At 41.0% G+C, this 288358-nt stretch overlaps 3 protein-coding genes and 2 long non-coding RNA genes across 27 annotated transcripts in view; 2 read left to right on the plus strand and 3 right to left on the minus strand.

Annotated features, from left to right (window-relative positions):
* Positions 1-2854: 2854 nt before the first annotated feature.
* LOC310674718 lies at positions 2855-33227 on the minus strand. Its single transcript, XR_014509733.1, has 3 exons — positions 33021-33227; positions 8811-8904; positions 2855-2873 (listed from the first exon to the last, which is right to left on the minus strand). It is a non-coding gene; the product is annotated as an uncharacterized lncRNA (long non-coding RNA).
* Positions 33228-73076: 39849 nt separating this feature from the next.
* QKI (QKI, KH domain containing RNA binding) lies at positions 73077-177978 on the minus strand. Of its 22 annotated transcripts, XM_083434254.1 has the most exons (10): positions 176801-177861; positions 145022-145164; positions 131208-131324; positions 119474-119617; positions 95985-96072; positions 88229-88252; positions 87644-87916; positions 84314-84388; positions 82880-82922; positions 73077-79754 (listed from the first exon to the last, which is right to left on the minus strand). In XM_083434254.1, exons 1-9 carry the CDS (start codon positions 176940-176942, stop codon positions 82891-82893), a joined length of 1038 nt encoding a protein of 345 aa, XP_083290380.1. In that variant the 5' UTR covers positions 176943-177861; the 3' UTR covers positions 73077-79754; positions 82880-82890. The 22 variants fall into 22 exon arrangements, 17 of the variants coding, with proteins under 17 accessions (XP_083290380.1, XP_083290375.1, XP_083290384.1 ...); XR_014509688.1 differs by lacking the exon at positions 88229-88252 and having other exon boundaries at positions 84314-85146; positions 87644-87940; positions 176801-177978; XM_083434249.1 differs by lacking the exon at positions 88229-88252 and having other exon boundaries at positions 87644-87940; positions 176801-177978.
* LOC310674720 lies at positions 130166-136804 on the plus strand. The gene is made up of 2 exons (XR_014509735.1): positions 130166-135882; positions 136154-136804. It is a non-coding gene; the product is annotated as an uncharacterized lncRNA (long non-coding RNA).
* Positions 177044-189206, plus strand: LOC310673719 (uncharacterized protein; the record flags this gene model as incomplete). Its single annotated transcript, XM_083432310.1, has 3 exons — positions 177044-177049; positions 177109-183507; positions 188218-189206. The coding sequence occupies 2 exons, from the start codon at positions 177044-177046 to the stop codon at positions 178156-178158; spliced, it is 1056 nt and encodes a 351-aa protein (XP_083288436.1). The 3' UTR covers positions 178159-183507; positions 188218-189206.
* Positions 189207-233916: 44710 nt separating this feature from the next.
* Positions 233917-288358, minus strand: part of PACRG (parkin coregulated) — a 213907-nt gene continuing 159465 nt past the window's right edge. For both annotated transcript variants that reach the window (XM_083434294.1, XM_083434295.1), the window contains one exon: positions 233917-234246. In XM_083434294.1, coding sequence (XP_083290420.1) covers positions 234086-234246 — 161 coding nt within the window. In that variant the 3' untranslated portion in view covers positions 233917-234085. The remainder of the gene's footprint in view (positions 234247-288358) is intronic.

The following is a 288358-nucleotide window of genomic DNA, read 5'->3' on the forward strand; positions in this document are numbered from 1 at the left end:
GCTATGTTTCTAGTAATTATTCTCTCTTCTGTTCAAACAAATAATCCATTTTGGAATCAGAATAGCTGCACAAATTTATTACTAATGTGGCTTGGTTCAATTTGGTTTTAAATCCTATCCCCACCCCCATGTTAAATAAGAGGGTCAAAGGATAGATATCTAGTAGTACAAGCTGCATTATTGTAGTATTCCCACTGACTACCCTCCCTGCTACACTCAGAGGCACAGTTTATTAGCTGAACTGACAACAGCTAGGCACAAGCAGGAAGGAATAAGAGAAACATCTGTCTTTCCAATCCAGTGGTTGCAAATATACTTCCTGTATTTTTCAGAGTCCGTCAAGCAGCTCAGAGCCAGAGTTTTGATTTGCTGAGAACTCCTGCTTGAAGTTACATTTTGTCGTGGTCTTATTTTTCACACTGGACCTGGTTCCTAGAATTATTTTTGCCTCATATAGCAAACCACCCTCTGTTCTCTAAGTTACCAAAAGTGTATTTTCCCATGTATCTTAAACCTGATTTCTGCAAAACTAAAAAAAAAAACTGGCTAATGCTTTTTTTTAAAAAAAGGTAATTGCACCTAATCAAGGCATCATATTACTGAGGGCCTTCAACCAAAAAGCAACATATAAACAAACAGGAACATAAACTGTTCCTGTTCAAACTGTATCTTAACTGAGAAAAAGTAACAAGACATGGTGAGTTCCTTTTTATTAAATACTGTGTATGTCTTGATAACTGGAGAGAGATGAGAAGAAAGGATGGGAGAAGCTGCTACATTTCCTCCATGTGTTTTTGCCACATAAATGCCAGACCAGAATGCAAAAGTAGGAGATAGTGAGCTGAAAAGTTCCAACTATGTGGAAGGTAGGAGGATAAACCAGGCTGTCTGCCAGGCCATTTTGTAGATGGTGGTGTCATTTAGGCATGAAAAAGACCACCGGAAAACAGGCTTGGCTGAAGGATGAACCCACAAGCATAAAATGAGGAGGAAGCAGAATTTTGTTGGAGAAAGATGAAGCAAGGCCATGGTCTAAAGAAAGCAAGGCCATATTTAAAGGAAAACAATGTAGCTACATAGGCTTCCACTCTACTGTGAGAATAATGAGGATATCTAGTAGGGATGGGGGCAAAAAATCCACATCATTTGCTGTTGGTCTAGAACTGCCTCTCCTCTCTTTCCTGAACACAAAACAATGAAATAGTTGTCTATTGGATGGGCTTGAGGTGCCACATACTAGTGTTGTCATTGGGTAAAGGTAAAGGGACCCCTGACCATTAGGTCCAGTCATGACCGACTCTGGAGTTGCAGCACTCATCTTGCTTTATTGGCTGAGGGAGCCAGCGTACAGCTTCTGGGTCATGTGGACAGCATGACTAAGCCGCTTCTGGCGAACCAGAGCAGTGCACGGAAACGCCGTTTACCTTCCTGCTGGAGCGGTACCTATTTATCTACTTGCACTTTGACGTGCTTTCAAACTGCTAGGTTGGCAGGAGCAGGGACCGAGCAACAGGAGCTCACCCCGTCACAGGGATTCGAACCGCCAACCTTCTGATCGGCAAGTCCTAGGCTCTGTGGTTTAACCCACAGCACCACCCACGTCCCTTTGTCATTGGGTAGCTTCAACTAATTAGTCCTGTCAGCAGAAGCACTACACAATGGAGCTTGTGCAATGGAGCTTTCTCCCAACACACACCCCAAAATTGGCTACGGGAGAAACCCCGGGATAGTGGGGAGGAGGAGAGGGGGGTTGTTCTAAATGGCTGGGCAAAATGCTTGCACTGAATCAGAAGATCAAAGCACTGAAGTCCTCCCATTATGTTTGTGGCCGTGCTTTGCGAAACGCCCTTGCCATTCATGCACATCCACATTCAAAGTAGCTACATTAATGGAATATGTGAGTTCAGCTACCTTGAAACTGGCTACACTATGTACATACTGTATTTTTCACTCTATAAGATGCACCAGACCACAAGACGCACCTAGTTTTTGGAGGAGGAAAACAAGGAAAAAAATATTCTGAATCTCAGAAGCCAGAACAACAAGAGGGATCACTGCGCAGTGAAAGCAGCAATCCCTCTTGCTATTCTGGCTTCTGGGATAGCTGTGCAGCCTGCATTCACTCCATAAGATGCACACACTTTTCCCCTTACTTTTTAGGAGGGGAAAAGTGAGTCTTATAGAGCAAAAAATACGGTAATATGACGATCCAACATATGCATGATCATAGCAGAGGTGGATTTAGAGGGGCACAACCAATTTGCCCGCACTGGGCACTAAACTGCAACTGCACTGCCCCAATGACAAACAATGGAAGGTGAGGGGCAGGGGGGTTGCTGGTTTTGGCCTTGCCCAGGGTGCCACTGAAATTTCAAAGCCCAAAGTCTGCCACTGATAATGGACAGCTTGCATTTGGGGGTAGTGAACCTTGCCTTCGGACCCTGGTGGGATCGTTAAAGCTACTGTTACTGACTGCTCCAGTTAGTTGAAGGAGAAAACTGGAGACCTCACCTTTCTTCTTCTTATAATCAAGTTCATGTTGTGGAAGCGCATGTTTTGTGACAGGCTAGAACTCAGCACGAGGTCAAGCGCTCTCGATTGCACACAGACCTGCCAAAAGAGATCAGAAGGAGATGTAGAAAAACCTGCCTGACAGCAACATTCCTCTCTGATTGTGATAAGACACTCTTCCCCACGGGGCAAGCGAGAGGCTCGGCTAGCTCCCTGTGAGCACTTACCTGCAGCCCTGGAGGAAGCAGGCCTGTAAACACAGAACAGATGCCCATCACCAGAGACCTAAAGGATTTGCTGTCCCTCCCTGACTCCATGCCTTTTCCTCCTGGGAGTCCAATTCCTCCGCAACTGGCAGCAGGCTGTTGGAAAGGCCCACCTGTCAGAACTAATTGTGCAGCAGACACTGCTGTTATTTGAGGCTGCCGTGGCTTCGGGGATCTGCACGGAACTAAAGGGCATTCAGCAGTGTTTGAAGAAGGAGATAGTGGATCTTTTTTCATTTCTATGATAATGTACAATTGTGGCAAGTTTTCTATCGCGCTGCATAATCTCTATAACCAGTTTTCATTATTAGGCTATACAGCATCCCAGGCCTGTCCTCCTCTATTCACCTAGACTCTCAGGAAATGTTAAAGCTGTTCACAGCAGCATCTCTTACTTCGTTCATGCTTAGCCAGCCTTTGACACATTTGTTTGCTTGGCTCTCTGTCATTTCCCAGCGCTCACCTCAGGCTACAGATTGCCACTGTGTGATTTTGCAAGGGATATGCAATGCAGATTGCCACGACCTATGTGAATCGGACCTACTCGCTGATGGCACCTATATACTGGGAGCAAGGGGGCCATGCTACTTCTTCATAGGGACATAAGAGCCTGCCTAATACTTAGATCATTGGTCTGTCTAGCTCAATGTGGTCTACATTGACTAGCAATGGCTCCTCTGAGTTTCAGGTGGTGAACTTTCTCAGCCATACCTGGAGAAGTCAGAGATTGAACCTGGGATTTTCTGCATGCAAAACCAATGCTCTAATTCTCTCATTTCCCTATTTACCTTTCCTGCCCAACCAGATTGATAGGGATGCCTGTTTATTTCAGTACTCCAGATAGGATCTGTCCACCCATAAGTAACAACATTTTGTATGGTTTTTTTCAAAAAAAAATTAAAGATGCACCGTATTTTTTGCTCTATAGGGCGCACCTGACCATAGGGCGCACCTAGTTTTCAGAGGGGGAAATCAAGGAAAAAAATATGATCCCCCCCCCCAGCTCTGGGAGCAGCAGACAGGCTGCACGCAGCCTGTGCACTTCTCCCAGACCTCCCTGCTATTGCGGGAGGTGGGGGAATTCCCCCATCTCCCACAAAAGCCCACAGGAGGGAGAAGCCCCCAAGAGCGGCGCGCTCTTTAAAGGCTGCGCAGCTCCTGCGGGCTTTTCTACGAGGTATTTAATTAATTTTATAATGAATGATTTTAGAGTGTTGTTTGTACTGTTTTATTGTTGTTAGCCGCCCTGAGCCCGGCTTCGGCTGGGGAGGGCGGGATATAAATAAATTTTATTATTATTATTATTATTATTATTAAAGAGCGTGCGGCTTTCGCATGCTTTTGCAGGAGGTGGGGGAATTCCCCCATCTCCTGCAAAAGCCCACAGGAGCTGCGCACCCTTTAAAGAGCGCACGGCTCCTGCAGGCTTTTCGACCGAGCTTGTGGGGCTGGCGGTGGGGGGAAGCGCCAGCCTCCAAACCAGGTCCGGGAGCAGCGCAAAGGCGTCGCGCGCCTTCCTGCTGCCCCCCAAGCCTATGGGGCCTGCCCTTCATTGACTTGTAGGTCAGGGTACGGTACAGTATCAAATAACGTATCAAAGAAAAAGAGTAAAACCAAAGCAACTGGCATTCATTGGAGAAATATATGAAATAAAGCTGAAGTCTGAGCCAGTTATATGCACTTAAACTATATTGCAGCCATATTCGACTGGGGGGGGGGGGCGGGAATTACCAGTTCTGTATGCTCCCACTTTTACAAGGATTATATTTGGAAAATGTGGGAAGGTAATCACAAGTCCATCTAAGGAACAACTATTGAAAAAATTCTGGAAGCAGAGCAAAATTATTAAATTGTGTTCAAAGAACAATACAAATTACAAGATGAATGTGCAGAAATGGTGGAGTTCAGTGGGTCTGCTGAGTGTGACTAAAGTGGGGTCTCACTCTCTGTGTGAAGCTATATAATAATTTATTTTTTAAAAAAAATTGAACACACTAGCAAAGGTAACAAAAACAGTCACAGAGAATCTAAAACAGTCATTAAATACCTTAAAAGTCTGATTAGGGAGGTATGTCTTCATAATAATGTTGGCACCCAACATACCTGTAAGGAGAGGCCATTCCGCAAATGGGAGGCCACTACAGAAAAGGTTATGTCTCACGTCCCCAGCAAATGTGCCTTCTCTAAATTTTAATTACTTTTCTTTACACCTGCTTATGCTGTGACTGTTATCCTCATGTTGGTTTAAGTACATATGTGTATTTTTAAAAAAATCACTGGGGTTTTTAAAATTGGAAAATCAAGTAATAAGTCATAGCAACATACAATAAATGAATATATTTATATGCTACTTCATAAACGAAATCCCTAAAACACAAGAGGAACCTATTCTTTAGAAAGTTAAAAATAGAGATGCTATTTTTTTTCTCTGTCATCTGTTACCTAGATGTAACACAATTCTTTAATAGACTAAAACCAAGAGACTAAGGGAATAGGTAGTCCACAGGGATATTGAGCAGAGTTTGTTTTGTTTTGCTTTTTACATTTAACATCATGAGAGAGAGAAAATATCAGTGTAAAAGGAAAGAGCCCCACACTCCTCAGAGAAAGAACAGAATAGATGGATCCAATCTAGCACTAAGCCAGGGCACTGTTGGTGAAAGGATTACTGCAAGCACAATGGGAGTGAGACACATTCTACCACCCAGAATATCAGTTTTGACATGAATGCTGGATATTACAATATTAATGCGGTGGCAGTGGTGTCACAATGGGGGGCAGGGGGCAGCGTGCCCTGGGTGCCATGTCGGGGGGGTGACAAGGCACCCTGCGGGGGCTCGCAGCGGCGCAAGCAGCCATCGCACAGCCGCATGTGGAGGATCCTCCGTTCGCGGCTGCAACGGCAAGCGGAGGATACCGGAGCCGGCGGCAAACCGCTATGTATAGCGCATGTGCAGCATCACTACATACGGCGCATGTGTCATACGTAGCGACACCACACATGCACCCAACATAGCAACGCCCGCCCCGGGTGTCATGACGCCTTCATCCGCCCCTGTGTGGTGGTAGGGGTTAAATAGATTTTTAACTAGGATTGTGTGTACATTTGCAAACTGGCATTTTTACGGAGAAGATTTCTTCCAGAATTGGTAGTGGCCATTTCTGAATTTTGGGGAATCCTTCCCCAAGAGAAGACAGTCCTGTTCAAGATCTGCCCATACCTATTAAACCTCTCCTCAAAATTATCCAGGAATCTTTCCCCCTCTTTCTCCAGCAGCGTAATACAGACAGTTGGCAAAAATATTTAACTAAGAACACTTTCAGAGACTTTAAATAGTTGTAGAGCTACATGAGTAATTTAGATGGAGCAAAAAAAGAAGAGGAAGTGCTTTATAGGTTAATTAAACACCAAGCATTAAGACATATCCCACCCATGATTAGCCGTATTATAGATATGGACTTATTACATGACTGTTAAACTTGGTGTTTAGCAGATAACTTTCTTATTAGAAAGAGATTAAAAGCCTATTTGAGAGCCTTCATTTTTAAATGTCACCATTCCAATTTTACTAGAGTTCTTGCTGTGCTTAATGCCAACAGAGTGTATTTAAAGTAATAACAAATAAGCCATCAGATGGAGCAACCATTGTAATGCTTGTTTCACGTAACACAACCCACACAGATCATTCCAGTGCTTTGCTGCTACAACAGCGATGGGGAACCTCAGGCCCAGAGCACATGCAGCCCTCCCTCCAAACCTCTATCTGGAGAAGAAACGCACCCACAACTTTACCTCATCAATATTCCAGCTCATCTGGATCTCCCCCCTCAGCTATAAACACCCAGCTACTCAGACCAACTACTACACCCACCATTGCTTCAAAAACATAAAGGCAGCAAACAGAACTGAGCGCCAGAACCTCACAAATCATACAACTAAGAGGATTGATTCAGCAGCAGCAGCAGCATCCTTTTAAATCAGTCTGCCCAGGTGTTTCAACTTGGCCGCAGCTGGCTTCAGTTCTTCCCCTGCGAGGTCAGCCATGACAAGGTAAGTGCCCAGGCCGGCAGGGCTCTTGGTGGGCAGATGGATTAGCTGCACACCAATTTTCACACATATGTTTCTCTTCCTACTTAATGAAAGGCTGTGTGCCATTTACAATCATTCCACTTCTCTGAGCACGGAGAGATTCCAGGGGTGCTGTGCTTTCCGAGGTGTGGTTTCCTTTGCAAGGAGGCCACAGGGAGCTTATTGTGTTTAGTAATGTTTGAGTTGATATGATTGTGCAGGCTGATTGTAAGTGGAGAAGCAGCCTAGGGGTGGCTAATCTCCTTTGGTCAGAGGACTGCATTCACCATTGGCATCCAGGGGTCCAATGCCACCCCACACCCCTTCTCCAGTCCAACCTCCTCCCCATGGCTACTAGCCACAATGACTATCTGAATATTGGTATCTTGGAATCACAGGTGTGGAGAGTGCTGTTGGACTCATGTCCATCTTGCAGGCTTCACCACAGACTTCTGGGCAGCCACTGGCCAGAATGCTGAACCAAATGGGCCATTGGCCTAATCCAACAGGATGATGATGATGATGATGATGATGATGAATATATTTATATACCACCCTATACTCAGGGGGTCTCAGGGCGGTTCACAGTATAAAATCAAGATATAAAAACACAAAATACATAATAATAAAAAACAACAACCCAATAGCCCCCCCCCCCCAAAGCACATTTTAAAATTGCAAAGGATGTCAATAAGATCAAGCAAAGGCCTGGTTAAAAAGGAATGTTTTTGCCTGGCTCCTAAAGGTGTATAATGAAGGCGCCAAGCAAACTTCCCTGCGGAGAGCATTCCATAGACGGGGAGCCACTGCAGTAAAGGCCCGTTCTCGTGTTGCCACCCTCCAGACCTCTCGAGGAGGAGGTCCATGAAGAAGGGCCTCAGAAGATGATCTCAAGGTCCAGGTAGGTTCATATGTAGAGAGGCAGTCCTTGAGATACCACAGTCCTGATCTGTTTAAGGCTTTATAAGTCAAAACCAGCACTCATCTTATGTTCTGAGAATTTGTAAGGAAAGTAAAGGGAGGCGCCTCACTTGGTGATATTTTGTTCATCCTTGGGCTCAGACAATGAGACATGAAAAGAATTTCATACCTAAAACAGGTTGGCTAGCAGGGGCTACCTTCCACATGTAGTAACTCTTTCTTGATTCATTTGGACTTTGCAGGCAATTTTGCATGTTTGCCCCTGTTCCCTACCTGTGACAAACTGAAGTCTGGACTGTGTTGTTTGATGGGGTGAGGGGCTAGCAGATGAATAGTTCTGCCTTGCATAAGCACCTCGGAGTATCTAGCCTCATGTCCCTCTGTGCTTCTGAACTCTGTTATTTTAACACAGCAATAAGCAGTGGAAAAATGTGACTTTCAAATGTGCCAAACTTCACCTCTGCCTGCCGGAAAAGCTGAACCTTGTGGCTAAATTTAGGCTGGGCCAGTTCATTCAAAGGCAGTGCCCATGAGGGGTTAAAACACTTGCTGTAAGCAAAGGAGGATTTTTCTGGGGGGTGGGGGATGCAATTGGAGGCCCTGGAATAAGGAAGCAATGGGAACAACAGTTCCTGAAGAGGAAATGGGACTTGCTCATTTGTTTGTTTATTGTTTCAGCAGTTTGTCTGATGTGTCTCATGTACTATCTCCATTCCCCAGCCTCCCACCCAGTTAATTATACAAGGGAAGTTCTGCTTCCTGCAGGGACCTCCTGGGTACTCTCCCATTGTTCACAGAGTTGACGCAGAATACTGTGACCGTAAAAAGGGCTGTTCGTTCATGAGGCTGTGAGAAACACTCCAGAGATTTCAAGCTCCGTGAATAGAACAGATGGTCTTATTGGCAAAGGCAAATTTCTAGACTAGTGATGCATCTAATAGGGTTCACCCCAAGAAAATCCCAATAAAAACATAAGGAGTTCAGATATATATCAGGTTGTGTTTTGTGTCTGCTCTCCCCCCTCTTCCTTCTCGAAAACAAACCTTGTACTGTGTTTACTTCTGGGCACCATATTTGAAACAGAATGTTGACAAACTGGAACGGATTCAGGAGTGAGCAAGGGTCTCCAAGATAAATCTGGAGAGAAAATGGAAATACTGACTTAACGAACAGCAATTGTTCATCCTTTCTGCAGAAGATGTTTCATTCTATTCCCAGAGAACCATCCACAGGGTAAGGCAGGCCAGTTGTCGAAGTGTCAGGGAAGCCTCCTAGTGAACAGCTTGTTCTGACAAGGGATGGAAGTGCACTGAGGCCTTTTAAGTTTCTACTTAATCCATCTATTCTAGACTCCCCCCGCCCTCACCTTTTGGAGCACTAGAGTATCTTAAAGGGCCCACTTTCTGGCCTGAAGGTGGGGACTTCTCACAAGTTTCAGTGAAATAATAGACCAAGGCATATAAATGAAAATAGAATAAATAATAATTCATGCAATTCACTTTTGAACATGAGATAGGAACACATAATAGATCCCCCCTCTCTCTCTCTATATATATGAGTGTGTATAGACATACTTAGTGCAGATATTTTTTCCTGCTTCTCCCTCCATCTAATGACACAAATGCATGCTAGTTCATGCTGCTGATTTCCACTCTCTCTTAGCTTCCTCTCACCCTGCTTCAGAAAGGCTTTCTGCTTTAAAGACAACAACAGTCAGTTGCTTGACATATTCATCCAGTTTAATATTCATTTGGCACTTTAAAAAGGAGGAGAAGCCAATCTGCATGAGGTTGTTTTGTTTTTTGTAACTTGGAACGCAGCCTTAGATGGGCAAGTGAGTGACATCATGATTGTCACATGGGACAACAATTAGCAGAGTCATCTTCTGCTGGAAACAGGAAGAAGTGGTTGCTTCTAAGTTCAATTGTCTGGGTAAGGACATGTGTCTGGCCCAAAAAGGATGAATATAGCTCTACAGCAGGCTCACCATTTCAATCATCCTTGGCTAAATACACACTGTATTTTTCCTGTTCTTTTAAGGTAAGGAGGAAAGTGAAAAGTTATTAAAAGAGAACACTTTTCAAGAGTCTGAACATGCATGTAGATCATTGTGTGAAGATTCTCATTTGGAATAATATATACCCTCGTGCTGTCCATGGCACTCTGTTAGATTAGAGTGGATTAATACTAACCACCTTTGTACGTCATCCCCATAATCTTGCCAGGAAACAGGTAGCGATGGCCACTGGCATGGCTGGCTTTAAAAGAGGACTATGCAAACTATGCATTTTGGGGGAATTGCAGAGAACCACCACCTGAGAAAACCACCATCATGAGCATGGTATCTCCCCTGCTAGGATTAGACAGATTCATGGAAAATAAGGCTATGGTGTACCCATGCTGATGGAGGCAATATACCGCTGAATACCAGCAGCTGGGGAGAGTGATGATGACACAGGTCATGTTTGTGGGCTTCACATTGTCATTGGGTTGACCACTGAGAACAGCATGTTGGATTAGATGAGCCTCTGGAGGGTGGTTCTTGTGGTTGTTAACTGAGCAGCCCCTTCCTAAATAGGGTCTGCAGGGGTGGGGGAAAGTTTCATGATCTTCATCCCACCTTCAGCTCCTGCTTATATTTCCTTCTTAGAATCTGGTGCTCATGATCTCCCTACAAGAGCCTTGTGACCAGTAGTTTAGGAATCTGACACTTTAATAGGAACATATCTGAAGATTTCAGGGTCTGAGCCGGGTTGAGAATTTGCTTGTTTACTTTGTATAGAGGTGGGATCTTGAGTTTACACAGCTGCATCCTTCTTCCTCACTCCATAGGCTCCAAATATTTCTCAGGAATCTGATTCCTGGGCCACATTTGGGGCACACACAGCCCCCCAACACAGAACAGACGAGCAGTTCAAACACAGCATGCTGTTGCATCTCAGTTCTCATGCAAAATCAACATCTACGACTGCTTTAGATTCCATTCAGGCCCTGTAGCAAATGACAATTAGGGGGTCTTGGAACTACCACTATTTCCTCCTATCCCAATTCCAAAACCGATCTCTCCTTCTGAATGTATTTCTGCATTTCTGTAATATCAGTGTTCTGTCAGTATCCCTTTCAGTAGCAAACGTCGGTAATTTGTTACTTTTAATCAGTCCCTTTTGCTATTTCCTAGCAAACACATTCAGCAGATGAGCATCTGTCAAGGCTCACCGTGACGCAGGAGCCAAAATAAATGAAAGAGATGCAGTGTCTGTGTGGGGAAACAGCTCCCCTGCCCCTGGCCTCAAAGAAAGGGAAAGAAAGCAGGAAAAATCTGCAAAGGAAGGAAATCCAAAGAGCACTCCCAGCTGGACTGTGAAAAGTGTGCAGGAAAGCACACAGCCCACTTTGCCTACCAGCTTCAGACTTGAAATAGCAACTTTGTAAAGGGTGGGACTAACTGAAAGAAAAGCGAATGGAGAGTTTGTCCCACAAAAAGGCTGTTGCATTTATTCAAGTGAGGATGATGGGGATTTTTGACAGGGGATTTGATTCTGCATTTGGACAGATGAACTTTGGTCCTTCCTAAATTTCTTCATGTTGTGTTGACAGACTTGCCCATCCCTTCTCGCCCCCTTCACACATGTTTCAATGCCGAAACCAGCTATTGTTAATTTCCTGTCACAAAGTATAACCTATTCATAAATCCCTTTGATATTACCAATGTCATAATCATAATTGATTGCATGCAATGTTAGGGGAGGGGTAGTACCTCTGGTGGGGGGCATGCTGTACTCCTTCTGGGGTAGTTTGCCCACCTTTGGTCCCCACCCTGCACTACTGAGCTCTCACCTGTGACTCCTTGAAGTTGTAAGCATGGGACAGCGGCCAGACCCCGGGAAATGGCCTTGACTGGCTAACTAAACCAGGTGAAGGGTACCCAATGGGTCTCAAACCTTCAGTGAGTTAGGGACTTGTCCTACATGTGAAGATTCTATGCTTAGAAAGGAGCTCCCCACATTGTACAGTACAGTCAATACACTCCTGTGTATCTTCCATGAAGAGAGACTTTTTAATAAAAAAAAAATCATTCTTTTCTATCAGTAGCCTTTTAAAATGAAAAATCAGATTAAAAAGTCATAAATTATCAAAATCAGAAGAAGAAAATAAGAAAAACCTTCTGAATCGAGAAAAGGCTCATCTAGTCTAGCATCCTGTTCTCACAGTGACCGACTATGGGAAGCCTATGGGAAGCCTGCAAGATAGACATGAGTGTATCAGCATTTCCCCCTCCTGCAGTTCCCAGGAATATTCAGAGGTATACTGCCTCCAACATGGTGAGTAGAGCATAGCTATTTGCCATTGTTAGGGACGAGGGTGGCACTGTGGTCTAAACCACTGAGCCTCTTGGGCTTGCTGATCGGAAGGTCGGCAGTTTGAATCCCCATGACAGGGTGAGCTCCCATTGCTCTGTCCCAGCTCCTGCCAACCTAGCAGTTCGAAAGCACACCACTGCAAGTAGATAAATAGGTATCGCTGTGGCAGGAAGGTAAACAGCATTTTCATGTGCTCTGGCTTCTGTCAAGGTGTTCTGTTGTGGCAGAAGTGGTTTAGTCATACTGGCCACATGACCTGAAAAGCTGTCTGTGGACAAACGCCAGCTCCTTCACCCTGAAAGCAAGATGAGTGCTGCAACCCCATCGTCGCCTTTGAGTGGACTTAATTGTCCAGGGGTCCTTTACCTTATTTTCCGTTGTTAGCCACATCCTCCATGAATCTGTCTAATCCTCTTTTTAAAGTATTACAAGCTGGTGGCCATCACTGCTTCTTGTATGAGCAAATTTCATTATTCAACTATGCACTGTGCGAAGAAGCCCTAGGGCAGTTTTATTTTCAATCCCTTTCCTAATGACCCTGAGCGTGGGACTCACCTTGTGCTGCATTGCACAAGCTTTCAAGTCCTAACAACTTTGTTTTCCCTTTTCCCCACCCAGCATTTTTGTCAACACAAATCCTCAGAAAGGAATTTAACAACGCCAAGAATCGTTGCTTTGGGAAACAGAACGTGTACTCTTAACCTGGCCCAACCCAACATGTGTGTGTTCAAATGGGTAGACCAGTCCTGATTTTTTACAGATGTTTTCATCCAAACCGTACATAGAAGGATAATGAAAGGAAACAGGGAGTAAACAGAGTCGTGATAAATGATAGAACCACAATTAAGTCAGTCCTGTATGCAAATGCTTAACCATGGAAACAACATAGAATATCTAGTTGTCACGGCATGTCAGGAGCTCAGGTCCAAAGACTCACATGTACTAAAGAAGGCAAACAGGTAGCAGGCAGGTGGTACTCCAGCAGGAAAGAAGGCTGGAGACAGATGGACCAGAGAGGGAAGCAGTCGAGTCATCTGAAGGGTAACTTGCTGAGAGAGGGTGTGGAGTAGCTCTTCGAGCAGGTGTAGGAAACCTTCTAGGGCTCTCTATCTGGTCCATGTGATTTTCCTCAAGCCACTCCCCTCTCCCCTGGCCACACACCTCACTGGCCCTGCATCCCACCCTCCTCAAGCCATTTGGCCTGGCTAGAACTCTGATAGTACTTTTAGCTTACCTAGGTGGGGGACAAATTAAAACATTTTTTCTCCTTTGAGTTCCCTTCAAGGTCGAAATCCAAGATACTACAGTGTTCCAGAATCAATCTATTTGAGCCAAAATTAGCAGTGCCTTTTAATCTCAAAAATGACTTTAAAAGTGAATATAGTCACATTAATTCATTCAGATTATTAAAGCCAAATGTAAAGGTTAAATTGGCTCCCCTCCACTTCATTAAGATGATTTGTGTTGGAGTGCTCTGTACTAAACTTTGTATTTTAACAAATTCTAGCAAATCACAAAAAATTGCAGTGTTTGTGTGGGCAGAGACGATTGGAGAGTAAAGGGGCTTGCGACATCTATCAAGGCAAAGAATATCACACAGCTTCTTAAATCCCCCTTTGTACTTTTCTGCACCAGATTCTTTGAACCCACCTAATGATTCTCAAGGCCAATCCCCTTTTAAAGTGCTGGAGTCTCCCCATCCCCTCTTCAAGAAGTTGTGCTTCCCATCCCCATCAGCTGCTTCCAGTCCTAGTTCCTCCTTATGCCTGAAATCCTTCTCTCTGCTCCTTTCAGTCATCTCTATAACATGTAGATCTGCCATATTATGTGGACTGGATTATGTTGGCACTTTTCTCATGCAAGTGGTCCCAATGGAAGACCATTTCTCTCATTCTTCAAAGCTTTAATGACATTGAAGGGCTCAGTGGCTGAAGATGGCACGTCCCTTACGCTCTGTCCTCCATGATCTGGCATCCCCAAGGACAGGCATCCCCAAACTCCACCCTCCAGATGTTTTGGGACTACAATTCCCATCATCCCTGACCACTGGTCCTGTTAGCTAGGCATGATGGGAGTTGTAGTCCCAAAACATCTGGAGGGGTGAGTTTGGGGATGCCTGCCCTAGGTGGACACAGTTACTATGACCTGAACAGGTGTCCTATCTAATAGCACTGGTGTTAAGAACACTGCATTACCCCCCTAACCTAGGAGGTATGGAGTGCTGGAAGTGCAGCAGCAGGAATCATTCAGTGTGCAACTTAAAGGCTAATTCCATTAGTGTTGAAGTCATCTAAAGAGGAGGATGGGTGGAGTTGTTGCTTAGCAACCAGGAAGTGTGGCATGACCTTCACTGAGGTAGCATGTCTTCTGAATGGCTGTGTAGTTCTGAGGGAATATACTTTTGTATGGTTGGTCAAATGTCCTCGTGCTATGTACAAGGCCTGATCTATGATCTATGAAAGAGAAAGCCTCTCAGTTCTTCTAAAATTATCCACTGTTTTCATTCAGTTTGCCTGTTAAGTGTTATCAAGACCTCTTTGGGCTCCATTTGTGTTATTTAAGTGACCTTGCTAACACTGAGTAGTTCCTCCTTGCCTTGATGAGAATAGTCACTCTTAAGGATAGGCACGGTCTATCAGTTTCTCCCTATCGTTCTCTATAGAGCACTCTCACCCTATTAGGACACACAGAAACTGGTGCAGCAGCTGGATCAAAACACTAGATATCTTTGTGCAACCACCCATGGCTGACTCCTGCCCTTTTCCTGTGCCTCAATCACCTTCTAGTCCATCTATCCCAAGGTGCTTCCACCACAACCAAGAAAACAGCAAAAGTGTGCAAAAGTATTTCAGAGACCAGCGCAAAGAAGCTGGGCAGTGAGATGTGCCGCTTGGGTTTCAGCCAAAGGTTGAGTTGAATGGAGAAAACTAATCCCTGCCACTGTGTTTGGCGGTATTTATAGAAGAGGTTCCTTTGTGTATTATTATCCATAGGGTGGAACAACAATATATACACAGATTAGAACTGCTCCAGCACATGCTCACAAGCTTGACAAATCCCAAGCCGTGTTCTCACATGGCCAAAAATGTCTGCATTGGATTACGATCAAAGGAGTTCCAAACCAACTGAGAAGGTCAAAAGGAGGGGGGGAATAGTTTCCACTTTCCAGCGTGGTTTGTATTCAGGTTTCATTCATGAATGTCCCAAATATGCTTGGCCTCTCTGTACCCGCCGGAGCATTTTGTTTGGGAGAACAGAGTGGCCCTCTCAGCTTCACGCTAACTCGGTTTGAATTGTGTTTTTCATCCTAGCCATTGAAAATGAAATTCAGTTTTCGGAGTGCGAAAACAAGACAGAGAGAGAACACAGGGGAGGGATCAGGAATTAAGAAAAACCCTTGGAGTTATTTCAATTAATCTGGGTACTGAAGACCCCTAGGGAACTGCTCCTCTTAGAACTACTGAACTAGAACAGAGCATCTCAGGGGCTCAATTGCACATTAAAATAGCAGCCACACAGCAAAAGCCTTTTTCCTTCCCGGCTCATTCATCCTCACAAATGCACTGCAGCTGCGGGTGCCTTTTAGCTGCGAACAGGAGTTTAACCTGACAAATTTGATAAAAATGTGCGTTTGTGCCTTGGCAGAGGGAACACACACATAGGCCATTCCAGCCTCAAACACGCAATAATTCATGGAGCAGAAACACATCTCCAGGCCTGGCAGTGGTATTCCAAACTGGAGGGATGTCAAAGTTATGTATTCTTTATGCACGGAGGGGGTTGTATTATTATTATTATTCTTTTACATCTGGGCCAAATGTTTAAAAAGTAAATTCTTTAAAAAGAAAAGAAGGAAGGAAGGAAGGAAGGAAGGAAGGAAGGAAGGAAGGAAGGAAGGAAGGAAAGAAAGAAATATACTCAGCACTACAATAAAACCCAAGAGGGTGGATTTGACTTGGATATTTTAACCCATCTTTTCCTCAACGGCTCAGGGCAGATAATCAAAATTAGGAACATGTTAAAGAGAGCAAAAGCAGCATGTTCAACAGATTCCTAATGTATTGCTTTTTTATTTGCAATGTTTATATGCTGCCATTTTGTCTGACCATGGGTCTCCAAGGCAATGGACAATCAGAGAAAATTAAAATACAATAAATAGAAGACCTGGTTCTTTTTCTGTGATTCCTCCCCTGCAGGGGGTTTGACTCGATGACCCTTTGGGTCCCTTCCAGCTCTACAACTATATGATCCTGCACATGCACACATACATGGCAGAGGTGACTGACAGGGTGTCTCTGGTGTGATTTGCTTTATTTCAGGCTTCTTCAGGGGTTGCTGAATGAGATCATGGTGAGCCCCACAGCTCAGGAAGGGGAGAAGAGCCAATATCAGGAAGAAGCTTTGCTTCAACTTGCAAAAAGGTGGCTAGGCCTCACCAGCTCCAACCCCTTACCTGGGCATACTTACTCAGACATGAGTCTGGTTGGCTTCAGTGGGCCTTATCCTCAGCTAAATGTGAATAGTGCCATTGTGCCATGCAATCCTACCCAGAATGAGCTGAACTGAGTTCAAGGGACCTTCCTCCTGGATGAATGTATTTAGGACTGCAGCCTTAAACTGTGCTTTACAAAGGAGAAGGCTGACTGAGATCAGAATGAGGTTGGTGGGGCAATGCCCCATTTGCCCTAAAAGACGAGCCTCTACTGACTGTGAGCAACACACATGGAGCTTTTGAAGAGAGCGCTTGACAATTTTGAAGGAAGGACAACACAGGGGGATGGCATTAAAAGAAAAGCAAATGCTGTTTTTAATGGAAATCCACTGGCCAAAACAAGGAACTGACAATGCAAACAGAATCCATCCTGTGGGTATAGCGCTTGCCTCATCTTTCGGCCCACTATCTTAACTCCTCATCATTGCCTGGAGCAAGAGCGCTGGGCTGTTTCGCTGACATCAAGGCCTCCCCTTGCAGACTTGGCTTCCAACCTCCAGAGCATTGAGAAAGAGCCTAGAAGGCAACTTGCCAAGCTCAAGAGATCAGAGAAGCTAATCTATTGGTTTGCTTCGGCGGCAGGACTGTTAATTTCGGTGAGCGATATAGTAACTGATGCTTTACAATTAATTTTTGTTTCACCTGCCAAGCTTTGCTGGGGGATTTTATTTTACAAAATCTATAAGCAGGGAACATTGGCATTTCCTTTTGTACTACAGACATGAAAGAATTAAAGGATTCAAGATTGCAAAGCTTTTCATGAATAATTTAAGCAGCCCTTGCCACATATATTCACTTTGCTAGAGGTGGAAACAGACAACCACGAACCGTGCAATAACCGCTTAAAAACACACACCAAACCAGCCCTTTGCGCATGGCTCTGTCGCTGCATTGAGAGATAATCCTCTGTAGCCTTTAGCACCATCGTGGCCACATTTATTCCCAGAGCCCACTTCTCCATTCCAGCCAAGGAAAACAGCCAAGAAGGATACACAGTAGTGCCAAACACATTACAGTGGTACCTCGGGTTAAGAACTTAATTCATTCTGGAGGTCCGTTCTTAACCTGAAACTGTTCTTAACTTGAGGTACCACTTTAGCTAATGGGGCCTCCCACTGCTGCCGCTGCGCCACCACCATACAATTTCTGTTCTCATCCTGAAGCAAAGTTCTTAACCTAAGGTACTATTTTTGGGTTAGCGGAGTCTGTAACCTGAGGTACCACTATATAGCACAGTAACTGTAGCTAGGCTGTATCTGTACTGCTGCAGATCCACGGAAAGAGTGTCAGCAACAGGCATTCTGCTACCCAGGGCCATCTTTACCCAGGGGTGCAAGGGGTGCGGGGCACCCGGGCACCGAATTCTGGGGGGCACCAGGCGCCTGCCGCTGAAGCCACCTAAGCTCTTAACTATCTACCTGTTATGATATAATAAATAATTTTGATCAAGCTAAAAAAACAAAATACATATATACCTAGGTACTGTATTACCAAAACATATACCTACTGTTTCACTAAAGGACTTTTGACTTTGTGCACTCATTTATGAAAGAAACGCCGCACCAGCAGCAGTGCTTGTTATTCACAACAGCGGCGCTTGATAGACTCAACAGCAGCACTCGTCATTAACTCTTGAAATTAACTTTTACATCAAAATATTATGTTACTTATTGTATTGAGCTGGTATGCGGCAGTGGGGTCTGTGGCACCTTTGACACGACGGGTGTTTCTCCTAAGTAGGTGCCTAAACAATACTTATAAGTTGAAGTGTGGTGGTGTTGTACACTTAAGTGTAAGTGTATTGTAAATAAATGAGCAAATTAAAAAGTTTGTTTCTTTTTCCTCCCTTCTTTCATAAACAAGAGATAAAGTGTAGTGTCTGACATAAGCATAAAAAAGTTAATTTGGGGGCACTGGGCGGATTTTTGCACCCCGGCGGCACATATGCTAAAGACAGAGCTGCTGCTATCTGCAATGGAGCCCAAATTGTGAGCCCCTTCCCCTGGGCCAAAACTTTGCAACACCATTCAGACACCAGTTTGTGCTTTCACCTACTTCCCTCTCCATGGTGGTGCCTGAAGCAGGTTGCTTCATTCTGCTGCTCAGCATGGCCAGAGAAAAATGTACCCCTTTTCTACATATGGTAACAATGCAGCCTGAAATATATGAACAAGGTGGATATATCCTATAGATATGATTGCTGAAGAAACTACTTTAATGATATCCATGCGGCAAGATGTCAGCTTCAGACCACACCCTGCCGCATTGTCCCTCCTTCAGCAGATTCAATATTCACCCTGATCCTTCCCAGATCCATTAGATCTGCAGTGCCTGGGCATGGAGACAAGTCCTGGAATCAGAAATGCATTGTTGTTGTTGTTCCCTTCATCTGAGGATCTCAGGGTGCTTCACAAGGTCTTCTAGTGCTACAAGGCTAGGGAGGGAGTTGCTGGTCAGCACAGAGTAGCAACAAAATCTGCCAAATAAGACGACTGAATTTTTCAAAACTTAGGAATGTGTTGACATCAGCCTTTTGACTCAAACCAGTATTTATGCCAAGCTAGACATGTAAGAATGAAAATGTTTCAGAATTTTCACATTTTTTGATATACAAATTACAGGATTAGCTCAAACTGTTGCATAAAATCAATGGGCACAAGCCAGCGAAAGTGAATAGCTTTCAACTATTGATTTCAACAGAGACAATTTAAGCACTTGCTTAACGCTCCTGTTAAAAACAATGGGGTGCAATTGGCTGGATTGTGCCCTTTAAAAAAAGGAACATTTCAAACAGAACTTACTATTTTTCTGCAAAATTATTCTCAATTAAAATTTGAACTGATCCTGTAATTAAAGCATTACTTAAACTGAAATTCCAGCCTAACCTCCAGCCATGTTCAGGGGTGGCTGTAAGATACAGAGAAGTGGGTGGATCCAAAGAAAACTGAACACTGCATTGCCATAAAAGGGATGAAAGAGAAAGATGCAGTGCATGCAACCTAAAGAATTTATCGTGTAGTTGTTAAGTAAGATTCTTGTGGGTATTCACTTCGGACTATCCATCTGCAAAGGAAACTGGAGGAGAGAGCAGGTTTGGACAAAATGCTTCGCGTCGCATAAAGGCTCTCAGGAACCAAGCCCATCCGTACACGACGTCTGAAGAGAGTGCAAGCACAGTAGATCAGCACAATGTAGACATAACAAATCCAGTAAAACGATATTGCTTTCTTTTGTTACTGTTCTTTCTCACTGCCAGCTTAATATGATAGGTTATGGCACTTGTCTGTGTGGGAGCTGGAGAGAAAATCTGTCACTTGGGCTTAAATGTCAGCTCCGATTTTATTTATTTTTATGACTACAGGGATATCTTTTTAACTCTTTCTGTGACAAAGTGAGATAGTGTTGCATTCTGCACCTCAGGCAAGTTCTCACTGTTTGGAGGCCCATGCATGTGTTATAATCCAACCCATTTTTGCTTAGCTACTTCATTCATTCCAGTAATCTCAGGAAGACAAAGAGGGTTTGCTGACCCTTGAGACATTCTATAGACCTGGTAGCAATGCGCCTCCATAGGGCATGGCAGTCCAGAGTGGTGTAAGAGCACTTCATCAATCCCAAAGGCAGCCAAGAGGCTGAGTTTGCTTCCCACTTGAGTAAAATCTGGACTTCAAAGAAAAGCAAGTGGCTGCACTGCGTATATACCATGTTGTTTTGCATCAACTGCTTCTTTCTGTCTCTCTCGGAAAGAGCTGTGGATGTTTAGCTCAAAGGGGAGAAGACCACCGAGATGCAGAACAATAGCCATCTGAAGGGATGCCGCATAAATGGAGTAAATTTGTTTTCTGTGGTTCCAGAAGGTAGCACCTGAAATAACACATTTAAATTGCAAGATGGGGAATTTGGAGTGTGTTTTTCATAGGTACTATGAACATCACACCCTCTGGTCATTTATATTCCCCTTCCCCCAGATCCGCCCACTCAGAGAGAGGGGTCAGAAAGAGAGAAAGACTCCTCCAACTTCCACTCTAGGAATGTTTTAAGTAACCACCCTCACTACCTCATGACCAAGGGGGCAGTGAGGTAGGGGCTCAGAGGCTTCATGGGTGTCAGGGAAAGACCTCAAGAATGCCATAGCATCCACAAGTACCACATTGCCACCAGGTCTATAGAATGCCTCAAGGGCCATGAAACCCTCTTTGTCTTCACATTGCATCCATTAGCACTTAAGAATCTAACTCAAATTGAAAAATGAAGGATTCTGAAGCAGGTTGGGTTCTGCAGCTATACACTGCTCTTCTCTGTTCACAGTTTAAGGAATCAAATCCTCTCTCCTTTATATTACAGACCAACAGGACTTGGGTGGTTACATGAGGAATCAGTGTACCATCTGGCCTTCTCTCATGCTATGTGTGCCATGTATGTGTATTCATCATGAGGGGTAGAAATTTCCATGTCCATTGAGGCCTTCACATTACAAATTTCAGTCAAAGCCAATTTCAGTTTCACTTGTGAAGTCTAACTAATCCCACTATCCCACAAGGGCAGTGTTTTTCTTTAGGGGGGTACTCAAGAGTATGAAGTACCGGCACCTCTTTTTTGTTGTTGTTAAAAAAGTGTGGCACTTACTGTAACATCTTCATGGTGAGTACCTGCACCTATTTTTCCAGGGGGAAAGCACTGCACAAGGGTATATGTCTGAGTACACAACTGGCTGCAATTGCAGAAGTGGCTCATATTGTTTCACTGCTTCCCATGCCATATCCAGCAAGGAGAGCCCCAGTCACAGAAGGATTTGGATCACAGTGCTGTGTCTGGTCTATTTTGTCTCATCCGCTGGAACCTTTGAGAATCTGAGTGAAGGGCTGTATGGAGAAACTGACGAAACGCATCTCTGTATGTAGCATTACTGGAAGAGCCAGGTAAAGGAAGAAGAAAATAGAGACAATTTTTCTCTCTAATCTCTTTCACTTACAGTAGTCTTAAGTGTCACTTGCAACAATAGAAAGTAAACAGTTTTCTCACAGTAATGTGATTTTTCAAGTGAAGAGAGTTCTTTTAAAGCTTAACCCATAGATCACAAATCCAGACTAACAATGGTGCTTTGCAACATTTCCCCATTTAGCAAAGACAGGGCCACAGAGGTTAACACACTGCTGCAGTTTTTAAAAAGGAAAAGAAAGAAATGGGGACTGTTCTAAGAATAGAAAGAACAAGTATTGGCTTGGAGAACAGCCATGGGTTTGGGGGGCCTAAACAAAGTCCAAGTCCAAATCTTACCCCAACCTTAGCACTTGTGGCTTCCTTAACAGAGCTACAATCCCCAGGGTTCCCTGAAAGGGGGAATTGATTTTAAAATCACTCTGAGCTCTGTAGCTCTGAGGGGAATAGGAGCCTTGTAACCACTCTTACTTGGGGGAAGCCATGACTCTTTAAAGTAGTGTCATAGCGCTATAAATGTATGGTGTGAACATGTCCATGGTGTGTATACGACTTACCAATATAGTGGTGGGAGCACACTGAAAGCAGAGTAAACATGAGTGTGTACATAACCTAACTAAATGTAATGCAGGACACATGACCCTCTCCATTACAAATCACACTAGACTCCAATGCATGGCTGGGGTACTGCATATTTGTAGTATTGTTATTATTTCATCTATGGATCACTTCCTCTGAAGCATCTCAACGCGACTTCACAATACAGAAAAAACATATATAAAACAATTGCCTATATAAAAACAGTTAAAACAACTGCATGTATAAATTCAATTAAAGCAATTACATATATAAAAACAGTTATTTTATTATTTTTACAATATTGAAAGTATCTGTTGTGGAAGGTTCTAGTGTAACTATTTTGTTGTTCTGCAAGTTTGTTTGTTTGTTTTTAACTTTTAGGAAGTTTGCTTTTACATGGTACCATCCATTCTATGACCTCAGCCTTCTGCCACCTCATTTCCATCTCATTAGCCTTTGCTTGTCCTCAATGAAGTAATCACGTCACCAATTCCAGTTATATAATGACATCAGTTTCTTTCCTAGGCAGAAGAAGAGCTTTTTTGGAAAACAGTAAAGGACACCTGGCAGCAGCCAATCAGGGCCACAAAGGTGTTCCGTTCTAGAATTCCACCAGTACCAGAATGTGCAGAAGGACCACACTTGCTCTCCAGCAACAGTTTTGCACACACAAATAAAAAACCACTGGGGATATTTTTCACAGGGGGAGCCAATGTTCATGAAAAGCACCCTTACCCGTTTCAGCCCAGCCTTAAAGAAGAAGAATCCTCGAATAATATCCTTCCTTAAAGCATCATATTCTCAGTTTGTCATCATATCTTAGCTTGTGTGGTAACCCCTCCAGGTGTATTTCTGAATAAAAGACAGCATTATACAATCCATAGCTCCCAGAGGAAGGGAGAGAATCGTTTCCTTCCATTCTTTCTTGGATGCCCTAGTTTGCCATATAATAGCAATAATCAGTATCGCTTTGTGATATATTCAGAGCAGCTTTAGAGATTGATTAAGAGCTTCAGCTTCACTTCAGCTTTAATCAAAGCTAGCAGATGTTTATTGCTTTTGTGTACTACAAATCAATAGAGCTTATGCCTTACATATACCTTTAAAATAGTTTTCTATACACCACAAGCCCCGCAAAGCTGCAAGGAGCAATTACAGTGTGCAATTATGTCGTATAGAACCAGTGGAGAGTAGTTATTACCCACCTGCTAAAAATAATGGCACTTGCTCACATTACTTTTCAGATGTAACTAGTTTCTAGTTGCTTATTTGTCACAGGTTCCAGGCATAAAAATAAATGCAGTTCTTTGCAGTTTTGTACCTACAGATACACAGGATGCCTTGGCCAATATGCCACTTCCCACCATGTAGAAGCTAAGTATTAATGCAGAAAATTTGCTAGGCAGGATCTTATCAAGAATTGTCTCCAAAGGGATCGCAGTGCCAGAAAGAAAATGACAATTATCTTGCCCCCAAAAAAGAGAGAGGCAGTTTGGGGATTCTTTGCTTGCACTGGAAGCACCTGCAAATGCAGTATTAGGCAGCTAAAGATTGACTTATTCCCTGAAACACAAGTGCTTGTATCCATTACACACTTGTTAACTTACAGAATAGGGGTATTGACCAGAAGACTGCCAAGGGCCAATTTAGACATTGCAAGTGTTCAATAGGGCTGCAAGTAGGGTCACCATGTTTCTGTTTGCAAACCTCTTGCACTTCTAAACTGCTGCATGCCAGGCAGAAATTAAGTGTTTACTATTCCTTCCATGGAGATGCAACAATGGGTATAGCATCACCTATTTAATTTCTACCTGAAGTGCAGCCATTGCTGCAAATTAGATGTCACAAGCTGGAAGAGGCTTCCTCTCTGTTCATATGGCCATCTCCTTGGCTTTCATCTTTGAAATCTTTTTGGGGGGGGGGTTTCACTGCCTTGGCAATCCCTAAGCTAAGAACCCATAGATCTACCAATCAGAGTAGGGTGCAAAAGGCCGACAAAATTAAAGGACAGGATTCCTCTGCAAACTTTCAGTACTGAACAGAGCTCTCAGCATTTACTCCCAGTTTGCTTCCTTCATCTCAGCAGTATAGGTGGGGGAAAGTCATTTTCTTATTGCGTTTATTAAACAGTTGGGAGTTAGGAACCCTCACTGATCTACTACAAGAGGAATACCAATTGATCTCAATTGACCTTCTGCCCACCCTTGCCCCAAGCTTGCCACAGAAGATGCTAGGCTGCCACTTTCAGATTGCATTGCGTATACAGATTGCATATCACTGCAAAGCATTCTAGGAAGCAGTTCTTCAATCACACAATGTTTCACTGATGCCACCATCGCAATGAGCACTTGAGTAGTTTGTATTGTTGGGCTGGGCTAGCCTTGATGTGATCTCTAAGTATGCTAGAATCCTGTCCCCCCTCTTTGTAAAAATTACCTACTATTCCCAGCTGTCTATGCCAACCTGGAGGAAAATCATATGTAATAGGGATGGAGGTCTATATATTTATTCTTGGTTTAGGGGAAAGAAAGAGAAAACTCGCATACATAGAAGGGAAGGAACAATTTCAGGGGTAGTTATTTCTAGGAGATGGTTAGGATATCAGCAATGAGAGGAAAGCAGAAGGAGCATTTAGGAGAGGAAAATGAAAATAGAATTGAATAAATATTGACTGTATGGCTAGGTATGGCCACAGATTTATTTTCTGAATTAGGCTGAACATATAATATATAAATGGTTACAGAAGCATTTGCTGAAATTTCTGGTGACAGCCATCTTGAAATGTACCAAATAGTAGGCTGCACCATCTAAAAATGAGAAGTGGAAATTACTATATCAGTGAAGATGACAGCATAGTGAAATGCAGCTATGAACTTCCAGTCTATTTGTACAGTCTAGGTTCCTGTACATACCATTCAAAAATAAAAACTGGTATATTTAATGTTTGTAAGGGGTTATTTCAGGGTGGGAGAGAGAAAATGTTGGAATATTGCATTGGTTTGTGTGTGTGTGTGTGTGTGTGTGTGAGAGAGAGAGAGAGAGAGAGAGAGAGAGAGAGAGAGAGAGATTCAACAATTTATATCTTTATATTTATGTTTATACCTTCAGAAAGAAATGGAGGCAGAGAGAGAGGGACTGGGGTTGTATGTAGCTAAAATCAGAATAGGCCTACTGAAATTCATAGGCATGCCAAACTTTAATTACAAATCAGTCGACTCTTGAGTAGAAGTTAGGTAGGCACACCTATGTGTGTTGCAGGCTATTTCATTTAAAAATTGGAAAATTCAATTTTCCTTTCCTGTTCCTGTTCCTGTGCAGTTTCTTTTTCATGTCGCTGACCACTGGAAGCATTTTTAGGAAGTCTAAAAGCAGAAACAGTCTTTGATGCTCCTTGCTTACAATATGCAGATAAGGCATTCTTATTAACTCAGTTTCAGGGTTGTTGCTGGGGTTTTTCCTTCATAGGTATAAGTGCTGGGATGTTATTTGCAAACAGGCAAGGTAATTACCATCCAGCAGGGTCCAATTGTTTTCAATTAAAAGCCTAAATGAAGTCTTTAGGTTTTAATACCATTGTGGCCATCTGCTTTCACTGAAGTTCATCACTCAACCTGTGAGCAAAAGCGAAGGCCATATCTGAATGCTGCTTAATTAGAAAGGCAACTCTTTGCTTTAACTTTGGCCCAGGGTTTGTTTTTAAGTGATGGCAAAACTAACAGGGAGTGGTGTTTTGTCCAACACTCGGAAGGAAGAAGGTTCAATTCCTGATTCAGTTCAGTTTTATTCTTACTTTGCAAGAGAAATCCAGCCCAACAATAAGAAAGTGATTTCCACTTTCCCTGCTTCCAATTTGCACCTTTCCGCATTCTGGGAAAGATTAATAATAATAATAATAATAATAATACAGTGTAATAGTGTAAAAGTCCAGCACTATCAACCACAAGCCTGCCCAACCATTGCTATTTCAGGGCATGCTGGGAAATTAAAATGGCAGAAGGCTTCCCAGACACCATCCATTAAAGCCACTACTAGGTAAACAGGCAGGCTGAAGAGCCAAAGCAGACATCAGTGCTGGTGAGGCCACGGCAGACATCAACATCAGTGGGCCCTGCCAGAGTGCTGAGGGCCCAGCAATTACCCCTGGGTGCTGGGTGCTGGGTGCCAGAGTTGGACCTATAAGAAGCTCAGAATCAGAAGCTTTGGATTTTTTCAGACAGTGAATCAGTTATTTCATACAGAGGAATGAACTTTCATTTACTGGGAGGGAACCAGGCAAAAGAAATCTAATAAGTAAGGATGGCTAATATTATCTAGAGTCTATCTCATGTAATGAAATTACACTGAACTCTTCAGTAGTGCCACATGATCCTAAAGTTTGCCCGGCAGCTACTTGGAAGACAGCATTTAGCCTGATGGCATTTTGTGGAATATACTCCATATGGATGCATTGCATTGTGCATCGACAATCTGTGGTTTTGGACAAGTACTAAAAACTGTTATTTTTAGGCAAGCCCTCGGGGAATAGCAATGCAGTACACTTCTGAAAACCTATTGTTGTGTATCACAAACGGAGAGAAGTCTGTTACGCTCAGGTCCTGCTTCTCAGCTTCCCACAGGCATCTGGTTGGTCCCTGTGAGAACAGGATGCTGGACTAGATGGGCCACTGGCTTCATTCAGCAGGACCCTCCCTATGTTATTAAATATACCACTTTGCAACTTTGATGTTACCCATTTATGCCTTTCTGTAAAGAAAAGAAATATCCCAATAAAGTTTAAGCGAATTCAATTGTTACATATATATAAATGTTTATTTTCTGAGCTATATCTATTAAAAAAATGTCTTTCTTTATATTTCTATGACAATGTGACAGTCTGCATATTTTTTCTAAGCCTGCATAATGAAACTTTCCTTTTGGTGGTTTTCATTTTGAACTCCCCCCCCCCAACTGATGAAGATTAAGATACAGTGGTACCTCGAGTTAAGTACTTAATTCGTTCCGGAGGTCCGTTCTTAACCTGAAACTGTTCTTAACCTGAAGCACCACTTTAGCTAATGGGGCCTCCTGCTGCTGCCGCGCTGCCGGAGCACGATTTCTGTTCTCATCCTGAAGCAAAGTTCTTAACCTGAAGCACTATTTCTGGGTTAGCGGAGTCTGTAACCTGAAGCGTATGTAACCTGAAGCGTATGTAACCCGAGGTACCACTGTATACTTGGGGACCTTACGGTGCAACAGCTTGCAACTCCGTATCTAAGACTGTGGATAGTTTTTAACTATTGTTTTAGTGGAACTGTGAGCCACTGTCGGGATGCAGTGAATTGTCACCTGTCTTTCCTGAGGCAGTGATCCAGCGTGGCAACTGTCTCTGGCACCCATTACTGACATCTTGCAAGACCACGAGAAATCTGGAAGCATCAAGAGCCACCAGGACGGTCCATGACAGTGGGGTCAGCTACTGTCCTGGGAGCTTGGCCAGGAAGCCAGGAGGGACACGGAGAAAGGAGAGGCGAGGAGGATAATAGAGAGGAGAGGAGTGTGTAAATGGGTAGCAAGTAGAGAAAGGTAGAAGAAGAAGAGTTTGGATTTGAGATCCCGCCTTTCACTCCCTTTAAGGAGTCTCAAAGCGGCTAACATTCTCCTTTCCCTTCCTCCTCCACAACAAACACTCTGTGAGGTGAGTGGGGCTGAGAGACTTCAAAGAAGTGTGACTGGCCCAAGGTCACCCAGCAGCTGCATGTGGAGGAGCGGAGACGCGAACCCGGTTCCCCAGATTACGATACTACCGCTGTTAACCACTACACCACACTGGCTCTCAGTTTCGCTTTCTCATTTTTCCATTCTTAAGTTCATCTTGCTCAGTATTGCATTTAGCCTATTCTGGACCAATGGGTTGGCTCAAGCCCCATCTGCAGCATAACAAGTCTCAGCACCCTTAACAGACTACAGTTCCCAGGGTTCTTTGGTATGGTACTGCTTTCAGACTGTAGTCTGTTAAGGGTGCTGAGAGTTGTTAGAAGACACCTATTCCCCTCACAGAGCTGCAATTTTGAGAGTTACCTGGGAAGAGTGGTTGAACGTTAAACCACGCTGAGAATTGTAGCTCTGTGAGGGGAGAAAGGAGAGAAGGCTTTGCATAGATAGTGTAGATGGGGCCTCAGTAGAAGGCAGCTTCCATGTCCCTGTGCCACAAATTTGCATAAGATTTGGCAGAGCTGATTTATATGTACAGATGTGAATTTAGAAGTAATCACTAGAGTCTAAAACAAAACAAAAAAGCAGTGCATTTCTCCACAGTGAAGAAGACTAATTTACTCTGCTACCTGTTGGGGGCAACTTCAAGCCCCCCCCCCATTCTCTTTTTTTATGATTCTTGATCTTTAAATCAGGCTTGGCTGGGACAGCCCTTCAAATCAAAGGCTCCTTCTAATCATAGAACTGGAGAGCTGGAAGGGATCCAGAGGTCATCTTGTCCAGTGGAAGCCCTTCCAAAAGTAATTTCGGATATGTGGCATCCTACATATGGAGAAGTTTGAAGGGAATTGCTTTGCAATATTGTGACTTCATAGCAGGCGTGTGCACAGAACACTCCAGCAGCTGCAATTCCACTAGGCAAATTTGCTTTGTGCAAAATCTTGTCACTGAGATAATATCATTATAAAAAGAGACAAGGTCAAACGTTTTGTTTTCATTGGCTTGGGTTTAAGGTACAAATCCTGCATAACCTGTTTTCATTTTCTTCAAATTATTACTACACACTGACCTGACCATAGAATGCAAAAGCTAAGAAATGATTACTACAGAGAGAGAGAGAGAGAGAGAGAGAGAGAGAAATTGAGCTAAATCATGGGTAGGCAAACTAAGGCCAGGGGGCCGGATCCAGCCCAATCACCTTCTAAATCCAGCCCACAGATGGTCCGGGAATCAGTGTGTTTTTACATGAGTAGAATGTGCCCTTTTATTTAAAATGCATCTCTGGGTTATTTGTGGGGCATAGGAATTCATTCATTTTCCCCCAAAATATAGTCCGGGCCCCCCACAAGGTCTGAGGGACAGTGGACTGGCCCCCCGCTGAAAAAGTTTGCTTGACCCCTGAGCTAAATGCATTGAGAGTACTTTGAATAGTGAAAACATCCCCTAACCATTGCAAATACAGCCCAATTTATTTCCATATCAGTTGCTTCTAAAAGGAAAGATAACCTATGTCCTAAATACATAATTACACACCAGACTCCAGCAGTCACCCTGGGAGAAGCATTCAAGTCTAACCAATATGCATTTTGAAAAACAAGTCCAAACAAGTGTTGAGCAAATATTCCTTGCATGATGCAAGCTTTGGAAGAGTGCCTTCATACTGTTTCACATTTATTTATTTAAGAACAGCATTTCAAAAAAATCTTTGCCCAGTTCTTTTTCTTTTTTAAAAAGATATCATAGAGAAAACTTGCAGACCAGTCCCTTGGACATAAACCCCGTTAAGCTAAATGAAGCAAACTCTCAGAACTGCGTATAGGATTGCAACCCAAGTTAAGTACTACAGTCCCCATTCATTTTAATGGATGAGCTTTGTATTTGCACAACTCTCTCCTATCAATATTAGTGAGGACTTAAAAGTGCTGGTGTTTGGCTGGATCATGCCCTTTTTGTGGTTAATAATGCAGTAGATAAACAGGAACAGTTCTAGGCATAAGCTTCAATAAGAGTGTTAAACAAATGATCGCTCAGGTGTAGATTATCTGGGGTGGGGTTTTGAGGTTGCCTTCCTTGGACTGAGCAAGGCCAGCATTCACAAGAAGCAGGAGACTTTTAGTGGTGGAATGCCTACCACATTAGCCCCCTTCACACCTTACTTGTGTGAGAAGGGCACCATGCAACTACAGAGGACCAGGACTGCATCCCTGACCTACCCCTTGGTATAAGGCAATTTCCTATGTTTCAGGGTTTTTTTAAAAAAAAAACTCCTGACTTAAACCACAAACCTCCACATTTTTAGTCTGAATTGCATTCAATAGAATTTACTCAGTAAGTCTATTTAGGATTGCAACCCTAATTATGGGCTCTACCTAATTATGCACCAGCATGGTTCACCAGTGCAACAGGACTTCAGTTTCCTTTCCTCCCCCCACAAAACTGCTTTGGAGGGGCCCCTAATCCCCCCCATAGCTGATTTTTTGAGGGTGCACAGGGATGGGGAGCTGGAAGGAAGATGAAGCTCTATCACATGCATGGAAATCCACTCTGCTAGTGGAGCTGTAGCAATGGATACAATCCTACCAGGGTATATATAGAATAATAGATACTTAGAATTCTGTATTGTAAATACCAAGTCGCTTCCCTATTTTAAAGGTGTACAAAATTTTGTTTCATTCCTAGCTCGCATGGCTGGCTCTTGGGGTGAGCCTCGACCAGCTGTAAGGTTTAGCCTAGTGGCACCTCTGGCACCCAGCACACCTCCCGTTTGCTTACGGCATAATTTAATCTGGATTATGTGAGCTAATCGGATGATACGGACTAATTGGATTAGTGGAGTACCTAGCAAATCACATTAGAAATTGTTAACATTCTTCCATTTCTCAGCAGGAGGAACAGCTACTAACTGGGCTTCCTGGAAATATCTGCAGTCTGATTATTTTTGGGAAATGATACCATTTAAATCATGCGTTGCCACCAACACCACGAGGACTCTGAACCAAGCAAGGCTTGCCTATTGCTGGGCATGAAACGGGACTCATGGAGCTGAGGAGCTGACTGGGCCAGAGCCTACCCATTTAATAGTCGCACGCAATGTGTTCCACAAATGGAAAGATACCCCAGAAATGGAAGAGTCTAAACAAGTTTTCCAATATCAGATTGGGAGTTTCAAAATTGGACTTTGAGGAGAGAATATTCAAAAGTGCATTTAAAACGTTTTGCTTTGTATTTAACATTATTGGATATTTCATGTTTAAATCTTCCAGTTACAGTGCAAATCTATACATGCCTACTCAGAAGCAATTTCCATCATAAGGAACATTGGAAGTGACCTTGTATTGAGTCAGTGCCTTGGTCCATCTAACTCTGCATGGCCAACATTGACTGGCAGCAGGTTTTTGACAGGGGGTCTCTCCTAGCCCTTTCTGGAGATGCCAGGGATTGAACCTGGAACCTTCCACATGCAAAGGAAGTGCTCTACCCCTGACCCTTACCTGAATGGGACATTCAAATGGGATTACTCTCAGTTAAGCGGGTTTAGAAGATGTCCAGGATTGTACTGAAGAAGAGGAGGAATGATGGAGCTCTCCCACTCCCCTTCTCCTGTAGCTTCCAGAGAGGATGAAGGCAGTCTTGAGTTACAGTAGAGCTTTGAGGATGATAGCAGCTCAGAGACAGGCAAACAGCAGAGTGTTAGGAGGAGGAGGCAGAGCAGCCAGCTGACACGTCACTGGAGAGCATAACTGATCCTCCTTCTCCCAAAACGTGGGGTTTGTTAAGGGTGCTAGAACAAAGAAGACAGAGAGATTGTCCACGGACAGATGCCGTAGAAGCAGGTGTTGTTGCTAGAGAGGGAAGGGGGAGGAGCTCAGTGCGAGCAACTCCATTATGGAGGAATGACAGGAATTCTTTGTCTTTTACTGTGATGACTGAATAAATCATACGTAAGAACTTTCTTCTTTCCTCCCTGCCTTTTGGTGCCATTGGGGGAAAGGAGAGGATTCCTCAAGCCTGACAGAATAGTATAATCTAAACCACACATTGAAAGGTGACCGAGGGTCAATAGGAAGCAACGTAAGTGCTGCTCCAGAGCAGTGTCAGATGTTTGACGGCAGAATGGCACACACACCATCAGAAGTCCTCTGCTCCACAAGCTGGTGGAAAGTTCCACCAGTGTAGATGTTCTGCCAATGGAGCGGAGGGGAAAGGAGTGCAACAGCAGAGGCAGGCATGGATTCACCGCATCCAATAGCCCTTCATGGTTTATATTGTTACAAGCCCCGCATTCCAGTGCCTGCTCTGGAACTGGTTTCCTTGAATTGAAAGTCACTGGGACTTATGGCCTTAAGGTTTTCATTACACATTTGCCTACCCCAGGCATAGGCAACCTCGGCCGTCCAGACGTTTTGGGACTACATTTCCCATCATCCTTGACCACTGGTCCTGTTAGCTAGGGATCATGGGAGTTGTAGTCCCAAAACATCTGGAGGGCCAAGGTTGCCTGTGCCTGGTCTACACTGAGCATAAAATGGAAAGTTCACAGCTTTAGCACATCCTACTCTCCCATTAAGTTTCTAAGGGTTGCCAATGCCACAGGAGTCTATTGTTCTCTTTCACACAACAGATACCTTGATGGCATCATCTACTGCCAAGAGAGGGGGGAGGACAAAGACATGACCCTTTCCAGAAGTGTCTACAGTCATTTAGTTTCTATATACAGGTAGGTAGCCATGTTGGTCTGCCGTAGTCAAAACAAAACAAAATAAAAATAAAATAAAATAAAATAAAAAATTCCTTCCAGTAGCACCTTAGAGACCAACTAAGTTAGTTATTGGTATGAGCTTTCGTGTGCATGCACACTTCTTCAGATACCAAGTTTCTATAGCAACTCATCACCCGCACCTGACCCTCTCTTTAGTTTTACAAAGGCCTAGTCTCCCAACAAAATGGAATCTGCCAAGCTTCTCCATCCCATTTGACCTATTGGGCAGTCTCTTTTCATGGCCAGGGCTATAGGGTTGGCAGGGGGGGACCCCAGAAACTGATTTAGTCCAACCTTGGTCTCATTACAATATTTTAGAATGTAGGTGAGTGTCAAAGCTCATCTTTGCAGCAAGTTGTCTAAGCCAGGACTTGTTTTCATTTTGCATTCCAAACTCCACACAAATGTGATTGGCAATGTTTTATATAATCACCTGTCTTTGAAGCAATGCTGCTGTACTGCAGCAAATCTTTTCTTCTTCTTTGCTGAAACATGCAGATAATAAGCAAGTGAAAAAGAAGATACTCCCCCAAACTAGTTGTGATTCTTCCTTGTCTCTTTTTGGTAAATAGCCTGCAATTTACAAAAGAAAAAGAAAAAGTAAGCAGGTAACAAAGAAATACAGCAGTACAATAGAAATTCCCTGATGCCTATGCTGGATCACAGATGGTTACCTGCTTTTCTTTGAAATGTGTGCATTTTTTTCCTTGTGAAACTCTTAGGTTCCATTATTATTAGGCTTTGCCATTTTATATAGAATCCAACATAACAGGGTTGACAATACTAGCAAAGCCCAGACCTTGGAATATACAAAATGAATAATGGGGGAGAAATGATATTGGTTTATCAGTTTATATTTGTCTACAGTAGTAGTAATAAAATATCTATCTTATTGCTACCTGCAACAGTAGAATGGTGTTCTTTTGTGCTCTTGGTTATAGACTATTTCAGTGAATAGCGATAAAGCCAAAATAGACATCAGAATGCTTAAGCCCCATTTTTCTTCTCTCTCTCTCTTTTTAAAAAGTATGTTTACAGCTTTTCTCTCTTTATTCTTGTACACATTGCAGCATTTCCTTTCATAATAAGGCCATTGCGAAGGAGGGGGAAAAACCTGGTTAGCTCTGGTTAATAGATGATTATTGAAATTAGATGGCTCTGATGGGCACATCTCAAAATAGACATTCTAGAGCTGGCAACTCTAGAAAAAGGGCACCAAAGTGATCAAAGGGCTCGGACCACTCCCCTTTGAGGAAAGTTTCAATGTCTGAGGCCTTTTGGTTTAGAAAAAATGTAAGTAAGTGGGTGCATAATGGAGGTAAGATTATTCACAGAGCAGTTAAAGTAGCTAGAGATATTCCCCCCCACCCCCCTCATAATACTAGAACCTGGAGTCGTCCAATGAAACAAAAGTGAGTTCTCAGAAGGTATGCATTGTTAATATACTGTGCCTAAAATTATACCTAAAGAACAGAAAGCTTTGCCTACCAGAGTCCAAGGTAATATTCCTGCTCCTCATAAACAGCCTTCATATTGGGGTTTATTAGAATGGATTCATTGGTTCCTAAGTGGGCAGGTATCACAGGTGTATCATAGAGGAGGCACCAAGCCTGCAGCTTGTGAGTATTAGGTGCCAAGGAACCCAGTTTAAAAAATACAAAAGTTTATGCAGCACCAATAAGGACAAAAGAAGTGAATGGGGGAAATTATTGGGTGGTGGGACAATTTAGTTTTGAAAACTAGAAAATGATCCTTGGTCACTGATTGTGAATATGTGTTTGTTGATGCCCATGGAGTGACTGAGTTGCATCGAAGAAGACTTAGAATATGGAAATGTCACTGGATTACTATAACGCATGGTGCCCAGGGCTGCCTTGAAAACAGTTTGGAAACATAATTCGGTCTACAATAGAGCAGCGAGATTGCTAGCAGGACATGAGCATATAATGCCACTGCTTTATCATCTGCATTGGCTTCTAGTCATGTAATATGTTGGTTTAAAATCCTAAATAATTTGGGGCCTGGTTACCCAAAGAATCACTTCTATTGCAGTACAGCTTGAGTTCAAGTAATGCTGCAAAGAATAAACGTGTCACCTGACGTCGTGGTGACATCATGTGACTGGCAAGTTTGGGGCCCCACCAACTTTTCAAAATGCCAACTGATGGGGGTGCTACGGATCCATCTACACTACAGGCTGAAAAGTTTCAGCACCCCTTCTGTAAGCATTTCTGGATACATGGACCCAGTGCTTTTTTTCTAAAAAAAATATTTAGCGGTGCTCTCATTTTCCTACTCATTGAAAAACTGCCCCTCAATGAGGCCAAACTTAGAATCACAAAATGTTTAGGGGTATGCGGACCCAGGGGCGTAGCAAGGGGGTGCAGTCTGCCCCAGGTGTCATCCTTGAAGGGGGTGACAAAATGGCACACCGCGGGGGTTGGCACTTACTGCGGGGCCTGGCCTGCAGTGTACCTGAGCCACATATCTCTCCTGGGCATCCACCAGGCAGGCTCCGTAGGCAGCTCACCGCGCTGTCCCCTGCCCCTGCCCCTCTGGGTGTCGGAGCAGCTATCTATGCCCCTGTGCATACCCCTGCATACCCCCATAAAAAAGCACTGTATGGGCCACAGCCACAAATTACATTAAAAGCATTCATATGTAGTCTTGGCTTTGTCCAAATATCCTGGGACCTATAGTTTCTAAAGATGCTGAGCATTGTTAGGAAACCCCTGTTCCCCTCACAGAGCTACAATTTAGAGTAGTTTATCAATCAATCCTTCTTCCCAAGAAACTCTGGGAATTGTAGCTCTGTGAGGGGAATAGGAATTTGTAACAATGTTCAGCATCCTTAGCAAACTACAGTTCCCAGGATGCTTTGGGGGAAAACTATGACTGTTAAAAAGGTATCAGAATGCTTTAAGCATAAGGGGTGGGTGTAACCAGAGTTCACTCAATTAAAAAATACTTTCGTAGGAATGTACCTTAGAAATAAAGACATTGTGGTTGTTTTGCTCCCATGAAAGCAGTTTAGTACATCTTTGCAAATAACAGCATATACTATATCAAAAATGCTAAAACTCTGATTCCAGCAAATTACACAGCTAGTTAAATCTTAATTTCAATAATGTTCTAAAACACCACTAATAAATCTTTGAGCTATTGCCTTCATTTCGTACACAGACCACCAAATAAGATGCAGTGTAATGTGGAATTTATAAGTCTATTATTTTTCTGTTTGAGCTTAACCATGGCACCCAACAAATGCGACTGCCCCCGTCATTTCCAGTCCCTTCCTTGGTGGCACAGAACTATCAAGCAAGCTCCACGTGATCTGAAAGTCAAGCTCTGCTCTCATTTCCATGCATGTAGAAGCTTGGTGCACCTGGAGTCTGCTTTCAGAAGAGTTACACAACTTCATAATCGTATAAACAAGCACGGAATATAGCCCCACAGGTTGTAAATCTGAACTTCAGCATACATCCATGAAAGGAAAAAGCCATGAAATTGTTTTCACAATCAGCCTGGTTCTTGGGAAAGCATCTAGTATAAATATTTTAGTGCAATAATAAATGGAGGAGCATTTGTAGAAGAAACCTTGCAGAATGCATATTACCTTCCTCCTTAAAAAAACAACAACACACTGGTGGCTTTTAGCAACATTCTCCTATTTCACAGCAAGGCGTTTGGGAATCACATAGGTCCCTTGTGATATTTGACCTAACCGGCAACAGGCACTCGCCATCTTTGGGAATGTGCCACCAGAGCTCCATTCCATTCTTTCATTTGGTGCTTTGTGTGGCAAATATACCACATTCAAAGGCCAAGCGATTTGGAAGCAGATGCCATAAATAATTTAGGTTGCAATCCTATACTGACCCAGGCATAAATCCCATCAAACTCAATGGGGCTATCTTCCTGACAGACATATCTACCCTTGTGCTGTGCCAGGTGTGCTCTTCATGGCCTGTTTCCTCCTCCTAATTTCCAGGCAGGTTCTCTGGATGTCCGAACATCAGAACAAAATGAGATATTTGATCCTGGGAGATGTTCAGGAAACTGAACTGGCAGGATCCATTAGAGGGAAGATGGGGAACTTCAGGCCTGGACATCTCTGTCTGGCACTTGCAACTCTCCTCATACTGTGCTGCCTCCTCAAGCCACACCAGCTCTGCCCCAACCATGCCATTCATCAGCCTTGCTGCATGCCCCTCCATGAGGGCTTTTGCATGCAGCAAGGCTGATGAATGGCATGGTTGGGGCAGAGTTGGTGTGGCTTGAGGAGGCAGCCCCTTTGCTAAAGGCACAGGCTGGCAGCCCCTTTGGACTTGTGTTGTCCCTTCATTAGAGGAACAGTTTTAATTCTCCTTATCATTTTAAGCTTGTCCTAGAGCTGAACTCTGTCTAAGCAGAAAGGCGAGGTGAAGAAGAGAGAAGAAAGCAGAAAATGGAGGGTGGTGTTTTCTGAGCTGCTTTGTAATATCCAAAACGGCACTTGTGTGTCTCCCCCTGAAGTGGAATGTGCAAAGTATCTCTACATTTGGAGCTTGTGTTTCTCATGGCAGGGTTTCCACTTCATTACAAAGAAGAGAACAAGAAGCACAAGTCACTTAGTCATCATGTTCCCTTACAATTGGTGTGGAGATGCAGAAGGATTATGTTCCTTCCTGTTCTTAACAAACCAACTCCCCTTCTATTCTTTTCTATAACAATAGCTTGCCATTGCAGTCAAACTGGGGATGGCTATGGTTAGCGCTGACCATGACAGCACTAAAACCATGGATTGGAACCATGACTTGTAATTTGGTTCTCATCAATCCTGGCCATAGCCAAGCAAAGTTAGCCCTGCTGTGGATACAAAAGCATCTATAGCTGCAGCCAATCAGAGAAGGGAATGTGGAATGCGCATTCCTAATCTCCGAACCATGGCTTGAGGTGACATTTGATCTAGACCACAGTCTTCTCACATTAGAAATGCCAGGTCAGGCGCATCACAGACCCTGAAATTTCAAGGCCCAAACTTGAGGCCTATGGGCGATCCATGGTGATGTCACAGGGAACAGGCCCTAGTGATGTCATGCAGCCTGGTGTTTGTTTCTCTGCACTCCCTCTCACCACTGAGCTCTGGAAATTGATATCAATTGGTAAAGGGGAGGAGGCAGGACACACACACCCCGAGTCAATGAAATAATAATAATAGTAAGCCACTCTTGTCCACCTGGGGATTCACGTTTTCCCACCTACTACCTGGAGAGAGCCAGGTAAACCCGAAGACTTTCGGTTGGCCCTGGAGCATTTGAATGACTACTTCACCCATTCTTCAGCTCCCTTTTTTCAGAGCACTGTTTGAAAACAGCCACAAAGCCAAGCAAGGAAGAAAAATGTTACAAGCCACACTGGCATTTAAACAACGTAACAACTGTAATGACAAGAAGCAAATCCTCATTTGAGTTTCTTCCCCTTGTAGGAAAATGAGTTTCAATAATTAATGACCCTTCCAGACAACTGTTATTGGAGCAAACATCATTTGTCAAGAATGAGGTACATCTTAGAGTCAGTCATACTCAGTAGTATGGGCAGCAGAGCTGTGGCCAATTATTTATTTACCAACTTGGTATGTTAACGGGAGGCTAGATTTAGCATGGGGAGGAAACAAAACAGAGAGTTCACTGAACCACTGAACCTCTCTCTCTCTCTCTCTCTCTCTCTCTCTCACACACACACACACACACATCTATTCTAACTTGATTCATCAAGACTGCAAATTCCTTGTTCTTGGTGTAATAAATTCACCAAAGCAGTGAAATGGGTAGTGGCTCCATGTAAAGTTATCACTAGGGTTCTTTATTCTGAATACTGGAGACAAATGAAAGTCCTGAATCCGAATGAATGCTTTGGAAAAGTATGAGACATGGCCGCTATGACAAAGTTGATTCATAGACCCATGGTGCTGGGAGGCATCTTGGAGGCCATCTGGTCCATCTCTTGCTCAGTGTAGGATAAGTAATTCAGGATGCAGATACAGCATCCCTAGCAGAAGGTCGTGACTGTCCACCTCTGCTTAAGAACATCCTACAGTTGGCAACCATTTGTGCTCATCCTGCCCTCTGGAAACAAGAGAGAGCAGGTCTACTCCATCTTCTGCATGACAGTCCTTCTGATATTTGAAGACAGCTATCATATCCAGCACCACCCCGTAATCTTTTCTTCTCCAGGCTAAACATACTCATATCTTTCAACCATTATTTACGGGACTTGTTTAAATACTCTGTGCCATCAGCATCACCCTCTTGTGGACATGCTCCAGTTGGCCAATGTCCTTCCGAAAATGTGGCATCCAGGGGCAGAGCCTGACTCAGTGCAGAACAGAATGGAAGGATTCCTTCTTATGCTCCTGTTAATGCAGCCTAAGATTGCATTAGAACAGGCATCCCCAACCTGCGACCCTCCAGATGTTTTGGTCTACAACTCCCATGATCCCTAGCTAACAGGACCAGTAGTCAGGGATGATGGGAACTGTAGACCAAAACATCTGGAGGGCCAAAGGTTGGGGATGCCTGCATGAGAGTGTTGTTCTTTTTAGCAGCTAGCTCATGTTCAGGGTGACACCTAGATCCTTTCCTCATGCAGTGCTCTGAAGCCAGATCTCTCCCACAAGATACGTTGTTTATATGTTATTATATTTCAGGCTATATAGTCTTAAGCAAAACAGAAATGGCCTTACTGGGTACAGAAAAGTCCCTAAATAAAATAACTAGGCCAGCCACAATAAATGGGATCGTATTGAAAATGTCTTCACAATTTGGATTCAGTTGTGAGTTGCAAACCTGAAATGGTAATAGAAATCCATCCTTCAATTCAAGTGGCATGCTTCACCACCTCCAAAATTCCTTATTATACAAATTAGACACACCAATATATGAATTGCATAGAATTTGCCTGTTACATTTTGATACCTGTAAAAATAATTTTTTTAGAAAACAACCTCTCACACAGTCCCAGATATGTGAGATGCATGCTTACTCACCTGTGGTGACTAACTCGATGATTTGCATACCTGGAGAAGTTAAGCATCTCTGTCTAGAAAGAGCCTTCAAGGATAAAGCCGTCCTTCGGGAAAAATCTTAGGAACAGTTAAGCCTAAGAAGGAGGTGTGGGATGATATGTGTCACATTTTTAATTAGGAGTTCAGTCCCAATCTTAATTTGCATTTGTAGAGATGATATTCTCCAGAGGGATGGGGAAATAAATGTTTGGGGAAAGGTGGTATAAAATGCTATGTGTGCTTCATATGGGGGGGGGGGGAGTTTTCAGTATTTGTCCCAATTTGAAAGAAGAATGTCTTTGTCCTCAAGACCTTTGATTGAGGATGCATTTTATAGCATTTGAGTGGGAATGGAGAGATTGATATGGTGTTTCTCATCCACACTTTGTCTGCTGCCATGCTGTCCTTCCACCAGTAATCTTTACCATTTCTATGGGATTTGTCTTCAAATATAATGTTTTACCATTCGTATCCTGTTTTATCTGCCCAACAGTTGGGCATACCAGAATGAACAATAACCTGCTATCAGGAGCCACTAGTTGGCAGCACAAGTGACCAGCAGCTATTGCTGTGCATCCACAGTTCAACTCACAGCTGCCCTTGTGTAGTGAGCCTTCAAGGTATGTTCCTTGACACTGACTTCTAGCTGGCCATTGGTGTGATGCCTTGCTCAGCTTTAACAGCTGCCAATGACGTAGCTCTGACACTTGCCCACAGTCACTTGCTCAGCTGAGCAGGAATGTGAATCTGAGTCTCAAGCCAGGAAGCTTCCTCCTTGACCCAACAGGAGTGATCCATAGACAACTCACTGCGTCAGGGCCCGCTGATGTGGTGTTGTCGGGCCCTTGACCTTCAGTTTGCTGGATAATGTATGGATGTAATCTTCCATGGTTTGTGTCCAGGGTTATGATACTCATTGGGTGACCTTGGGCTTGTCACAGTCTTTCAGGCTAGCCTACCTTACAAGATTATTGTGAGTATAAAATGAGAAGGAAGAGAGCCACCTTGATCTCCTTGGAGAAAAGATGGGATATAATAAAAGCAATAAATGCAATAAAATAAAACCTGCTACTGGAGGCGGTGCAAAATCTGATCCCCACTTCCCACTTTTGCCTACACAAGTGAGAGAAAACCAAGCCTGAAAATGAAGACAGGACATGGGACAAAGGTATAGAGGGACGAAGAAAGAGTGATGGTTGCTCTGAGCCAAGGCTCCTCTGCCCAGTGACACTTGCATAACTCAAAACTCTGATGAATGGAGCCATGAAAGTGCACAGGGACATAGAGAGCTTTCTCACTCTCTTTCTGCTTTGAACATGATGATGAGCCTTCCTGAGAATCTGTGACAAGCATGTCCTGGGCAAGGTGGTAAAAAATAAATAATTGTTCTCCTACAAGGTAATAACTTGGCAACTAAGCGATAATGAGAAGCCCTGGCTGTAATTGAGCCTAAGCAGCTATTGCAATGAAATGACTAGGAACCGAGTCTCATTACAAGTGGCTGCATGTTCGGTGCTCCTGAAGCCTCGCTGAGAACACGCACTAACAATGATGTATTTACACTGTTTCATATTCCTGCTGAAGCCATTTAATTCATATAGATGGAAGAGGCCCAAGGGAGGACTTGACCTTGAAGCTTGGCCTGGTAAGTACTCTCCGTCTGAATGAATAAAATGACACCTTTTTCTTCCTGTAAGACTGAGATCCTTTCTGCAGAGAAAAGACAGCAAGATCCAGGTTTGTCAGTGACCTAATTTTATGACAAGTGCTAGGGCAGGGAATGAGCTCTCAAGGATGGCAGGCATGCCTTTGGGGCTGTCCAGTCTTACCCTTCCCCAAGTTTGGAGTCAAATGTGACCTTCAGCATCAACAGCGAAAGACTTGCATTTAGCTCTGCCATGCTTATGGGGCACCTGCAAACAAAATTGGAAGACATGGAGCCCTGTCTAGTCACTCCATTCTTGTGTTCATGATCCCATGAGGTCGTTCATTGAGACCACCTCTGCCTCTGACCAACCTACTGATTCTACATAGCAAGTGACTACTATTATACAAAACAATGTCCTAACAACCGTTCCACTTTGCTGCAACTAAAGCTGAGATGAGAGAGCAGGGCCCACTCCACTGGTGTCACCGGGACCACCAGTCATTTGGCTCCTCCTCTCCCAGAACTTTATTTCCTTCTTATGCATTCTCCAACTGAGAGGTTTTGCTGCGTGGACTTGGTTGTTTTTATTTCTTTAGTTTCTTTTTGTACCAGTTAAGAGTCTAACTGCAGCATTTTCCACCAGTCTTCAATGGCGGTTCCATACAGACACTTGGCAGAAATCTAACCTAGATGTTATCAGGGCATATATGACTGTGGCCAGGTCTCATTTCTTTAGTCAAAGCTGATAAAAGGTGTTACTGGGTGTGGACTGTTCCATTTTGAATAGTTCATACCATTAGGAAGTTTAGCCAATATCTGTTACTGGGCAGTTTCTACCCCTTGGTTCTAGTCCTGCGTTCTTGAGCAATAGAGGACATTTTGCTTTGTCTTCAGCATTACAGCCTTTCAGATATTTAATAATTCTATCATGGCTCCCCCAAATCTCTTTTCCATAATAAACATACCCAGCTCTTTTGATTGTTCTGCATAGGACTTGGTTTCCAGGTCTTTCCCAACAGCAACAGCAACAACAACAACAAAAACAACAAAAACAACAACAACAAAACAAGAACAACTCCTCATCTGGTTATCCTCCTCCAAGTTCACTCCAGAGAAGCTGCTCTAATTTAACCATGTCTCCCTTTACTGTTCTTCCAGGCTTATGTTCTGAAGCATTAAAAAATACTCTAGACGCACATCAGTAAAGAAAGAGAGGCTGTGTGCATACTCACATTCACTGCATCCAGTGCACCCCAACCACTGGTTTGGGAAGTAGTGTACACATATTAGCCACAATCCTTATCTAGCCTGTATCTAGCTTGTAATTCCTTATGAAATAATGGGGTGTGATGTGTTTCTCCCTAAAGCAGCTTTGATCTGGAAAAGAGTGACCTTGCTGAGTTTTAAGCCGGTAATGTGTACACAGCCAAAGACCACTAATTTGCTTGCACCATTCCTATTTCACTTGTGTCTTCCATTAACATTTAGCACATGCTGTTACAATGGCAATATAATTGATGACTGAATAGGCTGCCTTTTAATTCACAGAATATTTCAATTCATCTCAACCTGATCTCTTTTTAAACTCTGTAAAATTTATTTATTGGGCAAATTCCAGCATAAATCATCTTCACAAGTCTCTTTTGAATGATAACATGACTGCCCTTTAAAGTGCCCTGCTGGTGGGACCTGTCTTTCTTTGTTTTTATTTTTAATGGTGCAAATATAATAATTCATTTCTGACATTGTGAGTTAAATTACTTATATGACCGCTTGGTTGTAAGCAACATGCATGTGTCAAATTCATGACTTTAAGTTCTATGAAACTGGGGTTGTGTGAAATCAAGGCTATTTGTTATGGAACCATAAAGTTAGACCATTGTGGTAAAGCTTGTTAGAATAGAATAGAATAGAATAGAATAGAATAGATTCTTTATTGTCATTACACAAGTGCAACATTGCACAAGTGCAACGAAATTGGATGCCATCCCTTAAAAACAACAAAAGCAAAACAACAACAACAACCAAACAAACCACATTCCAGCCACACCCACACCAACACCCATCAAACTCCCAGGTCACACTATCGAGTTACAGCATTCAAAAAGGCCACAGCTCTTGGATAGAAACTGTTTTTCAGTCTATTTGTCCTTGACTTGATGTTTCTATATCTCCTGCCAGAAGGCAGTAGTGCAAACAGACTGTGTCCCGGGTGAGATGAATCCTGCAGGATGTTGTTTGCTTTCCTAAGACAACGGGAACCGTACAGTTCTTCCAAAGATGGGAGAGGATGACCAATAATCCTTTGGGCTGTGGTTATGACCTTCTGGAGCACCTTCCTCTCCCTAGCTGTACAACTGGAGAACCAAGCACAAATACAGTATGTAAGGATGCTCTCTATGGAGCCTCGGTAGAAGGACACCAGCAGTCTCTCACTCAGATTGTTAGATGAATTCACTGACCGCTGCACCAGTACAACATCACACAACCATGATGAGTGAACTGGCATTACATCAACATCACATCAGCATCATTAGATGGGTGCTTTGGATCTGGGTGGTAGATTTTTTAAAGAAGTTCCACCTTTCATTTTCTAAAATTTGCCTTTATTATCTTTTCTCCTTTTTTTCTATTAAACATCTCCACACCTCAGATTTTCTCTGCAGATTCTAAATCAGATGCAAAACAGCTAAGAATAGCTGCAGAGAACAATTATGAGAAGAAATGTGAAGGGATGCTGCTCCCAGTTCAAGAATGTGTTTTGGGGCTCGGTTAAGATGCAGCAGCCAGAAGCAGCTGTGCGAGAGGATGTCAACCAACATTCCTGTCCTAAGAAACACAGACATGCCCCTTTCAATAAAAATTTGCTGTTCAAACAAAATAAAAGCAGAGACCTGTGCTGATCCTCAACCCCTACTCATCCACCCTCATGTTAGCGTTCAGAAACCTGTCAGTATAAATTTTCTTTTGTGGAAGAATATCTCATGAGCCTGTGATACAAATGCCTGCATGACCTGGAAAACCCAGAAATAAAAAGCAGAAGATAGCAGAGGACAGCAGCTGTAAGTAGTACACAACTGTAAGAAGGCGGTCTAAGAGGATGTGTAACATGGTTGTCCTTTTATCTTAGCAAACATTTGACGGTGTTGGTGAAGAGAGAAGGATGTGCATCCAGTGAAAATGCAACCTGGACATTTCACGGACTCCCACGAAACCTATGCTGGTCCCCTACCTGTATTCCCTAGACCAGTGTCTTCCAACATTGGTTCCCAAAGGTTGTTGGACTACAACTCCCATAATGCCCATCAAGGATGATGGGAGTTGTAGTCCAACAACATCTGGGGACCCAAGGTTGGAGAACACTGTCTAGACCAAGTCATTGACAGCTGTGTCTGCTGAAGTACCACTTGCTATTCATTAAATGCAGCAGGTTAGCTATCTCTTTGAAAGGGAGATACTTTGTTAATTTCCCTCACTTTGTCTAGAACATGCTCTGGGCAATAATCAGAAGTCAGAAAAAGCCACAACCTTCTCCAGTGAAATTCTCCATATATTAGAACAATGGCCTGCTGAAACAGCAAGTAAATCTAAAATATTTAGAGTTCTTTCATTTGATCGTTCCCCTAGCATTCCATCACTTTGGCATCAGACTTTGCTGCCTGTTTACATGTTCCCTCTCCAAGAAACATTCAGCAAGCATCCATAAGGGTGCGGCTATGTCACAGCTCTTCACTACCATCATACAATGTTTCCTGGCCAGCTTTTGACAACCACTCCTCTGTTTTCTGATGACACTCATTGCTTACTATCAAAAGGCTAAGTAGGTCATTTCTGCCAAATCCACCCAACTCCCATTTAACATACACTCATCCCAAAATTGTTCCCAAGGGACAGATGAGGTAAAAAGCTAGTGAAGAGTGTATTGTATGAAAGCCTTCTAATTAAAAGTCATTATGTGAGGTCATAAAGTTCCTGGGGTTATGCACAGGTCTCGCTCAGAAATGAATTCATGCTACCAAAGATCTGATTAACATCTTTGCTGCTTTGGTCTGGTTATAAGACTGACTATGTCATTCCAATATTAAAGGCTTGTTACAACACGAAAGACAGGTACCTCAGAGACTGAACACATGCTAATGCTCCATTTAGTTGGGATCATTGCCTCTTGATTATAGGGTGGGGGACAGATTGCAGCTTCAAAAATGTGTAAATAAATGTGGGGGAAATTGTCAGTATATAAATAATAGAGGTGATTTGGTAGCAGCAAAGTAGACATTTTCTCAGGGTAAGGCACAGGAAATCACCACGATGTCAAAGCTAAGTAGGCCTGGATCTAGTCAGCGGCTGGATGGGTGACCACCTAGAAAACTTGTGATCATGGATTCGATGACAGAAGAAAGGTGGGATAGAATGGAAGAAAAATAAATAAAATAATAGTGTTGTGAGTGAGTTACTGCATGGAAGAGATGACTGACTAATTTTGTTCCTGGTAGTGAGATATTGTGAGGTTTTGGGTCTGGCAGTCAAGAGGCGCTCTAACTGGAGTGGGTGGGCCTTTAATGCTTCATCAGCTTCTCATTGGACCACATACTCTATACGTATTGCTGCTGTCGTCTGCATCTGTCTCCAGATGTGATTATGTGGTAGATTCCCTATATCCCATCCTCAGGACTCTAATAAGTTCTAGTACAGTTTTTTGATGTTCCAGACTCGGTGTGTGTTCCTTTACAACTATGTTACTCTAACAGCCATTGCCTTTTGGAAAATAAAACCGGTCATGACAGGATCAATAAAATTATGCAGCTTCATATCTTTCTAAAGAAGTGCCTCCATCACCCCTGTCATCTATTGCCTTGCTTCCATACTGCCTTGTACTGCTTGACTGGGTTGTTTTCAACAAAGGCAAAGCCACAAAACTAAAAGGTTATTTTAGAGTATTTCATTTCCTCTGAGCAAAGAGAAGACGACAATGCGACAGCAGATGCACAGCTCAAAAATGAATATTTCATGATAAACAAGGAACCTTTGTAAACACCAAGTACAGATTTATAATTGATGAAGAATGCACCAGGGACTTTAACATGTTCTGAAATTCTTGACTTCAGAAAAAGCATCCAAAAGTGGCCAGTCCCATTAAGCAGGTGGTCTCCGGTTGGTCTCTAGAGAACGCATCTTCCAACCATACATTGAGCTGCACCAGGCAGCGAGAACCACATGGTCTGATGAGAAAAACAAAAATGGAAAACAGACTAATGTTTTGGGTGGGAAACCAATCTTCTCTTGAAATATTCCTTGTACTTTTCAGAATTGTCCTGAATTCCAAATACTGCCATTGGTAAGAAAAGAGCTCTGACCTCTTAACTGGTAATATATTCCATGGCCAACTTCTTCCAGTGGAGTGTTATAGTTATGTGTAAGGTTGCATAATGAGGACGAGATGGTTGGACAGTGTTCTCGAAGCTACCAGCATGAGTTTGACCAAACTGCGGGAGGCAGTGAAAGACAGAAGTGCCTGGTGTGCTCTGGTCCATGAGGTCACGAAGAGTCGGACACAACTAAACAACAACAACAAAGGTTACATAATATTTGGTTTTGTGCACATCATGCCATCCCCTTACCACTTACAGGTACTATAGCAGATACACCCCTACCCCCCTGAGAGAGGAAAGCTATACGCCCATCACATGCATTAACAACGCCAGGGTCACAATATGAGCATTAGAACTACAATAAAGATGATTGTATATTTGAAGCCATGTTAAGAACATAAAAAGAGCCCTGACGGGTAAGACCAAAAGGTCCATATATTACAGCACCTTGTCCTCACAGTGGCCAAACAGAGGGTCATGGGAAGCTCACAAGCCGAACCTGAGCACCACAGCGCTCCCCACAATTGCAATTCCCAGCAACTGGTATTCACATTGGAACTGGTATTCCACAGTTGAGGTGGAACATAGGCATCATGGCTAGTAGACATTGGTAGGCCTCTCCTCCATGAATTAGTCTAATCCTCTTTGGAAGCCATTCAAGTTGGTGGCCATCACTGCCTCCTGTAGGAGTGAGTTCCATCATTTAACTATGTGCTGTATTTACTTTTGTCTGTCCTAAACCTTCCAACAATCAGCTTCGTTGGATGCCCACAACTCCTATGATTATGAGACAGGGATTAAAGTGTCTCCATGTCTACTTTCTCTACACCATCTGGTTTCTCACACCTGTTGCTGCTCTCCTTCTTCTGCCTTGATTACAAAAGAGGAAAAGAAGAACAAAAATGCTTGGTTTGTTTCCTTCTTTCAGGAAAAAAAGGGCACTTCCTGCGCTCTTCTCATTACAAAATAAGAGCAATGCTCCACGTTCAGACCATTTACGTGAGGAATCTGTTGTTTATTATTGGAACACCAAGTACTACAGCAAGCCCACTATTATTTCTCGCTCCCTGTGCACAAACAGCATGAACAAGTGAAAGAGATTAAGGAGAAGCGCAAAGGTATTCCCAAAGTTATTGACAAATATTCAAGACAGAAAGCCTTAAGAACAGAGGAGGAACCCTGCTAGATCAAGTCAAATGGGTCATTTAGTCCAGCTCCCTTTTTCTCAGTGGCCAGACAGATGCCCACAAGCAGGACCTGAGCACAACAGCACTCTCCCCACTTGTGAGTCTCATCAACTGGCATACAGAGGTGTAAAAGTGATGCAAGTTTGCAATGTAGACGTGTCACTGTCTATGAATATAGTTTGCCCCTACACCCAGATTTATGCCACCCGTGATAAATCAGTGCTCCAAAAGAGACAGTGTACTACATCCTATGTGCTGATTGTCAGTCCTGGGGTCAAGAGAAAGGTGAGAGGGTGTGTTGTTTTTGGAGCTGTAAATTATCATTTGGCATTGCTTGCAATAATTTACTTGGAAAACATCAGGCAGGTGACAACATGAAGTTGCATTCTGATATGATTAAGGGCTGGAAGGGTGAAGGTTGCCAACCATGTATTTTCTTCCTCAATTCTCAGAAGTAAACAGCTCCTTAAGTTGATGTGAAATTTGACATCCAGTCAGTAAAGTCAGTATGACACAATAGAAGAGGCAGAGAACAACAGAATTATCTGCTGGGTATTAAGAAGATATGGCTCCTTTAATGTGGAAGTATAAGGACCGTTGGTACATCTATCACAACATTGTCAGTGCTGACTTGTAGCAGTCCATCATGGCTTCAGACTGTGGCACCTCCTATCTCTACCCAGAGATGCTGGGGATCAAACCTGGGACTTTTTGTATGCAAAACAGGTACTCTTCCATTGAGCCATGAGTCCTAGCTTGACACTCCAGGAAGCAAAAGCAAGAAAGAATAACATTGCATGCCCTTTTGATACCAATATGTGCACAGAAATAACCAGTCACAGCAGAAACACAACTTTAACTGGCATGGTTTCCCACCTCTGAAGACGTCTAGGTGCCAAATTACATTCAAAATCCCCTCCTCTCCCCCCCCCCATATTCAAAGATCCTTTCAGAAAAGAAATGAACATTAAATGAAGAAATAAATGAACATTAAGCCATTTGTCATCAACAATGTAGATGTGCCTTCTTTATTTACTTTGAAGAATGACACCCTGACATGCCTGCCATCCATACCACAGACCTTCAAAAGTGGTGGAATTTATGGCAGGGCTTTTGATTCAATAGGCACCTACAAATGATACAGCTTTCAAGCAGTGCTTAAATCACAGAGGGCAGAGATCGGGCCCCTAATGAAATCCATGTACTTCAACTCGCTTCAATTTGAGTCAAATCAAGACTTCCCTATGTTTTACTTTTTTAAAAAGTAGATAAGGGAACTGTTGCAAAAAAATTAAGGGGGCTGGGGGCTGCCTGCATTTTGAGCACTGCTTTCAAGGAAACATTTTTCTCTATTGAGCATAGGGGTGGGCAAATCTATCATTTTTGGTTTCCCACAGTTACTAACTTTTCTAGTCTTTAGTGCTGTTCTCCACATTTCCATATCAATTTGCGTCCTCTTTTTTAAAGTCCTTGTGAAAATTCATCAGCATTTTAAGGGCAAATTTATCCCAATATACAAGATTGTATGCAGTTTCTCTTCATGTTTACATTTTTAAGAAGCAATTCCACCTCATATTTGTGCACTATTTTCACTAATATATGTCTTTTTTTTTATGTACACTCTATTCCAGTAGATGTTTTTGCACTCATTTCTTGGCTGGAGAACTGCACCGCAAAATTCAGAGACATGAAAATTTCAGTAGATGCAGGCATTGTGGTCCACATATGGTTTTAGAATGTATGAATTGGGTAGGTTTCCTTTAAATGTGAATTTAAAGGCAAGGAATTTCTCCCCCATATCTGGCTGAGAGGAACATTAGCTGCTTGGCTGAAAAGTGAACAGCTGCTGGATCACTTCCTACAATGGTGCTTTTAGATAATTCTAGACTTTGTGAGAGGGGGGTCTCTTTAAATGATAAAGTTTATTCAAAATGTGGCAAGCCAGCTTTGCTCCTTCTGGAGCCCCTCCTGTTAATTCTGCTGAGTGGGACCCTAGACCTCTGCCCCAAAATCCTCCCCTGACAGCACCACTAGCTTCCTGCTCTGATCTGTAAGACAGACAGGAGACTGGTCAAATACAACCCATCACCTTTGAAACCTGAGGAAAGAGATTCTAGCAAGCTTCCTCCTCGATGGCCATCTGTTCAATGAGTTAAAGACTCACAGAGAGATACAAAACATGATCCACAGCTCTGCCTTTTCAATAACAGGAAAGCATGTTGCATGCACACAGCATCCGCCCTCTATGCTGTTCCCCTTGACCTTTTCTCTTGCATAAGAAGGATACATACACAGATTGTGCAGGTTGTCATTGCTGTCTACAGCCTAAATGGAGACGCTCAAGGGAGTTGCCTACCTAAAGGTCTTTTAGGCCAGTTCTCATGCCTGCTTTACTGTGGAAAGCGACTGGGAGAACAGGCCCCCAAGAAAGGCATTTGACGGGGTTGTATTTGGAGGCTGGGGTTGCAAGAGTCAAGCTGGCCGGTTTGTTCAGTAAACAGAAGATAAATGTGGGTGGAACGTCACGTGGTCCCACAAAAAATGTGGAAAAGATTTGGGATTTTTGAAATGGGTGCCGCAAGTCTCTGTTACTGTAGGAAATTGTCCAGTAGCACAATTCCTGTGATAAGCAAGGCCCTGTGCAGTACAGCTGAGTTGGAAAACTTTGTTTCACTTGAAAATAAGCAAACTCTGGTGTTAAACAGTGATATCCGCACCCATGTTTTAGTCTCCATATCAACATCCTACCATTGAATGGCCAGCCTCCTTGACGAGGTGTCACCAGAAAAGAGCAGTCCTCTTTCCACAAAGCTGCTCTAATTCCCTCAGTGGAATCCAAATGCACACAGCAAGACTGGGATTACATTGGTGTATTAGCCGATGGGAACAAAATCTCCTGACAAGCCGTTTGCTCGACCCTGATTGGAAACTATCTTTAATTAAAACACCACATCAAAATCCTAAACCAATTTCATCCCAGCTCAGCTAAGTGCTTTGTACAAAACATTAACTCTAAAATCTCATTACACATTAGCAACCCCTCTGACAAACATAAATGATAATTTAGCTCTAATGCAGTCTAGAGCAAGCCATTTCTTTTATTAAAAAAAGAAAGAAAAGCACCACATGGTCAACAACAGTGAGCACTGGCTGGAGCAGAAGAGAAAAGCTTTGTTTCTTTATTTGGTTTCTGCAAGCAATTGGTCAGCTGTTGGTTTGTTGTTGGTTTGTAATGTGTTGTTCAAATTGTGGCGGGTTTCAAACAAAATGCTAGGGCTTTTTTGTTTCTAGATTAGTGTTTGAAATCCCACCAGAAGGTTAAGGCCTTAGGATATTTCAAGCACTAACTTGGGAGAACGGAGCAGGCCAAGGAAAGGCAAAGCTTTGAAGCTTGTTGTCATGCAGAGCTATGGCTAGAAAGAAGAAAACAGATCCTCCAAGGGTCCCTATTTTCCAGGGACGTCCTTGATTTAGAGAAGCCATCCTGGTTTCTGATTTGATTCTGGATTGTCCCACTTTTCCCAAGGATGTCCCTATTTTCATCGGAGAATGTTAGAGTGTATGGGAAAACATATTCAAGATTTGACCATGTGTGTGTGCTGGTGTCTGTGTTATTTCATCTGATGCAAAATGTGAGGTTAAAAAATACCAACAAAAAAACTTCATTGACAACAAAAGGGCAAGGGAAGTGAGGAATCAGGGCTGGCTGGGGAATATATTTTCCACCCAATGGCAGCCTCCACTCTAGCCAGCTTTCTGAATGCCACATCTCAGTGATGGATGAGGTCAGGGGCAAAAGCAAAGGCAGGTTTAGGGGAGCACAACCTGTTTGTCCACACTGGGTGCTGAGTTGAGAGGATGTCACAGGAGGCACCACAACAATGACTTAGAACAGAAGAGAAGAGGAAGGGGCACCAAATTTTGGTGTCGCACAGGGCACCCCCCGAAATTTGAAAGACCAAAGTCTGCCACTGGCAAAAGCAAGTGGAGCAATGAATCTATTTTTGCCTTTGTTTAGTAGTCTAGTTTCTATACACACTCACACGTCTCGCTCTGTCCTCTGTGAACACTGGGACAATGACAGTGTCTTGGCCTCTACTTTCTACAGGCTAAAGAACATGCAGCACAGACTTCTGTGCGACTTCCCCACTACTTTTTAAAACCAAAACATAGCTGGCAGAGGCTGTACAATCAGGAGTGGATAGAAAGAAAAATTAACATAATAAGAGAAAGGAATTTTGAATTTGCAAATAAACCAGGGAAGTTGCTGGCTTGGCAACTTAAAAAGAGAGGGGATAGAGTACACATAGATAACCCAAAAGAAATAAGACAGGAGTTTCTGAGGTTTTACACAGCTTTGTATAAAAAAGAGAAAGAAGATCTCAAACTAATAGAGAAGTATATAGAGGAAAGTAAATTGAGTAGTATCCCGAGAGAAAGTTCAGAACTAAATATGCCGATGTCAATGATGGAAATATACCAGGCAGTAAGTAAGGGAAAATCTGGGGAATGTCCAGATGGGCTCTTGGTGGGATACTACAAAAAAAATTCAGGATGTGTTAGGCCCCCACCTAACAGACATTATGAATAAAGTGTTAGAAATAGGACAAGTACCAGAAACTTGGAAAGAGGCCTATATCACCTTGATACCTAAACAGCATAAGGACATGACAAACCCTAACTTCCACCCGATTTCACTACTAAACTGCGATTATAAATTATTTGCAGCAATATTAGCAAACAGACTCAAAAAAATTATGAGTGATTTAATACATAAGGACCAAGCAGGCTTTCTTCCGGCAGACAGTTAAAAATACAATGTCAGAAATATAATCAACATAATAGAATACTTAGAAGTACATAACAAAAACCAGGCAGCATTGATGTTTCTAGACATGGAGGAAGCATTTGACAACATGTCTTGGCTATTTATGAAAAGAGTTTTGAGGAAAATGGACCTGGGGAAAACCTTTTTAAAGGCCAGAGAAGCAATGTACACCACACAATGAGCAAATATTATTGTAAACCATACTATGTGGGCTTTGATGGGTGTAGGGTTATAAAAGGAACCAGACAAGGATGTCCATTGTCTCCGTTATTGTTTATTTTTATTTTGAAGGTATAGGCGCAAAGAATAAGGAATAATGACAAAATAAGGGGCATAAGAGTGGGTCAACAAAATTACAAGTTAGAAGCAAATGCCAATGATGTTGTCTTGATCCTGGAAAACCCACTAGAAAAATGTGGTTGTCACCAATGGAAGCTCTGACAAGGAAAAAAATTAACACAGAGACAAATCAGAGTACATATAAAGACCTGCTAACTGTCACCAGAGAGGACTATAAATTGAAAGAGTATGGAGAGGTAAAAGATCACGTGACAGATTGGTTAAGTTACTATAAACTGCATGCAACTTTCAAGTTAGACAAAAAATATGGATTTGCATAACAGAGTTCGCAGTTTGAAAAAAGTGGTATCAGGATCCAGGTCAAAATATTATTAAAAAATGTAAAACTTATTACTTGAGTGGGACACAATGGAGGAAATGGTTGAATCTTAAATGATAAATTGGGCTAGGGACATGGGGCACAATACTGATTTCGCACTATGGGAACAACTATAGAAAGTAAACATATAGTTTACAGCATGCTACACACTAAAAGAAAACTTTATGAAGTTGCTGTATAGGTGGTATTTGACACCAAATACACTAGCAAAAATGTCAAAATCAATAAAGGGCTATTGCTGGAAATGTAAGACAGCAGAGGGATCCTTTTACCACATGTGGTGATTGTGTATCATAATTAAAAACTACTGGGAAATTATCAATAATGAACAAAAAATTTTTAAAAAAAATCCTTCTCTAAAAACCTAGAAGCATTGTTGCTGGGGTTAATAACAACAGAAGTGACAAAAAAGGAGAAATTTGTTCCTATTTGCTGCACATATATTACTAGCCCCAAAATGGAAAACAGATAAGGTACCAACAAAAGAAGAATGGCATATTAAATGGTTAGAATATGCAGAGTTAGCAGGGATGACCACTAGAATAAGAAATCAAAATGCTGAAAAATATAAGGAGGACAATATATATTTTTTAATTGAATATGTGAAAAAGTATTATAAACAAACAATTAACCTAGCAAGATGGTAAGATTTTGAGCAGTGTAAGAAAAAACTAAAGTGTATATAAGAAGTTGTGACAGACTGGGTGAACCAAGAAAACGCGAGAAAAAGAGACAAAAGGAACCATGGAAAGAGTGGATGGGAAGACGGTGGAGGAATGATTTCTGGTTTTCTGTTTATTTTTCAATATCCTAAAATTGTTATTTAATTTCTATTTCAGAGGGGAGTTTTGTGTGTCGTTTGCATTGTTTCTGTTCATTTCTTTGATATGGAATTGTATCAGAAACACAAATAAATAAATAAAAAGGAGTGGAGGAAAGCCGATTGTTGGCAAAAAGTTGCGCCTTTCCTCCATTTGCAAACATACAGCCCCGTTAGCTGCTCTTTGTTTTAAAGAGTGTTGTTGAAATGACACAGATCTCTGTGTTGTGTGCGGTTTGGCCCTCAGGCTTGTACCTACTTTCCAGTGATCAAAGGTCTAAGTGTGTTATCAGTCATAAACCAGACCAGTTGAAAAGAATAACGTTGTTTTCTCAGTCTTCAAAGCATGAACATTACAAAATCACATGGGATGGCTTGCTTGCAAGAACAATGGTTACAAATTGAAAGGGATGGATTAATATGCTAAATAAACCTCTTATAAATGAAAGTTAATCTTAAACGCATCAAGCAAGTGAAAGGTATAATAAGATTACAATAGGAAAATAAACTTAACGTGAAGAGATGATTCCTAGCTTTTCTTTTTAAAAAAACAACACCAACCTCAATTAATTGTTCTTAAAATGTTTCGAAGATTACGTTAGCAGTTAAGAAATAGGAAGCTGAGTTTAAAACAGAAAAGATTTATAATTTAAAATAAGAGATCAAGACTAGTTTTAGCTTGGTCAAGGCTATTCATACGTCACCAAAGAACAGCTATGTTCTTGCTTCCATTGAAGTTTCCTCTCAGAAGTCCCAGAGCAACTAATAGAAGTCAGTCGCTGCTTTTTCCTTCTATTGAATAAGCCCAGCTTCTCCTCCCTCCATCTCATTTCTCTTGTCTTTCCCCATGCCTACCTTTTAACATTAAAAAAAAATATATGCATGTTTGATCAATCACCAGCCAGATATTGATCTTGATCCCAGAGAGGATTCGGTATATGTGACAAGAACATGATGCATATGCTTCTATAGTGAAACAGCTCCTATTACATATATTTGAATGCACCCTAATTGAATATAGTCCCAACCACACTTCTCAGATGGCAAAACCATACAAACTAAGGATAGCAATTGAGTAGCTAGTTATATCTCACCAAAAAAGAGAGATGAAATATACCACCAAAATCAGGGGGGAGGGTGGGACTTGCATAAAATTGGTATGTGCTAGTTTATACCTATATAAACTATATAGGTATCTCAGCGGAATGGGGAAGAATAATATCCGATGACCAGCATGACTGTAGATTGCCTTGCAAGATTGTTTTCTTAAAGAGGCAAGGAATATAAACCATGAATGCATGAATAAAATGTGGGGAGGCAAGGGAAATTGGTTTATGGTGAACATTAGCAAAGGAAGTTGATATGTCTTTAAGGCTACAATCCTGGGATTAAGTGGCATTGAAATCAGTGGGACTCAGTGAGCATATATAGGAAAGATTGTACTTTTAGTAGTTTATGTGCAGTGTTGTGGTACAGTAGTTGCAGGAGAAGAAAAGAGAAGAGTATTATAAAGACAGTCTTGTGCCACTGAATAAGAGAAGTGCATGGAGCTTAGGAACTTGGGTTAAGCACTTTATTTGCTGATATTTGATCTTATTGTCTACTATAATATTCTAATGAATTATTGAATATTGTTGTTATCTGAAAGTTATGTTTTTATCACAAACTTTTTGTACTGAATCAGTTATATAGAAAGGGGGCATACAAATTAAAAGTAAAATGAAATCAAACCAGATATTTGGAGCTGAAGTTCCATGGCTATCAACTGCAGTGCATTTATATGGAACAGATACACTCAGGTTTGTATTGTAACACTGCTTCCTATTACACAGATCAAGTAACGCTGGAGAGGGCAATCTGCTCCACTGAAGTCATATTAAACAAAGTAAGGGTAGTTTTTAAGGCACATCTGAGTGGCTGCAGTGATAGCGGGCTTAATGTTGTTTGCTCTCTCCATTTATTGTAAAAGAGACTGACTAAATATCCACTGTTCGATTAACAACAACACTCTCAATCTCACTCCAGTCTAAAATGACCTTTGTAAAACTATACCAGTGGTCTGAATTCTAATTACACCAGAATTGATTTCCCTCCCTCCCCTGGGTACAAATGGGAGAACATACACTTAACTTTATAGACCAAAATAACAACTACATATACATAGATTATGTAGTCAATGTGTTTATGGAACCAAAAAAGGATTATTATTATTATTTTTAGAGGGGTGAATTATCAAATTCAATCATCACTAGATTTTCACGCCTAGATTTGGTTTTGATTTGTCAGCCAATGTTTGGAAGCTTTAATATTCCAAGAATATTATGTGAGCTCTGCCTTTCCAATAGAGCTTTGTTACCTAAACAGGGTTGCCATCTTTTTAAAAGCCAAAAAAGAGAGGTCACACATTCCATTCAATGGGTGTTGAGTCTGAATACACAAATAGTTTAGCTCGTACGGTTACTGACATGTACCGTTCAACAAGTGTACAGCATATGTACCTCTGTACACAATAGTTGAGCAGTATAAACCAACAAGTGTACGCTCTTTCACACGAACACATATGTGTAGAGGTTCGTTTGTACCTGCGTTCAGTGTAACATGTGAACAAACTTAGAAATTATGGTCCCTGGGTAGGGCCTTGGAAGTAGGCCCTCTGAATCCAGAGGCAGAGCTCAGAGCATGTCTAGAAGTGGAAATATTAGGACTGGCTCTGCCCTCAGGCAAAGCGAGGGAGCTGCCTCAGATAGCTGATTTTGTGGATCTTATTTATTTGCAGAATGTGCATCTTACTTTTCGGGGGGGGGGGGGCAAATCTCCCAACTTGGTTTACTACAACCAAGAGAGTCCCTGCCCTCAGGCTTACATCTTAAAAAGGCACAACACAAAAGGGCAATGGATTGGGGAGGAAGGAGGAAACACATAATTCAGAGCAAGCACCGTCCTCTCCCCCTTCAGGCAAGGATCATGGCCCACAAAGAGTATTCTCATTCGAAAAAATTAGACAGAGAATCTAGGCTCTTTCCAGTGATCAAATATTAAATTTAGTAGATTGGAGCCTGAGTGGGAAATAGTGGTGAAATATAAGTCTAGGGATACAATTTAAGCAACAGTAATTTGCAAGGATTAATAGTGCAGATTCAGACACATGTACTCAGAAATAAGTCCCACTGAGCTCAGTTGGTCTTACTCTCTAATAAGTGTGATTAGGCTTGTATTTTCAGTGTGCTAAAGTAGTTTAGGTTAGAAGTTAGTGCAAAACAACAGACTAGCAGGGTTTGCTATCTCACCTTACAGCTCAGTAACTCATCTGCGTTCGTTCTGTTTATTCAAACATACCAGCTGCCTGAGGAGCCCTTTGAATTTAAATCATAGGCATGCAGGGCTAAAAGGAATTTGGAAATAATACAGGCAAGAGTTGCCCGACACAAAATGACAATGCACTGGCAGAGTCATTGTGACAAAGTATAACATTTCTCTCATTAGACAGCAGGGGGGTCCCAGATAAAGAAGGCGACAGTTAACACACTGAACCATACTAGCTACTAAGTCCCCAAATGCTATGCAGGTGCTATTGGTTTTTTAAAAAAACGTACCCTGCTTTCCTCTCCATAAAGAAGTTTTCTGAAGCAACTTACAAATATAAAAGCAAAGATCAGAAATTCCTCTGGGGAATGTGAGACAGCAATACAGGAGCAGATGCTTGGGAAGTAGGATGGTGCTTAGAAGCCTTGCTTCAGAGCTCCCTGGGAAAGAACAGACGGCCCATGTTCAGCTGCTGAAATATCAAGGCAAAGCTGGGAAAGATTCATGCTGGAAACCCAGAGGGGCTTCTGCCAGTCAGTGCAGGTATTGAGCTAGATGGAGCAAAGTTCTAAGGCAGCTTCCTATGTGGTGGTGAGATGGAAGAAAAGGGCAGCTAAATCAAAAGAGTTTCAGATGATTTATTGGCAAAATATATCCCTTCTCCAGAATTCCATCTGCAGGTCAGATTATGGAAACCCTATGCTTGAATACAGAAGAACCAATAGCACATGAGTGTCATGGCAATCCTGGTGTGTGGCAGTCTGAACACTTCAGATAATGGAGGACTTTCAGTGAATTCACTCCTTTCTTTCAAAATAACCAGTTCCCACAATCATTTGAAGCAGCCATGTCCAAAGTCCGTCTTGGGGGTCCAATCCGGCCTGCCAGGCGGCTAAATCCGGCCCCTGTGGCAGTTTATTTCCTGGGGTAAAATCCTCAACAACTTCAATCCTAAGAAAAGGTTGGCCCTTTGGCTGGCCCTCACAGCCCTTCACTTCACTAAATCTGGCCCTCTTTGAAAAAAGTTTGGACACCACTATGAAGCAGCGAAGCTAAGCAGCTCTGGTCCTGTATGTTGCTTGGATTACAGCTCTCCTAAAAACCAAACGTAGGCCAATCTGAGCCCCACAGGATGTGAAATACATCAAAGAAGAATGATTCTTTTGCACAGACACCAAATTTGGGTTGGTGTTGGGAAGCAGCCTTGACAAATAAAATTTAGGGAACAGATGGATCTGAACTGGCACAATATCTAAATCAAATCTAAATTTTGAATTCGGAACTTCAAAATTTGCTGCACCCCAAAATGTCAAATTATAAAGCAGAATTATTTCCACCCTCCAATTTTTTTTTCAGTCCTAGCAACCGCTTTCCTCTTGCGCTGGAGCCCTGCAGGACTTCATCTCATTACTAGACATACATGGATGCTAGTGGAGATAGGAAGGCAACAGGAAATGAAGTGTGAATGGACAGCAGATACACAAGACTAAATCACACCTGGACTTAGCAGCCTCTTTGATTTCCCATGGACTCAGAGACGTAAATGGGAATGAACTGGCTGAAATTCAACCATCACAAAATAATAGATGTTGACAGGTAGGGGAATTGCTTGAAAGAATGAGCAATGGGCATACATAAGATTATGCCTAAATCTTGCCAGCATTTTGTTTAAGTAGTCAAGAGGTCCAGTGTCTATCAGTGAAGGTGCTCCATATAATACATAATGCAATACATGTCTAACTATGCCATCCAATAATCTTTGTCAGAGTAATTTGCTGTCTGAAAGCAGTTAATTCATATAGCAATGGTTACAGGTGATGAATATTTGGACATGGCCACATATTGACTCCCTGCCCTGCTAATTCAGTCTGAAGATGATACCTAGGAAGCAAAATCTAACTGGAGCTTGGCGAGGGTCTCTTCAGATGTACCAAACATCACCATAGTTGACAAATGTGATTTTTTGATGAAATTTCCCACTTAGAATCATAGAATTGTAGAGTTGGAAGGGACCCTGAGGATCATCTAGTCCAATCCGCTGCAATGCAGGAAGATGCCATTGTCTCATACGGGGATCAATCCTGCAACCTTAGCATTATCAGCACCATGCTCTAACCAACAGGCAATTGCTTGCTTTTTTGCCAGAACAACAGACAAACCACAGGATTCAATCTGGGAGAGCATTTCTTGTGAAGCATCCTAATTCTACACTGACGTCATTTTAATATAGTCCAGCCTAGACCAACCTGGTGCTCTCCAAATGTTTCAGATTACAACTTACATCAGCCCCAGCCAAGTGAACTAGAAAGCTGAACTAGAACACTCCCAGGGTCCATGCCTGGATCGTTTAAATCCCATGGCAGAAATATGACGAAAGATAGAATTTCCCAGACTCTTCACAGGCTTTTCATTTGGTGTGGTGGCCCAGAGTGGAATTGTACCATTTAGATCTCTCAGAATGTCTGAGTTTTGTGAAAGAGCCTAATTATCTTCCCCAAACAAACAAAAAGCTATTGCACCCTAGGAGCATCATCATTTTATTTTATGCCGCCTTTCCTCAGTTAAAAACAATGCTCAAGGCGGCTTACAACATGACAAGATTTACATAATTACAAAAGTCATAAACAATAAATAAACCACATCAAAAAAATACACAACCAAATGGAAAACAATTTCCACATAAATCAAAATCTAAAACGAAGGATAAAGCATTAACATCAGAGTTTAAAATGACATAGGTAAAAAATAACAGCATTTTTAAAAAACATCAACAAAAACAAAAAAAACGAGCCCTCTCTGCCCAGCAGCAGCAGCAGCGGCAGCAGTCCTTTATGGAGCCTGTCAGGCCCCGCCCAAGGCCAGGTGGTGAGTGGCAGGACTGGGGCCCTCAGGATGCTATAGTAACTCCTAAATATAGATTCAGGTAAGTAGCCGTGTCGGTCTGACACAGTCGAAATAAATTTTTAAAAATTGCATCTGAATAAGTATGCATGCACATGAAAGCTTATACCCAGAACAAACTAGTTGGTCTCTAAGGTGCTACTGGACAATTTTTTTATTTATTCCTAAATATAGATTTACATTCCCATCCACATCTAAAGAGGCATCCAGCCAATTCAATGGACTCCAGATGATGAGCATCTCCAATTACACATCTGTACGAGCATCTGCATCAGCTACACACACAAAACCCAGCTTCTACATGATCTACCTTGTGGTTTTGGGTGCCGTTCTTCCTCTTTTCAATCATAAAAGTAAATTTTCTATTATTATTTCTACTAGTACCTAAAAATACTTTTAGATTTACAACTGTGCAGACAATGTATCTTAATGTTCAGGAGGATATCAAGGTCTAAAAAAAATAATAGTATATAGATTGGACACAATAATCAATTGCTCACCAGACACCAGAAAGAAAATAATACCATACATTTATTATTCAAATAAATCATTCTTCTAGAATTACTTCAGGAAAAACATGTATCCCACTTTTTTATTAGTACATTCCAGTCAGAAGCCATCTAAGGAGGAGAAAATAATTCATTAAACAATCAAGGAGACATTTGTAAGTCAAGGACTTATTATTATCCAGACTCGAGGAAACATACAAGTCTTCAAAAATATATTACGTTTTTATCTATTCCAGTTAAGTTGTTTTACATAAGAGAGAGGAATTTAATCCGACTGATCTATCTCTGTAGCAGCTCAAGGGGAAAGCAATTCAGATTCACTATAATCTGAGTAATAGGTTCAATGCTAGCTTCCTCTTATCATAGGGAAAGGAGCCGTTTTCATTTCACAGTTTATGGTGCCTTCCCTATAGTTAGCTTCTCCCTGATGGCCAGACATAACTGAAGTTCTATTAGTGAAGTCTTTTGCACTTGTGGCTTACGCTAGAGTGGAGCCACCACCCGTGCTTAGCTGAAGTGTGAACACAGCCTCTTAGGGAATAATAGACACTAAATCCTTCATAATTAGATCTCATTGAGGAGGTGAAAATGAAACACTTGCTAGTTGGCTCACTGAATTCTCCCCCAAATCTGGCACATTTGACTCTCCCAAACTATAGAGATGGACAAAAGGGTCTTCTTCTTGGTCCTTCGTTCAATACACACATTTATTTATATCCCAGCTTTCCTCTGTGGTGCTTAAGGTGGAATACTTGGTTCCCTTCCTCCACATGGTGTCCTCGCAACCATGGTAGGTTAGGTTGAAGAGATGGTGATTGGCCCAAGGTCACTCAAAGAACTTCCTTCATGGTCTCCCAGGTCCTAGCCCAACACTAACCACTGCTCCACACTGGTTCTCAGTTAATACATAAATAGCTTCCAGCACAACACATCTAAACTATGTGGGGAATGAATGTCATGTTTGACCTAAGTACAGGGATGACTCAAAATCTTTTGCCTCCTGATGAATGACCTAGGCCATTCCACACAAGACAGCTGCCGGCTTCCTATTTCAATTGTTTCCCCTCCTGCTGCATCTTGCTGTAGCCAACCTCAAGTCTTTCTGGAGGGTCCCTGATCCTGGCATGCATGTGCAGGATTAGTGGAAAGAATCAAGTCAGCAATCCCCCCTGTGCAATCAGGGTTCTCCCCATCTAGCCTACTTTGCTGCCCTATCAAAAGGCAGCCTGATTGCATGGAGAGATCAATGTTTACATATTCATGTGAACATTCTTCTCTCAAGAAAACGATTTGAATGAACAAATCGTGCAGGATGCATTTTGAGAAAAGTGGTGATTTATGCTTCTCAGCTCCTGGACACTGAAATGAAGAGAAAGAACGCACAGAGAGTCAACATAGGGCTTATGCACACTAAACTTTTCCCCATGCTTCCAGGATTGCCGTAAAGAGTGGATTTTTGTGAGGAAAGCTCCAGAACATTCAGACATGGAGCTTTAAGGCATGGACCATGCATGCAAAGCATGGAGGAAAGCTAAGTGTGGATAGTGGCTGGGAGGAGCGCAGAGAGAAGAAACGCCAGGGTGCATCTGCAGCAGCACAACTGGGTGCCTACATCTGCCCCAGCTGCAACAAAACATGTTTCTCCCGCATCAGTCTCTACAGCCACAGCAGGTGCTGCAACCGTCCAACAGCTTGACCTCATCCCCAAAGGCACGCTCCTCCATTGTCTCCTGAGACAGCCAGATGCCAACTACAGTGGCTGGAGTGTTGGCATGATAACCAGAGAGAGGGATGGATTAAAATTCTCATTCTCAGTCATAAAATGCATTGTGGGATCTTCAGCTAGACACTTAGTTTCAGCCTAACTGGCCCTCCCTACAGGGTTGTTGTATAAAGGGGGAAGCTATGTGCTTTTCTGAGTTACCTGGAAGGAAAAACAGAATATGGATAATTTAGATTGCAATGGAAATAAATCTGTGACAAAATAGACCTCAATTAATAGGAACTTTTAATGGTATGTGTAAATTCTCGTGTTTATTGTGGACAAGAACAGAAACCCAAAACTGTCAGGAGCAGTAGGAACATCTAGGTCTTGGTCTGTGGAATAGGGACTCCAGTATTGCCATCACACCTCTTCCAGGTTGAAACACAGGTGTGGGAGAAGGAGCATAAGCAACTGAGAACATCAAGGTCTGGAACATCTGCCCTGCCTTGTTGATGGCTTAATAATGGGTTATATTCTCCTTCTTGGCTGCTACTGAATGGAATGTGCTAATAAAACATTATGAAAAAGCAGGATGCATGTATTTCCCAAGGTAATTGTTTAGTCTTATTTTCTTGCTAGTATCTGGTGAGCAATGGATTATTGTGCCCTTATTTTAGTTTGGCTGAGTTACAGCTACTTTCTGGGAACTAATCTGGAAGGCTGCTGCTGGCCTTGGAACGAAGCAACAGCATCAGCATCAACCACAGCAGGAGAAACATCTGCTCTTGGGTGAAGGTATTGTCATCTCAACTCCCCCACATACAACCATTCCTGTGAGAACAGTGTCCAGTGGCTAAAAGCATCAAGGCTTGTAGAATCTGCTCAGCCCACTCTGGAGGTGTTTTCATGTTGAGAGAAGCAGCACCATCAACTGGGCAATGCCAGAAGGTAGACCCACCCTGTCCCCATGAATGAAGTAGTCAACTATAGGGCCTGGATTTCCGGGTCGGGGTGGTTTACAATTACTGGGCCAATGTGGCTCCAAAAAGACCCAGCACCCGGTGGAGAGGTGCAGTAGTTGGCTAATCCCTCATTCAGGAAGAGGGAAACTCACTGTTGCTTTGCCTATGTCAGTAGACAAGCATGTATCCTCAGGTATAGAAAAATCAATAGTAAGAGTCCTTACTGATCTCATTATACTCGCTCCATTTAGGTGAGTGACTCAAAATGAGTAAACCGAACACTTTTATTGGACTAATTTCCATTCAGGACCAAAATATGCACACTTGCAAGCGGCAGAGAACTCATCTCCAGGCAGAATGAGGAAAAAGCTAATTCTCAACTGCGTACAGAGTAATGGTGCTAATGCTAATACCTTTTAGTCATTTCCGGTAGATGGTGTCCCAATTACAAAACTTTTAGCACATCAAATTGTTGTTTACAATATATTAACCAGCAGGGGGGTTACGGGCTTATGTAATGACCCAAGAAACTATTTGCAGCATAGCGTTTAGCCAAGGTAATCCATGTGATCAGTGAACCTCCGTGTATCTGAAGGAAGCAGAAGCAGAGTGGCAAGGGAGCCGTGAAAGGAGAGATTGCATTGCCAGGAATAGATTTCAGGCCTGACCCTTGAGATTCCTTGGGCCTCAGTAAAGCAGGCACTCTCTCCTTTAGTCATCTGTAGTTTCACAGCTTCCAAACAGGGATCAAGGTTGTGTCTGTCATCTTCCTTTACCAACCTGACACCCTCCAGATGTTTTGGATTATAACAGCTGTGTTGACTGGGAGTTGTAGTCCATCAGGTTGGCAGAGGCTGTGGGTCATCCAGACGTCGTTTTGTGCTGCATTTCTAGGCACTGGTCTGCATTTTCTCCCATTTGCTCTGATTCAGCAGTAAAATGGGGGTTTTCCCAGGGAAAGTGCCAGGATACGAAAACAGCTGTTTGGACACAGAGCTTTAAAGCGCGGACCTGTGTCTCAAAAGCATGGCACGAAAGGAAGTCTAGATGAGCCCTGTAATTCAGAATGCTTGTAACAATGGCTTGAGAGCAAGAATCCTGCCCTCAGTAACTCCTACTAACTATAAATTTACTTAGTCATGAGTATACTCGGTTTTAAAAACAGCTGCCCTAACTCTCAGTTCATTTCTAAAAGTGTGTTTGCATAGATAAACATCTGACAGGGCCAGACTGCAATAGCCACCCTTTGCTGTCCTTAGATCTCGAAATCAGCCCCTCAATTTGCAGGTTCCACATGTTACCTCAAACAATATGGAGACATAATGTATCAGTGTTTTAGAATTTAACGAGAATTTGGTTTATAAAGATAGTTTAGAGCACCACTAAGAAGTTAAATGCCAACCTCATTTCCAAAGAGCCAGTTTTATCATCCTGTCACCCATGCCATGGCCCTGCCAAGCACATCCCTTGTCAACTGTCCAGACCTTGGCAAGAGTACGTTTCTGAACAACTGCAGCAGCATCACAAGGGACGTCCTTGAAAGGGGGGGGGGTGCAAATTATCATGTCCTTACTAATGTGTAGTAACACATCTTGATCCTACAAATAACATGTGGAATCCCACATGCAGAAGTGGAAAGGAAAAGCCCCTCAGTACACATGGTCAATAGAAGGATCAGGAGCACAGCTGACCACTGTGCCCTCAGGGGGGTCCCCAGTCCTCCTCATATTAAGGCTATATAAGAGTTATAATTTCCTGAGAAATTCTAATTTCCTGTAGCAAAATGCACTTTGATGAACAGGGAGTTTTTCATTCAAATGTGTTCTTTGATGAAAAGACCCAGCAGAGACCAAATAAAAAGACAAGAGGCCAGTGAAAGCGGTGTGTGTGTCTATTTTGCTTTTGAATGTTTGTTGACTTTTGTACATGAAACACTTATCTTATTAGTATGTTCGGCATTGCACAGCAGAAAGCAGTGCTTTTTCCACAAAGGCCTTTGTAATGAGGGGCTCTAAAAAGACTTTCAGCAGTGCGGCAAGTTCCCTCAGAGGCTTGGCAAGAATCTGAGGTGCGCAGGTCACCATTTCTAGAAGCAGAAGACATCTGGTTTATTGGAAGTGACACCCAGATCACAGTTAAGAAAGCCACTTAGGAGGATTAGTCGCTGCTCATTTGTGCCTTTTGGATCTTTTCTCATTCAGAAGTTGTGTTAATAATCATCCTCTTTGCAACCTAAAGGAAGGGAAGCACTGGGGAATGGGATTTGCAAAAAATGCAGGGCAAAGGAAAGGGTGTACGGTAAGCCTGCAAAATGTGTGATCTACCAGGCAGGCATGGAAACTTAACAGGCTTGACAAACTTCCCACCATCGCTGGCCTGCCTGTGTGAGAAAAGATGTCTCAGGCTATGATTTGTATCTGGTGGGCTGTGTCAGGCTTCATGGCATACAAGTTTTGCAGGCCTGAGGTAGAAAACAAAAGTTGTAGGACAAGGAATGTGTAGTGAAGAGGCCCTATCTTAGCTCCTTACTCTGCCTTTTATGTTGGTTACACCAAATGGTGCCAAGAAAGAAAATAGCTATTCCTTATGAATAGGAAGAAGGCAGATGGCTCCATTCCAGGAAGCTTGGATGACCAGGAACACATTTGAAAAGTAATAGGGCTTTCATTGTATATGGGCCAAAGCACTAAATTTCTGGCTTTCCTCAGATCTTTTGTACTTGTTCCCAGGAAACAGAAAATATGGGCAAGGACATAGCTAAGTGGTAGAGCTCTTTGTGGGATGTATCCAGAGATATGCTAGTGGAATACGTGCCGATGGTATCGCTGTTCCAAGAACTGCTGCACAATAATTAGCAGAAGTAATTGTACAACACAAGACTCTTATGCTAACTTGTGGCGAGGGGGTGGGGGCTCTCATGCATAGAAGAGGCTCTCTGTCCATGGAAGGAGTCCTAAAGACTTAACCCTGGAAGGCTAGGAGGCTCATTTGGAATTTTGAGCAGGTGCTAAGGGTGCCAATCATAAAATGGCAGCCATGGGCAGTGTAGGATAACAGAAAATGGCTAGAGCTAAAAGAGAGGAGAACAAAATAGTTTGGACACACCCCCTCCAATCAGCTGTCCCATAAATGGTCAGGGAGGAGGGAGCCACCGCCATTAGTCTTGGCCACATTTTGTGCCGCTGATCTATTCAGAACATAGAATCAAAGAATCTTAGAGTTGGAAAGGACCTTGGGGGGTGGGAATCCCAACTAAGGCATCCATGACAGATAACCTCTGCTAAAAAAAAACCTCCAAGGAAGGAGAGACCACTACTTCTTGTGGGAGTCTGTTCCACTGCCGAACAGCTCTTACTGTCAGAAATGTTTTCCCCTGAAAGTTTAGTCGGAATCTCCTTTCTTGTAACTTGAAGCCATTGCCTCGAGTCCGACCCTCCAGAGCAGGAGAAAAGATGGGAGGCTGCATGTCCAACCCTGACATCCATTTGTGTGCATGTTTAAGTGTACACATTCAATGCCGAACAGGTTGAGCTAGTGCAGACCAACTGAGCAGGAAAGAGAAGGCTCTTGTGCTTTGTAGATTTCTGAAGTGATATTACCGAGAACATTTGTGAGTGCCACAGAGGGTATTGGCCAGCATGTTGGTGGCTGTGTTTGTTGGAGAACCCTTCCTCAATACATCTAAAATCCTAGGTTCAATATGTGGCACCTCTCCTCAAAACTAGGGGCAGACAAACCTATTTCTGCTCATGACACTTTTACATGTTTCTCTGTAATTCTGTTCTATTTCTGCACTCTTTCTTTAAAAAAAGATCTCAAAATACATATTTAAATGCTTTCCCCCTTCCAAACATGTAATTTGTACACTGTTACCTTAACCTACTGATTATTATATCAAAATATTTGGAGATATGTGAATACAGGGGTAGTTAAGTTCTACTTCTCATATTGCAGGAATTTTAGATCAGAAAAAACCCCATATAGAAATCCACAATGATCATATTCAGAACGATCATATTCCTCAAACTCTCCCTAGAGATATAAATGTTCAGGATTCTCTGTAGCTGCTTGTCCACATAGAAACTACTGTACTGTTTTGACCATGTTGAGCATTGGCCTTTATAAGCAGTAAAACGAGTGCAAAGGGCTTGTTTTCTGTTGCAATCTTTAATTATGATAATGGACTAAGTCAGGATAATAGTTGCCAGGCACAAATAATCATACTTATGAATAAAATAGTTTGTTCTAATGCTGCATTTTGATAGGACAATGTTTTGCTCCAGCCTGGTAACATTTTTAAAATGTCATACTGGATTTGAACAAGTAATCCCATTGTAATGTAAAATATAACTGAGTTGGAATGAAGCAGAGTAATTCTGATTGGTGCAACAGATTTTTCTTTTTCTTTTTTTGCTGCTATGATGATACACCAGCTTTCATCTCAAAGTTCAAACACTCCTCAAACAGGGGAGTATTTATTTTAACAGATCAGCTTGACCCAAGAGATGTTGCACATACAAAAATAAAACGATAAACTAATTTCCCCTTTACAAACCAATTCCATGCCTCCTCCTTGCATCACATGGAGTCTCTTTTTGTCTGTTTCTGTACCTTTTACATACCATAGAAGAACTATGCGAGTTGTTACAGGGTTGCTTTTCTCTGTAAAAGATAACTAGATCTACAGTATTCAAATTTTTATTAACATTAGTACCTGAAATTTATTGTTAGAGAGTTCCAGCGTGATCTCCTATTAACAACATACACACAGTTGTCACAAGGGTTATGTTTTTGCCATGAAAATCATTGACTCTTTTTGACAAGCATTGTTATTTTGCTGCTTGACTATGATTGCTGGGCAGGGAGAATAAACACATTAGCTGTTGTGCCTGTCACTCACTTAGCACAGGGGACTCCTCACATCCAGCAGCAAAGGTTGATATTTGTCCTCCAATCTAATTTGCCTGGCCTGCTGGCTCTGATCAGTTCAGGCGATGCTCTTAGCTCTTCCCCCAATTTGTCTCTGCAAGCTCCCCAGCCAGAGAGAGAGAGAGAGAGAGATTGTGCTCTGGAGGCTGCTTCTCATCTCTCCATCTGCACCTTTATAAAGCCCTGCGAAAAAAGCACTTGGCCTTTGAATCACAAAGCCAAGAACAGGACCACAAATGGGACTGTGCACACATAAAATATGTGAAATAGACTGAATCCCAACATGTATTCGATTTGGATGTGGGAATTTCTGGTTCATGTATTTCCATCAAGAGCACGGGTTCCCGCCTTTTTTATATTATAGGTGGGGGTGGCATTTTTAAAAAATATTAAAAAAATCACAAGTCTATGGGTAGGGAGTAGTCACTTAACATTTTGAACAGTCCCAAGAATTTTTAAGCTGGACATTTAAAATATGTTCAGAAACTAGGCACTAAATCTGCCACATAGCGAAGATGCTGCTATGTTAAAGCAAAGCAAACCCTTCAAAACCTGAATTTCTTTTCTTTTTCAAAATTGTAACTCCAAACATACCAGCATAGATCTCAAGGCAGGAAGTTTAGAATATTTTTAAAAATAACTCAGAAAAGAATGTTTCCTTTCCTTTCCCCTTTTCCCCTTCGTACCAGCTCCTTGCCACATTGCTTAAAGCAACAGAAATCCTTTGGACAGGTTTGTCTTTTTCACAGTCTTTTACTTTTCTATTTCTGCCAATTCACTTTCCCACTTGTGGTCATTTATGTTTTTCATTCTAAAGCTATTTAAGTTTTCAGTTAACTTTGGCTTTTTTTAATTAACAGCCCAATCCTTTACCCTTCTCATGCTGGGTAAAAATTACACTGTGCATTGAACACTTTGCTTAGTATCTGGTGGATGACATATACTTGCCAGTTGGGTCTTCATCCTCCAAACACTTCAACTGGCCTCAGAAGTTGGGGAGAAATCTGGGACGACCAAGCTGTTATTTATTTAGTTTTAAGACTAAGAAAGCTAATCTATGACGAGGCAACACATTCTGTGATGCTTTCAAATTGCAAAAGCTCTCATGTTTGTTGGGACAGTTGACACATTTCAGAAGTGTAGACTGCAGATAATCCCTACCACTCTTATTTCCTTACTCTTTTCAAGGACTAAAATATCTGGTGGTTCATGTGGGAGATTCAGAGGCTGGTTGATACATAACATCTCTCCAACAAAGCATTTCCCTTCTGAATAATCACCACAGTAAATCCAGTGTTTCAGTTCAGAGGTGAAAGCGGTCCTGATATACATATGCAACATCTTTGCTACTAGTACCGTAAGCTTGCATGTAGTAAACCTGAAACATTCCATATCTTACAATCACATAGGAAAGACTGTGTGCTGGATATGGGGAGGACGTTGTGTTCAAACTGTTTCATCAGCTCTCAAGAGGCCCAAACAGCAAGAGAAAAGCCACTCTTAACATGCTCTTAAGACACAGTCACTAGGAGTGTTGCTAGGGATGGGTCCTTGGGCACAGGCTCCCCCTTTTTCCCAGAGTGCCTCAAGAGCTTCTAGGTAATTAATTCAAGGAAATAAATTAAGAGGACTATCTAGTAAGATTGGTGGTACCTGAAGAGATCTGGAACAGGATCTGGTGGGAAATTAATTGGGGTCAAGTGAATGATTGAGGGTGATCTAGAGTGGGGCGCAAATTAAGACTTTATTGGGGGCAATTTGTGGATTGGAAATTAATTTGTTTCTGTGATATTTGTATTCTAAATTGGCATATGTAAATATCAGCTTATACTTGAAACTCGGATGTACTTAGCAATCCCCCTGCTATTTATCATGCTCTTGGTATCTTAGCACAAACCACAAAGGAGAAAAGGGATTTACTGGCAGCCAGGATCCCAGGTTCATAAAAGCACTGCATGGATCTTTGCTTTCATGAAGAATGAGTTTATGATCTGTAGTCCACACGACAGTGCATTTTAACCAGAAGACCAAGCGTTCAGCCTTTTGCCACAGAAAGGAGTTCAAGTTTCTCAGCAGCACAACTTTAGCATTGTTTTGCACAATTCATTTGTGATATCGCCTGCGATTTCATGCAAAGAATAAAAGCTTTATTTACATTTGCAACTTTTTCCTTGTGAGCATATTTATTCAGATGAATGCAGGTGTTAACAGGACATGAGAAAATCTTAACATGCAAAAGGATAAGGTAGCATATTCTGGAAGGTGCTTAAGCCCTTTATGAGAAGGCTTGTTCCTACGCAGGAGGGCTCATGCTCAGAGCAGAGGACATATCAAAGTAATAGTAAAAAAAGGCAAATAGAGCAAATGAGTCATGGCTGGAGCCATTAGGACAGCAGCCAGCTACATAAACATTCCAAGGTGGAACCTAAGAAACATTGCTTGTTGTGCCTGTTTCATCCCACCTTTCTTTCTTTAGTAATCGCTATTTCAATTAATTCATGTCAGCAACTGACTAAAACAGTAGCTCAACCGATCGTGGCCTAGAAGCCTTGAATATGATGGTGGTGGTTGTTTTAATTGTAACTTACTTTTACAATGTGCAGGACAAGCAGATCAAAGGCAGTAGAGCTGAACCAACTGGGGCTACATGATGTTGCCTAGATGAGGTTATGAGAACAAAAACAAGCAAGGAAAAGGTGTGTGCCTTAGGCTACAAACAATGACCAGCCAAAGGAGAGGTGAATATGATCTCCTGTGCTGTACTGACTGAGTAGTCTTGGAAAATGGTTTTCCCTCTGACACTTTGTCCATAGGTTACACACCTGGGCAGGCCATATTGGGTTTAAAGAGCCCAGCAAAACCGTTACCTCTCTTTTTGCTGTTTAGATGTAGTTCACTGCAAACTGGACTGCCAGTAATTCAAGCTACTGATCAAACAGAACTGATGCCAGGAATGTTAACTGTATGTTGTCCTCTTGCTGTTGCTGTAAGCAAGTGACAAGGGGAAAGTGATGCTCTGATCCAAGGCAATTGCCGACTGGATATATTGTTCCCCAGTACAGGATATACAGTATGCTGCATAATTTATGCAATCGCAATGTACCTCTTATTAGCATAGCAGCACCATTCAGCTAGAGTTCTGACGAAGCCACAGGCCATCTTGGCTGTGAGTCCTCCTGGAAGGCATGCTCCTTGCCTGGGAGGGATAAAAAGGTGAGGCTACTGTGGAGACTATCTTGGCTGTTTCTTAGTGCAGACCCAGGTCATGAAGTCTGAGCTTCCATGACCGCCACTCACCATGATCTACCATTGGCAAGATTGACAGCAACAGCACCAGATGTGTTCTATGCTTGTGACAATATTTTATTCTCATTAATTATACTGTTTCAAATGTGCCTTTTATATTTCACTTCCTTTAGTAATGTTTTCTTCTGACATGTTTAATAAAAATGTACTTCATTGTGTTAAATGTACATTCTGTAGTTGACCTCCTTTGTAACATTTTATTTTGAAATCTTCTAATATTTTGGTTTCCTGTTCATTAGGCTTTGTATGTATGCTGGCTTTTTTTTTACTTTCTTCAGTAATGTTTTACTATGGTTTGCTTTATTTGATGTTTTGCAGGCGTAGGCAAACTCAGCCCTCCAGATGTTTTGGGACTACAACTCCCATCATTCCTAGCCAACAGGACCAGTGGCCAGGGATGATGGGAGTTGTAGTCCCAAAAACATGTGGAGGGCCAAGTTTGCCTATGCCTGTTTTAATGTGTTGTAAACCACTTCCAGATTTTTTTCTTTAAAATATAGTGATACAGAAATGAAATGAATAATAATAAAGCAAAAGAAATTTTTGAGAACACTGAAATGATGTGATTGAGGTAAGCTGGTTCCCTTAGTGGTCTGTATGATTCCTCAGGCAGGAAACCGGTGAATATTGGGAAGGGATGCAACTTGGGAGAAGGGAAGCAAAGAAATAGGAGGTCATTGTGGAGGGTTGACTTGCTTAATGCTACAACCATACTGTGCCTCAGCAACCTATAAGAGGCAGAGTGCCAATAACACAGTTGAGTGCCCACCTCTTCTTGAGGCTGAAAATATTGACCAGGTTTCCAGAATATCCCCACCAACAGCTGCAACACCAAGGCATCTAGAGAATCTACCATTTCAAAAACAAAAGCTGCCATTTCCTTAAACCTTCAGAGACAGAGTAGAATAAGGGCAGGGACCTTCATTAAAGCAAAAGGTTAAGTACTCCTGGAATAACATGCCATAAAGCAAGGGAAATGTGCAGTTTTGCTCTTCCTAGGATGTAGCACCTAGCCACAGAAGTTTAATTACCTGTAAGACAAGTACAACATTTATTTATCTTGTTCAATAACTACATGAAACACAAGGATTCTACTTTTTGTTGGACTTTACTCATCCTTGTCTGGTTGTTTAAGGAGTATTTCTAAATTAACTCATCGATTACACATACACACAATTCTGATCTCCTTTGACTGATACAGGCTACCTCACATGTATTTTACAATGAGAATGAATTAGGGAACTAGATGCAGAACTCTGGAATCTCTTAAGGTGTTAGAAACATTAATGACAGTTAAAGAGTGCAAAATGTACATTCTTTATTCTGCCATACATTGATACAGAATAAAATTTGACTTTTCAAAATATAAAAGTATTGACAGCCCTGCAAGCTGTCAATTGGCTTTTGAGGATAAAGCACATATAATTTTTCCAGTTTTTATTGCACATCATTTACAGGCGTGTTTCTTATTATTATTTACAAGTGTTTGGGCAACACCCATTTTTTCCTAATACACTGTGTTGCACAAACAAAAACTTAAATGATTCAAGCATTCTCACAACAGAACTCAATAGGTTATTTATATATGTTTTAAAAATTCTCCTTAATCATTAGTCCTTCAGAAGCAAACCTTTGTCCTGGGAGTAATTTCTCCTGATGCAATTAGTAGTCAACCACTAGCACAACTTGTATCCAGAAGTGAATACTGCAAGTAAGCCACCTGCTGCTTCTCAAATACCCACTTCTAAGGCAGGATTTTTACACCTGCAGTTAGTGATCTGGCAGCATAAAAAGAATCAGGAGCACTGTTCTTTAGTTAACCAGTTTGATTCAACATTGATTAGCAGAAAGTATTTCACTGGCGATTGTGTTCACTTCATATATTAATGCTACATCAAAAATAAAGATAGGAATTCCAAGCACAATTCACAATTTGCATCCTGGGAATGTTTTTAGACTGTGGACCTATCTTTATTCTATGAAATATGCTACTTCAGAAACTTGTGTTAACATACACTTATTGTACACAGTTGTGCCTGTTATGTGATTATTGTATGGCTGTCCACTTCCACTGGCATTTCCTAATGAAATTACTTCAGTGGTCCCTACCTACACTAAAAGTTGTCAATTGGTAATGGTGGTCTACACTAATGGTTATTTTAAGAGTGGCCATCTTTTAAGTGTTCACTTAAAGATCTGGTATTGGAGAACTACTATTTAATCCAACTAGGTTAGGTGCACAAAGATAAATTCTACTTGAAATGACAAAATTATGGCCTAAGGACTAATTTTAACTTCTACAGGATATCATAGCACAATCCTAAACATGTTTACTCAGATACCAGCTTCATCATGGTTAATAGGACTTGTAAGCAGGCTATGAATTTGGTGTCTTGACCAGTTTATTCCTTCCAGTTACATATTGTCTTGTATTTAGATGAGCTTGTTTATTCCAGGAAAAATAGCCACAAACTCTCCCCACTTCAGAGGAAAAATCACAGGGACCTGCTGGTAAAGGGCAAATAATAAATTTAATGACAGCTATACTCAAGAGTATAACAGCAACAAGCAGACTTAAGTAACTCGCCCTTATTTCAGTGAGCCTTTTCCGATGAGACTTAACAATGGGTACCCCCAGCCCCCATGGTAGTAGATTTTTATTACTAAGTAACCAGCAGTGTTTAAAATGCGATTTAAGTCTTTAGAAATAATGTCCAACTCCAAATTTCAAATTAAATACATAAGGTGCCATCTCAAGAAACTATATGGCAAGGAGCCTGATTTATGAGGTGCTGTGCTTGTGCATGGGTGCTTCCTAACTCCATTGAATGGCAGCTCTTTCAAAAGCCTCTCCACACTCAGGAGGGCTCAACAGGCATGAGCATCTGTCACTGGATTGACATATATGCCTTTTGCCTTCACATACAAATTAAATCCTTTCTTCCAGCTCACAGGAAGGTTTGGTTTCTCACCGTAAAACAAGCCATGGTTATTATTACTATTCTTATTTAAAAAATGTGTCTCACTGTTCTATATTATACAAGTATTAATCAACATTGCTTGTGGCTTCAAACAAGTGGGTATGCAACCAGTGCTGAAAGGGAAGACCTCCACTTGCACAGCAGGACTTCTTGCCTTCCCCAAACCCTCTGGAGCAATTTTAAGGTGTGTAGAAGGTTGCATGGGGTAGAAAATGAAGGTGACATCCAACCGCACAAGCGAAGTCTGTTACATTCATGTAGTGTTGAATACAACTCATGGGGCAAAGCTAACATTTGTTAACTACTGAAGCATATTGATGACAGGTATATTGGTGTTATACTGAAGTGGGTTATCAACCTTTATTACAAAACACCCTTTTATTGTTTTATACTTAAGAGCAAACTTTCATATTATCACAAATATTGAGTATTATCTAGCTAAAACTCTGGATTTCAGTATTTTCCACTTTATTATATTATTCATAAAGAATCCTTGAATATGTTTAAAATGTATCAATCTGTTCTAACATAGCGTCTATCTAATAGATGGGATTTTGTTATTATTATGTGGTGGAACTGAAGTATAATGCTTCAGTTATATATATTTTAATGGGTATATTTAAAACTGATTTATTTACTCAGGTGTCATTGTCTATACAAAATCTTTTTTGTTTTCAAATGAGTAAATTTTAAACAAATGTAATTAACATAGCAGCTATGAATAGGCCACAGAAAGAATGGGTTGTATCAAACAAAGTCACCCCATTTTCACACAAGGACATTGATTGTGCAATGGAATTCCCCCTTTTCCTTTCTCCATGCACCCCCACAGCATGCTCTGGAGAGACAGGGAAACCTCCCAGAAGAGGTACACATGGGACAAGACAGAGAAATTCGGTTGCACAAGCTGTAGTCCTTCTGTAAATAGGATGAATTTGGGGATATAACCCCAAGTTCTTAGCAATTGTTTCCTAGTAGAATGAAGTTGATTGAAAGTAACTTACTACAGCTTGCTTCTCTGAACTCTGATTGCTAAAGTTATCCCTTGGTAACAGTCAACTTTAGACCTCCTTTTTGAAAATGGCTACTACTAAAGAGTTTATTTACTTTTTGCAGTTATTACAAAATGACCTATTCGACTTTGTACAGCTTTGTACTGCCCTGAGCTGAGTGGTGTTCAAACACTACAGTAGATTTAAAAACCCGCAATCCTAAAAGTAGTTAAGCTACAGTGTTCAAGCTGTTTACTGTGGAGCAACCTGCTTGAAGTCAGTACAATTACCTGAGAATTATGTAGTTTGAGGATTGCAACTTAAACCCCTTCAGGGTCACAGTGAAAGTAATTTAGATTCATGTACAAGGGAGAGAGGCAGATTCTGCTAGAGTAAGGGGTGAAAAGTTTCTTGCTTCAAATACATTCAGAAGCATGAACAACACAGGAGAGTTGCATATTGAGATGTCTGCTGAATTGTCCTTTTAATCAGTGCTTCAAATCACCCTGAATTTGTGTAGCTTCAAAATGGCTCAACAAAGAATCAAACTGGTTCCTCTGGGCACATAACATAATTTACCAATAGATTGGTATCTTTGCCCTTTTGCTGTGAGCTGACAGTGATTATTTCAGAGAAGGAAAGTGTGGAATTAGTAATGCAGATGCTGAAAGGCAAGTGGCAAGACTCTACAAGAATGCCTCCAATAATGCTACTTGTTCCCAACTCTATTGGCACCTACCCCCAAGGTAAGAGGCCAGAATGACCAAAGCCAATTTAATAGTAGTGTGCAGAATGTCAGCCAAACAAACAACATAAAACAAGTCACGTTGTGTTATCGGTGGTCACGTTCTTCAGGGTTAGTCCAATAACTCAAGACTTTACATTCTTCCGTCTTTCCTTGTTTATTTTAATTAAACATGTAATGGTTAATAAACTGACATAGTCCAGAGTTAGTAGGTTGGTATTATAACATTTATTAAAATAATGCTATGGGTTAATAGAAACAGCAAAGAACCAAAGAATTAAAATGCAAGCTATGTAAAAACCCAACTAAAACCCAGATATGTCTAATGTATTCAATCCAGTAGCTAACTAAAAGCCCAAAGACAACACTCCCAATATAATAATAAAGTACTGCAAAACAATTGGCAATTTTCAGTTATCAAAATTGTGGGTTTTGCATTTTTGTATCCTTTTCTCAATCAGGAAAAAAATTCTTCTGAATGTTATATAACATACATATAAAACAAGATAGAAAAATACATTATAAACTTGTAACAATGGCTGTAAATACATTATCTTACATGTTTCTCATAGGCAATAGGTTGGTTATGGTACATACATAGCATCAAACTAAAGTAAAAGGAATAGACAAATACATGTCGTCTGTATGGTAACATACAAGCGATGTATGTATACCCACTCTAAAAAAAATTACATAATACTGTCAGAAAAAAGTCTTAAACTACATATTTTAATAAAGAAAAATTCAATAAAGAATGATAATACTGAGAACCAAGGCATTCAGAGATTTCAAATGTCATGCTTTAAGTTGATCCAAAATGTTGTCAACTAAGTCTTCAAACTTTTTCAGAACAAACATTACTTTTATAAGTCACACTTCTCCCAAGAAGAGACCTTTGATCAGCATCTAAAAATGTCCAGGTTTATCATAGTTGAGATGAAACTGGATCAAATACTGGTTATGTTTTAGCAATTCTCTCTCCAAAATTTTTGAGTGTTGCAAGTTTATTCAACCAAACAAAAATCAAAATGGCACAGCATATACTGAAAGTCAAACCAAAAAACCTATGTGTAACAGGAAGACAAAGCCAGTGGCAAGATAAAATAAAAGCTAGCTGAATACAAAAGGATGTATGTTTATTGCATAGTAAATAAATTGATACTTGTTTCCAGGTGAGACACAATGGTTAGACCAAGTCACCATGCAGGTGCTTAAAAAGTAAGCCCTCTTACCTAACTTACTATTGACCTTTGATTTGGAAGCTGTGAAGATTTCTAGGATAATAAGTTGACACAATGGAGGGGGGTTATCACCTGATCTTTGCCAAATCTGCTCAAAGCAATTAACGTATCACTACTTGCTCATCTATTTTTTACTTCACCTTTGTGCGTAAAGTGTTTTATCACCACTAGCCCAGCTATGCAAATGTTTACTGACTCAAACTGAAGCATAGCTGAACTTCCAGATAGTTAACTGATACTTCTTTTCCTTTTCAGTAAAGCGCAACCGGCAGTTAACATTCATCAAGTAGGAGTTTGATGAGGAATACACACTATTTGGCATTGTAGATGAAGCACACAAAAACCTAAAACATGCTCAAAGACAGACTGTCTGAATGCTCAGTTTAGTCATGGACAAAATCATCCTGTAGGCAAGTTCACGTTCTGCTGTGTTTTCCCATATCTATTTCAAATAGGGACAATGCAACCTATTCCGGGGGCGGGGGGGGGGGGGGAGAATAACACTTGCTACTGTATAAATAGTGTAATCTAATACTTTGATTTAGAATGAGACTGCATCTTAGAACCCTTTGGTTTAAGGCTGAGCAAGTACTATAAAAATATATTGTCTACAATTGAAGAGGGAACATGTTACAAAAATATTGCGGTTGGCTGTTGGTGGAACAATTCCATTTCACAGTTTCAGATCTGACAAAGTTGCATTATGCTATGGCAAAAACCAGGTAATTTAAATGGTCAACTCATTTGTCTTTCCTCACAGCTTCTTTTCACATACTGGGCGACAGAGTGGCATGCATTAACTTGCTGTCTGAGGGAGGAGCGGATTATACGAGACATCTGACTAAATGACCATGAAGAAAATAAGGCACTTTCTCTTCTTTATACTTATTCCAATACTTAAAAAATAAAAAATAAAGACAAAAAGGCTCTTTTGGTCTTTTGTTTCTCGACAACCACCAGAAAAAATCATTTAATGAAATAAAGGGTTTCTTTGTTCTTTTTTCTTTTTTATAACACTTGAAAGTATAAAATGCTACATTTCCAAAAATATATTTTTTCTGCACCAGCACCCTTGTATAGTAAAAGTATCTACTTTTTTTTCAATTTGTTTCAATGCACTACACTTTATCTACAATTTCATTACATGTATACAGCAAATAGGCAAGCATGGCTTTTACATCCTTAATGAAATTTCTCTATACAGGGAGGTTTAAAAAAATATTTGAACAGTTTGCCCAGTAATGTGACACATAATGCATGTACCTTGTACTCATGTAATCTTTTAAGGAAGTTGATGTATAGTAAAAGAAAGTATCTCAGGATTAGCTTCAATAGTGTTGCTGTTTAGTTTATGCATTGATGTAGTTCAAAAATTCAGTAACCTATCTTTCATGGCACTTTTTTCTTCTTAAAAACACCCAATTTGGCAGGTAATATAAAAAAGGCTGCATCTTCTGCCCTTTGAGGGCATTGGTAGTGACTACACTGCATGTCAAATTTTGAATACTTTTAGGAATCCCTTCACCAATGACATCCCTGACCAAAGGTTCATGCATGATGCATCATCACACAGTACATTCAAAGAGAACTTTGACTTCTTTATGAGAAGAAAAAGATTCCTAGAAGTCTCACAGTAACTGCCTCTGTCATCAGGGAGTTAAGGGACATCTGCCTCCATCTCTCAAGTGAGGCCGTTCTTACCATTCATTTAGGGTGGGACACTAAAAGATGATCAGTGCGGAGGGATGAATTGGACCTTATTGCTTTACTACTATTCAGTGCAGGTTCTAGAACCACTTTCACCCAAACAGGGAAAAAAAGCTGAGTTGGAGGACAACAATTTCTTTGTCTTTTTGTTAGATGGTAAGACGAACGGACAAGTGCCTCAGCTCGCTGCACTGAAGACAGGCAAGCAAAGGCGATTACCAGTTAACTGATCAGCAGGCAGGCATGGTCAGGTCATCATTGGGTGAAGAGTTCAGAGGTCAGAAGGTCATAGGTTAGTTGCCGGTGGCGGCTGGGTGGTTAGAAACAAAAACAAAACAAAAAGGAAAGAAAGATAGAGAAGAGATTAGTTTCAGCTAGTGACGGCTTAATGACAACATGAAAACTAATCACAACTAATAAAAACAAGCATGTTTAATTCTGACATACTGCTTGACACCATCTACAGAATGCAATAAAAATCATGACAGCCTTCTATCATGATTTGAACATATGAAGGAGAAGCCCACTCCCACAAAACTGGTTAACAAGGAAAAATAGAAATAAAATATATCTAATGGTTAGTAGCAGTCGATGAAAGGGGAGAAAAAAACAATGAACAGTTTCTGGAACTTGGTAAAAGAATTTAGAACAGTCAGCGCACCATATCAGTATCTGACTGCTATTAAGCATTAGTATTCTCCCATGTGCAAGCATCAAAGCAAGTAGTAATGATGAATGTGATTATTAAAAACTGATTGTTAAAAGAAATGAATCTAAGGAATTTGATTTGTCATGAACAATTTGGTTTCACATAAACTATGGGCCAAACAAGTTTTTTTGTTCAATATATTTTATTGCTTTTCAATGATTCTATTTACAAACAACATTGAATTTCTTGGCTTCATGATACAAAGCAATACTAAATTGAAGTCTAGAAGTGTAGGCATCATCATAGGGACCAGGAAAAGGCCAAATGTTCTAGCCAGCTTTTCCTGCTGAAAATGCTATTTTACACATATAGGACACTAAGAAAATGCACTTGTATGTAAACACTGTAAAAGTCCTGCCATTTTAAATTCTATACTTAAAATGCTCTAGTTACATCAAAAATAGAGGAAATCTAATTGATACTAATAAGGCATTTTAAAAACTACAAACAGCTCTTTTTTCAAAGCTAATACTCTGCAAATACAATAAAATCTGACATTTCATATACATTCCTGCTTTATATTTTTATATTTTAAAAGAAGCCACCTGTAAATACTATTTTCTTTTCCAAAACACACACAAAAATTACAGTAAAACATAAAAAAAGTTCTCAAGTGGAAAGTTATCATTCCCAATGTTCTTGAGCTGTTCCTTCTTTAATGACTCTCTCACATTCTCCTTCAACAACTTGGTCCACTTTACAGTAGTACAAATTTTAAGACTCATTCAACAGCTTTATCATCTCTAATAAATTGAGGTTTGAAAAAAATATTTGTACTGTTGCCATTGACTAAAGCAGAGGAGATGGAAGTGAGAAAGGTATTCAGTGCAAAGTCAGATTTGTGCCATTTTGTAAAATGAAATTCAGTAGGTGCAATGTTCACAGATAGCACACTATTTAATGACAGACATCATGGGTTGGATTCATCTTCACATGTTACATTGTTTCTATGGCCTATCATTTAGGCTACAGTTCATGAACACTAAACATTATTGCTGTAACTTAAATGAGACCTCATGTTCCCTGATTTATTGATTTTTTTGAAAAAAAATGCTGAGAAGTGGGGTTTAAGCTAAAAATGTTGTCAAAAAATAAAAACAAAAACAAAATTAAAAAAATTAAAAAATAAATATTTAGTGTGGCACCATCTTGCCACCTTAAAATGTATACTAGATATCCGGAATCTTAAAGCATTCTTGGTACTTACTACAATTTTGATTAAAATGGTATTACAAATTTTACACATAAATTATGTGACAATTGGCTTTGAAAACATTCAGTTATGGCCTTAGCATTGCCATTTTTTGTGGTTTATAAAATCAATGCAAGCTATCTTAAGATACCAGTACACCTGTGATACATCCTCTGCCAAGTCCCTGGCCTTCTACAGTACACACAGGTTTGTCAACTGTGCAACACACACCATTTACAGTTTATTACAATTAGATCAGTCAGTCACTCTCGTTACATGAATCAAATTCAGTTTTGTATTATTTATATAGCGGGGCCTTAACCTTGGCAGAAATTAATTAAGTACTGCTGAATTCTTCCATTCTAAACTTAGAAAAAGAATGCTGACAAACTGTGGGCTCTTGCTTTGAATGCAATGCTTACATGTAAGCCAGCATTAAGAATAACAGCTTGCTTAATGAGAGAATATAATAGTAGCATACATAATTTGGAAAAAAGTTTAATCATAGACCCAGTGAATGTACATTCTGCCTCTCATCTTCTTGCAGCTTTTCCTTATGAAGAGAAAGCAATTCGGTTTACTGACATTGTATTTTAACTACCATCAATATTGGACAGATAATCAAAGTATTATAAATCCACAGCAAGTGTAAATAGAAAGTGCCCACTAATTTTAGCATAATGGAAATGTTCAAAAAGTGAAATTTCTTTTAACTTAGAAGTTGGTTGTATGGAAGCAGTTAAATAAAATCTAAACAAAATACCAATATATGCACACAACAATCCTATTGAGAGAAACAGGTGCAGCACTCAAATCTACTGCAACTTAAAATGAACACAAATACTATATTAGTTTTATGAAATCTTAAATTACCTACAGTGTTCACTAATTACACTTATTTTTGAATCATATAGCACCATTAGCAAATAAGCACTTAAGGAAAAACGTTGAGGTGGTTACCTTCACCTCCTTATATTATATACAATAGTAGTTATAATTGAGAAGGCACTTTGGCAGCCCTTGCTACTAAAAGGAATTCCAATTCCAAGACTATAGTTAATAAAACTAAAAACCTTGATGCTACATCCTCAAGTTACTTGAAGCCAAAATCTGACCAAAAAAACTTACAAAATATTTTCCAACAGCCACATCTAGTTAGAAGCAAAAGTAAGTGGCTGCTTGTATTAGTACCCAAATGCTCAAACTTTCCAGCTGCAAAAACAGAAACAGGGACAGTCTGTGGCTGAGTTCAGCAATACTTTCCGCTACCTTTTTTCCTTACCAGCAATTGAGTGTGAAATTATTCCTTCCCACCCCATTCACCGGACAAAGCTGTCCTGCTTCCAGCATCCTTTCACATCCCTATATGTTAATAACACTTTAATAGTGTACAAGCATGTAAAATCCACATAATTGCATTAAGCAGAATCATGTAATTTACCCCATTCCTCAAATATGTGAACCAAGTGAACTGGGCCTATGTGCATTCTTTTTCTTCCCCTGCATGTACACCCTGTTCAAATATTATACTCACATTTGGGCAATCTAACAAAGATAGAACTGGAAAGGCACACTATCTGTATGTAATGAGAAAGTAGGGTAGGGGGAAAGATTGTTCAAAAGAAGCTTGTCATAACTAAGTAATGTATTGAGGGAAACTATATTAATTCTATTGTAGCATTTTACTACAATATTGTAGCTCCAGATTATTCAACTACTACTCTGGTTTGGAATGTCTGTAGTAACACTGAGTTGTTTGGTATGAGCCCAAGAACAGGTTAAATGTATGAAAAGGCTCATGGGGTGTTATACAACCTTCTAAGTCTTGCAAGTAGATAAAAGAGCCATTACCTGAATGCTATCAAATGTATCAAACCTACAGAAAACTCTCATACCTCAAGCACTGCAATTCAACACTTCCATTCTAGTTTGTATTTCTGAACTGTACAACACACATTAAGCCCCACAACACCCCTGTGAGGTAGGGAAGGAGGATTTCTATGGAAACAGGCAGTACTGCTACTTATCAAATCCACAAAGCAAGCTGATACTACATGTGGGATAAATGCTCCTGAGAATACACAGTCACACCACTGCCAGTAGCATACTCAATGTCAATAAACCGAGAGCTCACTTTTCACAGGAGGATTAAACCATTCACGGGTCCAAGAGTTCGAGGAACACGAATTACATTTCATGTAAAAGGAGAAAATGAAGATTTATTTTCCATCCGTTAGCTAAGCCAAACAGAGTCCAAAAGCAGTTGTCTTTGCTAACCAGAATGTCAAAATTGTAACAAGTTCAAGAAATAAATTTTAGCATCAAATGATATAACTAAAAATTTATATTTTTTAACAGAAGTGAAATGTTCTTTATCAGCACAAACCCTAACCAACTTCTGATATATCAATTTTACTTTTTTTGTTGTTTTGTTTTGCTAAATTTAGAAACGTGTTTTGTTCTCAGATATCTGCTCAAGTTACAGTACAGTGGCACAAACCATTTATCAGAAGAGAGGAAACTAAATCTTCAGCTTTCTCCTGTAATAATAAGAAAGCATTTACTTCTATCTCATTAAGCGCCCATCCATTCATTTTATTTTGCAACACCAATCTGATATCTCCAATTAATAATAGTCACATGGGAGGGTCAACTATTAATGCAATACTAAGACTTCAGTCCTGCTTGAATTTAAATCATACATAGTGCTTACAAAAGGAACAAGTTATAGCATTTTATATTGAATACACTGAAGGTTGTTTTTTTTAAAAAAAGAAATCATTTAGATGAAAAGAGTACAGTAGTTAACATTTTTAAACCTCTGGAACAAATATTACTAGTATTTCAATTTAATGTAAAACATCAATATAATGGTCAAAATAGTATTTGGTTAACCAGCTGTGGTGTTGCAAATTTCATGTACACTCAAAGCATTTCTTATAAGCAAGAACTGCAGAACTAAACTAACCTCTGTCTGCGGTCACAATCCTTTGGTAAGGATGGACACGCATATCGTGCCTTCGAACTTTAGTAGCCACCGCACCTAGTTAAATTGCAATTACCAAGACAGTTAGAAAACATTTGATAAAACATTAACAGCAGGCTTATCAAAATGGATTTAAAATGATCACTTTCTAAAAAAAAAATTCATTTTAAGAAAGCAACAAGTTAAGGCACAGTAGTTTCAAATTTTAATCTTAATATATGAAGTATACCTGTGCAGATTAATATTGCATTTATTTTAAACATCCGGGCCTTAACCTGCATTATCCATTCATTTACAAACTCAAGATTACAGTTTCATGAAATCTCCTAGACCCAAGCACATTTGAGCTTTACTAGTCACATATTCACTGAAGTGCCTTCCTTGCAGCAGGACTACCTTAAATAATGCCATTTATAATACTGAAGATTCTTTGCTAATTTTAAAACAACTTCCAGTTTTTACCATTTTAAAAAGTTTTAAAGCAATTCCTCAAGCCTACAGACTGTGGTTTAAAACTAAGTCAATAACTGTGAACTGCAATGAATTAGGTGATTAGTAAAGCAAATAGTACAGAATACATAGCAGTCAGTATACTACCATACACTCATAAATCACAGCTAGTTTGTCATAGTACAGGCTATACCAAATTAATAGCATTTTTATTTCTATGTGCAAAAAAGTGCAAGTAAGTCACTGACTGCTAGGCTATGTTTTTTCAAGGCTGCTGAAAACTAAGCATTTGTTAAAGTCAGCTCTGACGAGGGTTCAGTTAAGACCATTCTTGAATTCTTAGCCCTTCGTTGGGAAAGCCATACCTAAAGATAAAAGGAAGGGAATGAAACATTAGTCAACTAAGATTTGATACTATTGCCAATCCTCCTTTCCTCTATCACGTATTTTTCCTAAATCAATCTTTTCAGAACTTTATATTATCTCAATATGTCACCATTTTACAGCAAATCGCATGTGGATCCATTATGTGCCACTCAAATCAATGAGGCTAACTTCATTTTTCAACACTGCCATTTTGCATTTTCACCGGGTAGCACTGTATACATTTGTCCCAGACCAGGGGCAACTTTCTTTTCCCAATTGTCTCAATGTTGCAGTCCGTTCTTCACATACTCTCTCTGATCACAAACGTGGCTCTAATTCTGTGCTCATCCCCAGCGAGAAAATTGGATGTGTTATGGCAGCTACAAAGCTTTGAGTGTGGTTGATTACTCTGAATTCACCACATAGGTAAAATTAGTACTTCCACACAATTCTAGTAGTTAAATTGAAATAGTATGGAGGAGAGGGGTTGAGGTCAGCTAAAAGTAATTCACCTATTTCCATACTATAATACTGTGCAATGCTTTATCTTTTACTATGGACTGTAATTATTATGATTACCAATAGTCTGCTCCCCAAAACTAATAATGGATTATGGATTAGGCTAGATTAATGCCTATGGAACTGCTACATTTACAATTTGATATACATGACTTCCAGTAATCCATACCACAGAAGTGTTAGGATTGGACGAAGTTATGTAAAGAGATTTGCTACCGGTGACAGAATGTGGGGCTAAACTACTAATATTGCTCCTGAAAAGACGGTCTGCATCTGAAATAAAAAAGACTTGCAAAGGAAGAGAAAAGAATATAGGAAAAGTTAGTGTACCAATGGCCCCAAAGCACCACATTGTAGATGTCATTAATTCAAAATCAGGGCTAAGATAAAAGGCAAAGCACTGTGAAGAGCTGAATTGGTTCTACAAAAGTAGCAGCAAACAATGAAAAGCAAAAAATTGAGTGCTTAATGTTCTCTTCCTATGACCAAGAAGATGTGAGCTTGTGCATACAGACACACAAGGTCTATTCTTCTGTAAACGAGCACTACTTTCAACATAGTAACTGTTTAGATATGAACCAGCCAAAGTTAAGCACTTGTAAGTCTCATTGATTCCAACACAAGTGTTTAACATGGATTTAAATAGAGATTCAAATCAAACAGACTTAAAATGTGCATAACTGTGGCTGGATTATGTTCTTAGAATGTGAAAAACACTATTGCTGACCCAAAGTTAACAACCAAAGTCCCATAAATCAACAAGATCAGCAATGCCAAGGCCATACATATTTCACACAAAAATATAGGCAGAAAAATATATTCAAAATTATGGGAAGGACACAAACTGCCCTGCAATGCCTGCATTGACCATTTCTTAATTAATTGCTGCTATAGTCTGGCCTTCATCCAGCAAATTAACAGACCAAAGTATCAGGAATGTGAGACATTTCAATCTCCTCTCTAAAAAAGGAGGCAGTAATGTTTTAAATTGCAACTTCTTTTAAGTTATGTTCTCACCTAACTTCGGGGATTTTAATTACTTTAAAATTGGTGGCACAGTAAAAAGAGATACATATTTTTCCTAGTCCCTAGAAAAGCAGGGCAAGTTATTTTACTTGCACCTCTGGGGCAGCCCATTTAGTATTAACTTGTGGTTTCCCACCCTCCTCTGTGCCCAATCTCAAAAATGAGACTGTGCCTTTTTCAATAATTAGAGATATGTAGCACAGGCTGTGTCAGAGAATTCTAAAATATCCTTCAACCCTCTCTTTCAGTATATATGTATCTAAAATTGTGACTATTTTTCACATTTCAGTGTGCCTTGTTACTTCCAACTCTAAAATTCTATAATTCTATCTTGTATGCCTCCATCCAGCAACTTCTGGAGCCAATTTGGTGCCAAACACATTGCTGTGCTTTCCTTTGGACCACATCAGCAAGGTAGAGTGGGGGGCTTGTCATTTGGGCAGACCAGGACCTCCATACACACTGTCCAGGCTTATGCCCCAGAAAGGCCACTTTGGTACTGGCTAATGCAGCAAAAACAACGTGGGAGGCAGCAGTTGTGAGTTACCAGCTTCTTCAGCCACAGCATGCTCTGTGATTCTCCAGAGGTTTGACTTCATCTCTGGAGGTGCACTCCATTGTCTCTTCGGACAGATGGATGCCAACTATCTTTTCCAACTAAATCTAGTTGTTTGTAAGGTGAAGAAGCATGGTGCTACCAAAGAAAGAGTTGAACTATGTTTAAATTGATGGTATTTTCAAAATCTGAAAAAAGGACATGGCGAAATGAAACAAATGCCAATGAAAAATTCACCAAGTTGCCCAATATGCTCTGATAACATCAGAGGCGAGTTCTATAGCAAAAAGGTGCTCGTACAATATAGTATGTTTCCTCATACTATATTTATCTTAGTGTAAGAAACTCACCACCTGATAAATTAATATTCAAATAATTATCTAGGAGGAACTTACCTAATACACCACTGGGTTCAATAGGATACTCAAGAATTGATGTAGCAGGAGCCAGTGTGTAGGGATACTCATACGGTGTGTAAATTAAACCAGCTTCAGGTCCTGGGGGAACTATTGCAGCAGTTGGGTGAGGAGTTCCATTTGGCATGACAGCGGTCTGTATTTGTCTGATCAAAGGCATTAAGGTAGGGCCACCTGGCGTAGGGGTACGCAGGGCAGCTGGTGGGAGAACAGGCGCAGGCCCCGTAATAATCCTTGGAGCCTGGGCTGTTGCTGCAAGAGAAAAGGCAAGGGCTGCTACAGTAAGCAAAGAAATTTAGAAGAAAGTATGGAGACAGCAGTGCAAAACATGGAAAGATGAGAAAGTAGGAAAATAGGAAAGAAGAAAAATAAAAGGAAATCATTAGTACATGCATTGATCACACAGTGGCAAAGCACACCATTCAAAAGCAAACAGCTTTTCATTTCCCAGTGTGATTAAGTATGAACATGCAAAACAAAAGCCAATTTAAAATGGTAGAGGAGATTTCTAAAACAGGTTACACAGCACAAAAGCTCAATTTAGACCACATATTTTTTCATTACCTATGCCTTCAAGACTGCATGAGACTGAGAGGCATGCAGGAAACAAAGAAAATACTGTTGTAATTGCATATGGAATATTTTAAAAAGTGAGATTACAGAGTCCACAGAACTTCAGTTAAGCTTAGATATCATACAATGTAACATGTTTAAATTGCAACTCATCATAAAAACATTCTATTTAGTATACAAACATCAGCATTTATTTATAACTTTTATCTACTTTCAGCATCAACACTTTTGCCTTTCTGGTATAGTTGGCTACAAAAAAAATCTCTCTTACTCTATTTTTCTTAAATGCCAGTATGAACGCTAGAAAAATAGACTCAGGTAGTATTTAAAAAAACAAGTAAGTTAAGATGTGTAAATGTGCTGTTAATACATAATGCTGTCACTGGTTTTAAAATCAATTAGTGTTTAAGCGTAGCTTTACTGATTCATCAGAACATAATGTCCAGTGATTAAGTATTGTTAATCAGATTTAGACTACAATTTCGCTTTTTGGAGAGCCTTTTGGGCCTGGTAACAACATGCTTCTGAGAGGCTGCAGTTTAAAAGCACTCTCAAATTGGTGCAGAATGCTGCTGCTAAAATCTTAACAGGGCAAAGTGCTCTATGATCATGTGACTTCATTATTGTATCAGCTGCACTGGCTTGTACTGGTTTTCAATTGCAATTCAAGGAGCTGGTTTTTACCAATAAAGTTCAAAGTAACTTGAAATCAAGCTATTCTTGTGTGAATCTGTCCATCTGTTAAGATCAACTGTTGCTTTTGTCTTGTATGTGTAGGTAACCAACAGAAAAAGCTCTTCTGTGGTGGTGCCTCCTTGCCCCAAGAGGTTATGTTACCTTCCTCTTTCTTGTCCACCAGCACATAAACACTTGCTTTTTAAAATCTACTTTTGATTCTGTTGCTGCTTAATGTATTGTCAATGAGACCCTTAGTGTTCTTGCTGTTTTTAGTTTTGTTAATTTATGTTTTAGTGATTGTATTTAATGCTTTTGTATTTCCTCTTCATTTGTAAGCAGCTTTAAGTGACTCCCTTGTGGAAGGGGAAATGGGTATAAATCTTTTAAATAAATAAAAGTTAGGAAAGGACCAATGAAAAATACCCAACTATTTGCTCATGTCATGGAAGAGTGACCTGAAATTCAGTCTGCTAAGAGCACAGGAGAGCATATTTAGGACAGAAGTGGCAGGTTACTGTTCCTGGTTCGACTTTTCTAATAAAACACAGTTATGTGATGGTAAAAAAAATCAGTTATGTGGGGGAAGCTCTTTGCTTTTCTCTCAGACCTTGAACCTTTAGTGTTAGTACACAATTCCCAAAACATCCCATTTTTAGTATGGAAAACCTAAGTTTGGTTAGAAAAGACAGGAACAGCCTTGACTAAGCAGAATATTTAGACTGAAATCCTGTGTCTGCTTACTTGGGAGTAAGTCATTGATACATCAAAAAAGTTATCTTGGATTTAGGTTTTAAATGACCTAAATTTCCCTTTCTAACTCTTTAGAACACAGCAGCTACAGATTGGGTGGGTAGTAACTGAACTCATTAGCATCTTCTTGGCTTTAGTTGCTCACATCCTAGGTCACAATACAAAAAACTGTAGTACCACAAAACAAAACTCTAAAATTGTCAAGTTCCATGGTCAGTTTCCCAGTACCACATATGCAATATACCTTACAAATATCACCTCAGAGATTCAGAAAAATATGTACTTCTTTTTAAATCTTGTATCAACGTTTTAAAAGTTTCTTAGCCTTAATCTTTTGTATGGAGGAACAATTAAAACAAGCTGCAGATGCCAGTGCAAATCAGAATGTGAGACACTAAAGTGCAGCAGATTCATCTGGAAGGACCATGAAGAACCCTCACTCACTGGACAAATCCTCTGTGAGAAAGAGTGATCCACAATAACCTAGCCAAAGTCATCATGTATGTTGACTTGGCTCACTAAGTGAGGGCGAGTATAATTTGACCAGACTGACAGCATAATTGACCAGACTGAGAGAACTACCATATTTTTCTGTGTATAAGACTAGGTTGTTGTGGTTTTTAATTAAAAAGTTATGCTAAAATTTTGGGCTCGTCTTATACACGGGGCAATCTCCCCCCATTTTCTCAATTTTTAGTCCCCAAAAAGAGTCTTATACATGGGGGCGTGTTATACATGGAAAAATAAGGTGCTTTCTTTCTGACAAGGCTTTTGTATGTATCAGCTGATAGACTTGGAACATATTCAGCATGACTTTGGGCATGGTGAGAAAAGCTTCACCAATTTCTGCATGTCAGATAATTGTTAAAGGTGAAAGAATCCTACCAAACTAAGGTGATTCCTGTCTCAGAGATTGTCATAGCATTTGAGGAACTTGTGGACCTCAAGATGTTGTATTCCAGTTCCCATCAGAGCCAGCCAGCATAGCTAATGGTCAGGGATTATGTAATCCAATAACATATGGAGGACAACAGGTTCCCCATATCTGCTCTAGAGGATGTTTCCTTTTCATGCAGCCAAATCCCAACAATAATTTCTTGTTTTACTTGAAGATGAGAGAGATCAGAAACTTGCACTTGAATGACGAAGAAACCAAGCTTTAGGGTCCAGAAGGCAGAAGTATAAACGATTGTTGAACAAGGAAGCTTTGTATTATTAGATGTTTATGAGTTTGTTATACAATGTTTTTGCCAACAGGGGTATTTTAAAAATCCATTGAAACATGAGCTAGGCAGCCATGCCACTCTGCACACAGATTCTGCTGTCGTTTTCTCCCCAAGTATCTGAATGAGGGAACACATCCTGTGGCATTGAATAGGATTGACACATGCTACCAATACAAGTAAGGGATGAAGGTGGTGCTGTGGTCTAAACCACTGAGCCTAGGGCTTGCCGATCAGAAGGTCGGCGGTTCGAATCCCCGCAATGGGGTATGCTCCCGTTGCTCAGTCCCAGCTCTTGCCCACCTAGCAGTTTGGAAGCACATCTAAGTGCAAGTAGATAAATAGGTACCGCTCCGGTGGGAAGGTAAACGGCATTTCTGTGCACTGCTCTGGTTTGCCAGAAGCGGCTTAGTCATGCTGGCCACATGACCTGGAAGCTGTCTACGGGCAAACGCCGGCTCCCTCGGCCAGTAAAACGAGATGAGCACCGCAACCCCAGAGTCGTCCACGACTGGACCTAACGGTCAGGGGTACCTTTACCAATACAAGTGAATGAAGCCTGGCCAGATCATAAGGAGTATATGCTACTTCTGCCCCAGCTGGGCCTATGAAAAGTGAGAGCTTGAAACATGCCCACCTGACTCCTGATCATTCACAGCAAGAAGTTACCTAATAATAAAAGGAAAGCCCTAAAGAAAATTCTTAAGTTGTAATTCTGAGAGAATTATCATGGTGTTATTTAGAGAACCAAATGACCAGGCCTTGCTAGGCTAGACTGTTGTTGTTGTTGTTTAGTCGTTCAGTCGTGTCCGACTCTTCGTGACCCCATGGACCAGAGCACGCCAGGCACTCCTGTCTTCCACTGCCACCCGCAGTTTGGTCAGATTCATGTTTGTAGCTTCGAGAACACTGTCTAACCATCTCGTCCTCTGTCGTCCCCTTCTCCTTGTGCCCTCCATCTTTCCCAACATCAGGGTCTTTTCCAGTGAGTCTTCTCTTCTCAAGAGGTGGCCAAAGTATTGGAGCCTCAGCTTCACGATCTGTCTTTCCAGTGAGCGATCTGTCTTTCCAGTGAGCTAGGCTAGACTAAATTGGTTCAAAGTTAGGTGCCATGGTCAACCGAAGCCCGTAAAAGATATATGACTAGATGGGAGTTTACAAGAGCTATCCTGCTGTTGTTGTTTTAATTCCATTCACTTCTGTTAAGAGGACCTACCTCAGATGCAGGACTGATCTTGATATAGTTAGTTTATATACTAGACAAGGGCTAGGAAACCTTTTGCCCTCCAGACGTTACAAGACTACAGTTCCCATGACCATTGCCCTTGCTGGCTAGAGATTTTGGGAGCTTGAGTCTAGCAACATTTGGAGCGTTATGTGCTCCCCTTCCCTGTGCTAGGCATACTGGTATGAAACAGTAAATAGAATAAGAACAGATTAGCTACAGTGCTGTTGGGGTGTCTCTAAATCTGTATCTATATCTATATTCATATCTAAATTACCCTATGCTAGAACCAACCAGACAACAAGCACCTTGCAAGGTTTGCCTTTACTAAAAAAATTAACATCTGCATCAATTTTATACAATACCTCTCGTTTAAGGGTGCCTGGTCTGAATTTTATTCTTGTGGCCAGTTGCCAGAATGGAACCATGAAAAGTAGAGGGGGGGGGGCAGTAAAATACAGCCGAATCATTCTTGCTGTTAGTCATATATGTATGCTGTTACAGCACATACTTGCTTTTTTAGACGCCTCATGGTAGTGGTGGCTGCATTTGTAGTACAGTTGGGCATGTGCATGCTGTGAAGCAAATGCAAACACACAAACACTGTGCTCACTCATAGTGAAGGAATAGGCCCTAAGGTGACTGGCACAACTATGAAAACATGTAGCAGCCTAATGAATTATGACACTGGTTCATCTACCCTAGTATTGTTTACTTTAACAGCCTAGGCAGGTCAGACTTGAAAATCAGCTGGGTAAATTAGCCAAAAAGTTGCTAGCCTACAAAATGTTTGCTAGCCTGCTTTTTACTCATAAGAAGGGCTAGCAGAGAAAGGCCTATTTTGCCAGCCTACTTAGTTTCTATAAAAGAGAATGGAAGAGAAGCCTCTCCTCTGTGGAGAGGGGAAAACTTGCTCTCTACTCTTAAACTGGGTGGCCCAGGTTCATACTATCTAGACTCATGCCAGCCTTGTTTTAGCACTGAAAAAGCCATGCACACTCTGACTAATGACCTCTATTTGAAGAGAGACAGAGCAGTGTAACTCTGCTGGTCTCCTTGAACTCTCCATTGTTTTTTATGCCATGATCCATGGTGTGCTTCTGGAATGATGCAGGGAGGTGAAAGTTACAAGGCACTGTATTACAATGGCTCTGCTCCAACCAAAAAGTAGCACTAGGACACTGTTGCTCAGCTAATGGCTTTTGAACTGTGGGACCTGCAAGGTACCACTCTGTCTCCAACATTATCCAGCAGCTATATGAAATCATCCAGAACTGTCATGTGGGGATTTTGATCATGATGTCCTCAGCATGCTGATACCATGCAGATCTCTCTCTTCCACCGGAATCAGCAGACACTGTGCAGGTGTTGGATTAGTGCTTGAAGCAGTGACGGGCTAATAAACTGAGGTTGAATTCTAACCAAACAGAAGTACTGTGGCTGGGTAGTACCCATGTCCAGGAATTATTAGACAGACAACCTTTTTTGTGGGGGGAGGATGGCTGCACTCCACATGAAGGAACATGTTTACACTCTGGGAGTATTGCTGGATTCCAACCTGTCAATGGAGTCCAAAATGGCTTCTGTGGCTAGAAGTGATTGTGCCCAGCTTAGGCTGGTTTGCCTGCTATAGATGTTCCTGGACTGGGAAAGTCTGGCCTCAGTTGTCTATTCTCTAGTGACATCCTGCCTGGACTACTGCAATGTGCTCACTGTGTGGTTATTGAGTGGGGCAACCCAACAGGACCATGTATTACTTGTCCTAAAAGCACCACACAGGCTGCAAGTATGCTTCTTTGCCCAATTCAAAGTGTTGTTACTAGCATACAAAGCCCTCAAAACCCTGGGACCTAGGTTCCTTAACCCCTGGGAGCTTACCCCTCAGTATCAACTTTATTGTACTGCTGCCCTGGATTTTGGGAGGAAGAGCGGGCTAGAAATATATAAAAAAGAAGAAATGTGGCAGTGTAGTACATTTAGGGCCACTGCTATCCTAAAGAAGGCAGACAGATTGAAGGAAATTAGATTCTGAAAAAACCTGGGTAAACAAGGAAGAGCTCCCTTAACCAAGGAAATGCATTCTGCATATGCTCAGAGGCACATAACACTATGTGCCAAATATTTGGTAGAGAAAAAAGCTGCTAGCCCTACCTTTAGTTAAGAGTAACTCCCTACACGCCACAGTACAGACCCTCAAATTATATGAACATATGAATGAAGCTACCTTATTTAGTCAGAACACTGATCTATCTAGCTTAGTATTGTCTATACTGACTTAAAGCAACTCTCCCGGTTTCAGACAGGAGTCTTTTCCAGCCCTACCCAGAGGTGCCTGGGAATAAATCAGACTTTACTGAAAACATCAACATAATACTGCTTGCACATTTCCGCTATATCTAGAACTACAGCAGCTAGAACCTCCCATCACCACCACTACTACATCCACTTAAAGAAAGCAAATAATCCAGGGACTGCTAATGTTCCAAGCAAGCTTCAAGATACACGCCTAAAATGTAAGAAAAATTCAGCTACTGGGAAATCTACCTGTAAGACACTCCACAAAAATCACTGAAAATCAGCTGAGCTTTAATTGGATTGCAAGGTCCCATATGAATCAATTAGACTTGTAGGTTTTAACCAATACATATTTTCTTAGAAATTACTCCCAAGTATAGACAGGATTTCAGTGTTAAGTTCTTTTAACCAATTTAAGCACAGTTTAAACATATACAGATGATATCAAGAGACACTAGAACAGCAGGAAGATAATTTTTTGTTAACATTTCACCTCTTTTCAATGAAAGCATGCATCTGGAGCCTCCAACACACTGATCAAAGCCTAAGAATAATTTTAGGTCCCCTTAACATACCAGAAATCCATTTTTCTCTGGACAAGCTCTGTGTTAAAGCTAACAGAATGAGCCAACTTAGTTGCATTATGTAAGTCTCTGTTGGGTTTGTTATGCGAGACTGTGGTTCATTAAATGAAAGAAGGCAGTGACAGGAAAAATTATTGCCCATATCAATTAGTGATTAGGCTGACTACTCTTACCCTCAAAGTGCAATGATTTGCCCGTTAATTATGTTTCAAACATGACTGAAATCTAACCCAATTAGTGCAAGACATTTAGTTTTAAGATAACCTTGAATATGCAGTTTCTGAAAACATGCTGAATGAAACTAAGAACCATTGCAAAAAATATATGACTGAACTCATAGCTGAAGAGTTGAAAAAAGGGAAAACATGCCAATAATTACACAGAAAACACTAACTATTAAATATCTTCAAAACATTTATTTTATTTTTAAAATACTGGTCCTTCTTGGAACTAAGACAGGGTAGCTTATTCAGTGGGGCTTTCCTACAGCACTGGCATATATACCCTTCCTTGCAGGTGCCAATTCTTTTGCCAGCAACCATACAATCAGCCTCTGCTCACATGGCTAGATCTAAGTTAACCCCAGTCATGCAGAAGCCCTTCTAAGAAAAGTGGGTCTTACACAGCTAGATCAATATTTAAAGATACTCTTAAGGAGAGTTAAGATCTGGAAGAAATGTGCCTAATCCCAATCCTCTCAGCAGCATGCTTTGCTCACTTTGTATGATGCCATGACATTATAAGTACAGCAGTGTCATATTACTACACAAACTGAGAGTGTGCACATTCTGGAAAAGCAAGATAGGGCACGTGAAACACATTCATGAGATGTTTTCTGTGTAGGAGTCAAGATTATGGAAATGGCAAGATCTATCAGGGGTCAGTGGGCTACATATGTAACACAGGCAACATTTTGTCTTCCCATCTAATGCGAACAAACACAACTTAAAGCATCCTCGCATATAAAGCCCCCACATTTCTGTTGTACTTACGTGATTTGATATTGGCGTCTCTGTAGGTGCCATTGAGAATTGCAAGTTCCATCAACTGCATCTTTTTAAGGCTATCTTCTCCTTCTGCCTGAACAAATAAAGCAGACTATTAGTAGAGTATTTTACAGTATCAATGCACTTGCAAAAGCTTATCACATTTCAATATATGAAGTGGAAACATGTTTGCAAAATAGAGCAACTCCCTCAGATGCTACTCTACCTACATGAGGTCCCTATTTTTTCAGTCCTAAACCTAAAACACTACTCTCCTTGGACCTCCTCCTACATTCTAAGAACACTGGAAGGAAGCCAGTATTCATAACTTCTAAACAGCACTGAGCTTTTTAGAAGGACAGCATAGTAGAATTGGAGGCTGCTCTCTTTCACACAACATTTTGGATAGCATAGACTTTTATCAAACAGAGCTGCATGAAAGGCACACATGCAGAGCTATAAGCAGTCTGCAATGGAAAACTTTATTAACAGCTTTGCATGAAACATGGTTGTATAGTGGAAGCTGCACATGAGGCTATCTTGGGCTTCCATCAAGTCTTATAAAGTAAGTATCTCTTTAAATCCCAAAAGAAAAATAACAATTGGCAGTTGCAAGCAGTTACAGAGTTATTGACGGTAGATTGGGGAAACCATTTAGATATTGTTTCTGCCAGGGACATTTGCAGACAACGTATTTGCAAACTTACTATCCATGCACACAAATGCTGTTTTCCATCTGGATTCAAAGTCCATAGTTCAGTTGCTAAAACTTTAACAGACACAATTTCTACAATTACAGCAGTCTTGTGCTGACAGATCACAAAGCTACAAATAGCAAGGTATTTAATTCTGTATTTGATTTTGCAGCTTTAATGGATAGTAAGTAAAATATAATCTTATGTACTGGAAATGCAGCAAATACTGCAACACCCCCACCTTCCACTTCTATCTTGTCAGAAGGTGGGGTTGCCTATATCACCTGATAATTTTGCTTCTACCATGGCTGTGGATATTATATCATTTTGAAATGATACTTACCCATATATTTGGTTTACAAAACTCTCTCTATAAACGTGGCTGCATGGCCCACAATGTAGTTTTTGTTTATTATGCCATCATTTAAAATTAGCTGGTGTTTTTAATTAAATGTTTCATTAATGTTCAAGGACAATAATAATTGTTCCACAGTCTTTTCTTTTCAAATCCTGAAAATTGTATAATTCTTTTTTGTGATCCAGAAACACAAGTTAAAACAATTTATGGTGTAAAAGCACACCACAATTTTTTAATTGTTTTCTTTGGCCAATACCTCTCCTCTCTATTTACTAAAAAGCATGTTTCCCAATGTCAGAAAATTCTGTAAGCATTCTCCTTCAAAGTAAAGAGGGTGAAACTGAGGGTGCAAAAGGGGGATGAAGAATCTTCAACGGAAATCAGACTACACGTAAGTCTGTATCAATGAATAAAGTAATTTATACTGCTAAGGTGCTGCTGTAAGTAGACTTCTGAAAGCATGGTTTTTATTAGTTTAATATAGTTGGCAAACCTTTTATTGTCTAACTAGCTTTTCTTCTCTAACACACTAAACACTCACATAATTGAAAAGTTTAGTGTTCTTTTTAATAATTGGAGGGGGCAGGCAAAGAAATTGTTGAATTCTAGTCTCTAGTAACATTGAAGACCATATTATATGCTGTTAAGATTTTGCACTGGATTTTCTTATACTTTTTACTATGCTATAAATGTTAGATAAAAGGTGTTACTGAAACTGCAGTGAATCTTTTCTAGTAGACACACACACACACACACACACACACACTAAGATCTACTATAATACACACACACACACACACACACACACACACACACACAAAAAACACACTAAGATCTACTATATATATATTTATATATATTTCATACAGTAAAACCTAGTTGAAATCATTTCTGAACTTCACATGCAAGTATGGGAGAATTCCATGTAAGAGATTTTTTTCCACCAGACAACAAGAGCAAGAATCTTGAGCACATAAAAGTGATTAATCACAAGCTAATCACCCACAGTTGCCCAGCACAAATAACAACAATCAAACAGTTTCCATATAGCATTCATAGAATTGTAGAGTTGGAAAGGACCAAGAAGTCATCTAGTTCAACCACCTGCAATGCATGAATCTTTTTTGCCTGAAGTAGGGCTCAAACCCACGAACCCGCTCTACTGAATGTGCTATCTCTAAAGCGACTTCTCCACATATGCACTGGAGCTTCAAGAGTACACTGTCATTCCCTCTGTCTACAATGCCCAGACTATGAGTGCTGTTGTTTATGTCGCCAAAAAGGCACCACTCGTGTGCAAGAGGGAGGTACCACCAAGCTTTGGTGGACACTAACCATCTGCAGAAATACAAAATATAGTTAGAAAAGCGGGGTGATTCCAAAAAGTCCACGAGCTCTAGGGCTAGGCGATACCTGGTTTCAACAATGCACTATTATCACCAGCTAAATATCACAATATACTGATATATCACAATGTCTGAATTTAGGATGGAGCTTTGTCGAGCCACTGGTTGTCTTTGAGGTTTTTCCCACATTGTGATTTTTGCATAGCATGCACACACCATGAATTGCAATATATTGCCAGGTCAAAAATTATGAAATGTGTATCATGATATAGACTCGAAAGTGAATTTGGGCAATATATCACCCAGTTCTAAAGAGGTCATAGTGTTCTCAGTTGTCACAGTATGCGGACTGCTGGAGTGGCTAGAAGTCGAAACAGCAGCACTCCACACTACAACATTTTGTTGTGAATCCAGTATTACGTTCTAACTTTGAGACAAAAATGTTACACATCATTAAGATCAAAATACAGTGGTACCTCCAGTTGCAGATGGGATCCGTTCCACAGCTCCGGTTGGATCCCGAGGTTTTTGCAACCGGAGGTGCCTGTTCTGTGCATGCACACAGTAGAGCGCTTCTGCGCATGCGGAGAAACCCGAAAATATACTTCAGGTTTTGCCACGTGCGTATCCCAAAGGATACGTAACCAGAGGTGTGTGTAAGTAGAGGTACCACTGTACTGGCATTTAACTTGCAAGGACCCACAAAAACACTGTGAGAAAACTGTGAAAATGGAACATTGGTATAAGACAGAAAATTATCATGTGGTTTTATAGTTACCAGTACTCTTAACTCAAAACAGGCTGTGACAAAGGACGGATGCTTGGGAGAGGCTTTTCCCACTCGTTTCCTTGCCCAATTGCAACACAACAGTTCTGCAGTGCTGCCAATGGGTCTTACTCTCTGGTAGTTCCTGCCACCCACTCCTACTTACTGTTGAGATCCCTGCATTGCAGGAGGTTAGACTAGAGTACGATTCTATGATTCTTGCAGCCCAGATGGGATGCACCAAAGCAACTTTGGGAACAACTGACTGGTACCATTAAATATGGAAAAGATTCATTCAAGAAATGAATTTATGAAGAAAGTTCTGAAAGAAATGTAGCCATTTTAGGAAACAACAGGATTTACTGAAATAAACCCCAATAAGAAAAAGAAATTGTGGTAAGGAATGAGCATGGATTATGTTCAACTAAGTGCACTTGCAGAAGAATAGTAGATAGGAAGGTACCTTATACTGAGTCAGACCACTGTTCTATATAGCTCTGTGTTGTCTACACTGAGTGGCAGGGCCTGTCTAGGGTTTCAAGCAGGAGACATTGCCAGGGGTTGAACCTGCAACCTTCCAATGCTATGCAATAAGCTCTACCACCCTTCCTGAAAGTAAACAAAAATTACTACTAACAGCTAAGAATGTATACCAAATGAAAACAAGACATACTATTTCTGACTTAAACATTTGTGGACACTCAAACTGTCAACCCCGTTGTACTTTTCTAATACAACTTGGTAACTAAAAAAAAAAATATGAAAGTCAATTTGGATCCCTGCAAATACCTCAGCAGGATATGCAGCACCAAACTAATGATATGGCATACTTTCTTTGGAATAAATCTATGATGCACATTACAGTGCTTAGGCCAAGCAACAGTAAACTGACATCATTATTTTTTAGCCAGCGCTACTGCCTTATCTTTTTCAAAGTAAGCTATCAGTTCAAATGATATGCAAAGACTATTTCACTGACAAATTTAATGGTCACAATGTTAAAGACACACTGAGGGTGGGGGGAGCTAGCATTATCTCCTTACATTTCTCTTCACCTGGACATTTTCTATTTAATACTTGCTCTAATTGCAACTTTTCCCATGATTCCTTTTTCTAGTTATTTAACATGCAACAAGATAAAGTGCCAGGGGTGAACACATTTGTATATGTCCAGGTTCAGAGTCACTACCATGGAACTTATATAATTATAAATATTGACTTAGTTTTTGGTAACACTGCTGTACATAAGAGGGGTTAAAAACCATATTCTTTGGGCATGAACACGAGTTAATGTGAGCTGTTTATACAAAAAAATGTATAAACATTTAAGCTCACCACACTATTTGCATAGCAACTGAATACCAAGCCCCACCATGGGAACCCTGCTGATGGAAGCTGAGATACCCATGAAAGAAGTTACCAAGTTGACCCTATTCAGATCCAAGTACTTAGACAGTTTGCAGTTCTTTGACAGAAAGGCAGGTAGTAAATTGGAGGTATGGTGTTTTGTTTGCCATTTCATATGAGGTGCCATCTTTCCTTTAAAAGTTTGCCTCTGGCAGGCAAGGATACAGGTGCGCCTTATCTGTTTGCTTGTTTTTTAAGAAAAAGGGTGCCCATATTTGGAATTTCTAAGGTACAAAATTTAGGGATTGCTTATTTGGATGTGTGGTCCTACAAATAAATGCTTCTCTTGCAGAATACACCTACGTAATCTAATACAGTTCACTAATTAATCTACGGAATTGGATTCCACAGTGATAACCTCCAATTTAAGACAGCTTTAAAAGGAGATTGGGCCAACTCATGGGAAATAAGGCTATTAACTTCACCTGGTGCAGAATTCGGTGGCCAGGTTGTTCACTAGAGCAAGACATTTTGAGCCTATTACACTGATGCTGGCCCAAACTGCACTGGCTGTCAATTAGTTTCCAGGGCCAATTCAAGTGCTGGTTTTGACCTAGTAAAGCTAAAGGGACCCCTGACCATTAGGTCCAGTCGTGACCGACTCTGGGGTTGCGGCGCTCATCTCGCTTTATTGGCTGAGGGAGCTGGCGTATGGCTTCCAGGTCATGTGGCCAGCATGACTAAGCCGCTTCTGGTGAACCAGAGCAGCGCACAGAAACACCGTTTACCTTCCCGCCGGAGCGGTACCTATTTATCTATTGGACTGGCATGCTTTTGAACTGCTAGGTTGGCAGGAGCAGGGACCGAACAACGGGAGCTCACCCCATCGCGGGGATTCGAACCACCGACCATCTGCTCAGCAAGTCCTAGGCTCTGTGGTTTAACCCACAGCGCCACCCGCATCCCTAGGCGTTTTGACCTATAAAGCCTTAAATGGCTCAGGACTGCAATGCCTCAAGGACTTCCTATCTCCATATGAACCAACCTGGTTACTGAGATCATCTTCTGAGGCCCTTCTTCATGGACCTCCTCCACAAGAGATCTGGAGGGTGCAACATGAGAACGGGCCTTTTTTGCAGTGGCTCCCTATTTGTGAAATGTTCTTCCCAGTGAGGTTTGTCTGGCATTACACTCCTTTAGGCACCAGGCAAGAACATTTCTCTTCAACCAGGCCTTTGGCTGATTAACACCCAATACCCTTTTGAATGTGTTGTGGGAGGAGTTATTTTTGATTTTTTTTTTGTTATTACAACAACAACAACAACAACAACAACAACTACTACTACTACTACTACTACTACAACTACTACAACTAGTAGTGGTAGTGGTAGTGATGGCTTCATACTACCTCCAGGATCAGAGACAGTACTACTCTGAACAGGGGAAAGGTCTATTGTGCTCATTTCCTGTTTGTGGAATTTTCACTAGCATCTAGTAAAAGGATAGGCTTTAATCTGATTCAGCAGGGCTCTTCTTATGCCATTACTCAAACGTATGCATCCTCTAAACTGCCAGAGATAATACATATTACAAACCAGTGTGCAGCCCATGCAGAAAGAACTTCGTTATAAAAAGGTACATTCACAACAAATAAAGTTACTCAGCTTAAGCAAGACACATTATAAACCCAAGTCAAGTTATTTTCCACTAGTGTTTTGTTGTTACCAGCATATAAATTCCAGAATGATGATAATGCTATTTCTGTTGGGTAGCTACAGCTCATCTTACTTCTGGCTAAGACTTGCATTCAGCCAGTTAAAAATACAGAGTACTAAAGAAAGAATTGCATGTCCTCTCTTTAGAGGACAAATGTGTTAGTCACATGACCTTACATTTGAAAGACTTGACTGCTCGACTGGCAGAGTATGCTGCCAGAGATTTTAAAATTATCTAGCTTTGCATTTACATTTTTGTTTCTGAAAGTAGAAATATTCAGGTAATTTACAGGGACTATGATAACTTCTTGAAAAAAAAATACATGCACTAATGTGACCATTTTAGTCATATTTTTCCTTGAAAATGTTTTATCACATAGTTGAAAATGAACTTTGCTTGTTTTGTCGTCTAGCATACCTTAATTTTTGAGTTATTTTTTTCACTTGTTGCAACTTCTGAAACTGGCTCCAGGTAATAGGGAAGTTATCTTTGAAGCTAGCCTTAAAGTCTAGTATTATTTACTAACATCAGGAAAGGAAATTACAACTCTCAGGATTAATAATTTCTTAGCTCAGTAAACTGCATTGTGGGCACTCAAGTGCTGGTTGGGAGCAGAGGCTGGATGGTCCATGTAAGGCCTTCACTGTGCAATTAACAAGGTAAGTGAGTCCCTGGCAGGGGATGGTTTGTTCTGCAGACCCCCAGGGATGTCCTGACCCGCAATGGGAATCACTGTACTAAGAGGTCAAAAACAGGGAGTAGTATGGGGAAACAATGCTGATTTAACACAATGTAAGCTTTGAGAAAATGGCTGAAGCTCAGTGGTCAAGCATATGATTTGCATACAAAAGGCCTCAGAGGTTCAATCCCTAGCAACTCCAGGTAGGCTGGGAAAGCATCATGGGGCAGGCAGTTTTATTTTTCCATCCCTTTCATAATGATTTCTAAAATGGAATTAGCTTTTCTTCACAGCTGCTACACACTAGGTTACCAACACCAATTCAAAAGCTACTAGTGTATGTGTGTATTCTGTGGAGTTTATATCCACAGACACCAGTGTCCCATTAATTCATTTATTTTCACCATGTTTCTGCTATGAGCGCAATACCTACCTATGCTTTTCTTTAAAACCAAGCACCCCAGCCCACCCATCTTGATCTGGATACCTCTAGCATTAGCATTTAAACATTGCTATACAGTGTATCTCTGCAAATGTCTTTGGCACATATGTTTTAATCTAAAGCAACCTGGATTCACTGAATGGCTATTATGCCCACCTGCACTTGCATTGTCTAGTTCTGCCCTCTTCCATTTGAACATTCAATCGTTTTCACCCTCAACCCTTCAGAATGATATATCTTGAACGTTCATCAGCCTTCTCCCAGTTATCAATTTAAAAGCTGCTCTTCAAACTTTTTGTTTTTAAACAGCAACATTTTTGTTCCAGTCTGGTTTAAGTAGAGCCCTCCCAGTTCTATGGGGCTGGTTTATACCCATATGCACCCCCTGGCAGTACCAAACAAATCCACCACCACCCCTTATACAAACATCACTGTCTCATTCACTTGTTGAAGTCCCCCCTGAGCTGTGCCTGTCCAGCTGACCCTATGAATGGTATAGGTAGCTTTTCAGATAAACTACTTTGAATATTCTAGCTTTCAACCTCTTAACTAGCAACCTAAGTTTTGCATCAATGGGGCCTGCATACACCCTTTCCATTGAAAACTCTTAGGCAGGGGTAGGCAACCTAAGGCCCATGGGCCACAAGTGGCCCACAGGGGTCATTTAACCGGCCCACGAGCCGTCCCCGAACCGAACCGCCCGCTTGGGGAGTCTCCGCGCACTGTGCTAAACTGGTGCAGCGCGGTGCCTTGCTTCCGTGATGCCGAAAATCAAGTTTGCGCAGAAGCCGGAAATCATGGGCGCATGTGCTCACACACAGGCGCAATCCAACCCACGGAGGAATCTACACTGGAGTGAACCGGCCCAGGTGAGGTAACCCTTGCCGATCCCTGCTCTTAGGTGTATGTAAGTGTAAAATAAACCATTTATATTTAAACTCTACAGTCTATGATGTGCCTGAATTTACAACGGAAGCATGACCCTGGAATCCCCTGGAATCTTGCCATCACTCAGCAGAGACTGGGGTGATGTGCAACCGTTGTAACATAACTTTTACTTTGTTGCTTGGCATTTCTTAGGTGAGGAGAGTAGTTTGCCCTGGGCTCCTTGTCCTGCTGCTGAGCTTGTACTGCTGCCAGACTAGCGTGCTACAATAGTGCTTTATCACTAGGGCTGAAATGCTTTGTTAGTGGGTGCTTCTAATCCTGCTCACAGGGCAGTCTCCATCACTAGATTGCCCTAAATATATAGCTTTGGATACTTTCCCTCACCTCCTCCTGCAACCAAGCAGATCAAGAGGTCATTGTTTGAAGAATATAAGGATGTGTGGCTCAAATTGCTGGGCTGCACCAAATTCCAGGGAACAGAAATTTGAAATATGGAGTGTAGGTCCATTTAGCCCTCTAGGGATGTGATTTTTTATTTTTATTTTTAGGCTAGGAGGCAATGGATGGAATTAAGATAAGGGTGTGCCCTTGAAGCCCTTCAGAAAATGTGAGACACAAACTCCTTGTATAAGTTTTAAAACTGAAGAAGGTGTGGCTGGTTTTGAAATTCAACCAAATACTGAGCTTAACATTCACTGAGTCTCTAACACTTGAAATTTATATGAAGCACACCTTAAATAAAGTCTATACCGAGCATGAACTTACGTTTAAGGTGTAAATTACCCTCTAGTTTTCACTTGCTTTCATTTTCAAAACTGAGTGAGTTTTTAGCTAGTTTTAACTTGAACTGAAAGCTGAAACTTGAATCTCAAACTTAGTTTTAGGTTTTAAAGGGCAACATATAAACTGAGACATATACTGGGCTTGATCTGAAAGCTAAGCTTGCACTTTTATTCTAAGCTGACTTTTTCCTAAGTGCCATGGACATACCTTGGGACTAATACCCATGGAGCAAGAATCTTTAATCAGTTGACAGTCCTTAAACTTATCACACAACACAGGAATAGGAAGCTGCCTTATCAGAGTCAGATGCACTGGTCCACCTACAATAATCAGCAGCAGCTCTCCAGGGTTTCAGACAGAGAATCTCTTCCAGTCCACCCTGGAGATGCAGGGGGGAAAACATAGGACCTTTTGCATACAAGGCAGTTGCTCTGCCACTGAGCTACAACCCTTCCAACACTATCAAAAAATGATGATCATGATGATGATAGTAATTTATTACTTGTACCTCACCCATCTGACTGGGTTGCCCCAGCCATTCTGGGCTGCTTCCAACAGAATATTTAAAAAAGACAATGAAACGTCAGATAACAAAACTTCCCAATACGGGGTTGCCTTCAGATGTCTGAGGACAACTGTATAACTGTTTTATCTCTTTAATATCTGATAGGAGGGCATTCCACAGGGTGGGCACTCCCTGCCTGGTTCCTTTTAACTTCACTTCTCACAATGAGGGAACTGCCAGAAGAGAACCTTGGAGCCTGACATCACAAATATAAGCTGAGGGCCAAACATATTTTATTTGCACAATACAGGTTTTGGGGATCAAAATCAGCACATGAATGAGGACAGCTGAATCCTTCCCAAATACTTGCCAATCCCAGGCACTTTTCTCCTAGCCTAGTTGATACTGCGTCAGCCAAGGTGGGACAAATGTACATCAAGAGAGACAGCACAGCCAGCTTATGTGAGGTATGTTTCTGCCCCTTTCACACACCCCTCCTAAAATAGTTCTCTCCCTCTCTCCCTCTCTTACACACACACACACACACACACACACGCTATAGATAGGAGTGGTAGCTCTGTCACATCCAATTTGGTATCAATAAAAATAAAAGACAAAGGCTTCAATTAAAACCATGCTCTTAAAGCCCAGAACAGAACACAAGTTACTGTTACATCTACAGCTGACTCATCAAGAACAACTGAAGGTTAAACAAGCATGAGCAATGTTCATTACTTAAGTTATTTACAGAAAGAGAATCTACCTGCTCACATTTAAACAGTGTCAAAGTTGACTAGCAAGTCAATAGGTCAAAGCCCAACTTCTTTAGTGAGAATGAGCATGGTCTCTGCAAATGTTTACACGTGACCCAAAAGAACCAGTTCAAAGTGCTCAGACATCTTATTTGCTTTCAAATGAAGTCTTCAGTGTCCCTTTATCCCCTCCATAGTCAGATTTGACAAGTACTGTAATAAATATTACATGCAGGGAGGAAAGTTAAAATCAAGTTAATGTTTACTGAAACAAAATAAAGAACCATTTTTAATAGTATTACTTGAAAAGAGATCTAATCCAGCAAGGGAAATTCAATTTACATCTACAGCAATCAGATTTTGTTTTTTACTCTAGGGATTTGTTACAAACTGTCTCTCTTGAAATGTGCTTACTGTACAGTATTTAGCAGAAACAGTTTAGCCTTAATAAGCTGATAGTCTGCACGGGAGCATGGATCAACTCGTTCTCATTAAGCATAAGCAGTTTCTAACAGCCTTCATGTTGCTGCTCAGCCTATGCCAGAGAAAGCAGAGATTGCTGCTGCTCTAAAAACCATAATTTATGAGTTTATTCAAACCCTTCAAATTGCTCTAAGTAAACGCCTCTTACGTTTGAAAATTCCCATGGCAACTTAGTTTGGCAGGCAAAGGGACCCAAATTCAATCCTTTTATCCTCCAGCTAAACCATTACAATGGTAATTTTGCTCTGACACTCTGAAGAGACAGCTAATTACTGTACTTCAGCCCTGAGACAGATTTTCTATTCAGATTAAAATGGCCCTGCATGGTTGGAAAGAGTAGCAACACCTTTCTGCACATTGGGGTGGGGGTGGGGAGATGCACTCTCACAGCATAGCTTCCTACTAGAAAGGTTATATTATTATTATTACTATATACCTTCAACTAAAAGATTAAAACCATGTTTTCTAAATAGAATACTACGAGTACAATGTGCTTTGGACCAGTCTAGTTGGAAAGATCAGATTTCCCCATATATGCCCAACTGGAAGTTTTACAATGTCATGTAATGTTCATTCCCCACTTGCAAGGAATCAACCCACTGTCTGGAACTCGCTATCTGCTATTAATAGGCAGATCCCTTCACCATATGTAGCAAGGTCTTTGTTTACACTAGCCTACAACATATTTTAGTAACTGCTGCTTTTACTTATATTTTGATAAAATGTAGCTTAAAGTCAAATGTTAAAAACAAGTTACTTGTATCTCTGAATGAGAATTTAATATTCTATGCACATCTTAGATGTTAAGGATGATTAAGTGGTCTATACATCCTGTTGAATAAATAAATAAGTTCAGCGACCAAGAATTGAGTTGTGTCACACGACAATAAAAGTAGATCAGCTGCAGAAAAGATTATGGATTCATAAGAGAAAGTCACATTTGTCATCACTATCGTTATAATGTTAAGTTTTATTAATATTTGAAAACTGGATAAGGGAACAGCAGTGAAAATTACAACAGTTAATAAAACCTGTCTATTGCACTTCTTAAGAGGACATTGTCTAATTCTACTTACAGAAGAAAATAGCTCATATTTTGGGTGGAGAGAGAAATTGTAGAATGCTGGCCAATATTTGCAACTCTTCTAAAATAATTTAATCATTTGTTGTATTAGGTATTTTATAATCTGTATCTGTAACAGATTATATGTTTACTTGAAGCGGCTTTATTTTGTTTTATTGAAATCAATAAAAATATTTTTAAAACACAAAATTCTATATCAATTATCATTTGAAAAAGAAAACAAAAATGTGGAGGCTGGAAATTCAATCTATAGTAATAGCAGAAAAAAATAGATCCACATATAAACAATGAGTATCCTTCTAATTTTAGTAGAGTGATTAGGAATAGGCATTTTTTTCTTGAAAGTCAAGTTTGTCACATTCAAATCAATTAAGAAATTTGCATGCATTCTTTTCATCGATTAAAGGTTTATGTGTACAGATTTGTTGTTTTATAAATATATAAAGCTAATTATTTCATTCTGAAATTTCTCTTCAAGAACCCAACCGAAGTTCAGAAGCCACTGAGGTTCAAACTGTGTATAAGAGAGGTGGGTGAATCATCTCCAAAGCAGCAGGGGAGGGAAAGATCCAGGTACAATTGCTGGCACCCATACTTTTATTACTACGGCAAATAGCTGCTGCAGGAGAATGGGGAGGGGACTTCCACCTTTAGTCCCAAACTGGATGAATTCTACTTGCTGCTACTTTCCAAAAAATCAGTGGCAAAGATGCATTCATATACTATCATCATGCCTGGCTTGGCACAGAAGGAAAAGTGCATTTGAATTTCAAGTTCAAGTAGGCACAGCGATTTATATGGATGAACATTTTCATTAATTTATGGGACATCTAGCCAGGCAGTATTTTCCAAGCATTAATCCATACACTGGGTGGTAACCAACTAAGTTTTACTCAGAGTAGAGCCATTAAAATGAATGGACCTAACTTAACAATGTTCATTAACTTTAATGGGTCTACTTTGAGGAAACTTGGTTGAATGCCAGACATAATTCTTGCACCCCATATTGCAACAACACATTTGCAATTGACTAAATTACCCATGCTACTCTAACTATACTTTTCAAAACTCTTATATTTAAAACATTTAAGATAGTACAAATAAAAAGTCTCCCAAGCAGACTGTCAGCCATAAGTTAATTATTCAGGTTCTCAGTTTAGGCTTTATGACAGGATTCTACCACCAACACCCCAGCACAAATTTATTGTCCTAGCAGGTCAATGCTTACGCAGTGAAACATTTGAAATATTTCCATGCATGTCTGAAATATTTCCATGACTTCTTGTTATATGCCAACAGAGTTCTCTAATAGATTTAAACATACACCAAAGTTTATTCAGGAGCTCAGCAGAGCTTGATGTTTCTTGCTTTACTATGTCATACTGCAAAAATATAAACACAGCACACCTAGCATCATTTGATTAACTACAGCTTATTGCTAACTGCATCAATTAAGAGTTACCACATACATACCCCATATTAAAAACTGCTATTTCAAGTCAGTTACCCCAAATGCTTACAAATTAACACAAGTAGTTGTTAGAAGCAGCCATGTGCTTCCACTAGAAAATCTTACTGGTAGACTCTGAATTTCAGAATTAAAACATGAAAGGTAAATCTTAGGTTATGCTGTCATGCAGTTTAGAACATTAGTTACAAAGCAACATTGTGATCTTCTTTAACAGCAATGCCTCAGAGGAAATGAATGAAAAATTCAAGTATTTAGTCAAGTCAAGCATGTATCACTCTAAGTCAGACATGAGTACTGGGACAGGAGGTGTAACACTACAAGTGGCAGGGGCAGCAGGGAGTTGCGGTATTCCTGGACATGAGAAGGACAGGATGAACACTTGGTCATAACTCTACAGCTCACTATAACAAAGGCAATACCCAAGCCAACACTTTAAAAGGATATGCTACACATGTACTGGACAATAGCGCTACTTAAATCCTGCTGACATGTGGCACATGTGCTCAACTACCATTACTTTAGAGAAAATAATAATTGAAGAAACAGATTTTAAAAGATGTAAATAAGCCAGCAAACAAACATTTCCTTGTTTTCACAACACCTAAGGAGTTATTCAGGATAATTGTACAGTACATTGTAAGAAGGGGATCAGGGACAGAGAACACTTCAATCTGTTTTAAATTAGTTTTGTCTTAATCTTCAATTACGGTTGCTATAAGAGATACATAGAATAGAAAGACAAGCAATGTAGAAAACACGATAGTTAATTTAATTATGAAAAGATCTTGGTGTATTTTCCATTTAAGTTTTTTTAAAACAGGCCTCTTCTATACATCATTTTATGGATCAAAGGAATTTGTGGTATCTACAACAGATTATGGGATACTAAAGTTAGGGCAAGCTTTCGAATTAGGATTAAAGACGCATGCCTCAGTTTTAAGATGATTAAACTAGGCTGGTAGCAAATTAAGTTCTACAAATGGTTAGGGATAAGATTATGATGATCGTCCCCAGTCTTCTATACATCCGCTTTTGCTATGATTAAGATTGGTAATCTTATCTTATTGCTGTTTGGGGAAGAAAAGATTTGGTAGCTTATATATACATCAGGACAATTCTATGCTTTAAAGGTATTAACCCTCGGACATAAATTTGAATGCTGAACTCCAATGTGATCTCTGTCGAACATTGCAGAGCTGCCCACTCGATCTGTTGAACTGCTATTTCTCTAAGGGCCATATAATACTCATTCTGCACATGCAAGGAATGAATCTTTCAGTGTGGCAGCACCTGTACTCCCCGCCTATTCATATTACGCAGGAACATCCATTGTATTGTTTTTGGCACCTGATTAAAAAATTGTTTACCCAGATGTGTGAATCTGACTTGGCCTTCAACATCTAATTTTATGAGTATTTGTAAGGTAATCCGCTTAGAGGCTTTGATGATTAAGTGGTATACAAATCCTGCTAAATAAAATAAATAAATCTTAGCCCTACCATCCCTCATTTTACTAGGTTTATTCTCTGATTAAACCTGAACGCTCTCACACACTTTTGTGCCTTCTACCTATCTGATATATTCAATGAGCTCAATTCTCCAAGAAGTACTGATGTCTAGATACCAAACATAGACCTTTACTGTACATCGCATGTACACACACTTATCTGCCTGCTTATTTCTGAAAAAAATCAAAGCAATTAACTGAGTATTCAAAGAACATGCAACTATATATCTTTACGCAAAATATTCCCTTTACAGTGGTACCTCTGGTTATGTACTTAATTCGTTCTGGAGGTCTGTTCTTAACCTGAAACTGTTCTTAACCTGAAGCACCACTTTAGCTAATGAGGCCTCCCACTGCTGCTGCTGCTGCACAATTTCTGTTCTCATCCTGAAGCAAAGTTCTTAACCCGAGGTAATATTTCTGGGTTAGCGGAGTCTGTAACCTGAAGCGTATGTAACCCAAGGTACCACTGTATCCACATTTCCCCAAGCTCACAGGACTCAGTGTTTCGATAAGGAAAACTCATCTTTGAATAATAGTTACCCATGACTATGAAAGTCTGGAATACCTATTAGATGTTCTCTAGTTTAGCTTATTCAAAATTTTGCTTATATTTTGCAATATTGTACTTTCCTGATTCTAAATGAAGTTTCTTAATTTAACCGAGTGATGTTGACTGAGTAATTTGACAATCTAACCCAGCCCCACATATCAGAATGCACAATGCATGCTTAGATAAAGGGTGAGTGTGGAGAAGATGGGCTTAGTATGTGTTTTGGAGGTAAGGGAATATCAGCCAAGTGCTCCTTCCCCCAATTGTAACTTAAGATTCCCAATAGCACCTCCTGCATACAAGTCTATAATGAAATTTAGGAGGTGGAAGCTAGAATTGACAGATCTATACACCAGTGGTCATCCAGATCTGTAGCAAATTGTCAGAATCTCCATTAAATGGATAAATCTGTTAAGTTATTTTCCACTGCCCTTTGCTTCAACTAGTACTTTTTACTATCCTTCATCCATTGCTCTATGTTTTAATATGCAAATATCTGCCACAAATATAGCTGAAGCTCAAAAGATTTTACATAATACTCCAGAGTACAGTTCATTGGTTAAAATAACCCAATGCTATGCAGTCAGTGCCAACAGATTGCTGCCACCCACTTATTGCAGAAGTGGTTTCCTAACATCTATTTTGGGAGCAAACCCTCAATAATGTTCTATGCTGCAATGGTATCCCGCTACAGTTTAGCCCAGAGCTAACTAATTTTTATTCATTTCCACATCAGCCATTGGTGTGGTTTGTTAGCCATCCCATTCTCTTTTTAAATCTTAAAATTTGTTCGTACAAACTATGTGTCTGACATGACAACATTCTATTCCAAACTAAATACTTTATAATAGTCCTAAAATGCATGGGTTTTTAAAATAGAAGTATGATTAATGTACTTCTCATTGTGAAAGAGGGCCTTATCCTAGAGAAAAGAGTCCTTACTATTTATATCAGTAAATGCCTGAACATGAAATGGCACGCAAATGTTCAGAATAACAGACAGATCAATCAAGCCAGACAGCCTGGCATTGTTTGAAGATGACATTATCATAATTAGAACCTTTTATATTCACAAATATATTCCATTTAGGATTCCATCTACTAGTCCTTGGCATTTTAAAATTTTATTAACTTAACCACTATTATCTTCCAATATTAGCTTCTCCGATTTACAATGTGTAAGTGCTCAGAATAAATCCACAAAAATATCAATTTTTTACCATTGTAGTGGAATATATAGTATCATGAGTCAGTTTTACCAAGTTGCGACTACACAAGTTAAGATGACTTAGAAAATAAAGCAACTACAACTGTACACAGCCAACCCTTTATAAAATTATGAAGAGGCAGAATGACCACTAAATTTCTCTCTATAAATCAGAAAAATCACAACCCAACTTACTTTTTCTGGGAGGGGCTTATCAACCTTTGGAAGACCTGGAACATGACACAAAAACTGGAGTTAGAAAGGGGAAGTCCCTTACCTGTTAGGAGAATTCTTCCTAAGTGACCCTGTCTAGCCAAGTAATAGGTGGGAGCACTGGAACCTTTTAACTACCAATGCACAGGAAGTACCATCCAACACATGGAGATAAAGTCTTTAAAGCAGAGCTACTGCTCAGTCCCTCTGCTTCTCTATCTTTTAGTAAATAAAAAAATATTTCCCAAAAGAGGGAAGTGGTAGGGATACCTGACTAGACAATGACACTTGGGAAGAACTCCGTTTACAGGGAAGCAACCTCCATTTCTCATTCAGATGGCATAGGGTCCGGATCACAGGCAAAAGAAAGATGAAAACAGTATGACCAGGTGTGTCAACCAAATCACTACTAGCAGATAGGCAGCAGGGCAAGTCTTTTAGATTGTGCAGTTTGAAAGACGGAGGCCTACAGGTTTGCAATGGCTCTAGAGAACAGTGTTATCAAGAACTCAGGAGAAAATATGTCTCCCTGCATATGCTACTCAGGATACAAGTTATGACCCCTGTATAATTATCAGATAGGAAGCTAGTTATTCTGTGGCTTTATTTTAATAAAGAACAATTTTGCAAGGTAATTTGATGATCAGGACTAACTAATGAGCTACACAGGTAAGCAAATATCAAACCTGAGTTTCCCATATAGATATTCAAAGCTTTGGTCATTATGCCATTATTTAGTTCTATGGAAGGAGGTAAAATGCCAGAACAACTGGACACAGAACACTTTGTGGTAGTGTCTGCAAAAGTCTGGAGTTATGGCAGCTTCACCATCACTGAAAACAGAAAGCATGTGAAGCAGATGCACAAAACTCCTATGTATTATGCTTTACACTTGCAAATATGATCCTACACTAGCTCCAAGTTCTTTATGCCACCTCTGCTCAAGTGCAGCAACATCAGAAAACAGATGAGCAGCATCATTTAAAATGCAAACACCACTGCCAACTTTAAAACTGCGTGGAATCAGAGCTGGGTCAACCTCATCTAGTACGATTCCTGCCATTGTAGAAAATTCACTATTATAAATGAATATGTTCTTAACATAGTTCAGAAAGTTGCTGTAGCAGATTTATGACTTTGTAATTTGCAATTAGGTTCGGTCACTACTAGAGATGTCCTGTTAAAATAAGACCACTGTACTAGTAAATCTTATTTTCAGCCTCATTCAGTAATCTGGTCAAAATGTCTAGCAGATTACAAAAGTAAATTTAGTTCAAAAAGAAGAAAGAAAATCAGAGAAGCTTTTTACTTCTGCTTTAAATTAACGTATTAGAACTGTCACAGAACACACTGGCGTGAAAGAGAACTACGGCTTGCTTGTTATAAGAAGGAACCATGTTCTTATGCTCCTTAAATATTAAAGCAGTTTCCTTTAATTCTACCACTTCTTATAGATACTCAGCCTGGTTGGCACAACACTGTTTTATTGCAGGCCCTCACTACTCACATAGTTCAAGTGAACTTCTGCAAATTAAGCTGATGCAACTTACAGAGCATGTTGCCAGGTTCTGTGAATCTCATTTGACCAGAAGCCAAATAAGAGATTGTAGAACCACCTGATAGTAAAAAAAAATCCTAAATGTAAGATGGATCTATTATAATAGCCAATTCAATTATTAAAAGGAATGCAGAAGTAAAACGTAATTTACAGTTCTCCAATCTCTGTTCCCATCATTAACTGAGAAGCAAGTTCTTTGATTTCGCCTGCATTTAGGAGCCACAACTACATCTGACATTATACTATAAAGTTTTGACTGCCTGAACTGGCAAAAGTAAAACCAAGCAGAGCAGCCAAGTACTACATTAAAAAAAACAGCAAAATACTGGCATCAAATCAGGTTTGAGGTCTTGTGGTGGCTGAGATGTGTATCAACTAGAGGCCTAACAAACCAGCACTCTGATTGTAATGCATACTTCAGCTGCCGATAGTCCAAGGTTAAAAAAATATTTATGCTGAACAAAACCTGCTTCTGCTATAGGCAGAAAGGCAAGTACATTCCTGACAGAAGAAATGGCCTTATCTCCATCTTTTAGAATGCATTTGGGAACTCTGATTCGCTGGCCTTGATACTTAACTTTAGGAGAAGCAATCAGGATCCTCTAAATATAAATTCAACGTGTTAAGTTTTCCTAGACCCCTACCATTTTATCAGCTAAAGATTTAAATATTCTTCTTGCAACAGTGGATATTTCAACTATTCCCTAGGGTGACTGGACTGAATTATTGTTAATTAAACTCAACTGTTGGTGGATACAGATTTAGCTATGTTATAGTAACCAAAACTATGGCTAGAGCCATAGTTCTGTTTATTCAAACCATGCCACTTTAAATTATTTTCTGTTCTGAAACAACTCTTAGAAGTGTGGTGGGATTACCTACACCTAAACCATTTGTGAGGCATTCACCACCTAAGCAGAACCCATGGTATTCCAGATGAACCCATTCCAGATATTGCTGGGGGGGCCATCTACCACAAAAAGGATAGAATCAAATTTGACAACATAATCACAGGATGTCATGAGATCTTCCTTAGGAAAAAATGTAAAGCCTACAAAATTAACAAATTGCTGTCCATGTAAAAACTGTCCAAGAAACCAGATGTTTGATCTGCCTAAATTGCATTAACTATTGTGAATAGTTTATTATTCCTCTAATAGTAAACTACACGACTGGAGACAAAGCAGAGCTGTTGAGAAATAAGAAGGAAGTATCAGCATATTTGAGCAAAACCTAAGGTATGCAAAAAAAAACCCGACAACATTAAAAACCCAAGAGGAAGTAACCCCTCTACCAGTAGTCCAGCTAGAACTGATGATGCTCAGTGACCTCCAAAAGCCATGCAATGTTGTGTGTCTGTTCTATTCATTAATGATATAGAGTTATATGTCAGCAGTGAGGTGGTTATGTTTGCTGTTTACACTAAATTGTTTAAGGTTGTTAAAACAAAAAGAGACTGCAATAAGCTTCAAAATTATTTCTGCAAGGTAGCTGAATGGGCAGATGCTACGTGTGCACTGATGCAGATTAAGGCAAAACCCAATTAAATCCTCATTTCACATATACACAAATGAGGTGTGGATTGTGAATAACCAAAAAATCGACCATGGTGGATAGCTTAATAAAAGTGTTCACCCAGTGTGCAACAGTTGTGAAAATTGCAAACTCTAGGAAAGGGATGGGAAATAAAACTGTCAATAACATAATGCTTTTATATAAATCTAAGGTGGAACCACATGTGGAATATGCTGTGTGCTCTGGTTGCCTCACCTGAAAAAAACATTATTGTAGAGCTGAAAAAGGTTCAGAAAGGGCAAAGTTCAGAAATGGGCTAGATAAATTGCCCTATAAGTAATATTTGCGGGGTTTATAGTTCAGAAAAAGCAGTAAGGGGGAGAACATTGAAAAGGTAGATAAAATATTGGTGTGAAGATGGTCTTAAATCTCAGGACAATGAAGCTTAACATTGGAAAATTCAGAACAGACAAAAAGAAGTCTTCACACAACACATAGTAGCACTATGGCATTCTCCCATTGACAAGATCCAGTGATAGCCAACAACTTGAAACCTTTAAAAGAGAATTGCATGGACAAAATGCTATCAATGGCTACTAGTCTTGTTGACTGTACTCATGCCTCTGAGCATATGACTTATGATTTGTGAGTCTCTGAAACCATTTGCAAATGCAGTTTCAGACCTTGGTTAAACTAGAACCCCGGTTAACCTTAATCATTTTTAGTATCAGTGCTGTAAAGGCTTGAGGGAAGAGGGATTAAGGAGGAAGAACAAGCAACTATTTCCGAGGTTGACTCCATACTTCTAAAGTAAGTGGCAGTTAACATAGAACCAATGTAAATTGACAATGAAACAGAGAACCACTCTTAGCATAAAAAGCATGGGGAGGTTTAGTGGCAGACTCATAAAACAAAACACTTCCATTACTTTAACATCACATTTGGGAAGTCAACCTAGCAATTTATAAAGAGGAATAATCAAGACCAGTATTTATTCAAATTGTCCCTTCACACTTATGACATTATTAGTAACAAATATGGTCCTCTCCATGTTCCATATATACAACAATAGTCATTAACATCTAGTTACAAGGTACTCAAACCACCTCTCCCTTTTCGTGACTGTATGAATATTCATTCATAACCTCCTAAAGCGTATAACTTGCAAAGAAAATCCAATACTGAAATGGAGACAGAGAAAAACCAGCATGTGCTAAAACAATGAACAGTGTAAAAAAGAATGATTCAAATTATCAAGCAGAACTAAGCAATGATTTACACACACAAAAACTTGATTTGTAGTGAAATTAGGAGCTGACTATCTGCAACTTGCATGCATCACAAATATTCTCTCCTTTATGCACACCATATTCTTTATATCCTGATTTGAACCTATCATTATCTCTGGAGGAGCACATTCATAATTTGAGTAACTTTTCAAAATAAATTTAACATAGCTGACTCCCAAATGAAAGCTGTACCAGTTAAAATTGCTACAATCTTAAAGTCATACACTTCCAAATGAATCAAGATCTGTTCAACAATTTGACTATGCATGCAACACTGAAACACATATACTTCATTGTCTGACATCAACTGGGTTAAGCTTTAAAGGGTTTTAATCAGCAGATCAGCTAATCATCGTTTTGAGGAAAATAAAAAAATATATTTTATTGTTCATTAAATTATACATTCTTATGCTTCATGTGCTGTAAAAAGGGCATCTAAGTTGATTTTGTAATACGCAAAAGGTTTTTTAATTTAATCAATTTAATCAGTTCAAAGGAAGACAGCTTCAAGTACAGTAGTGCAATCAGTTGACAGTCCTAGTATATGTATACATGTTTAATATTAAGGTATCAATTTCAAATGAAGTTCTATGAAACTATCAACCAGCTACTAAATTGTAGTTGTAAATGATGAAGAAAGCAGTTATGTATTTCTGCTCCTTTCTCTCCAATTAAGGTCTAACTAAAAATAACTTCAGTGAAATTTCCTAATGTCTCAATCATTTGTTAAAAATATGAAAAATGTACTCTGAATCATTCTGTCTAATATAGTAATACCTTAAATTATACTGACCAATTATACTGTGGTAAAGTAAAGGTAAAGGTACCCCTGACCAACAGGTGCAGTCGTGACCGACTCTGGGGTTGCGTGCTCATCTCGCTCAAGAGGCCGGGAGCCGGCGCTTGTCCGAAGACACTTCCGGGTCACGTGGCCAGCGTGACGAAGCTGCAGCTGGCGAGCCAGCACCAGCGCAGCACACGGAAACGCCGTTTACCTTCCCGCTAGAGAGCGGTCCCTATTTATCTACTTGCACTTTGGGGTGCTTTCGAACTGCTAGGTAGGCAGGAGCTGGGACCGAACGACGGGAGCTCACCCCATCGTGCGGGGATTCGAACCGCCGACCTTTCGATCAGCAAGTCCTAGGCACTGTGGTTTAACCCACAGCGCCACCTGCAGTCCCTTTTTCTGTGGTACTAATGTATAAATTGTACTTGATACTACTTCTTTCCTCTATATGACAAATACTTCAGCTTCATTTTAATAAATAATAATAATAATAATAAATTTTATTTATATCCCGCCCTCCCCCGCTCAGGGCGGCTAACAACAATAAAATTTAATTTTAAGAACCTATCATTGAAAATTGTACTGCATTGTGCTTATCTTCCTTGTAAAAATCTCTCAAATTTCACATAACCTGATAATGTTATATATGCACCTACACATACATGCATCAAGTGGAATTTCTCCAACTCCAAAACTGAATACCCATGAAGTTAATTATGATTTTTTTGTTCCATGGAAAATTAGCACTGCCCCTTATAATCAGTGAATTCTGCTCATTCTTTCATGGAAACATTGAACAAGCTAAAGCAAAAACAGTTTGAACACCTGCAACCTTAAAGTGATCTCATTCATACATTTCTGTTTCTATTTCCTAGTTTTCTATGTCTTGTTGGCAATATGTAGAATTAGTAAAGACCTATTTAGTAATACCTCAGCAAATCAATTTTATAAAAACTTGATTCTTCACATGTGACAGCCAAATAAATATGGCCACCATCAAGAAACTGGTGAGGTTTATTTGTAGTTAGATAGGAGTTGTACATTTCCTAAACACTTTGTTAGGCCCCACCCACGTTTTAAATTACACATCTTGCATAGAACCCAGACAGTTACTTTAGGTGTACCTAAGTGTTTTCTTATGGCTTTCTGAACTTTTGACATTTCTTCTCTTAACAACAACCCTCTGTAACGCGCTAAACGTGCTTTTGAAAGAATCACTTTCTAAGTTTCACAAGTTTAAAAAGTAGTTTGCTTTGTTTTTATGTCAACAGCCTCACACAGTTCTCTAGATTGTGGTCAAAGATCTCTAAAATGACCCATAGTTTTCAATTATGGGAATGCATTATAAATTATCCTTTTCCATTAGGAGAAATCTGACTTTTGAACAAGTTATAGATTTATTCCTATTAATATCCTTTATGACATTGTAGTACATCAAAAAATACTCCACTCTGAAACTACGCTCACAAGAATGTAACCTAATCTGAATATTCTCATTCCCAATTTAAAGAACACATCATAAAACATGAATATTTCAATATATTTACTTACTGCAGGTACCAGTAATTTTTTTACTTCTTCTACAGCCCTCTTCAGTTTGATTTCTGCTCTGTTTTGAGCATCTTCCACAGTGATTAGTACATGCAGGTCTTCATTCAGATGTTCCCAGTTCGGCTTTCCTCTGTTTTGTTCTTCCTGGAAAAAACAACACCGCCATCATATTTATTTTGAGTTGTCTTAGCTGCAACATGTTTTGTTAATATACCTGATACATTTGTAAGTTATAAAAATGCAATTGCAACCAGAGAAGTAACTGCTTTCTTGGTAGATGAGAAACGGTGAGAGAGAAATCAATATTGTGTGATCTCCACATAGTTAACTTCTGGTGGAAAGCATGAGGTTGTTGTTGTGTTTGGGGTGGAGAGGTAATAACTATATTCTCTCTTTCTTTGTGTTATGTTATGCCAGTGGTGGATTTAGAGGGGCGCAACTGGTTCACTCACAACTGGGCGTAGAGCCTCAGGGCTGCCACAACTATGATATACAAAAAAGCACAAGAGGTGAGGGGCACCAAATTTTGTTGTTGCACAGGGAGCTGATGCAATGGGAGACCCTGGTATCCACCACTGGCTGTGCCCCCCCCCCCAGGGCAAACATTCTCTGACTGATGTCCACAGCACTCCCTTCAAAATTCAAAATGTGTCTCTCTGATCTTAAAAGGTTAGTGCCCCCTGTTATAGGCAATACATAGCTGTATCCTGGGTCATTGGTTGAAACTTCAGAAGTTTCCCCATCAAATCTGAAGAGAAAATGTGGGGTACACTCAATAGTGCTTTCTTCTGAATAGACATACTTAGGAATGGGCTGTACATTACATACAAATGTACCATACAAGTCTCAATTATGCCATCTGTAAAACATTTACTGAATGTTTGGAAGAAGGCCTTTATAACCTTTTAGTTTGTAAAAAATTGAACCAAATTTGGGTTGTGGTTATGGTCAGATGACAAGGCAAATGACAAAAAGGTCCAATTCAGATTTAACACAGCTATAGAAAATAGACAAGAGGGAGCCTTTATGCACCAAGGTAGAGGAAGGAGTGTAAGCCACAGATGTTCCCAAGAGCAGGGCATTTACTGTAACAGTAATTGAAATTTATCACTATTATTCTGAACAGCAGTTGATACAACACAGAATAAGTAGCATTACATCTGCACAAGTCAAACTGTCATTCAATTGGAAACCTGGTTTGGAGGGGGAACTTTTAAAGGTGATTGTTGATTTGACAGCAGTTCCAAGTTTACTAAGAGTAAATACTTCATGGATACAAAGTAATTCTCCCAGAGTGTGACATGACCTTCAAGAATATTCTATCTAACACTTGGGCTGAGGCAGGGGCATATGTGGGAATGTAAGGGACCACTCAGAACAAATAACCACTGCATGTTATATTGAACAGAAATATAATAATAATTTGACATTTCACAGTAAAGTACAATCTAAACTTACAGCACAAAAACTCCTATGCAAACAGCCCACATATTCTAAGACATAATTACAAATCAGAAGTGAAAGTCATGGAAAGATCAGACTGTTGCTGATGATTTAAAGGATTTATACTACAACTTTGGAAGCAAGTAGCTAATTTGTCTACTGAAAAGTCCTATTAAGAACTGTATATAGTTAAATTCTGCCCCAGCCTTTGTCCGGATGCTTCAGAAATTATCCTGATTTTTTTTTTTTTTTTTTTTTGCAAAATTTAGTAAAAATATGCAAGTGGCTGTCATGAACAGCATTTATCATTTAAGCCACTTTACTAGTATGTTTAAAGTGCCAGATCTGGTATGCACTGCCTATGTTGGACAGTATATGTATGTGTATGCAGACTGGATGAATGAACCTTCCAAAATGGTGCCAGACCCTTCCATGGTCTTATCAAGGGGTGTAGATGTATGGCATAGTGTGAATACATTTGCATTCACTGCCGTACAAGTACAGTCATTATTATTCATCCTGCACCTTACAATCCTGAAATTGCCACGGGTAAGCCATGTTTCTTAAATGGCCAACCTAAGAATTGATGAGCAAGGGCTTCTAACTCTAGCCATTGCTGTCTTGAAATGATGGAACTAAAACCACTTACACAGTGGCTCTAGGTAAAGGTAAAGGACCCCAGGACGGTTAAGTCCAGTAAAATGCGACTATGGGGTGCGATGCTCATCTCGCTTTACACAATGGCTCTATCCATATCAAGGCATATTTGACCAACTGACAGGCTTTGGAACCCCAATTCTATTTTACTTGAAAATTGAAGATATGTAATAAAATGTTTTGTATCAATACATGGACAGTTAACATTTAACTGTCACATTAGAAGTAAGATACATAATATACATTAAGTATCCCAAAGAGTTTTGATGCAAGTATTGTGTGCCACCATCTGACAAGAAGGCCACAAACTATGCACTAAGTGCAGCATTTCCTAATGCAGAAGTAATTCTATAACATGACATTTAAGAACACAGTGATTGTTCTACCCTCTTGCTAATGTATTGCTGAAGATGTGTATATTTCACAAAGCAGGTTAGCTGGGATGTTCGCTGCTGACAGGAAGAGTCATCTGCAGAGAGTAACTGTACAACATAAAAGATGAATCAAGAGAAAACTGGTGTTCCATATACTTATAATTTAGATGATGGCGTAGCACATGTAGAACATGCAATGAAGTGTTTTGTGTGGAGTGGCTTTTCTGCCAGGCATGCAGTCTTTCAAGTTTCTTCATTATATGACCCTTCCCCATTACTTTCTGTTCTCATCACACACACACACACACACAGAGAGAGAGAGAGAGAGAGAGAGAGAGACCCCGGCACTAAGCATTCTGTGGATGTTGAGCATCAGTTTGCATTTGGCTATTCAGGGAAGGTTTTGCTCCCTTATTTTTATTCAACTTGGGATTTCCCTACTCCGAGCTTTGATGACATAGGCATTATAACCAGAGTGGCACAGTAATCAGAGTGCTAGCCTAGGACCTAGGAGTCTATGGTTCAAATCTATATTTGACCTCCATTGGCTCAATGGACCTTGGATAACTCAAAACCTAACAGTATTGTTTGGGGGTTTAAAAATGGGAAACAGAACCATATACAGTGGTACCTTGGTTCTCAAACTTAATCCATTCCGGGAGTCTGTTCGACTCCCAAAACCATTCGGAAACCAAGGCACAGTTTCCAATTGGCTGCAGGAGCTTCCTGTACTCAATCAGAAGCCGCATAAACCGCATTGGACGTTTGGCTTCCAAAAAACATTCGCAAACCGGAACACTCACTTCCAGGTTTGCGGAGTTCGGGAGCCAAGCTGTTTGAGTACCAAGGTACCACTCTATTCCACTTTTGTTTCCTTGGAGGGAGTGGGATAACTAATAGTAAAAATTCAGCACCTGGGTTCATTATTAATCTAACCTGCTATGTTCTTCCCTACCTCATACATCTGTCTTTATAGCCTCAGTAGTATGTCAATTTAACAGGCTCATAAATATTAACCTCAAATCAAGTTAAATCATGAAACTCAAGTTAAAACAGCAACATTTTAATCATGCAGAAATATTAAAAATCTCTTACTGCATATTAATCAAGGGCTATAACATACTAAACACTAGCACCAGCAATTAAAAGGCTGAAGCACATGGCCCAAAATAACTAGAGAAATTTCAAGTACATATTATAGAAAAACACCTGTATAATGAGATTATAGTACATTTTCAAGGTTTTTTTTTCTTTACAGCTATAGTGGTAATGAAACCATCTAGAAATGGTCTGGTTTCAAACCAGTCACTACTTAATAGGTGATCAACTAAAATAATAATAATACATATACAAAGGCTCCTGCTATTTGTTTTAAAGTGGACTTCAGGGGGCTAATATCTGTGCCTTGACGCAGCTTTACTGGTTTCCAATCTGTTTCACAGCCTAATCACTATTATGCCAGGTATTACAATCCCTTTGTGCACCCCAGCAAAACCAGTGGGGGCAGGGGGGAAAGTGTGACCTTTTCTGCTGTGGTGTTCTGCCCCTGGAACTTTCTCCCAAGAGAAGCTTTTCAGTTTCAGGTAAAGATTCTATTCACTGAGGCTTTTCAGGGTGTTTAGTTTTGACTGATGGGTTTGTCCATGATTTTGTTGCTCTTTTGTTTTCATCTTATTCTGCTATGCCTTATAAATCTTTATTACTACTGTATCATTCAACATTTTCTAAACTGCTTTGGAAGTTTGTATACTTGAAAAGTTTAAAGTAGGGGTAACGTCAATGTGTTCAGGAGGAACTCCCAAAAGCGAAAGAGTTTTGGTCTCCTTATTCTGATAGTTCTAAAGCCACTGAGTTTTGTTACTACCCAAAAACCAAAACTCTCTATTTTCACAAAAATTGAGGGTGCTATCCAATGTTATCCACAATCAAAGTAGACCTATTGAAAACAATGGACATAAGCAACCTAAATGCATTTATTTCAATGGGTCTAGTTAGATATCAACCTGAGTACAGATCCCATTTACTGTCTTTTCTAGTAGTTCTCAGATCATTAGTGCTCAACTTTGAATCAGATTCAGCTTCTAGATTTAACTCATTTTGCACCATAATTCCTGCAATAGATTACCAAAATATTTTAGATACCTAATGATCAAGGTTCATATGAACTTGAGTCACCTTCCTTACTAATTATCGCTACTATGAATTTTCACAGACCAAAACTTCATTACAAGTTGAGGTTAGAACAGTTATGAACACATAGTGAGGATTTGGTGCATGGGGGGTGTATTCGAGGTGTCATACTAGGTTAAAAATCATGTTGAAACCCAGGGTAATTCTAACATATGTGGAGTCACAAAGCTATGTAAGTACCTTGATTATCAGAATGGACAACCAAAGTTGTAACAGAAGGACACTGTTGAAAGCCTATACCCCATCAAGAAGTGGACCAAGACAGCTTAGTGCTTAGCAACTCAACTGATTGCCATAGGCAACCAGGGATTCTGTGCATATGAGTGCACAGAACTCCAGTAACATGAAGTGAGGTGGAAGAAAGCTCCATCCCTTCATCAGCCCTACAGCTGGCTTGCAAGAGATACAATAACTCCAGTGCCAAAGTGAAGGAATATGACACAAAGAGCTGATGTGGCGTGTTAACAGACTGGAAAAATCAGATGAGGATTTACCATGTGGCCTTAGTCCAGCCCACCTCTATCAGCGATTAGCTGTCTAGTTGCAATATTATAGCAACTAATTCTACAATTCTGTGAAGAAATCATGTAAGAAAGGCCAGTAAAGACTATCAATTACTTTTACGGCACTGTTTAAAGCTCTACTACTATTATACTTCAAGAAACAATTGGGAGAGCTTGTATGTTAGAAGTCTCAGGCTTTAGCATCGAGTTTTATGACAATGACACCAAGTGTTTTTCCTGCAAAGTTCTTGTATACCTCCAAAAAGGCATCTGAAATACCAATTTCTCAGCAAAATAAAACATTCTGGCACATTTCAGAGTATTCTTTGCAGAAAAACCTTTATTGCCAAAATCACACCACTAGCAGGAGACCTTAAAGCAAAGTTAATTGCATAATTACTGAGCAGTTCCTCAATTATTCTAGTTGATTTCATGCTTCTAGCCCAGATATATATCTAACTATTTGCAAACTAAATCAAACATTTTCTGTTCTCTCCATGAGTATAACTATTTCTAGTTCATTACTGAATACCTGGCATCATAAACATGACACACCTTGTAGTAAACACTATATTCACACAAAGAAATGCTGCCTCTAAGCATGCTTAAAATGTATTAAATTTCTTCATCTCCAGAAAAAGAGAGATGGCACTATCAGAGTTTAAAATAAGTTTAACTGAAAGCTGTCACTGGTGGGGGGAAAAGTGCAGAGCCACTACTTCCTTAATCAAACAAAGCAGGTAATTAACAGCCATTCTGTCCCTTATCACCAAAATACACAACACAACTCAGTTCTCCTCTGTGCCAGTTGCTCTGCAACAACAAAGCAGGGCTGATGTTTCAGGGTCACATTCATTCATTTAATACACAAGCATAACTTTATTTTCCAGACACCTATAATTAAACACAAGAGCCACCTAACTCTAATTTTCAGGCAGGCTTGCATGTGAATGTGATATTTCCCCCATAAATGATTGCCTTTCATTTCGTAGTTTCAAATAACTACAGTTCACATAGTTTTGATTGCATAGCAATTAGATACACAAATAATCCAAAAATGTGGTTATATTTTATTTTTTTTAGATTGTAAGCAATCAACCCTATTCTTTTTCTTCTGTACATACAAGCTTCTCATTAGAAGACAATTGTCTCTTACAAAACTGCCAGCAGATGTCTTCTTTTTTAAAGTTAAGAAAATGACTAATAAACATGCAACACCATGGGTAAAATTCAACACAGCACTAAGGATATTGTTCTGCCAGCAGAAGCCTTTCTGCTTGCCCAATGGAATGATCTCTCCTTGTCTGCCCGCATGCTGTTCTTGACATTTTCCTGACCCTCCTGAGTGGATTTGAGAGAAGCAAGGGGAGGGAGGGAATTCCCACTGCACTAGCGGGAGTCCTTGTGCAGGCTGCAGTTAAGGGGATTTGGTGCTTGAATCTGGCCCTATGAAACCTGCTTTTTAATATGCTTCTGAAATCATTCTAATACTTGAAGGTTGGAATGCACTGGGAAAATTATTCACCATGATTAAAAGCTAGACCTGTCCATCAAAATGCAAGATTCCCCACCCCCTGTTCCCTCTTGGCCTCTGAGGGTTTCCACAATCAGCATGGCTTCGTCTCTCAGAAAACAAAGGGGGATGAGGAACTGAAAATCCAGCATTTAAATAATGCTTTTATGTGTTTCTAAATTGTTATTTTAGTGATTGGGGTTGTAATGTTTCAACAATATTGCTTGTTTTGGGGGGGACTGCACACTGCTTGGAGATTTCTGAAATACTGAAGAGGTATATTTCATATACTTTTAATATGAAATATATAAATGGGGAAATGGAGGCCACAGAGCAATTTGGCAGCGTCTAGGCCAGGGCAGTCCAACTTTTAATACCAAGTGTACTTCAGCATGGAACTCGTGGGCCACATACTGCCTTGTCTTGCAGGGAAAGGAAGCATGCCCCAAAATTTGTGTGCCCACCCCACCCCTGCTCTTGTGCTGCCTTCCCAAAGTTGGGTAAGTGAGGCGCCAGGCTTTGGGAAGCAGGTGCAAGGTTCTGGCAGGGTCCTAGAGCCCTCCCACCTCCTTCCCAAAGCTCGGAAAGCACTAACTAGACTTTGGGAAGAAGGCAGCAAAACTCTAGGACCTGGGTCAGAGCTCTATCACACCTTCTTCCCCAAGCCCAGAACCTCAGTTACCCGGGGGGGGGGGGATGTGTGTCAAATGTTGCCAAGGGCCACCCACAAGGGTTGCATGTGGCCCTTGAGATGTGCGTTGGATCACCATGGTCTAAGGGCTCTTGTTCGGGGCTGTGTTATTGGTTTTACTGCTGCAATTGTTTAAAATGTTTTACATGACTTTAATTTGTGGGATTTTAAAATTTTTGGTTTGGTTTAAATAAAAGAAAGATGTGCCTGGAAATAGAGGAGCAGTGGGACGGAGTAAGGGGAGCAATCACAGTGGTTCAGGCTTGAGGAAGGCATGGTGTGGGAAGGTGGGGCTGGCTGGGTAAGGGGCACACAGCACAGACAGACGGTCATTGTGGCTGTGTGCCAATCCCTCCTCCAACCTGGGGAACTGTGGTTGTCCTGTCAGCCAACCCTCGTGTCTGTGACTGCTGTTGTCAAATACTAGGTCGTTTCAGAATAAGACCTCCCTCATCTATGATCTGATTGTGGATGAGAAGGCTGATCTGGTCTGTATCACTGAGACCTGGGTGAGTGAGAAGGGTAGAGTGTGGCTATTTGGTGCAATATTAAGACAGACCTGAGGGTCAGAGAGGGGAAATTGATGTGGTTTATAGAAATCACCCCCTTTGTTTCTAGGCTCTCTCTGTCCAGGGGTGGGGAATAGGATAGACTGGGGGTTCTGCTGGTTTACCGCCTGAGCTAACAGAGCTTTTCTTGGAGGTGGTGTTGAGGACTACAAGACTGCTGGTTTTGTGGGGATTTAACAATCTCTGGACTATCTGAATGGCTCAAGCTATTGACAGGACAGTCCCTAAGCACCCTCTCCCATGGAGTCTGATTGACTCCCTGTTATACTCCAGAGCTTAGGGTTAGGAAACAAGTTGGGAAACTGCTTGAACGCAAGTGGAGGAAAGATTAAATCAAATGCAATCATCATCGAGCCTACCTAGTGGCAGTGAAAGCAGCAAAAGAAGAATACTTTGCTGCCTCCATTGCATCCTCACTATGCCATCTGGCAGAACTTCTCCAGTAATGTGGGACCACTTACAATCTGGCCTGAAGGAGGAGGTGGAACAGATAGTAGCTCGCTGTGACTTATTTGCAAAGCATTTTGATGACAAAATTACTTCCATACACCAGGATCTTGACTCCACTGTTATTACAGATGAATCTCAGAGTGTCCAGAGCACTGTGTAGACCTGTTGTGTTGGTTTCAAATAGTAAGGATTAAGGAGGTGGACAGGGTCTGCTTGGATTAGTGAGGGCAATCACTTGAACTTTGACCCCTTGCCCCTCTTGGGTAATAAAAAACTAACAGGGAGGGGACAGCTGGGTGGGCCAGAAAGGTAATTAATGCCTCCTTGCAAGTGGGGGGGGGGGGTGTGATCTCTGCTTGCTTGACAGAGGCAGTTGTATTTAATAGAAAATAAAGATAAGGTATTGACTAAGATGTATAAATGCCTTTTGGAAAAGTAAACAAAAGACGAGCAGGTGAAATCAGCGATGATACACTGGGCAAAAGACTGGCAGCGTGGGAAAGGTTGTGGAACACAGATTTGAATTTCACAGCATGTTATACACTGAAATAAAATTATATGAAAATTATGTACAGATGGTATTTAACACCTAGTAAATTAGTGAAAATGTACAAGTCAGATATATGCTGGAAATGTAAAGAGAAAAAGGGTACATTTTATCATATATGGTGATCTTGTAAGATAGAAAAAACTTCTGGGAAATTATTTACAATGAACTGGAGAAAAAAAAGTTGACGGTAACTTTTACTAAAAACAAAACAAAACCAGAAGCTTTTCCTTTAGGGATAGTAGGACAGGATACACTGAAAGACCAGGAAAAAACCTGTTGATGTATACAACCATGGCTGCCAGGATGCTTTTTGTGCAGGGATGGGAAGAAGACACTGTCCCAACCAAGGAAGAATGGAAAGCAAAGTTGATGGACTATGCCAGTGGTGGCAAACCTATGACACGTGTGCCACAGTGGGCACGCAGAGCCCTCGGCCCATCCGCGCTGCTGCTTGTTGGAGTGGAGGTGGCAGTGGTGGCGGCCGATGAAGAGCCGCCCGCCCCACCCTTTTGGCTGTTTTCCACTGGTGCAGCCACTCCACCAGCCGAGCACTCCTCAGGCCCCCAAGTAGACTAGAGTATGGCCAGCACCCGCCCGTGGCGGCCACAGCCACAGCTGCCGAGCCAAATTGGGAAGCGCCACTGACCGCTGTATGTCATCTTTACTGTGAGGTGACAAGCCAGAGAGTGGGGCCGTGCTGCGCCCGGGAACCTGCCTGGTAACAACCCGCCCTTAGGGACGCTGCAAACACACGGCTCCCACCCAGGTTCTGGGGCCCCACCAGAGCGCCGCCTGGAGCCTTGCCTGAACCATGGCTCGCCGCAGTAGCGAGGAAGCAGCAGGAAGCAGGACAACTCAAAAGCCCAGTTGGCCTGTGTGGCATAACTTTGGGCAGCATGCTCAGAGCAGGATCCCTGGCTGGGGCAGGCCTTCAGCTTCACTGGCGGGGACCACAGCAAACGGTGGCAGCAGGCAGGAGCAGCAGCTGTTCCTGCAGCCGCCCTTGTGAGGATGCCTGCCCGCAGCAGCCTCCTGCAACGGGACAAGGGCAGCAGGTGAAGCGCGGCTGGAGATGCTGCAAGGCGGCTGCCTCAGATCAAGAGCAGGCGCAGGTGTGGCCTCGCTCATGTGCCAAAACGTAGCCTGCCAGCAAAACAGCAAAAAAAGGCGCTTAGAGAAAAGAGCATTCTGGTGGCGCACCCTGCTAGGCCTTTCTTGTTTCTAAAGGTGCAAGGCCAGCTTTGCCTTGCAACTGGAAGCCTCCACTTCACCCCCTCTAGTAAGGCTGCTCTCTTGCCCTCCTTTCTCTTCGCTGGGCAATTCCCAATCTGCACTTAACAGGGCTGGTTAAGAATAATAAAGAACTAGCAGGTCATGTATGGTGAGTTATTTATGAGAAGTCTCCCCCCCCCCCAAAACAACAACCCCCACCCCCCAAAAAAGCTCAACAACTCTGGGCACTCTGTGATAAATAAGCGGGTTTTGGGTTGCAGTTTGGGCACTTGGTCTCTAAAGAAGAATAAGAAATCAAGAAGCAAAGACTTTTAATCAGGAATAGGGGAGATATTAGGATTATTTAAATTACCATAAACAATTAAATATATTAGCAGGATTAATTTAAAGTCAAGCAATTAAAAGGTGATTTTGGAAGAAATGCAGAGAATAATTAAATAAAAGGAGTTAAGTGGGAGATGCAGTTTTGGAAACTATTTTACAGGAAAACAGGGAAGGGGATTGATTATTTACTGCATATTTTTATTTTGTTTGTTTATATTTCCAATGTAATGTACTGCAGTGTGCGGAGTCTTAAATTGCAATCCATCTAAAGGGGTTTAGCGTTATTTATTTTTAAAAGGAACCAACTGGTGCATGGTTTAAACAGCAACGTAATCCACTGATTCCACTCTGACCTTGATATTAAACCTTGGACATACATGGTTTGTGACTGAACTAAGATTAAGTGAAGGATGGCAAGATTTGTTTCACAGATAGTTAATTGTGAGATTTTCTAGTATCTTAAATATTTTCCAGGATAACAGCTTGTGACAATAGGGCATGGAGAGAAATACCATAGTTGAAAAAGTTTCTAATATTAATTCAAGCATCTCAAGAGTTTCTCTTTCAAGCAACTTTTTAGTTGCAGTAGCACAACACTGAATTCCACAACCAAGTCATTGTCTATTTCAGAATTTAGTATCTAGCTCAGAGTTTGCCATCATTATCCCCTGAGATCACCAAATTTTATATTTTAACTAGCTGGAGCTTTGTAATTTGCACCATTTTCAAAATAGGAATGTCATGTGCATCTTTCCACAAGTCACATTGCATTCAGCATGCAGAAGATGAAGCACAGAAAATAATTTAAGCTGTTTACTCAAGTAACCTATTATCATTAGGACTCTTGCTGTTGTAATCAACCACCCAGTCATAATATATCTACAATGTCACCAAAAGTATGAACTCCAAGCCATGAAATCACTAACGGCCTTAAACAAGTTCCCATGTCTTAACTCCTCAATTTGCTATAGGGATATTAGTACTGGCCTACTTACAATGATGTTGAAAGGATTATCAAGATAATGCATCTGAAGCTCTTTGAATACTTGATACTGTAGGCAGTTATGAATTCTAGAGTCTACTCCACCAAGACACACACAGTTCCCATATAACTAAAAGTCTCAAGTTTAATCAGCATAAAATAATCATATGTACAAACAATGAAGAACATATAAATAGCATAAACAACCTCTCCTAACAAACTAGGTGTTTTAAAATTATCTTTAAATTAACTTACCTTCTTTTTGTCTCTCATGGACCCTTTGCCTCGGACCATTATCTTACATCCTGTTTCAGCCTCAAGCTGTTTAGCTGTTAGCCCTCTGGGCCCAAGGATTCTTCCAACGAAGTTGAACTGAAATTTAAAGAGGGGGCAAATCACCATTTTCTTCAAAATATAGCAATGAACATTCAGAAAACAATCAGCATGACTGTAGTTTAAGTACAAACAGAATCTTGTCCTAATTACTGCTACTTGATTTCCCACAGAACAGAATATCTCTCCACCCTATATTTCACTGGTCTGTTGTCATGCTGTAGTTTGCATGACCGACCACAGGTGGCACTAAGTCCTGAAAACTTTAGTGTGACAATTAGGAAGAGGATGCAGCAAGATGAGGCAGACTAAAGGAGAAGACTAAGAGGAGGAGGCAGAAGTAGAGCAACCAAATTTAACCTCCTGGTGGGCAAAGATGGGGCCAGAGATTCTCCACCCCGGAGAGAGTGGATCCTCTGACCTCTGGGGCGTGTAACTATTCCTGCCCGCTATAGTTGTCTTCCTAATTCTAGAGCTGGAGAGGGGAAGTGGGCATCACCCCCACAATTACACTGGGCTTCCAAGCAGATTTGGAGATTGCTCCTGCAACCATGCTGCACTGCTAAGACACTTAGAACACAATTACCAAGCACTATGCTTGCCAGGTCAATCTACTCTCCCAAATTCTTAATCAGAGACAAGACATACTATTTTGGGAAGTAGTTCTAGAAAAGACCGATTTGATTGCCTATTAAGGCCAGCCTTAATTATGGAGCCCCCATATTTTACCTAATGCAAGCATCATTGATCACTCTTGAATGTGCAATTACTTTTGCTGCAATTCTTTTTGCATCACTGTATGCAGAGCTTTGGGAAACAAATTACAGGATTTTAAAACAAGCTGAGCCACCTGCTAGCTATCTTTTCCTGCTTAATACACAAATCTGAGCTATATGTTAATTTTATATTTTATTCTGTCAGCTCTTAAATGTCAGTCAAATGAGAACAATACTACTTTTACATCCTTCACACATCTTAACCATGAGAAAAACTAAAAATCGATAGTCACTTCTCACTATGCTCCATGAATAAAGACTAGCAACTACAAAAACACAAATGTAAGAACAGCGTCAGTGATATACTATGAAGTTAGCAGATGTTGATTTGTTAAAGAATATTATATAGCTACTTCCAACAAATAACAAATACATTCTGAATTGTAAAGTTAAATAGGTCTAGTAAACATTTCTAAATAGTGAATAATCAGATCTGATTATATCATTTATATACAATGTGCTGTTATATGAGTTGTCACCTTCAAAAACAAACAGAGCAGAAAACTACATACTGGAAACACTGACACATTACTATTCTTAACTGTGATACTAACTCACATTAAAATTAATCTACTGTATATATCCAGTGATTTTTTTTAAAAAAATTGTTAACTATTTCAACATTGCACCTGTCCCACAAAGGCACTCTAAATAAAGAAATTAAAGGATGTGGGGGGAAATTGTTCACTATTAACAATAAAACAGTGGTTACATTAAACTTCATATAGCCATAGAGCAAATTCTTCTGAAACACTGTCCAACTGCTACATTTAACAATAAGCATAATCCAGTCAATTCTACTTATTTCAATAGCCGAAGCTTAGACACTTAATACTTCAACAAATCGGACAGTGCCTAAATCAAAGTAGATAGTACTGAAGATAAAAATCTTTTACTATAACTGAATTGCAAAAACAAAATAGTTTTAAATAGGCATATAGTTTTATGAAAGCAGCTGATGAATATCTAAAAGCAATGATAGTGGGAAGTCTTCATTGCCTACATGTAATGTTGTTGTTTGTTTCTCTAAGCTCAATACCAAGTATTAGCATAAAACAGGCTTGGGCACAACAGAAGAAACAGTACCCTGCCATTTGCTTCCTGTAGTTATCATGGTATGTTCCTCAAAATGGCAGGAGTTAAACCACCTCACTGCCTCCATGAATATCAGTTTAACATTCAAATTATGTGTGTAGCCTGTCATTATGTCTAGCAAGTAGTAGCAGCAACAAATTCTTTTGTTTCATGCCTATATGAAGAAATAGTTTGAAATCAATCTTCACAAGGTTGCCGAAGCTTAAAGCCAAATAAAGCAGGATTGAGGCAAATGTACTTTCGTGTTAATACAAATTCATATTAAATATCAGTGACTATTCCATCCACACATTCATGTCAATGCAAATGTGCCCACTTTTTCCTATACAGATTATCACTACTAAAAAAAAAAAGTGTACATTTGTCTATGAAATGTAAGGAATCAATGTTTTTGGAAAGCATAACTTGGTGGCTATGATTTATCTATAGACTTCTGGAAGGTACTATTCCTCCTGCAGAGGAATCTGCTAGAAAAGAAGCAGATAAGAATTGATAAGAATTCCACAATTAACATCTGAGTTGAGAGTGGGATCACACTGTCCCATTCCATTCACTGGGTGCATTTGTCCCATCTCTGAATTTATGTGTAGCTAGGTAAATGGGACATTTTTCAGTGCTCCAGCCTCAGGGCCATAATGCATTGTATACTCCAGGCAGCTGAACACTTGTAGGTACAATCTACAGTTCTAATAAGCTACATACAAATCCAGAAACATTTCAAGGCCAACACCTCCTCTCCAACGTGAAATCAAAATAAGACCACCTAATCAAAATTGTATTCCAACAATATCAACTAAAATAATTTACAAGTACTACTTTACAAACCAATTTCATTTCTAATTGGTCTTGGAAATCTGCTGAAAAGCTGTTCAAGTCCCCCCAACTCTTGAATTATCAAATCATATCTATCTTTAGAAATATCACTGACAATCAATTCCAAAAACTGGATTACTGTTTATCACTGCTTCTTTAATCTGGACTAACCAGATTATCTCTGTGATCTTGATAAAATGAGTATTCTAGATAGCAGCAGGTGCTCTGTGCTTTAAAAGGCAAAAACCTAAAAAAACTAAAAATGTAGTATGAGGTTTAGAATGAATTACTAAATCCTTTAAATCCACATTATTCACCTCTAATAACCCATGTACCAAAGAGTTGAAGCGTTTAACTGATGAACAGCTTTTCTATCTAATGTAAATATAACAGATCAAATGGAAAAAGCCTGAATGGTTTTCCAGGTCAATCATGATGATGATGACAATAATAAGGGAACAGTGGTAGTAGTAAAAAAAAAGTGCATGGCTTTTTAAAAAAGACTGGTGACATTCTTTAGGAGCAAAGTAATATCCTTCTTACATTTACTTATATCTGCATGAGGTAGCCCAATTATGTGTGAAATATGCAGAGGGGATTTCAGAAAATAATAAATAGTACTTCCCCACGCAATAACTCCTAAGGACCCCTTCCTAACTAAGCCCCAGTTAACTCTCCCAAACCTGCTCCAGAAGGTTGGGAGATCTTCCACAGCCCCTTTCAATCTCACATGAGGAATTATGATTGTACAAGGTCTATTTTTATTTAAAATATTTCTATCTCACCTTTTAATACTGATTCACAAGGTAGCTTTCAATATAAAGCTAGAATAATTAAGAACAACAGGATAAAAAGAGGAAAACAGCAATGTTTTAACTCTTTATGGTAAAGGGACTAGATGCCACAAAAAACCAGAAATTCCTGCTACCTGTTACCATCTACATTACGAAAGTGGGACCATTCTCCAGTCCTCTTAAAATGTTCTTAAAAGTTGAGCATATACATGTGAGAGAAAAGTTGGGTGCTCTATTTCTATGTAAATTAGGAACCAATCTGATCATTTCTCGAATAGGATTATTTACACTCTACCTACCAAACATAGGCATGTCATTTTCATCTCATGAAAATCTTCTCTAGTTTGCCCAGTTACTCTCAGACTTTGGTTCAACCTATCAGTCCTGGGCATTTCATTTTGTTTGCTACTTTGCTTTTTTGAGGGTGGAACAGGGCCAAGGCAGAGTGAAGCAGAATGGAACACCACTGGAAAGAAGAAGAGAAGAGAAAATTGTCCGTTGCTCAGATTCCTTTGTTCTCACAATTAACACATACTGTCATGGCTGCTTTTCATAAGACCCTATATGACTATATTTCAAATACCTTCCTTTTTTAAGAGAAAAGGGGAAGCATTCAAAATGCACATATATAGTGCAAAGAGATGCAGGACTTTGTTGAAAGCATCAAAGTGTAAATAACATTCTAGTTGTAAATGAAGATTATTTGCACCATCATTCCAGAAAAATGAAGAACTTTCAGTGGGTGACTTGATTTAAACCAATGGTTTAAAATCAGCCTTTGCTTGCCTATTTTGATTTTTACTATTAGTGGTTGCTAACCTTTGGCTCTCTAGATGTTGAACCTTGACTTACATCATCCCTGACTCTTGCTATGCTGGATGAAGTTGATGCAGGTTGGAAGCCAACAACACCTAGAGGGCTACAAATAAGTCATCCTCAATTTAAATTGTTGTTTTAAATCATGATTTAAATAAAGCCACCATCTGCCTGTAGGTCTCCTGCTACCACAAAGTACACCCCAGGTTTCTGTCTTGTGTCCACCCACTCCTGTAGTCTGCTATCTGTGGATTGTCTGGTCCTCCCCACACAGATGGAAGAGAGAGAAGAAAGGAATATACAGTGGTGCCTTGCAAGACGAAATTAATTCGTTCTGCGAATTTTTCGTTTTACGAGTTTTTTCGTCTTGCGTAGCACCGCTGTGTATTGACAGTTTCCCATAGGAATGCATTGGCGGTTTTAAAAACAAGGCGCAAGACGTTTCGTCTTGCGAAGCAAGCCCATAGGGAAATCCGTCTTGCAAGGCAACTCAGAAAACAGAAAACTCTTTCGTCTTGCGAGTTTTTCGTCTTCCGAGGCATTCGTCTTGCGAGGTACCACTGTACAAACCCAGAGAACTTAACAGTGAAGCTGGGAAGGAAGAAGAGGCAGTTGTGAAGAGATGCTGGGTGGCAAGCACTTGCCCAACAGTACCACAGAGCCTGAAATCAATTTCAATTGTGACCAAACATCATTTGACAAGCAGTGTTCTTTAACAGCTCGTAACATGTATTATGTAAGTCTTGCGCTAGTTAGCAGCTTCCCCCCAAATTTAGTGCCAACTGTGGTCTCTGAGCTACAAAGACAGGCCAAATCAGTTAATTTTTTTCACTTACTGAGGAAAAGGTTACTCTAAAACCAGAGAGAGAATTTTAAATATACAGTGGTACCTTGGGTTACATACGCTTCAGATTACATACGCTTCAGGTTACAGACTCTGCTAACCCAGAAATATTTCCTTGGATTAAGAATTTTGCTTCAGGATGAGAATAGAAATTGTGCAGTGGCAACAGGAGGCCCTATTAGCTAAAGTGGTGCTTCAGGTTAAAATCAGTTTCAGGTTAAGAACAGACCTCCAGAACAAATTAAGTTCTTAACCCAAGGCACCACTGTATTAAAAAATCTGTTACAGAATTATACTCATAACCCTGGAATCATTTAAAAGCATATTATTACTTTTTGACAGACAGACCAGCTATCACTTTTTATTATTTTTTAAAAGAAACACTGGTCTTCCACAGATGATTTGAGACCCATTACTTTGCTGTTTTAAGAGACAATGGAGTACACCTCTGGGGGTGAAGTCAAACCGCTGCATTAGCAGCACTGAAGTGACCTCCCCAGGACGCAAGCCTGGCAGTGTGTATGGAGGTTCTGGGTTGCCCAGATGACAAGACCACCCTTTCGGCCTCGCTGGTGTGGCCCACAGGAAAACGGAGAAGTACATTTGGCATCAGTTTGGCTGCAGCAGTTGATGGGAGACAGGATTAGTGCCAATAAAGTCACATTATTTCACATAGCTTCTCCACAAACTTGCTTGCAAGCCTGGAGGCTTGGAACCTTCCTGTAGTGTATTGATAAATGTGAGAAAGGGGCCCCGATTTATACATGAGTAATATTCTAAAGAGGGACTACCTTTACAGACCTATAAAAATATGTATAGGCAAATATAAATTCCATATTTAAACTTCTTAGCTGATTCACAGTTACCCTGAGGAAATTGAGTATCCAAATATGTTGATTACCCTTTGCATATTAAAATACAATTTATCCAGTTAAAGAATTTTTGCTGAATACCCAGCATATCTATGAGTGGAATTCTAAATTTCACTCTTCTAATGATTGAGTCCACACCAGCATTTCAACTTAACAGACAGAATGATCCCCCCTCCTCCTCCTGTGTGCTGTTCTGGAGGGGGACCACCATTACACAAGCAGAAGTGCTAGGCTTCTGCCGCCAGGATTAGTTAGGTGAATCCCACCCTCAAAGTTTACAACAAACCCTAAACGTTTACAAAGTCTGCTAACAGATTTTCTTAGACCATAGAGTTAATCCAGTTTTGGAACCAAAGTACAACATTAAAATATATCTAGTTATCCCTAATACAATCTTTAAGATTCTATTCTGAATGCAACATACCGTACTTTTTGTCCCATAGGACGCACCTAATTTGGGGGGGGGGGGGTTAAAGGGGAAAATTTTTCCTTTGTTTTCCCCCCAAAACCAGGTCGGGGAACAGTGGGATGGCGGCGCTGTGCCTCCCCGCTGTCCCCCGAGCTTGTGGGGCTGGCCGATGTCTGCCCGGCGCGCTGGGTTCTCTGCTTCAGGGCACCGTGTGGGCCGGGCAGCAGGCTGCTATCTGCAGCGTGGGGAGCCCCGCGGGAACTCCCGCAGGGCTCCCCACGCTGCGGATGTCTGCCCGGCGCGCGGGACGCTCTGCTTCAGGGCATCCTGCGCGCCGGGCGGCAGGCTGCTATCTGCAGCGTGGGGAGCCCCACGGGAACTCCTGCAGGGCTCCCCACACTGCGGATAGCAGCCTGGCGCGCCGGGCGCTCTGCTTCAGGGCACCCTGCGCGCCAGGCGGCAGGCTGCTATCCGCAGCCTAGGGAGCCTTGCGGGAACTCCTGCGGGCTCCCCAGGCTTGCTGATAGCTTCCTGAAGCCTGGAGAGCGAGAGGGGTCAGTGCGCACCAACCCCTCTAGCTCTCCAAGCTTCAGCGAAAGCCTGTATTCGCCCCATAGGACGCACACAGATTTCCCCTTCATTTTTGGAGGGGAAAAAGTGCGTCCTATAGGGTGAAAAATACGGTAAATCCCCTGAGCTCTGGAAGCTGTAGATTTCCATACAAAACTTGTGGCTCAACTTTAGACTTCAACAAGTTCAATATTGGTACAGCTAGCCTTCTTCCCAATAGTTCAGCAACGTTTGAAAACCTAGCCTACTCTCAGATAAGCTTTTAGCTTCATTTCTTTTACACGAGGGTTCCATGAATACAAGGCAATGAAGAATACTCCAGGTTTCACAAAATTCACAAATCTTCACAGTTACTATAGTTTTCATAATTAAATTATTACTTGTTTACAATATAATCCTAAAAATGTGAAAAGCATTCTGAGGCCTTTTTCTGCATAAGCAAATGCGAACATACAACCTACATACAATAAAAGCAAAATCCTGACAACACCATGTCAGGGGGACCTCTACAGTTTCACCTTTAGTAGATGTAAAGCACTGAGTGTCATCAGCATAATTATTGTCAGCCACTCCAAACTATTTCATGCAGAAGTTGAATTGTATACAGCAGATAAAATGGACCACAGCTTATGCAACACCACTGTTCTTAGCCAGCCAGCCAACAAGTCAGGAATCAAGCCAGCAAAGTGTTGCTCCCTCAATTCTATCTTGGCAACTGGTCCAGAATGATACCAGGGTTAACAGAAGAAACATTTAGTAGGCCCCAATCCATCTGCAAACTTCTTGAATACTTCTGTTTGAGTTCTAGTCTCAATTTTTCATATGGAAGCACGTCCTTACATATTTTGCTAAACTTATTTTCAAGAAATGGCTAATCTCTGCTTCTTATATGAAAAAAGTTACAGTCATACCTCTAGTTGTGTTCGGCTCATGCTGCGGATTTTTGGGTTGCGAACGTGGCAAACCCAGAAGTGTATACTCCCGGGTTTTGCTGCGTGCATGCGCGCAGAAGCGTTCTGCGCGCTTCACGCATGAGCACTCTATTGCATCACATGCAGAAGCGGCACTCTACTTACGGACTTTTCGGGGTGCAAACAGCACCCCAGAATGGATCACATCCGTAAGTAGAGGTACCACTGTACTAGCAGTAATTTGAAGAACTGCAACTTGTAAAGGTAAGTCAAATTCTTCTACATTAAAAAGCATGCTATAGTAATACCATATTTTAGTCTGCAAAACAGCAAGCAAGAATATAGAATCATCTGAATAAATTGCAAGATTAGAAGGCAAACCAATCCATTTACAGTGGGACATTTCACCTAACAGGTAAAGGAGTGGACATAGAGGCATCTTACCACTTACGTTCATTTCTCCAAACTGTCTGACCTTCACTGTCAGTAAGCAGAATGACAAGCCCACCAACTGTTTCCCTCCCTGGGCTACAATGCATTCTCTTCCTTTTTAAGGCCAGTGTACCACTGCAACAAACAGCAGGGCTTAAGCCAGCTGCTAGAATGTCACACAAATATATTTAGCTCTGATCTCATTTATTGCCTTCCCTTAGTGACAACCATGTAGTAACCTTCTTGCTCTTGCCAGATGACATGCTTTACCAAACTGGCACCACCATAATGCAGCAAGATTATCTGTCATCAAGACACATGCATTCGAGGTAGAGTCTTAATGTATTTATTACTTTTTATTTGCTTGAAACTACCTAGGACAAGCTGAAGTTTGGCAAATACTGGGGCACACCTTTTCCTCACTGATTTCAGTAGAGCTGTGTACAAGTCATAAGTGAAATTCTCATCCTGAATTTTTAAAGTTTTGTGTGATTACAGGTATTGTCATACTATTCATCAATATACTGATCAGATATTAGAAAAGCTATCATACCACAGCTGCATGGGCGCCTTAAGTTGTTTTTGTTTTTTAAATTTTTTTGTATTGGATAAAAAATGTTGTATCTCAATGATCTAAGTCATTATTTTGGATAACGTGTATCCACGTTCCCTGTTGGGTCATGTATGCAAGATAACTGACTGTTTAGTTTATTTTGTTTACAGTGAAATAAAATTACACACACACACACACACACACACGTACACAAATGCAGCAATTTAACACATTTTATTTCATTCCTCAAGCTTTGTGGAAAAACTGATCCTTAGAGACAAACTGGAAAAGGTTTGTGGAAATATTTTTATTCCCATCTGAAGATTGCCATATTTAATGGTATTTCTGTTGTTGTTGTCCCCCCACCAAAGCTCCTTTTATCTGACATGGGGGAGATTCACAGAACTACGTTGGAGGATAATTCCACCCACAACTTCCGATTACAAAGATAACCACAAATACAGTTTTTTAAAAATATATGATTTTAATAACAGCCCGCATTACTTGAATTCTCAATATTCAAGACTTAGACCTGCTTCAGACATCATTCGATTGCCAGCAATATGTTTTGAACTTTCACTTCTCCCAAATTCCCTCCATCCCTGGCTTCTGGCATGCTTCTTTTGCCATGACATCTGAATGATTCAAACTATGATTCAAACATTAGGAAAACCCCAACAAAGGCCAAATACAAAGATACTTTTATCTCCCTTAGGCTACCCCTTCCTAAACAGCTAAGTGATGAATGAATGAGAATGCTTAAGTAGGCACAGAAACTCTGATGGAGGTGCCGGGGGCGGGGGAGAGAGAAGGCGAGGAGAAGCAAGGGAATATCATGGTAAAGCTGGTTAATTGTCATTCCCAAGCAGGAATGCTTGCAGGTACTACATGTTTGACTTCTGACCCACAGCTAATATTCAGTATACTTTTGTTTAGAAATGCAAGGCATCTACAGATAGATGATGGTCAGCTCATTCAAGTCCTTAAGTAATTGATTAAAGAACTGAAATATATATAATTCCAGCATCCACTGAATGGTGAACTTATTCTTAACTGGGAACTAATGAGAAAAATTAATAATCTAAATCACATTAAGGAGCAAACACACCATGCAGATTTCTGAAGTTCAAATTGGTCTAGAAAGAGTAGCATGCTCCATGTTCTCTATCAGGATACCTTCATTCTTTCAAAGTCTGGGTTTCATTGCAAAAGAATGCTGTCCTCCAAACTAGTCACAGAAAATTCATATGCTATTTACAATCAGCCATCAAACAGTGATTTGCTGCTGTAAAGGTGCATTTATTTAGCATGACCAATGTACAGAAGGAATTAAAGAATTTCAGCAATCCCCAGCCAGATTCCAGGGAGTCCTGACTGCAGCTCTTTCTAGTGATGGCATTACTCCATGCTTGAGTACTTCTTCATTTGTTTCACTATCAACTGACAGGATATTTAAACTGTAACCCGATGATCACATTTGATGAGCTCTCTTATTCATAGGAATCTGATCTTATGCAGTCTTTTATTGGCAAGCTTGATTCCGGTAAGGTGCATGAAGTCAGCTTGACCGATTGCTCTATCACCCGGCTGATGGCAATACTTGTCAGGGATGTGTTCTTTCTCAAGTAAGCAACACACTGATCATGCTCTACCTCTAACACACATTTTTGAAGACAGGTATTCATGTTATCTCTCTTCTCTTATCAACCAGTAAGTCTCTGCTTCCTTACCCTCTTGAAACCTAGCACAATATAATTAAGGGAAATTAGAAAAGAAATATAGATATAAATATTCAAAGCACTGTCAGAAAGTAGTTTACCTTGTTTAGTAGTGTCACAACTTGGAATTAAAAAATGAGACAGATTCCCTATCGTATTTTATAAAAAGGAGACACTTCAAAGTTTAATTTTTTTTGGAAGAGACAGAAGTTCAACGGGCATGCCCTGACATGACTTTCTGGAGTATTTTACATGGCATCATGTCACTAAACTAATAAACACACTAATACACTATACTATACTAATACACACAGGACTAATAAACACTATTAATGGGGTGGGGGTGGGGGTAATACTGATGAAAGCCAGTGTGGTGTAGTGGTTAGAATGTCAGACTAGGACCTGGGAGACTAGGGTTCAAATCCCAACTCAGCCCTGAGCATGGATGCCCAGGTCTCTGGGGTGACCTGGAGTACATTTGCACAGTTAAAGCTAGTGCACCAGCTGCACCTGTTTCTGGGCACAATTAAAAGTGCTGGTTATGTCCTATACAGCCCTTTATGGTTTAGGTCCAAGCTATCTGAAGGAGCGCATTCCCTCATATGAACCTGCCCATGATTTAATATCTTTGAGGAAGGCCTTCTCTCGTTCCCACCACCCTCACAGGCATGCTTGGTAGGAACATGGGAAAGGGCCTCCTCATTGTCTGCACCCAGACTTTGGAACTCCCTCCCTAGAGAAGTCAGACTGGCTCCCTCCTTGCTGTCCTTCCACTGACAGGTGAAGGTTTTCTTGTTCCAAGAGGCTTTTGAGAACTGACTGCTTTTAATGAGAGGACTGGTGCCGTGCTGTTTTTATTGTAATTATCTGTATGGTTTTAATAGATTTTGCATGCTTTCGTGCACACACACACTTTTAATTTCAAATTCCATCCAAGTTTAATTTTTAAAATGATTGTTCATAGCTGTTATTATCTGTAAGCCACAGTTAGCCTGTCAGGGAAAAGGGTGGGGTATAAATAAATATATGTACAACTATAACAGCAACATAAAAAGCTGCCTTAGACCAGGTGAGGTATTTGCCCATCTAGCCTAATATTACCCATTATGACTGACAGTAGCTCTCCAGGGTCTCATCACTTCTTGCTGCAGGAATGGAGAACCTCAGGTCTGGCGGCTGAATGTGACCTTCCAGGCCTCTCCATCTGGCCCTCAAAACTATCTACAGCTCATACCCCTCTCACTGGCCCTACTTTGCACCAGAAGTACTTTTGCCTGACTGGAATGTGTCCTTGAACTCTGATGATGCCTCTTGCAAATCTGGATGGAGGATAGGGAGGGCTGTTTGAGTACATGCAGGAACTAGCCTACTATACAAAGGCAAAGTTTCATTAGCAGATCTGTCCACTGTTGCTTTTGGTCATATCCACCACTGGCATGAGGCCCTTAGAATATTGCCTAGAAGGGAATGTCTCTTAGCTCGAAAAGGGTTCCCCATCCATGCCTTACTAGATACTTTTACCTGGAGTTATCAGGGATTGAACCTGGCAGCTTCTGCCTACAAAGCATGTGCTCTACACTATTGAGTAATGGTTTTCTCCCTTGGAAACAGATAGTAGTTTGGAAGGGTGGGAGATTTAAACTGGGAATAGTGTAGATAGCAAGAAAATGGCCCTATGTATTTCAAAGGATTTCAAAGTCTGAAAGCAACAAGAACCAGGAGCTAATAAAAATAGAAATATGACATTCTCATCAGCCCAAATCAGCAAGCAGCATGGAAAGCGATTTCAGAAAAAGCAGCAACTTGGCAGAAGCCCTGCCCCAGGGTTGGTATTTTTTGTTTTGTTTTTGAGTGGGCTGCTCCTCCCCCCCCCCACCGCATTTTCTGGTCCCATGCCCCATTCACTGTATTAAGGCAGTAAATGCTACCCTATCCTGCATTTTAAAAGGTTTTTAAATAAAATTATGCAGACTCTGAAATCCTTGGTTTGTTATGTCTTCATTCCATAATTTACTCAACCATTATTAATTCAGGAAGAGCAATATCACAGCTTTCCATTTAGTAGTAACTGTTTTATCTACTAATTCATAATTAGTCTGTTACTTAACTGAAAGAAGTTACCATTGCTCCTATCAGTATAGTTTTTGTTGTTGTTTTTTACTAAAACATGCATGTATAGACACTCAACATGCTCAGCTGTGGCAAGTATAAAAAACTTGAGCACACTTCCCAAACTCAGTTCAATGTGCCTGCAAATGCTGTGCCCATAATAGGTAGGCCTCAATCGAATCCTACATATTCTCAGAAAAGCAACTGCACAGATTGTGTATAATTCCAAAAGCATAGACATAAGATTGGACACTTCTCTCAAAACAAAATGGTCAAATGACCAGTCAATCACATTTTAATGGTTGCCTTCCATTAAACTATAACTGCCACTGTATAAAAAATGAAACTTGCTAACCACATATTTTTCAACTATTAGCAAATCAAAACTTATTACTCAAGATATTTCAGTGTAGATTTAGGTATCAAAAGAGTTGTTGTTGTTGTTTAAAAAAAAAACTTTAGAGCTTTGCAGAAGTTCATCTAATATGAAATTTCAATTGTTATTCTGTTGTAGAGGCAAGATGTCATGTATTCTGAAGTGCAATCTCATATGTTACAGAAAGAAGAGGGTTCTACCAAATTATCACCTGAGCAGCAAGCTAACCTATGCCTGTTCTTAGACATAGGAAGGCTCATATATGGGAACATTTCAGAAACATCTCATTGGAAACAGGTGAGTTGATCCTGAGCACACAAACTGCAGGTGCCGTGGGGATGAGTATAAATGGTCTTACCCCTTGGCATCATGATAGAATCACGTAGCTTCCAGAACAGTATTGCTTTGCCAAGCATTTGACAATAGCTAATACCGTTATACTTTGTGAAGTGACCACTTCCTTAGTTTAGTCCAGAAAAACAGCAAGATATAAGTCATAAAATAAAAAATAAAGATTGCTCTATTTATCAGACCTTACACCTCAGTAGTATTCTTGGATCTAGAAAACTGGCAAACATGAAGCCACACTGAGAGGGTATTGCACAAACTATAAGCCAGAAGACAGATTCACCAAAAGAAGGTACTTACATCTGGAAATTCTTTTACAGGCACATATAGTTTCTCTTGTAACTGTACAATAGGTCCCACAGCATCAGGTAATTCTGCACTTCTCTTCTCCGTGCTACCATTTAACGTGTCGTTATACATGTCTTTCCGTACTCTGCTAATTTCTGTGGGGGGAAATGTATACTTTGTGTTAATCTCAAGACATTACAATTTCTAAAACATTTATTTATCAATTTTATTGTCATCTTTATGGGACCCCAAAATTTATTTCAATTATAAAACAATTGGAAACTGAATACATATATGCACCTTTTAAAAACATTTCTGCTACTGCCAGTTATACTCCAGGGATGTTTCTTTACATTAAAAAAGGCTGTTGTAGTAAAAATTTATAGATGTATTGACAAGGAAAACTTACAAATGTACCAGAAGCTGTTAACTACTCTTTATTACTGAAATATGTAAAGGGAAATAATTGAAGTATTTCATGAATTTCAGAGGGCCCATTATTGAGCACTATGACAAACCATTTAAAGAAACCAGTGTCAACTTGTCTTTATCTTTATTCTCAAAGTTACTAGAAAGTTACTAGAACTATTACTAGAATAGCTTATGTTTATAATGTTCTATTAATGCAATTACAAGGTACTCTGAGGTAGGAGAGGACATTCTGCTTTATAACTGGTGCAGGGAAACTCATCAATCCCATTTACTACTTCATCATTATATATTTACTCTCTAAAAATACTCAAAATTGATTAACTACAACTGGAAGTAAAGTTGTCAATACAAAACCTCTTAGTTATTGTTACCATAATATTTTACTTAAGTCCATCTTCAACTTTTGATTCAAGCAAAATACTGAAACCTCATGAACTATTTAAAGCTTTCCAAAATAAAAGTGTTTTTGCTTGCTTTACAAAATCAAATCCAGGATTGATAGGTATCATCCAACATCACACTCTTCCTCTCCTTATCACTGTGGGCCTCCAAAATCTGCTTCTGAGCGGCGGGGAGCACTCCAGAATAATTATGGGAGGTGGGAGGAAAAGGAAGTTCCATTGCACAAGTGGAAACTTCATTACACAATCAGGTGGGAATCATAGGATGTTACCATAAGGGTTCAACTTCAGAGGAAACTACAGTATAGCAAACAGAAAATTGCTAGGAATTCTAGAACTTCGTTGGGTCCATTGAGATACACATGATCACATTAGGTCTACTGCTCAAGAAACAGTCTGGACAATCTTCTGAAACCTCACCTAGTAGTGATCCAATCATAAATGAAGGAACCAAAGCCAATAACCTTTTTCCAGACCAATGCAACAAACCAAATATTCCAAAAGAGAAAATAACATCTACATGCTTCAAATATGGGGCTGGGAACTGAAAAGGAACCATTTTAGATAACACTGACCAAACAGAAATGACTATTCAGCTCTAAAGTAATTCATGTCACACCTCACGTCATGATGAAGTCACAGAATATCACTGCTATGATAGAAAAGAACCTTGCATTTACCAATATCAATCAGCTAGATTTTCACGCAAGTGTTACTGAGGACTGCAGGCTTGAATGTGACTTTACTTTTCTTTTTAAAGGCCCACATTTTGGCAAGTTAAACAGACACCCATGTGTAACATTAAGAACATAAAATGATACAGATCTCAGTAGCAGCCTCACAAATTCAGGGCACAGCAATTATGAGACAACAGTTTCTCTAGCCCACCTCCCCTTACAAGCATTACATCTGCCATTAGGGCACACGGGCCCCAACTCTTTCTCAAATTCAAACAGGCTTTCTTGCCTTGTAGTATAGAGAATTCTTCAGTGCCACAGACAACACATACTTACAGGCTGCTGAAATAAAGGTAAACAAAAATGAAATTTTAAATACATGTACAGGGTGGAGGGGCAGGATCTTCCTAAGTTACTAAACCAATGTTTTAGAAGCATCTCTTAAAGAATAATTTTCTGTCCCACTGCCATATTCCATTTTTTATATATGTTGTCTTTCATTAAATTTATACATTCTGTTGGTATTCAGTACAACAGAATCTAATTAACTGGTAGACACTACAGACTGTGGTGTAGAATATTTACTATTGTACCCAAAATGGAAAAGAATTTCAAAGAGCACATCCAGAAACATTTAAGCTTAGTAACAGTAATTTCATTTCTCTACTACAAACTGACATAAAAATACATCTATGCAGTGTACAGAATTCTCAACTAAAACCAACTTTAGACTGAATAGTAGTCTCCCCATGTTAAAAACCAGTGAAGTTTCTAAAGCAGTTTGGCATGCTTTAAGAAAGGGAATTCCACTAGGTAGCAGAAAACTGTTACATTACTTTAAGTAGCTCTTTGGATCACAAACATTAATAGATTCATTGCAAATTACTGTTTTCCTTCACACTCATTTCTTGTACACAGCAGTTTGAAAGCACACCAGTGCAAGTAGATAAATAGGTACCGATGCAGCGGGAAGGTAAACAGCGTTTCCATGCGCTCTGGCTTCACTCATGGTGTTCTGTTGTGCCAAAAGCAGTTTAGCCATGCTGGCCACATGACCCAGAAAGCTGTCTCCTAGGTCCTAGTCCAACACACTAACCACTACTGCACAACAGATGTGGTTTTTTACTTATTTCTGTGTTCTTTGCGATTTAATGTTTTCCTTCCATCAGTTTCCTTTGTGAATCCAGTTCATAGTGGTTAGAATGACTGGCTTGTCATATGAGACTGATAATATATTTTTAACTATTTGGCATCATATCAATTTGGCAGCAAACTCAATTTCATCATTTTCTATTATAAAAATGGACCTGCAGGGTTGCAAAGCCCTCACCCCAACTGCAACACTCAGCATTTAAAGTATTTAAAGCATTTAAAGCAACATCTTCCATACACAAACAGGTTTGAATCTAAACAGCCTTTCAAACTAACATTTCAAAATTGGTATAGCATTCAATTCACAATTCATGGCAGAATATTTTAAAACTTGAGCACACTGATTAGTTGCTAAAATTCCACAAATTTTATCCAGGGCCCACACATTTTGGAGGGAAGGTACACTTTAACAGGGCCTGAATGAACACGACACAACTGAGAACCAAAGACTCAGATGTTATGCAGTACAAGGCCTTATCACCATACTGCAGCAGCAAGCGGGTCAGCAGATGCAACTATGAAGCTCTGTTTTATACAATTTTGAAACAACTTTCAAACATCAGTCCTGAAAGTGCTACTTGTTTAGTACTCCAAACACCAGCATTGCGAGCATCATTACCCATCGATACCACTGACTTTTTTATATCTGCAGTATATCTGACAAGATTTTAACATACTATAGTTTAAGTAGCATTTCAGACATTAGTAGCAGAGCAGGTATTTCATAAAACATTTATTGTTCTTCAAACTGTAGCATTCTTCTACTGGGACACCTTGTAGAAATGTTTTCCAAATTTTAGCTTTACCTCAAGCTCCTATTGGTTATTACTATTCTCCTTTTTAGTACAAGCAGATACAAGTGACACAATGAAAACAAAGCAGGAAGCAAAAACTCAAGCCTCCATTCCTACAAAGAACTAATAAGTCTTACAACCTCAGCCAAAGTTCATGGACTGATAGTAGTTTATTGCTCAGTGATCATTTTCTTAGGGAGAGGATTGGGACAGGGATCTGCAAGTGATGTGAAGGGATAATGGGCATTGTGCAGCAACAGGGCCTGCATGGTGGTTGCATGAAGGAAGTGTTGGCTGACACTGAGCAGGGAGAGCTCGCCGGAGGGCACTGAGGGAGGAGCAGCTAGGTGCTGCAGCCTCTGGCAAGAGCCTCTTTCCTTTCCTCCCTCTCTCTCGGTCACCCTCCTTCCCCCCCCTCTCTCTCTCATATTCTCAACCCCCCCATTTAAATATTTATAAGTTTATGTTGATTAAAATCATTCTCCATTTTAAATATTGTATTGTTTTTCCTGTTTTTGTGCACTACAAATAAAATATGTGCAGTGTGCATAGGAATTAGTTCATATTTTTTTCCAAACTATAGTCCAGACCCCAACAGTGTCTGAGGGACAGTGCACTGGCCCCGTTTAAAAGGTTTGAGGACCCCTGCCTTAAAACATTCAGGGAAAACAAAAAGCAAACATTGTTGTAGTACAATGTGTACTTATTTTTTGTGTGAAAATATTACCAGAATATGCCCCTTTCAACACTTCCCCAGGATTCATCAAAGAATAATTTAAAATATTTTTCTTTCACAGAAACACCTATGCCATCTATCTTCAATGAATATCTGCGAGAACGATGCTTTGCTATGGATTGGGGGATGAAGAATGTTGCATCCAACTTTCTGTAAGCACAAGGAACCCTAGCACTAGGGAATTCTGTACACATGCCAAATTGCTTTGGGTAACTCCCAGATCAGGGAATTGGGTTGATTCAGGGGGCTTTGGGGTTGCCCAAATTGAAGCAGGGGTCTTCTAAGCGACTTTAACTGAATCAGAGTCCTCCCAAAGACTCCTTACTGACAGAGGTAAACAGACAGACAGATTCAATGTCTGTAAAAGTGTCTGTTTTATATTGCTCCATATGGGGAAAACCGTGTAAGGAGGAAGAGGAGTGCAGATTTGTGACAGGCAGCTCTAGTTTTCAACCAAGGAATAATTTTACTAATGCTTTTTTTTTTTTTTACTTCCAATTGTGGTGCTTATGGGAGGCATGTAGAAGAAATTTATCAAAAATTGTTCCAGTGTTTTTCATTGGTTTTTGTTACTGTGTCTGGCAGCAAAGGCAGGAGTAATCCCCAGAGCCTTAGTATTAGGAGTTTGTAACTCCCTTTGTGACTTTTTTCAGAGTGACAAATACAAGAACTACCACCATGACAATCCATATCAATGATTAGCTATTTGTGACTATCAGTTGCTGCTCACTTTGCTCTCAAACCCCACCCCCACCTTACTCCTCACCAAAGCACCACAGCGCAGACTGCCAACACATCTCCCCTGTTGACTGACCCACGCCACCTCCACAGGTCAATCTCGCTTACCCTCTCCAGCCCACTGCCACAAGTCCACCTCACTTACCTGCTTGCCCACCTTGCTCACCCCACTCACTGCCATCAGTAATAGGAGGATGCTTGGAAAAAGCTGTAGCACGATCTGCTTTACATTAACACTGAATGGTTTCAGACTAATGCAGCATGCTTTATTTTGATACGCACATGCTGGGCTGCAACCAAGAGATAGGCAAAAATGCTGACTGAGCTATGCAATAGCCCAATAGCACTCAGATCTGACCTAAATGAACCAGCACCTAAAACCAAATCTACGTAGAATCAGTGATGGAGAACTTCAGACCCACCACACCCCTCAATCTGGCCTGTCAGGTCTATCTCAGAAAGCCTCACCCATCTGCCAGTCATTCTACATCATTTTATTGAGTTTGGAAATAAGTCCTTAAAAAGCAGACAGAAGGATCTCACACCTCCAATCTTTGTACTGAGCAACAAGATGCCAAGATCAGGTTTAAGCCCTCTATCCACTCTGCAAAAAGTAAACTGCACCATTTCCACCCAAACCAGTGAAGGTGATGAGAAATGCTGCCATTTACTTTCATTTCTGATCTTAGCAATTTGCTGCTTAGCACTAACACAAAGTAAAACCCCTTTGCCTCTATGCCTGCTCAGGCAGAGGGAACTTCCCAACCACCCAAATCTCACTGCTGGAATGGATGGGGAATGAGCGGGCTGAGCATTTGCTAGTTGCCAGGAGGAAGAGAAGTAATGTGTGCAAATATATTTTAATTTAATTTTTGTTTTATTCCAATAGAGAAAATTGTATTTATTTTTCTTTGTACTATTTGAATTTATTCCACTGGTAGGAATTTGATTTTGCTTTGTTTCTGTCTTACCCCCACTGAACACTTGGAAAGTTGGTCATGTTTGAATCCAGCTCTCAGAGCAAGTGTTTCCCTACCCCTCACCCCTAATTTGAACCAAGCTTAAGACTGTTTTCCTCTATAATGAATAACAACAGTATAAAGTATAACAACACTATAAAGTATAACAACAGATGCCCTCATCACAGCAATATCTTATTTGGTGTAACCTATATAACTGTTTTTTGCTCACTTCTCAGTTTATGGATATTTATCACTTGACATGAATGTTTACTTTACATTTCATGCAAAGTTAAAACACTTATGTAGTAAATGCCAACTCTGAGCACTGACCTAGTCTTGCTCAGTGACTTATCACAGAGATGTAAACTGAAATCAAGGTTTTGAAAACAGTTTAAACACCAGGTACTGAAGGTGCCATTTTCCAGCATGTGGGAGTGGGAGAGGTGCCATATGAATATCTACAGGGCTGCTCAATGTATCCACCCCCACATTCATCTAAAAAAGTCAAGTAGAAACAGGGTCACATTATCATAAGCAACCTTCTTTGCAGTTAGCAAGCTTCTAACAAAGCACCTTGTCTTCACTGCACAAGCTGCCTTGTGACAAGTAATTACAGCAGCCTTCCCTAATATGATGCCCTCCAAAATGTTTTGGACTCCGTTTCCCTGCAATCCCAACTAGCAAGACCAATAGTCAGGAATAATGACAGCTGCAGACCAAATACCTAGAGGGCACTAAGTTGAAGATGCCTGGCTTAGACGTGTGAAGGCACACGAGCTGGCAAGAACACAAAGAACTTGACCAAAAGATGCAAAGAATCGTAACTGACTTTAAAAGAATTCTTCACAAAAGATAATTGTTTTGTTTTAGAATAACTGTTTTCAGTATGCTTTATAAGGATGAAAGATTATCACATTTCTCATTTTTGTAAACCAACATACTTCACTATGGGTAAATGCAGTTGATATCCAGGAAACAAAACCTACCTTTAGGTACTTACACCTATGTAATGCAAACCAGTATGAGCTGCTAAAGCAACTATTGTTGAATAAAAGCATATGTTCATTTAAGCACAAAGCTGTAGCTTGATGGAAATGTAAGCATAGAAAATGTACATTACAAATGCAGAAATACTGTATTTACTTGAGCCATCAAATCTAACATACACCTCAATTTTCAGAATCTTGAATCCAAAAAAAGCATTTGCTGTCAAATGTAAATGTGCCATCAAATCTAATGCACACCTTAATTTTCACAACATAATTTGATCAAAAAATGCGAGCATTAGATTCAAGTAAATACGGTACTTGCTGACAAAACCATTTGCTTCAATCAACTATTGCATAGCATCCTTACTTCTTGTTTAGAATGCCATATGGACTACCTGATATTACATGCTTTATTTAATCCATTTAAGGCCCTACTGATCTAAATGAATAGTTTAGCTCCCTATGAAATAATTGGGATATGAAAGAAAATGTTATACTGTGGAGGACTCCTGTTCTGAGTCCGAGGTAGCCATGCAATTTTTTCAGATAGAAAAAACAGGGGTTCAGGCCAGCATACAAAGACACAGTATTCGTCACAATGTACCCACTATTACAAGGCATACATTACATGCAAGCAGTACTCCAGAATCACCACAAGAGAAGTCTTGGGAGTGGCAAAGCAGTTGTAGCAAACAGGACTGGAGCCCGGTGATCACAGTTTCAAAGAGAAACTCCTCCTTCAGCCTATGAAGCTAACAAGGTCCCACTTCAGGCACAAATAGAGGCAACTGCTGTGGGCTGGCTAGATCTCTTCAAAACCGTGCTGGATTATTTGGCAATAGCCTATTTATATATTGAATATACTAGCATTATGGTCACTGCTCCAAACTCGTTCAACAATAATGGTTAAGAGCGGTAGTCTCGTAATCTGGTGAACCGGGTTAGCATCCCCGCTCCTCCACATGCAGCTGCTGGGTGACCTTGGGCTAGTCACACTTCTCTGAAGTCTCTCAGCTCCACCCACCTCACAGGGTGTCTGCTGTGGGGGAGGAAGGGAAAGGAGATTGTGAGCCGCTTTGAGACTCCTTAGGGTAGTGATAAAGGGGGGTATCAAATCCAAACTCTTATGATCCTCACCATCCTCCTGGTCAGTTTCATGACCAACTGTTATTGGGCACAGTCATTTATGGTATCAATATTTTTTACCTCTTTGTTACAACGGGAACACATGTAGCCAGTTTATGCAATGACAGTTGAAATCAATACTAAATTTCAAATCATACACTCTCCTTTTCTTAATTTATGTGTTAAAGACCCCCTTTTAAAACTGCAATCATTAAAACTGAACATATTTTTATTATTCCAACGATGGCACAAATACGTTTTTGCTCGCCCTGCTCTGTACACAGTCGGCATTAATAAATATCACCAGATCAGACTAAATTCAGAAAGTTGGTTGTGAGGGGGGAAGATTCTGTTGCAGTTACTAAGCCTCTCCGGAGAAATCCCAAGCAGTCCCTAGACTTCTATAATGTTGAGAAATAAGTTGACATTGTAGCTACCGTATTCTATCCAGCTGCAAGAGGTGGCACTATGTTTTTTAATGAAAGAAATTACTCCTTTATAAACTGGGCATGGTCAAACACAAAAAATCTGGTAATGGGGTACCTTTAATACCCCGCCCTGAGAGAGAGAGAGAGAGAGAGAGAACATACGCAACCTACTGGGCACTCACCTACCCTCCAGGAAGACATACAGGATTTGTTTCCAATCCATCTTCATCAGCGAAGTAGTGGAGCAGAATTTTCTTCCCCACATGCTGGACTGGGGGGAAGAAATTATGACTATTCTTCGGAGATTAATCACTAAAGAGCAGCCAGCATTTTTCCTCCCCATCACAGCACTGGGAAGAGATGGACCTCTCCTCCTTGCTTAGTACTTTGATAGGGAAGATAGCTTGAAAATGCACCTTTTCTCCCTCTTGGATGCCACCATCGCTAGCAGTTCAGAGGTACTCCTTCCTGTTTCTGGAGAATGTGACAGCATGCGAGAGGGAAATCATGTGTCTGTCCAAGGTCAGGAAGTGGCATCCTTTAAAATCAGCAGACCTGATCCAGCCCACAAACCATCTCTGATTTACACAGTATTTGTTTTTATGTTGTAAACTGCCCTGTGATCTCCAGATGAAAGGTAGTATATAAATTTAATTAATAAATAAAAATCCATTTGAATGAATGAATGAAGTGGTCTCTCTGGAGTTAATATTATCCATAGTATCAAGTTTCTGTCCACTGGCATTATTGTGTGTTGAGACTGAAATCAACACCTATCATCATGGCATGTAAAGCCATTCTTGTGCAGGCATTTTTTCAGTGGTACAACAGTTTTACACATATAAAAAGGTGGTGATAAACTCTGTATTCAGCTTTGGGGGAGGATCATAGGAAGAACCTATGGTAACACTTGGAATATATGGAACATTTACTTTATGAATGTATGACCAAGGTGATTTCACCTAAGTTTTTTTTCTCTGATACTGACAGCATTTGTTCACTCATTTATTTCTAAGAATCCAGACATTTCCTTCAAACTACTGCATTCCTGTTTTTTCTCCAGGTATTATAGCAGCCTTCAGGTGTGAACTAACATCAAAGTGCTAATGTTTCAACTGAGTTGGAAATATGGGAGAACATCATACTCATTGCAGCCTTATTCCTGCACCAGTCTGTGCACTGCTTCTGAGGAAAACAGTGAAAAGAGATTTTCTCCCTTAACTCACCAAGTTTCTTCTAGATAGTGCTCAGTGAGTAGCTTCTCACCTCTAGGAAGGCTTGGCAGATACTGATTTAGATTAATTCCAATCTAGTCACACAACCAACTCTGGAATGAAACCAAACTTGGTTGCCCTGGTAAATGACTTCTGCCAGGAAACTGAGCGGGGTTGCAAGCTAATTGGTTCTCTTACACCCCTCAACAGCTTTTGATACCATTAACCATGGTATCCTTCTATATAGTTTATATGAATTGACATTAGGAGGCACTCGTCTCCAGTCCTTCCTAAAATACTGGTGACAGAAGGCGGCCCTGAAGGATTAATGTGACACACCAGAGAGCTTCCAAAGGTTCCATCTTGTTCCCTACACTATTTAATGTCTACATAAACCATTTAGGAAATCATCTTGTGGTTTTGTCTGCAGTGTTATCAATATGTGGATGTAATCCAGCTCTCTCATTTGTATCTAGTAATCCCATGGAGATTTACAACACTTTAAATTGTGTTGGAAGCACCTTTGGGTTGCATAAGAGTAAACAAACTAGATATTAATCTGTACAAGATCAAGGATAAACAATCTATGCTGGATGGATGTTTGCAACCATGTCAGACAGGATTGCACTCTTCCTGAAGGTGTAATAAGCAGTTCAGAAGCTTTCCTGCATTGGGCATAAACTGAGTAAGTGCAGGCGGTGACCAGGAGTGCTTTGCTACTATTATTAGGCTGGTGTGCCAACGGGAACCCTATCTGAAATAAACAAACATCAGCTTAGCTATTCATGCTAGACTACTTCCTGTAATGTGCTTTATGTGGTGCTGCATTTAAAGAGGAATCAAAAACCTCAACTGATGCAAAATGTGGCCACCCAGGTACTGTGGGGGCCAGGGGGGCAGAACATGTTTCAGTTACTCCAGTTACCAGTGCACTTCCAGACCTATAATTCAAAATACTGGTATTGCTTTTTTTTTTTTTTTAATTTTTATTAAGGGTTTTCTTGTTTTACAGAAGTAAGTGTAATGCCTCGTTGTTGTTTTTCCATGTAACATTTTTACAAATCTGTTTCATTTGTTGAGGCATTAGTGGGAGAAGAAAAGAAAAAAGAAGAGGGGGGGTGGAGAGAGGGAAGATGGATGGGGGTGGGGTCGGGTGGCGGTGTTTCTATTATGTTTAATGTATGTAGAGTTTGGTGTCAGCGTTGCTTGTGTTGTTCACTTGTGTTCCTTTGGTGGTGAGAGAGGTTGGGGTTGGCCTAGGGTGTGATTGTTTGCTTGTGATTGGCTGTGGTGATCTTTGTTTTCGTGTGTGAGTGAGGTGGTATTGCTTTTTAAAGCCCTAAACTCTGTGGGCTGGTTACCTGAAGGACTGTTTTCATCCATTTAAACACCGATAGCCTTAAAAATATATACATGTTTTTAAAAATTCAGTGTTAGAAACTGGGGTATGATTACTAGGAGCCATGTAGCTGCTGGGATCTAGGTTGTGGGCACCAAACCAAAATGTCTAGGTGCCTTCTTTCTGCCCTGTTACTAAACCAGGCTGCCCTGCAGCAAAAAATAAAAATGCTGCCAGGTGAAAATCAGGGGGTCTGCAGGGTAGTGCGGCAGCAACCCCTCTAAACACCTGATTCACCTGGCAGCACGTCTTTTGCTGCTGCACTGCTGGGAAAATCAGGTGTTTGGATGGAGGCAGATGTGCGTCTTTTACTGCCATCGTGCCCAGCAGACGAGCTGACTGCAGCCAGGCAGGTGGAGATGCTAGCAGCCAACAGTGGCTCCTGGACATCTCCTGCCAGTTGCAAATCCCCATTCTACCATGTTGCTCATTGGGAACCTGGTGCTATGCAATTTCTTGGACTAACACACTGCACATAATTATTGTGATGATCAAGTCTGCAGACAGAGAGCTTGTGCACAATTCTGAGTTAATTAAAGGATGGATACAAGTGTAATAAATCTATAAAAATACACAATGAATCAGCAAATTTGTGTACCTGAAATATCCTTAAAATATCTCAGAGTGAAATACTAGTTTCTGAAACCTTGCTTGGAAAAATCGTAAGCTACCCTAAAAATTCTTCAATATACTGTTTTATCCTTTTTCAACTTATATCAGGATTGCAACTGTAAACTGAGAAAATAATGGGAACACAAGGAACAGGCCTTCACTTGTAATATACGCTTTCATTCATGATTATTTTGAGGCCTAAATATTTCAAAAGCTTTATAAATAGATCAGTTTGCCAAATGCCTTACACGCAAGGCAACAAGGTCATCTTTTAACAAACTCTCTCTAGTTCTTAAATAAAGGAAAAATGAACCATCATCCATCTAAACTAAGCAGGCCCAGCAAATACCCTGCAATTCCTACCCTCTACTCAATGTCGAAATGGGTGGATAAATTTAAAGCCTGCTCTCCCAGGAGTTGCTTTATAGGCAATTTTCTTCTAGTATCAAGGACTGCAATTTCCATTCGACTGCCAGTTTGCGATTAAATTCATCATCTTTATTATAAAAATGTGCTGCACTCTATGGCCTACTGAGCAAGAATAGTAGGAAAGATATTTTTCACTTCTAAAAGCAGCATCATTCTAAAATATCCACCACATCCTTTCCAAGATTCTCTTCTTCAATATGATGGTAACATATATCATTCACAAAAAGATGCATATTTGAAATTTTCATGTATGTAACATCTTTCCATGCAGATCTAAAAACAATTTATTCTCAAAATCGTCATAATGAATATATTCATTATCTTAAGCACCTTTTAAAAAATGTTACCTATCTGAACAAACATGCTCTTGAACCACCACATTACTCTCCAGTTTGACTTTTGAAGAACAGGTTCTGTTGAAGGGCTACAGGTATATTTCAAAATACGGAATATTATTTACATGTATGTTTGGGAAAAGCTTATTACAAGGCACATTTATCACTGAATCCTAAAGGATTTCTCAAAAATTATGTTGTTAGATAAAGCATTAACTAGCACTGTAAAGTGATATTTGCAATTCTAATACACGATCAGGTAATTTTTGATAAGGAATGTCCACATATTTTAGCACAATCCCAGAACTATGTTTAAAAGTTCTTGATCAAATTTGTTTAAGGGTTATTAAACACACAGAATGGAACCCGTTTCAAAGGGGGACAAAGAGCCCTTTAACACTAGGCTCAACTAACTGAGCACTAGGCTCTAATTTGAACACTAGGAGCAAATTAGAAAGGTACTCAAACTACCTAATCAGCTTTTAAATTCAAATTATGAAGTAAGAAAACTATACAATTATCAGATCCCAAAACTATTCATTTTACCCCTTTAGGCCTCTTCCAAAAAATCTGTGGGTAGAAAGTATGTCTTAAGCAACACATCACATTCTCTCTGTTAACGTTCAAAGTAATGGCATCACATAAGTAGGAAATGTAATGTGAGTGCTGCTTTGAGCTTAGTTTTCCAGTGCATATTTGCAAATATAGCAATCAAATGAGCTCTGCAGCACCCTATGATACCACAAGACCAAGCACCAGCAGTGAGGTTACCAGATATCTACAGCCACTTGCCATGACAACTATGAATTTCATTTTGGCTATTAAAACAGGAATGCTGTCATGAGTAAGTATCAGCTGCACTTTGCCACTTTGAGGGGCGAGAGAAATGCCAATATTTTTCTTGTCAAGGTAAACTATGCTTGCCAGATGTGCCTGTCATTGTCAATCCTGCCACACTGCTGAAATCCTCTACAATAGATTAAAAATGGTGCTGCCTGCTTCTGCTTATACTCTTTTTATTTCTCACTTCCACGCATATCCTTTCCTCAAGCTCTATCCTGCTTCTCCATTTCAAGACCCTTTCCCAAGCCTCTTCCCAAACCTGTCATGTCTGCAGAAGAGTACAGTTCCACTGCAAATAAAGAGTTGACCTCTCTTCTGCCTAATCTCCCTCCTCTCAAAAAAAATATTTACACCAACTTATTTACACCAGCTTAGCCCTAAAATATGCCAGCTATTTTATCCTCCCTACTTTAAAAACAAACTAGTTGCTGCAAGTAAGGCAGGTTGGCAGAAAGATCTGGACTATACTTCTTGGGAAAGGAGAGTTGGGTTTATTGGTCTTTTTGCATTAATACTGAAAATGAATTTCTACTGCTCTATGCCAATGCACCAATTGGAAAACTGTACAGTGGGCAGGCACAAACAGAAATTCTGCTAAGGTAAGGGAGTTCAAGTTGGGAGAACTCGCATTTTTGGTAGAGCTGCTGGGAGGAAGATAGTGCTCTTTGGTTGTGCTGAGTATAGAAGAGATGGTGCAATGTTCATTTTCTTCAAAAAAAGTAGTGCACGACTTGAGATTGGAGGAGCATGCCATCTATACTGTTAGCAATTCTCTGATTCTATTGAAAGATGGGACAGGCTGCGCTTATGTGGGCAAGTGGGCTATCAAAAATATTTGAGACTAGTTTGTAGATACCTACAGGTGGCATTCATTATTCATTAACAAGCTGTAACTTAAGTTATATTAAAAAGTACGTTGCAAGTATGCGAATGCAACAATTTAATTTGGTATTCCACACCTGTAAGGAAACATTTTCAAAATTTCAGAAACTCAATTAAAATGGTTAGCAAACTCCTACATGTCCAGATGAGGAAAAGAAGAAAGCTCAACCATCAAGCACTGAAAGTCAAACATATTTTGCCTTTTGCTTGCAGTGAAATGCAGGGCAGCCACTCCAATTAAAATGAATCATAAAGGGACCAGCTCACTGGAGATTTGTTTAAGAATAATGTTCAGCAGGTTAAGTTTGCATTGCTCTATTAGTATGCAGGCATTCAAATGTTATATACAACACAGAACTTGATTAGATTATAGCTGTTCAGTCACTCTACTATACCTTATTCAGTGAAAGCCATAAAAACAATAAATTGTTTTCATCCTGATAAGACCAATAGTAAAGTGTGTGTGTACACATACACATGGATATTTTGAGGGAGCTAGTGGCACAGCCATTGAAGAAAAAAGCCTCCCCAGGGTATCTGAAAACTACAACCTGGTGGGCAACCATACCCCTCTTTGGACAAGGTGTTCATGTAGGCAGCAGTGGGTCAGCTACAGGAATTTTTGGAGGAAAACAACTATCTCTGGACTCATTCCAATATTGGTTCACATCTGGCTTTGGCTAGAAATCAGCTTTGTTCACACTTATGGATGTCCTGGGGGGGAGGGGTGAAACACTGATTTTATGTTACTGGCTCCCCCTGACCATTTATAAGAGTTGGGGATAGAAAAACTGTTCTACAATGATTCTGGCTCCTACCTGCATGACTGGTCCCAGAGAAAAGCATTAGGGAAATATGTGTCTGTAATTGGCTTTGATATTTTGTCACTCGCTTAGAAGACTACTTTGGCATTTGTCTGTTAATTGTAATTATAATCCCACCTATCAACACTACCAGACCCACATTTAAGACAAACATTTTGCATGAATACAAACATTTACATCTCACTTCTACACCCACATTTAAGACAAACATTTTTCACATGTGCTGGTATGTTTCCCCAGTTCTGCTAGAACACTGAATTCTAACTGGTAGATTACTTCTAAGGGCATTTAAAGGCATTTAATTAATTATCCAGGGTAGAACTGGGAATAAGGTCTATCCGAAGATATCTGCTCCTTTTCATAAAGAAATTTAAGTGTACTAATTTGAAAAACTCATCCCATGTGCCTCAAAAAGCATTCTAAAAAACTGTCGAGCTTATTATGTTATTGTTTAGGAATCAGCTTTTTAAAGAAAGCATTATTCCAAATACATTCAACTGAATGGCTTTACTATTATAAGTAAAGGTAAAGGGAACCCTGACCATTAGGTCCAGTCATGACCAACTCTGGGGTTGTGGCGCTCATCTCACTTTATTGGCCAAGGGAGCCGGCGTACAGCTTCCAGGTCATGTAGCCAGCATGACTAAGCCGCTTCTGGCGAACCAGAGCAGCGCACGGAAACGCCGTTTACCTTCCCGCCGGAGCGGTGCCTATTTATCTACTTGCACTTTGACGTGCTTTCGAACTGCTAGGTTGGCAGGAGCAAGGACCGAGCAACGGGAGCTCACCCCGTTGCAGGGATTCGAACCGCTGACCTTCTGATTGGCAAGTCCTAGGCTCTGTGGTTTAACCCACAGCGCCACCCGTGTCCCCTTTACTATTATAAATGTCACTAAATACCACAACACATGCATCTGCCTAGTAAAAAAGTGCTCTGCCTCTCCTTTCAAAGAATTTTCTTTATCTGGGGCAATTCCACTTTAGCTGCATTAAAAAGCCAGGCACCTCCATCAGCATAGCTGGGACCAAGTGCCATTTAGTTCCTCCCCCTACCCTCAGTAGCCTCTCTTGCACTGGCCATTCTACTTGATTATTATGTAAAAGTGAGCTATCAATGTACTTCTTTTTATTACCCCATGTTTTCCTTTTGTATCAAGTCTACCTGATAGTGGATGTTCAGTATTATGATTGCTCTCTATCTACTGCAAATAAGTTTTATTAGTCTAAGTAGCCATACTGTAAAACCATTAAAGCAACGTTGTTTGCCTAGTAAAATGAGTTTTACAACCAGCTCATACTGTCAAACAAAACAAACTAAACATGGAACTCAAACACGTTTATTTCAAGTTTTAGCACAACCCAGCTACACAATAAATATTGCTATTATTCTTCACCGAGAGATTTCACACCAGGCCAGCCTTCCAGATAAATCTTAAAGCTAACCGCATTTCCCTCCCCTCCCCCTTCATTCATCCTTCCATGCTTTACTTCTGTCTCCCTCCTGGCCTCTGAAAATACCCAACTCTTTCCATACCCTTCCTATTCAGATTTCTTTTAAGCTCTGTAATATTTAACAAGAGCTGCAGTACTTTTAAGTCCAAGAAAGAGCTAGGGAAAGAAAAGAGATATACACAGCAGCAACTGGAAGCACTCAATCTATAGACCATCATAAGACAGGATGAACATAAGAATAGCCCTGCTGGATCAGGCCAAGGCCCTATCAAGTCCATCATCCTGTTTTCCACAATAGCCAACCAGATGCCTATGTGAAGCCCACAAAGAATATATGAGCACATTGAAAATATATGATGACAGATTCCTTCCTCAATATTTTCTGCTTTAACTATATCCTGCCTTTGGGTAAATTCTCTTGCTCAAAACAAGCTATATGGATATACACACAAAAAAACCCCATACAGAATCCTTTAATTTCCCCCCATAAGCTTACCTAGATTTGAATTACTTTTGGTGAACTTTAATATTTGGAGTGTTCTTATGCTTTCTAAAATACCAATTATTACTAGTGCTCCAAAGCTTTGATTAGTAGGTCTGTCAGCATTCTAAACACAGGTAATTTATATCAGCATAGGACCACCAACAAGCAACTCTGCTCTTTAAAGACACATTGTCATGAAAGTTGCAAATACATACAGTGGTACCTCGGGGTTACATACGCTTCAGGTTACATACGCTTCAGGTTACAGACTCCGCTAACCCAGAAATATTACCTCGGGTTAAGAACTTTGCTTCAGGATGAGAACAGAAATCGTGCAGCGGCAGCAGGAGGCCCCATTAGCTAAAGTGGTGCTTCAGGTTAAGAACAGTTTCAGGTTAAGAAAGGACCTCCAGAACAAATTAAGTACTTAACCCGAGGTACCACTGTAATAGCTTCCTCATTCTTCCTTCTGGCTTGGTAACAAAGATGAAAGACCAGCCTACCATTGGGGATGATACAATCGTGCCTTTTCTTCTAAGAACCAAATGAAACTGAAGCTTACTTGTCCTCTGCAGAAGCTTATGCCAATGGATCCAACAGGGTCACTCAGCAGAATGGGGTGAGAAGCAGGTTTTGGCAATACTCCCATCTCCATGCAGCTCCTTATACCCCATATATCTACTCTGGAGATTAGAAGGCCCACCTTAATAGATTTAAGGAGCACGGAAAGCTGGAAGGGGGAGGGAAAGCACCAAAAATGGCTTCTCTCTCCATTCTCCTGACGAAAGCCTTACTGTCAAACAAGGTTAAAAACACTGGGTTGTATCCAATTGTGTAATTCAGCTATTTATAATACTGATGAACTCATTTTGAAACCATTGTAATTCTCGTATGTAGACTTATTTTAAACTTTTATAATTTTTGGAAAGCTGTAATATTTTCACTCAAATAGTGGTAGCTTCTGTGTATTAAATCACTAAGAAGAAACTCCCTCCTCCTTCATACTATAACAAGGAATGTTCTTTGAGAATTTAAAAGATGTAAACACATGTTAACTATCTTTTTTACAAGGAAAGAATTAGTTTACAGTCCTGTAAATTATACTGGGGACAGCAACTTCAGAAATAACTGGTGGTTTTAGAAAGAGGAAGGACACTGAGTTGGTTTCATTTACAGTGGTACCTCGTGTTATGGACGGGATCCATTCCGGAGGTCCGTCCATAACATGAAATGCCAACAACTGGAAGTGCTGCATCTGCACAGGCACAATTTGGCGCTTCTGCGCATGTGCGAAGTGTGATTTAGAGCTTCTGTGCATGCGCACGGTGAGACCAAGAAGTAACCTGTTCCGGTACTTCCGTGTTGCTGCGGGACGTAACGCGAAAAGACACAACATGAAGCGGACGCAACACGAGGTACAACTGTACTAACATACTTGGAGGGGTGGGAGGCATATCTTCAAAATTTTGAGTTGCAGATATGAAAAGTATCTGAAGTTGAATAACCAAAGTAGCAGAGCTGGCTTTCTGTTGGCCAAAGAGTACATGATATCATTATGTGGTTGGATGATGCACTAACAAAGCCCTGAATACTAACCATACACAACCTGATGATACTTACATTGTTAAATAATACATTAGATACTATAGACCCCATAACGTTCTGAATAGATTTGTGTAGTTGACCTCCTTTATAATGTTTTGTTTTGAAGTCATCAAGGTAATATTTTAGTTTCCTGTTAATTATGTTGCTTTGAATGTATACTTTATTCAGTAATGTTTTATTCTGGATTGTTTTATTTGATGTTTCAATGCATTTTAAACTGCTTTGAGATTTTTTCTTAAAAATATAAGGAGGTATAGAAATGAAATTAATCATAATAAACCACTGGTATCCTACAGAGATGAGAGAACAATGTGATTTGCTACCTCCTTCAATAGCCTCCCTAACAAACTGTGCAAACACAAGAAGATACAACTTTGCTTTAATGCCTGTAAGTTTACAATATTTTAAAGCCATTCAAAGATTCAAAGGCAATGTAAAAAAAAAGTGAATTAGTAATAAAATCCAAAATTTGGCAACATACAAAGACTCTGTTAACACTTCCCTAGGCCCCAAAAGTTGGGGGGGGGGGGAGTATGACGAAAGTTATCTGCTTAAAAGGGGAATAGACAAGATAAATCTGTTATATTTCTATTTGTTAAAAATCCGCTTTTGTTCCAACTTTGATTCTAAGACTGCAATTCTATTACATATTTACTTGGCAGTAAGCTTGACTGAACCCAATAGAACTTGCTTCTAAGTAAACAAGCATATGTTCAACTTACAGAACACACTGGGCAACTGCTTAAACTCTTCAACAAGCTGAAATGAAACCTTTAGCTTTAGTAAGTAATGCAAACTATATTATACAGGAGTGTTTATCATTTAAACTATTAGTGCAAAGTAAGAGCCCTAAAGAAAAGACGCTTCCAGCTTCTGCATAATTGTTTCTCTCACTCTTTTATTTCTATGTGGGGCCTCCCTAGAGCTTAACCTGGAAACTGCATCTGCTAAAGAATGCAGCAGCTGGGTTGTTGACTGGGGCATCCTGTGGACACCATATGGAAAGTTAAAGGTACAGGATGCCTGGACAGTTAAGTCCAGTCAAAGGCGACTATGGGGTGTAGCTCTCATATTTGCAGATATGTTGCAGATTTGTTTTTCTTGTATGGTTTTATTGTTTTGTGCAAATGGTTTTATTGCTTTTTGAAACTGTATTGTGTGTTTCTTACTTCTATCTCGTACACCACTTCAATGGTTTCTGGCAATTAAGTGGTGTAAAAAATCTGTTAAATAAATAAAATTTAAAATGCTTACTTATAATCCTTTGTAGCAAAACTAAGTAGAACTGAGTGACTTAAAAAGGTTGCAAACGTACAGAGGATCATGTTCCACCCTCTATTCCTTCTGTTTTCTTTTTAAGCTGGAATCCTTCTTTCCTTCAAGTAATTAGTAAAGGTAACTAAACAAGCATTATTCTATGACTTGCTTTGTTGCCTTCCAGCTCCAATTGAAAAGGTATCATAACTATTACAACAGTAAAACCTTAAGGGCCCTGTTATCACTTGCATTCACTAGCCAGAGCAGAAAAAGTCTGTCACTATATACAGCGGTACCTCGGGTTAAGAACTTAATTCATTCTGGAGGTCTGTTCTTAACCTGAAACTGTTCTTAACCTGAAGCACCACTTTAGCTAATGGGGCCTCCTGCTGCCGCTGGAGCACGATTTCTGTTCTCATCCTGAAGCAAAGTTCTTAACCCAAGGTAATATTTCTGGGTTAGCAGAGTCTGTAACCTGAAATGTATGTAACCCAAGGTACCACTGTAATTACCCTAGGCAGCAGATTTGACAAAGCCCAGATACTGGCTATCTAACATATAACCAAGGACCTATCGTTATCCATCAAAACCAACGTTGGTCTCTAGCAACTTTCTACTACAGTGATCAGATAGATAAGTATTTAAGGGGAGGCCTCCTGCAGATTGGCAACTGCAACTTTTTAACTACCAACAGTTTAACTGTTATATATAAAATATTTGCCATGTTAACACATGTCTTGTGTTAACAGTCCATGGGTTTCAGTCGGTAAATGAACTGACCACCTGCCCATTTTGCTCTGCCCCCATTATTACTATTGTGTGCCTAGCTCTAAAGACTGGGTGTCAGGGTTCTAATAGTAAAAAAGAAATAGACCCCACAGACCTCAATCTGCCCTCCCCTGTACTGAAGCAACAACTTCATATCTAGGTACCCTAAAGTTTCAAATTCCATTCAAGGTCCCTTCATACATGCCCCTTGCTTGCCCTCCAAAATCCTTTCACAAACAAATGCCTTACCCTCTTTTTATTAATTATGCTTTTCCACTGAACCATAGTCACTCATCCACATATTTTCCTTAACAAACTGTCAATTCCATATGCCCCTATAGCTATAGAGCTATCAAGTGGAATGGAAGAGATGCTTATGTTGTGACATGTAACAGTTACTGGTAGCTCAGCCTTCTAGGCTCTAAAAATGACCATGCTCTATGGAATGCTTTAGTAATGGAGTGAAACTGTGGAGACCTAAAGAAGAGGACTGCGTAAGCCCCTGAATCTTACATTCAACAGCCTAGGTTAAACAAATCCTGACTGCACTAAATGGTTTGTTTATTTAACACTGACACCGCAAAGAATCTATCACAACTTATTGCATATTTTGGATATAGCCTTTTGATGTATTTTGGAAAAGTTGCACCAAACATCTATTTCACACAGCTTAATAAAATGATACACTAGAGCAGGCATGTCCAACTCCCAAGAGACTGTGATCTACTCCCAGTATAAAAAAGCTGGCAGTGATCTACCCATTGTCATTGGAGGAAGGAGGAGCATGTGTGGGGTGGGTGGATTGCCCAGAGTTGTTGAGCTTTTTTAGGAGGGAAGTGACCAGAGTTATTGGGCTTTTTCCCCATAACTTTTTGTACACAATAAGGATCCCACGATCTACCAGGATCAGCTGGGGATCTACCAATAGATCACAATCTACTGGTTGGACATCCCTGCACTAGAGAACTCTCAACCAATACTGGAACCAGCAAGGTCAGCTGCCCCTGTCACGTTGAAAGCAACAGGTACCAGAACAGAACAAACTGTTCAGTGACTCCTGTAAAGCCTTCAGTTACAAGGGGGGGCGGCGGGGGACAGTAGCAGCCACAGCTGTTCTTACGACAGTTCCCTTATTACTCAACCCTTTGTGTTGGTTCAGCATAACTGAAGTAACACACCTCTTCATATCCTTGAAACTAAACTTGAAACCTGCAAAGGCAAGAGGGTCACCCTAAACCTGCCTGGGCTTTTGACACAGTCAGAGTACTTCCAAAGCTGAGTGTGATGCCAAAAGTAATATGCAACATGTCCCCTGGATAAGGGGATGTTTCAGTGGCAAGCCCCAATTTTAGCTCATTACCAAGACTTGCATAATCAAACTGAAATACTCCAAAAGGATTACTCCAAACTTGGATGTCATTCACAACCATGCCTTTAGCATCCAAGAAGAACTAGGCAATAATCCTCATTTATTAAGTTAGCAGCACCATCCTGTGTGCATGTTTTGCCTAATGTTTCACTGAGTTCAGTGGCTTCTATAGAATAAACAAAGCATTTAGGTAATGAACATAACACTTGCATAGAAATATTTTACCAACAATGGGACAGTGATACACAATAACCAATTGTTGTATTCATCAGAATATGCTGTGTAAATAGAAGATTCTTAAAGTACCAATGGGGCTTGCTTAATAATAATAAGAAAGGAGTTCCGCATCCTAGACACAGACACCTGTGTCATATAGAAACAAGATGAACATCATGTGGTATAGTTAAAAGTGACTTTCTGGCTAAACCCAATGATAAGGCTGGAATATGGGGAAATGCAGTCCCTGAAGTAAACTGGTTCCAACCTGTTCACAACTTTATATGATTTTAGCCATCATATTTTAAGTACGTCTACTGCTTAACATCAGAGTTAATAAGCAAAGAGTGCATACCAAAACAAAATAAACCTATCTATATCACACAATAGGAACCTCCAGATTGACTCAAACCACTTCTGGGGTAACAGAAGGCTCACTGAGAAGATTAGTTCATACTGTGGCACAATAACTATTATCTATAGTGAGCATTATTATCGCCATGACAGAAAAAGTAGGCAACATCACAGAAAGAATTGCCTAAAATCAAGAGAGCAAATCAATAGTACCTTACCTATTAACACTGAACAGTCTGACAATGCCACAGTATTTTTTTACCAATCGCCACAAAATAGTTGTGAACACACACACACAGGGTGGACTGCAGTTATTTGAAAACACTGCCTGGACTGAACTAGATATAGAAATTAAAGAAAAAAAGGTTAGTGTGGAAGCAATCCTTAGCAGCAGATGAGCACCTTAATGTCAAACATAGAAGTGCACTCTTAATCAAAGTCAGCATGCACAATCTTTTTGCCCTCTCCCCAGACCCTGAAACAGTGCCCCTGACTCTGAATGCTGAAGTACTGAGGTAAGGTTCTACTTGCAGCAGTTGACCTATAAGCAAATGCATCATTGCACAGACATTCAGATTAACTTTCTCAACACCAGAAGTTTCAAAGAATCGGCTACATCTTTCAGATTCTACTTGAAGTCCACAGTTATGTGTCTGTTCTAACAATTATACATTAATACAAGTAGCTGTTACATATTGCCATACCACTTGCATCTAATCCTGCATTGTCTGGTATTTTTTATTTCCCATTTCTGCATTGAAAGCAACACAACTAAGAACTAAATGGCTGGGCTATTTGCTTCATTCCCAATACTGTACACTCAACTTTTTAAAAGTAGCCTGCTATGTGCTGCATGGTAGACTGTCATTCAAAAAAAACCAAAAAAGCCTACGTCGCCTTACAGTTTAGTACATTGGACCCTCGGGTTACGTTTCCTTCGGGTAACGTAACTTTCGGTTTGTGAACGTGGCAAACCCGGACGTGTATACTTCCAGGTTTTGCCCTGCACACGTGCGCAGAAGCGGTGCCTCTAGGTGCAGACTTTTTGGGGTACGTACGGACCCCCGGAACGAATTAAGTTCATACCCGGATAGTCCACTGTCAAAAGCCTGCAGTACCTGAAAGATGAGGCTTATTGTTATTGTTACCAGCACTGTTTCTTCAGCTGTTCCTTCACTGTTATACTCCAACCACTTCCACCTCATGCATCAGAGCGACAATACGCTTAACCTATGAAAGCTCTTTAAAAAATGACTCTTTTTCACTCAACAACCAAACACTGTGACATCAAACTGGGAGGCGCAACATTTCAAGTTTTAAGGCCTTCAAGCCTTCTACACAAGCTAGTAGCAGCTGTAATGACACCATATATTTTTACACATATTCTACAAAGTAGAACTATATTTGATATTTCAACAGGACAAACAAAATTAATGTATGCGTTGGAAGCAGCAAACATAAAAATTACTCAAGAAAATTTTGAAGGCCTTCATATACTACAAATTTAGCATTTTGTTACCACTTGCACATATAGTACATGAAAATTAATGGATGATCTAGAACTACAGGCAAGTAAACTGAAACAGAAGTTTGCATGTTTCACCCTCAGAATTTGAATATTTGGGTAAGGGAAGCTGAGATTCAAAGTATGCAGTATGATGTTTACAAATCTGACTATACCCTCTAAACTGCCCCCCCCCCCCAAAAAATAAGCAATACTTCATGCATTTTATATTAATGGCAATGTCCTATAGCCATTCTACACTATAAATAAAAACAATTTTGTATGTTTGATTGCACCTTTTATTTGCTTGCCTGTGTCAGTGTTTCTTTTCATAACTTCATCAAAGCAAGGAGTTTTAAATTATCAGCTTCCTGCTTCAATACAACTAATGTAGTGAATTAGATTCACCACCAATAGCCTCTCTTACCACAACACACAGAACTATTGTATTCCTTACTCTAGCAGTACATCCAACAGACAAATTGGACTTAATGAAGTAGTTCAAAGCCATGTCTTTCAACTGAATTTTCAAAATTACAATCATATTCCAGATTTGTATCACTGAAGTACAGTGGTGCCCCGCAAGACGAATGCCTCGCAAGACGGAAAACCCGCTAGACGAAAGGGTTTTCCGTTTTGGAGGTGCTTCGCAGGACGAATTTGCTATGGGCTTGCTTCGCAAGACGAAAATGTCTTGCGATTCCTGGGGGGTTTTTTCCGCTCCCCACCCCCTTTTTCTAAGGCACTAAGCTGCTAATAGCCTTTTAGCAGCTAATCCCTTAAGCCTTTAATAGCCGCTAAACCGCTAATAGCGCTAATCTGCTAATGGGCTTGCTTCGCAAGACGAAAAAACCGCTAGACGAAGAGACTCACGGAACGGATTCTTTTCGTCTTGCGAGGCACCACTGTATAAACAAATTTCAAAAAGGGTACCACATGTAAAGTCTCAATGAAAAGTTGTCAACATAAATGGACTTTACATTATTTCAGAAAAACAGCAAATACATGAGTTTTAAGGAAGAAACATATTCCAATCACAATAAGGTATCAGGATGACCAAGCAGGCCTGACTCAGGCCTGACTGAGTTACCAAATATAAAATTTCATGCTTTCTTAATGATACAGCAGCTATGCTGGTCACAGAATGATAACTAGTATGCAAATATAAAATTTTCTTATTTGGAAGAAAAGCATAATAATGCATACTGACATGAAATTTGAAATAAAATTCTGTATTTTAATAATTTTCAATTACATATTTATAAACCACTTTAAAAACAGAAAAGCTGAACAAAGCCACACAGTTAATTGCAAGTCTAACTTTCAAGCACAACTCTTACATCCTATTGTTTGAATAATGAGAGCATTTAAAATACTAGCCACATTAAAAGTTTGCATCAGAATTCTAGCATAGACATTTAACTGTAACATGCACGTACAAAATTCTTCATTAACGTAATCACACTTCTCTAGATAAAGGGTGTTTCTTCCATTTAACAATTATATCAAATATTTCTTCTCAATTTAGGAAAAGCATTAGCAAAGGATAAGCCATTTAGGGAAAGCATAACCACTCTGTGAATATTGTTTAAGAACAGGTAAGTACAAAAATAAAAAAATAACATGTATGCCTCATAGAATGTTTGCATGCATCTGGCAAATTATACATCAAGCAGCCTGAATTTACAATGTATAACACTGGTAACTAGAGGAGCAAGTCTAACTTTCAAACACAACTCTTACATCCTATTTAAATCCCACTCATTTCTTTGAACAAAATGTAATAAAGAGAAATACTGTAAATGCAGGAAAGATTCAGTAATGTAGAAGTCAGATCTAGGTAAGTTTGAAAAATGTAATATAGAACAAGACAGATCTAGATAAGTTTGAAAAATGTAAACAATGTTGTTGTATTTTGTTCCGTCCCAAAATATATGAAAACATTTGTAATTATAAAACATTTTAAGTTTTTTAAAAGTTTTAATTACAAATGTGCTAGCACTGGTTATTTTGGAGCAGTAAAAATGGCTGCCTATAGCTTGTAGCCAATAGGCCACTAACCTTTCTGGGCCAGGGGGCACCATTTGGAATTCTGAGTAAGTGCTGTGGACACCAGTCACAAAATGGTTGCTATAGGGGCGTGGTATAGCACAAAATGGCTGCCACCTTTAAAGAAAATGAGAGAGCCACAAAAAGTGTAGGCATGTCCACCCTCCCATCAACAGAAATGGCATCTTTCTTATCCACTGCTGCACTGACAGAGCTCTTTGCACCTCTCCTATGTTCAGAACACAAAAAGCATGGGTGTCCAGTCCTGGCTTTCAATTGAAACATAGAAATATTTTAGAATACGTGTTCAATACAGAACCCGCTTCCAGTAGAAACAGGATTGAAGCAGGAAGGCAAACAATCTCTCATGTGTTAAAGATTTTTGATGGGCTATTTACCTAGACCTTTCATAGGAGCTATAAGAGGCACTGGCAGACACACTGGCACCCACGAGCACAGTGTGTCATTATAAAATTGTAAAAATATCTGGAAGTGTTTGGAAGCTTGATTGCCTATCAGCTTCCTCCCCTCAAAACAAAACTGGTACTCAATCTCACTTTCTTATAACAGAGAGTGACTAAAATGAGTTATGCCAAATGAAACACCAGAGTTTTGTAAGGGTCGTGTGCCACTTTAAGAAGCCACTTAACAGTATTTAACAAACTGGTACATAATTCTTTTATTTTGTTTTTGTCTGGTTTTGCTCCTTATAGTGGTTCAAAATCTAAACTCAGCCTAGATAAGGTTGTATTCAACCAAGTTATCCCAAGTCTGTTTGCGCAATTGAACTTCTCTCTATACACATAGCCCAAGTACCCCCAAATCTGCTCTGAAAAGTTAGAAAAAGTGCCAGAACAGATTTGTCGGGGCACACAGTGGAGTGGAGGAAAATTTCCGCTCTACAAGCACATAACAGGACAAAATTGTTGGACACTATACACTTAAAGAGGCTTCACACCTCCCTTTCACTGTATTCTTTTTTAAACTTCTGCTGAAGACGGGATGTGAACTGGGAGATATCAAGAAGAGAGGTATTCAAAGTTCTTTAGGGTTTCTTCAAGAACACTTGTTGACTGAACACCAGCTGCAGGTCCGACCTTCTGCATGAGTAAGAGGGATCAGAAAGGCTGCCAAACATGCCAGGGGGAGGAAGGGCAGAGACTTTTGTAAAATACACGTGCCAAGTATACACACTATCACAGTTTGAGATAATCTATCTGAGAAGGCTGCTACTGTTTATTTCCATGTTTGTCTCCACTGAAGCTTTTGAATAATTTTTACAAAAGACATACATGTTGCTATGCCAAGGTCATAGAATATTTGAGTGCTACTTCCAGACCACTGATCTTTTCAAATCTCCTGAATGTCCAGTTCTGACAGAGAATATATATGTTTCCGCTTGAAAACAATGCCAAAAGTCCTCCCCTCCACTAGAAATATTGGTGGAAAATACCCACAAAGGGTTCCAGAAGAGTCAAGGCCAGAGCTGTACAGTATCTGCCTCACTGATCCCAAATGAACAAGAGCAAATACATATTAGGTTAAGTCCGTGAATAGGAAAATTCCAATCATAATTTTAAATTCTGTTTTGCAGGATGGGGAGCTTTGTTATCTCTTGCCTTTATTTATATATTTGAATTGTACTCCTAATTTATTAAAGCTGTAATTTAATCTTCCAATTCAGTTGAAGTTTCTACAGAAAATATTGCACACAAAAAATGAAAACAAAAATCCTACAGAACAAAGTTCCAAGAATACTGTATATGTAAGAGACTGAGCACATACTTCACTAACAATTTAGCAAAATCATTTAAGGTTAAAATAGAAGCCAGTTAAAAACAGAATTTTCTCTAAAATAAGCTTACTAAAGCTTGCTTGGTGGCAAGCTCCATTGAGTTCAATGGAAATTACTTCTTAATAGACATGCTTAACGCATAGAATTTTGTTGACACACACACACACACACAGAGAGAGAGAGAGAGAGAGAGCACGCTTTAAATAAATAAATACACATACAATTGCTTTATAAATTGAATAGCTTTTATGTAGTGGGATAGATCCAGACTCAGTGCAATCCTTTGCATATTTTCTCAGAAGCAAGCCCTAGTTTGCTGAGTGAAGCTTACTCCCAGATAAATGTGCACAGGATTGCAGCCTATTAGTTCAACATGGGTCTCACTGAATCAATGGGATCCATGTTAACCTCATCATGGCTGAAACATCCTATTGTTTTCAGGTTAAACGAAGGCTGCAATCCTATACCGGCTTACCTAGAAGTAAGCCCCCTTAAATTGAATGGTGTTTACATCAGAGTAGACTCCATAATTACTTGGGATTCAATCTAATATTTGTAATTGGTTAAAAAAAATACAATTCAAATGGCTATTTTTATACTGAATACTCAGAACCAAAAGCATACCAAGTTTGGCTCCAATTTCTGTTCGGAACCCTATGTCTCCACTGTGGAAGCTTGTGCGGATCCAGAATTCGCCTCCACAGTGACCTACGGACACACTTGTTAAGACCATATTCATGGAAGACAATCTTACTCGCTACGAGTGATCGCCAAAGAAAGAAGATATATACATTATGCGGCAGTAGCATTAGTCATGATGCGAAGGTTAAACATCTTGATTCTGTGACAGTGCCATTCTGTACTCATTTTAAATTTGTTTGGGGGTTTTTTTTAAAAAAAATAATGAACATAGATGTCAATGAAACTTCATCCTACCTGGATATGGGCTTCTAGTAATAATCTCACATAAATGAACTCTGAACATATCTTTGCCAATCTCCAGTTGAAGCGTGATATTTGGCTTGCTCAGCATCATCTTTATTAAATATTTAATCCCCGTGTACTCATAACACAAGGGGAGACAAACAAAAGGAATTCAACAAGTTGCTATTCACATAAAAATATACTTTTTCCTTTCTTTAAAAAATGACTAAAATTTGTGGCAATACTTTCAGCAGACAATTGCTGGAAACAAAAGGATCTTCTAACCTAAGAAAAGCCCTTCCCTCCACTTCCTACAGGCTCCCATAAACCAATAGAAAAGCAGCTTTATATTTATTAAGTTAATTTACATAACTTTGCTGCTGTTTATAAATAAAACAAAAATCAATGATTTTGAGAATCTACACTATTATTGAAGCTTTATCTCTGTGTACCTTTGACTATGAAAAGGTATACACATGATTAAATGTAGAATATTTTGGATGGTACTGATATTTACCCATACAATCAACTGACCTATAAAAATACAGACGTTATCTGCAGTTTTCCACAAATATGTATAGATTCCATTAGAATGCTCCAAGCCCTATTACTAGCTATCTTTTACACTCTTTGAGCTTGACATAACCGCCAAATACCAATAATAACAGAGGGTGGGAAACAAACTTTCTGCCTCCTGTTCTACAAAACTATCAAATTGCCAGAATGTTTTCTTAGTTTTTGTTAATGTGAATACAATTTAAGAAATCCAGAAGTAAAAATGTTAACTGTTTCATGATTAGCAAGCGACTAAACAGCAATTGTAATTACTTCACAGATATTCATTTACTGCACAAACCTTTCTACAATATTTTGAGAAGGGGGTGGGGATTATACCACACTCATAAAGGCACAGTATATGTGAATATGCTTGCTTTAAGTTCAACATCTCACATCCTTCTTAAATTTTCTGTTTAAGTTTGCCGATTTTGGCAAAAATGTTTATAAAAAGCCTTAAAATCTTCAATCTTTTTTTCCAAAAAGAAAGAACTGGCGCCCCTTAGTGTTCAAATATTAAAACATTTAGATCATTCATTTAATTTGCATGGAACATTTTTTCAACATTCCAGAAAGTTTTCAGCATTTGCAGTTCTTCCACCCAGGAGCCAACACAAACAGGAAAAGGCAGAAAGAATTAAAGGGGCAGCTGAACTTTTGCCTTGAGCTATCCAGAAAGTGATGGGGAGGGGAAGAGGGGAGAAAAATAAGGGAGGGACAAGAAACCGCTTGATTGTTGAATTAGATAACTTTCAGATCTTGTTTTGGACTTGCACAAAACAGGGGAGGGGAGATGCCAGTTCAAAGGCTTCCGAAGTTCCAAGGTTATACCACACTCAAAAGATTCAGTGACCTCACATATTCTTCTTGAAATATCCTTTTGACACCAGAGATGTTCTGCTCTTTTGTTCTTGTGACAAAGTCGCTCTGCCTCCCTTTCCCAGATCAAACTGATGATTCAGTAACTTTTTCAATCCATTGTTATAACTGTGCTCAATTTAGTTACTTTAGAAGCTACTGCTCAAATTCGTATCTTAATTTCATACTACGGAATCTTCCTGAAAAAATGTTAACAATCTGAAGCTACTTCCTAAATAGCATCCCTTCAATGTCTGTCTCATTTATAGTAGTGTTATCCCAACAAGAGTCAGAAATAAAATTCCAGTTTGTAAATCAACATCCCACAACTATTTACATCAAACAAATGCTTAACAGCGTTTCCAATTCAAGTGTAGACAAACCCTTCAAAGGCCATTTTAAACTCTGCATAAACTTTTCTCAATTGGAAAAATAAAATACCCAAAACCATGACTGAAATTAGATGTCAACATCTTTCAAATCTAACTACTGAAGCTTTAAACTACCCCCATAAAATTCATAGGACGCCAAAACTCATGATTTCTCGGGACAGGGTTTTGATTTGAGGGGGAGGAATCAGGTTCAGATCCAAGTGAAGTCAACACGTGATTAAAAAATAAGACAAGAGAGCACTGTTTTGCAAAGCCTTTGGGTGTAATCCTCAAGCCATTTGAAAGCATACAATTAGGATTTTTTAAACAAAAAAAACTTTGAAGTGTGCTAAGAGTTACACCACAGATTACAGTAAAAATTTAGGTCTTAATTCCACAAAAGTGACTTTACAGAGTGGGAGTGGGAACAGGAGGCTTAAGTGTATGGCCTGGAACGTGCGGTGGGTATTTAACAACGCCACTGGCGGTTTCGCGTTTTGTTCTTGACACTCGGGTCGCTTATTCTCCAGTGTAAACTCTTCCAAGGCAAAACCTAGTAAAGTTTGGTCTGTTTACTCACAAACTTGAAGCACAAACTCCGTTTTTGTGACGGAGCAACCACCCAACAGGGGAGAAGAGAGCTAAGCCCTCCAGTCTCAGCAATGGGTTTGCACCACCTCCCTCCCAGTCAAATCTCGACAACAAGAGCGCCCCGTTCCTCATTTCTTCGGGCTGCAAACTCGTTCACAAGTACTTCTATGAATCATGCCACCCGGCCTACTTCGCCTTCGTACTTTTTTTTCTACCGTAATCCTCAGAACTCTCTTTTCCCACCCTTTCCAAAATAAAACCACCTCCCGGGCTCTTTCGCTCCCCTCCCCCCTTCTTTCCCCCCTCAATGAGGCGGCGACGTTTCCCCCTCGATTAAAAACGCAGCTACGCAGAAAAAATGAGGGAACGCAACAAAGCCACACTTTATTCCCTCCCCGAGCGCCTCGTCCCCAAAGGCCGAAACTTCTGCGAAGGGACTTCCCGCTTCTCTCCCCTTTGTTTACGGGGGAAGGAAAGGCCGAAAGACGCCATTGAAAGGGAGGGGAGTCTACCCCCCGTTTCGGGACGGGAGAGGGAAGGGCAAAGGGGATCCCGTATAGGGTGTAGAGGCCCAATAGAGAAACAACCGTTTTCCCCTCACAGCCACGGCTAAAAAGAGAGAGTTGCTCTTGATTTTTCGGGGGTGGGGGTGGGGAGGTGCATTTACCTTCGTCCAGCAGTCTCTCGAGGTGGTTGAATATCCCGCAGAAGTTGGGGAGGCTGCTCATGAGCTTCTTGTCGTTCATCAGCTGCATCAGGTAATCGGGGCTCGGCTTGGGCTTCTCCTTGGTTTCCATTTCCCCAACCATATTCCAAGCGCAGGGAGAGAGCGAGCGAGCGCCCGCACCAGCACTCGCCCAACCACCGCACTGGGCGCCCGCCAGGCGGGGAAAGAGACGGGGTGTGTGTTATGTGGGCTTGAAGCGCGAGGGGGGGAGGAGGCCTTTCCCCCCCTAAAACCGGGGGGGGGGGTAGAAGGAGGAAAACGAGGGAGCGGGGAAAAGGGGGGCGCCGTCAACGAAGAAGCCACCAAAGCACACGCCGCTAGGTCCCGGGCGAGACAGAGAGAGGAGGAAAAAAAATAAGAGGGGGAAACTCGGTGACCCCCCCAACCCCTCCGCCTCCACCACCACCACGGAGGGCTGCGCCCTAGTCTTCCTCCGCCGCCTTCGCCGCCGTTTCTCTCTGTTTCCAGTCGCCGCTCCCACGGGAAGCCTTTCCCCACAGCGCCGTGCGCCCGCGGCCGGCGCAGTCTCCGGTGTTTCCCTCGCCGCCGCCGCCGCCCGCTTCGCCTCCTCTCACACGCAGACGTTGGCCGCGGTTCCTTCTCCTCGGCGCGGCTGCCGCTGCTGCTGCTGCTGCTGCTGCCCCCTGGTCTGTCTCCGCGGCGGGGAAGGGAGGGAGGGAGGCGGGCAGGCAAACGGGGGGCGGGCTTGGCTACTGTTTCGCGAGGAGTCCTCTCCGCCGCCGCCGCCGCTTGTAAGGCTGTTCCCGGCCACCGGTGGTGCTGCTTCTGCTGCTGCTGGTGGTGGTGATGCCGCCGCCTCGCCTCCCGCTCCGCCTGCCTCCCTCCCCTCCCGCTGGTGCCGTTTGCTTGTGGCTGGCGAGTCTCTGTCCTGCCGCCGCCGCCGCCGCGGTGCCTCCTCCTCTTCTTCCTTCGTCTTTCTCCTCCTCAGTTCGCTCCGGAGTTCGCTTCAGTTCAGCGCTGGCGGCGGCAGTAGCAGGCAAGCAACGGCGGCGGCGGGAAGGGGAGGGCGCGGGGGAGGGGCGGCAGCAGCGAAGGAGGCAGGGGCGGGGCGGCCGTTAATCAGCGAGCGGCGGCGGCGGCGGCAGCGCCACTTGGCGGACTCGGGCCGCCCCGCCCCTACTGAGAGACTTGGGGACTCGCCTGACGAAGAACAGAGCGGAACCCGGCGGGGGGGGGGGAGCTCCAACTACCGCGCGCCAAAAAGAACGCGGCGGCGCTGCGCACACGGATATATACACACGCAACGCAATACTGTATATGTGCCTGCTTCGGTGTGACGGGGGCGCGCGCGCGCACGAGCAATCTCGTGCCGCCGCCTTAAGACTACTTTTACGTTCGACATGTATATGAGGGGAGGGGGGGTAAGGTGTTGTTGCTTTTGGCGCGCGTGCGCGTTACCATCGGCTGGCGCCTCTCCCCCCCCCCCCAACCACCGCCGAATTTCCACGAAAAATCGTCTGAGCGCACGAGATTAGAAACTCCTTAAAGAAACTCTTGTTACTTCACCGATCTTACGTTGGGGCGGGGCTCGGTCACGTGCCGGTGGCGGGGGGAAGTCCTGGTTGTGTCGCGGTTCTAACTAAGACGCATGCGCCTAGAGGGATACGGATACGCGCGCTCCCTCGCGCGCGCTTTCAATTGTGCCGCGGCCCTGCCCCTCTCCCTGTCTCTCCCCAAGCGTTGGAATGGAATGGGAGGTGCGAGGCTGAATGGAGCCCCGTGCGCCTGCGCAGAGCGAGAAACCAGAGTAATTTTGTTCTATCCCCTTGAAAGCGGCACGGGGGAAGAGCGGCTTCTCCGTGGGGGAAAGAAGCTCGAGGCACACGCGCCCGTTGGCGAACTCTCCTTTGCTCGGCTCGCGTTCACTCCCCACGGAGGTTGCGATGTGTAGTGTGCACGTGTCGCCCGCTGGCTCTCCTGACGCGCGGAGCCGTGTCGTCCTTTTGCCACAGGAACGCAGCACCGCCGAGCCAGCCGCTCATGGCAGCGCGATGCTCGGCAGTTGGCGCGCCTCGCGACCACCTCAGCCCTCCCGCGCGCTGCTCGCGGGCGCCCTCAAGCCCCGCCCCGGTCGCCTCACGCGGGGAATTTCCCCGTACGAGGCTGCCTTTTGCTCCCGGGTCCTGCTGGCCTCTGCGTGGCGGGATCCCTCCCCTCAGGAGCACCTTTCCTTCCCCTCAGAGGAGCCGGGGGAGCGGCACTGGCGCTGTTTTAGCGGCCACACGGGGCGAGCATCCTTGTGAATGAGGCGGAGACAGGAACCTGCGTGTGGCTCGCCTGCCCCCCCCCGGGCCTCGGCTCCCCCCTCCATGGGCGCTCTCCCTTGGGGGCGAGCCCCGTGCGGAATGCCGCGGGGGTCGCTCCCAAGCCCAGCACGCACAGGCTTTCTCTTGGTGTCCCTGAAGTCTGGCGTGCCCGGCGGCCGCCGCACAAAAACACAAGCCCCGCTGTCTGCATCCCTTAAAAGGGGTGGGGAGTCGCGCTGGGTAGGCGCGGACCGTTGCTTTTCCATCCAGGACCGCCCTCTCCCTCCAAGCGTAGAAGCCGTGGCCGTCCTCGCCTTCCTCCCGGCTCGCATGCTCGACCAAGGAGGCAACTTGGCATACGAAACGAAGCCCGTCACCTGCTGCTCCGCCCCCCCCCCCGAGGTTTTCAGTGCCTAAACCTCTCCTAAGCACCCCCTGCCTCTTTCAGCCAAGGACGGGTGTTACCTGATCCTGCAACTGTCTTTGTGGTCCGCGGAATTTGCAAGGCTCCAGACCGCCCTCCCTCCGCCCACCCAAACGGGCTGCACGGATTCTCCCTTCTCTTCCCCCACCCGCTTCTCTTTCTCAGGGTTTCCAACGCGTACCGCACCCGCATCGATGCCACAGTTCTCTCTCCCTTTAAATTCACCCCCATTTACATCAAATTTACGTAAATGTGAATATAAGCAGTATTTCAGAGGGCAGACATTGTCTTTCGTTGTTCCAAGGTGGACGCCTTTTTTGCTGCTTGTTCAGCTGCAACACACGTGAAACAGATCATACCGAAGTAACCGGATTCCTTTTCTTTTTTCAGTCGTCACACCCACATACCTCTGTCTGTTCATGTACTACTTTTTTCGGTGTTCACATTCATGTTGGTTCCGTCCTTATATATTGTATGTTCTACCTCCTCCCCAAAAAAATGCCTTAAAAATAGAATCAATCCCATACACACTTTCATGGAAGTGTTTATTTACTTCTCCGAAGCATTCTGAGAAAATGTACACAGGATCAGACTGCAAGACAGATTTCTATTCTAGGTGAGGCATATTTTCCTGAAAATAATTCAAATGGACTTGCCAAGCACGTGTCCCCTATTTATTCAAAAGCATGTTGCACTTCGTTCAATAAGTCTTGCCCTACAGAAGTGTGCTCAGGTTTAGAGTGTTAACTCAGAAATTCCTACTAAAATTGATGTGTAAAACACATTAAGATAATTAAGAGAAAAGTTCTTGTTTGTTTATGCAGTTCTCCATATTTAAACAAAGGGGTATTGATAATATTTATTGGCAAAGCTATTTTAAAGAACTGCATTTATACAGTATTATCCTTAGGAATGCATCCAATTATTTTGTGAATCAAAATATTATGGTACTTCCCCCAAGAACTGATGTGAGTACTAGTGCTTTACAGGGCTTATGTCAAATTTAATCAAACATATGCCCTGAAATTTAGAGGGAAGTTGTGTGAGCTTCTGTTAATAATGTTAGTTCTACTAACTATATATATGGAACTATATATATGGAATATTATTTGTTTTCAAGTGTAAGGTACTCTTTTTTCCTTTTTGCATCTGTGCTTAATATATATGATAGAAAAACAAACTTTACAAATGTATAGGCTAAGTTTTTAAAATGTTTTCTTTCAACATGGCTTCTTATTTTCAGATCTAGAAAAAACAGTCTCTCGTAGCCCCATCCTAAACATGCTTGCTTAGAGATATGTTTATTATGGAGCATGGTCTAGCCAGAGATAAGCACTTTAACAAAATCACATGTTAAAACATGTACTACAGGACCAAACTAGATGTGACAGTAGCAGCCACAGCTGGCTATTCATGTCTGCCCCATTTCATCTAAAACCACGAGGGTCCACTTTTTACAATGAGAGGGACCCATGGGTGAAGAAAACATCCCTACGATTGCTTACCATCACCACCACCCACTCACTCTCCATCACTTCAAACATTGTTTCTTTCCATCATTTCTCACATGTTTTGTGACTGCAGCCAGGCTGGGATAAAAATGTATGTGGCAACAGAGTAAGATGGAGCATTCAGCTCAACTTTTCTTGTAAAACCCACTTTGCATACCCTGTTTTCAGACATGGTGGATCCCATCGTGTCTAGTTTGGCCCCTTTTGTTTGTAGCTTTAGAAGTATCTGAAGAGGCCTGAAGCACCAAACAGAAAGTCTTTGAACTGATCCTTCAGAATTCAGCTGATTTAATACAGCTGGGATAGCTCAGCTAGTACAGCATGAGACTCTAAACCTCAGGGTCACGGGATCAAACCCTACGCTGGCAAAAGGGATTCCTGCATTGCAGAGGGTTGGACTAGATGACCCTTGTGGCCCCTTCCAACTCTACCGTTCTATGATTAGTGTGATCAATGAACATTGTTTAGGCTAAAGACCTCTGTGCCTTGAAATGCACAAGTACTTCTACAGGCAATCTAAAAGGCATTTGTTTAATCTAGAGTTTTGTTCTTTTTACCCCTCTGTTGCTTTGTTTATGATCCAATGGCATATTCTTTCACTCTCCTCCATGTGGCTACTCCTCATTTACACATGTGCACAACTTGCCTGCTCTCATGTTCTTTTCAGGAAGATCCTGATGCTTTCATGAGTCTTGTTTAATATTGTCACTAGGCAACTGCTCAAATTGCCATGGGATTAGTCTGTTCTTCCCATTGAAATGGCAACAAAGGGGAGACATAATTCTCCATGTGACCTTGTCGCATCAAATCTGGTGATCACACATTCCCTGGGTGTGACCCAATCTCATAGCTTTGTTTTGCTAGCTTCCTTCCTTTTCCTACCCTAAAATAGAAAATGGCTCCGGTTTGTAATAATCTTTGCAGAATTTGCCAGCAAGCTGAGACATTAATAGTGGAAAAGTGCAGGTGCCTTGAGGGCCACATCAGGCACCTACCTAGTCTATCATATTCTGTCATCTTTTAAGTGCTTCTCAAGAGTGCTTTCTTCACTGTTGCAACTCACACAGGGTCACACACAAAAATAAAAAAGGAACTGTGAGCATTTTCTGGCTTCATTTTGATCATTTCATCTGCCAAAAGTCTATTGACACTCTTGAAACATTCCTCTGGCTTACTACAAGTGCTGACCTGATTTTCAGCTTTGTTCCACATTTGGATGGTCAAATTTTTAGCAAAGTGGCAACTTACTTCACACAGGCCGCCAAATAAATTACCTGCTAGTATTCTTTGCAAAAATGTTTATTGTTACTGTGTGGAGACTTAAATATAAAAAAAAAATTCTATAGAAAAAAGATAGTGGCTGTTCTGTTTTTGGATGTGAAAAGGGAATGCAATATATTGCTCAAATAACAGAAGAACCAGCTTCTAGAGTTCAATTTTAAAATGTGTGTGTTGTGAGGTCCTTCCTGTTTGTTTGCTTTAAGCAAGGGTTTCGTTGTTTAAATGTATGCCTTTCACATGGTCATCTGTTCACTTACAGAATTAGGAAATTGTTTTAGAAATCCAGTCTCCTGTGTGATAGTAATAAATGTAATTTTATACCACCCATCCCCACCAATTGATGCTTGGGTATATCACAAAATACAATTATCACAGTGAAAAGCCCATTTCTACTTGTTTATTTAAAAAATCTTTGTATCTTATAACATCCTTCAGTTTTATAGTCTCCACCTGATGCCAAAAAAATGAGTGTTTTCACTAGTTAGCCTCTATGGCAATAAAGTTCCACAATTCAGGGTATCTTCTCCACAGGCACTTGCTTCAGATGACAGAAGCACCTGAAAAAGATAGTAATGTGCAGACAGGTTAATGCTCCCTCAGGTGCACAGGTTCCCACACCATGTATGGTTTTAAAGTTTAGCATCAGTGCTTGAATAGTGTTTGGAGATGAACCTGAAGCCAGAGGAGGCAAGTTATAGTTCTAATGTTCAGTTCCATTTTTGTTGCCTAGCTGCTGTATTCTGAACGGTGCCATATCAATCTTCAATTGCAGCTCCAAGTACAGAATACTGTAGTACCTAATTTGGAAATTACAAAAACGTGGCTTATATATTTTTATCCTGGAAGCATAGCAACTGGTAGGACAAAGGTAAGGTAAAGAACCCCTGGACGGTTACGTCCAGTCGAATTCGACTATGGGATACGGTGTTCACCTCCACTCTCTTGTCATGACTGAGCTTCAATTTGTTCACCCACATTGAGGTCTTCTGGGCACTAATTCAGTACTTCTGTTGCCTCTTATATAAAGGAGAAAGAGAGTTGAATGCTACCTCTCAAAGATTTTATGTAGAAGAGGACAAGATAATCTTGTGGGATGCCATAGCATAAATGCCACAACATTAAACAGTATTTCCCCAGCACCATCTTCTTGAATTGGCTCTGCAGGTATTATTATTAATTATTATTATTATTATTATTATTATTATTATTATTATTATTATTATATTACTACTATTACCCTTGCGGGAGGCAGTGGAAGACAGGAGTGCCTGGCATGCTCTGGTCCATGGGGTCACGAAGAGTCGGACACAACTAAGCAACTAAACAACAAACTATTACCCATCCTTCACTCCAGGGTCCCATGGTGGGTATCACCAAGATTAAAAATAGTTGAAAGCAACTTAAAATTAGAGAAATAAGGTTGGCCCTACAAATATACATCTCAAGCTAGGGTAAAGGGTTGCATCTTCAGCATTTGCCAAAAGCTGCATAAAGATGGTGCCAGATGTAATTTTATGAGAAGTGAGTTCCAAAACTTATGGGCTGCTGATAACAATGTTCCCTCTTTGGCTCCCCACCCCACCCCAGAGGTTTCTAAGGGTGGTGGAACAACCTGAGTTCTTGGCACCTGAGAAATGGAAAGAGAACCACCAGCAAAACACCATGCCAGCAACTCCCTGTACAGAAAGCCTGCCCAGAAGGATTCCATGGTTGATAATATTGAAAGAAATATAGAACTGGGAAATTAGTAGAGGTGTACTCCCGATGTGCTTCTCCAGTGAAGGTCACCCATCAAGGCAGTTTCCATGTGAAAAATGGGTCAGAAACCAGAACAAATTGGTTCCAAATAATTGAAGCTTTATTTACAGTGCTCTAGATTTATGTTTTCAGTTAGCCAAGCGCTTGTCATATACACTTTCAGTTCTAGAATGATGTAGTCTTGGATTCACACCACCCCAAATGGCATTGACCCTATTTAGAGGTTTAAGAATATTCATAGGTTCAAGCACTAAATATGTAAGTAACCAAGCAGCTTGGATTTCTCCAGTCATGTGTAAACTGATTCAGAATCAAGAAATCAGCACTCCCATTCTGATTGATCTAGACATATACTGCTTTTTCTGAGAAATGCTGATAGCAGTACTGGGCAAATAAATAGAGTTTATTTCTGTACTGCCTTTTTGCCAAAAAGACCCCCAAGGCAGCAGATGGTTTATGCACAAAAACAAATTTCAAATAAAAAAATGTAGCTTAGAAAAGTTTAGGACAACAAATACATTTTTTTTAAAAAAAAGACTACAATCAAAATGCATTAATATTCCTGCTAAAGGCAAAGTATAGTTCCCACAAAAATGTCAGGGAGAGCAGGAGAAAACCCTTAGGGAGCTGCTCTTTCTTATTAAGGCCCCAGTCAAGGGGTGGGGCAGACAGATGGGAAATCTTGCCCCTTGGTGGTCCAGCACAATCTCTCCCCTGCATATTGCATGATGATTCAGAAAGTTGTGACTTGTGACCTTGAATACAACTTAACTACATGTGTCTGCTACTCTGAGTCCTAACACAAATGAAGAAAGACTTCTAGGACTTAACTATACGTCTCTCTCCATTCATGTTGGACTGTGAGTAACAAAAGCACACAAAGTGGTATTCAACTAAGTTTTAATCAGAGTAGACCCACTGAAATTACTTAGCCGTTTTTCATTCATTTCAGTTTGTCTGATCTGAGCAAAACTTAAGTTGAATATTATCCACAGGGTAAATCCAGACATGCCCTCCTTGTGCAAATGAGTGGACTCTTCGAATCCAACATGTTCCCAGTGGCAGAAGGGGAAGGGATTATTTCCTCTAAATTCGTCTTGCAGGCCCAAATGCCCCTCCCACTTACAGAAGGTTCTCTTACATTCCAGAATAGACTTTCAGAAGCAACGGGTTGCATGGAGAAGGGGGAATTCATGAAAATATGTTTTTCAAAATCATCTCCCTTCTACCAGTGGGAGTGTCATGTAGCAGAACTCCACTGCTCTAAAGTCGGGCTCCAAGTATTTGTATAAAATCTGTTTTTATACTAATACGAACAAAAATCCCATGTATCTTCTCCACTGCTAGTTGTCAGTTCTCTTTCTATCATGCCAAGAACTTGGATAGTCCCTTCAACAGCTTTGAATCATTTTGAGGTGGTTTCTGTAGTCCCAACACTGCTGAGCAAAATGTTTTCCTGAAATAAAAGAACTACGCAACCAGTTGTATCAGCTGAAGAGTGCTCTAGACTTTGTTTTTCTCAAATACCTTATGCCGCATGGTAAACTTCTTTTGAAAATGAGAGGAGTTTCAAAAGCCGTGACATTGGGGTCAGCTATTCAAACAAGGATGGAAGTCCTTTGCATGAATCTTAAGCAGCTCTTTAGATTCCAGCCATTGTACATAGTGACAAAATGAGATTTGCAAAGGCATGTATAACATCACATTCCTACACATATAAAACTCGAAATGCACAAGTACAAGATGGGGCATAATAAGCGAGAAAGCAACACTTCCAGAATGATTTTAGAATTCTAGCAGATAAAAAACTGAACACGAGTTAGTGATATAGTGCTGTGGGGAAATGGCCATTGCCATTTAGATTGTATCTATGGACAGGTGACTGCAGAAGTAATAGTACAGCTCTACTGAAAACTTGAAAGGGCTAATTTGGACTACTGTGGTGTGTGTATCTCCTGCTTTCAGTTCTGATTCAATTTGTCTCCCAGGCAGTAAACATGGAAGTAATAGATTTGAACAAGGGCTGGTCTTCACATGCACATTCATCACTCGATTGTAACATCAAATACTGAGTTCCTTTGTGTAAATCAACCATCGTGCATCGTCACAAATAGAGTTGACAACCTCTGTGGTGACAGTTCACATGCTCAGTTCAGAGTCTTCACATTATTTATTGCTCTATCACAGGCATGTCCAAAGTCCGTTCTGGCGGCCTAATCCAGCCCCCCAGCTGGTTTTATCCGGCCCCTGTGGCAGTTTGATCGGCCCCCATGCATGTTCGCTTCTTCAAATCTGGCCCTCTTTGAAAAAAATTTGGGCACCCCTGCTCTATCACATCCGTAGGCCACCCAAGATATTTGAGACAGCATATAAAGAGTTATTGTGCATATTATCCTCAGAGCAATCCTGCAAGGTAGGTTAGACCAAAAGAAAGTTATTTTTCAGAGAACTTCACAGGCAAGCAAAGTTTTGAACCCTGTTCACCCCAGACTGCAAGAGAAACCCTGAAAATGCTTTTGGGCAATTTGAAAGTTTTGAATATATAGAGCTAAGCCAATTCAGAGTATAACATAAATACAAATTGATGTGTGTGCATTAAGTATGTTTCATGCTTACTATCTGATTTATGCAGTGGCATTATTCTACTGTAGCAAGGCACATATTCTTGGAACAAACCCTCATTAATCCTCTGTGTGAAAGCAGAATATCAGTTCATGTTAATTCTCAAATAAGCATAAGTATTTGTTACTGCCTTTGTTTTCTTGTCAGTACCACAATAAGATATAAATCACACGAGCTAACTAAGGTTTCTACAAAGGTGGATATTTTTTATTGCATTTTTTACTTATATCACTGTGAGAGAAGAACAACCTGCATTTTTTTGAAGTTTTGTTTCCTATTATAGATAACAGCCATTTCTAAGTTGTTTTCAAATTGTACTCATCAGACCATATGATCTAACTTTTACCCCCCTGTTCCAGCATTAACTACTAGTGTCCAAGAATTTCGTAATTTGGACCCTTTGGGTTGATGTATGTACAGTACTGGGCAAAGATGCCAATTTGTAGAGGAAGGGGATAGCAAGCAAAAAGGGGGCATGCAGTAAAGCCAAGCAACTATTCCAAAAATGTAAAGCATTTTACTTTACTTTTCTTTTAATGCCCTGCACGATGGGACAAAATACACAGTCCTTTGCCATATTGTCTTTGCAAAGCCTGTCTGTTTGGTCATGCGCAGAAAGCAGCTAGGCAGTGAGAGTGGGATGTATTGACAAGAACAAGATGAATGACCCCCTGGAGACTGCGGGTTTGTATGCTAGTTTCCACCACCTTTTCATCCCTTTGTAACCCATTTTGGTTCACATGCAGATTAATTTTGACCAAGTCCTTACCAAATGCTCTCTTCTTTTCCAGCCACTTAGCTTTGGAAGGTAGACTGGAGAATCTAAATATTTATGAGGTCCTCTCTCTCTCTCTCTCTGTCTCTCTCTCTCTCTCTCTCTCTCTCTGGTTTATGATGCACCGTTGTTGAATGTAGAGGAATTACGTTAATGAATGCATGCCTGCACACACAGACACAGAAACCAGGCAAAGGGGGAAAACACACACAAAGCTTTGTCAGCTCTAATGTCGGCTCTTACCAAACAGTTCCCATGGAAAAAGGGAGAGAGAGGCAAACAGATTCAAAATCTTGCCAGGAGAAAAGGTTGTACAAAAGATGAACAAAGTTGCGTCTTTGTTTTCCTTGGCTATAAAAGTGCCTTGTTTCATATCGGGGCGGAGGGTGGGGGGAAGCCGAAATGAAACACATTCATATACAAATTAAAGGTTTTTTAAAATGCTGTAACTTATTTGAGCTGCTCAGTAGCACAGAGAGAAGTCTTATATTGTGCTTGGATCAATGCAACCCCAAAACAAAAAGTTAACAAATGGCACAGATCTTGTTTGCTTATCTTCTTGCATACTTTCTTTGTCTCTGAGGATTTTGTATACAAATAAATATCAACTGGACAGGATTGTATGGCATATGGTGTATGTTGATGTTCTTTCTTTCCTTGTGCAATGTTTGTGAAACTGGTCCATGCTTGACTAAGACTGTCATTCTGTATATACTTAGGAGCAAGCCTCATGGAACTCAATGGGTCTTACTTCTGAGTAGACATGCATAGGATTGGGCTAGAAGCTCATGCTCTGGACACCTCCTGCCTTGACTACTGCAAGCCTCCTTTCTCAGACTTTCCCTTGTCGTGCATCAAACCTCTCCCTGCCTCAGAACTCCACTGCCAAAAATGATAAACCTTTCTAGTCACTCAAACTATAGGGCCCTATATTTAACTATATTTAAGTTCAAATACTTAAATTGGCTTCCCATATAACTTATGTCCACAACAAACACCTTCACCTGCAGTCCTGTCAGGCTTCCTGTGTGTATTCTCAGGTAGATGGGGAACAACTTGCAGTAACTAGTCCTGTGTACACAGTTTCTCACCTGAATCAAATGGCTGGAGCTACTTAGTGGGAAGCTACACCCCCCCCCCCAAAAAAGAAGGTATTTTCTAATTTGACAGCATAACATGTTTAAATGCGGTCTTCTATCTTTGTATTTTAATTTAAACATTTAATATGGGTTCAAAACCATATATTACAATGAAATCTGCAGAATTTTACGCACAGATGAATGCATTTTATTAAAATACTGGAAGTGAAATATAGACTGTTTTACTTTATGGCAAAAGACTAATATTTTAAATCTTTAATTGTCACTGTCCTCCCTACCTCCACCCTTTTTATTCTCTGGCCTCCACAAACTTAAGCAGAAGGTGGTACAAATTTTCTCTGTTTCCTTTCATAACAGAGCAGTAGGACATGGAATTTTAAAACATGCTGTCTGTGTTAGCATTTTAAAAATGGTTAGGCAATGGCAGAATGTTTGCTTGCTCTTTGAATACAATAGGATTTTTACTATCTAACTCCTATTTATATTTATGTCTGTTGGGATTTCAAAAACAGTTACCCTAATAAATGTGTTCCAGTTTTTATTGTGCTTTGTTTTCAAGTTGTCCAATTTGATATGTAATTGAATCCAATAAAGCGATCTACATTTCATTTGTTCAAAGGCTATCATTTATGTCAGGCTCAATATTGACACTGCCATTTACATTTACATTGCTAGGGACTTTGTGGAATGAAAATTCGCTCCGAGCTAGATCCGATGCAAAATGAACTTACTGTGCAGAGTTTGCTGCACACCAGGGGCCTGCAGTGGAACTATTGCAATGCCTGATAAGTCTTAGCAAGATGGGCAAGAACCGTTACAGTGGCCGGGTTCACACATTACACTGAGCCAATGTTAGGCCATAGTTTCTTAAAACAAATCTTGCTTAAAGCACCAGTTGCCCCACAGAGGATTAAAAAAATCAATGTACGTTCACAAGTTGTAAGTGAGGTTTGAAGATGGTGGTGCATCGTTTAGCATGTAGGAGTTCAGAGTCTATGCTGAAATAAGTCTGCTGATATTAGGAATAAATACTAGTCAGTGCTATTACTCTTGACCCCAATGAGAAGCTGAGTATTACAAAAATAAAAATGAATAAGCAGCATGTTTGTTGGGACTATCACAGCAGGGGTAGAACATGGTCCACTGATGGACCACTGGGCAACTTCAGGTGGCTACCCGGTGCCTGCTGGTTGCTAAAACTCTTGCAAGGTGTGTTGGACAATTCCCTTGATCTGATCCAACAGATAACATCTTAGGTTCTTAAGCAAGAGTTCATTCTTGGAATCTGTTAATCCAGTTTAGCTAAGCATTAAGTGTACAGATATCATTGGTGAACTACAGGGATTCTAGATTTTTTATTATTATACCATCTATTTCCTGACATCAATTCATGCTTGACTTGAATTTAAACATATTTTTCTGCATTGTACTTTTCCCAATTGAAAGTTTTTATCGGTATTCTCCCATATATATGTTTTCCTAGTTTTTTGTGAGTTCCTGAATACCAAAGAGAGAAGCTTGCATAAACCTCAATTTGAGCATTATTTTTCTATTAAGAAAGAATTCAGTCTTTCAAAACTACATGAGTGGAATTTGTTTGCATAAATGTAATTCCACAAATGTCAGTGCTCAGAAGCTGAGTGCTAATTACGTGATCTAATTTTGGTGATTTTTTTAAAGAAGAAAAGTTAATGTCAGGAGTCACCCATATTTCCTTTTTACTAACGATTTATCTACCCAGTTATTTGTATCCCACCCTTCTACCACACAGCTCATAGTCTGAATAGAATCACAATAGAACAACAGCAGCCATAAGAATTATGAAGGGAAGAGATAAAAGGACTGAGGCGGCAGCAATCAACAACAGATGTCAAATCAGGAATACACTACAGAGGAGCACATCTGAACAGGAGGGTTTTAGCTGACTTCTAGAGGGAGATTTTAAAAACGTGCTTACCCAAATATCATGCAGCACGTAGCTTCCTTAGCTTGGGTACAATTGTTAAGAAGTTATGCTCTCTCATGTCCACCATGATCGGTCATACCTCAGGTGGTGTGGAATACAGAGTAAGGGCCCCCTCTAAAGTATGAATCTGCATGCAGGCAGAATCATTATCAGTGGCAACCCTTCTGGTGGATCGTCTTAATGTTCACTTAGACTCACCAGGCAGAAACAAGGAACTTTTAACATTCTGATGGTGGCCAGAAAGAGAAAACATTCAGGAGACAATGTTGAGCACCTTTCGCCATGTCTGTTGAACGCCATCTCCTATCTTTGTCCATATTCCTTTAAAGCACAGTGGGGAAACCTCAGATCTGGGAGTCAGATGTGACCCTCCAGTTGTCACATCTCATCACAGACCACATAGTTCACTGGTCCTGTTTCACACTCTCCTCAAGTGTTTTTGCCTAGCTGGAATTGTTTGTGACCTGTGATAATGCTTCAAACCTGCCTGAATGGAGAATGGGCAGGTATGTAAGGTGGGGGTTAGAAACTCCCGATTTTGCATGGCTGGAATGAGACCTGTTATGTGAAAGGTCACAAACCGCTCTACTCATATTTCCTTCTGGCCCTGCCGCCTTTGCATCCAGCCAGGCCACCCACTGGCATGCGCCCCCCTCCAAGTTTCTCACCTGTGCTTTAAAGAAATAGATATGAAACAAAATACATCATATACAGTTCCTGAACCTCTTAAGCATGTATTTATGAGCAATGACACCCAGTACTCATAGAGCAAGGCTCCCAAGTTTTGTAAGCCCCAGTACCTATCCCAAAGTACCTATCCTGCATTGTTTGATGCTAATCTCCAAATGTCTTTGAAACATTAAAAGATTATAGCAACACTCCTTATACCACTGCCTTCCTATACTCATTTCCGCTACAGTTTTACAGAAGCCATTTCAAAATAATAGCACAGAATTTAATAACGCCTTCGCTAAAGCAGTGGTAGCCAATGTGCATTCCAGATGTTGTTCTATAGCTCCCATCAACACTGGCCAGTGGTCATTCTGGCTGGGACTGAGGGGAGTTGGAGTCTTGAAGATACCACATTAGCTACCTCTGTGCTAAGGCATACAAAATAGGGCTCACAGCTCATACTCAGCTCTTGGTCTTGACAGAAGCTTTTACTTAACCAATCACAGAAAATACTTTGGCAAGGTAGAAAGCAATATGGCAGACCCAGCATATGAATATTTTTCTGTAGACTACTTGGTGGTTTTCGTACAATCAATCAGTATGTATATGAATTTTGTTAAATAAACAAATAGAATTTGAGGATTACATATCATTGAGTATCTTTTGGGGGTCCTTTTAGGATATACTGCCACCATTTCGTCTGGACAAACATTTGTCTCGGAAGGTAAACTTTTTAAATGTCTATTTTGCTATTATGTCAGCAAAATCCAATTCAAGTGAAAGCTTCCAGACCCTCATTAAGACCCTTCAGACATGGTTAAACTCAAAGGAGCAGAAAGCATTTGCTTGGCTTTAATGTAAAATATGCAGAGCAAACCTATCCTTAATTAGACACACATGTCTTTCAAGATATCAATAAATGCTTCCTTTTTTGATAAGTGTGGTTTAATAAAATGTAATAACAAGAGAGTGAATGCACCGAAGACATAATTTAATAGAGATTAAAATTAACAGACACAAATTTGCAAACCTCAGCAGTGGCTAACAGTCCGTTTATTTAAAGAAAATAGCTAAATTCCAGTTTTACTGTCAATTGGTCAAACAGGGATGGGAAGAACTCTGGAATTTTATTGTAACTCATTTTGGAATATCAAATGATACTTCCTCCTCTGCTTTATATACCATATTCCAAGTCTACAGAAGAGTGCACCAAAATTTGATAAGTTATGTTCATTAGGCGTTCAGTTTGGAGGCTGTCACATTGCTGCTGCCTAATGTGTTCTGACTTCCTATAACTTTCCAGGGAGGTTTTCACCCACGGGTTGAAAACCCTTTTGGGCTTATGGACACATTGGCAAACCAACCAAAGGAACTATTGTGGGCACCCCACATACGCCACAACTACGCACACATTGCAGCGTTGTCTATCAGCTGCAATGGAATGCTTTCCCCACCAATTCTAATTTCAGTGGGAGTAGAGATGGAAGAGGATGCCCTGTGGGCTCCAGAGAAAGCCTCTGGGCACACGGGTGCCCCTGGCCCACCATATTGGTAGCCCTTGCTTGACCTATGAAATGAAAAGTAGCTTGGAAGGAACCCATGTGTCTAAGAATGCTCTTCTCCCTTAAAGACCACTATTTTGGATCAAGAGCACTCACTTGGCTATCAGCTGACCTTAACCTAAAGGATAAGAGAATGTGTGGACTTCTTCCATCTTCAGAAAGGATCCAGCGATAGTGGTCCAAATCTGGAGTTATCATGAAATATGGAGCTGTGGGCTGTGATGTTGTTTTAACAAAATGAAATAAAATACCTCCCTACTGGGTTTCTGCAAAGTTTTAAATTGGTTTCAATTCCATTTCTAATACCATTACCTTAAAAAAAGATTTCCTCCCCCCTTTCAAAACAAGTGTACCTGTCAGAAAAAAATCAATGTTATCCTGAATAACCTGAAGTTGCCATGTGAAAAACTTGTGTTATAGAAGCCATATGGTGGTGGTGAGGATATGGAGGATAAAAAGGGTTTTAAGAAAAGGTTGCACAGAAGAAGAACATTTTTGGAACAATAGTACTTTCGTTTGAATCTCCAAAGGCAAAGAAATCTACTTTTGCACAGTAGCTACAGACAAGGTGCATCTCTGAAGCAGAGGCTTTAGGAAACCTCAAGAGGAAGAAGTCAAAGCTGTATTACACATACCATCTTTTTAAAAGTATCGTACCTTCTCTAAACCAAACACTGAACTTTACTGGTAGCCTGTGTAACTCAAAGAGAACATGCACAATTTGCACCACAAACTTGATGCCATGCATTATTTTACACCAGGAAATTGACTGTGCAGATCACAGGACAGCAGTGTCAGGTAATCTTGAGGAATCTCTCAAAATCAGAGGCATACAAAGGGGGAGTCATGTACCTTCCGGAAAGGCTTAATTCCCATGCAGACTTTTCTTCAGTCTCATTCTTCACATTGACAAACTGATACTGTGTGTGTGCAACATTTAGGATTGTTGGAGGGACAATTTTCTTCCCGCTCTCTCAAATTTCAGAAATGAGGCATCAGAAATATCTGTATCTCTGGCCCACTTAGTAGTTCTACAGATGGCGGTACCATTTCTGTTCACATTCTTTCTCTTCCACCATGTTGTTTCTGCATGAGGTCCTGGTGAGTGTATGAACCAGGGCTCAGACTCCGCTTCCTCAGGGTTATAGTGAGGAATGTGAAGCGCTTCAAACGTTCCAAAGCATTATACCAACCTCCCCCAACTTAGTGTTCTCCAGATAGCATGGCCAATGGTCAGGGATGATGGGAGTTGTAGTCCAAAGGATCTAGATGGAATCAGTTTGTGGAAGGCTGTGTTATATATATGACAATGGTGGTGCTGATTTAGGGTGGCCATAGCATTGACAGGAGATGATAGACACTGATGGGTGATTTGGGTGTTCTTCATGTAAAACCATTCTGGAACTTCAAATTACTCCGGTGTTGAAGGTCGGAAACCCAGGGAAGCTTTTCTTCTGTGACTGAGGAATATTATGAAAATAAGGAAATTTGACACTGCTCTAAGGTTTTATGTTGGAAGAGGCGGGTATGTTGGAAAAAGCACAATGTGTGGTTAGTCCCTTAGTTCTTTTCTTTCTCTGCCAGTGGCACTGTTAGAAGAGAACTTGGGGACAGAAATCTGGGAGACGAGATGAGTGCGGGGAGAGAAGCAAACAAGAGCTTTAAAACACATGAGGAGGAATGCTGATGGGACAGTACCAAAGATGACCCAATAATACTCCACTGCCCTGAAGGCCTACAAGCATCTCGAGTAAGCCTTACACATCACTATCTGAAGGGGGGGGCACTTGTATGTCCAGAATAAAATAGGGACAGTCAACAGGGTGTCCTCCAGATGTTGCAGGACCACAGTCACCATCATCCCTGACCATAGCCATGCTGGCTTGTGCTGATGGGGTTTGGAATCCAACAGCATCTGGAGAGCACCACACTGGCTAGCCTTGGATTAAGGACACAAGTGTCCACTGTTGAAATTCAGAATGGAAACTCCTTGGACAGGGAGCTTGTCTCTCCTGCTTACACCAGCCTCTAAAGTGGTTATTAGATGTTTGAGACTGATTCCCTCTAGGCCTCCCCTCCAAGCACAGTGTTGCCTTGCTGGGTGCACCTGGTGGGAGTTGTAGTCCAAAACATCTATGAGGGCACCAGTTTAGGTAAGCCTGGTTTATACTCTTCAGCAAACTGTGAATAATGGTGCTATCTAGACAAATAAATAAATAAATAGATTTATTTCACAGGTTAATTTAGAGCAATGTGAAGCCATTCCTAACATTCTGTAGCCCTCTCAATTCAGTAGACTATACACTGCCAGGCATCAATAGAAGTGCTTCAGTGGAACAGCTGCATAAACAAGAATCAGAGGGAGAGTTTATATAAACAAATTAATTACTGCTGTAAAAGGGAGGCATAGCAGTCTGACTGTGCCGGGTATAGCTTTATCTAAGCAGGTATAAATCAACAGCAAAACATACATTTCATTTTGCGTACGGTTTGCCTCCTCCAGGACAAGTTGAATCCAGACCACTTACTGTAGCCTTGCCTGTTACTCAGTCAGTGTGTTGCTGATGCCATTTACAATTTCCAGGGTTTTTGCCTCATAACACTTCTCAAATGTCCCCCTGAAAATTCTTTTGCCAGCCACACATTTACCGAAGCTATAATAACAGATGGAGTTTTATGCTCAGCTGGCTTTTTTCTCTAGTTGATCAAACTGAAAAGCCAGACAAGATGGAAATTTGCTGAAATTTAGATTTCTTCCTGCAGTTTTACAGATCTTATAAGTTATCGTTCATTGATTATGCGGGCTCCCTCGTCTCCGGCATCTGTTTGCTGCATATGGAGGAAAGGCGAATTCATTTTTAAAAAAACACCAGAGCACAAGATGGAACACAAATACATATCTCAAACAAACAAACAAAAGCGGCAATATAGAAAATGTGTGCAGCTTTCTCCGTTCTCTCCCCTCCACCTCACCCAATGATTCCCAAACTGTGCTAGGGCACACCAGAATGCTATAAGAGGGGTTGAAGTAATAATGCTCAACTTTTGTATAGGTCCTCACAGTGCATCACATGCATTATCTAGCTGTAATCCTGACAAGAACCCTGTAAGATCAGTCTCCACTGTTGTCTCCCATATTGCAGATGGCGTGGGGGGACTGAGGGAGTGTGGCTTGCCTAAGGCCACTTACTGGGTTCATGGTGGAGACAGGATTCAAACTGGGGACTTTCTGATTCTCAGCTCACTCTCGTAGCCATTATGTTACATTAAGCTACCATCTCTGAAGCTTCCATAGCCCTTGGTCTTCCATGAATATGGTTTTAACAGTGTGTCCCTAAGTGGGGTGCTAGGTGGAAACATGAATAGACAATCCCACTATTGCAAGGCGAGTGCCTGGCCATTGTGCTGGAGCCTCTGGTCTTCCACATGGTGCTGCACTACAACTCACATCATTATTGGGCATCCTGGCTAGAGCTAATGGGAGAGCCAGTGTGGTGTAGTGGTTAGAGTGTTGGACTAAGACCTGGGAGACCAGAGTTCAAATCCTCACTCAGCCACAAAGTTCACCTCGTGGCATTTGGCCAATCACTCACTCACTCTCAGCCTAATCTACCTCAAAAGATTATTGTGAAGATAAAAATGGGGAGGAAAAGGAACTATGTACCATCTTGAGCTCCTTGGAGGACAAATGGTATCAAAATGTAAATGAATGAATGGAGTTGGCACTCAACAGCATCTGGAGGGCTGCAGGTTCTCCACGCTGATCTATCTTTTTTGAGCGCAACACAGAAATATGCCTCCAGTTTTAAGCTGGGGTGGGGCAATGGGATGACAACCTGAGGAGCTCTGATAATGCAGGGACCACGACGGACGTGGTTTTAAAAATCCCCTTCAGACCTTTCTCTAGCAACAAGAGGTAGTCAGGGACTGAGTAGGTGGAGCCAGAAACATGTGAAAAGGATCTAGGAGTCTTGGTTGACCACAAACTTGACATGAGCCAACAGTGTGACGCGGCAGCTAAAAAAGCCAATGCAATTCTGGGCTGCATCAATAGGAGTATAGCATCTAGATCAAGGGAAGTTATAGTGCCACTGTATTCTGCTCTGGTCAGACCTCACCTGGAGTACTGTGTCCAGTTCTGGGCACCACAGTTCAAGAAGGACACTGACAAACTGGAACGTGTCCAGAGGAGGGCAACCAAAATGGTCAAAGGCCTGGAAACCATGCCTTATGAGGAACGGCTAAGGGAGCTGGGCATGTTTAGCCTGGAGAAGAGGAGGTTAAGGGGGGATATGATAGCCATGTTCAAATATATAAAAGGATGTCACATAGAGGAGGGAGAAAAGTTGTTTTCTGCTGCTCCAGAGAAGCGGACACGGAGCAATGGATCCAAACTACAAGAAAGAAGGTTCCACCTAAACATTAGGAAAAACTTCCTGACAGTAAGAGCTGTTCGACAGTGGAATTTGCTGCCAAGGAGTGTGGTGGAGTCTCCTTCTTTGGAGGTCTTTAAGCAGAGGCTTGACAACCATATGTCAGGAGTGCTCTGATGGTGTTTCCTGCTTGGCAGGGGGTTGGACTCGATGGCCCTTGTGGTCTCTTCCAACTCTATGATTCTATGATTCTATGATTGCAAGGTAGGAAACTGCCTTATAGCGAGCTAGACCATTAGTCCATCAAGCTCAGTACTGCCTACATTGGGTGACAGCAGCTCTCCAGGGTTTCTCAGCCCTATGTAAAGATCTGAGATCTTCTGCATGTGAGGCAGTTGAGCTACAGGGCCAGCATGTATGGCCCTGTGCCTCCTGCCTGCAGAAGTGGCTCTCTGGGTGGTGTGGAGTCACTCTGATAGCTTCCAAGCAAGGATATCAATGCCATTTACATGGACGAGCAGGAGCACCAGGTGGCCTCTGGTGATGCGTTCGTGCTGCGCCAACCTCCCCACTACCACACCCCTCTGACTCAGTGAACAACAATGACTCACCTACCCAGAAGCAAGTGCAGTGGTTCTGCACCAGCCAGAACCACTTCTGCCTCTCAGTGTTAATATTACCTGCTCATATTTCCTATACAACTGTGATGGGCCGTCCATGGACAGAAATACGGTGAGCCGGCAATCTGTAGAAAGATTCTGACATAGTTCTCAAGAAGTACCCAAGTCCTTCCTTACCCGGCAATTATTCCATATGTTGTACAGATAGTCTAGCTCTTTGAGGTGGGTAGGCAGGAATTGTAGACCATGTATATTTAAGGATCCTGAAATTCATGGATTTATTCTTCGTCATCCCATGGCATGCTTGCGCATTGCAGTACTTCATTATTCCCACTCCAGTTCACACGTTCTGCCTTAAAGACTCAGCTATTTGTTTCACCTTATCAACTCTGTGGTCATCTGAAAAGCTGAACTAAAAAAAGAAGATTCCTCTCTCCTCTCCTGGCTACTAAAATGCCAACCATTGCCATTTAAAATGTAACATTTATTTAAGAAAAAAGTTATGCTAATCAGCAGTAGCAGTAGCACACCTGCTGAATATGTATTTGTGCAAGTAGAAGAAAGGTGGTCATGGACAATTCAAGGGTTTTTCTTTCCCTTAGCGAGATTCAGTTGACAGTGTTCATAATAATAATAAAAGTAAACACGGATGGTCCTTTATCAGAGTAAATAGGCCTCAGAGACCTGCCATGTACTCTTGTTATCAGCACTGCTTCCTTCTCTGCCTAAAGGACTTAGGTAATGTGCTTGGTACAGCTTTTAGACACCCCCCCCCCCCGCTATGTTAGAAGTCCTGTCTCTACTCATTCCCTTTACAAAGCATTATATAATGAGTCGGATCCAGGCTTAGTTTGTTGAACTTAAGTCCAATTGAAACTAATGGGACAAATTAGCTTTGACTTATCTTTAAGGCCCATTGATTTCAAAGGGAATCAGGTGCAACTAAAGCTGTGTACACATTAGCGGTAGGGTTGCCACCCATCTCTAGAAAAGCAGTGGCAACTCTAAATAGCGGCTTAAAATGCAGCAAGATAGTTCTCTCCCCCCCCCCAAAAAAAAACCCCACTAGTAGTAGTAACAGTAAATTTAAACTAATAAAATAAAACAATAGCAGCCAGAGTATTTCAGTGAGGCCTTTGTTGTTGTTTAGTCATTTAGTCATGTCCGACTCTTCATGACCCCATGGACCAGAGAGCGCCAGGCACTCCTGTCTTCCACTGCCTCCCGCAGTTTTGTCAAACTCATGTTGGTAACTTCGAGAACACTGTCCAACCATCTCGTCCTCTGTCGTCCCCTTCTCCTTGTGCCCTCCATCTTTCCAAACATCAGGGTCTTTTCCAGGGAGTCTTCTCTTCTCATGAGGTGGCCAAAGTATTGTAGCCTTAGCTTCACGATCTGTCCTTCCAGTGAGCACTCAGGGCTGATTTCCTTAAGAATGGATAGTTTTGATCTTCTTGCAGTCCATGGGACTCTCAAGAGTCTCCTCCAGCACCATAATTGACTGCACCCTTAAAACAATACTGGTATGTCTAAGGTTGAAAGGCAGTGGCTTGCTGCATTCATCACTTAGGTGACATTTGAACTAGGGACATTGTAATTCACATTCATTACCTGGGAGTAACCACTGCAGAAATCAATCTACCAAGTTGTAATGCTCAGTAGGTATGTATAAGTTTGCACCTTTAAGTCTCTATCCTATACATTCTTTTAAATTGCAATCCTAAATGCCATACCTAACAAGGGAGCAAATCCCAGTGAGCAAAAAGGGGTTTTCTAAGTACCCTTGCATAGCATTGCACTATCATGCACTGGATCAGGTTTGCAAATGCTCTACTGCTAACATACGGCCCTCCCAATGCTATGGACTCCAAATCCTATCAGTCCCAGTCAGCATGGCCAATGGCCAGGAATGATGGGAGTTGTGGTTCAGCTACATCTGGAGGGCCACAGGTTCCCCACTCCTGCGCAAGCTATCCCAGCAGAGTAAAACTTTTCTCTCTCTTTAAAACTTACATTATGAAACAAACATAGCTCTCTTAAAACAGCAACGCTGTAGCTCTAGTTTAATGTAAGCTACCAAACGCCTGGGCCTTACGTATTCCAATTTTAAACTAACCCATCAATTTAAAGGAGGAAGAGAGAGATGGCAACAGCAAATTACTTCCCAGTGCCTATTTATATTTACTCCTATGAACAAGACGGTCTTTTGCAAAACCGGCAAAAGGGGTGGGGGTGGGCTGGGGGGCAGGGGAGAGATGAGCTTTTGTATCTAGAATCTGCTGGGTGCTAATTTGACATGGCAATGAGATGAAAGTTGGGCTCCTGCTAGTTTCAACATCAGAGGATTGGAATGCAGCCTACTTAGCATAGAAGTCAAACAATTCACTGGCAATAGATTGCTTTCCACTTCTAGATCTGCTAAATAAATAGAAAACTAATTAACAGTGTGGTACAGCAGATGTAGCAGGTTTGAATTTCATTAGAGCCCTGGCTAAGAAGAAGGGAAAGAATCAAGAAACCATTCTACGACTGATGGATCTTTCTCTGCTGAGGGACAGGCAAAAAATGTTATCTGTGCAAGAAAAAGTCGCCCCTACTTCCACTTTTCTTCTTCCCTCTTTTAAAGAAAGCTTTCAAAATAGCTTATGCTTTGGAAAGGAGTCTACACGCTCTTCTCATCTAACTCCCTAAAATTCTTTGCAGTTTAAAACATCAAGATTGTGTTTCACAAGCAGTTGCTGGCCCTTTTCTTCAACTTTGTAAAATATTTTACTTTTGGAATTGGTGGTGGGGTGTCTGGGGAAAGGTGTTTGCAAAACTCTTTCTGCATAGCTGTCAACTTACAGATTTGAAACAAGGGACCAGCAGCCTTGAAAATAAGGGACCAGCAGCCAAAATAAGGGACCTGCAGCCTCACCTATTCCAGGCACTCCAGTCTTCCTGTCCTCCTGCAGTCTGGTCAAACTCATGCTGGTAGCTTCGAGAACACTGTCCAACCAAGTTTGTAACCAGAGGTTCAACTGAATAGAATCTGAATCACATGCAGCACAAGGCCTATGCAGCCTCAACTTAAGATGTCTCCCCGGCCTGGCTTTGCACTGCAAAGTTTGCAGCAGCACGTGCACAAAAATGGCGTCCAGCATTCAAACCCCCCCCCTCAGCTTGCATTAACTAGCCACACACAAGGCATGCAAGCTACACCCCTCTGTCGTTCTTAGACTTCTTATTGGCTGAGCAACACAGCCAAGCAACACAGTTGGAGCCTCCCTCCTCCCTGGCCGGCAGGGAGGGAGGGAGAGGAGCTGCTTCCTTTGAAATTTAAGGGATATCATTTAAGGGACATCCATCAATAAGGGACAGCAGCGGGACATGGCGCTGGAATACGGGACTGTCCCTTCAAATAAGGGACACTTGACAGCTATGCTTTCTGTGTTCTGTTTGTCTCTATTTCTTTTCCATTGATGAAATGTCCATAGGTCACATCCTTCGCCACAGTTGGAAACAAGAGTTTTAACTGAGGAAAATGTAAAATGATGTTTGTATGACATTTATTTTTAGCCAGCATTTCCCCACTTACACACTCCGGACTTCCCATATCCAGATTTGCATAACCAGATTTGGCAGCACTTATTAACAATCAAAGTAGTGTTTCTCCTCATAAGGATCAATAAGATAATTATGTTTCTTAGGAAATGGGAGTCATATGATTTTGCTTTGGGTGCATAACGAACAACGCAAAGTTCTTTGTAGTGAAAAAGGGAACTTACAAAACAAACTGCCCTGCCACAGAAATGGAGTGGCCACTTAGACGCTGCCAGGAAAGGGGAAATTCATAATAATAAAAAAGAGAACAAATGAGGGTATGTATTTGCATGAAAAGAACATGCTGATTTGTATGCAAATCTAAAAATAATTACTATAATTTAAATAGAGATTCAATACATCCCAGCACAGTGTGGTCTAGTGGTTACAGTATCAGACAAGAACCTGGGAGACCAGAGTTTAAATCGTCACTTGGCTGTGAAGCTCCCTGGGTGACCCTGGGCCAGTCACTGCCTCTCAGCCTAACCTACCTCACAGGGCTGTTGTGGGGATTGAATGAGGAGTGGGAGAACCATATACTCCATGTTGCTCCTTCTAGTCCAGGCTTCCTCAGCCTCGACCCTCCAGATGTTTTGAGACTACAGTTCCCATCATCCCTGACCACTGGTCCTGCTAGCTAGGGATCATGGGAGTTGTAGGCCAAAAAAACATCTGGAGGGCCGTGGTTGAGGAAGCCTGTTCTTGGAGATAAAGGAGGGATGCTATAATAGATGGTGAAAGTCTGGGCCCAGGTGACTTGTGTGTCAGCCATCCAGGTGTTAATGGACATTTTCAAAGCTCTTGCAGTTCTTGATATTCCATGATATTCCAAATGGACTTGTACTGGACAACCCTTCAAATAGATGCTTCCTTCCAATGGAGTGCTGCCCTCTGAAAAATGGGTCCCATCGCAGACCTTTCCTGAAATTATTTAGCAAAAACCTACAACTTCAGTTACTGAGCAAGAACCTCCCATTACTAGGTCAGTATACGAGAAGTGCACACAACTGCTTAGCAAGCAGTGCATAAATGCCCACCGCCACCTACTTTGTGAGATGCAGTGTTCATTATTTTATTTGCTGGTATGTGGGAGGTTATCAAAGGCACTTCTGATATTTGGACCTAAGAGTATTTTTTGCCACACTTCACATAGCTTCATTTCAAGTGGCCATTATCAAAGCAAAGCACTGTACATAAATATGCATGAGAGGCCATTATGGCCTTGAGATGATACTTAAAAGGGTCAAGTGTCTCTTACCAAGATTTTTCTACTTGCTATAAGACAGGAAAGTGAGCGCTTCGTGTTCTTAGCCATAAGCCATCCAGATTTGTTTTCCTAAATATGACCCATTTCTCTACAAGAAGCTGTGACGCATCCCCAGGCAGCATCTTCCTAACCATACGCAGTGCATTCTTCCCCAAATAATGTCATATCTTCAGCCCTCAAAGCTTCCCTTTTTATCCAGATGTGTGAGGAATGGGGTTGGTCTTTATTCAAGGTTTATGAGGCTTTTAACAACTTGGGTATCGCCTGATCCTTTGTATATCCCTGCTCAATCACTGAGGTTTTCTGGGGAGTCACTCTCAGTGGTGCCCCATGGTTGAGGTTGTGGTTGTTGTTGATAGTTCAGATGCACAACTCCTATCTTCCAGCAGTCATGCCTTTTGAGCCCAGTTGAGCTCCCTTCCAGTTAAGAACAGACCGCTCCTTCCCCCCACTTCTAACACTTATTGAATACTTTTATTATTCCAGTGGACTCAAATTTCAAAGTTTTGACTCATATTTAGCCTTCTTCTCATAGGCACCACTTAGGAACAAGTGTGATTAAATGGTATACAAATTGTTCAAATGAATGGCTATATATTTGCCCAGTGGTAAAATGAAAGCGTTCTACACATGCTCAAAAGCCTGTCTCAATTTTATTACAGTGGTACCTCAGGTTAAGTACTTAATTCATACCGGAGGTCGTTCTTAACCTGAAACTATTCTTAACCTGAAGCATTACTTTAGCTAATGGGGCCTCCTGCTGCCACCGTGCCACCGAAACACTATTTCTGTTCTCATCCTGAAGCAAAGTTCTTAACCTGAAGCACTATTTCTGGGTTAGCAGAGTCTTTAACCTGAAGCGTGTGTAACCTGAGGTAGCACTGTATTACTTTCTATGTGCAGTAGCATTGAAAGGAGTTTCCAGGACAAAGCTATCATCAATCTAGCACAAATTAACCCCTGTCCCTTGCTCTCCATTTTTGACATTTTCCATTCTGGATGTTTATAGTCCCCATTATTCTTTCATATGGATAAACCTGGTGGCTCAATTATAGCCCAAAACATCTGGAGGGCACCAGGTCGGGGAAGAGCTGCTCTGTTGTTTGAGACAAAACATATAATGGTATGCGCTCACCTACACTTTCCCACTAGGTGCCCAGCAGGCCGGCCAGCTACACAAGGACAGGAGAGAGAAATAAAGGTTACTCCTAAAGCTGTGTTATTTTCAAGAGTCTTCTTTGGTTTATTAATTTCCTTGGAGAAATAAAAGCATTGGTTTAGCCCTGAAACCCTTCTTTGAATGCCAAGATTCAGCCTCGCTCTGCGAAAAGTAATAAGAAAGAACTTGTCTTCAGCACCAGAACTCAACTCTTGAACATATAAAGTAATAAGGAAGAGTTCCTTTTCCTCCCTGCTGAGGCATTAGCAGCAGCCAAACACATCTCAGATTAAAGATAAGAACTCCCAAGCCACAACGAATGGCTGCTAAGGAAGCATTATTTGTTAATTACTCTACTGACATCCCACAGAGGAGGTTACAGGGGTGTACAGGGATACACAGCATTGCCTCCCTGCCCACACGTATTTCAAGCATGCTGGGGGGAACACATACATCTCCAGCCAGCCCACTAGTTGTTAACAACTGAATGTCCATTGTTACAAAAGAAGAACTGTGCAATCCTATGTAGGTCTACTGAGAAGCAAGTCCCACTGAGTTCAGGGGAGCTTGATCCCAGGTAAATAGGCAAAGGATGGCAGCCTAAACGTATGGTGGCCATTTGAAGGCACCCTCTGGTTGAAGAGTTGTCTTGGCCAAGTCCAGTTGAAAGGTTAAGAACCCAAAGAAAGAGGAGGAGGAGGAGGAAGGGCCTTGGAGTTGCCCACCCACCGTGATCACCTAGACAGCAAACTGAGCAGGGACACAGCCTGCCTGGTCAAAGTCTCCTAAACTGGACTAATTATTTCTAAATTTGCATTGATACACGCAAGTTTGCTTCTGCAGACCTGATGTTCTCTTTCTTGATGCAGTTCCTGTTTTTTGGTTGCCCCAAACAAAAGCGGCAATTTAACAGTTGAAAACTTTGCTGTATTGATTGTGGCAGATTAAAAAAGAGAAACTACAACAAATGCTCTGAATAAAATATATTTCTTCTTGGAATTTAATCTTTAATTTGTTCAAAAGCTGGCCTTTCCACTCAGCCAATATTTCTATTCTCTCTCCCTTCCTGCTCCCATCTAATGATGCCCCAGCCTGAGGATGGCGGGACCACAATGCCACGTGCCTTCAGACTATAAACAGGACACAAGTTAAGAATCTGGCATCTCTCTTTCTGAAAAACCAGCACTGGAAACGATCTCTGCTGATCCAGTTTACAATGACACAACAATTCTAAATGCTAGAGGGTTGCTTTCTCCCATCTCTTCTTCTCCTCTTCTCCTTTCTTGGATGAGGGTGATCTTTGAAATGCTTAGAAGGAGGAAAGGTCTGAACCGCAGGTGCTTGCACTTTACTGAACATATTGGGAAAGCATTTTTTAAAATATGCTGACCATGAGCAAGCTGTTCCCCAGCTGATGCTGTTCCTTTCCCTTCAAGCCAGTTTAGTCACATCCTCAGCTAACAGATGACTGACTAGGGGTGGGGACACTTTGGCATTAGTAACTTCTTAGCTCTTGCCGGGGAAGCTATGTCATTAGCTCACCACTCTGAAAAATCTCTGTTCTTATGATGTCTCCTGAAATATCCATCTCTTTTGTCCTGAAAGATCTTCATTGGCTCCCAGTGCGTTTCTGAGCACAATTCAAAGTGTTGGTGCTGACCTTTAAAGCCCGAAATGGCCTCGGTCCTGTATACCTGAAGGAGCATCTCCACCCCCATCATCCAGACCAGACACTGAGGCCCAGCACCGAGGGCCTTCTGGCGGTTCCCTCACTCAAGAAGTGAGGTTACAGGGAACCAGGCAGAGGGCCTTCTTGGTAGTGGCGCCTGCCCTGGGGAACACCCTCCCAGCAGATGTCAAGACAATAAGCAACTATTGTACTTTTAAAAGACAACTGAAGGCGGCCATGTTTAGTTTGATGCTGTATTGTTTTTAATATTTGGTTGGAAGCCACCCAGAGTGGCTGGGGAAACCCAGCCAGATGGACGGGGTATAAATAAATTATTATTATTATTATTATTATTATTATTATTATTATTAAATAGCCTCTTTAACTAATTGAGATTTCTCTTTCTTTGTCATGGATCAACAGTGCAACTAGACAGGACATCAGAGGGACCCAAACTGAGTACTGCCAATTTCTTGTCAAGTGGTGTGCACATATGTGCATGTATGTGTGCATGGATGAATTCAAGTGAAGCAAAGGCAGCTAGAATTGGCAAGCTGACCCCTCCCATGCCTTTCAATGGCTTTTCAGACATTGCTATCCCTGGTGACTTTCAGTCACAGAGACCCAACCAGGAGAAAAACGGCTAAAAATAAGTGTAGGGAGCATTGTGGGGAGGACTCAGCTCCCCTCCCCCCACCTATGCTGCACTTTCAGTCTCTCTCTCACACACACCCCCACACTCTACAGCTTTATATTTGCTTTGCATCTTTATTGTTGCCATCACATCAAAGAAAGTCAAGATGGCCTGCTTAGTGACCTTTGATCCTGATTTGCTTGCCCAAAGTTCTATGGAGGTTCTACCATATCTGGTCTTGATTTTTTAAATATTTATATTGATTTTAGTGCAAAACAGTATAACAGTATGACACAAAACAGTATAACACAAAAAGAAAAAGAAAACAGGAAACAATAAGGAACCACAGGGGAAAAGGATGGCCCCAATCAAATGTTGCATTCTGTGACAAAAGGAAAGTTAACCCAAAAGTTCCAGATCTCCCAAGAAGCTGGTGTAAGTTGTTGTTGTAAGCGGTATTCTTCATGTACAAAATAAAACTCCACCAGACATCTTAAACAGCATCCACTATAGTTGTGCCTTGCAATGTTTGAAGATGGAGTGTAACTTTTTCCCAAAATAACAACATTCCAAACAGTCTTGTACCAAAGAATAAGCTTGAAGTCCTGTTATGTTTTCCATTTCTGAGTGATGGACAAGTGTGCAGCAACCATAAAAAATATTATTTTACCATTTTATTATCATGTCCAAAAACAGGAGAGGAAGAAGTGGGGACAACTGAATTGACTCCTTAGTAACTGAAGCAATTTCTTTGAAAACCAAGAACCAAAACATACAGACCTGTAGGTGGAAGTACATTTCCCTAGCATCACAGGCCTATTAGAACTAGGTTGACCATTCAGAGAAATTTATGTACTTTAAGAGCAGTTTGGCAAGGGAACCAATGACCTAGAAGGGTTGTGGGCTCTCCCTTCCTGAAGAACTTCAAGTAGAGGCTGGACAGTCATGTGTTCATGACACTCTAGCTCCAGATTTCCTGCATCAAGCCTCTCCAACTCTATGATTCTATGATTCCAATCAGCTTGTCAAATAACTGACCTTGAATTGACCTGTGTATAATAGGCAGACATTTACTTTTGGTTAAAACCAGTAATCCATCTAAGAACAGTCTTATTAACATCTCTCTCTTCTCCCAGACATCTCTCACTCTATTCCTCCGATTCAGGGACTCCTGCCTACACAGTAATCTCATATTATGCTGGCCTTCTTCGCATGGATGGCTTTTTATTGTTATCCAGTATGAAAAGGCATCCTTGCAGCTTCTAAAAAATGGAAAACATAAGTTACTGAAGCTCCTCTATGTCAGCTGACAGGGGAGGGAGTTGGCACATTCATTTAAAGAGGAAGCAGATTATGTCCAATAATTGCTTAAAAAACAGCTCTCATGCCCTCTCATCTGAACAATTACCTGCTTATCCCGGATATCTTAGAACAGACTTTAGTAACTTGGTGAGTAAAGGATACCAATGGTTGAAATATATGTGGTCAGAGCAGGTGTGCCGGCTGCTATAATTTGTGACAGCATTCCTATGTATTGTTTTTAGAATTGGGGGTGGCTTGCGTTGTCTAAATGGAAAATGAGGGTTTATGACTTATGGGTATCACCAAGGTCTCACCTTTGAGCACAAAAAGGAATTCCAGACATGATGAGAGACATTCATTTCTTTATATGAGCTGCCCACAAAATTAACTCTTGCCTTTAGTAATGGACCACCCAGCAAAGGTGCTTGGATCTATCTATAGAGGAATATTCTCTCATGTCAATAAATCCTGAGAACGGTGCTCAGTAACGAGACTGTCAACTGATCCGAGTTTGAAGAGCAGTGATGATTTTATGGGTTTACCCCTGAGCAGCTCAAGTAACTGCTGACAATTTCCTTGCTGCCGCAAACCAGTTGTCAGTGGATAAGGCCAATAATATACATTAAGGTCTGGAGAAAGAGGAAATGACACAATCTGTGCAGGGACCTTCTTGTCCTTTTGCACAAAGGCAGTGTGGTTAGCAACAGAGGGTGAGACAACACTGCACAGGCAGCAAAAGGTTCATTAGGTTTTTGAGTATGCAATCCCAGCTTTCTCCCACAGAGTAGCGAGGTCAGCCTTCATGGCTAAAGCCATGAGAAATAAATCTTGAGCCAAGGGAGATGGCTCCTAGCTTCTGGCTCCAGGGGAAAACGACATCCTGTTCTTTGCACAGTGTTCATTTTAAGCGCCTCTGTGGGCTCATCACTTGAGCCAAGAGAGAAACTCTTGACTGAGCACTAGGTGCATTTTAGGGAAATGAGATGTTGACACCCCCTCTCCCCAATAATAAAAAAGGGAAATGAATCTTGCCAGCTTTCATTTGCTGCCGCTTTCTGCCTGTCTGAAAGAAGTTTAAAGCAAGTACTCAAAACTTTTTTTTTTTAAAAAAACATGCTTTTAAGTGGAGCATTATGGCCTAACTGTGCATGATGCTGACTGCATTGCTGCCAACCATATCGGCTTATTTAAGAGTTGGTTTATTTGAAACAACCTCCTGCCCCAGTTTTATCAGGACCACAACATACAGAAAGCATAGGATTTCTCCTTTCCTCACTATCTATTGGCTCTGCAAAAGGCGCCCCCCCCCCCCGCAGCAATGGGAACTTTTCAATTATTATGAATTGCCATGTGAGACGAGTCACAATTTTCCTTAATATCACAAATGGGGGAAAGAAGGGTAAAACTTTCTCTAAATCCCAGCATGCTGTGATCATTATAAAAATCCTCCCTCTCCTGTGCTTACTATTAGATACATTAAAACGTATGCAGCGATTGGCACTGACACATTTAGCATCACATGTTTTCAAGCCCGAAAAATGTGGGGCAATATTCATATTTCTAGGGGTACCCCTGGAATCTTAGGTCAGAAACTAATTTCTCTTATCATGTCTTCTGCCAAGGAATTGGCGGTGCTGTCTGCTCCACTCTTTGTATTGCCTGCATCCCAAATTAGTGAGAATAACTGCCTGATCTACAGGGTTGTGCAGTGAATTAATGCATTTCTTGTTTGAGAATGTGCTCGGATAATATGAAATTTCCCAAGTTGAAATCAGCCAGAAGGTTGAAAGCACTTTGTTGGTATATAACTAAGCACAGGATTTCAGGTCAGTGCCAAGCAAGGGTGGGTGAACTATACTGACCTCAAAAACTACCAGGAGGGCTGCTAGCAAACAACAGTCCATTCCAACAATTGGGCCTTCCTTGTTTGATGAGGGGAAAGCTCCATCTTCACCTATAACCATCTCCATCAGTAGCCAGCCCAATGATCCCGAGGTGAGAAGCTTACAAACAAGGCAATATGTTGACAGATCCTGCACACTTAAAAAAATAAAAGCCACGTATTTTTATGTATTCAAATGCCCCGACCAATGCAAGCTTGACAGTGCCTTTGTTCCCTTTGAGGAAAATGAGAAGCTCCATTAAAAGACTGTTTCAAGGCACACAGCAGCTGACCAGAGCAGGGGACAGAAATGGAATCAAGTGCCGAGGGTTGGAATGCTGTTGACGGCTGGAGGGAACACGACTGGGATCGAAAGCCAGCCGATGAGTCAGATCAGGGCACAAGCAATGTAATTTGAGCTAGCCCAGACGCTGTGAGGTCAGACCTCACGCCAAGGTCGGAAAGCCAAACCGTGTCAAGAAGGCAACAGGAGACAGAGCCAAGAGAGAAGTGGGAGCCAGGAAAATGGAAAGAGGGCTGAGACAATGCAGAACAGGATCGGAAGGCAATAGTGAGGCAGAGAACATAAACTTGGGCAACAGGATGGGCAACAGATGAGGCCACAGCTGCAATTTACCAGTTCGCTGCAGGCCCAGTTTCAAAAAATGGCACAAAATTTTGTGTGGGACAGCCAAAGATCTTGAATTCCCATGACAACCTTAGAGAATAGTTTTAAGCAATTGGAATACAAAATAATTAATAATAATAATTTTAAAAATAAAATTCTCACAGATATTTAACCTGAGCGGAGGCTGCATCATCCTCAGAGCTTCATTTGGAAGCTACACAGAGAAGCAGTCCCTTATACATATGTATTATATGCACACAGGAGCCAAAATAACAGCCTAACATATGCATTCCAGAAGATAGATGGAAGCAGGTCAGCAGTAGCGCTAGAAAGACAAGTTCCATTAGAAAAGTTGACACTAGCAGAGCTAATGAAGATTCTGGTATCTGTTTTTGCACAGGATACAAAATATCAAGTAACTGGATTACAGAAACATAGCAGTGATCATGTATTTCGTTTTTCACGACAAGGTAATTACATTTGCAGTTTAATAGTAACAGTGTTTGATGGCTGGGGTGGGTGGGTGAAGGCCATGTGATTATTCCCCTGCTGTTTCCTTTTGCTTGAAGTATGTCTGCTTCATTCTCTTCCTCCACAACAGAAGAAGTAGCCACCTATTTTCCCTCTCTGTCAGCTCTAGAGCAAACCCTTTTCATCGGACTCTTGCTGGACTTTCAAGTTAGTAAGGCCAGTTTTAATCAGTTAAATTCCCTCATGGAATTTTATTTTGAAATGAAGTTAAAAATAAGGGCACAACAACAATAAGCATAACACACATGCAGCGATACAGTAAGATCTCCAAAGAAACGAAGAAACTAACTGATAAAAGTCCTTAGTTAGCATATCATGCTTGTGGGGTGGGACAATTGGAATAAAATAACTTCAAGCAGTAGTTGGGAACCTCTGGCCCATGGGCATAAATCAGTCCAACAAAAGGCTTAATTTGGCCTGTGAGGTTGTTTCCCCCAAATAATTAAATAATAATAATAATAATAATAATAATAATAATAATAATAATTGTATTATTTATACCCCAGCCATCCGGCTGGGTTTCCCCAGCCACTCCCAGTGGCTCCCAGCAGAATAGCAAAAACAGGATAAAAAAATCTAACATTAAAAACTTCCCTAAACAGGGCTGCCCTCAGATGTCTTCTAAAAGTCAGGTACAGTGGTACCTCGGGTTACATACGCTTCAGGTTACATATGCTTCAGGAGGCCCCATTAGCTAAAGTGGTGCTTCAGGTTAAGAACAGTTTCAGGTTAAGAACGGACCCCCGGAATGAATTAAGTACTTAACCCGAGGTACCACTGTAGTTGTTTATTTCCTTGATATCTGAACCACATCCACCTGCCCCATAGCTAACACCATAAGCGATGTGAAGTGCAGTGGCAAGTAATTACCAGATAGTTAAGATAATATCACATTATGGTTGCAATAATGTGATATTATCTTATCTATATTATCTAAGCTGCTCTGTCCTATATGTTACCTAGAGGACTGTGGAAGTAAGAAATGTTCTGCGGAGGTGGTGGGGGGTGGGGTTACACACTATTTGAAGGAGAATGTGGCAATTTTTACATCAAAAAAGCTTCACTTGTCAATGCAGTCAATGAACATCCGTTGACATGATGGCAACGTCATTGACGATTTGCAGATAACAATTAAAGCAATTTTCATGTCACTTGTAAAATAAATCCCCACCGTTTTACATTTTTAAAATAAACATAGGACGAAGAATGCATTGTCTAATTCAGAAACCAAATTCAGATCACCCAATGAAGGTGATCCATACGAGGTTCTGGTGATGTGCTATATTTCTTCACACTACTGGGTACCATTTTAGATTTTTACTGTGGAGGGGGCAGTTTTAAGCAGAAGCCTATGGGCTGGCTCTCACTTGGATTCTTTTAGAGTCTGAATATGAAAAGTAATCCAATTGTGCAGAGCTAGTTTTTGTTCTAATTTATTTTTATTAAAGGTTTTCTTGGTTTACAAATGTACATGCCTTGTCTCTTTTTTCAGGTTGTACAGTCTTTCTTACAGACAAGTTACATTTGTTGTGAGACCTTAGTGTTAAGTACAGTATAAGGTTAGGGTTAGTTTTTGTTGTTTTTTTGAGGACACTACCTGATGTGGAAGAAAGGGAGATGCTTAACAAGAATATTTAAACACCCTCTGTACATTCAGATTTTAAAAGCTCCACACAAATGTGGGATTCTGAAGGGACTTTTCTTATGCTGCCTGCTTTGAATAAACATCCATTTTTAAAAAAATCATAAGAAGAATGAAAATGCAGTAGGCCTCCTGAATGGAAGAAACTACAATAACACTTTCTATTTAGCTTTAATATCTTCTTCTTTTAGTGGTGCAATAGGGACAATAGGGGGCCTGTCCATCCCAGAGTTTACTGTTTTGAGTTCCCATTTAATTTGCTTAGTCCACATGACATTACCCTCAAACAACAACAATCCTGATGCTTGCCCCCTGTAAATTCAGGTTTATCCAGTCAGTTGGGGGAAATTGGGCTCCAAACTGTTCTGGGGTGACAGACTATTTGGGTGGGTGGATCAATCGTCACTTTCTGCTACTCCCCTTTCCACACCCACTGCTTAATGCTTTCATTTCTTTTCTGGCTGTGCTCATTACTATTTCCAGTGTGCAGCTGAACAGAGCATGATATATATTTTCTATTGCTACAAAATACAAAACCAGTAAACTGCCCAAGCAAACCACATTAGAAATTGTGTGCTAAGAATTTATAGTTATCTGACTTGGTGTTTTTGTGCATTTCCTGGGCAGGGATTTATTTATTTTTTTAAAAAAGTGCCCCGTGCATGCCCTCTGGGTACTTAATCAACAAAGTATAATCAAGCAAATTAGAATGTGGGAACAAACACAAAGGAAAGACTAGAGCTTGTTCTGCATACTACATACTACATGGAGATTCAAATACGTGCAGGTTTGGACCACAGCAGTCTACCGTAATTCAAGTCCTGAGGGGAAGTGGATTAACAGCTAAATAGTGCTCAAATGCAGACAAGTCTTGATTCCTTTGGGTGCTGTAGCTCTGGGCTTCAGAGCGCAGAGAGAGAATTTAGTATCTAACAGGGTTTTTCTACTCCACCATATCACACCTGACCTGGCCTTGATTAAACTCAAAGGTCCACACACTGATTCCAACAAAGTAGTAAGAGGAGTTTTGAAACCTTGCAGGGTCTAGAATAAGACAAGGGAGAAAGGGACCATCTGTTCTGAAGGCTGACTTTGATAGGCTGTAGAAATCCTTCCTGCCAGTCCTGGGACTCCCGGAGCTTCAGTTCCACTGTGCACTTCTTTTGATCAACGCAAACTAAGGTTGCAATCCACATCACAGTTAATGGCAAAGCATACACTGATTTAAATCTCTGGATTTCACTCTAGATGCTGGGCAAAGTTTGACCTTTGCTATTTATTGCGCACCTCAATTGCTGGTTGAGATGTTAATGATAGATAATGATGCACTATGGTGTAGCTCAATCCCTTGGACACAACACACTGTCTTTGCTACATCTGTCCAAAGAAAGTGACACCTGGGAAAGAGGATGTGAGAGCACTTCTTCACTTGGAGCTCCTTAGATGAAAGGCAGTATATAAATGTAATAAATAAATTAAATAAATGCCGGCCTAGTATTTCCCTTATGGTGACTTTCTTATTACTCAGTAGTTCCTCACTCTTTCAAATAAGGCTCAAAGCACATTTTACTCAGAGTTCTGTATTCCTCCCCTCTGTTTTTCTTTTTTTAAAAAGGAAGGTCAGCACTTTATGAGTTGGGGAGAGAAGCTACTTAACCCTTTCCCCTGCAGCCTTTTGCTCAAAAGCACCTTCTCCAGCTTGCTTCTTCAACTAATAAGGAAAATATATAGGGTAGGGTCCCACTCCTTTTTCCCTGCAGGTGAAAAAACAGTTTTAGGAAGATGATTAGATGTCATTAGCGTTAATATTTACATTATGATTTTCTATTAAAAGAACGCTCAAAGCTATGTACAATATAAACCAACAAAAGTATAAACTACTAAAACTGCATATTCAATATAATGTCAACAACAAATTCTAGCTGCTGTTCCTCTTGCTGCCCCCAACCAAGCAGAGTCTCTGGGACTCTGACCCTGACCCAGATCCCCCTCAAAAACCACCCTAAATTGCTGTCCTTCCCCTTAGCATCTGTTTGAAGGCCACATTCATGGTCAACCTCAGGCCACTCTGGTCATTGTCTGGCCCGACAGTCTAGTCACCATAGGGAAAAGGGTTAAGGCATCTCTCTCTATCCACCTCACCTTCCATCAAAGTGTTTTCAGGTTAATTTTGCTTTCTTAAATACATGCAATGGAAGAACAACACTGAGCTCCCTTTGGGTAATTTGAGCTTAAGTTTAAACTCATTTCTAGTTTGGAAGGAGGCAGTGGCGTAGCGTGGGTTGTCAGCACCCGGGGCAAGGCAAGTAATTTGCGCCCCCTAACCTGTGGATTTTAGTAGGGGCAGAGAGCTGCGAGTGCGAGCGCGCGCCCCCCCAGATGTTAAGCTCGGTGCAGCCGGCCCCCCTGCACCCCCCACGCTACGCCACTGGAAGGAGGGAAGTGAGAGAGGCCTTGTTCCAAGTGCAAATCTTATGGACACTTTTAACAAGGTTTGTTTTTGTTGTATCTCTCCCCCTCACCCATCTCTATAGGTACAAGAAGACAGAAGTACAGTGGTACCTCGGGTTAAGTACTTAATTCGTTCCGGAGGTCCGTTCTTAACCTGAAGCACCACTTTAGCTAATGGGGTCTCCTGCTGCTGCCGTGCCGCCGGAGCACTATTTCTGTTCTCATCCTGAAGCAAAGTTCTTAACCCGAGGTACTATTTCTGGGTTAGCGGAGTCTGTAACCTGAAGCGTATGTAACCCGAGGTATCACTGCACAACTAATTCAATTATTGCAAGTAAATAAATATTAACTAAGTAATAGGTACTTACAGTGCATAGAGAGGTTTTGAAGGGCTTGTTTTTAAGAGGAGGTAGAAGAAAGAGGGGGGAAGAGGGAGAAAGGAGAAGAAAAGAGTAACAGAAGGAAGAAGTTGAGAGACATGCTCTGAAAACTTAAATGTGTTGTAGGTTAGAGTTTAGCATGGGTCCCAGGTCTGAAAAGTATGGAGTATAACAGAAACCTGTCAAGCCTGATTTAATGCTAAGGCTCCCTGCCAAGTGATGAGCTGTTAATATAAGGTTCTGCACTCCTCTTGGCATCCTGCACTTGCATGCACAGACAGGAACAACATGTTTGCATAAACAGTTATTTACAGCCTAACCTTATGTACTTAAAAGGGATCCCCACTGATCACAATGGGGCTTCGACCCAAGTAAGTGTGCAATAAGACTGCAGCCTTTTTCTGTTCAGCTGTCACCAAACAAGAGACAAGAGCAAAGGGAATATGCTACTCCTGAACATTTTTTGTTCCTGGAACTGCTACAAGACTCTATCCCACTCCGCCTCTCCTAAACTGCCTCTGTTCACCACATAGCAGGGTGGTGGGGAGGAGAATCTATGGCCATCCAGATGTTTCTGGACCACAAGTTCCATCATCACCACTCTCAGGGGATGGCAGCTGGGGCTGACAGGAGTTGCAGTCCAACAATATCTAGAGGGTGACAGGTTCCCCATCCCTGACATACAAAGGAAATTTTACTTCCTTTATGAGAGTGGAGAGGTTGAGAGTTGTTAGCCTCCATCTGTCTCAAGAGATGATGGACGGCGCCTCGGGGGTGACGCCAAACCTCTGGAGAATCACAGCACCTGCTGTGGCTGCAGAGACTAGTAACTTGTAACTACCTCCTTCATTGTTTTTGCCATGTTGGAAGCACCCAAGGGTCTTCCTCAGGATACAAGCCAGGATAGTGTGTATGGAGGTCTTGGATTGCCCAGACAACAAGACGCTCCCCTCCCACCGGCTTCACTGATGTGGTTCAAATGAAGATATCCCATGAGGCAGAAAATGGGCTACCCTCACAGGTTGATGAACCCCATCTGCCCATCACTACCCTCTACCACATGTGCAGATACCGCCTTCTTGGCCATTGGACCCACTATTGGTCTTTTCTGCTCAATCCACCAGAGCCAGTCTTACTGATGGTTTGAGACCCATCGCCTGCCCTCACCTGGTTTAGCTGGCCAGTTGAACCATTCCCAGGCTGTGGCCACTGTCACATGCTGATGGTTTCTAGGAGCCACTGGTGAGAGCTGAGTGGGGAGCAAATGTTGACAAACTACCCCAGAAGGAGCATGGCATGGCCCCCAGCAGGCGTACTACCCCTCCCCTAACACCCCATACACCCCAGAAGGTGAGAACTCTGAGATATTACTGCATTTGCAGCACAAACCTATGTACATCAACTCAGAAATAGGCCTTGCTGAATCCTGTGGCTCATACTCCCAGGTAAGTGCATAGATGTCTCTCTTTGTGAGAGAAGTTATAGACCATGCATATAGACCATGTGTGAACAGGACCAAGCCGTGACACACCCTTCCAAATTACTAATACTTAACATTTATATAGCATTTTTACATTTCACAAGCATTATCTTGTAACAATCCTTACCACAGATATAGGAGATAAGTCCCAAAAGTGCATACAGTCTCAAGGGCAACGCTAGAGAGGAGTCAGGCAGCCCAGTAATCCAATACAGGCTCAGGTCCAATGCAACGTGAAAGGCTCAAAAACAAATTTAAGGCCAGGTTCCCATCTCCAAAGAAGATCCGGGGTTGGCATCCCAGGGTGAGTCCCAAAAGCACAGTCCAGTGGAGTTCCCAAAGCAGTCAAGCTGTAGTCCATCAATGGTGGAAGTTGAGCAGACATAGATTCTTTGCCTTCTCTTTTGTTCCTTCCAATCTTACTTGATGCACCTGAGCTTGCTCTAGCTGAGTAGCTGAGTCTCTCCACTTACTGAAGCATGCGATCCTTACCTGCTCTGAGCTGAGTGGCCACACACCTCCTCCCAAACCAAACAAGTCTAGTGATCTTCATCAGATCAACTAGTAAGCTGGGCTGTAGTCTCTTGCCTGCCTCAGTCTCTTAAGGTGCACTGCCCACTGCTTTTGATGCCGCAGGGACACCTCTGGTTCTGGTGATGTGACCATTTCCCTTGGCTCCTGTGACCTGGCAGCTGACCCTTTGACATCCTCTGATGTCCCTTAACTACCTCCTAAGTCTCCAACCTCCCTTTTCCCATCTTCAGCTTGTCCTGATGTGTACCAATCATATGTGGCTGGACAAGCCTTCCCTGATAGCCACAGGATCCCTGTCCCTGTCCCTCCCATGCTGAACTTAGGTTTGAAATAAGAACTATATTTAGCCACTAGAGGGGGGATGTTGTTGTTGTTGTTGTTTAGTCGTGTCTGATTCTTCATGACCCCATGGACCAAAGCATGCCAGGCACTCCTGTCTTTCGCTGCCTCCTGCAGTTTGGTCAAACTCATGTTGGTATGAGTTTGGTGTAGTGGTTAAGAGCGGTAGACTTGTAATCTGGTGAACTGGATTCGCGTTTCCGCTCCTCCACATGCAGCTGCTGGGTGACCTTGGACTAGTCACACTTCTCTGAAGTCTCTCAGCCTCACTCACCTCACAGAGTGTTTGTTGTGGGGGAGGAAGGGAAAAGAGAATGTTGGCCGCTTTGAGACTCCTTAAAGGGAGTGAAAGGCGGGATATCAAGTCCAAACTCTTCTTCAAACTCTTCTTCGGGAGCACTGTCCAACCATTTCATCTGTGCTGGGCCCAAGGGTGACCCGTGAAACATGGTCCAGAACCGGTACAGAATCCGAAGGTTCCGCTGGGAGACAGTCTGACAGGGCCAAGGCAGGACACGAGGCAGGAAACCAGGCAAGGACAGGTACAGGATTTCAGGCAGGATCTAGCATACAGCAATATTGCTCCCGCAACCTGGGGCGGGGTCTGACAGCCTTTTATCTTTGTTGGGGTAGCATCCGGTCCTGATCCCCCGGCGACTCACCTCTCTGTTTCGCCCAAAGGCGAGCATGCCTCCTTGCGAGTACTCAGGTCTCTCCTTCTCTCAGACCTTAGTCTCTGCAGCTCAGGAGATGTTGGTGGGTTACTAGACCCAGGGCCGCCTCAGCCTCCCCTGACCAAACCGGTAGTGGAGCAGCTGTAAGTGATGGCCCAGCTGAAGGCAACGAGGTAATCCCTGCATCTGAAGTCAGGACAGGCTCAGGCCCCTGAGTTGGCCCAGCTGGTGTTTGTTGCAGGGGAACCTGTGCAGACTGGGACTCTTCAGGATCAGGCCCCAGACTTGGTTCAGGATCCGGTGCAGACTGAGTCTCCTTTGGTTCTGAGTCTGAGTCTGAGCCCGAGTCCCAGGCTGTCCATCGTCGTCTGTCCTCCCCTTCTCCTTGTGCCCTCAATCTTTCCCAACATCAGGGTCTTTTCCAGGGAGTCTTCTCTTCTCATGAGGTGGCCAAAGTATGGAGCCTCAGCTTCAGGATCTGTCCTTCCAGTAAGCACTCATGGCTCCATTTCCTTCAGAATGGATAGGTTTGATCTTCTTGCAGTCCATGGGACTCTCAAGAGTCTCCTCCAGCACCATAATTCAAAAGCATCAATTCTTTGGCGATCAGCCTTTATGGTCCAGCTCTCACTTCCATGCATCACTACTGGGAAAACCATAGCTTTAACTATACAGACCTTCGTCAGCAAGATGCTGTCTGAAAAGAAGGGGAATGGATGCCTTTAAATCAATATCAGTAGTGAAAGTGTGGGGTGATTATAAGGGGGAAAGGGCAGCAGTGAAAGGAAAAAACCAATCAATTTTTTCAACTGCATTTATTGTATCACTGAGCCCCCTTCCCCCACGGCCGCCATAGTTCTCCCAGTAGTAATGCTATGGGATCCCTTGTGTCAGAGGGACACTTTGTTTCATTTCTTTAAATCCTGCCAAAAAAAAAAAAGGTTTTTATTTGTTTATTGCAGCCATAGGTTCAACACTTGAAAATCTAAGTTGGCGCTACACCTAAGCTTTGCTCTGTATCTCTAACCCAAAAGGCTTGGCTGCTATCTCTGTGACAATATCCATAGATACTCTTCTAGTGAGTCACCCTAATCTAGCAAGTACTTGGGATCCAAATGGAAAGAAGACTTTCCGAACAGGAACGCGTGGAAAGAAATGACACCCGGCAATTAAATCCTAGCGGTGCATTTGAAAACGGCATAACGCAATCCGTTGATAGCATCATCAGTCACCAAGACCTACAAAGTGCTGGTGTTTAGTACACAGTATTTATATTTTATGAATGTTAACAAGCAAGAAGCCCCACACAACCAAGCAGTTATGAGCTCAAAGGCTTTGTGAGATATTTTCTCTGAGGGCTCATTAATGTGGTCTTTTAATGGAGTGCTTGCATATCGGAACCTTTAACTGTAGCTATAAATAGAGTTTATAAGTACTTGACAGTGTGTGGCAAAGTAGTATTAGCAGTGCTTGCCCTCCTTCTCCTCCCATTGCACTTGCAAAAAGAGGATATTCCCCCCCCCCGGGGGGGGAGACAGGAGAGAAAGGTGGCATGAAAATGCTTTTGGAAACTTGTTTAAATATATGAGCATCCTAATACTGATGTATTTCTAGGCTCCTTACCTAATGCTAGCTTAATTTTGGGCCACCATAGCTTACTCAGTATTATTGTTTTGTCCCAGGGTGGGAAACTAAGGCACTGAGTTGCAATATAAATATGGGAATTGTCATTTAATTTATTCATTTAGCAAGATTTATATACCACTTAATTATCACAAACTGTTTACAGTTTATATAAGATATCAAATATACATTAAAATGATTGATAATTATGAAAATTGCATGTGCATATAATTTCAGGTGTGCTCAAATTGCATCTTTGTATACTTTGAGAAATGCTCATGTTTGGCAGTCCAAATTCACTGCCATCAATAAACTGCAGAAAAGTTCCCATAACCAGTTTATTCTCTTTGGCATTTGTAAGGCTGAATTCTGCTGTCAGCTACCCTGATGTCCTCTAGAAAGCATTCCATGAAAAAAAAAGAGGGATTAATCTGGACCAGGATCAGCTGCTCATGACATCTTTGTATTTATCATAGTCTATTTATCAGTCCTTTTCTCACCTTTCCCACATGTCACATTCTGAAATAAGAGTCAGACATCTCCAGCTGTCTAATCTTGGTGGCCAGTTTAGAACAGCTTCTTTTTCTTTTCACACACGGCACAAAACAAGAGACTGCAGTGAGCCCAAGTAAGCAGCAAACAGAATATTTTGGCTTAAAGTACTCTACAGAATTGTGGTTTTATGATGATACAGTAAAAGCCTCTGGAGCATCATGACCTTTCATAAATCAACATATACTATTAGCCATTAAAAAGGCAGTTACTGTGTACTAGAGAAATTGTGACAGATCTTTTATTTATTCCGATCTGTGGGGAATGTGAAGACTCAGTACCCCTACAGCCTCTCTTCATTCCTGCTTCTCATCTATCTATATATGCTTGGATCATCAGTATATGCTGATATACTGATATTGCGCTTTCCAATGGAATAATAGATAACCAACAAGTAACAATCTTTATGCCTGTTATTTTTGTCCATGGAGTTTTATTGGCAGAGATACTGGAGTGGTTTGCCGGTTCCTGCTCCAGGTGGATCTCGTTTAGTCAACTCTCCACTATGACCTGTCCGTCTTGGGTGGCCCTGCAAGGCATAGCTCATAGCTTCTCTGTGTTATTCAAGCCCCTTCGCCGTGACAAAGCAGTGATCCATGAAGGCTCTGGTCCATGGGGTCACGAAGAGTCGGACATGACTAAACGACTAAACAACAACAACAACAATCCTTATGTAGTTTTCCCAGTTCTATTTGGCAGATTGAAAGGGCAGATAAATAAAAGATTCATTCAGGAAAACAGCAATTTCAGGTGTATTAAAAGAAAGAAAACACAATTCCAGTAAACTTTAATAAACTGAACTGGAATTAGGATTATTACCTTTAAAAGTTTCATAAACTCATCCTGTTTGGCACTTTGCCACTCTGATGTAGCATTTCACAAGAAGCATGTGGTCTATGTGCCTGGTCTGTGAAGAAAAAGAATATGTGCATGGCCTGGCATGACCTTCTGAGGAAGGACAGAAATACCTAGTAAAGATGATATCAAGTGGGGTTTTTTAAAAAATCTTGTTAGCATTGGACACTTAGGTATGATGTATGTGTTCTGCATCTTGTGAGCAATTATGCAGGGCAGGGCATATTTAATATTTAATTCAAGTTGGCACCCCTGCAATGTGGTGTTTAAAATGTGCCATGGCTGAGTGGTGGAGCTCACAATTAAAATGTAGACAGGCCTAGGTTCAGTCTCAGGAATCTTCAGGGCTGTGCAAGACTCTTGTGTGAAACCCTAGAGAGCCACTGCAAGTGTGTATAGAGAATACAGGACAAGAAGGTCCAATCAGCCGACTTAGTATAAAGGCCATCCTATCAGCTGTCTTCCCACAGCAGTTACTCTTGTTCCTCCTCCTTGTCTAGGAGGCCAAAGTGCAGGGAAGATAACTGACTTGTTCCAAGGCACACAGCACAGTTCTTTCAGAGCCAAGACACATTCCTGTCTTCTGCTTCAGCCACTGGAGCTCTTGTAAATGTTGGTCTGTGGTTTCCTGACATTTCTCAGACTACCCATTGGAACATGACAGGGAAGTGAGTCTTTCATCAAGTAGCTTGGGCTGTGCACAGATACTAGCTTTTCATAGAGCTGGAAGGAGAAGAGCAGGCAACGTCCAGTTGCACACAGTTATGCGTTGGTTTGCTTCTGGTGTCCCAGCTTAGTGAAATGGATTTTCAAGGCTTTCAGACCAATTCACCTCATTCAAAAACCAACAGGATTATCAAAGGATAACTGCAGAATTATTGTTATGTGACACCATTTTCCTAGCACAATACAGCCTCCCGAATCATGTACAGAACAGATGTATGTTGTTGTTGTTGTTGTTGTTGTTGTTGTTGTTGTTGTTGTTGTTATACCCCGCCCATCTGGCTGGGCTTCCCCAGCCACTCTGGGCAGCTTCCAACAAAATATTAAAATACAGTAATGCATCAAACATTAAAAGCTTCCCTAAACAAGGTTGCCTTCAGATGTCTTCTAAAAGTCTGGTAGTTGTTGTTCTGTTTGACATCTGGTGGGAGGGCGTTCCACAGGGCGGGTGCCACTACCGAGAAGGCCCTCTGCCTGGTTCCCTGTAACTTGGCTTCTCACAGTGAGGGAACCGCCAGAAGGCCCTCGGCACTGGACCTCAGTTTCCGGGTAGAACAATGGGGGTGGATAATATATTTATTATTACTACAACCACAACAACAATTCCTGAGCATTCAGAATCTTCGCATACATTAACATCAGGCAACCTCATGTTCTGTAAGCTAAATCAGTCAAATGATCCCCGAATTGGAGAGTTGCAGTACATGGAGTCATTTGATAATCAAGTCCTCTTTCCCAGGAAACATTGGAGATTATAACACTTATAAAGGGAATAGAGGTCTCCAACCAACTCCCAGCACTCTTTACAGGTAATATTATTCATTACCTGCCCTTCACCCTAAGGTCCCAGGGCAGGTTACAATTAAAATGTAACATTAATATTGAAATGCATTATTAGACAATTTTGAAAACAGTTTAAAACAACTTAAAATTACAAGAATGAGGTGTGTTCTAGAAATATACATCTCAAGTGTCAAAAGCCAAAAGCTGTATAATGAAGACGCACGTCTGTGTACAACATGACTTTAAATGTAGAGTGCATATGGGGCCTCAGATTGCAGCCTTAATGACCCCCCCCCCCAGCACACCACAAACTAGTGTATCTGTGAAGAATAAATAACCTACCACCCAGCTCACAGACATAGAGCAAAGTTGTTTCATAAAACCCAGGCAGAGCAAATGAAAGTGCCTATATAATTCAGGAGCAATATTAAAAATTTCATGAGAATCTGAACTCGATAGGTAAAATTAAACATCAAAATGTGACTGAGCAACTGCTGTCCCTCACCTTCACCTCTTTATGTTGCTCCCCTGGAAATTAAAAAGTGCTGTTTGTATAACTGCCTTCTATTGATCAGGTTATAAAACGACAAGTGGCTGAAAGAGGCAAGGGAGGGAAATCTAATATAAAGACATGGGAGACGCAAGAAGGCAGCCAGACACTACATGATGGCAATAAAAAGTCAGAAATATTTGTAAATATGAAGGGAAGGTGGCATGTGGAGGAGAAGTGACCAGATTCAAGGAATGCTGGGGGGGGGGGGGTAACAATAAAAGACGGATGGGAATGTGGGTTGGGAATCATGGATTATCTGATTGGCTCAAGAGAGTGCGTTATTATCATGCTCTGGTATTGTATCCAATGTGGTATTCCTCCACTGTCACAAATACTCAGCAGTCTGGATCATGCCAATGTTTCTCTTGGTACACCAACAGTTAATTGGGGGGCAAAGTAGATAGTATGCTAATTGTGTGAATGCATTCAACATGTCTAATTCCCTCTTGTAAATAACAGTGGGGAGATTAAGACTGTGGCACAGATGGAATGGGATCAAGCCTTTCCTCTCCACCACTGTACTAATAAAAATACTCCCCACAGAAGCTGCTATTAGCCCCAAGCTTCCAGTGGATGTGAATCAGTGGGAAACCCGACACTTTATATGCATTCACACATGTAATGTCACATTTAATTTCATCCTAAGGCGGTTGTACACAATGTACCCTAGGGAAGGGATGGGCAGAGGTGGACCCGGATTTACTAGTTACACCTCTGGACAATTTGCAATAGATCAACAAGAGTTTCTGTCTCTGCTATTTGACAATAACAACAAAAAAGCATTCCCCCCCTTCCCTTTTTAGAATTGTAATATCTGATCTGTAAGGACTGAAGTGTAGATTTCCATTTGTGTGTTAAGGGCATTCCAATGTGTGGCTCATAGGGTGTTGCTGGTACTGTGCTTTGTTTTGTTTTTGCAATAGTTGATGCCTCCCCCGTCACCTGGCCTGATTGATGGACCTTGGGCTCTAGTAAAAACACAGATCTCACGAGTCTGAAATCTGCCCAGGTCTGGCCTGGACAAGAGTGTTGACATACAATGGAATGACAGGGACAGTGCCATGGGCAACTGGGAGATGAGTGGGCTGAAAATGCAAGAACAATAATAGCTCTGCTCCTTTGGTATATGGTTTGGTATGTGGCACTGAGTGGAAAGATTCATGTGTTGGAATGACTCTGACCCATGTGGTGTAGTGGCTGGATTGGACCTGAAAGACCTGTGCTCAAACTCCCAAGTTTGGGTGAGTTTTGGGCCAGTCGCTTTCATTCAGCCTAACCTATATCCCAGGCTTTTTATGAGAATAAAATGGGGTGAAGAGAACCGTGTGTGCTGTGTTGAACTCCATGGATGGACAGTAAATGTAATAATAAATGTAGAAAGAGAAGTTGTCTTGACCACCCACCAGTGCTGTAGATGTAAGATGCATTCTGGACTTTCCCAATTGGCCTATGAAGGTGGATTTGCATGGCAATGGTAGCTAACAGTCAACAACCATCACTGGTGGGTGGGTTCAAATGGCTGCTTTTGGAAACTCCTGCATCCACAATAGATGTTTCCACAGCAATTCAAGAATTTACTGTTGGACTGGGGTGATGAGGAGCAGCAATACTAGCCAGATCAAAGCATAACATAAAGTCTACTGCTAACAAGTTGCGTTGGAAAGGACCTGTGTTGTGTAGCGTTGCTGTGTGCTTTGGAAAAATTTTGCAATATTTTGCTTTGGTTTAGCAAGCTGCAATAAAGGACAGTAAAATCTTGCCGGATCTGCGTGGCTAGATCAGTGGCAACAAGGTCACAGCAACATTGCAAGCTCAGATCTAAGGTATTGTGAGCAGGCCAGCCTAGATTAGCTCATATCTTGCAAACAGAATACTTAAAGCCAGTGCTTTTTTCTGGGGGGATGCAGGGATACACATACCCCTAAACATTTTGTGAATCTAAGTTTGGCCTCATTGAGGGGCAGTATTTCAATATGAGTAGGAAAATGAGAGTACCCCTAAACACTTTTTTAAGGGGAAAAAAGCACTGCTTAAAGAAGGACCTCATGAAGCATTTGGATATTTGGGCTTTTAATAGAATTCATAAATCTTTAAATAAATAACTTTGTGATGTAAATAAAATGGAAACACCTACATACCCTGCTTTTCTTTATTTTGTCACTTAGTGGACTTTAGAGCTTAGGCACATCTGAGCCAAGTTGTGACCCAGAGATGTAACATTCCATCCAGATTTTGTGCATGTTTTGTTCAAGAAAATCTTACAGTGATCAACTGGCCTTAATCTTAGATAAACCTGCATAGGATCGTAGCCCTCATAGCAGTCTTAAGTATGCTTACAAAGAAGTAAGCCCCACTGAGTTCAATGGGACCTACTTTCAGGATTGCAGCCGGTTTTCTTCCCTGTAATGAAGATTTATCCCCTCTCCTCCTGCTGATAAGGGAGAGATCTTATTAATGAAGCCTCCGAGGTGGTTAGATTTGCTACTGTCACCCTCTAAAAGATGTCTACAATTTTTCCCCTGGAGAGGGTTTAACTGCTTTGTAGCTCCATAAAGATATTTCACAGAGAAAGCTTTATTCAATTGGGGTTCTTAAACCTCCTTTGTGAAAAGTGGTGGCATTTCGGGAGATATGTGGCCTTTGCCACGCATGTGATATGGCCGGGGCTTCCGAGCAGGAGAGTTCAAGGGCTGAAGATCCTTTTCAATCTATTAAGCCAACTGCCAATAGCAGCACTTGAAAAGGACAGGAGAGAATAAAAGTAAAGCAAACCATTTCCTGTATAAATTATAGTGCAATCCTACTCAAATGCAAGCCCTACTGAGATCAATGGGGCTTATTAACAGGTACATTGGTCAAGCATTTTAACAACTGTTTATTAAGAGAAGCCCATTTAGGTAGCAATTTGCAATCCTATACACTGTATAGGACAGCAGCCGGGAAGTTGACTGGGAAAAGTTGTCAAAAAGTTAGATTTAAAACCAAAAAACAAAAGCCAACAATCCAAGGGTTTGGTTCTGGAATGTCTTTTCAGCCTTATTTGTCTTATTGGTACATTCCTTTGAATGTGGGCTGTGCCTACTAGCTTGCTAACAGGTCTACAAATGCAGCTTAATAAGCTGAAGCTGAATGCAGACTGGCCTACGTCTGGCTTGCAAAAAATGCATGCTTTTCAAAAATAACATTTTTGACAGATTTCTCTGCCTCTCCTCCATTCTTTGCATTGCATTTTTACATCTTTGCACACCCCAGGAACACGGAGGAGTGAACAAAGGGCCTTTTCAAAGGCAAACTTTTTGAATGATCCTATTGTGTTCCTTCACTGAATCAAAGCACACATGAGCTTGATTGTATGCAGAGAACATCTTCCAGCCCCTCTGTTGGTTTTCAAGTTGTCACACATACTTTAGGCCAAAGTCCTGCACAGTGGCAGCAAAAAGCTTTAAATCCCTGATCACATGACTCCTGGAATGATGCACAACAAGCAGGGAATACATGCAAGAAGTTTGCAGCAACAGATGTTCACCTCTGGATTCTGGAGGCACTGCACTAGCAATTCCTTCTTTCGTTCTTAAAAACAAAACAAAAAGGATGCTGCACTATTACAAATAGGGAAGATTTTGAACATACGCTTCTTAGAGGGAATAGCTGAAAAATAAAACAAACTCTGTGAAATGGTGCCTTGAGCACAAACGTTTCCAGGTTCTCTTCCCAAGAATACAATAGAAAAGGTTATAGATCATGCAGAGACGAATATAGTTAAGCTTGATTTTTCTCATTGCTCATTTTTATTCCACAGCAGAATTCATTTAGGTGCCTCCCAAAATAAGGGCTGGGGCTGGTCAAAGTGAAGTGTTTTGCTGTGGGGCTTGATTATGCTACTGCAATCTGATGGCTGAGCTGTGGAGAAGTTGAAAGCCTGTTCCATTTTGCTCTAGGACGGGATCTTTCTTCTACAACTGGTGGGAGGAGGAATTTGGGAGCTCTAAAGCAGAGTATGCAGGAAAAACCCCAAGTGCAATCCTTGTCATCTCAAATTAATGGGTTTCACAGGGCAGGCCTGGATAGGGCCCCTGCCTGAGTATCCCTGGCCAGAGTTGACAGTACAGAGCAAGATCTGGGCCTGATTCAGTATAAGACAGTTCACACACTAGCCTCGCAATCTAGCCCCATATGAGTGCAGAAGCAAGCTTCCATGTTTGTATTGTTACCTGAATGCGGGATACCAAGTCAGACTACTGGTCTAGCTAGCTCAGTGTCTAGACTCAGAAGTTGCTGCTCTCCAGATGCCCATCCAAGCTTATCTGGTCTGCTGCCTTGGATGTGGAGGAGGATGATATCCTATTACCAATGTCAAAGTAAGATCCAACTGCCCATCTGTACATGGAATTAAGGATGGGGTACCATCTCAGGCAGCAAAATGTCTCCAACCGGCACAGCCTAAACCATGGAGAATCATGTGCACAATCTGAGTAGGCATTATCTCTTTTGTCTTGCATTCAGCCGCAGGAAATTAGCTATGCACTGTACCCTTAATCATGGTCCAAATTCCTCCTCCTCACTCTCATTACTAAGACTGGAAGAAACCCTGTTTCATTTGGGCCAGGGAGGTGTATAAAACCCGGTTAAATGAATAAACAAACCCATTTGTTACCCCCATCTGTGTGGAATCCAAATTAGTAGACAAGGTTCAATAGCCACCACAGTTGTGATTCCCCGGCCTTGTCCAGCAGCCAGTGTTTCATGCACATAGCTTTGTGAGCTCATAAGAAATAGCACCGACCAGCTGTTCAGCAGCAAGAAGAAGGGGTTGGATTTAGCTCCCCCTAAACAGCTTATCTCTGTGATGGCCGATTATCTGACAGTGATATGCTGCTCACAGTCAGCTCAGGGCCTATAAGTATTATATCTGCTCAACCATAGGGAAGAGATCGGGAAAGTGGCTCTACAATCCTGTAAAGCTGTGAACCAGATATGAAAGGAGAGAGGGAATTGGAGGTAGGATGAATCATAGAATTGTAGAGTTGGAAGGGACCACGAGGGTCATCCAGTCCAATCCCCAGCAATGCAGGAATCTTTCTGCCCTATGTAGGGCTCGAACTGACAACCCTGAGAATAGGAGTCTCATCCTCTACCAACCGAGCAATCCCGATGCAAGAGGGGAGACTGCATTTGTACTCAGGTCCTTTCAGGCTTCCCATCAGCATCTGGTTGGCCTCTGTGAGAACAGGATGCTGAACTAGCTGAGCCTTTGGTCAGATCCAGCAGGTCTCTTTTATCTACTAATTGGGGGGGGGGGAGTGTGTGTGTGTTTGCATTTTTCTGGCATTGTGGTCTTTAACAGTTTCTTCTATTTTGTTATTACTAATTATGACCATTAATTTGTTTATACTCTGCCTTTTCCCCTAACAGGGACTCAGGGTGGCTTACAAAATAGTTCCTGTTGTCCACTGAGCTCCAAACTCAATTCTTCAATGGCTTCATAGTCAGTGGGCCACACTGACAGTCATGCTGCTAGGAACTTAACCAGCATGAATGCAACACATGCAGACTTGAAACAGGAAACTGAGCTCTACCTTTGTAGTAAAAGCTATGGGCTTTACTGTTGTTTCTGTCCTGATCTTGGGGTAGGGATCTAAGAAGGGATCTAAGAACATCCCACTATGACCTATATTCATCACAAGCAGCACTGTTTCTATTCCGCTACAGTTCAGTTTCCATCGAGCACCACATTATCTGCCTCACTGTCTACCATCTTTATCACAGCTTGTGTAACTATTTATGTAGCTTGCATTCATTTTAATATAAAGGAAATGTCAAAACGACATTTTAAAAAGTTGTTCATAATATATAATTTGTGGGCTTAAAAAACATCACTCAATGATGTGAGTGAATACTGATCATATTCACTTAACTAATGTCCATTCCTGGCTACAGGTGAACATGTGAACTGCCACAATTTCCACTTCCTTCTCTGTTTTTGTTGAAATTCTCTGACATCTTTGTCCTAGAAAGGTGCCCTTAGAAGCTGAATGCTCTAAGATTGTAGGTGTGTTGAAAAATATAGCTCACAAGCAATTTTTAAATAGGAAATTTGGGTGGGACCTAGAGTGCTCAGTCTAAGTCAACTCATGGCAACTAACATTTCCTTTTCAACAGGAGAAGCAAGACCCAGCTCATAAGGAGCAAATGATGAATCAGTTTATTATATTCCTGACCAGTTCTTATGCATTTTATAGCATACAATGTGCACACTATTAAAATCATTTGAAGTACAGGCAACTGTTCACAGACCATATATTTATACTGGAATGCTTCTATAATATTGCATATGAATTGGTAATCTTGTACAGTCAATGAAAAAAATTCACCCTGCATTAAATGTTAAGTGTAAAAAGACTTTTGTTTCTAGCCAGAGGGAGAAACTGGTCATCCAGCAGATGAAGGACAGAGATAATAAATTCTTCCAACAACCAGAAAACATTCTGAACATTCAAGAGACAGAGAAATTGGAACCTCGGGCTACACCAAAAAACCCCACACTCATTCATTCAACACGTTTTTCCATACAATTAAAGGAACATTTTTCTAGATGAGTAATTAATGTTATCCCACCACAAGGAACAGCCTGCCCATCACAAAACTAATGGTATTTGAAGTCTGTAGCTGACTCCCCTCCAGGGGTTTAGGAGGGTGGTTGGGCACAAGATGCCAAACTCAGTGGCCAAATGAGCTTGTTAGCACAGAGTTGATAAGTCAATGGATATTAATAGCAACAGTATAAATATATATATATTGTCAATTGGAATATGTGGCCAGCGCAGGTCATGATGTCCCCTACCAGAACAGGTTGGAATGCACACACAGTCATAAGAAGATCAAGTTTCCAGCCCACTTAGATCCAGCCACAATAATGGATGCATTTGAGGCATGTGTAGCTGGGAGTGCAATTTCAATTGAAGCGCCCACTGCATCCATTTCTGGATAGAGCTGATATTGTGACCATCATTCATGCTTTGGTACTGCCTAGGCATGATTACTGCAATCTATGATACATGGTGCTGCCTCTGAAAAGTGTTTGGCAACTGCAGCTGACCCAGAACACACGGAATACAGCAGGACCCACCATTTATACTTACTAGTGTTAAAGGTTCCTCACTGGCTTCCACTTGGTTTCTGGACAGTTCTAAAAAAACCATCAAGAGCATAGGGAAGACAGCAGAGGAAAGTCCCATTCCATAAGCGGAAGTCCTTGTGCCAGGCTTCCACTGACAGGACTCATTAGTCGAGTTAGTGTATAGCCATGATGATGAACCACCATTCAGGCCTGAACCCGCACCAAGCATTTCAGGGCGTTTATTGGAACTAATGCCTTGCCTGAGCCTCCCTCCCTTGTGCCTGCTGCTGCTTGGACCGTGAAATCCAGAGCCAGGCCTACAGTTACTGATCACTGTATCCGCCATGAATTTGTGTAATCCTCTTTTGAAGCTGTTAAGGTTGGTGGCCATCACCGCTTCTTGTGGAGTGCCATAGTTTACCGTATTTTTTGCTCTATAAGACTCACCTTTCCCCTCCTAAAAAGTAAGGGGAAATGTGTGTGCGTCTTATGGAGTGAATGCAGGCTGCGCAGCTATCCCAGAAGCCAGAACAGCAAGAGGGATCGCTGCTTTCACTGTGCAGCGATCCCTCTTGCTGTTCTGGCTTCTGAGATTCTGAATATTTTTTTTCTTGTTTTCCTCCATAGAGCGAAAAATACGGTAACTTTCTGCTGTATGAAGAAGTATTTCTTTTTGCCTGGCCTGAGTCTGTCTCCACTCAGTGGATGACTCCCTGGTTCTAGTATTAGGAGGAAGGGGGAAACTTCTTTGTATTTACTCCCTGCAAATCATGCATAATTTCATCTTCTATCATGTCCCCACTTTCTATCACTTATTAGAAAGCAAATAGCCCCAAACATTGCAACCTTTGCTTGTAGGGGAGTTGTTCCAACCCCATGATTTTCTTGCTTGTGATTTGCTGTGCCTTTCCCATCTCTATTCTTAGATGTGGCAATCAGTACTTTAAGTGATGGGGCTCTATAGGTTTATATGAAGGCAAAGGCTTGGAACCAAGGTCTCTTTATTCCGGGTCACCCCTAAGAAGTTTATCATGATTTATAAATCGCCTCCCAGCTCACCAGGGTCCTAGATGCTGTTCTCATCTAGGCTGTAACGAAGTTTCATGGGAGCCCAGCTCCGTAGTGAAACACCATCTGGGCACATCACTCAAACCAGCGCACATCTCAGCTTTGGCAGTGCATTTGTTGAGAAGCACACTGTGGAGGAGAGGGGCAGGCCTCTCTCTAGCCTTTCCTCTCTTGCTCATCAGTTCTATTTTTGTAAGGGTGATGTGTGCCGATTTCCTTCTGTGCTATGGAACAAAGGGGGGGGGATACTTGCTGAGGGACATACCAACCTGTGATTGTAATCCTCCCTGCCCATCAGACTAGTCCAGCTGCTCAAAATTTGTCCAGTGGGCTCTCTCTATGCTCTAATATCTTTTTTTTAAAAAACAAACAAACACCATTATACTTTTGACTTTGTCTGTCCTGTTTGTATCTTACCATAAAAGTGTTTTAAAGGACATTCACGAAAAAAGGCATAACTAGATCTGAGAGCCATTATTATAACTAACTATTCTCTGTTTGTCCAGCGGACTTAAGCAAATGGGTTCCTCCTTGGTAGCATTATTGTATTTTCACAGACCAAAAAAATAAGCCTACAATATTAGTGAAAATGGAACAGTGAGGATTCTGCTGTTTTAGATGTGCAAGTGGTGATAATTCAGACAGCTAAGTACTTTTAAGTCCCTCTGACTTCAGTGGGAGAGTTAAAATATACTGAACACTCCCATTTGATTTAACAAGACTTTAAAATACTGAATGTTAACTGAATTGTGTTTTAACTACTCTCATTCATTCAGGCACTGTGTGCAGGTTAAGTGGTGTTTTTAAAACAAACTTTGCAAGCGTACAAGGACCTTCCCTATTCTCATGTTTTCTTTAAGATTTTGGTTTAGTGTTAGTTAGGACTTTGATTCCAGTCAGAAATAGTTCATTTCCACACGTTAGTTATCTGTCACTCAAAATATTTTGAGATTAGCTGGGGGGGGGGGACAGTTCTCTATTGTGAGATCTTTTTTTAAGTTCTCCATTTGCATGTATGTTCCCCGCATGGGCCATCAGGGAAAAACTGCCAGAAAGGGTGTGCCCTGAGGAATGTTTATTGCTTTGGCAGCCCCAGCACTACCAGCCTCCATAATGTACATGCAGTTCCTCTGTTGTGAATGCATTGATTCTTCTGGGCCTGGAGGCTTTTAGCATGAAAAAAGAGCTCTGTTCGCAGCAAGAGCTGGTGCAGCACCTCTAGTGTTTTACTTTAACCCGCCCTGCCCAATATCAGAATCAGGAGCTGGGGGCCCACCGGATTTACACGCATCACATTTTCAACTGGCACTTTTGTTGCAAATGGGATGGGCAGATGGGGAAAGAGGGCCAAAAGCTGAAACAGACCCTTTGACCTAAATACCAATGTGTGTGGGGGGGGGTAGCGCCTAGCTTTTCCTATGGTTCTAGCCGTAAACTCTTCTATAAACTGTGTCACTATGTAATATTAGGGCTGAGAATTTGTAGATGCAAGGGTCAGCATTCCTTGTGAGAAAGAAAGTGGGGGGTGGGGACTCCTGTATTCTTTTAATCAATTTTCTTGTTTTCATAGCAGAAGAACAGCTAAGCAATGCATGTGAAAGAAGCATTATGAAAAGGGGTTTTAATGTGTTAAGTACCTGAGCCTTGCTTTTGTACTTTGTAAAGCACCTGAGTTATGCTGTAATTGCTTAGGAAAACCCTGCCTGTCACAGTTACATAGACATTGCCAAGATTAGCAGCATTTCAGCCAGTCTGCCTTTACATTACCTAGCTAGTGTGTAATCCTTTAAGGTGTGTGGGGGGGGGGAGAACCCTGTGGCTCTCGATGTTGCTTGACCATCAGCCCCAGCAAGCATAATCAGAGCCACCACAGAATGTGGATGGGGCAGGATCAGACATGGTAAACTTACGCTTTTTGGATGTATGAAAGTGCAGGCTTTTTTTACTCCACTGTGTTTAAAAATTTTGACGTGGCTGCCAGGTGCCACACAAAATTGCTTGGGGGTTTGTTCTAGTCCACAGGCTCTATCCTAGGCAAGGCTATAGGAGAAAACGATTGTGAGCACATTATGGGTACAAACCAAACCAAATCAGTGGCAGTGAGAGGGATCCTCTGGGAAGCAAGCACTACAAATAGCCATCCGCAGAGACAGAAACCTCTTGAAAACGCCGACTGCCCTTTTAGACAAATAATGGTGCAATATTTCACTACTATCACATTTTGTTTTAAGGCCCCCACCTTGCTATGTTTTCTTGTTTTAATTAAATACTGTAGAAGTAGGAGCCTATATTCTGTGCTGAAAAATACAAACATCTGGAAGCTTCGGCGGCACGTGCGCACAAATCATTAATTAAGTTTATGAAGGCGCTTTCTAATGGGCTACACAAAAATCCCTCCTGTAATTGGTATATATGCTCAAAAGTTTTATTGTGAGTCAGAGACCATTATTCTGACCAGCTGCTAGAGAGTCACTGCTCAACCGCTGTTTCTCCTATTAAGCAGTCAGCATAAACTCTCCTCGTTACAGTCTCTGACATCGCCCCCAGGGCAAGAGGACACAGAAGAGCAATTGCCAAAATGCGTACGAAAATTATAGTTTTATTGTCCATACAACTGAAGGTTCGACTCTGGCTCCTGCTCCACTCCGCTTTTGTGATAAAGAAGCAATTCACAGGACAAATAAGCACAGTACACTATTGTAATCAAAGAAACAGGCACTATTTATGTATTGGAAAGACTGGCTCACAATAGTACCACACAGTCTAAAGGTCCAGAAGCTGCTGTTTTAGTAGATGCAGGGAAAGAATGAGGAACAGAACATTTGACAGAGCTGGAGAATGTAAATAGCCTCACTCCTTCTGTTTGTTAGTTTAACAGGCATGATTGGTAAGTTGGAACCATGTATTTAATGTTTATGTAGGCATCTTCACCACCATAGCGCTCAAAGGCTTCCAGCGTCTCTTGAATCAAGTCTCCGATATTTTCACGCTTCTGCTGACTGTAGTCAATGCCATCTCCCGAATTAACTGATTGATTAAAAAAAGAAAGAATATATTAGGCTAGATGGTCTCGTGGAGATATCACAGCGCAACCTTTGCTCTAGAAAATAATTACAAGCAGTGCAAACTAATGGTAAAGTCATCTTCATCTGAAAATATAGGAGGTGCCCAACAACAACAACAATAACACCCTGGTTCTGCTGCACACAAACTTGTCAGAAAGCCTTCCATGCAGACTTCACCTTATCAGCCATACATACCAGCAGGAGACCATGTTCTGCCAAAGTAGCTTCTCTCTGTACAGTAGACTGCAGATGCACTGGCATAGCACATGTGCCATTGGAAATTAGAGCCATCTCTATGTGCCCTAAGGCTGTAGATTTTTGCTGCAGCAATAACGTAAGGGCAGAATCATGAAATCTTGGGGATCTATTTACAAAAAGAACCTGAGCCTATTCTTATTTCCCCAGTTATTTCATCTGTCTACTGCTGGTTTCTATCTTTGGGGACACTGCAGCTGGTGTGGTCCTATGTGTCTATGCCTATGACAGGGGAAGCCAATGTTCCACTTTCCTGATGTTGCTGGACTCCAGCTACAATCAGTCCAGCCAGCCTGGCCAATGGTCAAGGATTATAGGAACTGTAGTTCAACAAATCTGGAGGGCACAGTGTGGGCTACCCCTACTCTGCGAAGTCCCTGTTAGAATGATGAGCTGAGGTAGGCCAAGCTCAGGAGCCAAGAGAGAATGGATGTACTACTCTCTCATCTAGGTAATCACAAAAGGTCAGGTACCTGGTTTTAATGTCTAGTTTGGCCAATCAGGAGGCTGCCTTATTAACTAAGGGGCTTGTGCTGGGTCTACCTATTTCCTACCAGCCTGAAGAGGACTTGAAGGCCCGATCCCACACAGTTCTGGATAGCTCACCAGGCAGTCTTTGCCTCTCTTTCTGAAGCTGCATTCTAACTTGACGCTTCTGAGAAAAGGGCAAAGGGCTGAACACATTACAGATTATTCCAAGGGGCCGGTCCCTGCCAAACACAAGATCCATTTGCTTATTGAGACTGGAAGAAAGGGAGCTGTGGTTTGTTGCAGAACAGTCATTTTGAAGAAAACCACACAACACAAGCAATGTTGGGGTTCTGGGGAAAAATGTGTTAAATTAAGTCAGCACCAATAGGGCAAATTATTTGAGTCCTTATATGGAATAACAGTCTTTTCCATTTACTCTGCTGCAAGGCAGCTTGGGAAGTAACTGGTAACACATATCTGAAGTGAGATAGTATATCCGTTCTTGCAAGAAAGAAAGTCTAGATGCCTGTGCAAATATGGAACAAATGTAAAACTTGGATACATAATCCTTCGCCCTTGATGAGACTTGCGCTCTGATTCTAAACATATTTATTTAGAAGTAGGCCTCACTGACTTCACTGGAATTGCTTCCAAATTATTTTCCAAGCCCTTACTTCAGTGTAATCTCAATGGAAAATAATGTGACTACTCTGGAGTAAAAGGTTAATATATCATGGCCATATAAGGGAACATCCTACAACCCCCTTCAGCATGAATATATTCAGAATCATACCAAAGATAATTTGGCAGTAAGTACTGGATGATTTAGAGGTTTGGCAATAAGACAGAGTTTTTTAGTCCCGTATATCTCTGGCTCTAACCCAGCATGGATATATAGTGACTGAAAACAGTGATTGCCTGAAGGTTATTTGATGGCTCATGTGACATTGGTTGGGCTCACTTTTGTTAATAGCAGACAGGTGTCCTCACCATAAAACTCAACGTCCCTCCTAACACTATTTATCCATTCTGTTGACAGTGTCAGAGAAGCCAGAAGAATCTTGTAGGAAGCCAAATAATCTTCTCCTTGCTTGACATTCTCTTCGGAGCCAAGGAGCAGTGAGGGTGCAAGGACAGTTTTCTTTCAGTCGTGTCTCTTGAAACATTAGCCCATTAGATCTGATCTATGAGGCTTCACTTCAGGGACTGTTCAGATGCTGCTTTGCACATTTAAAGCATAGGACTTCCCCTAAAAGAATCCTAGGAATTGTGGTTTTCCCCTATAGATTCCAAGCACCCTTAACAAACTACAGCTACTGTGATTTTGGGGGGAAGTCATGTGCTTTAAATGTGCATTGAATGTGCTTTAAATGTATGGTGTGAAATTGCCCTGGGTCAGGAGTGAGAATCAGGACAATGAACTGTCTTACTGTACTCATAAATTAAGCAGGAGATTTCATGTCTATTTGAGCACAGGATCTTCTCAATTTATTACTTTCTTCCTTTGCTTGCACTTAGACTCATCCCAAGTAGAATCCTAGGAACAAAGCAGCATTTTAACAGTTCTTCACTCCAGCGGCAGCTGATTAGTAGGTTGATTCTGAAGTGGGTCTCTTGAGTTACATGCCCAAAATAAAACACATGCTTCTCTGCAAGGAGCTGAGCCACAATGACACATAGTGTGAGATTTTGCTATATTACATCAACAATGGTTATTTCAATGCACTTTATTGGAGGCCTAGACCAATGGTTGCTTTGTTCCCTCCCAAACACATGTCCCAAGCATGATGTCAGCAACCTCTGATTCCCTGGATGTTACTGCTTTTCAGCACTCCAAACCCACCCAACACTTTCTGACATTACAATAAATCACATGAGGAGGAAACCTCATGGAATTATCCATTCCAATGTCCATGAAATAGGTTCTTATAAACCTCATGAGAGAACATAAGGACTTGAACATTTTCACATTAAGAAAACACAACAATGTTATATCAAAACTGGGTCAGTGAGCACAGGCAAAAGGAATGAACGAGAACACCAGTCCAGAAGATAAACAGCTCACAGTTAAAAGGTGTAAACATAACATATAGATTATATGCAACTGCCAGGTCTAATGTGACAAATTCATGATAGTGAGAGCATGACCAGATGCCATTTGAAATAAGCATTTATATGGGCTATCTTTCACAAACAATTTATGTCAACACCTTATTAGTGATTTTCCAATCCATTCCTTGGCTTTATCTGTGCCAGTGCAAGTCATGAGTTGCAACTTCATACCTAAATGGGGTCACCAGTGCAATGTAGAATTATAATGATATTCCCCCAAAGTTGATGGGCATTGCCATTCAATTGGTGTGTGCACTGCATCTTGTGACTGATTATGCAGGGTGGAGGTACCTGCCCCCCCCCATATTTTATTCAAGTTGGCACCCCTGGCATCTGATGATGATCGCAGAGTCCGGGATGGTTTAAATGTCACCCTTCCTTGAAGAGAAACTCTGGCAACTAGCATTTATTATGTGAACTTTCACAAGGAAAATTGCTGGTCTTAATTCTTGAAAGGAAAGCAGTAAAATTCTGGTATATTATCTATTTCCTTCACATTATTAGTTCTTTTTTTAAAAAAGTTGAACATGGAACCCTCTCAGGTGCCACAAAACTCAAGCTCATGTTAGGCACTGGATCTCTGCACCACTGGAGCTGTGGAACAGAGGAAGGAAGGACAAAGAGTTCCACATTAGGGCAGTCCCACAACAGTGAAATCAGGTGCCACTGAAGGGTCAGTCTGGTGCCACTGGCTAATTTTGGCCTTCCTGTCATCCATGGTTCTCCCTGGCCCTTAGGCTTGACCACTGCATTCACCCTTAAACATGTGTCTGCCTTAAAAAATGATTCTGTTTGCTCTTTCAAAACATTTACCACTCTAAAATAGCAAAGACACAAAGCTAGAGATTTGGGTTAGCTCTGGGTAAGATAAACATACTTTGCAACTGTGCTGATGGTGAGACATGGTGATAGCTTGATCTGATGCAGACAAAAATCAGTAAGGATGCCAGGCTAGCAAAACAATTCTACAAGAGATGACGGCTCGGAGGACCGCGTAAAAAAATACTCCAAAAGGGTCAGGCATAAGAGAATGAGCTATAAAGGATGGCACAAAGTGATGCACAGACTATCATTACTGACAATGCATGCCACATGCAGAGCTCGTATCCTCAAGACAGCCATTGTTCCTTCTAATTTCATGACACAGTTTATAAGTGACGCTACTGAAAGGCTATTTCAGCAAAGAAGACTCCCGCTATGCTCCACAATAGTTGCCCTACACAGCTACAGGAATTAGCAAATCTTTCAGGCAAAGATGGGGATGATTACCCATCAGGACAACATCCACCCCTGCATTTGCCAGCATTAGACAGATGAGTCATACTGATTTCCTCAGCACACCTAAGGCTAAGTATCTAGTCATAATAATAATTAGAATGAGTACATGGAGGGGTGGGGGAACCCTCGCCACTGGTGCGCAGCAGTCTCAGCCTGCCCTTCTCTAGCGTAATGTTATTTTCGTGTTATTTATTGTATAGCGAACATGTGGGCAACCACAGAAAAAGCTGTACGTAAGATGCCAGAACCTGGATTGGATTCAAGCTGTTTATTGAAGCTTCCCTTAGTGGCAGAGAATTAATCAACATGAAGGAAATTTCAGAGAGCACATCTGTCATGCCACACTCCCCAAGTGAAATGTCTTGCAGACGCAGCATGCAGCAAAGGGCTCTTGTCCTAGGAAGCAGCAGTGTTATTATTACTGTGCATAGGAAAAGATTTTGCTCAATGCTGGGCAGAACTGCTGATCTAGAGAACTGGAATTAGAAATGGTAGGAGCTAGAATTACAAGTAATTCCCAGATTAGGGCACCAGGCTTCTGTCTGTTATTATCCACATAAAGGTACTTATTATATTAAAAGGTGAGTTTGCGTTTTTATATCCCTTAAGAGCTCTTTCAGATGATGGTACCAGAGGTGAGGCAAGTCTTCCGTTGTGATTGTGGACAGCCAGTATGATGCAGTGGTTAGAGATCTGGATGCAGGCCAGGAGACCCACACAGCCATGAAGTTCACCGGGTGATTTTTTAATATATTTATTTATTTTAGGCAATTCTATCTTTGGGCCATGAAAGCTCCCTAAGGTCCTTAGGCCAGTCATTGTGTCTCAGCCTATCATATAACAAAGAGCTGTTGTGGGAAAATAATGGAATAAATCCCAGGTATGATCACTCAAATCCTTTGAAGAAATGTAAGATTGTGTGATCAGAAACAAAACAAGCAAAAGTTTCAGGACACACACACAAAAAGCAGTACTTCTTCACATAGCACATAAGTAAACTATGGAATCTGCTTCCTCAAGAGGTAGTGATAGCCACCAACTTGGCTGACTTTAAAAAAAGGATTAGACAAATTAATGGAGGATGGCTATGTTCTACCTCTGCTGTTAAATATGGGGAATTAAAAATGGAGAGAGTGCTGCTGTGCTCAGTCCCTATGCCTTCTTCTGACAACTTTTGCAGGCAAACTGGTGCCATACATATTTCTCTGCTTTCCTTTAGACCACAAAAGTGAGGCCAAGAAGTGGGTCTTGTTGTCTGGGCAACCCAGGACCTCCATGCACACTGCCCCGATTTGAGCCCCAGGGAGGTCACTCTGGTGCTGCAATGCAGAGGTTTGACTTCACTGGCGGAGGCACACCTCATTGTCTCTCGAGACAGATGGATGTCAACAACTACTTGCTGGCTTCCCATTGGCATCTGATTGGCCACTGTGAGAACAGGATGCTAGGCTAGATTGGTCATTGACCTGATCCAGTAGACTGTTCATTTGTAAACCAGAAATGCTTGTGATATTGCTTGATGTAGAAGGAGGACCCATTACCTGTCAGGCTAATAATGAAGGAGGATTTTAAATTGCTTCAAAATTTTCAGATTTTTGTCTTGGCTTTTTTCTAAGAATGAATATTATTATTTTTAAGTGTTCATAAATACAACAAAACCTTGATTTCTGTAATATAGATCACCTATTATTGTAGAGACCAGAAATGGAATGTATCTGAAAAGTCTGGAAGGGGTATAAAGGCTCAACCCTCCAGTTCCATCACTATCCAACTACAATCCAAGAAACATACATGACAGTATGAAGGCTATGGTTACCAAATCCTCCTCTTTTTTCTATGGTTCCTATGCAAATACTACCCTGCTCTCAATGCCACAAACCCTGCTCCTACATTCTCCTTTCTGGGCAATGAGAAGAAGCACTGAACAGCTACCAAGCATGTCAGCCTTCCCTTTGCCATCCCCAATAATAGGTTGGGGGGAGAGAGAGGAGTTTTTGTTTCACATAGCCCCTGGATGAAAAGTTCCTCCATCTTAGGGATGTTCCTATCCCAAGAGGAAAGTGACCACCTCTTTTCTTCTTCTTCTGGGGCAGAGTCATGTCTATTGCTAGAGACTCGATGGATCTTGCATTACACACATCTCCCCGGTCTTTCTTCAGACCATAGTAGAAGAGATGCATGCATGGCACTTGGCTGAGTTGGAGGAAACAATCTGCAGGAGTAAATGAGATCTATTCATATCTATAGAAGTTCTTGATGGTTATAAAATGTACTACAGACTTTTCTGTGGCTTATTAGCTTCCGCTTCTAAGCAGAGGCAGCCGTCTCTATTCAATATGTTTTAATCTTTTGTATGTGTTCAAACACCTCTATTCAAATCAATGATATATACTTGCCCTTGAAAAGACCTTTCCTCAAGGTCTTATACTTCATGGAAGACATAAATTGAAACTGGAATGGCTGTGTAGCCAGAAAGGTAGAAAAAGTAACTTCCCAAGATTTTAATAGTTCAAATCTGCCCGGGGTCTTTTTGAAAAGAAAGAGATTCAAAGAGACTACTGAAGATCCTTTGAAGCAGGTGCTAGAGTTCCAGCTTAAATCCTTTTGTCAAAGGCCATTCAACCATTTCAATGGAGAAGGCACAAAAATGTGTTCTGTATTGGTCTTGCTCCTCAGAGGCTGTATTGATCGTGGTCATTATTATCAAAACTGAACAATTCTGTTCGAGGCATGTCATGAAACATGTAATTAAAACAAACAGAGATGCACACAAAGCACAGAGAAAGATCAATTCCTCAACTTCATGCATCAAATCAGGACAAATCAAAGCAATCTTTCGTGCAAAGATAACTGCTATCATCAGATGCTTCACAGCTTATGCCAGCTAGATTCTCTCTCTCCTCAACTACCTACTGGCCATGAGTACTGTTGCTGTCTGTGGCTTGGATCCTAAGGTAAGGAGGTCTTACCTTAAGCAAGTTTACAGAAATGAAGTTCCCTGCATCCTACTGCACATCCCAAAATTTAATAGCAGCTGAACAAGTAATGTTTTTGTGGATGTGTGGGAAGCCTTGTGCTACAGTTTTCAAGCTTCCACTCAAATTAGCATGCTGCATAAATATATTCAATGAACAAAAAACCTTTCAGTTTAATGTGTTGTGTTAAGGGCTTTCCACATTCACTCAAGCTCCAAAATGCCTGGAAATTACACTCCAAGCTCTACAGCGCCTTCCTCAAAGTTTTTCTTTTTCCAAAGGTGATATCATGATACGAGATCAGGATTTCAATGAAAGTTTAGGGAGAGAAGTACCTTCTACTTATATCAAGTATGTTTAGTTGTTCATATACCTAATTTCTGAAAAGGCAAGACTGGTCAATGATACAAGCTAACACTGCCATTTTATGGAGAGCTATTCCCAACTCCAGTCCCTTACATTTAGTTTACATTTAGCACAGTCTGCATATTTCCAACACAATTCAATAACCAATAAAATCCAAAACTTGAATCTTTCCTGTACTATAGACTTAAAAAGAACTTTGCCAAAATCTTCACCCTGCCAGGGAAATCGGTGATATTCCCATTTAGATGCTGAAAACACAAATACAGAACCGACTCATAATGTCAGAAGGCAATTCTTCCCTTATCAAACTTGTCTTTTCTCTGTAGAAACTAGGAAAACTAAGATTGAAGACATGATCAGCATTGTTTAAACCGATCCATTGTTCATGCTGATCAGTTTAAACAGGTCAAAGAATCAGTGATACAGAGTGCAAAGGTCAGCCCTAAAAGCACAGTATGTCATGTATTTATCATCTAAAGCAGACAGATACATTTCTGCACATGCAACCTCCATTCAAACAATTTATATGAAATTCTTGAGTCAGCCCAGGACACTAGGGGTTCAAGAAATAGGTTGTATGTGTTGGTACAGATACATTAAATATATACTGTAAATATACAATAATTAACTTTGCTTAGGCATACTTTTTCTCATTCTTTTTCAAAGTCACCTAAGCTAACAGACATCATCACACTTTGTTGTGTGTGGAGAAGTGCTTTTAAAATTGTTTTTACTGTGAGAGTTGGAAGTCTTTATCCACAGTCTCTGAACTGTGCATACCTTTTTGAAATGCCAGTGAAGTTCTCCTGAGCCCAGGAAATAACTGAAGGGGCTCATTAAAGCCCAACTCAAAGGACATGAGCTTTATGACCCCCCAAATTCTTTGATTCACTTTAAAATTGGAGCAAGAGAAGAGTTGTCATTCTCAGGTTCTTAACCCCCATTAATGTAATGGAGGAATTTGCTCCATTACATTCAATAGGATAAAACCAAAAAGCTGCAAGGGCAAAATTCAGTGGGAGGAAGGAAATCCATATACAATGCCCTTGGCCTTAGGGTATTTATGGAGTGTGGAACATGTATGGAATCGACTCTTCTAGGAGGGAGAGACAGCAGAAAAAAAAGAAGTTTGCCAAAATGGCCCATGAAGCTGCTTTATACCGTCTACCCAGTATTGCCTAGATCAACTGACAGAGGCTCTCTGAGGTCTTTCCCATTACTTGATCCTTTTAATTGGAGATGTCAGGGACTGAACCCATGATATTCTGCATGCAAGCCACACACTGTACCACTGAGCTACCCCCAACTGTGAGGTCACTCTTTCTTTAACCAGACTTATAAGCGGGGTGGGGGAGGGGGGACCAGCAACTTGGTAAGGAATTGCAAAGAATTCTTGGTAAATAATTGCAATGCCTTATGGTGTTTTTGGTAACAATGTGAGTGCACTAGAAATAGTTTTTAACTATTTGTAAATGGCTGCTGTTTAAACAAAAATCTTGAAAAGGAGCCAGGACAGCAGCTGTTATCATAGCTTTTCATTTCCAGGAAACATTAGCAACATCACATGCAATCCATTCTAAGCCCAGAAGTCCACCCCCCCTTTTTTTTTCTTAATTGAGATACTAAAATGAAAACAAAGCCACATATTTTTGTTAATGACACATGGCATATGCAAACACGTCTGTCCCAAGAAGAGACCAGTTGGGAGGGACAAGGTCTTCCTAAAATGATTGTCATTTAGAGTATTTGCCCTTCTCCAGCAATCTCAGCCAAACAACATGCTCAGCAGGAGACAGAATCATGAAGCAAAAATCTCAGTGGCCTTGGTGCAGCCTTTGTACTGTTGCAAAACAATGAAGTAAGGCACAAATCCCACTTAAAGGACCAAAGGGATCACGTTTTGTCCCTGTATGTTATCTGTTGGAATTCATACAAAAGAAGAAAAACCTCATACACAGAAGCTACACAATTTATTTATATGGACAAAGACTGAATGGATTTAATTGCCCATGGTTTGAAATGCCTTTGTTGCATATTATGTCTGATACTATGTTCACTTGTAAATGGAGCTGAATTAATTTGTAATTAAAAGCACACAGTACAAAAACAACACAAAACAAGCATTATTCATTTGATAATGTGATGTAAAGCAACAAAGCATAAGGCCCATCTAGGGCAATTGGTTTCAAAGGAAACCAGAATTGTGCAGAAACATTATAATCATTTTTTAAAAATGCAAGTGTTCTCCCTTGGGATTCCATAAATTGGTTCTTATAAATTGGTTAACCCAATGGCAGGTGAAATGCTGTAGTGCTGTTCCCTCTCACAGAGCAACAGATGATGCCCCAGGCCACATGCCAGGAGACTATAGTGCAGTACCTCCTCAGATCAATGTTACCCAAGATTCCAGAGTGCCATTGACACTCAAGTAACATAAGAACCTGCTTTAAGATGAATGGTGCCTCTTTTCTGTAGACTTTATTGTTCCTGTACTACATGGAATGCTGATGGAAAGAGTCCTTCAGTTTGGGCTCTGTTGTAGGATGCTGGCAGCTGATCAAGTGAGGAGAAGAAGGTGCAAACACTTAAAGTTATGGGAGCAGGTGATCTGAAAGCATTGATAGCTAAGTCATGCTAGGTGAGTCCAGAAGAAACTAGATGGGTGTTTCTGGAGCTATGTTCTGGAGCCAGGGAAGTCAATAATGCCCCTTATGCATTTGTTTGGCAGCCTCTGAATGGCTCACCACAAGGAACGGCTCTGCATAGATAGGAGTCATCTAGTTAAGAGTCCTAGCTAAACTTAAGATGATTTAGCAAGCACTAGTGTGCAACCTCCATGCCCTCACCCACAATGGAAACAGCAAAGGGGCCAGTACATACACTACTAAAGCAATTGGACTAGCAGATGGGTGCCTTGTAAAATTGAAGGCATCTTCAGAAAACAGGCAAGATCAGTAATTTGTTTGTTTAAAAGGGGAATGAAGGTCCCATTAGCAGGGCTCTTCTGATTCCAGCCTATACACATAATTTTGATCTCTCTCTCTCTCTCTCTCTCTCTCTGTGTGTGTGTGTGTATTACACAGTTATTAAGAATTGCTACTATTTCCAATTTATCATTATTTTCAGATCACTCAGGGAGGGTAGGAGAGACATGAACCTAAAAAGCTTTCTTGGAAGCTTAAGGGCATCAACTTTCTGAAAGATATGGCTGCACAGAATTTGAGCCTTTTTTTTTTTTTTTGCCAAAGCACAGGACCAGAATTGAACACTTGTACTTAAGAAGGTTAAAGAACTGGCAGCAGTAGAAATTTACCCCGCTGATTTATCTTCAAAGCAGGTATAGTCCAGACAGCTGCAATATGAGTTTCCTTATAAATCCACAGCATAACCTTAATTCTGACCTCTGTGGGTGGGCAAAAGGGATTGGCATTTAATTCCTTACACCGTTTTCCCTTTATATTTTGTTATGGGCTTCTGCTTTTGCTTTTCAACAAAACCAGTGCATGTAATATGTCAGAAGTAGGCAGCCTTCACTAGTCTGGTTTATTTTGGGAGCAAAGCGAGAGTCATGATAAAGGGATGATGACTCAAATTTGCTGCTTTTCTTTTCTTTTTTGGGAAGACATTGATTTTCCTTCTAAAAAGCTTCCATTCCAAATTGCCTTTCTTTTTCAAATATAAACTCTGTGTATGCACACTTTACCTCCGAGTATATGACAACACAGTGCTTGTTTACAATGGTGGGTGTCAATTAGCAGGCTGCTCATAAATTACTGAGGAAACTCTTGTCTGTTGTCTATGCCAGTCCGCAACCCCTGAACCTTTGAAGCCCTATGAGTGGAAGGGATGCAACCCAAGTTCAAGCCCTTGTACTTCTCTATCCTGCATATCCCAGAGCAAGCTCCAGGCAAATCCTGTCCAATTAAGCTTAGTGGGATTTATATCCATGTAAGGGTGAGCTATGCTTTAGCTGTAATTTCTGGATATAAATATCCAAATATATATGGGGGTGGGATTGCATTTTCTACATTTCCCCACAACATTAAATTAATGTTTAAATATATGCTTAGACCAGGGATGGGGTAACCTGCAGTCTTCAAGATGTTGTTGAGCTCCCATCATCCCTCTGTCTTGGCCATGCTGGCTGCAGCTAGTGGGAGTTGCAATCTAACAACCTCTGGAGGGTTACAGTTTTCTGCACTCCTGTTTTAAACAATGCCTCCTTAATTACTGATTAATAGTACCTTAAAAAGTAAAGGTAAAGGACCCCTGACAGTTAAGTCCAGTCGCAAACGACTCTGGGGTTGTGGTGCTCATCTCGCTTTACTGGCCGAAGGAGCCGACGTTTGTCCGCAGACAGTTTTTCCGGGTCATGTGGCCAGCATGACTAAGCCGCTTCTAGCAAAACCAGAGCAGCGCATGGAAATGACGTTTACCTTCCCGCCGGAGCGGTACCTATTTATCTACTTGCACTTTGATGTGCTTTCAAACTGCTAGGTGGGCAGGAGCTGGGACTGAACAAACCGCTGACCTTCTGATCAGCAAGCCCAAGGCTCAGTGGTTTACACCACAGCACCACCTGCGTCCCTAATAGTACCTTATTCCAGATTAATAGATTAAGAATTCCATTTATTATTTTATCGTTGAATTTATAAATGTGGACAGAAGTTGCACACTTTATACTTTAGGCTATGTGATCATGATCAGTTTGGGCTAATCATTACCATCACATATCTATGTTAGCCAATAAAATCAATAAAATAATGGCTGGGGCAGAGGCACTGGTGCAAAATGCTAAAATAGACACTACTGCCCAATTCAGTTTCACTAAAATAAGGCTAAAACATGGTGAGGAAATGACAGAGGATGTTTGTCTTCTCTTGGAGGGAGCTGGCTGGGATCCCCACCCCCCATGACCCTCTGGGTATCATCCAAAACTGACCTAGTAGCCTTGAGGACAAATTTTGCCACAGCTCTTCATCCTTCATCTTCATCAGAAAGGAGTCTGAAAAACTGCTTGGAAAACTGAGGTCAAGCCTCTGACCTGAACAATAAATAGCTGATTCCTCCCTGCACCCCAAAAGCTAGGATCTCATCATCACACTCAACGTGATAGAAGGTACAGAAGAGGGTGAAGTGTCCAGGAGAGGTCATTGTAGTGTAGAAAGATTGGAGGTTGACTGTGCCATCCAAGTCCCCACCTATTCTTGGAAAGAAGGGAGGGTCTCCCCTCCCCCACTCCAGTGCGCACAGAGTTGATAAGCACAAGGAAGCATTAGAGAAGCTGCAATTCCTTCTGGCAACCCCGTACAGCAGAGCTTTCCCAACTTTTCACGTTGGTGACACATTTTTTAAGACATACATCCTTTTGCAACACAATAATTCAGTTACTCTGGGAGCCAGAGCAGCTTCGTCAGTTGCCAGAGCAGCTTCATCACGCTGGCCACGTGACCCGGAAGTGTCTTCAGACAGCGCTGGCTCCCGGCCTCTTAAGTGAGATGGGCGCACAACCCTAGAGTCGGACACGACTGGCCTGTACGGGCAGGGGTACCTTTACCTTTACCTTTTAATTCAGTTTTACTAGCCAACCAGAGGTTTCTAGCCGCGGGAGGAGTGTGGGAAGTGTTTGCATGGTACACCTACACACTGCAGCCGACACACTAACATGTCACAACATACAGTTTGAAAAGCTCTACCACAGCAAGAACCTGTGACCCCCTAGCTGTTGTCAGACTATAACTCCCAATATCCCTGACCACTGGCCAGGCTGCCGGGGACTGATGGGAATTGGAGCCCAACATCCCCTGAAGAGCCATAGGTTTCCACAAATTTTGAAGTATATATTTGCACAACTAGTGCCAGGCCTGGGATCCTATTCAAATGTCAGCCTTTAATAGATCTCAGAAAGAAATGGTAGCACTGCTGAAACTCATCACACTAATGTGACCAGAATCAACACCTTCATTCTTTGTTAAGTTTCTGGAACCTTGTCCTGTCACAAGACATCATGTCATTTCCTCCCAGACACCGGCACTTGTACAGAACAACATACCACTCTAGAAATATTTCTGATACTAGAAGAACATATGCTTTGGCGTATAAGCCAACACACTGTGCCTATTGCTTTCTTTCATTTCATGTTTATGGAACGGCCTGCAGTTTACAAACTGGATCTGGTATTCAGAGACTTCGGTTCTGCCACCCATGATAGAGTGAAGATAAAATTTGTACACCCCCCTCCACACCCTATGCATTGGTGAGAAGCACAGAGTGATGTGGATGACTGCTTTAGGTCAATACTGCCTAGTTTCTAGCAGTCAGGAAAACCACTAAATAATACCACAGAGTGCAATCTGTTTGAATATTTGTCAGCTTAAGTTTTCCCATCGTATAACACACAAAAAGTATGAGCTGTCAAGGAAATCTACTGACTGGAAATATGCTTCATTACACTTGGAAGATCATCCTTGGGCACGCATAAGCCTGCATTAGAAGCAAAAGAACAGCTATTCGTGTAGACATTTAAGTTTCAATAATATATGCTAGTAAAGCAAGGCTAGTTCAAATGGTTTTTAGAAAGCTAATTCTTCTGATCTCTTCATGAGAATATTTAAAAGTCATAATATTGTATTATACTTCCCCTGCCTTCTTTGGGTAAAATCTGCAAAATATTTATAATGCCCAAGAAAGACACTCATATTGGATGCAACTTACTAACAATGCTGGAATTGCAGTTCCAAGTCATTCAGAGGGAAGCATTGTATCGGAAAATATTAATAAAGATGAGTGAAGAGTGAATACAGCAGCTGATGCAGAATGGTGGCCTTTGGAGGCAAAAAGTCAATGAACGTTATACTAAAGAGGAAGGAACGAACTATGCAAGTCTCTATGGATTCATGTTACTAAAGCCAAACAAAGAGTCTTAATTTCCTGACCACTCAAGACCAAGATATTTCAAGACCGTTCATCAAGATCGTTCATGTTACTAAAAGCAGAAACTAGGATTGCCATTTTCTCCCTTTGAATTTGTGTGTCTTTAAAAGGTTGTGTGACAGACAGAAATTCAACTGGATCTTTCTCCACCATTTTATCTTTATAGCTGGGGGGGGGGGGAGGTGAAATCCGTTGCAGAAAGTGGGTGAAGCATTGCTCTTGGGGTTTATTTATTTTATTAACTGCATTTATCTACCACTTTTTTTGGCCAAAACACCCAGAACAATTTACAATTAAAAATATCAGAATAAATAAAAAGCTACAAAAATATGGTCAGGGCAATTTCAAGAGTTGATTGCACAGGCTCCCTGAGCACGGCCTCTTCGGCTTTGTGGCAAAGTAATAAGATGACATGGACCAGAATGCTGCTGCCCATCACTACCACAGGAGGAGGTCCAACAGACGGCATCTTGCCATACCCGCCCCCTCAAACCTGGAGATGACCCTGAGCCTCCTATTGAATGAATCACTTTGCTCATTTCTGTAAATCAAAATGTTTCTTTCAAGAAACAGATTTAAAATGTACTGACAGAAGAGCAGAATCTATGTGAAGACACATGCATAAAAGAGAAAGGACTTAAATCCTTTTAAGGGCATTTAAAAAATAAAATTAAAGTGGTAATATATGGAGACCAAGGTCACGGCTCCCAGAGTAATAATTTTGTGGGACAGAAAACACAGCATCAGAATCCCATGATCACACAGTTTTCCTGTACAGTTTAATTGCTCTTCAATGTAAATGAGCCGGGGGGGGGGGGGAGAGATAATGATTACACATCCATAAAAAGAAACAGCTACGCTTCCGTGAAGTTCTGCTATCTTTGTACCGAGAACGACAATTTTAAATTTCAAAGAACCTATCATAGAAACTCCAAGCCACTTAATGGTTAGTCTAAAAGAATTTTGAGAGAACTACATAAAAGTCAAGAGAAATGAAGAAAGAGCCGGGGGAAATAGACTAATATGGTTTCATAGTGGCCAACCAGAAGCCTATCAGAAGCCCATAAAGGTAACAGCCTACTTCAGTGATCCCGATTCCCATTTCAGAGGCAGAGCTCAGTTCAGATGCTTGTACAGTATCTGCATACTATGAAATCAACAGATTAATTTTCAGGAGAAGCTGGATCAAGCCCAATGATGGTGCCTTGTGTTTCATTTTAGTATGCATGGGTGAACATTATCCTTGAAGCTTGAGGTTCTAAAGGAGAATACCATTTGAGAGCATTTGAGTAAAAATAAAAGAAGAGGTAACTAATAGCCATATCCTTACAGGAGTCTGCTACAACTGGCAAACCAGGCAACCAGACTTAGATGATGCCATCCATGATTAAATTACCAAATTTTCAAAGAGAGACACAGTGGTAATGAGAGGCTTCAGTTCAACTTGCTCAGGCTTGCAAGAGATGTTTACAAAAATAACAAAAAAAAGTTTATTTGGCTATGTCTGGAACAAGAGGAAGAAATGAACAGGTAGTTTCGCTGAAAAGAGAACATGGATAAATGTTAGAGGGTGATGTACAGAATGCTGCTTAACACCTCTGCTTTCTCCCACAAGGAAAACTCTGCTGAGCCTGGCAAAAAGAGACTGAACACCGAAAGGAAGCAGCCAAAATTAGGTAAAGAGGGGTCATAGGAGTACTTAGCCACTCTAACTTAATTCAAGCTTCATGGTCTGGTGAATCAAAGAATCATAAAATTGTAGAGTTGGAATGGATCCCAAAGCTCATCCAGTTTAACATCCTGCAATGCCGGAATCTCAACCAAAGTATCCATAACAGCTATTTTACTTTTCAGAAACTCCCATTCATCTTGGACTCCCTTCCTTTTGAGTATTTCTCACCATCCAGTGGTTCCTTAAGCTTTTTGAAATCAGCTTTCTTAAAATCTGGAGTGCACTCAACTTTCCCTTGGCTCTGTATCATTGAAACTCAAAATGACATCACTTCCTCCCAAGGTTGTCAGTATTTCCACTTTGTCAATCAGTTCTTCCCTGTTGGTGAGGACCAAGTCCAAGATAGATGATCACCTTGTTGCTTCTTCCAACTTTTGGGAAATGAAACTGTCAGTAAGACAAGTGAGGAATTTGCTGGAACTTACATCCTTGGCAGAGTTTGAGTTCCAACAGATAGCAGGGTAGTTGAAGTCTTTCATGACTGCTACTGCTCTCCTTTTTGAATGTTTGGTAATTGCATCCTAGGGTACAAAAGCAACTTGCAGGTGTGATTTCAGGGTCTCTTCTATAAATTTTGAAGAATAGGTGAACTGCCACAATTCAATTCAATTCAAAATCCTTTATTAGGCATAGCACACCGCAAATTAACATACAAACATCATATATAGACTGTATAAAATACGGGCTCAGTGAACACAATTTATCCCAGTCCTAACCTTAACTCCAAAAAATAAATCAATGTACATTGATAGTGTAATACAACACAACAACAACGCCTACCATTAAAAACCACTAAGTCTCTTTATCATGGGCCATTCTTTCTTCATGGACAGCATTTAAAAATTCAGCCACTATTAAAGTGACTCGATCATCGCTGTCCGCCAGCAGGTTCTGAACAGTTGGTTGTGTGAAAATCTGCCTATTAAATTTTAGGGCCTCGAATAATTGTCCTCTGGCATAACTGCCAAAATCACAGGAAAAAAATATATGCTCCAGAGTAAACTGCCATAATATGAAGTGCCATATAGATTGGCAAATGCCATCCCCATCTTCAAAATGGGGGAAGGAGAAGATCCAGGAAACTACAGACTGGTTAACTTGACAATTATAGGGTAGATTCTTCAGCAGTCAGCCTGGGAGCCTTTAGAAGAACCCCCACTGTGCAGTTATGAAACCAGCATAGGTTTCGTAAGAAAATGTCATGACAGACTAAAATTTTCTCCCTTTTTAGAGTGACTAGTCTGGCAGATCAGTGGCAGATTCTTGATGATCTGGGGTGGTTGGTCAGATGAGACCCCACTTTCAACACTATTTGTGCCTATCTCAGGAGAACCTGGCTATCTGTTAGCATCTTTCCAAATGGTAAGGAAGGCTTTTACCACAAGTCAGTTGCATTTGTGTGGCAAAATGTATTCACCTGATCCCTCTGAGCAAGCTGTGCTCCAAGCTCAACCGAGTGCAAGATGTAATACTGAATTTAAAGAAGTCCACTGTTGTTTGAGAGCACCAATGCAGGGAGCAGAGAAAAGGCAAGAAAGTGAAAAGCGTGTTCATCAACAGGAAAAAAATGTTGTTTTACCACACAGATAATAGTTCCCAGAACTTATTTTATTTGGAAATTACTATATCCAATTTTTACCTGACAAAAAATTGATGCCTAACTGGTATATTAAATATTTTTTATGCCACAGAAGGAGTAATTAAATTTTTCTTAAAATTACCATTAGAAATGAGCAAGAGCTGTATACGTTTGAAACTCATTTTATACTGTGAATTACGAATCAGGACTAGGCATCAATTATATTCTCCTTGATTCCTTCCAATCCTATTATCTAATCAGTGTAGCATCCACAGGACTTTATAATTGATCTTCTGGAAGAATAATATTTCTGTAATTGTATTACTATAGAGCACGATGCGATATCGTTGTATAGAGGTACTTTCTTATTAAAATCTAACACTAAAACAGGGCAAACCAAAACCAAAACACCACCACCTTGGACAAGAAGTATTCATTTCCTCATCTAATTAACTGTTTAGGTAGGGGTACTAAGTCGAGAGAAATTCTAAGATGTTGTTTGGATCCATCTGTCTCAGGACACAGTGGAGGAGTGCGCCTTTGCAGGTGAAGTCAAAGTGTTGGAAGGTTGCAGTGCCTGCTGTGGCTGTAGAGAATGATACAAGACAGACATGGGGCAGAAATCTGGCATCCAATTGTACTGCTGCAGATGCACCACAAGGTTTCTGTTGGATATTGCAGAGTATACACAGACTTTCTGGAAGTATCTGGTTGCAAGCTGACAGGATGACCAGGAACAAAATGCTGCTCACTAGTAACTTGGTTACTTAGAGGTTTATTATTTACAGCAGACTCACAAGTTGCTATATACAAGATACAGACATGGATATTAACTCTCTCTCTGAACTCAAACTTCAGCTAACTCCAACAGACCAACCAACCACACAGAAGCCATGAGTCATCCTGCCTATATGGGTGACCACGACCAATAGCAGAGTCATTTCCAAGGTTCAAATATCATCTGGCAGAAAACTCCTCTGCTCAGACTTTCTGGCCTTTGGCCAACTCACTAATTGTTTCTGTGAGAAAGCTGGATCAAAGCACATAGCAAAATCCCAACAGTTTCTTTTCTCTGTGCTCCTCCCAGCAGCCATTCCTCCTCTGGTCACTGCAGTGGATACATGATCTGACTGTCTGTCTCCAGGCACTGTGGTCATCTGCAAGGGATTCCCACACTGTAACAAAAAGTGGGTCTGCCAATGGACCTGGTGCCTGAAGCCAGCTCCCTGTAGAGCATGTCCTTTGGGGATCCTGCCATCTTCCATTCTGTGGACATGACAAAGCCAGCATAGAGACTAAGACAGGCGTATGCTGGGAATATGAGCTTGGGAGAGCACATATTTGTTTGAAACTCTGTCCTGCAATGTGATACCCAAAATCTTCCTGAAACAGCACATGTAGAAGGCATTGAGGCATCATTCTTGACAGTTTTAAGTTGCTCACGACTCACTTCCATAAAGCAGCATGTGCAACATGGTAGACCTTCACCTTGGTATTGGTTGTTAGCATCACATTCTCCCATACCTCTTTGAAGAGGTGACCCATAGCTGTAGCTGACTTGCCAATACACTTATCCAGCTCAGCCGTGATGGAGAGGCTACTGGTTATAGTAGAACTCACAGAGACAAAATTGTCTACCACTTCAAGCTTGTGGTCACCAATGATGGCATTGAGCAATGATGACATCCTGACCCAGGTCGTTGGTCTTTGTCAAGCTGATAGTAAGGCCAAACTTCCTGAAGGCTTGGGCAAAATGGTTGGTGAGTCTCTGTAAAGCGTCCTCAGAGTGTGCTGTCAAGGCTGCATCATCTGAAAGCAACGTTTCTCAGATAAGAACCCGGTACACTTTTGTCTTGGTGTGGAGACCAAGGTTGAACCGATCGCAGTCACTCCTTGAATGAACGTACACAGCATCTTCAATCAAACTGAAGGCATAGGAGAGCAACCAGGAGAAGAATACGCCAAAGAGATTTGGGGCGAGAACACAGTCTGCTTCACACGACTCTTTATAGGGAAGGCATCGGAGAATGAGCTTTCATATTCAACAGGTAATGTTCATGGGTAGATTTAAGTGCTCTTAGTATGATTGAGCAATAGCTCTGTGTAGGAACAGGTCTTTAATTAGTTGCCAGTGTAGTATAGTGTAGTGTAGTGGTTAAAGCATGTCAAATTAGGACCTGGGAGGCGAGGGTTCAAATCCTCACTCAGCCATGAAGCTCACTTTGTACAAAGGTGATTATGACAGCAGCCTAAAATTAAGGCCCATGTTGATTTTTCCAAAAGGGGCCCCTTCCCCTGTTGAGGAGTAATGGTAATTAACAAGAGTTTAACTTTCTTTCCTTATCTGTATTTTATGGCCCTGTAAATCTGCAGAGCGCAGGGGAAAGAGACAGCCAGATGTGAACCTCTTTTCCAAGAGACTCATATTTTTGTCATCAACACAGCATAATCCCTACATTTAATTAACTCCTTCATTCTCTTCTGATAAACTATGAATTTTTATTAGATAATAATCTCCTGTACTTTATGAAAGTCACACACCTATTAGCATTATCCCCTCTTGTCTTTGTTCTGTTTTGATACTTTTAACAGTATGTGTGTTAGCAAGCAAGTGTCTTGTTTTGCCATCATCCTCAGAATATTTCTTGGACTACCTTTACAAGATAAAGATCAAAGAATGATATGCTGAGCAAAGTATATTCAGTTCCTTTGTTTTCAACACATTAAAGTTTGATGTGGTATTTATTCTATATCTACAATGAGAAATTAACATCTCAACATATTTATTTACAACTGGCACTGAAGTTATTTCTTTATAAAAGGGACTTTATTAATTTGGTTAGGAAGGGTAATGGGCATTTTATGGGTCTAAACCCAATGCTGTCCATTACCCCATAACATCTTGGGATTCCTTAGACTCCTGCGCTTACAACTGGAGACATTGAACAATGTCTGTTACTACCAGAGACTACCTACATTATGAATTTCAGACATCCTCCCAAGCTGGGTTATTGATCTTATTCATGTTTACTCAAAAGTAAGCTTCAGTGACTTCAATGAGACTTACTTATGGGTAAGTGGGTACAGGACTCCAGCCTGTAACTTTATTTCCCTGGAAATAATCACAAGCAATTTGAAGCCACTTTCTGATTGCTAAGTAGCCAGAAGCTGTCAGCTCCCCAGTTAACTTAAATTCTATAATCTTATTACTCTTTAAGTTTCTAAGCTCTCCATGGAGCTAGTCTTAACCCTAGAAAACATTTCATTTTTAATAGTGAAAACCCCTACGGAAGCTCTGTGCTTCGATAACAAGTGAAGCCATTCCATGTGCTAATTCTTTTTGAGGGAAGATTATAAATACCATAGAAGAAACCACCGCATAAAACTATCCTGATCTTAAATAAGATGGTATAGGAAGAAAACCACATTAAGTCTCAAAAGGTTTGTGAAATTTTGGGACATAGACTAAAGTCCCAAAACGGAAACTATCATTTTATTAATAGCTGTAACATGCAATCTCTCTCTCTCGCTCCCTCTCTCCCTCTGTATTTTAGAGATCTGCATCATATGCTGGTACATGACAATTGCTAGGGTATGTTGTATATGTTTGAGGAAACCATTACAACACTTTGAAGCTACTTCTGTTAATGGAAAACCTATTAGTGCTGGTGTTCTTTCATTAACAGGGTAAAGCCCAGTTCAGACATAAAAAGATACGATGGCATCCCACTTTATGAACAAGAAATGGGAAGCCTCAGGTTTGCCCTTCCCCATTTACTTCTTGTAACCACAAAGAGGAAGTCAGAAACGTTTGCTTCCAATTTTGCACAACTATAGTTCTCTGCAATACCCAAACTTGGAAACCTATGCAGTGGCGTAGCGTGGGTTGTCAGCACCCGAGGCAAGGCAAGTAATTTGCGCCCCCAACCCGTGGATTTTAGAGAGCTGTGAGTGCGAGCGCCCCCCCCCCCAGATGTTGCACCTGGTGCGGCCGGCCCCCCCTGCACCCCCCACGCTACGCCACTGAACCTATGGTTTGTTTGGTTAGCAAGAATAGGTCAGGATCAAACAGTGGTTTTTTATAGTGGCTTTTTCTGGAATTTTGTTTAAATAACAGGTTTATCAAAAATAACTTCAGAGAAAACAAGAAAAAATGAAACTGGTGACCCTTTGAAAACCAAGGTACAAATGTTTTTGTATGGTTCATTTAACTAGAAAATAATCCATGTAACAGAAAATGAAGTACTTTATCAGATTTGCATTTAAATAATAGGCATTAAGCAATTAATATACTGGTGAGTGGTTTTTTTTTAAAAAAACTATAATCACAACTGAGGACTTGATTGCAAACCACAATAACATCTTTTTTAAAAGAGTGCTGTGAGGTACGTAAATGTGCTGTTTAAAATGCACGTATATATTATTTGGCGTTTGTAATAAGATATGGATTGCAACTGTATAATTGACTGACATTCAATTAGAATGCTTAAAATTAAGTGAAGCTGGTTGTTTACTGAACTGTTTCATTTCAGCGAGTTTTTCTTGGCAAATCATCAGTTTGTTGCAACGCTACACTATGGGACCGTAGAGTCATAAGCAGAGAAGGACAGTCAAGGGACTATCTATTCCTTGGTTCTGCTCTCTTGGGTGATGCATAGTCATGTGGTGTGACTGGACTTAGCAAAACAAAACAAAAAATATTGAACAAGAGGTTAGATAGAATTTGTATAAAGATCTCCACATAATAAAAGGTTAGGTCAGCTGCTAATGTAAGTGCTCCTAGGTTTCCATTAGTCATGCTTATTTAGGCCCTGCTGCACCTCCGGTCTCTTCTCATGGATGTCCTCTTTGGGCTCCAGGGAGGCAGTGGCGGAGCTTCATGCTCCGGCACCGGGGGCGGAGAGCAGGCGGGGACAGGGCTGGCGTGTGTCCTGGGGGCATGGCACGCTGCCCATAGGGGCGGGGCGCTTGTCCTGGGGACGTGGCGCCCAGCACAAACGGGGGGGCAGCCGCAATGGCACCCTGCCCGGATCACGCTGCTGGGGGCGGTGCGCTCCCCCCGCACGCCTTTTCCTCTGCCAGTGCAGGGAGGGTCTCCTCATAAGCCACAAGGACACTCCAGCTCTCCCTCACCATTTCGGGGTTTGAATTGATTGATTTATTTATTTCCTGGTGCTGCACATATACATGGTTGTGCACAAGTCAATCATGCATAAGTACTTTAGATCTAGGTATCTTAACTTAAGTGTTTGTTAAAGCTAGAGCTGCAGTCATAGAAACGATTATTTAGTAAATATTATACTCATTATTGGCTCTAAATTTGCTCCTCTGCCTCTCCAGTGTCTCTGGCTTATCAGGTGCTAGTTGATTCTTGTGTTAGTTTGGAAAAGTGAATTAATGGAGGAAATTGTGCTGCTGGTTTTTCTCCTTCTCATCTACTGACTTCAGAACTAGTGCAATCCAAATCTATAGTTAAGCAGCGAATAAAATACTTAGATGTGCATGAGTCACACAGGCTAGTGGGCCACACACTCCACTGCCATTGAGAGCAACTTAGTTTGCTTCCAATAACTGTACGCCATACTTATATTTTCTATTTCACTGGCCCATTTTAACCTCTGACCTTCAAAGATTTTAGACTGCAGATTTTCTAAAATTCCCTTCAAAGGCAGATGTAGTCAATGTCAGGCTGCCGCCAGCGACGCCCAGCCATTGCCCAGGAATAAACCAAGACAAGGCAATGTTTCTTACTGTCTGCTATTTATTCAGTATTTACACAGAGAGGCTACAGAACCCAGCCTCTTGGATAATGGTGAATCTCTACCGCCTGTCTCTCCCACTTCCTCATTCCTCAATTTCATTGTCTCTCCTATTGTCTCCTGTCTTTGAGCTCTTTGCTCTCCTACTTTTAAGGCTCACCAGGCTCTGGCAGGGGGGGTGTCTGGAATTCTTTCTAAAGATACTGTGTCCATCAGTTGTAGCCCCTCTGGTGCTTCCTCCTCCTCCTCCTCCTCCTCTTCTCTCATTATTTCCCAACTTTCCTCCTCATCTGCCTCTGAGCTGAGACCTCCCTCAAAAACCCATGTTGCAAATCTAAACTGTCTTCCTCTTCCTCCTCCCTGGAAGGGTCAAGCTGGGGAGGCGGTTTCCACAATTCCTCCTCTGCCCAGTCCCTGATAGTCAGGGCTTTTAAAAAAAAGCAACCCTGAAAAAGCCTTTCTGGGGCTCAATGTTGATTTAATAAGTATGAAACTGATAATGTTTTTTGCTAAGTAGTGGCCAATTTGACTGATGATGTTGCAGGAAAAATCTGATCCCTGTTAGCAGACATAAAAAGGAGCCAATAATTATATCATAAGATACATAGATGAAACTAGTGCCAGTTGCACAGATCCCCAGCCTATATAATATGTTGTCCAATCTGAATATTTTATACTTGCCTAGCTTAAAATCAGCTCATCTAATTTTATCAGTAAGTATTCTTACATTTTCCACTGTACAGAATGATACAATGCACAGGTGGCATGCGTATCACCACGTCAACAGTTTTGATACCCCTATTTATTGTGCTTAACAGAGGGTTGAAAGAGGTTAGCAGATATTGCTTCTGGGGGCATGGGAAGCAATAGTCTATGGTAAGGCAGTAGGAATAATTTGAGTCGGAGTATAACACAGATATAAAAATGTCAAATTCTAAAGTAAACACAATTTATAGTCCAGATATAATATAGTCACTGGATTATATTGGAAAAATTACCAATGCATTCTCATTGTTATGAGAAAACAAAATGATAGGGGGAAATTGAACACACTGTAAGCAATAATAACCTCTGGCAAGAAGACAAAGAAGTATGTCCTGACATGTAGGGATGGATGGACCTATTAAAGTCTGATCTGTCCCACTTCTGCATGGGGATGAGACCAAGTCCCTCTTGTACACTGGATAATACAGTCTGATGGCCGCAGCATTGCCTCTGTCTGGTAGCAGGGTGTTGTTGTTGCTGTTGTTTGTCTTTTCAAAAGGTCCAAACAAGTCACCCACAGCCTGGAGCTCCTAGCATATGGGGCTGTTTGTTGCCACAAGCAGTTTGAGCTGCCCCCCTGAGAACTATGGGAATTATGTTACATCCCGTTCAGTGATAATTGTGGGGTGGTGGAATGGCTGCCCTCAGATTTTACATGGGATCTGTGGGTGAGCCAGAATCCTGACCTCTTTCTCATTCATAATGAGACTTTTGTTGAAATTTAACCAGTTCCCTTTACTAAGATCTCACCTACATCATTCTGAAAGCAGAACCACCTGTGTTATGGACAGCACTTTTTATCAATACTTTCAGGATATCCCAGGCAACTCCATTTATTAACTCTAGAAGTAATTTCATTATGTGAGGTTAAAGCTGGCAGGGGTGGGGAGTCTGTTTAAAAACTGATGCAAATATTAGTCAACTCTCAATTTCCTCAATGTAGTTACAGCTGACACAGTGTCCTAGTCAATTATGAATACCAAAGATCTGCTGCTGCTTTTCAATGCAAGATCAAGTCGGAGATATTTGCATGGCTTCATATCCCAATTTGATGCAGCATAAACATCATCTTGGGAAAATAACAGAAGTTTAATCATTCAAACTCGCTAATAGCCCTTGAAATGTATTGGGATCTGGAAAACTCAGAAAGTGTGTGAATAACTTTTAGTTCTGATTCTATACTTACTGTTTCCATGGCAAAAATGGGTGGGAAGTTTTTTTCAAATTTTATAATGAAGATCAAATGCTGCATTAGAAACCGTTATTGATGTGGTGTTTTTTTTAGTGCTTCCCATATAGCTGCTAACTCCATGCTGCTCTTGAAGTTAATGTTTTCTTGTTTTCATTACCTACATCCTTTTTCAGCTTATCTCTGAAATGTTGCCTTTTTTAAAAAAATATGTAACAGTACATGCATCTGTCTTATCTTTGAAGCTGCATCTGCAGATCACAGGTAACAGAGCTGGGCATTGCTTCTGTAAGTCCTTACCCAAAGGCACTTCTTCATTCCCAATTACAGTGTGTGGGTTAAAAGCACATAGGACTTCAAGTGTTGCTTCTATGGACCTTTTGACACGCCACGAATAAGTCGCTGCATTATTTTGAGATGTTGCTGTGGTTTCTTCCATAGGCCATGATAAGTACACCTCTCTAGTAGTGACATCTACATCACTTATGTATGTCAGAATCTGATCATTCTTCAGCATATTTGCAAAGCTTTTGATGTTCATTTCACCTAAATAACTAGTGCTTCACTCCTTCATATGTCTAGTCTTCTATTAGGCAGAATATGCCTTCATTTTCAACTACACCTGTTCCTATTGAGTTCCTATGTGCAAGGGGGAGAAATATTTGCTACTTCAGAGTATTTACATGTGTTGGAGGCCCCTGTAGTTATATTTCATGTATTTGCGTGTCGAGGTCCCCAAGACACCCCCCCCCCAAAGAAAAACGCAATTGACACTTAATTTTTGTTTAAGGTTTTTGGCATAATTTTGGCCACAACTTTATTCAAATTACAGCAATGTGAGTGGTTGCTTAGGCATTGGTAGCACTAACTGACCCCGCACAGGGACAGCTCTGACATTCGCACCCTCCACGAAGTCAGCAAGGGTAAGTCACCTGCGGAGAGAGACGAGACTGGGAATCATGCCTCACCTCTCCCCAGCATGCTCCCAGGGGCTTGCGTGGCCCTAGCCCCTTGCCAGGGGGTTTCGGACAAAAGCATGGGGAGCCCCTGGGTTCCTTTAACAGGAAACCCTTGAAGCAGCAGCATTTTGGAGGGGCAGGCACAGCCAAATCCATACCCCTCCACCAACCAATTCCAAGACCAATGCCTAACCGCCAACCTTACAAGTTGTGACGATTTGCTACACAGTAGGCAAAAAACCAAGTGGCACACACTAATCAGCCAAATGGACAAAATTCCTACCGGGCCCCTGCCCCAAAGCAGACGACCCCATGACAGGCATAGCAAGGTCAAGCAACAGCCTAAAATTAGGGAAGGGAGGGTGGGTGATCCGAAGTAAGCAGCGAAAAGAGGAAGTTTGTCGCTGCGAGCATTGTATTTAACAAATAGCGCTGTCGATCAACAAATGGCAACATCTAGATTTCCCCAGTAACAGCCCGCCCCTGCTTAAAGGATGGCCAAACCATTTGCCTAGCAACAGTGAGGTGTCTCGTCAGCCCCACCCACAACCTGTGCTCTCCATGAGGGAGAACACACTTTCTAATATAAGCCACCTAGGGAATCCTCGGGGGTTGAAAGGTGGGATAGAAATCAAATAAATGACTAGAACAAGTGCTTACAATGAAATAAGTTGAGTAGCAGATGTCCATGTCAGGCTGATTGATGGAAGTTCACAAACTGATTTTTGTAGCCATTTTGCTACAGTCTTTTGGAACAGACTGATGGTTCTGCACTGATATTCCATTATCAATGGAACATTATCTTAGCATGGCATTTTGGTCTGTTGAGGCCATAGCCAAATTTGGGTCCAAGATGAAGCTTAAGTATCTGAGATTACCTCGGTGTGACCCTATGCTGAACCTCGTTCTTTTAAAATTCTGCACAGCTCAAAACAGTTGTGTTCTCTTAACATATTCAGGAATAAAAAATCCACAGTATCTGTTTCAGGGAAAGTTAAACACTGGTAGCCTGATCAAAATGTTTGTGCCTGCTATGCAAGAATATCCTGACAAGGGAATAGTATTTGCTTCTTTGTCTTGTGGGAAAACTAGAAACATGACATTTGCTCAGAAAGGCAGGAAGTACCATAATATGTTTCAGTGGACAAGACTTGTGTCTTTTATTCATTTCTGAAGTAAATGCACAACTCAAGATGTCCAGTGAAGGGAGGAAAGACACTCTTCTTTGTTAGAGAAGGTGCCCAACATGCATTTCAAAACAGTAATTTACCACCAAAAAGAACCCTTCTGGTCTAAAAGTATCCGCCATATTCACACCTTCCTAGTCACACTCACCTTTACAGATAAACATCAGCTCTACTCAGGCATTCAAAATATGTTTGTGTAGGAGAGAGAGGTTGGGAGGGACTGCATTAAATGAGTCTAGGGGTTCTTGTGGTGACTACACTCACCAGGGCTGGCCCAATAAATTTTCATACCTGAGGCAAACCATAAAATGGTGACCCTCGCCCCTACCAGAGAAGAAGGGGTGAGCAAAGATCTACATCAGGAACAAAGGTGGGAGGAGACCAGTAATGCTTCCTGTTTGTCAAGATACAGGCAGCATGGGGAGGCTGCTGAGAATTTCATTAATTTAAAACGAAATCTTCCAACTAAGTACTTTGTGGTCGTGTTGGACCATCTTTCCTCCTAAAAATGCCCACAAGAATGATGCAATGTCATTACTTCACACTGATCCCATGGGGTATTCTGTCCCAGGAATGTTTCAAGCTACAGAGGACAGTGAAACCTCTGTTGGAAGTGATGGAAAACATTTTTTTTAAGGAAAGAAAGAAGGAAAGAGGCTGACCCTCAACCACCTTGTCTTTAAATTTAAAACCACATCCTGAAAATTCTTAAAATTAGCCTGCCCTGAGAATTGGAAAGAGTATTGCTCCAGTGAAAGGGAGGGTATATTCAGCCCAGCTTTACTCCATGACCTCAGACTATAGATATCTGAACTAATACAAAATTCAAACTCTTTCAGCATCTCTTTCAGCATCAGCAACATTCAGCATGACTGAATTTGGCAGAAACCCACATTAAACTGGCTGCTCAATAGTTCTTATGGCATCAGTGCTTTGGCTGCAAGATTTGGCAGATCTGAATTATGAACTCTTAAAGCTCTGTTACTGTAGAGCCTCCTCCCAGTATATCAAGGCTCTGTTGATGCTGGCAAAACGACAAGCCAGCCTACAGAGAAATTTTGAGTGAGGAGACAATTGGAAAAGACTAGCATCCCATCTGATACTGCTGCATCCAAAAAAGGAGAATAACTGTTACAGGTTTCCTCTATTTCACAGACACTCTGGAGGTTAATGAAACACAAACGCTGACTCAAGAAAAATATTACTTAACTAGCCTTGAGTATTTCCCAACAATATGAGATGAAGTTCACCAAAGCTTATTCCCAAGGCCAAATCTCATTCACATAATGAAATCAGTGACCTGTACGAAAAGGTAAATCAATGCCTGGAGGAAGGATATGGTTCAGCATCGCTGTAGACTTCTGATAGAATAACATTAATATGAAGCGTGGTGGCTTATCCAGTATATTGATGGACTGTTATTAGCCTTTCATGCTGCAAAATGGGAGAAGGAATTGTTCCTCCTCACCCTGGGACAGGTATGACCACTGTTAATACCAAACAGGAATTAATTTACATAGACACAAATATTAACACTATTCACAGTGGAGCACTGAAGCTAGGTTTTACCAAAACAAAGACAAAAACCAAGTCACACACAAAAATGATTTGTTGCAACCAACAATATCATATTTTCTTTTATTTCACAGCATTTATATACCACTTAAGCATCCATGTCCATGTGGCATGCCTAACTACTAAAGTAAATTCTAAATACAGCATGCTTTAGTCTAATTTGTGTTCATTTTTAAAAATACAATAAAATAACCACAGCTTTCTCCTCATTCAACATGATTGGCAACTTTCACTGGAGCATCAGCTTGTAATATGGAAGAAAATAAATTTCAGGCCAAGACTGAAAAGACAATGTCACAACATACGCAGCATGGGATTCGGCCTTTGAATGAAATCTTAAATATGCATCTCAGCATTTTTGCCTGGGGCTCCATTGTAAGATGCCTCCAATGTTGGCTCAATATCACATTCTGTGCACAGAAATATACTCCCTGTTAAGTACATTTTTATGCAAAAGTTCTTTCAGAGTCTAGTAACACCTGAAACTGTTGTACTGTGTTCTATGTGACATGTTTCCCTTCCTAAAGGGAAGCTGCCTTTGCTGCTTTTATATATGACAGCTCTCTTCCCTTGCCTCCTAATAACATGTTTTTCACCCTTCCATAGAGTGCAGAGCAGCTTTCCCAACCATCTGTGATATGGCAATTATTTTATCTTGTCCCTCTCAAGCCACAATGGACAGCCTTTCATTTCTCAAAAAGCACAGACTGCCCATTCACAGAAGAGATATTATATATATTTTATAAGACAAACAGAACAAGAAATGCAACCCACAAAACTGGGAGGCATAAAAGGCACTACAAACATAAACTGCTTTGTTTTTGAAGTTTGTGGACAGTATAAAGGGAAAGATGGGTAATGTGATTTTAGCAAAGAAATAGTAAAAGAAAGCACCTACACAGTAAAACTTAGGGGACACAATGATGAATGCAATATTGGTTGTGCTGTATACTTTTGGCATGAGAACTCTCAAAGGGTCAATCTACCAGAAATGTTCATTTCACTGGAGACTGCTGAAGAGATGTTTCTGGTGGTTTGTGTCTAGAAAAGTTCCACCAAAATATTATTTATGTGTATTTCCTATCTAGGACACAAAATGGAATCATAGAACTCTCATGCCATAATCTTCTTTTGAAAGCTTGATCATTTAACATTCTCAAGTAGTATTCTTGGTAAATGAGCATTAAAAACACCAGTGACTGCACATTCACAGGAAGGTGTAGGAAATATACACAAGAATATAATAAGGCAGAGTGATAAACAGTTGTATGTTGGTCAGTCAATATGAACAATCACCAACACTAGTCGAAGGAATTTTTTTAATATTGGCCCTGTCAATTACATAGACTGCCTAAGCAATCTGCATAATTTCTAAGCAGAGAATGCGTACACCAAATGGCCAATGCACATATTATTCTCCAATAATAAAATGGGGGGTAGGTTTTCAATCTTGACCAGGCAAAGAGCAAAATTCCTTTTTCACTCTGTTGGTTTGTATTACCAATGCCTTTACATGAATGTTCATGGTCACCAGCGTTTATGTATGTTCAGTACTGAACATACATTAGTATTGACATATGCACTGGATAATTATGTAAATCAAATGTGTGATTCCAAGATTCTGGGTCACTGATTCAGTTTCTAGTAATCCCTGGCTACCAAGGCTTGCAACCATGCTAATCAAGCAAATGAAGCTAAGTAGCAAGTTTACTTGACTGGAAATGTAATCAAAAACAACAATTACATCTATTACACACAAACTGTTCTAATAAGACTCAGCAAGCAAATGTTTTCCCATGTGAAGATAATTAGAAAAAATAATACCAGAGCGTTTTATGTTAAATAATTAGCAGGCATAGCAATAACTGTTTAGATACACGAATAAAAATTACTATCTATATGGGGAGTGATCAAAATAAATCAAAATACAGATGCCGTTTAGACATTCTTCCAGTCATGTGGGAGCCACTTATTGCAAGAGGAGCTCCAGTGTGCCTAGGAGAACATTTACAAGAGCCAACCATGAGGATCAGAGATTCTGCCTTTCCTACAGAACCAGCAAATTCTCCCAGTACAGTGGAAAAGCCGAAGGAAAGAGCACAAGACTGGCTGCTACCCACATGTCAAGGTCAAGAATGAACATGGCAGATAGTTAACTCTTTATTGTCAAACTGACACAGCCATTTCTACAGCTGTGAATATCCCCCCAACACACACACACACCTGCCACACTAGTCTAGTGTCTAGGCACTCTATGGAGCAGTTGCAGCAACAGCAGCCAGTCCACCAGTTTATGTAACCCCCCGACAAGCTGCAAACACGCAACAAGAGACTACGCCTGTGTGGAAGCTGTCTCTGCTCTTCCCTATTCAATCTCTTCCTGGTTCTGGGAGACAGCAGTGCAGGAGAGGGTAGGAAAGCACCAGGCCCTTCACTTGCCTGACCTGCTTCTTTCTCTTCTTCTGACCCATCCTGTGCTCCACCCTTCATCTCTGAAGTTTCCCCTGCCTCTGACCCTTGCCTCCTGGCTGGTATAGGTCCCCACAAATAACTAAGCTCCTTTCCCAAGTCAGGCTCCAGACCCCCTTCACCAGGTGCACACTTGTCAGCGTCCTGCCAGTCAGTCCCTGACATCACATTATTGGGACATTTAAACATTTTCTGAGCTTTATGGGACATATTCATGGACAAGCAGCTTCCAACTAGGTAAAGGTAAAGGTAAAGGGACCCCTGACCATTCGGTCCAGTCGTGGACGACTCTAGGGTTGTCCTCACTCTATAGGCCGAAGGAGCCGGCATTTGTCCACAGACAGCTTCCAGGTCATGTGGCCAGCATGACTAAGCTGCTTCTGGCAAATCGGAGCAGTGCACAGAAATTCTGTTTACCTTCCTGCCGGAGCGGTACCTATTTATCTACTTGCACTTTGACGTGCTTCCGAACTGCTAGGTGGGCAGGAGCAGGGACTGAGCAACGGGAGCTCACCCCGTCACGAGGATTCAAACCGCCAACCTTCTGATCGACAAGCCCTAGGCTCTGTGGTTTACCCACGTTCCTTTTCCATCTAGGTGTTGGCTTTTTGCAGTATGGTAGCGCTGCAGAGAGCTTGCTGGGGAGACCATGCATTAAAAAGGGACTCAAAAAGTACTTACACAAGGTTTTAATTACAAAAACAAAAACTCCTTTTACACTAAATACATCTACAAACAAACATGACCCAACCACCAACCCATCCCCCAGGGTAATGGCAGAGCTAGGTGCTGCTCCTTATATACTATACCCAATTCCTGACACAGCTTAATCAATGCAACTCAGCAGCACCTGCTATGTTTCACAGCTGTAAAGCTGGATCTCGTTATTTTGCTCTGGCCCTTGTTCTGGCCCCTTAAAGATATACACATCGGGTGAAACAATGATGAACCTTTACATTTAAAGAAACAATTCAACACTAGGTAGTAGAGATCTAAAAAAAAAAAAACCCATATATTTCTTTCATTATTACACCCCTTTCCTTGAAGGAACTCCAGTTGGCATTCATGGTTCTCCCCCTCCTCATGTTATCTTTGGAACAACTCTTTGAAATAAATTAAGCTAAGAGATGGTGACGGTCCCAAGGTCACCCAAGGAGCTTCTGGCTGAATGGGATTTGAACCCTGGCCTCCAGACTCACCAGACTCACACCATACTAGCTCTCATGCTGGTCTGTGATCTATAGGAATCTCAACTTAAAAAAACAAAACTGGCATACCTAACAGCCAAATTGCCCGTTCAACTAAACCACATGGGACAGCCCTCCTGGCTACCATGCACGTCCATTATATGTGGCCTGGAAGTTGTGCTATTGTTCCTGAATTAGGGTCTATATGGCAAGATTAAAATATAATTGTGCTAAGCTTTGATTGTCTAGAAAACCCCTAAGAAGAGTCACACAATCCTTTAGGCTGTCAGTCACAGACATCTGCACAGAAGTGAGGAATTTATCAGTCTTCAGACATTTTCCCAACTGATACACAACCCAGTAAAGAGTTAAATGAAAAATGCTGGAATACCTAGAGATTTTATTGAGACTGAATAATGCTCTCAAGTGCAGAGACAATATTGTTTTATGACACATCCTCTTTGATGCCTTGAAGACATGGTGTGAACTTAAGTGCAACAGCTAAGCACTGAATGCTATTCAATAACATTGTTTGAAAAGGATTATTGGGGTCCCCTGTTGGGATAACACTAAAAAGAGCTACACCATACAAAGCAACAGACTACAGAACCCGCAGTTCAGCAGAGGACACATACTTGGTCTACTTATATGGTCCAGCAGCCCTGACCTATGAGAAAACAGTATCAGTCCTGAATTAGATGCTACCTGGTTTTTAAAAAGTCTTATAACTCAACGGCTCCCACTCAGTTCTGTAGGAGAAAATAAACAAAAGGCAATCAGGAACACTGTTAAGGAGGCAGAGAAAGAGAATCCAGAAATTGTCTGTATCTATTTTTATACACATACACTTCCATTTAGCAATAGCTGAAATTGTGAAAACTATTTCTGAGCATTTATGGAAAAAAGTCAAAGTGTTGGGTTAACTTATAAAGCCCTTTGTCCCTAGAGACAAAAATGTATTTAATAGACCACCTGCTCGCCTAAGGATCAGTCCATTCACTGAGCTCATATTTGGAGGCCCTTCTCTGAATCATAGAATTGTATGGCTGGAAGAAGGGCTTTTTTCCCCAGCCAAAACAGGACACAGTACTCCAGGTATGATATGACCAAGGCAGAATAGAGTGAGACGCAGGTGGCGCTGTGGGTTAAATCACAGAGCCTAGGACTTGATGATCAGAAGGTCAGCGGTTCGAATCCCTGCAACGAGATGAGCTCCTGTTGCTCGGTCCCTGCTCCTGCCAACCTAGCAGTTCGAAAGTACGTCAAAGTGCAAGTAGATAAATAGGTACTGCTCCAGCGGGAAGGTAAATGGCGTTTCCATGCACTGCTCTGGTTCGCCAGAAGCTGCTTAGTCATGCTGGCCACATGACCTGGAAGCTGTACGCTCTCTTGGCCAATAAAGCGAGATGAGCACCGCAAACCCAGAGTTGGTCATGACTGGACCTAATGGTCAGTGGTTCCCTTTACCTTTATTACTGTCCTTGATCGGGACACTGTACTTCTGTTGATACAGCCTAGAATAGAATTAGCTTTTTTTTGCTGCTGCATCACACTGTTGACATGTTAAGCTCATGGTCTACTAAGTCTTCTAGATCCTTTTCACATGTACTACTGGCAATCCAGGTGTCCCCCATTTTATATTGGTGCAGCTGGTTAATTCAGCCCAAATGCAGAACCTTGCATTTGTCCCTACACCAAAATTTAGTTTCGTAGTTTTGGCCCAGTTCTCCAATCTGTTAAGGTCACCTTGAATCCTGATTCTGTCTTCTGAGGCATTAGCAACCCATCTCAGCTTGGTGTCATCTGCAAATCAGATGAGCATCCTCTTAATTCCTTCATTCAAGTTGTTTATAAAGACTTTGAACAAAGGGCCTAGGACAGAACTATGTGATACCATTTGTCACTTTGTCCAGGGGGATGAGGAACCAGTAATGGGAGGCCTCGGGACCACACAAAAATCTCTTGGAGAGGCTAGATATGGCCCTCAGCCTAGCCACCCTTCTCTTAGAAGAAACAGCTTTTAAGTTTTTTTAGCATTCTTTCCCAATTGGCTGGAAACCTTTACAAATAGAGGCTGTCAGAAGTTTGATGGAAGCCTTAGAAATTTATTTTCCCTATTTCTGGTACATTTATGCTTATCTAGTAAAAGACCTGTCTCTTTTTGCGCTGATTAAAGCATCAGTAACCCAGCTGCCCTTTGCACTTAAGCATCCTATCTCTACAACTATCCTCTGGATTCAAGTGCTCTTTGAATGCTGATCCTCTACTACACCCCTTCATGAATCAAGGCTGGGGTAGCCAACCTGTTGCCCTCCGTAGCCTGTTGGGCTACAACTCCCATTGTCCCAGACCAATCACCATGCTGGCTGGGCCTGATGGGAATTCTAGGTGAACTGGGTGGTTACCATGCTAGAGGCCTCAGGAACTCAGTGTTCCAATGCGTACCTGTTGAAGTGGCAGCAAGACACTGAAATCAAGCTCTGCAGATTCCGTGCCAGAACAATGAAGGGTCCCTCTGTGCCAGGAAGATATTCTGGGGAGACTGAAGCTTATATAAAGCAGAGTGTTCTATCTTGAGGCAGCTAATTCAATGTCAATTTATAATGTTATCTCGAGGAATCCCAGCAAATGCACAATCTATAATCCCGCTGTCTTCAGGTGACAACTAGCTGTGCATACAGTTCAGTGTTATCCTGAGTAATCTAGGCTCATATTAAATACCTTTTGGTAACTTACCTTATTTCATAGGAGGTAACAGCTCAAACTACTGGTGTGTATGTGGCTCCCCACTTCCATGAAATAAATAATGAATGCCAGGGACAGCTACTCAAGAGTCTCTTTCCTTTCTTTGTGAAGAGACATAACTGGGGAGTTACGGAATTTATTTACATTCATGGAAGAGGGGTCCAACACCCAGATATGCTGGAAACAGCACCAGTATTCCCCAAAACAAGTAGTACCTACTTTAAGCTTACCCTATTCTTCCAGATAGCTACAAAGTTCAAAATTTCCATTTCCTTTGTTAGCCATGTTACAACTCTCAATTGCTTCATCCCTTGCACAGCTTGTGTGGTGTGTCCTACAACCATCAAAAAGCATTGAACAAGCATTGCTGGGTTCGAGAAAAATGTAAATTCACCAAACTGCAAGCAAGCAAGCTATTACAAATGTTCTGTCTCCACTCAGTGACAGAGTATAACAACATTTCTATTGTGACTTAACAGAATAGAGGTAAAGTGGCAGGTATATTAAATGACCTCAACTGATTTTCAGAAGATGCTTGCTGAACATCTTCCTTTCCTGCCAAACTGTACACATTTAAATGTTTGGAAGCAGAATTTGTTAATCAGGATCCTATAAAATATAACAAGATGAACTGTCAATCAAAAAGTTCATTAATGGTGCTGTGGGTTAAACCACAGAGCCTAGGGCTAGCCGATCAGAAGGTCACGGTTCGAATCCCTGCGACAGGGTGAACTCCCGTTGCTTAGTCCCTGCTCCTGCCAACCTAGCAGTTCAAAAGCACGTCAAAGTGCAAGTAGATAAATAGGTACCGCTCCGGCGGGAAGGTAAACGGCGTTTCCGTGCGCTGCTCTGGTTCACCAGAAGCGGCTTAGTCATGCTGGCCACATGACCCGGAAGCTGTACACCGGCTCTCTCGGCCAGTAAAGCGAGATGAGCGCCGCAAGCCCAGAGTCGGCCATGACTGGACCTAATGGTCAGGGGTCCCTTTACCTTTTATACATTATATTCAGCCATCTCAGATTTAAGTTCTTTTGCTTATAGTAACACCAATGTTCAACCACTGGCTTTAAATTAAATACACTATCAAAATTATGTATTCAAAAGAACACATAAAAGAAATGGGTTACGAACATACTAATCAAAGACAAAAGACAGAAAAAAATCATGATCTGCTAAATGAAAAGAACAATTAACAGCTAACATATTGTTGCTGGGCTTTTTTATATACAACAATCAATAGGCTTGCTTAATTTTTAATACTTGGGTATTTGGTAGTTCAAATGCATTTTTAGATAAGCCGATGTTTAAAACCACAAATAGGTGTTCTGTTCTCTAATTTGCCAGCATTCTGTTTTGCTTAATTAGCTTCCATTTTAATATACAAGGCAGTAAATTTCATCATATTAAATGATATTAAATAATATGAGTGCTCCTTCCTGCAGTAGATAAGGAATAAAAAATAAGCTTGAAACTTTATGGCTTCTGGGAAGTGATCTGCTCTTTCAGAAACAATAAAAAACATATATACTTAAGGTGTTATCTTTCCTATCCCCCGTGGCTTAGAAAATACATCTGCTGAAGGAAAGAGCGTGTCATATGATTAGCATTTATAAATATACCTTGCCTCATACCAACCAACTGGCATCACTTCTCCTCCAAAAGGAACACAAGAGGATACATGTAATTCAGTCACAGTATTTCATTAACTTAATGATGTGGCAGCCTGTTCTCTGTATTCTCTCAAGGTTAATTCACACGCATTTCAAATTATTAATGGTTTCAACCTATTGTATATATACTTTCACACCTCACACTAAGCATACTACATCTGTATCCTGTACCGTGAAAGGTGGATCCATGCATTCTTTCACGCTGGGGAAAACAGAAAACGGTGTGTGCGAACGACACAGTAGAATAAATGCAGATATCAAATTCACAGATATTACAGGATTGCACCATGGGCATTTACGTGGTATAGATGGATATCTGCTATATCTGTGAAGGTGAAGCCTTGGTAATAAAAAGAGGAGGCTTGCTTGGAGAAGAGCTTACTTTTAAGTTTCAATGCTGGGGGACATGTAATAGGGGATGTTGCCTTCATACTATATTTGTAAGCTTTCCATAGGCTTGTCACTGCTGCAAACAAAACACTGGGCTAGAAGGGCCTCAGCCTGATCCAGTAGGGTGTTCATATGTTTTTAGGTTGACCTTCTTTGCAGTGACAATGACATCTGACAAGGCAGTATATAAATAACTTCTATCACTCCAAACCCGAAAACTTGCACTAATGCACTATTTTGTAACTCCAAATGCCCTTGCCAGAGTAACATGCCGGTCCTAGACTTGGTCATGCTTACAGTCAATCCACTGAAATCAATGGGCTTAAGTTTGCTAACCTGGTGAAGCAATCAGTGTTCCCCATCCACAGTTCTATTAGTTTATGCTGCATAATTTGTTTTCACTTCCTTTAAGGGTAGCTTAAAGTGGTGGAATGAATGGAGAAAATGTGATTAAAAAACATCAGATTTAATGACTAACAAAACTGTAGAAGAGGCATGGCCTTCTAGATGTTATTGGACCACTGCTCTCATCATTCTCACCAATGGTCGTGCTGGCTGGAATTGATGGGAATTTGTTCAATATTTGGAGGAACACATTAGGGATGGGGAATAATTTGGTGTGGTTCACATTTTATGTCAAGCCTACCTAATAATTCACCCTATCTGAAACAATACATGAACCAAAATGTGCCTATCCTTCAAAACACACACATTTCTGAATTTTGCAGTGCAATAGTCCAACCAAAAATGTGAAATAAAATCAGAATCAGAATAAATTTATTACAGTTACAGACCAGAGATAAAAATGTGTATAAAATGTGTATAGCTGCTTAAAAAACTGCATTAAAATGTACAGAATAGTTGCCACAGAACCCTCTGAATTTCACTGGGTCCATGGCTCATAGTGAGGGGAAGGGTTGCCCCATCTTCCCCGACCACAGTCCCAACAAAAATGCCCTCTCACATCTATTACTAGCTGTACAAAGCAAGGACTCATAAGTGCCCATGAAAGTTTGTCTTCTGGGGCTCATAACTGCTTGTAGGGGAAAGAGAAGATTTCCTTGGGGAGAATGGCAGGTGAGAAAGGTTTAGACCATGTGCACTGCAGTCCTGATGAAAATATCTCCCTTTAATTAACAATTTTCAAATGACATATTCACCCCCACACCTAGTTTGGCCCTAAGAGTAGTAGTAGTAATAGTAATAATAGTAGTAGTAGTAATAATAATAATAATAATAATAATAATAATAATAATAATAATATAATGTAACAGATATGAATATTGTGGGTCAATGTAGAAATATTGGTGACATCCAATATAGTTAAATAAGGTCGCTGACCTCATTGGGCTCAAGCACACCTAACTAAGTGCTGGCCTTTATGTTTACAAGCTGTAAACATATGTAAACATGAATTGAATTTACAAGCTGAGTTATGAACTATCTGATGAAATATTATTATATTGCAATAAAAAAACTCAAAACAGACAAACAAAACCAAGAAAGCACCCAAGAGACTTGAGCAAGAGTTTGCTTTTTCCCATTGAGTATAACTTTAAGTTTTTCTAACCGTCAGAAGTACAAATGGACCTGAGTAACCAACATACAAGTCCACAAACATATTCCTCTGAAGTACTTTTTCATACAATTAAAAAAAACCCTTGGTACAAAAATAGATCAGTGATTGTTGGGGAAGACTCTCCACAGGAAGGATGCACACTCCTGGGGGTAGGGGGAAATGTTCGAGAACATTGCAGATCTAATTAATAGGAGATACCACATTGATTTTTTCGAATGGATTCATAACTTTGTCGGAAATTGGGTGTTTGGCGGGGTAATGGAGCAGGCAAAACTGTGATTACAGTCGCTTTTCCTCATTTTTATAACCTACCGTGTGGCTTAGATAATAAATTACATGTTTTAGCTTCGTATGTTTAAAATGGGCTGTTCTACAGTCTTACTGAAGATCTATTATGCCAGCTATTTTATAAGTTAAAACAGCAATAAAATCTATTGATGATAAATAAAAGCTTTTGTAGGCATGGAGTATGCATAAGCCGGAAGAGCTGGAAAAAGAAAACGAGGAAAACTCCCCCAGATCATTTCAGTATATATTTTTAATGACATGAAGAAAGGCCATGCAGGGGAGGGAAATGAAATCCAGGGCTGCCATTCTACTTTCAGAACTGCTTCGGATGTGGCAGAGACACACACAAGAGAAGAGATGTTGTTGTTTCCAGTTGCTCTTGCAGCCCCCACCCCACATGTGCCATCCCCACACTGTTCTGGAGGGTCCACCAACTCTCTGAAACTGATTTTTTGAGGCACAGAGGGCTGCAGCAGGAGAGACTCACTGCTAAATCCAAAACACCAAAAATGTAGGGGGGAAACAGGGAATACTCTGAAGCTGACATGCAAGCCTAAGCATTCTTACTCAGAAGTAAGTGTCACTGAGTTCAATGGGATTTATTCCCAAATAAGTATGTTTAGGATTGCAGCTTTAAAAGTAATAAGTGGGTCTAGGGAATCTCTAGCATTGTCTGGAGTTAATAACTAAAACAGTGTGAGATGGAGCATCCTTGAAAAGATGTTCATGCAACAGCCATGACTGGTTGAACACTGTTGTCCTATGCAGAAAGAATTTGCCTATGGAAGGTATAAAGGCAACAGGAACTGTTAGGAAGATAAAGCCTGCTCTAATCTAGATATAGATGGAGATTAGCATCCTTGACGCCAAACTTCTAAAAGGAGAGGCATGGAAAAGGAAAGTTAATTTTACCATAGTTAAAGCTTCAGCTGTTCTTGAAAGCTTTGATGATCTTCGAGACTGAAATAGCTCATGAGCCAAAACTAAACTAATAGGTTCCAGTGGAATTTAACCCCCCCCCCTTTTTTTGTTTTCACTGGCCGAATTTATGTTCCAGTGAATGATTGCTTTGAGTCTCACTCATTAGTTATAGTTACTGAAATCAGATGGCCCCATCTCCCTTTCTCCTTCCAGTTTTGATAGCTTTCATTTCAGCCATATTCCTGATGATTTAAGGGGTACACAAGAAAGAATAGTATAATAAAGATGTCAGAAAACTGATAATCATTACAAGCCTCAGAGTTATTTGGGAGAATGAGGCATATGCAAATCGGAATATTTAGAAAGACAGGAAAATAGCCTTAAACAACAATACTAAGCAGGTGAAGTGAACAGGTCCATAATAATATGTTTGGTGCAAGGCAATTTAAAATGTTGCACATGCACACCACAAGCAACAAAATCTGTAATCAAACCCAATACTCAGCTTAAAGACTCCCACATTAACCATAATGACAAGCATTTGCAGAAAGAGGGGGAAAAAGAGGAACATTAGCCTGCATTTCAAGCAGAGTAGCTTATCCTATGTCTAAAATAAACAACCTAGCATTTTTAGGCAATGTCAAATGTTGACATTTTAGATACTGATACTTTGCATTTTGAAAATGACAAATGTTTTCTTAGCAGAGAGAGATAATGTTTTTCTCAGCTCAATGGCCATAAACTCAAGTTTAGATGTAGTGTTTTTATTGTTTATCTCCAAGAAAACAGTTTTAAAGCATGCACCTGTCAGTTATAACCTTGTTTCCTCTAACTTGGTGTTCCCTTCCATCGGCACCTTTTTATTCTGATAAAAAGCTCATCAATGGAAAGCCAGTGTGGGCTGCCAATTATGCTCACAACATTTCCTATTCCAAACTCTGCTGTGTACAGTGAGATTGGATACTTTAATTGCAGCAAGCTTTGGTCTTATCAAATACTGTCTACAGGCACACTGGAGCCTCCATATTTGCAGGTGAACTCTGAATCACAGCTAACACTTCTATTTGGGCAATGCACTCTTTAAAATGCTGAAACCACATTTTTGAGCCACTCAGAACACTGGATATTGAAGGGAGGAAAATTAGTTGTTGCTGGGTTTATCCATCTATGCAATCTTGGCTTCACTTTGGCGTATATGTGTGATTCTTAGCAGCAAAGATAGAGGGAAGATTGAATTTCACATTGTTGCCACAAACCCATAAGCCTGTAGAAAACCTTATGCATTGTGATGATTCCATGTAGCAGTAATAGTTTTATTGTGAATGAGTAGTAAAACCACTTAGAGGGGTTTTCTTTAACAAACATGCAGTATATAAATTTTGTTAAATAAATAATAATATTCCTTTTTAAGTGCAGGCTTAGACTCTAACAGTCTCATTGGGTGGTCGTTTTTTCCTCCTTAAACCAGTTAGAATTGGATAGGGTGTGTTAGTCCGTAAAGTTCAAGCTGCTAGTTTTCTCTCTGTTTTCTTCCTGAATAAGGAAGTTTCCTCTTCCTGCTTTTTGACTGTAGGGCAGGTAAGGTGGATGGTTGGTTTACACAGTGAGCATTCTCCTCCATATGCATGTAAACAAAGGGAACTACCATAATGCCTCAGAGAAACTTACCACATGAAGTGTGACTCTGCTGGAGCATAACTGCTGCACAGAATGTCCACTGCATAGTAGAATTTCCAGAGACTGGCACATGGTGATAATATGGGAGTGTAGATTGGGCTGGGAATGTCTCCGATTTCATAAAGGCCCTCTAAACATAAATCTGTAAACTACAGATATATTCTCCCCTTGGAGACAGAACCGAGAGTAAGGTATATATGTCTCTCCTGTACCATTCAAATCTCAGGAAAAAACCCCAGAAGACAAAAAAAGTATCTGTAAAAGTAGTTATTAATTCTGAAGTAGGTACAGAGTTTACATACCAGCAAATTATTCTCCACTTTTATTAATAGAAGTAGTCACGCTCCATTAGAACAAACTTCTGCACAGAAGGCTTCAATTACACATGCATCCAAGCCTATATATAGTCTTGAAATGCTATGCCTACCTGGAGCAGTTTTTCAGCAAGAGGAGGAGTTAGAGCTCAGTGGCAGAGCAGGTGCATTGTGTGAAAGGGTTCCAGGTTCAGACTCTGTGCATCTCCAGCTAAAAGGATCGGGAAACAGATGGCTGATCCCTAGACTAGACAGCCAGTCAGAGCAAATAATGCTGGCCTACCTAGACCAATGGAACGCAGGTGGAGCTGTGGTCTAAACCACAGGGCCTAGAGCTTGCCAATCAGAAGGTCGGCAGTTCGAATCCCCACGATGGGGTGAGCTCCTGTTGCTCTGTCCCAGCTCCTGCCCACCTGCAGTTCAAAAGCACATCAAGTGCAAGTAGATAAATAAGTACTGCTCCAGCGGGAAGGTAAACGGTATTTCCATGTGCTGCTCTGGTTCCCCGGAAGCGGCTTAGTCATGCTGGCCACATGACCCGGAAGCTGTCTGCGGACAAACGCCGGCTCCCTCGGCCTATAGAGCGAGATGAGCACGCAACCCCAGAGTCGTCAGCGACTGGACCTAAAGGTCAGGGGTACCTTTACCTTTACCTTTACCTAGACCAATGGCCTGATTCAGTATAAGCTATGGTCAGCCTCAGAATTACAAAATGCTAAGAAGCAGTTTAAACAGCAAATGGTTTGTGGCACTTTAGGTTAAAGCTGTGAGTCTATGTTTATTTTCCTGAGAGTAAACCCTGCTTAAATATTGCAGGATTTACTTTTGAGTAAACATGCATAGGATTTGAAGTTTCTCAAACATATCATGGCATAAGATTTCAAACCCTGTTTGTCAGGTGTGTGAAGTGGTTGCCCAAATGTATACACCCTGAGGAAAGAGAAGTAGAAAACAAATGTTTTTTCTCATTGTCACTTTGTGAATTATCTCCCTTTTCTACTCTCTCAGTACTCTGAATATATATTTATATATACACCTATCCATTATGTGACCACTTCATGCATCTGAGCAACTGCAGCCCAAGGCTTTTTGCTGCAACAAACACACACAACAATAAAAAGCAATTATAACCTTCATGCTTTGATACCAAAGGAAACGTGGAAATGGAAAAAGGCATGTGGGGTTTCATTTCCAAAGGTCTTAACATTCCAGAAGCACAGCTTGTGTTCTAACACCCTAACACCAAACACTTTCAGAAGCCCAATTGATTCCAGCGTGATTTATTTTGAAAAAAGTGGACTTAGTTTTTCTGCCTATCTGCCCAAGCCTAAGTATTTTTTTTACTTGGAAATAAGTCACATAAAGTTTAGTGGGAGCTACTTCCTTATCACCATGTGTATCTGGATAAAAGCCTAATCATTAAATCCCCAGTATATGGGATCCAATCCAGACTATGGAGGATAGGTTCTCATATCACATTGAGTAACAAGTCACAATTTGTAAAATGTAACATGAGCACTGAACTGAGGCATACACCCACACCTCAAAATATACATTACATGCAAATATGCACATTGGTAGCTAACAACCTGTTTAGATGAGAAACCATTTCCCTACCTATAATTTCTATGTCCCCAAAGTTGCTTTCCCCATGGAGTTCCCCCTGCATTTTCCAAACTAAAGAGGCTTTTTATCATTTGTGTGTTCACATGTAATCTGAGTCTAAGAGAAGATCCAAAATAAGGAGCAGTTTCACAGTTCATACACAGCCATTATTACATAAAAACAGCATATGTGCTCAGATAAAAGTATAACTTTTGAGAGTGCAGCTATGTCTTTAAAAGCAGCTATCAGTGTGGTATCAGTGTGGAAATTCAAGAATGAGGGAGGTGTTAAAATTCATTCTAGGCAGTTGCTTAAAAATCCTCTAAAATAGACAATATTCATCTCATCTAAATCTGGTTTGTAAAAGGAGGCATTCCTAACAAAGTGAAGCATTTTGCTTTCATTTGCCTGATATCCATGAACAGTTCTGTGCAGATACAGGCACTGTTTATGGTGAAGACTGAGTGCAACCACACTGACACTGATAAAGAGATACATTTAAACACTAAACAGTAAAGCTTTCAATAAAAGAGGCCTTTGTAAATTATGTATATTTTAACTCACATAATAAATCCCATTCTGTTTAACTAGTCTGGGGTGTCAAATGTGACATTTGTTTGATAAAATGTGGATACTTCTCAAACACAGCACCTTCAAATTAAAATTAAAGCAAGTATTGTGATGCTTAAACCCCAGCTTGCTTCAGGTATCTAATGGGCTCCTTTCCCAATTCTCCAGTGGTGTTCATTGTGGCGCTGATACTATAGACAACTGTTTGGATCTAGATGAAAGTTAATTGATTTTTCTGGGCACTGCCACCTGGCAGAGTCATCTCATTTCCTGATTTAAGGCAAAATATTATGCACACCTCAGATAATGTGAATGTGTTCATCTAATAAAAGGAACAAAGAAGAAGGCAGGACGAGGGGAAACCCTCATAACGGATCATTTCCAATATTTTACTTTGATGGTACCAAATGTTAAAGACTGTTCAAAACCCAAAGGAGATGCTCATGCAATTAATTCATTTATCCAAACAAGTGTTTCCTTGTTAGGACAAAAAAGGCATTTAGTCAACTATTCATACCACTGATGTGAATGGGACAATTGGATTTTCAATAAACCATTAACAAAAACAATACTCATTTCAGCTGCAGCTTGCAATTCATGACTGAGCTGCATTTAAATGTTAGTGCAGGTCTGAATTCATGGGAACACAAAGAAAAACAATTCCCTGTAATATATTAAATTAAAAAAAGAAAAGACACAATAAAAAAATAGTTTTCTCTCTTGTAGCCTGAAAACACTTAGCATTAAATGATACAACTCAGTAATCTGTTAAGGATTCTAAAGATGGCATGCCTTAATACATATTCAAATTTTCTGGTTACTTTATTAAATGAGTCTGTTGAGATAATATTCCATTGGCAATACTAATTTTCTGTATTTGTAAATGTTTTATGTTTAAACCATAGGGGAATTTGACACTGCCGTATCTGTTTGAGCATGATAGCAAAACTGTATCCTTCACTTCCTTTCCCTTCCTTGGACAGGCAAGACATTTCACAGCAAGGTAAAGGTAATTAGAATTTATAGGTCATGGAAATAAATGTCACAGAGATTGTATTCACAGCATTTTCCTGGATATGTCTCAAACTGCAATCCTATACACATGGATTATGAACCACTGAATTCAATGGAACTTACTTCTGAGCAGATTCAGTATTCTGCTGTCTGATACTTTTCCTCAGCTGCACCAATACACATGCAAGCAATGTTCAAATATATAAACATTCCACGTGTAGTGATTTGCATTAGTTCCACATAATCTGTAGCAGCATTAATTAATAGAGTGCATAGTGCTTCTACATCTGTTAGTCATTAGTCTTTACTCTAATTTATTAAATCCTTATAATTTACTTCAACCAGTCACAAGGACAGGCAATGAATGAGTGATTGGATCAGGATGTCAAAATAGTAGATGGCAAATAATTTTTTATTTTTTTAAAAAAGAATTGTTGACAAAATAACTTTTGACAAATTAACTTTTACTGTGTTTTGCTGGCTGAGATAATGTGGGCCACCACTATTAACCCAGGTCTTAATATGTCACACTTGTCATTACGCCTTTGGTATGCCACAAATGCTCAGCGACATGGCTTTCGAGGATCACAGCAATTAGAATATTATGATCTAATTCCACCTGAGTAAATTTAAACAATAGTAAAACATTGTGATTGTTTTTAATGTAGTAACTTTAGCTAAATACTGTATGTAGGACTGAAATAACTTCCAACTTTATTTACCGTATTTCTCCGTGTATAACACGACCCCTATTTGGGGGGGCTCAAATTTAAGAAAATGGGTGGAGATGGCCCAGAGTTGTTGAGCTTTTTTCTGGGGAGGATGCTGAAAATCACTAACCCGACTGACATGCACTGACAATCGCTCCTGTTGCCTAAGCCAACAGCAGCAGGCAATCACACACCCAGTTGCCGCAGCTGCAGCCAATCCAAAGCAGCCCTTGCAGCAGCCACAAATCACCGCTGACAACCTCCTGCTTGTGGCTGCAACCAATCACCCGTCTGTCCCACCCCCCATGCACTATCCATGTATAAAACGACCCCTGTTTTTTAACATTAGTTTAGAGTTAAAAAAAACAACAACCCTCATCTTATACATGGAAAAGTACGGTATATTTCTCTCATTTATATCTCTCCCCACTAACCACTGGCAGGACTTTACACCACATCTGCAGCCTTCCTGTTCATGGTGGCTAGAGTAGAAAGTGGGAAGACAGTAATACTGCCATGCCAGCCTGGAGCTGGCACAGGGATAAGGCACCATGCAATCTCATTAAAGCAGTGAGACTTGCTTGAGATGCAACAGATCTGAATCCACTGCAGCCCCACCTCATCCCTGGGAGGCTGTGACCCACAGCTTCCTTCTGGCTACCAATGGCAGGCATCTTGTCTCAGTGCTTCGGCCTGCACGTTGGGTGGGTGGAAGTGAGAGGCCAGCCACCAGCTTAGCCACCTCCATTCACTTCAACATTTTAAACAGAAACATTCACAAGATGTTAAAATCCCCAAACTATACTTGCAATATGAACTATATAGTGTTCAATTATATTCTAGTATTTGGGGGGAAAGAAGTGACTGCTACCAGCTTACAATGATGGTTTACACCCCCCAACAAGTAGGAGCATTTCATCTGGAACTATAGAAAAGAAATGCTAGCTTCCACAGCTGTTTATGAAAGTATCTGTGGCATGTCCCCTCTTCCTGAACACTTGGAAGATGTTCGGAATTTTAATCAGACATACAATGCATTTGTCTTCAAACTAAAAGTGGAAGTAATCATTCCTTCTACAAGTTAACTTGGGTTAGTCAAGGGAATGTCAGTCTGGATGTGAAATGGGACAACTCAAAAGGAAGTCAGTGGGGTCTTGAGGTATGCAGGAGTATATAAGTTTGTAAAATCAAAAGTTTGTAAGTTTGTAAATCACAAGAAAAGCAACATTTTATTTATTTTTTTAGCCTCATCTCCCAACAAGTAAATTGTTAACAATCTCACCTGACTGTTTTCCTGTTAAGCAAAAATGTTTAAAAGCACTTTGCACAGTAATAGTGCAAGGGAGAAGACTGTTGTTCTTGATAATCATAAAAACAGCAGCAGCAACCTAGCTGAAAATGTATTAGATTGTAACCACAAGCATAAAACAAGTAGATAGTGAGCTCGTTTACTCCCAAGTAAGCATGCTTAGGCTAAGATTACATGTTTGGGCAGCAATTCTCACCTCTCACTCTAGCAACCTCATCCTGCATAATGGTGGGGCCAGCACTGTTGCAGCTTAACAATGGCATTGGTTAATAACATCTGAACAAATACTTTGATATACAAATAGTTTGAATATCTAGGGCTACCCACTTATCTGGGCATATATCCCAAGGAACATAGTGGGATTTCTGTCCAAGCTACATTTCAGAGTACAAAGTATTGAACAAGTTCCCTTTGTTGCTTGAAGTTACTTTACCAGAAAACCACATACAATTAGAAAAGAAAGCCTCTAGCTTCCCTTCCCCCTCCTAAACAATAATAAGAGCATTCCAGGAATACTCCAGATAATTTTCTGTCTAAATGAGGATTACTGCACTCTTGGGATTTTTATTTCTCTTAATTCCACTGAGTGCTCCACGGCTATTTCAGTATTAAGGAGTCATAGTTCTACCAACCCAGTTCGCCCACAGTCACAGTCAACAGCTCTAGTTACAGGTAGGTAGCCGTAGTCAAAATAATAATAATAATAATAATAATAATCCTTCCAGTAGCACCTTAGAGACCAACTAAGTTTGTTATTGGCACGAGCTTTCATGTGCATTCACACTTCTGAAGAATCTGAAGGTGCTACCAGAAGGACAGTCAACAGCTGACATAATAATATATCTTCTTTGGGTTCAAAGGGTGGGACTGTGTTTTGTACGTCAGGTGCATAATAGAATTAAGTATCACAGACTCTATAGAGATCGGCCTGCATAAGGGAATGAGCTCCCCTCCTCCTCCTCAAGAGGCTTTCCCTAGGATTGGGGAAACTGACTGAATTGGGTGGATGTGGTAACAGGGGTTGATGGGAAGGGAGAGACTGTAGAAAATTGGATGTAAGCACCCTCTGCAAGCCAAGCTCTAGCTCATGGAAAGTCTCCACCTGATTTCCTGTGTTCAGCACAGCCCCTTGAACCCCTGGAGAACCCTTTTGGGGGCTGCTAGTGCTGCTGGGGGGAGAATTTTGTGGAAAAGTTTATGCATCCAACTCATAAAGTGTTGTTAGTGATTTCAAATGGAGTGAAATTTACATTCACTGATTTATGAGCCCTGGTCCTGATAAAGCCATGTAACTGTGTAGTTTTATGATGTATTCATATATCACTTCTCCCTTACAATGGAAGTCATTCTATTGCCATCCAACACAGAAAAATAAAAGAAATTGCTTACGTGTCCTGTGTACTGCTCCTAATTTACACTTCAACCAAAATTCTCATTGAAAATCACAGCACTGAATTCCTTGCCTTGCAAAGTGTACCTATCTCTGACTATTCCTATTTCTGACCATTCCCATTTCTGTTTCCTTACCTCAGTTTGAACTTCTGATCATCTCCTTTAGTCATTTCAGCTTCTATCCAGTTTCAACATTTTGGGGGGGAAATGTTGTGGTATGGTTCTCATTGAGCAGTACCATCTCAATATGCACATGAGGGATTATATGAATGCAGGCCTCATGTCAAAATTTCTCTACATGCTGAAATCTTCCATGTCAGGAAGATGTCCATCTAAATGTGCAATGTGGAGTGCTACTAGCCTAGGCAACAGTGGCACAAAGCTTTCGAAATGTTTGAATGGGCTCCAACTGGTAATTTGCTATGTGCATTCTGTAATTTAAAAAAGAAAGACAGTATAATTTCTGTCTTTCACTGAAATAAAACATGTGAAGCTTCTGTAGCCAGGAGCGCTTATGCCCAGCAATGCCTGGTTCATCAGAAACCATACACAGTTCAAACTACAGTAGTGTGTGACATAGTAACCTCTTGCTTAGACTACTACAATGCCCGCGATATGAGGCTGTCCTTGAAGTCAGGTTGAATGCTGTAAACTAATGCAGAATGTAGCAGCCAGGTTGTTACCTGGTGCCACAAATAGGATTGCGAGTCACCAATCCTCAAAGCTCTACACTAGTTGGCTGTTTGCTATCAGGTCCAATCTAAGGTGTTGGATTTATAAAGCTCTATGGAGCTTAGGGCCTGAGTGATAGAAAGAGTGTCTCTCCAATTACCTGCCAGCCCAGATGGCAAGATCTGCTGAAGAGGTTTTGCTTGTAGCTCCAACAACAACTGAAGTCCTCTGTGTGACAGCACAAAGCAGAACCTTCCCTGCTTCGGCACTCCAGATGTGGAATACCTTCCCATTGAAATGGCTTTCCTTCATGTTAACTTTTATTCAGATGTTCAGTTTAAGATAAGATCTCTGTCTGATGTACAGAGATAACTGAATTTAAAACTGGAATTTTTCCTGATGCCTGTCGTTTTATTATGTTTACAATTTTTATTGTTTTTATGACAGTGGGTGATATTGTCGTGTGTATTTAGGTGAGTTGTTTGGGAACCTTTGGGTTGATGCATGGGTTGCAGTGGCCACATTTAATGGAAACAAGTTCCACTGATAACCATTTTTTAAAAAAGTTTGGGATATTATCAAAGCAGTTTGCTATGTAACACATATGTGTCTGTGATGCACATAATAACCAGCAAACCTGCGTTGGGTCGATGCATGCCCTAATATGCACAAGATGATGCATACTGACAGGTCAAAGAGGCTTAGATGAGTAGCATGACACAGCAGGGCAAAAGATTCAGAAGGCTCTTTTTGCATGCAGATCTCCCTTACTGTAGCTTTTGGCAGAATGGCCAATATGCACAGGTCTGGTGTGTTACTATGATTATTATAGAAAGAACCACAAAGAAAAAGAAGAAATGGAATGAAAGCATGATGCAGACCCTGACTTACATGAAAAGAATACCAAAATACTTTTGGTCAGGTCTGGGAGAAAAATAATATATATTAATCCAACACAATTCAATACATTTGAACTTCCTGTGAGAACTGATGTTCCTTTTGTTTGAAAAGCAAAGACAGCCATGAATAATGTCTAAGAGAAAAATTGGACCAGAAATAAATGGCTTTTTAACATGTGACCTTTGATCTCAATTCCAGTTCCCCAGAGGCCATCTTTGCATTCTTCTCAAGTATTGTTCTTGCAGATGACTAATGTGGATAAAAGGACTGAAGGAGGAACCTCTGCTTCAGCATGGGACCTTGCAAGGATTCTTGATGCTGGAGAAGTCAAAGGTGGCATCTGTCTGAATATCTATTTTAAATTAATACAATGGAGGTCACTAGTAGCGACTCTTGGAACCAGAGAGTGAGCTACACAACTGAACACCTAATTTAATCAAGGCAATTGTTAGAGGAAGTACTTGATCTTCACCAATCCATTAATTTTATTTCAGTGAACAGCACAATGTATTTCAGATCAAAACACTGAATAGTAAGTTGTTTGTTTGGTTTTCCCTGGTGCACTTATGGTATTGGTCAAAATGTGAAATATGTTGGAATCTTAGTATGTAACAGATATTTGATTCCTGACGGAGCTGTTTTTAATAAAGCAAATACATGTAGATAATACATATTACAGGGAAGCTTGTTTCTGTGAATTAAATATAATATAATATTTCTTACATCACATTATTCCTTGAAAAGCTTAGATGCTAATAATTGTTTATTGATGCTAAAGCACTGATCAAGTTCAGACCCGAAACAGGCCTCAGTAATGTAATATAATAATCAATAAAAATTAATACCTTATAAATGTAACAGTTCAATGCTAATTCTCCCAAGCACTCAGTTCCACAGTCTTGCTATGCTAGAAGAACCCAAGGAATCTCTTGTACAGAAAGGGCAGTGCAAAACAATGAAACTCTTTAGTACCAGACTCTGCAGTGCCTTCTATTTACATTTAAGACAAGCAACATAAATTTGGTTAGTGATGGCATGTCGTAGGAGCAGGACACCTAGAAACTATAAAACTCTACTCTGCCATTTCAGTGGCATTACAGACAAGGATGCTTACATAACTGTTTAGGAACAGGGGCGAAGTTGGAAAAGAAGAATGACTTAAATATTTATTGCCACATAGACTGATACTGAAAGGTATGAAAAAACTTCAAAAGATTTCCAGGTATTAAAAATAGCTCATCAGGGGAAGGGATCCCTAAATAACAACAAATTTATACAGGTATGCATAATAAATATATTTGACCATAAGCTGGGGAAAAATAAAATCCAGAGTGAACAGCACTTGTATAGAAATGTCATATATAGATTTGTCTGGACCCTAGGTCATGCCCAAAGCTATGTCTTAGATCAAATGGTACCATATATGAGTGGAAAGGCATTTCTGCTTTCATAAGGGGAATTAATTTCCCCAAACACCCATAGTTGCAGCCCCTCATGCAGCATCAAATGCATTCCAGACTTACAATTCCCTGGAGAGGGGGCTGTATCCAGAGCAAAGAAAGATATATTCTATGAGGTTAATTTATGGTTCGCAGGATCTAACACCATAGTGTGACAAACAGGAAGCAGAAGAAAAGAATGTAGAAATTATATAAACAATACTGAACTGAGGAAAGAATGACATGGAAATATATTCTTGGTCTCTCTAATTAGGAATTTTCAACAAAAATCACAGTGACTGACAAGCCTGATTTATGTAATTTGAAACTGATATGAAATGTAATATTCATTTAGAATATGCATAATGTTTAGTATATCTTAAGCCATGAAATAAAACACTTCTTAAAACATAACTGGTTGATATTAATTTTGCTTTTGTACTTGCACACATTCTCTAGTACATACCAATTTATCAATTTACTCATAAATCACAAATGAAAGAAATATTGACAGTGAAGATCTGCCTATTTTATTGTACTGATAAAATTTCACAATATTATTAGTGTTAAACACAATCAGGTATTAGAAGTTGCTAAATGGCTACAGAAGTATCCTATGGAATGAAAGCTAAACAGAGCACTGCAATTATTTAAAAACCTTGTGAACTTGTTTTCTCAAAACTGCCATTAGCTGCAACTAATGGCTGATTCCTTCCAACTCAGCATTGCTTTTTAAGTCTCACATGGTAACAATGGCTCATTACACGCCTCCATCAGCAAACTCACCAGTGTCCTTGAGAACAATGAAGGTTATCAGAGGAATATGCACAAATCCTAGTCACACACCCTTATTTAGTAAATGAATGCAAGACGTGTTTGTGTATGGATTATGTTCAACTGGCACTTCTATTTGTAGCCACACAAAGAGGCAGCTTGCATTTCCAGCCATTATATTTTTTTTCTAAACAGAGCCAAAGATCAGGGAAAGAAATTAGCCTGTCTTACTAATGAGGGTATGGATTGCTGACAGGTTAACGCAACCACTTCTAAGAGAAAATAGATAATCTTAAAACAGCAAATGCAAACTCTCAGCCTATTTTTGGTCGCTTTATCATAGCACTGTAATGTTAACTTTTAAAAGAGGTTGACACAATGCAATATGATGTATTTCAAAGAATAGTTTGTTGCAACAAAGTTTTCCTCAGCTTTACTGAAATACTTCTGGCACAATTATAAATACACCTACAAATATTCTCAGTTTCAGAGAAGATGCTTACTGTATAGAATATTGAAAATAAATGGAAAAAACTTAGGCTTTGTGCATTAATCTCTTCCACTAACCATTTCATGGAGTATCATGATGAACTCTGGGTGAATTTTCCTTGAAAAATATTTTCCATTCCCAACATATTACAAGGATAGAATGAAGGAAGTCGACTTCCTCCTAATCTAGCCAACACACAAAAACAAAGAAACTCTGAAGTGAGTGTGAAAAAGATTAAATCACAGAACTGAACATTATTCTTATAACTAGCATCTGAATTGCCATGATCTCTGAGAAATACATTGCCATTATTGAGCATGTAGGTCCATGTTATTTTTAGTAATTTAGAGAGGCAAGTTAGGCTGCTAATGTAATTCTAGATAGCACAACTGAATTCCACACTGTCCTCATGCTTCAAATCACACTACGATTACCGTTGTGGGAGACTGCAAAGGTCTGAAGGGTGCTGAAAAAGATACAAAGTGGTATGGAAGAATCTCACTGACGTTATGCTCAGGGCTGTACAGACAGAGCATTCCATTCTTGTTCTATTGTTACCCCTGAATGTTCTACAGATGGCAGGAAACCAGGGCTGGCTGAGAGCATGTGATCATCTAAAAACGCTTCAAACAGACATGCCCTTGGGGCTAAGAAGACGACTGAACGCTGGCCACTTACTTTGCTGGACTCTAGAGACTATCCAGATGACAGTCTCATTGTGCTGATGCTAACTTGGCAGACTTCAAGGTAGGTGAGGACATATCCCCCAGACAGTAATACAGTCCAGATATTTGCAGGAGGTAGGGGCAGGGGACATGCCAACT

Source organism: Podarcis tiliguerta (assembly GCF_965153285.1).
Source record: "Podarcis tiliguerta genome assembly, chromosome: 3".
Taxonomy (NCBI): Eukaryota; Metazoa; Chordata; class Lepidosauria; order Squamata; family Lacertidae; genus Podarcis; species Podarcis tiliguerta.

Bases quoted from the DNA above. Each gene is read 5' to 3' on its own strand.
- QKI (XM_083434249.1), bottom strand. From the start codon at position 176,942: ATGGTTGGGGAAATGGAAACCAAGGAGAAGCCCAAGCCGAGCCCCGAT. The intron at 84,389-87,643 runs GTAAGTTCCTCC...CAATTTAACTAG, and splicing joins TGAACCCAGTGGTGTATTAG to GTGCGGTGGCTACTAAAGTT. The intron at 82,923-84,313 runs GTTAGTTTAGTT...CATTACATACAG, and splicing joins GATTGTGACCGCAGACAGAG to ATAGTGTGCCTTTCCAGTTC.